Source organism: Pelodiscus sinensis, chromosome 6, assembly GCF_049634645.1.
Source record: "Pelodiscus sinensis isolate JC-2024 chromosome 6, ASM4963464v1, whole genome shotgun sequence".
Lineage (NCBI taxonomy): Eukaryota > Metazoa > Chordata > Testudines > Trionychidae > Pelodiscus > Pelodiscus sinensis.
The window spans coordinates 30,039,189-30,315,487 of NC_134716.1; the positions used below are offsets into that span (position 1 = coordinate 30,039,189).

Consider the following 276,299-nt stretch of genomic DNA (forward strand, 5'->3'; position numbering starts at 1 on the left):
CACACCTGTTGATACAACCTAGAATCATATTTGCTTTTTTTGCAACAGCATCACACTGTTGACTCATATTCAACTTGTGGTCCACTATGACCCCTAGATCTCTTTCCGCCATGCTCCTTCCTAGACAGTCGCTTCCCATCTTGTATGTATGGAACTGATTGTTCCTTCCTAAGTGGAGCACTTTGCATTTCTCTTTATTAAACCTCTTCCTGTTTACCTCTGACCATTTCTCTAACTTGCTAAGGTCATTTTGAATTATGTCCCTATCCTCCAAAGAAGTTGCAACCCCACCCAGTTTGGTATCATCTGCAAACTTAATAAGCGTACTCTCTATCCCAATATCTACATCATTGATGAAGATATTGAACAGTATGGGTCCCAAAACAGACCCTTGCGGAACTCCACTTGTTATCCCTTTCCAGCAGGATTTAGAACCGTTAACAACAACTCTCTGACTACGGTTATCCAGCCAATTATGCACCCACCTTATCGTGGCCCTATCTAAGTTATATTTGCCTAGTTTATCAATAAGAATATCATGCGAGACCGTATCAAATGCCTTACTAAAGTCTAGGTATATGACATCCACCGCTTCTCCCTTATCCACAAGGCTCGTTATCCTATCAAAGAAAGCTATCAGATTAGTTTGGCATGACTTGTTCTTCACAAACCCATGCTGGCTATTCCCTATCACTTTATTACCTTCCAAGTGTTTGCATATGATTTCCTTAATTACCTGCTCCATTATCTTCCCTGGGACAGACGTTAAACTGACCGGTCTGTAGTTTCCTGGGTTGTTCTTATTCCCCTTTTTATAGATGGGCACAATATTTGCCCTTTTCCAGTCTTCTGGAATCTCCCCTGTTTGCCATGATTTTTCAAAAGTCATAGCTAAAGGCTCAGATACCTCCTCTATCAGCTCCTTGAGTATCCTGGGATGCATTTCACGAGTTTTGCTTACAACACACCTGTTGATACAACATAGAATCATATTTACTTTTTTTGCAACAGCATCACACTGTGAAGGGTGATGAGAAGGGGGAGGACAATCCAGGGAACTACAGACCTGTTGGCTTTACCTCAGTCCCTGGAAAAATAATAGAGGGGGTACTCAAGGAATCCACTTTGAAGCACTTAAAAGAGAGGATCGTGGTCAGGAATAATCGACATGGATTCATGCCTTACCCAGTGTGATTAGCTTCTATGATGAGGTAACTGGCGCTCTGGACATGGGGAAGTCGGTGGCTGAGAGTCCTTGATTTTAACAAAGCTTTTGGTACGGTCTCCCACAGGATTCTTGCCAGAATGAAAACCAGTTCTGGAACTTACCTATAAAGTTACATCCATAATTTGTGTTCTGGTTGATATTTTGTACATGCTGCATATAAACTCCAGCTGTTTGCATAGCCTATATGCAACAAACTTGAGAGAAGTAAATTTCTTCCCTCCCCAACAAATGGAAGCAACAGTTTTCACTTTGTTTCCCAGGGTCTATTGTGTTAACTGTGTGACTTGGAAGTTATTTACACACACCTAATTCACAAATACCAAAGGAGTAGTAACCTAATTACCTCTTCATTGGGAGTCATACATAGCTTCTCAAAAGGAATAGATCCCCTCAATTCTTTGGTGGTAAGCGGCAGACCCCTCATTACCAAGTATGTACTGATAGATTTCTCATTGAAGGTGAGTGCAAGCATTTAGTAAAATTGTTTTTATTAAAGTAAAGTAATCTTTTTAAATTATGTAATTGCAGTAATATTAATCTGTTAAAGATGCCATAAAATGAAGACTACTTATGATGTTATGCCAACATTGGCAGATGGTGTTGCTAACACACAATTTGATGCAATAACGACAGTCATGTGTCACAACTCAGCGCCCTAACAAACTTGCCTGGGCTTGCCCTACCACCTCCCCAAATACAGACAATCTGCAAAAGAAATAAACTATTTTATTTCTGCAATCCATCACTCTTGGTTGTGCATAATAAAGCTATACAGTAAGTCAGATCTGTGGCATTTGCATTGCTATAGAAGTCTTAGTTTTTAATATTGAATTTACATTCTCATGCACTAAGTTTACTTTGACAGGATAGTTTTAAAATAGGTTTACAGTTAGTTTAGCTTGGGTAATAATTACTTGTGTTTTAATAAATTGAGTAAAGAGCAAAGCGAAAGGAACCAGTCCTGGAGAACAATGGACTCAAATGTTAAAGAATGCAACATTGAACAGGACAAGTTTTGTGAGGAACATGTGCTTGAAATATGATTAAGAGAACTCTTGACAGTATGGCTGTGTCTACATTAGCATGATTTTGCGCAAAAGCAAGTGCTTTTGTGCAAAAACATGCTGCCTGTCTACACTGGCGGGGAGTTTTTGCGCAATAACACTGACGTTCTAATGTGTGAAATCGGTGCTTCTGGCACAAGAACTATGATGCTCCCACTCAGGAAAAAGCCCTCTGCCACAACTGCATGTGTCAGACTCGGGTTGGTATTATTAGAGTAGACTTCTTAACCAGTTAATCCGTTTTGCAAATATTTCTGATGTTCTGGAACATTTGACCTAGATAAGCAGTTGATACGTTAGTAGTTAATGTTCATAGATAGCTACCTCACAGAAGCAGACTAAATCTGTAGATGAGGTGGTGACCCAGTTTCATAGCCCAAGTCTACACTAGAAGATGATGTTGACCTCTCTTAGATGGGCATATAGCCATTCCCATTATTAGATCACTTGTGTGCACATACTTGGCTCTTTGCATCAGCAGTGTCTCCCCTTACCATGAGTGCTGCTGTGCCCTGTGCTGGCCATTGTGTGAAGGCTCTTGGGAACCAGTGTCTACATGGACTCTGCACTGACTTAATTATGTTGACTTCACCTATAGTGCTATGTTTCTGAAGTGGCAGAGAAGCATGGTGATTGGAGCTAAACATAAGTGAAAGCATTTCCACAGTAGGTCATTCTAAGGTTCTGTGCGATCATGCTGTGCAGTTTAAACCAGGCCACAGGGTTTAAGGCCAAAAGGAATCATTGTGATCCCCAAGTATGACCACCTGCAAATTGACCAGAACCTCACCCATCCATTCCTGTACTAGACCTATAACCTCCGAATTAGTGAAGTCTTCAAATCATGTTTTATAGACTTCAAGCTACAGACAATTCACCATTTGCTCATGTAGCACTGCAAGTGACCCATGCCTGCTGCCACAGGAGGTGGTGAGCCCTCTCTCTCCTTCCCCCGCCACCCAGAGTCTGTTAATTTGACCCAAGGGAAAATCTCTTCCCAGTTCCAAATATGGTGATCATCTGAACCCCAACGATGCCAGCAAGGCCGAAGCATCCAGACTGTCTGCATTACACAGATGTATCAGAAAAAGGTACGCAAATTTCAATTTGCGTATCTTTTTCAAATACTCTTTTCACTGGGCCAAATTTTGGAAAAGCCTCTCCTTTCAGAAGAGCCCTTCTTCCTCATGGGAGGAGGAAGATAGGGATTCTGAAAGCGTGCGTCTGCTCTTCCGCAAAAAAAAAAGCAGAAGAGCAGACGCGTTCCCTGGATGTAGTGGAGTGTTTCCTCTGGTATCCCAGAAACAGGGCTGGCTCTAGGCACCAGCAAAACAAGCAGGTGCTTGGGGTAGCATGTTGCTAGGGGCAGCATTGCAGCTTACAGGAGGAGCAGGCTCGTGGGGAGCCCCGCCACGGCCAGCTGGGAGCCCCATACCCAGTTGCTTAGAGCCTGTGCCTGTGGCTCTGGGAGGGTGAGGTGCCTGGCCCCAGCACAGGACAGCTGCGGCTGGTGACACAGCCCGGTGAGGCAGACTGCAGCCGTGGTGTCTGCTCCTGGCAGCCAGCTCACTGGAGCAGTGTTCAGAGGCTTGGCGGGCACTGGGGCTCTGCCACGGTGGAGCCCCATCCCCCAAGCGGGGGGCCCCGCAGAGGCTGCCCCAAGTTAGGTGCCCCATGCCCAGCTGCTCAGAGCCTGTGCCTGACTCTGGGGCGCTGGGAACTCTGTGTCAGCAGCCCTAAGGAGCGGTCCCTGCTGGGGTACTTCCTAGAGGGCAGTGTGGGGCAGTCACGGCTGGTGAGGCTGAGCTCTGCAGCCTCTTTGCCTTTGTGAGTGCGCCCACCCTACCCCCCCGGGATGATCACCCCTCCTTCCGTGTGCCCTCTCTGCAAATATTTTTAAATAATATACCTTTAAAATTAAATTAAAAATTGTCATGGCCTACATTTATCATAACCAATTTAAATAACTTATGAATTAAATTTAAAAATTAAATAGAACATGTCTCCTGTCACCTTTTAAAGAAATTCTACCAGTTCACTAGTGTAAGTACCCGGAACCAGTGTTTACATCAGCAGTAGCTTCTTCTGCAGGTGGAGAGAGAATGTTTTTATCACTTTGGTTTATTTAGCTAGTTGAATTCAATGATTAGTTCGTTTACCATTGCAAAACCAAGAGTTGACGAACCAGAAAAACTTGTTTTCCTCTTCTCTGTTATGCTCTCATAACCAGTTTTTTTAACATCTTGAACATGATGACTAGATTCAATCTGTTAAATTCAATATGGATATTTCCTTTGTTTAATAAATGAATTTTAGATGCAAAATGTGTTTGGATACTTTTTTGTTATGCGTCCTTCACATCTAAGGTAGTTTTGTTTCATACAAAAATTAAATGCTGGTTTTGTTTAAATAGAAGTTCCGTCTAGACAGAAGTAGATGCAAATCATATGTTTTTAAAAAAGTAGCCACCACTTAGCAAATAAGAGACAGGTTTTACCCCATTTATTAAGTGTTTCTATTACATACCATTTTGTAATAGAATAAAAATGTAAAAATTAATCTGGTTACATGTAAGCTACTCAGTTATTTGGGCACTTTAGTTGGTAGCTGTACTGAGTGTATTCTCCTGGGGTATGTCTACACTACAAAGTTAGTTCGAACTAACGGACGTTAGTTCGAACTAACTTTAATAGGTGCTACACTAGCGCTCCGCTAGTTCAAATTTGAATCGAACTAGCGGAGCGCTTAGTTCGAACTAGGTAAACCTCATTTTACGAGGACTAACGCCTAGTTCGAACTAGCTAGTTCGAACTAAGGGCTGTGTAGCCCTTTAGTTCGAACTAGTGGGAGGCTAGCCCTTCCCAGGTTCCCCCTGGTGGCCTCTCTGGGCACAACCAGGAAAACTCTTCTCCTCTCCCCCAGCCCCGGGCCCTTAAAGGGGTAGACTCTGGCCAGACGGCACTAGAGTCAGCCAGCCCTGCCAGGAGTCTCTGCCCCGAACCAGTGGCCCCACCATGAGCCAGGCAGCCAGTGCGAGTGACACGTCCCCTGCCGAATCCCCCAGCACCCAAGGGCCAGCCAGGGGCCATAGACGGCGCGCGGCCTCCTGGACTAGTGCGGAGGTCATGGACCTCATTGAGGTTTGGGGGCAGGCCCCCAACGTCTATGATCTCCGCACTAGGAGGAGGAATGCGGCCGTCTATGGGCGCATAGCAGCCGCCATGGCCACCAGGGGACACAGGCGCACCCAGGAGCAGGTGCGCATTAAAATTAAAAAGCTGTGCCAGGCATACGCCAGGGCCACAAGAGGCAGCGCCACTGCAGGGGCTGCCACCTGCCCCTATTTCACTGCCCTCCACCAAGTCTTGGGGGGGTAGGGCGGTCCGTGCCAGCCCGGGGGACATCGAGCCGGGACCAGAGGGCCCTGACCTGGGCACACCAGAAGGGTCACCGCCAGCAGCGTCGTCCAGGGAGACTGTACCAGGTCAGTAGTTTGAATTAAGTAGTTCGGGGGGGGGGGGGGGAGGGAGACCAGGGACCGTGCGCGTGGGCCATGCCTTCCCAGGATCACGCAGACACCTGTGCACGTGCGAGCACGTGCCATACCACCCTTGGGCAGGTGGCTCCAGCTGCGTGACACCCAGGGGCCATTGCCCAATAGGCACATGCTTGTGCAAAGAGACGTGACATGCTCCCGACCCCGGGGCAGGACCCAGCAGGATGATTTCCCTTCATGTCCCCTCTACACGGAGGCAGGGGACATCTCCCCTTCCCCCCCACCGCCCCGGCCACACTATACATGGCACAGGGACATGGGTGCGGTCTTGGGGCAGCTCCCAGTCCCGGGGAGAGCCAGACATCCTGACCATGGCCTCTGTACAAGCACAGGGGCTGTGATGGTGCAGGACATGGTCACCCTCACGTTGCGGAGTTGGGGAGGGGGCTGGGCATCATCCTCTGCATCCCCAGGGAGAACTGACCCCTTCTCTTCTTTCTCTACAGCTGCACCAGCTGCTCGTGCAGGGCGCACCACCCCGCCTGGGACATGCTCCCGCACCCGCGGCCTGCTCCGGACTGCCAGCACGGAGCAGGAATACTGGGACCAGCACCTTGGGGCCCTGCAAGCCGTGCACCGCACACTACGGTCGTGGATGCGGGAAGACCTGCAGGTCCGCCACGAGCTGCTGTCTGAGCTCCGAGGGCTGAGCACCAACCTGCAGCTCCTGCTGCAGAGCATGGTGCCCCGTGCTGATCCTGCACCAGCTGTCCCCCCAACTGCTGTCCCTCCTCCCACTCCTGCTCCCCCTCCCACCTCTCCCTCCTCAACCCCCACAACCTCTTCCTCAATGTCCACACCCCCCACCTCAACCTCCGCACCCTCCACCCCATCCCCCCGGGGACGCTGAGGCCCCCTCCCTCACCGTACTGGGAGGCGGTCGGCCCGGCGAGACCCCCACCCCTGATCCTTCAGTTTCCTCACCCCCTCCTTTCCCTTGCTTCCCCCTTTCAGCTCCCTCCTCCCAGTTTTCCCCCTCCCCTCTCCCAGCCTCTCTCTTCCCCTCTCCCACCTCCTTTTCCCAGTTTCCCCGAGTTTTGTTAAATAAACAGAGTTTCTATTTTTGAACACACGTGTCCTTTATTTTGTACATCAATAAGAAGGGGGGCTAGGGAAGGGTAAGTGGAAGGAGGTGAGGGAGGAATGGGGCACGAGCCCCCGATGGGGAGGACTGGGCTGGCTCTGCGGGCTTCTGGGGGTGGAAGCTCTCCTGCAGCCCCCCGACTGCTCCCTCTCCCCAGATGGCAGCCTGCGGCAAGTGCAGCTGGGCTGATGGCCGAGTGGTGTGATGTGCCCAGTGTGGGTAGTCCGGGCACTCCAAGCCAGGACTGGTTTGTAAGCGGGGCACCCCTGAGAACTGTCTGTCCGGGGTGGGGGTCGGGACCCTTTAAGCGCAGCCCTCGGCTAGCCTGAGACAGCATCTCCACGCTCTAAGTCCTCCTCTGATGCCCTGCCGGCACTGCTTCCGGCCATCCTTAAGCCCTGTTCAGAGTCCACTCAATGTGGACTTGCTAGTTCGAATTAGCAAAACGCTAATTCGAACTAGTTTTTAGTTCTAGATGCGTTAGTTCGAACTAGCTTAGTTCGAATTAACTAATTCGAACTAAGTTAGTTAGAACTAGCGCTGTAGTGTAGACGTACCCCTGGTTAGTAAATAGAAGCACCAAATTTGGCATAAAGGTTATATTGAGTTGTAAATCAACATGTTTTAAAGGTTGCTAATCAATAAGACTCAACCATCCTTTAGGAAAATATTTTAAAAGTATAATTTAAATCTAGGTTTTCTGCTTGCTGGTTTAAATCATGATTTAAATCAAAGCTATTTAAATCAATCTACCCTGCTTCAGAGGCTGTTGGTCCGTCCCTGAAGAAGAAAGCACAGGGCTGCACTCATGGAATAGGTCCTAGGCTAGTGGGGTTTTGTTATCTGGTGCCTGTCTTGTTCTGGACAGTTGAGCTGGGGAGTTGAAACAAAAGTTCCCTTTGACCTGTTTCATTGTATAGGGAAGCTGATTTTTGTCCATGGACACCAAGAATTGGACAGCTTGTGTTGGGGTTGGAGTCTGATTATAAGGCTTCTAATAACAAAATCCCTTTGTAGAGTGAGGAGTGGGACCGGGCCTCCAGCATTAGGTGATGTGAACAGCTGCATGCTTTGGAAGTCTAACTCACTTGCTGTGGATGAGCCTGCCCTCTCGTCCTCACTTGGGGAGTCCCTGGCACTCTCCTAGGAGATGAAAATCCCCCTGAAGCCACACAAGCTGCATTTGCGCGTGCACCCTCCCCTTGCCTTGGGGGGTATTTGCTATTAGCAGCTACAGCACAACTACATGCCATGTAAACAGTTTCATCATACCACCCTCTCCATACAATTATTAAGCACTGTCTTAAAGCCAGTTAGGTTTTACGTTCTCAGTGTTTTTCCCTGAGGAACTATTCCAGAAGTTCTCACCTCTGCTTGTTAAAAAACCTTTGTCTAATTTCAAGCCTGAATGTGTATTGATGGCCAGCTTTTTGTGCATTTTGTTCTTGTGCCCACACTGGTGCTTAACTTATAACTCCTCTCCCTCCCTGGTATTTATCCCTCTGATGTACAGGCAGTCCCCGAGTTACGCGGATCCGACTTACGTCGGATCCGCAGTTACGAACGGGGTACTTCCTCTCCCTGGTCTCCAGCAGACCAGGGAGAGGAAGCAAAGCGGCGGAACGCGCGGCCAGCTGACAGCCCAGACGCGTCTGGGCTGTCAGCTGGCCGCGTGCTCCGCTCTGCTCCCCCCCCCTGCAGACCAGGGGGAGGGAGGAGCAGAGCAGAGCGGCGGAACGCGCAGCCAGCTGTCAGCCCAGACGCGTCTGGGCTGTCAGCTGGCCACGCGTTCCTCTGCTCTGCTCTGCTCTGCTCTGCTCTGCTCCCCCTCCCCCTGGTCTGCAGACCAGGGGGAGAGGGAGCAGAGCAGAGCAGAGCGGCGGAACGCACAGCCAGCTGACAGCCCAGACGCGTCTGGGCTGTCAGCTGGCCGCGCGTTCCGCCGCTCTGCTCTGGTCTGCAGACCTGGGGGATGGGGAGCAGAGCAGAGCAAAGCCGCGGAGCCCGAGGGCAGCAGGATAGCCACGGCGCGTCTGGGCTGTCCCGCTGCCCGCGCGTTCCGCCGCTCTGCTCTGGTCTGCAGACCAGGGGGACGGGGAGCAGAGCAGAGCAAAGCCGCGGAGCCCGAGGGCAGCAGGATAGCCACGGCGTGTCTGGGCTGTCCCGCTGCCCCCGTGCTCCGCGGCTTTGTTCCGGACGCCTGTGGTACAGCAGCTGGGGCGCTGCCGGTTGGTCCCGTAGCGCCGCTCTGGGCGCCACTGGACCAACCCAGCAGCACCCCAGCTGCTCTGCCCCAGGTGTCCCCAAGTCAGCAGCTGCTGAAAATGACCAGTGGCTGACTACAGGAAGCCCCTGCCCCGGGCTTCCTGGAATCAGCTGCTGATCAGTTTCAGCAGCAGCTGACTTGGGGATGCCTGGGGTTCTTAAGTTGAATCTGAATGTAAGTCAGAACTGGCGTCCAGATTCAGCCGCTGCTGAAACTGATCAGTTGAATCTGGACCCCAGTTCCGACTTACATACAGATTCAACTTAAGAACAAACCTACAGTCCCTATCTTGTACATAACCCAGGGACTGCCTGTATTTAAGGAATGCAACCGCATCTCCCCTCAGCTGTTTGGTTAGGCTCAACAAGCCAGGCTCTCTTAGCCTCTCTTGCATAAGGTAGGTTTTCCATTCCTCTGATCATCCTAGCGGCCCTTTCTTGCACCTGTACCAGTTTTCCCTAATCTCTAATCCAGGAAACCAGAATTGCACACAATAGTCCCCCCCCCCCACCTTCTCTTATGTGATCCCCAACTGAAACACCTCACTGCCCTGTTGTTCCAGTGCTGTGGTGAGGGAAGGGGGAGGGAAGACTGAGGTTCAAGGTCTCAGGCTAGATTAACTTTTCAGGGGTTTCAGAGTCAGTGGATTTTGTGTGCCTTCCTAGTCTTGGGGGTGGATAGGGATAGGGTGCAGAATCTGAGAAGACGGTGAGGGTGCAGTCTGGTCAGGGAGAAGGTGCAAAAGCATGGGAGGGTGCAGGAATGAGCTGGGAGTGTGGGATCTTTATGGAGGGCGTATGTGTGGGGAGGTATAGGGTCTCAGCAGTGTGGTGAGTGAGCAGGCTGTGGATGCGGGCAAGCAACTATCTAGAGTAGTGATCTCCAACCTTTTTACACTCAAGATCAGTTTTTAAATGTCAGGGCAAGCCAAGCTCTATCGCATCCCTTCCCCAAGAGCCCACCCTTTCCTTGAGGCCCCATTTTCTCTGTTCTCCTCCTCTCCATCATTTGCTGTTCCCAGCCCTTACTCTCCATGGGTTGAGACAGGAGGTGTGGGCTCTGGGGTGGGAATGAGGGATTTGGGTATATGTGAAGGGGTGAGAGGTGCAAGCTCTGGAAGGGAATTTGGGTGCAGGAGAAAAGGGTTGGGGAGTGGGGGGGTTAGGTGGAGGGTTGGGGTGCTGAGCAAGTCACAGGCTTGTAGGTGTGGGGGTGCAGGAGTTTGGGTTGGGATGTAGGAGGGGCTCAGGGCACAAGTGTGCAGTGTGGGGATGTGAGGAGCTCAGGGCAGGGGATTCAGGTGTATGATGGGCTCAGGGTTGGAGTCTTACTTGAAAGGCAGAGCCACGCGGACAGCATCAGATGAGCTTGAAATCTGTTTACCCCCGTTTGTGCACAGCCCTGGCTCTGCCTTTCAAGTCTAAGAAGCTGCATGGCTCTTAGTCAATTTAAAAGGCAGAGCCAGGGCTGTGCACAAACCAGGATCAGCTGATTCCCAGCTCAGCTGGCCCGCCCATGTCTGCCTTTTAAATCTAAGAAGAGTTGTGTGGATCTTACAAAGTTTAAAGGGCAGTGGGGTTTGTGGAGGGGGCTGTGAGAAGGGGACCACTTACCTGCTGCTGCTTTACATGTGGTTCCCAAGAGAACTACCTGCCTGTCAGTGGCAGAGGGCTAGGAATTAGGCACCACTTCCTACTGCTGCTATTGGCTGGGTTCAAGTGTAATGGGAACAATCTGTAGGTGGTGCCTGCATGCCTGTGTTTCCCTGGGCAGAGGAGGGGGTGGAGAAAGAGCAGTGTGCAACACTTCTAGCTGGTCTGCTGTTACTGGGACATTTTTAGTGTTTTTTGGGGTACTAGGATGGGAGACTGGAATGCGGGACTGTCCTAGATTTTCGGGGTTGTATGGTCACCTTAGGTAACCACTACCCAAGGGGTGAGCCCCCTACCAAAGGTGCAGATCTAGGGGTGGGGGCAGAGAGGGCTTTTCATTTCCCTTCTCAGAGAGATGCGTGCCTGAGCACAGGGCAGCTTCCTGTCTGCTCTTAAAGGAACAGCTGTCCTAATGTCTTGCCTCTCCCTGCCAGTCTCTGCAGCCCTCCCTTTCTGCACTGCTACGGTACAAAATGCTGCAAGCAAATTTGCATCATATTTGCATAGCTTCTTTCGAAAGTGAAAGCAAGTCTAGACGTGCCCTGAGAGAATACTCTGCACACTTCATTTATATTTATATGTATTTATACATACAAGCATTACCCGTCTAGGGATTAACTCGAATAAGCTACGCAAATTGAGCTATGTCAATTGTGTAGCTTATTTAGAAATTGGGAGCATCTACACAGCATTTATTTTGAAACCGAACAATCTTCCTCCGACTTCCCTTACTCCTCGTACAATGAGGGTTAGGAGTCAGAGTAATAAGTTCTCCAGCTTTACAGTATTTTGACTCTATTTTGAAATAACTGCCTACTGGGCTGACACGGACTAAATTATTTTGAAAGAATGTTGCTGTGTAGACATATCCTTTGAAAATAGCGTATTTTGAAATAGCACATCTACACCCAAAAAGTGTATGAAAACAGCACTTTGCATTTTAAAATAGAGCATCTATGCTGATTGGATGCTAAATTGCACTTAAGGCCACCCGCAACCAGTTCAGGCAGGGCATTAGGTCAGCAGTGACTTCCTGGAGCTGCTGTTTGAGGCTATCTGAGATGCATGCTTAAAGGGTCCCCCTTGTACAGCCATTTCTCTACCTCTCTGAGGGACAGCAAAGCATTTCCACTGTGAGCTTTGCTTGTCCTGTGTTTGGACACCACAGCACTCCTTGCTATGGTGTCAGAGCTGTCTCTGGGCATGTGACAGCCCCTGACTGTCATGCTGCTGTTGCTGCAGGCTGCCCTCCAGGCCCTGCAGGAACACAATCCCGGGCTGCTTTAGGTGACCTTCAATGTGTCTGGGGGCACCTTTCAGGTACACCCCACTGTGGAGTGCCACTTCTGGCGACTGGACACCAATTCCTACTGGTGGTACCGGCCAGTGATGGAGCGGTGGGATGGCCAGCAGTGGCTCCAGAACTTCCGTATGAGGAAGGAGATGGTCCTGGAGCTGTCTGTCTGGCTTGCCCCTGCCCTCACATGATGGGACACACAGATGAGACCTGTCATCTCCCTGGAGAAGTGGGTAGCCATCGCAATTTGGAAACTTGCCACGTCCAACAGTTTCCGATTTGTCAGGTACCAGTTGAGCATGGGGCAGTCGACTGTCGGGGCCCTTGTCATACAGGTATGGTACTCTCGGGCTCCTCCATGGGGGGAGGGGAAAGTACTGGAAAGGAGACCCTATGAAAAGGGAGAGTTGGGGGTGGGAGGTGAGGGAAAGCCCTGGTTCCTAGGCAGTTCTCCTTTCACACCCTTACACAGCGCTGGTGTGGAGGCTGGGCTGCAGAGAGGGCAGCTCCTGCGGGTGTTTGAGAGGAATGGGGGAGGACTTGGGGACCTTCCAAGGGCTCTGGCCTAAATGGGCTGTATTTAGAAATTGAATTAGTGTCTAACCAGTGCTCACAATGGGAGGGAGAGGGGAACAGTAGCTGCCCCAGAGCCTAGTGACTTAAAAGAGCTCTGGCCCCTGTAAATCACTGCTGGAACACTGCATGGCATGGGAAGGGCAGTGCTGAAGAGAAGAGGATGTGAAAGGCCCCCCTGCACCGGCGGTGGCGGGCGCACAGGCAGCCAAATGTGACACAGCGAACCCCAATCTATCAACATTAGCTCCCCTGGACCTGTGGCAGGTACAAGGCAGCCAAATGTGACACTTTGAACCCCATCTATCAAGATTAGCTTCCCCTGTAAAGATACATGGAGTGGTAGCTAAAACTGATGTATACCGAAACTGATGAGCAAGTTGGTCAGAAACAGCTACTGGGAACCAATTTTGATCACAGCTGGTTGTGACCCTGCACCAAATTCTGAAAAGCCTCCAGCAAGAGTCCTAAATGCAATTAAAAAAATTCGATGGGGGAGGGGCAATTTGAACCAATTCTACCTCCACTGCTCTCTTCTCTCCCCAAAATGTTAAGACCGGGGTCAGGGAGCCTTGCCCGTGGGTGTTTTGGGCTGAGGGTTACTAGGTGTCCCGTTTTGAAATGGACTGTGCAGTATTTGAGCTTTCTGTTGGGGGAAAGAAATTGAGAAAATATACATATGTGGTATTTTCTCAATAAGACGTAATGTAGATTGTGATGTAATGTCAAGTGTGTCCAGGTATTTTTGGTGAAACCATCCGACAACCCTATTTGCTATTTTCAAATTTCATTCTGCCCCTAATAAACACCGGGACGCTGAGTGACGTTCCCCCCCCAGAGCTGGCGGGCTGCAATCGGAGTGTGGGAGCGTGAAGGGGGGGGGGGAGGCGGAAGGGGTTTAGCAGAATCCTCCCTCACGAAGGCGAGGCCTGAGTTTCCGAGGAGGGCGGACGGGCGGGCTCGCTCATGAGCGCCCGGCTTTCGCATGTCTGCCCGGAGAGTCCCGAGCACGCCGCGGCTGGCCACTCGGCAGCCGGTGCAGCCACGCCGGTGGCCAGGAGATGTCACTGTTTTGCTGGCAGCGCAGAGGCTGTCGCTGAGCACGGCTCGCCCCAAGCTGTTAGTGGCTGAGCAGGCTCTGTAAAGGGAGGGAGGGGAGAAGCTGCGTTGCCAATGCCAGAAAGAGCCGGGAGGTGTCTCAAATGTGGAACTTGTTTATCAGGGAAACCTACCCGCCGGCTCTCCCTTCCCCGCGGCTTCCCCGGGCCGGGGAGGCAGCAGCACCAGCAGCAGCTCCTCTCGCAGCCGCCGCCTGAGCTGGGCGAGGCTGAGCGGTGGCGGCGGCAGGGATCATGGCCGCTCCGCAGCAGCCGCAGCTCCTGCAGTGCAGCGTGAAGCTGCTGCTGGTGAGCGAGGAGCAGCTGCGCGGGGGGCTGCAGCTCGCCAGCCCCAGCCAGCGCGCGCTCCAGCTGGCGCTGCAGCCGGGCGAGGAGGAGGCGGACGTGACAGTGACAGACGGTGAAGTATTGAGCACGCGCGGCTGGGAGGTTGCGTGGGTGCATTGGTGGCTGCCGCGGGGGGAGGCTGGCTCATGCGGGTGCCGGGCTCGCTTGGCACGCGCTGTTTGTTGCACGCGGGATTGGAGGGGGCGGGAGAGGTAAATAGGGAAACTCCCCTGGGGCATGTGCACCCAGCACCGCCCCGGCTTGGTTTGCGCGGCGGCTGCGCCCAGCGCAACTTGGGCGGAACTGCCCTTGCTCCCCTCCCGCGCCTCCTTGTCCTAAGAGGCTGCACCACTTGTTGCAGGGCGGCCGTGTCTGGCCGCGGACTGATGCCAGGAGCAGGCAGGGGGCGTGTAAGGAGTCTGGCGACGCGATTCATGCTCCGTGGCAGGGCTGAAGTTTCTCCCCGCGTAGTCAGCTGCGCTGCCGGTTGTGCGCTGACTGTGGTCAGCTTTTAAGCAGGCCTGTTCTTTTATTCTGGACCTCCTGCCGTATAAGCAATAAATAATAATGCTAGATGGGGCTGAGAGAAGCAGCAATGGTAAGCTGCAGCTGGGCAGGTGCTCTGTGTCCATTTGCACACCCCCAAGCCCGCCGATAATAGTGGGTAAATGGTGCTGCAGGAAGTGTTTCATTAGTTGCAGGTTCTTACTGTGATTTTCCTACAAACAGCTGCCATCAGGGGCCTGTGAATAGCAAACAGGACCTTTTGATAGCAACTAATTTTATGGAGGAAAAGTACTGACCAGAATGTCAAAGCTATTCCCCCTACTGTTTATATATGTGGTATGCTATGGGATTTTTAACTTTAACCAGACATAGACAGAAGAGGGCTTTGTTTAACATGCTTGAAAGGGAAGCTCTTAATTCCTCCCTAGACAGGAGGATAAAAGCAACCAAACTAAAAGGGGAGGCATTCCCCAGATGCATTACTTTGACTCTGTTTGTTAGTACTTAAAACTTCTTTTAAGCTGATGCCCTGTCTTAGCCTGGGAGGGCAATGGCTCAAAGTCATGCCCAATCACTGATGTCTGTAGTGTTCAGTAAGTCTCATAAATAAATTCCAAGAAAACAGTCCCTTTTTCAGATCAGCCCTCAATCACTTATTGCCTGCAAATGTTTCAGGTTAGCTTAGGATTTAAAAGGGAGCAAGCATGCAAAGCATAGGGAAAGAGTGAAGGTGTGCATGTGCTCTGTCAAAATATAGAAAGAACTTTGGTCACTTTGACCAATGTATGGCATATTTGCTAGTGCATTAAGCTTTCAGCAAGAAAAAAAAATAGGGGAAGGTGGCTTGGGGTAGAGCGAGCCCAGTAAAAAAAAAAAATCTGGAAAATGTAATGGCTATAAAGAGAAGATGCACCATCAGTTAGCAAAACAAATAAACCTGGGACTATCCTACAAATGTTAAAAACATTTAAAAAAATATTAAACACACTCAACTCCTATTGTGACTTCAGTGGGCACTTGAGAAGATTGGGCCCCAAAAGGGCTGATAGGGAGCATGTGTTTAGGTGATGGAACAAATTAAAATACTATTTGGGTCAACAGTGTAAACCAGTCTGATTTCATCCCAATTATTAGTGAATATTTGTCCATATTACCAAACAATTATATTATTTAGCATTTGTCAGTCTTTCTCCAAAACTGGCCGTAGGTAAAGATATGGACTGGGATTTTGAGATCCATTATTTGGAAGTTTGGATATCACCTGATTAGCTGGTTGTGTTCATATTATGCTCCAATGTGCTTGGCTTTTATAAGCACTGACAATTATCATCCATTAAATACACTGGATTTTATTTTTCTACCAAAATGTAAAGTTGACAGATATTTAAATTGAAAGAGGATCATGTGACACAACTGAAAACTTAAAAGATAAAATTAAGACATTGTTTTTATCAAGTCTGGGTTTTTAAACAGACTTTGAAGTCCATTACAAAACCCAGCCTCTTTGATGCTTTTTTTATTTTTCTGCTGCTGATCCAATTCACAGATTTGTCCCGGTGCTGCCAGGCTAATCTATTAAAGGCTTGCATTTAAATGTGATACTTTGACAGAATTGAGGTCTGATCCTCACTAAGGCAGTTCCTAAATCATGCACATAGACCCAGATGACTTCAGTGAAGATTACTGATATGAGCTCAGGATCAGCCTCCAGTATTTTAAGGATTCACTTATAGCTTTTGGACATGCTAGCATTGGTGGCAGTACTATCCTTGACAAAAGTTGTGGATATATTCCGCTCTAGTTCTTGAGGAGACAGCATGCTTGCACATCTGCCTGTCTTCATCTCTTGTACTTGCACATTTACAAAGCAATTAGGCACTGTCAGATCAGGTGTGAGGTATATGGCAGCTTTATCATTTGCTGCTTGAGTGGTCACTGTATTATGAGGGATGAAGGTTGGAAACATTTCTATTATATGCTTTATTTTAGCTCCCTGTAACTTTGGCTATTATAATTTATTTGAGCTGAAAACTGCCACATTTGCTTTAAAGAGCAAAGAGGTCTTTTCTGTGAAGGTTGAATAAAGCTGGTCATTGTATTTCTTTTCTTTAAGATATAGGTTATTATGTAGCTTATTATAAAAAAAATTATGCTGACTTCAAACCTTCACTTGTTTCTTAGTGTGTCTGTTTCTCAAAAATTACCCTTCAAACTTTCTGAATGATTAAATTTTCTTCCAAAGACTATTGGGGCGGGGAGTTATAAGTTCAGCACAGTTATTAATGTTTGTTGTAATGGATATTGTTTGAGTGCTTTGCCCTCAGATGGATGATTGTAGCTTAAAGAAAATGTTAACGTTCCACCTCTACATGACAATTTTAAAAAGCTTTCTTTTAGCTCATTCGTAGCAGACTTTTTTTTTCTGGTGCTTAAGAACCAAGATTCTGTTCTGATCTTTGCAGACTTCAATGGTTTGTCTAAAAATTGTAGGCTCTATTTGTAGCTATGGCTTCATTGTAGAATGGAACACTTTTTTTTTCTGTAAAGGAAAAATGGTTAACCTGTCTTCTTTGAAGTACAGATGATTACAAATGACGCTCATTAGGGTAGTACTCTTCAGCAGCAAATTTGTAGTTACAATGGAGCCCTGATTTCCAATAGAAGCCATATAATCACATCTTTTAGACTATTCTGTATTAGGGATGTTTAAAGGCGTGTAATTTGCAATCTGTGTAACTGCTGAAAATTTCAGCAGTTATATGCGGGGTGGCAGCCAGTTCCCCAGGAGATGGTGTGCACTGGAAGCCAGCTATTAAGGAGGCAGCAGTCCAGGGCAGAGGTAGCAGTGCAGGGTGGCAGCTGAGAGCCACACGTAACCATTTAGGTAACTGATAACCTCATGCTTATTGGTTACCCATTTAAACAGCTACGTTCTTACAACCTTACTCTATAGGGATTCTTATACTACGCTCACCATCTTCTCTGAGTGCCCTCCATTAGTGCATTAAGCGTCATGACTTGTGCTTGTTCTCTTTCCTTTCCTTCAATGGAGAACTGTTAGCACAGTAGAGTGGTTTTGGATATTTTTATAATACAGGCAGTCCCCAAGTTACGCGGATCCGACTTATGTCGGATCCGCAGTTACGAACGGGGCCTGTCTCCCTGGTCTCCAGCAGACCAGGGAGAGGAAGCAAAGCGGCGGAGCACGCGGGCAGCGGACAGCCCAGACGCGTCTGGGCTGTCCGCTGCCTGCGTGCTCCTTGGCTTTGCTCTGCTTCACTCCCCGTCTCCCTGGTCTGCAGACCAGGGGGATGGGGAGCAAAGCAGAGCAAAGCCAAGGAGCACGCTGCCCACGTGTTCCGCCACTTTGCTCCCCGTCCCCCTGGTCTGCAGACCAGGGAGACGGGGAGCAAAGCAGAGCAAAGCCGCGGAGCCCGAGGGCAGCAGGACACCCACGGCGCGTCTGGGTTGTCCCGCTGCCCCCGTGCTCCATGGCTTTGCTCCAGACGCCTGTGGTACAGCAGCTGGGGCGCTGCCGGTTGGTCCCGTAGTGCCGCTCTGGGCGCTACTGGACCAACCCGGCAGCACCCCAGCTGCTCTGCCCCAGGCGTCCCCAAGTCAGCCGCTGCTGAAACTGACCAGTGGCTGACTACAGGAAGCCCTTGCCCCGGGCTTCCTGGAATCAGCCGCTGATCAGTTTCAGCAGCAGCTGACTTGGGGATGCCCGGGGTTCTTAAGTTGAATCTGTATGTAAGTTGAATCTGTATGTAAGCAGCGGCTGAATCTGGACGCCAGTTCCGACTTACATACAGATTCAACTTAAGAACAAACCTACAGTCCCTATCTTGTACGTAACCCGGGGACTGCCTATATATCAGCACATTTGTTCAGGTCCATAAGGAGTGGCTCAGGATAGGGGGTAGAGGTGTGGGGGTACAGGAGTCAGTGGTGTGGGGGGGAGAGGCCGAAGACCCCTCCCTAAGATTCATAACAGGGCTGGTTGCTCTTCCCCTTCCTATCACTATCAGGAAATGAGAACAAAGGGCACTTGTTAGCCCTCTGCGCTCCTAAAAGTGAGGAGTGTAGTAAACTGAGCACTTTCCCCATACTCCCTGATGAAGGGGAACAGCCAGCATAAGTTCCCATTTGAATCTGGGAAGGAGGGTACTTTAGCCCCCCTCCCCTGTTCTCCCTAAAGGGCATGTGGAGGGTGGGACACTCAGGGACAGGACAGTACTGGACAGGGTGGGTGTACCCCCAGTTAGCACCTTTCTCCTGCCAAGGGTTGCGAGGTGTCTGGTTTTTGCCCGGACAGTTCAGTATTTTGGTCTTCCATCTGGTTAAAAAAATAACCCTAGAGAATACTGGATATGTAAAATGTCCGGTATTTTCTGTTTTCCTCGGACGGAAGGCCGGCAGCATCTGCGAATCTGCAAGGGCGGGGGGAGCGAGGAGCGTGGCATTTTCCCTGCATGTCTCCTGCCTGGTAATTCTGTCTTCTTTTTTTCTGTATGGCTTTATAAAAAGCAAGCCCATTTTCCTATATAAAATATGGAGATTATACCTATCTCATAGAACTGGAAGGGACCTTGAGAGGTCATCGAGTCCAGTCCCCCGCCCTAACGGCAAGACCAAGTACCATCCCTAGCACAATCAAACCCTTACTTTACTTTAAGTCATTATAAGAGGGAGCTGTATACGGAATTTGGTGGTCCTAGCTCTTACCTTTTAGGAGTTCTTGAACAGACAATCTCTCTCAAGATGTTGCTATACAGTATATTTATGCTTGAGGAGGCAACATCAAAGACTCGTACCCCGCACTTGGAGCAGAATGAGGTTTGTGATAATCCTTAGTCCCTGTGGGAATTCATTTCCACAACCTTAGGTCAGCTTCTGAGGAAGCACCATCTCCTGCACAGATGAACTTTATATGTCTTGTAGAAAGTTCCTTTGTACCATAGGAGCAAAGTTGTGGACTTCTAACATTGCACAGGGCAAGTAATTTTATGTTTGCTAGACCATTTGTTCAGAAACTTATAAGTCTATTGTTCATAATATTGCTAAGTTATTATTAAAAACTTAAAATTTAATTCAGTGTCCACATGCTTGTTTGCAAATCTTCACACTTTACATATGGTACATACCACTAACATTTAAAGCACAGGCTTATTGAATTTAAATAATGGAAATTATTTACCAGTATTGACCTTGCAGGTTTAGTTAAAGCATGTACAGTATACCAGTGTGACAAGGTGGCCCAAAAGATGTAAGTACATGCAGGAGAACTGTAGGGGCCATGGGAATGCTGTAGATATGAGGATGTCAGTGCAGGATAGGAGGTATCTGCAGCTCAGTTTTGCAGTTACAAAATTTCTAATCTGCATCTGTATCTGTGCAGGGCTCTACTCATAAGTTTTGCTGGACAGCATGAGCTGGGGGCAACAAGGATTTGCAGTCAGGCCCATGGCACATACTGGAAGCATATATGTTAGCTGGCAGGAGAAAAAACACGGTGGAGCTACTAAGCTCTACGTATAGGCCTCCTACGCTTTTTATTGTTTTTTTGTAAACAAAGAAGTTAACAGTATTTTTTGTTTATCAACCTTGGTTAACATGTTTCTGCTACATAGGTATACCAAGGAATATTATAGTTAAAAAAAATAAAAATGTAATCATTTAATGAGGCACTGTATCCTAGTGGATAGTGCATTGCATTAGGACTTAGCAGGCCTGAGGTTCTGTTACCACTCTTCCAATAACATTCTGGATGATTTTGAATCACTTCACTGCTCTGTACCTCAATTTCCACATCTGTAAAATGCTGATAACTATACTTTTGTTGGAAAGTCCTTTGAGATGTGTTGATCTCAAGTGCTATATAAGCATTACTGTTAATAAGAGTATTAAATATAATTAGTTAGCTGCTCCCTTTGGGAAGATAGAAAAATGTTCAAATACTTTCTTGGTGCTTACAACTGTTGGGTAAGTGTATATGTAAATAGACATCACCTGTTTCAAAAGTAATTCTAACTCTCTACCACTGTAGCTTCCCACTCTCCATCTAACTCTCCATCTATGCTTCTATTTACTGCAGTATATAGGAATTGGGTGGCATCCCTTTGGGAGCCCTTTACTGGGCCTCCATACCTTCAATTGCAGAAATAGCAAGTACTTAACTGAGTAGCTATAAAAGATATATAATACGCGCACACATATTGTGACTAGGCTGTATGGGGTTGTAGTAAATACAGTTATTTGGAGCCCAGTAGCGTACATGTGGCTTCCTCTTGTCGGTAATGCTTTGTAGAGAGCAAAGACATAACTCTAACAATATTGTTGTATGCTGAGCATGAATAGAACTCAACAGAAAATGCAGGTTTGTCAAACCCATGACGTTTCATTGAATTCTTTTGTTTCAACAAATTTTCATCGTACTGCTGGCAGGCTACATTTAGAAATTTGCCTGGTTCCTGCCAAATTGCCTCATGGTGTGCTGAGGCGGCTTGACTTCCAGGCTCTGTGGCTTCAGGACCACCATGCCAGAACTTTTAGGAATTTGTGGATTGGCTCCCAGATCTGAGGGAGGAAGTCTGGAACTCTCGGGAGGAGTGCCTAAGGAGCATATTTAATTTCAGAAATGCCACATGTCAGTACTTCTGAAACAAACATTTTCTGAAATTTTCCTGTGAATCAAAAATCCCATAGTATGACTAGTTCTAATGGCGAATCACAATATAATGTGTACTGTGAACATGTGACTCTCTTTTCTCTCTGGGGTGATAAGTAGATAATGTGTATCTTGCTGTGATGAACCAGTCTTTGGCCTGTTTTTATAGAGTGATCTGGCTGTAGGTAAAAATGTAGACTGTGCCCAAGGGGACAGACTTGTTTCTTATACAGAGAGAGAATAGTGGGATTTTGAGCCCTTGTAGGGAAAGTGGAGGTAGCAGATTGACTTTTCACATATGGCTGAGGTGGTGGGGTGGGGAACAAGTATTGCTTATGAATTGTACATGGGAAAATAAAATGTGTCCTAGTTTAGTCTTTAAACCATGGGAGGTAGATGGATAGGGAAGCTCAAATCTTTAGCCTATATATGGATAGTATCAAGCAAGATAAATTCATGAACATTTGTGACGTGCTCAGGTACTACAATGATGGGGTCACATTAGAACATCAAGATGATGTCTCCAGTTAATTATGGGAGAGTGAACTTGCAGCTAGTGTGTGGTTGCAATATGGGCTACATGTTGTGGTTGGTAGTTTGCCAGAGTTTGCAGTTCTGGTGATGATGTAGGAGGCATAGCTGGGTCAAGTGGCACAGTGTGTATCTGATGTTTATACTGAGATTAGACAGGTATGAGGAGGTGGAATTCAGTTTGTTGTTAGAATATGTGATTTGACATTTTATAATAGAACAATGGAATTGTATGTATGAATTATGAGTAATTTTAAGTATTTTAGTATTGCCTACCTCATGTTTTTAAAAATCATGAGTGACTTGAAATCATGAGGTTATTTTTTAATTTTCAGTGTTGGGTGTCTTTCTCCCCCTTTCTGTTTTTTGAGACTTTAGAATTCAATCAGTTCATTATGAGCTTTTTTCCCATAATCATGAAGGATAAAAACATTTTTAAATAAATGAAAGCTAAGACTCTCATGCAATTTCTGGATTGCAGCCTCTGGAGACTTAGAAATATCCCTCAAATCATGTGACTTATGATAAAAATCACAAGAGTTGGCAATAGTTAAACATTTATGTGCGTGTAGAGAAATATTATTTCCATGCTTTAGAAATTATAGGATTGGGGGGTGGAAGATACCTGATAACATTCCTTGGTGTACAAAGAAATAGAAACTTTAAGTTTAAGCCAGCAAAGCTTTGAACATTTTAAAGCAATTTTAAAACATTGTAAAAAGATAAAAATGAAACCTGTGTATAAGGCACAACAAAGTGTTTGAACATTTTAAAGCAATTTTTAATGAGAATAGAGAATGATTTTAATAGAATTTTTGTTCAAAAAGCAAAGTGAAGACTGCAGCAAGTGTAGTTCCAAAATGTGACTAATTTTAAAATAGTTAAAATCTTGAATTCTTCCCTTATTTAAGCGCTACATTCTGTTACTTTGTGTAGGTGTGGGGAATCGGCACTTAACTGTTGTGAAAGATCACTATCCAGTATTTTTATGAGATCAAGGTTTTATACTTTAAAAATAATCAAATTATTACAATACAATCAAGCTTTCATGCGTACACTGCAAAAATAGAGTAAAAATAGAGTAGCAGAAACACTTTTTTTCCTTACCTTACTTTGTTGTGCCTTATACACAGGTTTCATTTTTATCTTTTTACAAATACAACTTGCACATTTCATAGGTGGTTCACACTGCTAAATGCTAAGTGCTCCTGTAAAATGTTGAGTGCCTTCAGCTTCCACTGACTTTAATGGAATTGTGTTATGCACTTGGTATGATTGAGCCCCTGGTGTCTTCTCTTCCAGAGCTGTCTTGTCATGGATTTGTGAGAGAACGGATGCTGCAGCTACTTGTTATTTCTGTATAAAAGTGGAGGAAATTAGTAGAAGTGCGTGTTATATAGATGGTTCCCCCAGATGAATTCATTTTCACTTGTGTCACCAGAATGGAAAATGCTATTCTTACAAATTTAAGGATGTTTTAATGAGAAAAAAATTAAAGGCTGTGAACCAGGCTAACTTCAATCACATTACATTATCTGGCTTTATAGGCCGTATAGAAAAATGCACTAGTGCTCTCTAGCAAATACATTTAATTATGTTTGAAATACATCAGAATGATAGCCTAAATAGGTTAATGATGGCAAAAGTTCTATTCACAGACCTTAACTCTACAGCTTATAGGAGCCAAAAGTAAAATGACTGATGGGGCTTGTTTGCTTCAACCATTAAGAAAAAAATTCTACTAAACACTGATTTTATTTTTTTCTTCCAGACAGTAGCTACACTTAAACTATCCTACCTTACTCAAAACAGACCTCCAAATTCAGAGACTGGTAGCTAGTTGGAATAAGTGTGTGTTTTATATATTTTGTGAGGTTTTTTTTTGGGGGGGGGGGACCAGAAAGCTGTGTAAATTGAAGAGAGGAGACTTGACGATAACTGAAATATAGTTCTGTTCTGTTGGATGTTAGTGAGAGTTTACTTACACAAGGTCACTTTTTAATTTTTTCAAACTTTTTTATTTTTAAAAATATGGGCATTTAAGAATGGTCTTTATTTAGAAGACCATCAGTAGAGCATTAGCCATAAAGGAAACCACCAAGGGAAGTGCATTAGGCCAATCAGAAGCCTATTCACAGCTCCACATAAACATTACATAGGAGAAATTCCACAGCAAATATATTTCAAAGATATATAAATTGAAGTCTAATACATGCTCTATTGATTTAACTTCAGTTTAGAAATCAGAAAGATAAGACTGTGTAGTGATTTTTCCAAAACCACAGTCTTTCCTCTAAGTGCTAGTTCTGCAGTTAAGATTTCAGAAGTAAGCTGTGGGAACAAAAATGTGTACTCTCTCTTAATCTAAAAAGAGAAATATAAGTGCAATAAGTTTTGCTGCATAAAAAAATTGTATGTTGAGCAATCTGATTTTACAAATTCTTCACTTGAAAATTGAAACAGTGTTTCAGAACTAGGTCTTAAATTTGGGGGATTATTAATCCTCCCCCCCCCCCCTTTGATTATTTAAAAAAAAAAATGCAACCTCTGGGAATATTTACAATTGGGGTAAGGTTCTGGAGATGTATCTATTCTGTATAGCCTTCTCTTGCAGAATAACTTGAATGGAGACAAAGTTCTTTGGCTAACTCAGAGTTACATTTTCATTCAACAATTTTTTTTAATAATTTGAGTATTGAGGTAAAAAGATTATTATAGAACAGTACTATTTTTTAAAAAAAAAAGCTCATCTCACTGTACTGCAGACACTGGACTTATTTCCAGGGTTTCAATCTCAGCAGCAACATAACACTGTCTGGTACTGTTTTCAATAACATTAATTTGATATTTAAATACAGCATATTTTGATATCTGAAGTAGGGATGTGTAAACCGCCCAGAATAGTTAACCAGTGAAACTATTTGTTTAATCAGTTGGCCACTGGTGGCGGGGGCTGCTCCGGCCCCCAACTGCTGTGTGTGGTGGGCGGCAGGGCCACGATGGGAGGGGGAGGGAGGCTCTGGTTACCCCGTAAGCATGGTGAGAACTGGGAAGGCATATGCTAACCAGTTTCCTGGTTAACCTTTAACATCCCTAATCTGAAGTGTTCTCTTTGTTCAACTGAAGTTTCCAATATCTGAAATCTTTGAGCCATTTTCTTAAGGTGATAGAAATTATTTAAGGTGTTCTGCTCTGCAGGAGTTTGGTCTTCTGCTCACAGAGGGAAAATGGCAAAACTCTCATTGATTTGAATAGCGGATGATCAGTTCCCAGTTGTGAGAAAAGCTAAACACATAAACAGTTAAATTGGGGGGGATGGAGGAGGTGGTGTGGGAACAGTATTATTTCAGTATTACCCTACCTTTCTTATTGATTTCAAGAGTTAAAAGAGTTAAGGGTATTGTACACTTTCACTCTCCAACACTGAAATAGAGTTACAGTATTTTTCCCTGGAAGGTGTTGGTTTATTCTGCTTTTTGGCAAACACCCAAATGCACTTTTATTCTAAAATTGGAAGGTTATTGATTAAAATGCAAGAAAGAACAAGAAAGGCAAAACAAGCAAGAATTTTGAAATTGAAATGGAGTAATTTATGTAAAACTAATGTGATTATAACCAATTCAAGTCTTTCTTTTCTTAGAGGTAAAATATTTTTTTATTGTACCAACAGCCATTCCTTGATAAAAAGGAAAAGGTTAAAATAAAATTAAATCCTGATGTATGAAGGATATTTACATATGTTTCCAGGTTTTAATAGAGAGACAGACACAAGATGAAGAGAGAAGATAGAAAAAACGGTTGAGGCAGGGGGTTAAATATGGCTTCTGTTCATGTTCTTGGAATGTTAGTCAGTCATGAATGGATGCTTTTGTCTGGCAGGTTGGCCACAACACCTGTTGCTCTGGACCCTGACTCACATTTCAGTAAGAAATGTCATTTGGTTGGCTACCATTTTCTCAGACAGGGTAGGGCTGGGTCGCCCATCTCATCTCACTGTACTAACACATGCAGTGTAGCTGATTATAGGATGTTGAAAAGCCAAGAGAGGGGATAGGAGGAATAATGGTTGAGCAGTAAATAACACAGAAAGGGAATAGAGACAATGTCCTTTTAACTAAAGCATCTGTGGTGCCAACAATAATGTATCCTCACTGATGATCTGAGGTCAGGGTATCAAGATGATGATATGATGGTCTTCTTTTCAGAAAAAATCATTTTGTCTGGTGTTCTCCTTCTGTCTTGACCAAGGAATGTAAGATAAGAGGTTTTTTAATGTCTGTTAAGTTGCCCCCAATAGGATAAAAGGGTTGAAAAAATGGGCAACATAGTTAATCTTGTTAATTCATTGAACCAATTAAAGTTTGGCTTCTGTAAAGCCAAAATTAGTATAGGTAATTTCCTTCCCATTATTTTTATATTTATTAAGTTCAACCTCACAGTTCTTAAGCCATGTCAACTACACATTTTGTTTGAACTAATTTTAATTTATCTGGGAGCAAGAGGGTTGCATCTGTTTAACATTCACTATTTAAAACAACTTGACTTACCTTTTATAGTTCGTTCCCAAGCATGCAAATTTATAGGGCCAAATGTTAGAATATATTTTAGGCTAGATCCTTCACTGGTTTAAAATTGGCACTAATGTGTAAAGGTGACAAGTGTATATATATGATGGAAACATGGAAAGTATGTAGGTTTCCTACCCCTCATTATAATCTCTGGCACACGCGCTAGCTACTGTAATTTGCAATAGTGAAACTTTTTTAGATATTAAACTAGTCTGAGATGACCAACTTGTTTCCCAAGGGCCACTAAACATTAATACTGATTTTCGGGCAATACTGACCTGAGCTGAATACTGACCTTGAGGAGACACACTTTATACTCTGTTACCAATACTCTGAGCCATTCATTTCCCTGCATTATTTACTTTGATGAACTGCACTATTATTGTACTTCTCCCAGGTAGATATTTCGATTGTTGATAAGTTTTAAGACTTATAAAACTATCATTTAGTAATAAACAGAACCAAATTAATCAGATTTGGAAATCTGTAATAGGAACTGAAAAGTAGTTATGTCCTACTGCTGTAAATGTACATGCATTGCCTTGGCTTTATTTTTATCAGGGGCACCATTTCAGACTTTTGTTGGGGGGGGAGGAGGCTGACATATGCATCCTCTGATGGGGAGTGTGAGCATGGGGGAGGGGAGCAGACTGAGGACAGCAGCTTTACTGAGCATGCTCAGTACATGCCAAACAACAAATTGTGTGGACCGATCCCATTCGCCCTCCCCGCGCGAACACACATCATCTCTTTCTAAGGCTACGAAGGCACTGGAGAACTGTAGTTTTTTTGGCATGTAACTTAGAAGTTAGCTGACAGGATCCCTGTATCTAATTCCTATATAAAAGAAAGAAAATTAAAGAAATATTAGACCTACTCAGCTCTAATACTAACGTCTGACATCTTGTGGCAAATCATTTACGGGACATTGGTTAACCTTAAAGTTTTAATATTTAATATATATTCTTACTTTGTTAACCAACTCAGTGGAGAGAGAGAGACACACATACACAGTCAGGACTCTTGGGTTGTATCTCAGCTCTGGAAGGGGAGTGGGGCCTAGTGGGTTACAGTAGGGGACACATACATTTGGACTCTATATAAGAATATTAGACTGGCCACATTGGGTCAGACCGATGGTCCATCTAGCCCAGTGTACTGTCTTCTAACAGTAGCCAATGCCAGATACTTCAGTAGGAATGAACAGAAGAGGCAATTATCAAATGATCCATCCCCTGTCACATATTCCCAGCTCCTTGCAAACAGACGCTAGGGACACCATCTCTGCCCATTCTGGCAAGTAGTCATTGATGGACCTATCCTCCTTGAACTTATTTTGTTCTTATTGAAACCCTGTTATAGTTTGGGCCTTTTCGCCATCTTCTGGCAAAAAGTTCCACAGGTTTGACTGTGAAGAAATAATTTGTTTTGTTTGTTTAAAATCTGCTGCCTATAAATTTGATTGAGTGAGCTTCTTGTGTTATGTTAGTGAAGGAATAAATAACATTTCCTTATTCTATTTTTCCATACCATTCCTGATTTTCTAGACCTCTAACATATCTCCCCATCCTTTAGTCATTTCTTTTCTCAATGCAAACGTCCCAGTCTTCTTAATCTTTCCTAATATGGAAGCTGTTCTTTACCCCTAATAATTTCTGTTGTCTTTTCTGTACCTTTTCCAAATCCAGTATATCTTTTTTTTAGATAGGGTGGCCGGATCTGCAAACAGTATTCAAGATGTGGGCTTACCATAACTTTATATAGAGGCAATATGATATTTTCTGTCTTATTATCTATTCCTTTCCTAATGAATCCCAATATTCTGTTAGTTTTTTAGGCTGTCACTGCCCTTTGAACAGATGTTTTCAAGGAACTATTCACAATGATTCCAAGATCTCTTCCTTGAGTGGTAATAGCTAATTTAGACCCATCATTTTTGTATCTATAGTTGGGATTATATTTTACCACGTGCATTACTTTGCATTTATCAACACTGAATTCCATCTGCTTTTGTATTGCCCAGTCTCCCAGTTTTGTGAGATTCCTTTGTAACTCTATGCAGTCAGCTTTGGACTTAACTATTTTGAACAATTTTGTAGTATCTGCAAATTTTACCTCCTCACTGTTTATCCTTTTTTCTTTTCCAGAACATTTGTATGTTTTGCAGTACTAGTCCAAATGGAAATCCTAGCAGCACAACACTCATTCCTACCCCCCCCCATCTTTTAAGTGGAGTGCCTAGCAATGAAGATCTAACAATCCTTCAGTTACTTAAATGACCAGTCTTTTGTTATTTTTAATCACCCGCCTCCCTCTTTTTATAACAAACTCCTTGCCCCAAAGACAAAGTTGCAAGCAGCTCAAACTCTGTTGCATTTAAGAACTGCCTTTGGAGCTAGGGCATGCAGCTTTAAGTAGACCTCAAGCATGAGAACCAGGGGGTTCAAACTCAAGGGAGGGGCTACTGCCCACCTGTCCCATAAATGGAGCACTTGATTAGCAGCAATGGTCTGCCCAAGTGCAGTAGAAGCAAGTGTTGGGAAACAGATCTAAGCAGTTGTAGCTACTTACCTCCTTTTTATGCCACTCAAATCCTCCTTTTTCTTAGTGAAGAGTAAGCAAATTGTGAAGTTGGCACTTTGGAAATATAATTCTGGCCCTCCCTGAGATTCTGGTGATGTGAGACGTCTATAATTGCTCTTTTCCATGTCTTTCAGAAACGTTACTGAAGCATAGAGGATTTCTTGGATGGATTAACAAAAAATTTAAGAGTTATTTAAATTATCACACCTATCTTAGAGGATTATTTTTTTAAGGAGAAATTGCAGGTCCTTTCTATCAGGCAGCTCTTGATAGAGAGCAGATTAGTCTGTATGAAGGAAGAATTAATATGGCTAAATGTGATTCAATTAAAACTAGGAATCTTGAGATTTTCCTGTAGCTGTTATATTTCAAAGTGCCATTCCTCCTAATGAGAACAGATTGTAGCTCAAGCTATTAAACTAAATTCTGCAAGTTTTATTTCACTCATTTTCTAGGCCAAGCTCTGGTTGTTACCTGCATAGGTTTGAAGACCTGGACTAACATCTGAATTATAGTAACCACAGTATTAACAATGTGTGACCATTATGTAATCTGGGTAAGCGATCATAGTCTCAAAATCTGAAAAATCTTGATACCATTAATTCATTCTTGGGTTCTACATTTTGTTGCTTATACGGTATTTGTCCCTTCAGGTGGTATAGACAAAACAGACTCTTGCAGGCCTGATGCAGAACTCACTGAAGTCAATGAAAGTCTTTCCATTAACTTCAGTGGGCTTTGAACCAGACTGTCACATGTTGCTGTGCTTGAAATGTAGCAAATTCAGTAACAAATAGGGATGTAAAAGGATAACCTGGGCTTACTGGTTACCATGAACAGTTACATGCAGGGTCCCACCCTGCTGCTGGCAAGGGTTAGGTCAAGTTTTGACAATTCAGTTTTGCTTCACTGGGCAATTTGCTGCATGGACATTTGTTCATTTCCCCCCCCCCCTCCCCCCCCAACTGTCAGTGTTGCTGCAAATGTATTCCAAGAAGTCACTTCTGTTTTATGTAGAAAAAATTAAACTGTTTATGTTCAGAATGCTGTCAAATCATAAAATACATGAACTAACTCCCGCCCCCCCTCCTCCTCTTAATCTTTCACTTGGTAGTAATTTGAGTGTTACCTGTACTAGGGATGTTAGATAGCAGGTAATAGAATAGTCAAGTAACAGTATGGATTCTTAGTGGTTAGTTGACTAATCCTATAGTCATCAGGGTCAGGGATGGCAGCCAGTGCACTCTGGCCCCACTCCCAGGGAGCCTCCTGTCACTCCATGCTCCTGCCTCTGAATCAGATGCTCTAGTGTGGGATGCTAAGTGGGAACCAGACCATAAGGGGAGCCAGTTTAAAAACCAGCTTCCCGCGAAGACCGGCTGCCTGCCATCCCACGTTGCTGCCTCTGATACAGAGGCAGCAGTGTGGGGTGGCAGCAGCTCCTATCCACGGGGGGTGGTGGGATGCGAAGCAGCCTCTGCCTGTCGGGAGCTTGAACCCCCCACAGGCAGGGGCTGCTTTGTGGGAGCCTCTGCTGTCCCCCCCCCTCCCCCACTGCTGCTGTCTCTGATAGAGGCAGTAGTGGGGGGCAGGGGGAAACAAGCGGTACTGTGGAACCAGTGCTGCGGGGACCACCTGTTAAGCTGGCTCCCTTCAGCACCGGCTCCTGCTCCCCCATCCATTGCTGCCTTTGATACTGAGTCAGCAAGGGGAGGGGAAATGCAAGTAGTTGACTAGAATCATATAGCCGACTACTACACTTTTACATCCCTAATTCCTACTCAAAGTAGTTAATTTTTCCTCAAGTAGAAGTGTATCTTTTCTAAGTTGATTGTATCCCTTTGTATTTATTTAATAAGCAATCTGGTCACAGTCATAGTTTCTGATCCTGCAAACATGTACAAGCAATTTTGCTCATATGAGTAGCCCCATTTACTTCAGTTTATGTGAATAAACATGAGTAATGTGTTACTCTGATCTGTGTTTCTAGGATCAGGTTCTTTGTGTCCAAAACCAGTCATGACTATTTGTTTAATAATAGGCATCTTGAAAGTGAACCATGCAAGTTGAGATCATGATGGTGTGATCATTTCTGTGCCAACTGCTTTTATGCCAAACATTTCTGGCTACTAAGTAGTATGTTCTAGAGAGAAGCCTTCCATTCATCTCATATTGTCATGGAATCTGAAATGGTATTATTTGAATGTGGACCCTTAAAGTTTCCACTATTGTAGCAGGAATGCTTCATTGGGCAACTTTTTTATGATTGTTGTTTATAGCTCAGGTTATATGTTCAGCTAGCTAACTGGAAAGATGAGGAGTGTGTTCAAAACTGTACTCTCATCGAGACAGTTACAGCATGTACAAGCATGCATGGAAAGCTAACCTAGGAAGAGATTCTAGGTCTAGCTGACCTCTAGGACCATTGCCAAAAGTTTATTATTAGTTACTATGTTATATAGATCTAGTGCTTTGGCATGCTAAAGTGCAGATGCCCCTGTTTGTCTGAATGCTAAGAGATTTTGTTGGCTGGATGTATATTTGGCACATTGTGAATGACAGGCATTTGTGAAGCAAATACAATAATGTCAATGAACTGGGGGAAAGGACTTGAGGCTAAATGTTATGGTATTTCTAGAATTGTTTAGAAACAAGGAGGCTACGTCTAGACTGCCCCATCTTGCTCAAGAGAATATGCAAATGAGTGGTGAATATAACTGAGCCTCATTTGAATACTTAATGAGCTGCCATTTTTATGCAAGGGGCTTTTATGCAAAACCTCCCTCTTGCGCAAGAGCCGTTTTTCCTGGCAGAATGGCTCTTGCACAAGAGGGGGGTTTGCATAAAAGGAGCTGTGTAGATGGTTCCTTTTTGTGCAGAAGCCCCTTGCGCAAAAATGGTGGCTAATTAAGTATGCAAATAAGCTGCTGTGATATTCACCACTTTGCCTCATTTGCATATTCTCTTGCTCAAGAGGGGGCAGTCTAGATGGATCCAGAGGGAAGGATATAAAATTATGAAGCAGATCCTTAACTGAGGCTATGTCTACACTACAGAGGTTTTTTTGGAAAAACAGTCGTTTTTCAGAAAAAAAAACTTAACTTACCTCCACACTGTAATCGTGTTCTTAAAAAAAAAATCAATGGAACAGAAGGCTTTTTCCTCGTAGAAAGAGGTTTTGCGAAAGAGCTCTTTCGGAAAAAGGCGTGTGTGGACAGGGAAGAGGGCGTTTGTTAGAAAGAAGAGAAAAGAGGAAAAAGCCCTGGTGCCACTCCGTCCATAGTAATCCCAGCTTAAATGTGAGATAGCATCCATTGAGTGTGGATGCTCTCTTCTGAAAAAGCAGATCGCTTTTTCAATGTGTCCGGGCAGTATGGATGCTTTCTTTCAGAAGAAGTTTTTTTTCGAAAGATCTCTTCCAGAAAAGTTTCTTCTGAAAGAAGCCTGCAGTCAGGACGTAGCCTGATGTAGCTCTCCTGGCATCCTATAAATTTAATAAGTTCCCCTTTTACCCCCACCCCCCCCCCCCCCCGCTTCCACTAATTGACTAAAGAAACCTAATACTTCCATACATGCATTCTGCAGGTTCAGTAAATCTTGTGCATCAAGCAATGTCAGCAGTCCAGTTATTGGGGGAGGGGACCATTAGCAATAGACTAGTCTCCTTGGAACTTCATGTAGAAATATACTCTGAATTTCTCTGGCAGGATGAATTCTTAAATAAAATAATTTCTCCTTAAGATTCTGACATATCTTTTGAATACAGATTACTGGTAATAAATACTAAATGTTAATTTGCACCTTGTAATCTCTTTCATTTTATTGGATAAAGTGTTACAGATCCTTAATTGCTGGAAATTTTCCTTGCTCTATCACGCACAACTTCAAAATGCAACTGCTTAAAGTAGCTGTTGGTAAAGATGAGGAGGCAAGAATATAACATTCCTATTTTATATTTTAAGAAATTTTAGTTATTAACTGTGTATTGCTGCTCAGGATTTCACACTTTTGATCTGCTTGTAGTTGTTAAGTGACAATCTAAAATATATTGTGGGGGGAGAAGTGGGGTGAATCATATTATGCCAGTTTATTTTTTAAAGTTTTGTATTTGTGCTCATACAGCCAAAACTTAGATGTTCTAGGCATAAAATTGCCAAAATAAAGTGATGCTTCATGAATGTTTCCTTAATATTTCAAAATATTTGGTGTCATCAAAGATATAGCACTTGTGTGTGTTTATGTTCTGTTTTTTGTTGGTTTTTGTTTTTGTTTTTGTTTTTTGGCTACCTAACTGAAAATGTATACAAGCAAATTAATGACATTTAAAAGATATTTGTTACATGCAAAATCCAATTAATTTCTTCAGGTGATTTTATGTATTTGAAAAAATTACATTTTAGAAAAACATAAGTCTAATAACATTTTATTAGGATATGAGACATTTTATATTGTCTTTTAAACATTAATGAAAATAATATGTATTGAGATGTAATGCTTATTGACAAAAGATGTGACCATATGAGTATTGAGATATATATATATATATATATATATATATATATATATATATATATATATATATAAAACTTTATTTTTAAAAAATCACTCTTTTCAAATGGGAGAATTATAGTTTTGCATAAAAACTGGATTCAAATATCATAACCACCCATATTTCACATACCCGGCAATTCTCAGTTCAAGTCTCTGATTTGACAAATTACTTCTGTCATTTAAAATATTATCAAGGTGTATCTCTTTACTAAACATGTACTGTATTTACTTTGTAGATGTAATAGATAGAATGGTTAAAAGAAAAACAGAAAAAAGCAGTTACAAAGTTGACTAAGGAAACATTGTCTAACCTTTAATTTTTGTAAGGCTGGTCATTTTACACCAGTCCTCTCCAAGACATTTTCATATAAAGAGATTGGTGCACAGACTCCTTAAATGTCAAGCTATGCAGAAGCCAACAGTGTGAGATCAATTTACTGGTAACAGTACACACGGCACTATGAAATGCTATTTTTGGTTTTCTTGCCTGTGGTCCTTAAAAAGACACACAGAGAGAGCTTATTCCCTTCTACTGGATTCTTTGCATCTGGGCTACCTGCATGTCCGATGCTTCAGCAGGTATTCTATAAACCACAAAGATTTATAATTTCAGAGTGGTAGCCATGTTAGTCTGTAACTGGTAAAACTTAAAAAAAACAAAAACAAATAGTTTTGCAGCACCTTAGAGAAAGGTGCTGCAAGACTATTTGTTTAAGTTTTTCAATGATTTATAAGTATGGCTTTTGGTTTATATTTTCCAATTTTAAGTTAATGGAGCTGCACTAATTTGTATCAGAAGAGAATTTCATCCAGTGTTTCCTGAGGTACTTGTATGGTATACAAGGCGACTCATTAGTACATTGTCTAAGTACATGTACCATGTCTTCAGATAAATAAAAAGTACAGGTAAATAATTAATCTGTATCTAAAATATCACTGAAATATGTCTACATCCACACTGAACCTCTAGGACAGTGTTTCCCAATTTTATCTGGCCACGGAATCCTTTTAAACTCGGAAGAATTTCAAGGAACCCCTACAGGCGGGGAGGAGGGGGGAATTTGTCAACCAACAAAACACCACCAGGAAAAGTTGTCAAGGGGGGAAAAAAATCCTACCACTGCTCTAGGAATATGTCCAACCAAAATTTTGCTCAGCTGCACACCCTCTAAGTTATTTTACAGTGTTCGTCTTGACTCAGATCTCTGACCCATCATTTTACAGGGCTACATCTACAGGTTGTACCTCTCTAGTCCAGCAACATTCGTAATCCAGCATGATTTTAGTTAGCTGGATGTCTACTTATGATTGTAGCCAAGTTTCCCATGGTCCAATAAAGTTTGTTTACAGCCACCAGTCTTCGCTCTTAGTGCTTTGTGCTGTTAATTATCTCTAATTTACCCCTAAATGTCTTCAAAGATCCCAGCAGAAGATATTTGGATCTGGTGGTTTGACTATACTAAAAATACAGATTGGACCTTGCGGGTTGAACACCCTCAGAATTGAATGGTCCTGAACCAGGGAGTTTCCTAGACTGGGGGAGATCAGTTCCAGCCCCTCTGCTGCTGGCTTCTGGACTCACTCCTGGGGGGACTGCTCGTCCCTGCTCTGGCTGCTGGTGCAGCTCTGCTCCCGAACCCAGCTCTGCTTCCCTTCAGGCTCTGCTTCCACTGGCACAGCTCTACTCCCGAACCCTGCTGAGCTCTGCCTCCTCCCGCTGGCCTAGCTTCTCTGCCTGCTGTTGGACAGGCTCCTAGCAGACAGGTTTGTCACCACTGACTTCTGCTTCCAGCACCTGGGATCATGGCCCTCTCCCAGGGCCCTGCCACTGGACTTTGTTTCCTGCCCGTCTGCTGGAATTGGTACCTGGCCACCCGGCTCCTAGCCACTAGACTTCTCTGGTGCAGCAACATCCATGGACCTGCTGCCATGGTTTTTTTCCCTGAGTGCTCCAACCCTGGAGTACCCACGGGGTCCCTGAGGCTGCCAGACCTCAAGGTCTAGGAACATTCATGAGTCTTGGCCGAGAGAGTTTCAACTTATGTTAGAAATCCTGGATGTAAGTTTCACATCTGTTTGCCCAGCCCTAACTGCCTCCTCTATAACCTGAAAAACGAGTAGTCCTGTAGCATCTTAGACTAACAAAAAAAATACATTATATCTATATCTATAGTATCATGAGCTTTTGTGGGCAAAACCCACTTTTCCAGATGAGCAGAGTGTTCATCTGAAGAAGTGGATTTTGCCCACAAAAACTCTGTCTGTCTGTCTATCTATGTTTCATCCCTAAGGTGCTACAGGACTACTCATTGTTTTTGGGTTTTTTTTAAGTTACAGACCAACACAGATACCCCTCTGTGATTCTATAACCTGAGTTTCGCTCCTATAGTTTTTGCTATACATATTATCTTGTCAGCTGTTAATGTAATTTGGTTAAAATTTGTGCAGAGATCATAACATGACACTTTATCCCATTGAGGCACACAGAGTGCAGTTTGAACAATCAACATTCTTTTCTATAATCAGAACAAATCCTATTGTTCTCCATGACACAATTTTCTTCCCTCACTTAGCAATGAAAGTCACTCCTAGTCTGCTTGTGGTTACAAATTTTATTTAAATCACATGCCAGAATACAAAGACAGAGTTCTGTTCTGAACCTGATAGACTAGAACCCTCACAGATGCATGCTCATAATAGTTTGCTGTAGTTGCAAAGGTCAGATTATAAGACCATCTACAGCTCAAATTGATGTGGAATGAAATGGAATTCATCTAATAGATAGAATTGGTGTCCCTGGCCTCTGTTTGTCAGAGGCTGGAGAGGGATGGCAGGAGACAAATCGCTCGATCATTGTCTTCGGTCCACCCTCTCTGGGGCACCTGGTGCTGGCCACTGTCGGCAGACAGGATACTGGGCTAGATGGACCTTTGGTCTATGACCTATGGCCATTCTTATGTAAAAGGAGAGGGGGGATGGATCTAAAAATTGAAACAAAAAATCATCCAAAATACACTGTTCTCCACCAGATAAATGGAAGGAAAAAACATTTGACATATCTACCTTGTAGATGATGTGAGGATAAATACATTAGAATGTGAGGTGTTTCAAGTAGATGTTCAGTTGCATTGTGGTCACAGTTTTTAAAGGTGCCTAAGGTAAGATTATGTATCCTGACTCCTGATGTCATTTGTATGGTTCATGGAAATAGATCTTCTGACCCTGAATGAACATGTTAGCACTGTGAAGATGAGTAGAGTCCTACATAGATACAAAATTGTGTATCTGCATCAATATCTGTATCCACAAAAATGAGCCATGGATATCTGCATCTGCGCATTCAGATACCTGCAGATACAAAGCAGATATCCTCCAAATTCGCAGGGTTCTAGATACAAAATTGGTATCTGCATTCATATTTACAAAAAGGAGCAGTGGATATCCGTATCCACATCCACGGATGCAGATACCCGTGGATATAAAGTGGATATCTGCAGATTTGCAGGATTTTAAAGATGAGGGGAGCCATAGTGTCAGAGTAGATGTGGCCACAATTGGGCCTTCTGGAACCTAATAACGGGTGAAGGGGACCAGCTATAGATGTGCTGTCATTGCTGAAAGGGTCCATTCTTTCCATTCTTGATATACAAGTTAGGGATGTTAGTTATTGATTAATTGAATAATCGACTAATCACATGAATTCTTAGTGGTTAGTCAACTATTCTATAGTCCCTGGGGGTGGGGTCAGCAGCCAGTGCAATCCAGCCCCACTCCCAGGAAGTCTCCTGCTACTCTGTGCTGAATCAGAGTCAGCATTTAAAAACCAGCTCCCCTCGTGGACTGACTGCCTGTCACCCCATGCTGCTGCCTCTGATACAGAAGCTGCAGCCCGGCGTGGCAGCAGTCCCTATCTGCTGGGGTCTGAGCCGCAAGAACAGAGGCTGCTGGGAGGGACAAGGAGGCGGGGGAGGCTGCTCTGAAGCAGCTTCTGTCTGCGGTGGTGCTGGTGCTGGCTGCGGACAGAGGCTGCCTTGTGGCAGCAGCCCTTGTCCACGAGGGACCCCAGCCCTCTGCGGACAGGGGCTGCTGCCGGAGCACCTTCTGCCCCCAGTGGGCCCAGGCTTGCCGTGGTCAGAGGCTGCCCCGCGGGATGAGGCTTTCTAGGACACCACAGAACTTTCCCACCTCTGGTCAGACAGCCCCCCCCTGTGCTGTTGAGGAGCTTGAAAGGCTCAGGGAAGGAGAACATTCAACTGGATCAGAGGGAAATGATCCCATAGTTGAGACCCTCCTTCCAGATTTGATCATTTAGTAATGAAGTATTCAATCATTAGAAACAGCTGGATTTGCGATGTCTGGGAGAGCCAGATGGTGACTTGCCTTCCTGGTGTGAAGGTTGCGGATCTCTTGAGACCTCTAGATAGACTTATGTGTAATGCTGGGGAGGATCCAGTGGTTGTGGTACATGTAGGTACCAATGACATAGGGAAGGATAGGTGAGAGGTCCTGGAGGCTAAATTTAGGCTGCTAGGAAAAGAGACTAAAATCCAAGACCTCAATAGTAGCGTCCTCTGAAATGCTTCGAGTTCCACGTGCAGGGCCAGGTGGGCAGGCAGAACTGAATGGTCTTAATGTGTGGATGAGACGATGTTGTAGGGAGGAGGGGTTTAGATATATTAGGTTCTGGGGAAACTTTTGGGATGGGGGGAGCCTATACAGCAGGCACGTCCAAAGTTCAGCCCGCGGGCCAATTGCGGCCCGTGTTCCGGTTTAATATGGCCCCACAGGTAATTTGGCAATATCTATCTTTTATGGCCCCCAACGAATCCATATGTATTGAGATGAATACATTGTAAAATCTCAGTTAATGTCAGTTGGTCTAAATCAGTTATAAATATATTTAGACACAACATGTATACTTGGTGTTATGTTCCTGTTCATATTTTTTGAACTTAAAAGTTGACAGACAACCTTTATTACCAATAATATGTAATGTACTTTACAATGTTCCTGATATATATTTCAGCTTCCTGGATTTTTTTTTCATCTGGCCTTCAGATATGAGAGGCAGAGTGATTAACACCTGTTTAGATTTGTCATCCATGTGACGAAATGAAAAGTATGCCGTTTGCAATAAAGTTTGCATAAAATAGTTAATTTGCATTTAATTTTAATGGTTCAAAGAATGTCAGGCAAAGTGGTCGGCCCTCACGCATATTCACTTCATCAAATCTGGCCCTCTTTGAAAAAAGTTTGGACACCCCTGCTATACAGGAAGGATGGGCTCCATGTAAACCAAAATGGAACCAGGTTGCTGGCACTAACATTAAAAAGGTCATAGAGCAGATTTTTAAAGTAAGGGCTGGGGGAAAGCCGATGAGTGTGGTGGAGCACATGGACTGGACAGAGGAACCTCTTAGGGGAGGGTCTATTAATATAAATTATCTATGTTCTAGTAAGGAGAAGAGGCTATAAGATGATAAAATATGGGTAAGATCAGATTAGAAACAGTCAGATGAAAAAGAGTGCCATTTAAACACACCAGGAAATGACAGACAGCTATATAGTGGCAAATTTTTAAAGTGCTTATATACACACACTAGAAGTCTAAAAAAAAAGATGGGTGAACTACGGTGCCTCATATTTAAGGAGGACATTGATAAAATAGGCATTGCAGAAACTTGGTGGAATGAGAACAATCAATGGGACACAGTAATACCAGGGTACAAAATATATCAGATTGACAGAACAGGTCATACTTTTGGGGGAATGGCACTATACATGAAAGAAAATGTAGAATCAAATGAAGTAAAAATCTTAAATGAACTAAAATGTTCCATAGAATCTCTATGGATAGTAATTCCATGCTCTAATAATAAGGATATAACAGTAGGGATATATTTTCAAGAGCCTGACCAGGATAGTGATAGTGACTATGAAATGCTAAGGGAGATTAGAGAGGCTATAAAAATAAAAAACTCAATAATAGTGGGGGATTTCAACTAACCCCATATTGACTGGGTACATGTCACCTCAGGACGGGCTGCAGAGATAAAATTCCTTGATACCTTAAATGTCTGCTTTTTGGAGTAACTGGTTCTGGAACCCACAAGAGGAGAGGCAATTCTTGATTTAGTCTTAAGTGGAGTACAGGATTTGGTCCAAGAGGTAAATATAACTGGACTGCTTGGAAATAGTGATCATAATGTAATAAAATTTAACATCCCTGTGGTGGGAAAAACACCTCAGCAGCTCAACACTGTGGCATTTAATTTTGGAAAGGGGAACTACACAAAAATGAGAAGGTTAGTTACACAGAAATTAAAAGATAGAATCATGTTTGCTTTTTTTGCAACAGCGTCACACTGTTGACTCATATTTAGCTTGTGGTCCACTATGACCCCTAGATCCCTTTCTGCCGTTCTCCTTCCTAGACAGTCCCTTCCCATTCTGTATGTGTGCAATTGATTGTTCCTTCCTAAGTGGAGCACTTTGCATTTGTCCTTATTAAATTTCATCCTGTTTACCTCAGACCATTTTTCCAGTTTGTTCAGGTCATTTTGAATTGTGACCCTATCCTCCAAAGCACTTGCAATCCCTCCCAGCTTGTTATCATCTGCAAACTTAATAAGCGTACTCTCTATGCCGATATCTAAATTGCTGATGAAGATATTGAACAGAACCGGTCCCAAAACAGACCCCCGCGGAACCCCACTTGTTATATCTTTCCAACAGGATTGTAAACTGTTAATAACTGCTCTCTAAGAACGGTTATCCAGCCAGTTATGCACCCATCTTATAGTAGCCCTATCTAAGTTGTATTTGCCTAGTTTATTGATAAGAATATCATGTGAGACCATATCAAATGACTTACTAAAGTATAGGTATACCATGTCCATGCTTCTCCCTTATCCACAAGACGCATTATCCTATCAAATGATTGTCGACTAATCACTTACATCCCTAATAATGGCATTGGAGAAGGTTCAGAAAAGGGCAACAAAAATGACTAGGGGTTTGGAGCGAGTGCCAGATGAAGAGCGATTAAAAAGAGTGGGGTTTTTCAGCTTAGAATAGAGGAGGCTGTGATAGAGGTCTATAAAATCAAGACAAGTATGAAGATAGTGAATAAGGAAAAGTTATTTATTTGTTCCCATAACATAAGAAGCAGAGGTCACCAAAAGAAATTAATAGCAGGTATAAAACAAAAGAAAGTTTTTCTTCACACAGCTCACAGTGAACCTGTGGATCCCCTTGCTAGAGGTTATTGTGACGAGCAGGTCTTTAACAGGGTTCAAAAAAGAACTAGATACATTCATTGAGATTAGGTCCATCAGTATTTGTTAACCAGCATGTGTAGGAGTGATGTCCCTAGCCTGTGTTTGTCCGGGGTTGGAAATGGGTGACAGGGAAGGGATCCCTGGATGATTACCTGTTTCTGTTCACTCCCTCTGGGACATCTGGCATTGGCCACTGTCAGACTCTCAGAAGACAGGATACTGGGCTAGATGGACCTTTGGTCTGACCCATTATGGCCGTTCTTATGCCTGCAGCAGCCAGGGCTCAATGTGGGCAGACATTGCTTCGTGGCAGCCTCCCCTGTCCTCTCCCCCACGCTACTGCCTCTGATAGAGACAGCAGTGGTGGGGGGGCAGGCAGCACTGAGGAACCGGTATGGGGGGGGCAGCGGAACTGGCTTTTAAGCTGGCTTCCCCCCAGCACCTGCTTCCTGTCCCCCCTGCTGCCTCTGATACACAGGCAGCGGGGCGGGGGAGTAAGGAATGCGAGTAGGCGACTGGATTAACCGATAAACCTAGGCTTGTCGGCTAATTGACTAGTCGACTACTCGTTCACATTCTTAATACAAGTAACTTTCATTGAAGTCAATAGCACTTATTTGTATTGTGATGCAGGAGACAGGAAGGTGGCATAGGAACAACTCTTCTTCTCTCTTCCTGTTTTTGCAAACTTCAGAATTGAGTCCTAAAAGAACAAAAGTATTGGTTGTAAATTTATAGTGCACCAAAAGTGACTATGGGTTTTATTTCCTGGGGGTGGCGTAGTGGATAAGAATAAGGCAGTATCCCTTTACATATTTTGAGAGACCCAGTAAACAGCCTGAGCACCAGTTTGTATACGCATCTAGGCCTTGCATGTTGTGTATATTTAGTGAGCATGGGTATTTGGACCCCTTCATTTTATGTTTAGTGTGTAAAAAGCAAGACCCAATAGATGGAGGGGTAAGGCTATGTGAAAGAAGGCAGTGTGGGAATTTTGTTCTGGTTGTGATTGTCTCCTATGGGCATCTTCTGCTAGACACACAATCTTTTAAAATATATTGTAGAGATGCGAAAGAGAGACTACAGATACTAAAGCAATTGACTTGCATTTTTTCATTCCTTTGAAATTGGTAATGACTTTTGTTGGATTAATTTAAATATTTTGAGTGTTGCGTATGTTATGGGGATTTTTTTAAAATTTGGAAGTCAATAAAAATATTTAAAAAATTACCAAGCAGACTGTAAACTCCTTGCAAAAGTTCAGTTGTTTAGGGAAAACCATCCTGTGGTCTATATGAGTGTGTGTGTGGTCTTTGTTGTCATTGGCTAAATAACTATTGGTATCAAGGAGTACATTTTTGGCATTTATTTAAGGCTACTAGTAGAGAGCCAGCTCACCTAATATCTTAAGTCAAGAAACCGCAGTCCAAAAGCAAATAAAACTATATATCTACTGCCTCTCAACTGTAAAGTAGGGATAGAAAGAGAGATCTTGCAGATAACTGTGTTTTTCAAGTAAACAATCACTGTCTAGACATGTTTCCAGCAAGGGCATAAAGGGTTTTCATTTCAAATATCATTGAGCACTGAGCTGTGAAAGTGAAATTATGCATAACTTGTTCCCCTAGTGTTTTTTTAGGGCTTTATCATATTTCTTCTCAGACAGTGAATTTCGATATCTGCCGCCAAGGTTCATTTCAACTGGATTCTTGCTTTAAAAAGGGGGAACGGGAGAAGGGAGGAAGAGTTTTGGCTCCCCTCTACTCATGGATTTCCAAGAATATTGCCTTCATTCTTGCTTTTGGATATGTAATCTGCATCACCATATATCTTATGGGGACAGTATAAAACTGTAAGGCAGATTGGCTATTGTCTCATCTGGTACAGTACAATTTTCAAAACTAAAGCCATGTATGGGGGGGAGGCTAAAGTTTTGTGTGCTGCTGTTTTTCATCCAGTTTCAATCAACACCATTAGTCTTTGAAGAGGCAGTGTGTGGAAATATTAAAGTATCTTCAATTTATAGGGAAAACCTGTTCTAGCACACCTGACTAGTAGAATCAGTTACCTAGCCACATCATGCTATCATCTAGCAACAGCTGGAAATGGTTTGTAGAGAGACATAGCTAGAGTATTCTTGTTTCAGAATGAGAGAGAGACTGATTGACTGTGAGTGTAAAATGAAATCTTCCAAGATGACAACCAAAGTCTTGCATTTACTTTATCATATTATCCTAAGTCTTATTGTATTTTCCATTTTAATCATTTAAGAAAACATTGAATCACAAATCCTACAGAACACTGAGCATTGCTGGATTAAAACCACAAATGCCTCTTCTCTAATATTTTAAAGCAATACGACTTCTACATAGGGTTGCCAACTTTTTAATTGCAGAAAACGGTACACTCTTCCCATGGCCCCATCCTAACTTTTCGAGGCACCACGCCCGGCTCACTTCATCCCCTTTCCTCCATTGGTTCCTCTCCCCACCCTCTTCCATGTGCTTATTTCACTACAAGGCTCAAACAGGTGTATTTATTGTTTTAGGAAAAATTAAAAAAACAACAAATAGTCTAGTCATGCCTTAAAGACTAACAAAACATGTTGATGGTATCATGAGCTTTCTTGATACCACCTACATGTTTTGTTAGCCTTTAAGGTGCAACTAGACTATTTGTTGTTTTTTAAGTGTTTCCTGTTACAGACTAACTCGGCTTCCCCTCTGAATGTATTGTTTTGACAGATGTATTATGCTAAATCCAGGTTTTATTTGTTACAGGATGCTAGGGCTGGCAGCAAAATAGCTAAAGGGTAATTTTAAAAAAAAGAAATGTTACAAAGGTTTTCATGATTCTTTCCTTCCCGTCTTCCCATTTTTGGTAACCAGCTCCATGTTTTTTGTTCACTAAAGTTGTTGTAATTTTGTGTGGAATTAAGATCACACATTATCACAGCTGCAAAGGGTCTATTAAAGGCCCACTCCTGAAGCTCAAATATAGACCCATAGAGCACAATCACAGAAATGCACACCTGTCCAGAGACATATATAAATAAATCAGTAGAAACTGACTCTGTGCCTACATGTAGATACAGACACGTGTCCATATGTACACATCTAGCATGCACTAACACTAGGAATGCAAAGGGTAACTGGTTACATGGTAAGCATCACGGTTCCAGGCGTCTGCTGAGACATGAGCCCTTTAAATAGCAGGAGTTGAAAGGGCTCGCAGCTCCCGTCCTGCCACTAACGCATTGCCTGGGAGCCACAGGGGAGGTGCGAGCCCTTTCAACTCCCGCTGTTTAAAGGCTCCACCAGTTCTGGGGCAGCCTGCGACCACTTCGAAAATTTTTGAAGTCCCCTTCTAAAATTATAGCCCACTACTGTACTAAACAGTAGGCCATTATTGCCAAATTTGCTAAAAATAGGGGGGCAGCAAGGACATTTTTCTGTGTTGCGTATGGAGTCGAGCATAATACTTCTGTATAAAAGTAACCTGCCTTAATTGGACTGCAGCAGATATTCTTGTTACAGATGCTCATCTTCAGTAACAGGATTCATCTAGAAGTAGGTTTCACTAGACAATCTGCTTCACACATAGCTAATGTGAAAATAAGCTGTACAGGGGTTCAATCAATGTAATATGCAGGCCTGTAAGCAGGAGGAGTGCGAAGGGTGCAAAAGCACCCCCAAACGGCCCCCCGAATAAGCATGCTTCAGCCTCCCAGGGGAAGGCAGGAGAAGCAAACTGCCCGAGACTTCTGCCCCTATGTTCTGACCAGCCAGGGGAAGACTGGGGCTGATTTCCCTGTTTAATTGGGGTACCATGGGAGTGCATTCACACCCTTGCAGTCCACAATTACAACCCCTCCCCCCGAAATTCCTATGAACAGGGCTGTGTATTAGTACTGATGTTTTTGACATCCTGGTTGTTTTTTCTATTAATTGTCTGGAGCTTTCTCTTTTAATTCTTAAAATGGTAAACATTGTTAGTACAGGCAGTCCCCGACTTACACGGATCCGACTTATGTCCGATCCGCACTTACGAATGTGGCTTTTCTCGTCCCGGAGCTCATGGGCGGCGGGTCGCCACCCGTATCCTCTGGGGCGAGAAAAGCTTCTCCCGGTCTCCCTGGTTTGCTGGGGGGGTCCAGCAAAGCCGCTGGACCCCCCCCCAGCAGACCAGGGACACCTGAGCAAAGCCGCCGCCTGGGCGGCTTTGCTCGTTTGCCCGGGAGCAAAGCCGCCCAGGCAGCGGGACCCCCGCCGCCTGGGCGGCTTTGCTCCTGTCCCCCTGGTCTGCTGGGGGGGGGGGTCCAGAAAAGCCGCTGGACCCCCCCAGCAGACCAGGGACACCCGAGCAAAGCCGCCACCTGGGCGGCTTTATGAGCAAAGCCGCCCAGGCGGCAGCTTTGCTCGGGTGTCCCTGGTTTGCTGGGGGGGTCCAGCGGCTTTGCTGGACCCCCCCCCCCCAGCAGACCAGGGGGACAGGAGCAAAGCCGCCCAGGCGGCAGGGGGACAGGAGCAAAGCCGCCCAGGCGGCGGGGGTCCCGCCGCCTGGGCGGCTTTGCTCGGGTCTCCCTGGTCTGCTGGGAGGGGAGGGGGCGCAGCTAGTGCGCCCCCTCTCCCCAGCAGACCAGGCTTTTGTTGCGGGACGTCTCGGGTAGAGCAGCTGGGGTGCTGCCGGGTTGGTCCTGTGGGAACCTACCGGGCAGCGCCCCAGCTGTGTTGTCCCAGGCTCCAGATTCAGCAGCTGTTGAAACTGATCAGGCTGATTCCAGGAAGCTCGGGGCAGAGCAACTCTGCCTCCAGCTTCCTGTAGTCAGTCCCTGGTCAGTTTCAGTGGCAGCAGCTGAATCTGGAGCCAGTTCCTACTTACATACAAATTCAATTTAAGAACAAACCTATAGTCCCTATCTTGCACGTAACCCGGGGACTGCCTGTATTCACATGAACATTGAGAGCACAGCTCTAGTAAAGCTTTGTTGCTGGCTTTCATAGTGCTCAATTTATCAGTGACCAAATGTTTTTCATATCAAAGGTCAATTATTCTGGGTAGTAAGAATTCTCCTTTTTTTTTTTTTTGGATTTGTATAACTCATTACATTTTCTAATCTATCCATTATTTAAATAGAATTGTAGTACGCACAATTTGTTCTCTCTCTCTCTGGACTAAGGCTTATCTACACACACTGAATTTTTAGAAGACTGGGGTATGAACCTGCCAGACACTATCCTGCCAGGATCCTGCTGCTATGCAGTAAAAGTTTCCTAGTGTCATTTAATCTACTCCTGTTTCAGAGCACTTGTGACGGACCGGGCCGTGTCTGGGCACAGCTGAGGGCGTCCGCTCAGGGCGAATTGCTCGAATCCGGGGCTCCTTACAGCTCCCCAACTGGTGACCTCTCCAAACAGGCCACAAACCAGTCCCACAGAGCGCTTCAGCTGCCTGCCTGAAGCCTCCCGAGCAAAACCCCTCCGACACCCCAGCAATATCCGTGCCCCAGATGGCCCCGGGCCTCATACACAGGTGGGGGGTCCTAACACCCAATCCCACCTACCCCGAACAAGTCCTGTCCGGTTCCAAGAAACCAGCCACAGATCCCTGGTCAATTTACCCTCTGGACCTTACCCACAAATCACGCTGGGCCAATCCTTTAGAATCTATATCTAAAGGTTTATTATTACAAGAAAGAAAAGCATGAGAGTAAGGTTATTAAAGTACAGTACGTTACATGCACCAAATCTCCCAGTTCTCGATGCAGGCTCTAGCAGAGATGTTGCAGCTGCTGGTTTAAAAGTTCTTATTGCACATCCTAAGATCAGGATGGGTTCACAGGTCGTCCGGGCTCTTCGATCCCTGCAATGCTGCCTCTGGGATGAAGTGCTGAGCTGAGAACCAAATGGCATCGACCGCATGGCCTCTTTATACCTCCTTCCTGGCCTCTTCTGGTATGCAGCAAGTCACCTGGTCAGAGGCCAATCTCTGTGTTCCCTGCTGGCTGCCCTCAGATGACAAACCCCAATCTTTGGGTGTGTCCATAGCCCATTGAGAGCCAGTGTCCCACAGGGCTTCGCTACTCAGCCTATCCATAGCCATGCTTAACCACATTCAGATAAATATTCAGCTTCCACACAGATTACAGATTCCTACCTACACACACAGACATTATATACTCACATAAATAGTGCACATAAGATCAACAAACAATAAGCTCCCATTCAATACCCCACATGGCTCCCTTTTATACCAATTTCTGGGGTCAACACCCCCACCTAGGGGTGCAGCAGCGATCTGGCTGCTTCCCTCCAATTCAGTAATGTGACAGCACTCTACAGAACTTTTAATGTGCAGAAGCTGAGTTCACATGAACACTTAACGCCTGGCAAGCCAGCACAAGGTAGATGTACATCTCAGCTTGTTGCAAGATGTCAACAAGCCCTTAGAGAGAAGAGGCATGCAGGGAAAAGGAATTAAAGCATGGAGAATTCATCTTCTCTCGCCACTGCTAGCTCCCACCCATACCACAATCGCTCCAGTTGCCAGTGGCATGTGACTGCTTGAAAGTCTCCCATCTTGCCTCTTTGCTCCTCATGGCAGTCCCAAATGTAGCTCTCATGTATGTTGCTGCAGGTTTAATCAGCAATCTGCCAGGTCAGACTTTTCTGCTCTGTTTATTTGTCACGTAACTCAACTGTGGGGAATACCAGTGACTGCCCATCCAGCCCTGTGCCAACCCATATGTAGTTTTTCTTTTGAGTAGAAGGGGAGAGGAACTTAAACAAGAGACAATTAAAAAAATGGAAGGGAAAAGCCAAGACAAACAATAGTGAGAGAGGAGACTGGGCAAATGGGTAGGAACAACGGAGAAATAGGCTGTGGTGCAGCTAGCTCTCCCTGAGAAGGAATTCCATGGGGTTTACTAGTTTTCTTCATAGCACCCAAGAAAACTAGAGAGAAGAAGGTTGTTTGAGATCTTAAGGAGATTCTATCTGTGTGTCAATTTGTGTCCCTAATGTTTTGGGGTAGGACTCTTAGCTCCTTCCAGACGTACCTCTGAGGCCATTGTGCCACAGGAGTTCCCCACATGTCTGAGATTCTGTAGGCAGGAATGCTCTTCAGAATCTGCCAGAGGAAATTCACAAGCTGAAATGAAGCTGAGACAAAAGACTCTGCAGCAGATTTTCCAGCACAACTTGTGTCTTCTTTAGCTGTTTGTTGCATAGGATGGCACAGGGTCATGGGGGGTTTCTACAGGAAGATAGCCTCTGCCTACCAGAGAAAGGGTCCCTGAAAACTCTGATAAGCCAGGCAAAGTGAAGAGAGGGATTTAAGTTATGCCTGGGAATGGAGTCAGGGGCTATTAGATAAATATTTTAAATGGCTCCCATGGCACACAATCGCTGTTCGGGGATGGGGTGTGTGTGTATGTGTGTGTACAAGAGCTTGGCATGCAATCTTATATGGAGGTGTGAACAGTAACACCAGAGGGACCTATCTGCAAATCCCATCTCTTACTGCTAACTCCTGAGTGTCACCTGCAAAGTCTAATTATTTGGTCTCTGCATGATATGGGATGAATTACACCTCAAATTATACGAGTATATATAAAGAGTCTTGCAAGAGACAGTTTCTGTCTTAAATACCAAAGTGAAATGTATGCTTTTTGGCCTTCTGGCAAAAGAGTACAAACACTCAGAAATGGATTTTAAACAAATTCAGTTACATAATTTTGTCCTTTAATATTGATCGTTTCAGATAGTAGAGCCTTCAGGCAGTGAAACTGGCAAACTCCTTTTCATAGCTGCCAAGTTTGGTGCAGAGCCATGTGTGATATTTATACAAATTAGCGAGTGAACTAATTTGATTATTTTGTAAATAAGTTGCATATAGCCATAAACTTCTGCTTTAATGAAGTGGGGTGGATGTATGTAGTCCTACTAAAGAGCATTGGACTTGATAATCCTACTAGAGGAGTTCTCTTTCTTTTCCCAGGAGATGTGGGACAGACCTGCCAAATTCATAAATGCCACATGAGCTGCATGACACTTAGCAGGTCTGTAATTTGGCCTCCTGTGTGCACTGATCCCAGATGCTGGTCATTTCTTCTGATGAGAAAAAGATGTCAGGATTTTGAACATAGCCTTCAGCCTGGAAGGAAATAATATTTAAATCCCAGTGTAGCTCTCTTTTAGGTGCCTTTTGACACTTACACATGCTTTCCTTTCGAGCAATATTAAAGAACAATTGGGATGAAATAGTCTTCAATCCAGTATAGATGACATTTTCATTCCCCTTCTCTTTGTTTAATATTTTTTTTATGGTACAGGGCAAAACCACAGCTTTGAATTCGTATTGGCCCTTTTTATTTCACAAGTAAAACTCTCACTTAACCAAGCTCCTCTTATACTTTCATGCCTCTTGAAGGACCAGTGTGTGTAGTCCCTAAAAGCATACTTCTAGATTGTTCTTGTACATTTGCAGGAATCAACCAACATAATGTGTGTCTTTTGAAATCTTGCCTCGTGGTAGAATATTGAGTTTGGCTTTATAACCCCCTTATTTCCTGTTTACCTTTTGGGTACAATAATTTTACATGAATACGCATCCCCATTATGAGTCCTGTGAACACTAGTAGAATGTCCTTTTGCATCAGGGCCCCATATTATAAGGGGCTTCCTCTCCTAAGCTCCCAGTAGGCCATCTGCCTCCATACAGGCTTTGGCTGATGCATCTGGTCTCCTGCAGACTGCTTCATGCCCCTTCACAAGAGTCCCAGAGATTCCTCCCTTTAGCCTGAATCCCCTCTCTCTTCAAGGCACAGGTGATCCAGTGAATTGTCACCTGAGGCCTGTTAATCCAGTGCCCCGTGGCTGAGAAGCAACTACCAGTAATTAACTACAGCATTTGTGCAATAGATGTTGATTCTAGTTGGTTATACCTTGTTTCCTTAATGGGTTTTCACTCTGACAGTCCTATTTCCTAAATTAAAACCATTTCCTTCACTATGAACTTCCCCCCAAAAGATTTTGATCTAGGGATATTAAATTTAGGTCAATTAACTAAGGGTACATCTACACAATAGGAATTAAATTGAAAAAAGCTACGCAAATTGAGCTACGTCAGTTGCGCAGCTTATTTAGAAATTGGGAGTGTCAACACAGCATTTATTTCAAAACAGAGCATTCTTCCTCTGAATTCCCTTACTCCTCATACAATGAGGGCTACAAGAGTCAGAATAAGAAGTTCTCTAGCTTGACAGTATTCAAAATAACTGCCTGCTGTATAGACACAGACTAAGTTATTTCGAATAGGACTGTCAAGCTATTAAAAACATTAATCGTGATTAATTGTGTGATTAATCACATGCATTGCTCCTTTGAAATGCTGTAGTGGCATTTCAAAAGGGCAGCACTGCGGGACCGCAGGGTCAGCTGGAATCCCCAGCTGACCCCATCCCTGTATCTCACTGCCCCGAGGAAATGCTGCCCCAGCATTTCCAATGGGCAGCACTGTGGGAGCTCAGGGTCAGCTGGAGCTCCATGCAGCGCTGCCTCTTTGAAGCGCTGCCCCAGCACCACAAAGGAGCAGCGCATTAGGAGCCAGGGATCTGCTGGAGTGCCCAGCTGATTCCTGGCTCTGCATTGCGCTGTCCCTTGGAAACACTGGACCGGCACTTCCAAGAGACAGCACTGCACAGAGCCCGGGGTCAACTGGGGACTCCAGCTGAACCCCAGCTCCTAATGTGCTGCCCCTTTGAAGTGCCGGACTGGAACTTCAAAGGGGCATTGCAACGTGGAGCTGGGGATTAGCTGGACTTCCCAGCTGATCCCCAGCTCCACGTTGCAATGCCCCTTTGAAGCACCAGACTAGTGCTTCAAAGGGGTAGCGCTGCATTGAGCCCGGGGTCGGCTGGGGGCTCCAGCTGATCCGAGGCTCCTAATGTGTTGCCCCTTTGAAGCGCAGGAGCAGCGCTTCAAAGGGGCAACACAACATTAACACCTGTGATTAACTCATTAAAAAATGAACGCATTAATCCTTCCCTGTGTTAATTGCAGGTGTTAACACATATCAATTGACAGCCCTAATTTCAAAATACTGTTTCTGTTTAGACGTACCCTAAGGGCTCGCACTGCCAAGCTCTTGTACATTTCAAAAGCAAAAGCCCTGCAGGGAGCGTGGAGTCAGTGGGGACTCCCATGCTGGCCCTGTGCCCACTGCGGGGCTTCTGCTTTTTTTCAAAAGCAGAATCACAGCAGAAGCAGCACGAGCGGAGACTGCTTCTTCCCTGCTCACGCCGTTTCCCGCTGTGCCTCTACCGTGCCTGCCCCCCGCAGAGACAGTGCTGGGGGAACTTGCATCACTAGTCGATTATCTGATAAGCTTATGCTTACATCCCTATTTGGATCTCTAATTGCCAGTAAAAAATACTATTCTAGATAGAAATCCATCTGTTCATTCACCTTATTCTCGCTGGCTGAAATTTGTGTCTGTGGACAGAGGCCAGCCTAAGGTCCATGCCCTATTTAAACCTTTCTTATAAGTGGTGGGTAGGGTTTGTGGAGACGCTTTCCATGAAAGTGGAAGAAAGCTATTTGCAGGGGTCCAAGTGGGACTGGAGGAAAAGAGAATGCAGCAGGTGGAGAATGTTCTTTCTGCCCCTGGATTGGATTAGCAGTTTTCCCAATAACTGCCCCATTTTTTGGCTGGTGCAAAGAGAACTTCCAATCTACTCTAACCATTGATCACTTTCAGCTATTTGCAGTGAATTGTGTTGTTCTGTACTGTAGCATGTAGTCTAGCAACAATGTTAATGAGCATTTCAATATAAACAACACTGATCCTTGCGGCTGATCTAAAATTATATTTTAACTAAAAGGACTGCCATTATGTAGAATTTTTTTTTTACAAAGTGTGACAGTTAACTGTTTTTATTTCATTTTTTTTGTACAACAATAGAAAGTCTGGAATGGTACTTTCCAAATAACACATTTTATTATATCTAATCAAGTGAAAGATGCTCTGTACTGACATATTTTTTTTTGCTTTGTTTGTATTTAATGCCCACATTATGCTAGGCATTTTGAATAAGTTTGAAGAAAAGGTTTCATCCTTATAGAGCTTGTAATCTGACTCTAGGGATCTGCCTAGAGTGAAGAACAAATGTGCAGTCAATTCACTAGACTTTTGTACCTTGAGTTAAGGACCATCTGTAGTATGTTATTTGCACAAGGTGAGATGAGATAACAGAAAACACAATGCATTTACCTTGAAATTGCTATAAAAGGGCATAGACGAAGGAAAAAGTAGAGCTTGTTGGAAAGCTTATTTGAAAATGGAAATGAACACTTCTGTGAATTTTTTCCTCAGCTTACTAACTCTTAAAATCATATTTATTGCTGAGAACCCTTTATCTTCCTTATACCTATGCACCGATTCACTCTATAAAACAACCATGTTTTGAGACAGAGAAAGAGAAATTGGTCTTTTAATAAAATGGAAAAACAGGTGTTCAGTAAATGAAAACCTTTGGCCAACAGTTGCAATAACATTTTTGGAAAATTATGGGGGGAATATAACCTCCCTCCAAGATTTTAAAATAAAAAGTGTCAATTGCAAACACTGTCGATACTAGAAAGTTTTACATCCTCCTAGTGTAGATGCAGTTATATTTGCGAAAAGATGCTTTATACTGGTATAGCCCTTCCTGTAAAGAAAATAGAATAATTAGAATGACAGCTTTTTTATAACTGTTCACTCATAGCTTTATTAACACAAATGCTAATCAGCAATCAATGCTAATAGGCAAAAACAAAACAAAATTCTTAACTCTTAACAGTCTAGACAGGGTTCTTTCGAAAAAGGTGTTTTTTTCCAAAAGAACCCATACTCCTCATTTTTTCAGGAGTTACGGGTTCTTTTGAAAAAGGGTGTTCTTTTTTCTAAAGAACCCCATCTAGACTGCAGTTTCTTTTTTGAAAAAGCGCTCTCACGCAATTATGCAAATGAAGTGCGAGATTTGTAAATCTCCGCTTCAGTTGAATTTTTGATCAGCTTCATTTACATTCCTCTTTCAAAAAAGGAATGTAGTTTAGACGTGCCCCTAGATGGCAAGCTCTCTGGAACTGGGGTTTTAATTTGTGCTATTTCTCTGTACAGTGGTAGTACAGGGGGCTGTAATGGAGATGTTCCCAAGTGCTATCCCAATATAAATAATAGCAATCGTTTATTTTGAAGCTGATTAGGCATCAAGTGTATGATGTTGCCTCTAATTCCGCAAATTTCTGTCCAATGCCTTAATACCCAAGAACCTCATTTGAAACTAAAACTATGTATTTTGGGGGGGGGGGAGAGGAAAGGAGGGAGATGTAGGCAACATTCAAGAGTAAATCCCCTTCTCATTTCACACACACTGCATTTGCCACTTTAACTCCTTTTCCAATGCCAGCGCACCTAGAAGCAATGAAAGTTCTGCATTAAGTGCTAGATGTCCTAAGGGTTTCCGCTAGGAATAATAACCTTTCGACCCGATTGGTTTTTTTTTAAGTGACAGAGGTGCCTATAATTATAATTTTCAAAACATTATAGATCCAAAAGTCCATTGTCCATAGTTCCGTTTTTAAATACTCACCTTCAAGACAACCCGTTCCCAGAATTATGTTAATAGAATCATAGAATACTAGGACTAGAAGGGACCTCAAGAGATCATCGATTCTAGTGCCCTGCCCTCATGGCAGGACCAAATACTGTCTAGACCATCCCTGATAGACATTTATCTAACCTACTCTTAAATATCTGCAGAGATGGGGATTCCACAACCTCCCTGGGCAATTTATTCCAGTGTTTAACAACCCTGACAGTTAGGAACTTTTTCCTAATGTCCAACCTAAACCTCCCTTGCTGCAGTTTAAGCCCATTGCTGCTTGTTCTATCCCCAGAGGCCAAGATGAACAAGTTTTCTCCCTCCTTTTAGATATCTGAAAACTGCTATCATGTCTTCCCTCAATCTTCTCTTTTCTAAACTAAACAAACCCAGTTCTTTCAGTCTTCCCTCATAGGTCATGTTCTCTAGACCTTTAATTATTCTCGTTGCTCTTCTCTGGACCCTCTCCAATTTCTCCAAATCTTTCTTGAAATGCGGTGCCCAGAACTGAACACAATACTCCAGTTGAGGCCTAACCAGCGCAGAGTGGAGCGGAAGAATAACTTCTCGTGTCTTGCTCATAACACACCTGTTAATGCATCCCAGAATCATGTTTGCTTTCTTTGCAACAGCATCACACTGCTGACTCATATTCAACTTGTGGTCCACTATAACCCCTACATCCCTTTCTGCCATACTCCTTCCCAGACAGTCGCTTCCCATTCTATATGTATGAAACTGATTGTTCCTTCCTAAGTGGAGCACTTTACATACATAAGAACAGCCGTACTGGGTCAGACCAAAGGTCCATCTAGCCCAGTATCCTGTCTGCCAACAGTGGCCAGCACCAGGTACCCCAGAGAGGGTGGACTGAAGACAATGATCAAGCGATTTGTCTCCTGCCTTCCTTCTCCAGCCTCTGACAAACAGAGGCCAGAGACTTTGCATTTGTCTTTATTAAACTTCATCCTATTTACCTTAGAGCATTTCTCCAATTTGTCCAGGTCATTTTGAATTATGATCCTATCCTCCAGATTAGTCGCAACCCCTCCCAGATTGGTATCATCTGCAAACTTAATAAGCGTACTTTCTATACCAATATCGAAATCGTTGATGAAGATACTGAACAGAGCCAGTCCCAAAACAGACCCCTGCGGAACCTCACTTGTTATGCCTTTCCAGCAGGATTGTGAACCATTAATAACTACTCTCTGAGTACAGTTATCTAGCCAGTTATGCACCCACCTTATAGTAGCCCCATCTAAGTTGTATTTACCTACTTTATTGATAAGAATATCATGTGAGACCGTATCAAACACCGTACTAAAGTCTAGGTATACCACATCCACCGCTTCTCCCTTATCCACAAGACTTGTTATCCTATCAAAGAAAGTTGTCAGATTGGTTTGACACGATTTGTTCTTTACAAATCCATGCTGGCTGTTCCCTATCACCTTGCCACTTTCCAAGTATTTACAGATGATTTCTTTAATTACTTGCTCCATTATCTTCCCTGGCACAGAAGTTGAACTAACTGGTCTGTAGTTTCCTGGGTTATTCTTGTTTCCCTTTTTATAGATGGGCACTATATTTGCCCTTTTCCAGTCCTCTGGAATCTCTCCTGTCTCCCATGATTTTCCAAAGATGATAGCTAGAGGCTGAGATACCACCTCTTTCAGCTCCTTGAGTATTCTAGGATGCTTTTAATCAGGCCCTGATGACTTGCAGGCATCTAACTTTTATAGGTGATTTTTGACTTGTTCTTTTTTTATTTTACCTTCTAAAACTACCCCCTTCCCACTAGCATTCACTATGTTAGGCATTCCTTCAGACTTCTCGGTGAAGACCGAAACAAAGAAGTCATTGAGCATCTCTGCCATTTCCGAGTTTCCTGTTACTGTTTCTCCCTCCTCACTGACCACTGGGCCTACCCTCTTCTTGGTCTTCCTCTTGCTTCTAATGTATTTATAAAAAGTCTTCTTGTTTCCCTTTATTCCCATAGCTAGTTTGAGCTCATCCTGTGCCTTTGCCTTTCTAATCTTGCCCCTGCATTCCTGTGCTGTTTGCCTATATTCATCCTTTGTGATTTGTCCTACTTTCCACTTTTTATATGACTCCTTTTTTATTTTTAGAGCATGCAAGATCTCGTGGTTAAGCCAAGGCGGTCTTTTGCCGTATTTTCTATCTTTCCGATACATCGGAATAGCTTGCTTTTGGGCCCTTAACAATGTCCCTTTGAAAAACTGCCAACTCTCCTCAGTTGTTTTTTCCCTCAGTCTCAATTCCCATGAGACCTTACCTATCAGCTCTCTGAGCTTACCAAAATCCGTCTTCCTGAAATCCATTGTCTCTATTTTGCTGTTCTCCCTTTTACTCTTCCTTAGAATTGTGAACTCTATGATTTCATGATCACTTTCACACAAGCTGCCTTCCATTTTCAAATTCTCAACCAGTTCTTCCCTGTTTGTTAGGATCAAATCTAGAACAGCTTCCCCCCGGTAGCTTTTTCAACCTTCTGAAATAAAAAGTTGTCTCCAGTGTAGTCCAAGAACTTATTGGATAGTCTGTGCCCTGCAGTGTTATTTTCCCAACATTTATCTGGACAGTTGAAGTCCCCCATCACCACCAAATCTTAGGCTTTGGATGATTTTGTTAGTTGTTTAAAAAAAGTCTCATCCACTTCTTCCACCTGGGTAGGTGGCCTGTAGTAGACTCGTAGTATGACATCACCTTTGTTTTTAATCCCTTTTAGCCTAACCCAGAGACTCTTAACACTTCCGTCTCCTATGTCCTCCTCCACCTCACTCCAAGTGTGTTCATTTTTAAAGTATAAGGCAACAGCTCCTCCCGTATTTCCCTGTCTATCCTTCCTGAGCAAGCTGTACCCTTCCATACAAACATTCCAGTCATGTGTATTATCCCACCAAGTTTCTGTGATGCCAACAATGTCATAATTGTACTTATTTATTAGCACTTCCAGTTCTTCCTGCTTATTTCCCATACTTCTCGCATTTGTATATAGGCAGCTAAGATCCCGATTTGACCTTGCCTCCTAGTTTTGCCCTGGCCCTCCTTTCTCTCTGCCATTGTAGCCCACACTCCCTCCCATTTCCAACCCATCTCCCAGGTCTCCATGTTCTCTGCTCACCTGTCCCCGTCGAACCTAGTTAAAGCCCTCCTCACTAGGTGAGCCATTCTGTATCCAAATAGGGTCTTCCCCCTCCTCGAAAGGTGGACACCATCCCTGCTTAGCAGTCCTTCCTGGAATAGCATCCCATAGTCGAGGAAGCCAAAGCCCTCCTGGCGACACAATCCTTGCAGCCAGGCATTCACCTCCAGGATGCACCTGTGTCTGCCCGGGCCACTACCTTCGACAGGAAGGATCGAAGAGAATACCACCTGTGCTCCAAACTCCTTCACCCGTACTCCCAGAGCCCTGTAGTCACTCTTGATCTGCTCAGTGTCACACCTCGCAGTATCATTAGTGCCCACATGGATGAGTAGCATGAGGTAGTAGTCAGAGGGCCAGATAATCCTCGACAATGCCTCCGTAACATCTCGGATATGGGCCCCCGGCAGACAGCATACCCCCCCCGAGATGAAATGTCAGAGTGACATATGGGCGTCTCCGTCCCCCCTCAGAAGAGAGTCTCCAACCACCACTACCCTATGTTTCCTATTCGCAGTGGTGGCAGCAGACCTCCCAGCCTTGTTAATAATTCTAGTCCTCATGTGGAACTAATATTTACTTGTGAAATATTTGAAAGATCTCAGTAGCACATAGATTGTTGATCTGTGTAGCTCATCTGTTTGAAGCCTTCTGCTCAGCAGTAGATCCTCATTTTTCCATCTCCTCCTTTATATGCAATCTCAACTGCATAAATATTGACATACATTTTATAAAGTCATAACTTATATTTTCTCTTCAGTCTTGCAGACCTTGTAAATCTTTTGAGCATCTCACTGTGGTTGGCAATTTGCACTATCAAATACAAAGGAAGAAAATAATTATTCTGTTTGCTTTCCATCCTTCCTACAAATAGGCAGTGATCTAATAGAAAGGTGACAGATTATTGCCAGCAGTGAAAATTCAGATACATTCCTATAGCAGTAGTAGTTATTTTTATTGCTGTAAGAGAAATGCATGGCATCTATTTATAATAGTTGAAGTGTGTATACTCCAGTTAGTCATGTTTTATCAACCTGGTAGTTTTCAATGTACTGTATGAGTACAGTACTTCTGAGACATAACAGGTATTCTTGGTGTTTGTCTGTAATAGAAAGAATCCATTTTTCTTTTGCCATAACAGTCCATAATCCATTTGCCATCCATGCTGTGAGATGAGCACTGCTGTTTTCTATTTCCTGGATTTCCTTGTTTTTTTCCATCCATGACAATACGGGTCTCAATTCTGCTGAGGCCCCCCAACTGATTCACCATTTGTTGTATCATATGCAATATTTCAAGCTCTGGTCCTCGCAAATATTAAATTCTGGATGCACAGGGAATGTCAGACACTTTTATTTTGGCAAGATACCTGGAGTTCAAACTAGTCCTACTTGCCTAGAATTCTTAGAAGTCTCTCTAGGTAACTACTAAAGTTTCAAAAGGTAACTTCTGTTCGTGTTCACTTTCTTAATTAGTAGCTGATTTAGTAGCGCTACTGTTGGAAGCTAGTTTTATTTTACAGTGACTGTGATTGTGGATTATTCTGGTGCCCTCTTAGGTACAGCTTTGAATTCTTTTGTATACGACATTGTGGCAACTTCAGATGCATTGTTTTGTTCTGTAGATGAAGAGTCTCCCTTGTTCTGAAAGTCACACAAATACATGCTACCAACTCTCAGTCCCCTGATTATTTTTCTGACCTGTGATTTTTTTTTCTCCCTCTTTGCCTCCCCTGGATTGTTCACAATTTTCTTCCCTGTTTAGCATTGGCAATATAAGTATCATTATTTCCAAAGATATTTTGTAAAAAAAAATGCTAAAGACATTTATAATTCTACTACTCTAAGCTTTCCCTGATATGCTGGCTTTCTCTTCCAAAGCTTTCTCATTCCTGTTATTACTTTTACAGTAATGAGCCATAAAAAAACCTGAGTGCTGTTGGTTTTAACCAACCTACTTGCTGGACTCAGTTCTAATCAGTATGGTTATCTCATATTTTGCAATAATGTGTAACATCTTGTGGCATCTCCTGTTTAGCTGACCAGCTCTCTTCTCAAATTATCAACAAAATTATAATCATGTACATCAAGGTTTAAAATGGTAAAGAACCTGTTGATAGAAGCTCAGCAATTTTAATCATCATCCCAGGTGGGAATTTTTTAAGTTGGTGAATGTAAAAATTCTTAAACACTGCATATAAGTAGAGACTTTTGGGCATGCAGATCATTCACATTTGCTTATTTATAAACCAATTAAGCAAATAGTACAGCATCAATCAAAGCAATAAATCGTAATTAGATGTGTAGCAAGATCAGATTATGCAGTAGATCAGGAGAAATGGGCCAAACATTCATACTATAATTCACTTTTTTCTTTTAATTTGAAAGGCCATTGTTTGCTTCAGAGGGTGGGTGGGTGAATATGGAACCCATGCAGGGTACGAATCTTTTAGCTTCTTCTGAAATGTGTAATGCAAGACTTCTTCTGAAATTTGTAATGCATTGACTGGATACATGTCACCTCAGGAGGAGAAGTGGAGATAAAATTTCTCAATGGCTTAAATGACTGCTTCTTGGAGCAGCTGGTGCAGGAACCCACAAGGGGAGAGGCAATTCTCGATTTAGTCCTGAGTGGAGTGCAGGATCAGGTCCAGGAAATAACCGTTACAGGACTGCTTGGGAATAGTGACCATAATATAATAACATTCAACATTCCTGTGGTGGGAAGAACACCTCAGCAGTCCAGCACCCTGGCATTTAATTTCAAAAAGGGGAATTACACAAAAATGAGGAGGATAGTTAAACAGAAATTAAAAGGCACAGTGACTAGAGCCAAATCCCTGAAAGCTGCATGGAAACTTTTTAAAGACACCATAATAGAGGCCCAACTTAAATGTATACCCCAAATTAAAAAACATAGCAAGAGACCTAAAACAGTGTCACCGTGGCTTAACCGCCATGTAAAAGAAGCAGTGAGGGACAAAAAGGTATCTTTTAAGAAGTGGAAGTCCAATCCTAGTGAGATAAATAGAAAGGAACATAAACACTGTCAAATCAAGTGTAAAAATGTAATAAGAAAAGCAAAAAAAGATTTTGAAGAACAGCTAGCCAAAAACTCAAAAAGAAATAACAAAATGTTTTTTAAGTACATTAGAAGCAGGAAGCCTGCTAAAAAACCTGTGGGTCCCCTAGATGATCAAGCTATAAAAGGAGCAATCAAGGACGATAAAGCCATTGCGGAGAAACTAAATGATTTCTTTGCTTCAGTCTTCACGGCTGAGGATGTTAGGGAGATTCCCGAATCTGCACCGTCCTTTGTGGGTGATGAATCTGAGGAACTGTCCCGGATTGAAGTGTCATTAGAGGAGGTTTTGGAACAAATAGAAAAACTTAACGTTAACAGATCACTGGAACTGTATGGCATTCATCCAAGGGTTCTAAAAGAACACAAATGGGAAATTGCTGAGCTATTATCTATGGTTTGTAACCTATCCTTTAAATCGGCTTCCGTATCTAATGACAGGAAGGTAGCCAACGTTACACCAATATTTAAAAAGGGCTCTAGAGGCGATCCTGGCAATTACAGACTGGTAAGTCTAACTTCAGTACTGGGCAAATTAGTCGAAACAATAGTAAAGAATAAAATTGTGAAGCATGTAGAAGAACATAATTTGTTGGACAAAAGTCAACATGGTTTCTGTAAAGGGAAATCCTGTCTTACTAATCTGTTAGAGTTCTTTGAAGGGGTTAACAAGCATGCGGATAAGGGGGATCCAGTAGATATAGTATACTTGGATTTTCAGAAAGCCTTTGACAAGGTCCCTCACCAAAGGCTCTTGTGTAAATTACATGGCCATGGGATAAGAGGGAAGGCCCTTTCTTGGATTGAGAACTGGTTAAAAGACAGAAAACAAAGGGTAGGAATAAATGGTAAATTTTCAGATTGGAGAGGGGTAACTAGTGGTGTCCCCCAAGAGTCAGTCCTGGGACCAATCCTTTTCAACTTATTCATAAATGATCTGGAGAAAGGGGTAAGCAGTGAGGTAGTAAAGTTTGCGGATGATACCAAACTGTTTAGGATACTGAAGACAGAAGCAGACTGTGAGGGACTCCAAGAAGATCTCACCAAACTCAGTGATTGGGCAGCAAAATGGCAAATGAAATTTAATGTGGATAAGTGTAAAGTAATGCACATTGGGAAAAATAACCCCAACTATACGTACACTATGATGGGGGCTAATTTGGCTACGACAAATCAGGAAAGGGATTTTGGAGTTATCGTGGACAGTTCTCTGAAAACTTCCACACAGAGTGCAGCGGCGGTCAAAAAGGCAAATAGGATGCTAGGAATTATTAGGAAAGGGATAGAAAATAAGACCCAGAATATCTTACTGCCCCTGTATAAAACTATGGTACGCCCACATCTTGAATACTGTGTACAGATGTAGTCTCCTCACCTCAAAAAAAATATTTTGGCCTTGGAAAGGGTTCAGAAAAGGGCAACTAAAATTAATAGGGGTCTGGAACGGGTCCCATATGAGGAGAGGTTAAAGCGACTGGGACTTTTCTGTTTAGAAAAGAGGAGACTGAGGGGGGATATGATAGAAGTCTAAAAATCATGATTGGTGTGGAGAGGGCCGATAAAGAAAAGTGATTTATTAGTTCCCATAATAGAAGAACTAGAGGACACCAAATGAAATTAATGGGTAGCAGGTTTAAAACTAATAAAAGAAAGTTCTTCACACAGGTGTAGTCAGCCTGTGGAACTCCTTGCCAGAGGAGGCTGTGAAGGCTAGGACTATAATAGAGTTTATAGAGAAGCTAGATAATTTCATGGAGGTTAGGTCCATAAAAGGCTATTAGCCAAGGGATAAAATGGTGTCCTTGGCCTCTGTTTGTCAGAGGCTGGAGAGGGATGGCAGGAGACAAATCGCTTGATCATTGTCTTCAGTCCACCCTCTCTGGGGCAGCTGGTGTTGGCCACTGTCGGTAGACAGGATACTGGGCTAGAAGGACCTTTGGTCTGACCCAGTACGGCCGTTCTTATGTATGTTCCCATTTATGTAAAATAGCCTTCAGTGAGACTGAAGGTGACAACATTGCCAGATCCTCACTACTCATTGATTTTTCTGCAAGGACCAATAGTTGTAAGTAGTTATTCAATTTCCTAAGTATCTAAAACGGTTTCTTGGCACTGAAATCTTCTCCAGTAGTTTTAGAATGTTCTCACTCTTGCAACCTCTATTCCTAAATCAATTATTAGTCTTTTGGGTAACTGGAATCAGATGTTTTTGACTGGCTGGCAGAATTGTATATACTGTAATATGTTCCAGAGCAAAGTTCCAAATATCTCTTTGTGCAGCTCTGTTAGGTTATCATTACTTTGTCTGTAAAAATGAATTTCTTCTGCGGGTTCACTCTTAAACTGTTGCATTTTAGATAAATACATTTAACCTGAGAAAACTTCATTTATTTCCCACCAACATCAAAAACTCCTTTTGGGGCGAAGTTTCAAACAATGTTAATTGGTTGAAAAATGCTGTCCTCCTTCAGTAATTATTATAGCTATCTGAGAAGTTCTGGTTTAGTTTCAGTTCTGACCATGCTACCAAAATGGTGCTCATTATTTTCCAGGCTTGCATCTGCTTCTTCAGCCTTCATCCAACTTGAATTATCTGTTGCATTAGACTTTTATGGTGAATAAAGTATTGGCTTGACTGCATTAAGCACTAATGACTATTAATGCATCTCTTGGGTTCAGTGCTTTTTTTTTTATTGCCAATCTGTCTTCATAAACTCAATCCACTGCCATTCTTAATAGTTTCACTTATTATCCCATCATTGCTCATCATGGTGATGATTCACTGTTTGGTTTTGTAGCATTAAAAAGATTCTCTAGCAAATATTTTTGTTTAGTATGAGGTGGACTGTACTTCCTAATGAATATTGAACTGGGCCACAACAGACCTGGGTCATGTTTCTGTCTCTGCCACAGTTCTGCTGAGTTAGCCTGGGCAAGTCACTTCACATCTCTCTATCCCTCAGTTTTCCCCATAAGTACAATGGGAGTAATGCTGCTAACTCCCTTTGTAAAGTGATGTGAGATCTATAGATGAAGCACTACATAACAAGTAGGATTGTTATAATTTGATAGCTCTAAGAGGCCAGTAATTATATCATGTGTGTCATCACTTCTGCTTAACTTCTGGTTTTAGATCTTGAAGAACTTAACATCAAACCTGATATGAAGAAAACATTGTGCCCAGCCTCGTCATTTTAAATGACTGATGGCAGCCAAATTGTTCCTTCAAATAATGTGTTTGTGGTGGCTGTGTTTGGTAGGGAGTTCTTGCTTTGGGATAAAATTGTATCATTTGTCTAGTGGAATCTTAAATGTTTCCCAGAAGTGACTATTAGTTTTAGTTCTGTGGGTGTGTACCCCAAGGTGTACAGATGCTTCAGGAGCAGCCCTAGGAACTATAAATTGTGAACTGCAAACTTTGGCATATTGGGAGTATTTCCTGGTTCCTGCCAGGATGTACCCTCTGCCCTCCAGGAGGGTTTCAGCATTGACTGAGCTGGGAGCAAATAGGCTGTAAGCAGAGAGGAGGCTGTTGAACTGTAATCCTGTTCTGTGTTCTTTACAGAATGAAGCCTGTTCCTGGTGATTTGTCTGAGTAGGTCTGGTCTGAGGTGCACACAAAGGAGCCTCTGACTTAGCCTCCCAAAGTTGTGTAAAAAGTCACAAGGCTTCTTCCATATTGAATAATCTCATACTGGACTAGTGAACAGGAGAGGCTACAGGTGAATTGTGAGGCATAATTTATTAATGTTTTAAAAACCATTTGAGGTACATGGGTAGTATTTCTTAGAGAGAGAGAGAGAGAGAGAGAGAGAGAAAGTATTTACAGTTCCTTACTGAGAGATGCTGACTAATAAGATCATGAATGAACTCCAGTTACTTAAGAGTGCTGCTGTCTTCTTTGTGAGATGACAGATTGTCAAAATGCATTCTGATCATTTGATTGATTAGTAGTCCAACAGTATTTGTTATACAGTCAACTAAAAATTAGATTAGATAAAGTTTTGTCGGTTGTTTTTTTTTTTAATGGTTCACAAACTTTAGTCAGGGGCCTATAATTGACCTTTTAATCACTTATAATCCTGATCATGAAAGATTCTTCTTAGAGACCTACAGAGATATGGACTTTGTTGTACAAAATCTTAGTCTGTGTAATTAGCTTTTGATGAAGTTGCTTCAGGCCAAGATAATCATGCCTTTTATATCTAGGCAAAAAAGCACATGTTTTCAACTTGGCTTTTAGTGTTCATCAGATGAAATCATAGTCAGATGTTCCAGTGTTTTCTGAGCTGTTACGCATGTGGGGTTTTTTAAAGCATTTTGTGGTGTTCTGCATGAAAGGTGTTATAGTAAGTGGATGGTGGTATGGTAACAAGAAAAGAAAGAAAATGTCTCATTTCCCAAAGCTGAGATCCTTGTAATGGGTCGTGGCAGTGTAGATACGGCAATTTTCAGTGGGGATTGACCCAACCCCAACTTGAAGTGGATTGCATTATACAGTATACAGTATTTACAGTTTGATCCAGTGGCTCTGTGCCGCCGCTATAAACATTATTCCAGCATCCCTGGATTGAACCCTTTACCACCAAAAGCACAAGCCTCTACTAATAGAACTAAAGGAGGCCCCCCCTACCTAATTGTGGGAAAGTAGCTGGCTGCATAGTCACTTTGGCTTGTTACTTGTGGAAGTATGCACAAAGCAACTGAATTATGCATGCACCATCCTGACCAATCCAGGGAGGAATATACATTCACATGTAAGTGTGTGTATCTTGAAAGTCAAATTTGTAGGTATCTGTCAGGTTGTGTACAAGCTCAATTTGGGAACACACACTTTTGAATTCTGAATACTTAAGCCAAAAATAACATGAAATGTGTATTACTGTGGGCAGTATATTGTATTCATTTCTCACTCCAGCAGATCTCTTTTAAGAACAAGATTAGAAAAATGTACCTCATACCAACTAGCCCTAGCCAGCTTCCATGGGCCATTGTGTGGGGGCAGCTCTGTGCTCCTGGAAGGGGCAGGGCCTCAGGCAGAAGGGGCAGAGCCATGGGTCACCAGCCCTGAGTACTGCCCAGAATGTACCATGCCAGCCCCCAAGTTGCCCACAGTGCACACCCACCTAACCCTTAGTGCTGCTCAAAGCATGCAGCGTGGCATTCCGGTGGTGATTTTAAAGGAAGAACCAGTGGCGGTAGCCAGGAGTCCCAGGTCCCTTTGTATTGCCAGGCCCCAGGGCAACTGCTCCTTTCCCCTCCCTGCTCCCCTTCAGCGGGCCTGACTAAGCCTAATGGCTAGAGGAAAAAATATGTGGGCTCCTGAGACTCTCTTTCCCTCTCATGAAATTGCTTGCTTTTCAACAGACTCAGACAGACAGTTCTATAGTGTATATGATGGACAGTATGTTACTATTAACGTTCTGTTAAATTACTTCTTTAAATGTTTTAAACGTACTAAATCACTTGCATTTTTGTGCTGCCTTTCCCATCCTGGGCTCACTCTCTGGTTCAGGGGTTGGTAATAATTTTTAATAGGGGGGGGTCACTCCAAGACTTTGGCAAGTGGTAAAGGGCCACATTTCTATGCAGACAGTGTGGAGTATGGGACAGAGGTTGGGTGCACAATGGAGCTTGGGGTAGGGAACTGGGGTGCAGGAGTGGGTGTGTGGTCTGAGAGAGAGTTTGGATGAAGAAGGGAGATGATCTGGAGTGGGGCAGGGACATGGGGTGCAGGGTCTAGGAGGGGATAAGGGTGCAGGAGAAGTTCTGGTCTGATGGAAGGGCTGTAGAATGAGGTGCAGGATCTGGGAGGGAATTGTAACATGGGAGAAGGGGGGAAAGGAATAGAGAGAGTTTGAGTGGTGGCCTGGAGAAGGTAATTGCAAGAGGCAGGTTCTGACTGGAAGGCACTTACCTAGGCGGCTCCCAGCCAGCAGCCCTGTAAAAACTTGAGGCAGGCTGTCTGCTGCAGTCCAAGGCTGTGGCGGTTCCATGTGGCTCCACTCTGAGCATGGGGGAAGGGAAGAGAGGCTTCACATACTGATCCTGCCCCCAGCAAAATTTCTTAGCTCCTATTGACTGGAAACTGGCCAATGGGAACTGAGAGATTTTGCTGCGGGAGGTAGGGTCAGCAAGTAAAGCCTCCCTCCTTTGCCCCAGCAGTAGAGAGCAGAGAGCAGCCTGCTTTTTAAAGTGTGAGCTGCTAAGGATTCCGGCGAGGCAGCCACGGGCTGGATCTGGTGGCTTGGCAGGCTGGATTCAGCCCGCTAGCAGCCTCCTTCCCACCCCTGCTCTAGTTTTTCTTTCATACTCTATACCAGGTCATAGTATATCTTTTCTACATTATTAGGACTATCTGTACTCTCTTTCCGTTCTCTCTCAATCCGCTTCCTTATGTCCTTTTCTTTACTTACACTATGTGCTCCGCTTTCTCCTCTGTGCATGGTCAGTGGACGAAGGCCCAACTGGGGAAGGCAAACCTCAGCCTCGCCCCTTCTGTCCGAGGCCCCGCTTCTTCACCAATCTTCCCCCATAGAGCCAAGCCCCCGTCAGCTTTACTGCCCCCAGCCTTCTTAGTGTCCTCTATCCCAGCAAGCGGTATGGCCCCACCCTTCACAGGTGGCCAGAGCTCTTGCAGCAGCCACACAGCAGTACAATCCTTCCTGGCCAGCTACAGAGCTAGGCTGCCGGGCCGCAAATTGTGTTACCTCTGGTCCGGACAGATGCAAGGATGGTTGTGGGAGCGTCTGCCAGTTTACCATTTCTCAAACCGCTGATTTTGGACCTTCCTCTCCAGAGAGTAGTGCCTGTGCTTACCTCATCCAAAGCACACTTAGAAGTGCATCAAGTTCTTGTGAAGCCAACTAGTTGAATCATTATCACTAAGGTTGCAAAAAGGAGCATTTATGGGAGGATCTCATTTCTTACATGGCATGGCATAGTATAACTGCGTTTCATGACATCCAAGATGTCAAAGATGAAAAAGAAGGAAAATGGCTGAAGTTTCTGCATTCTGTTTAGTTGTTACAGCTTGATTCCTATTTTTTTCTTTGCAACTCCATTGGTTAGAGCAGCAGGCTGAACTAAAGGACGTGATCCAAAAGTGGCTTGTGAGAGGATGGTTACAGGGCTGCCTGCACCAGCTGATCAACCAGTACAATGCTGCTGTTGCTACGACCTTACTATGGGGACCTAAAGCTGGGGAGAGGAGGACTAACTCTCACCGGCTGTCTTCCTCCTATTGTATCTGTTTCTGTTCCACCACCCAAACACAACACAGGTCACAAAGGCCTGTGGCATAAGAGTTGGCAGGGGAAAGACGTTTTAGCCATTTTGTGAATCACAGAATGGGGAAAGTTTGAGGACTACATGGGAGAATAAATTTCTCCCTTAAATTTCCTATCTTTCATGCATGCGTATGACAGTTTTACAATGTAGATAGCTATACTTCTGTTTGTGATATGTGTTTTAACATCTTAAGCATTTCTAAAGTATTTTTTCCCCCTTCAGCTGATGGAGTCTGTGTGTTTAAATGCTTGGTTAACAGAGACACAGAATACTGTCGTGTGGGCAAAGAGTCCGTCCTAATTACACTGGGGTACAACAGTGCCTTACTCCAATTCAAGTCACATTCTGGTAAGTGTTAGCTACATCGCGGACATCTTGCATTTCTGAGAATTGTCTTACTCTCCCTTTGCTGCTCTATGAATATTTTTGCTAAAACTCCTTGTATCTTTTCCCTCTGTTCCACATTATGTTACATATTGAACTATGTTATGAAGTTCATGATACATGTGACTTATCCCTCTCAGATTCTAATCAGCCATTGACATACAAGACGTGCATTTTCAAAACCACCACCAGAAACCCATTTTTATTCTTGAGAACAAATAGCAGTTGAACATGGTATTCTTAACCTTTCCTCAATTGGTAAAGATTAACATACACCTGCAGTCTATATGTATTCTGTTTCTGCACATTAGCTTATACCTATTGATGGTAAAAGAGAATCTTACTGTAGTTAAAAAATTCATTGATCAACTGCATTTAAGTGAACTTGTGAAACTTTAGTAATTGTAGCTCCATTTGACCAAATTTGTCGTAAGTTTAATAGTATCTGCTTTATGGATGCGGATATCCGCGGCTTCTTTTTGCAGATCCAGATGCTGATACAAAATTTTGTATCCGCGCAGGTCTCTACAAATGTAATTTTGACATGGCGTAAGTATGGCTACTGTGCTCCTTTTTCTAGATCACATGATCTTTGGACAGATAGCATAACCATTATCATAATCTCTGGCAGTTTTTAAAAGTCATATATTATTAGATCATCTCACTTGAGCATCTAAAAGGGAAAATCATTCATGCATCCTCCTACCTTGCTAAAGCAACACAGTTGTAACATAAACTTATAATTCAATATTGTTTGCCACAAAATTGTGTCACAATTGAGAAGAAATAATACTTGTTTTTTAAAAGTGAACGCCAAAACAGTGTTTCTAGAACAATTCTGTAATTATTTGTCAAATCCCCCTTATCAGATCAGAAATTATTGGACAAATCTTCAGTGCCAGAGTTTGAATAATTTATTTTTAAAATCCTGAATGTCTTAACCTTTCCCAATGTCTGACATTTTCCACAATGTAAAAGCACACTTTGACCTTTCAGAGTTATCTGTTCGCTAAGTTTCCAAGCTGTTTAACAGAGCTTTCCATAAATAATCTGTGATGTATGTCTTGAGGATGTAGCCTGACAATCTTTTCTTTTTTTATATATATAACGTTTTCTGTTATTCCCCGAGGTGTCTCGTTTACTCATTAAGCTCCCAATTCTTCAGGGATAGTGCAGATGCACCACTGTGAAAGTTGACATTCTTGGCCTCCAGATGGCATCCCACAGTGCCTATGTGTGTAGAGCCCTGCAAATTCACAAATAGCTGTTTTATATCTGCTGGTATCCACATCCACGGATATGAATGCAAATAACCGTGGCTTATTTTTCAGGTATTGATGCAGTATTTAGAACCCTGCAAATTAGCGAATAACCACTTTATACCTGCGAATCATTTATGCAGAAACAGATGAGGATACAAAATTTTGTATCTGCGCAGGACTCTACCAGTGTGACTGCTCTGGCACTTTCAACTCTGCTGTTCTCCAGGTGCACAAGAAAAGCCCCGGGAAAATTTGAATTTCATTTCCTCTTTGGGCAGCATGGCGCGCAAACCTCAAAGCAGGCAGCACACTTCAGCAGCACACCTGATCGCGAATGCCAAAGCTCGCAAATGAGCTCCAGCATGGAGCTTATAGAAGATCCTGGTCCTGATTGTTGTGTGGGGAAAGGAATCAATTCAGGCAGAACTATGAAGCAGTAGAAGAAACGCTGAAATCTATGCCAAGATTGCACAGGGCATGGTGGAAAAAGGACACGCCAGGGACACCCAGCAGTGCCACATGAAAATAAAGGAGTTCAGGCAGGCGTGTCAGAAGACAAAGGAGGCAAACGAATGGTCTGAGTCAGTGCCGCTGATATGCCGCTTCTATGAGCAGCTTCTCATAAGATTCTAGGTAGAACCTGACTAGTGTTCTAACCCTGTCCGTGGATACATCCCAAGAGAGTCTTCATGCAGCCTCGGACAACAGCAGGAAGAACATTGAGGATGAGGAGGAGAATGGTCAGCATGTGAGCAGAGCATCCAATCCCACTGACAGCCAGGATCCTTTTATCACTTTGGAGACAATCCCTTCCTCCCAGGACACGTTACTGCCACGCCTTGATATCAGGAAGGGCACTTCTGTGAGTTCACATTTTTTATCATGCTGTAAGTGGGTTAAGGCAATCAGGTGTGATCTGTGTGGCAGCTCCCGGGAACAGTTTGTTAATGTGTCTGGAGATGGAGCGGAAATCCTCCCTGCACATCTCCATAAAGCTCTCACAGATTACCTCTTTTTATCCTTCTCACAAGGTCTCTGGGGAGGCCAGCCTTATTCCGGCCTCCACGGTAGGACACCTTCCCGCGCCAAGCCAGCAGTAAGTGGTCTGGCATCATGGCAGCACAGAGCATTGCAGCATAAGGCCCAGGTTCCTGGCCATTGAGTCAGCATGTGCTCTTTATCGCTCTGTGGGATTTTGGAGAAAACGTATTGCGCATGGCAACCTGGGGGAAGCGCTGTAACTGATACCACTGAGGCAGCACACCTCCATTTGCTCATCCCTAACAAAGCGTGGTTGGCTGACTGCACGCCCTTGTCCTGCCGCCATGCCTGGCTCTCTTGCCCCTATCAGGCTCCTGTGAGAAGAGAAAGTTGCACTCTCCCAGCAAGTGGGGGATGCCCCATACATGGTCACGGCGAGAGCCGCTGCCTAGCCCCATGCCACTTTGGCCTCCCTTTACAAACACAGACACTTGCCTAGTTCCAAGAGCTGCTATTTGCAGCCACTGTGTCGCACGTGCTTTCAAAATGGAAGCAAAAGAGGGAGCCCCAATCAGTTCCTTACCACGTCTGCCACCAAAATGAGTCCAGCGGCTCTCTTAAGGTCTCTGTACTGTATCCGCTGCATAGTGGGTGCTTAAAAGCATAACTCTGGCCTTATACATAACACATGCCTATTGTCTTGCACAGATGTTCTTTTATGCTAAGAGATTAACTTCTGCGTTCTACAATGGATCTCCTGTAAATGGATCTGCTCTTCACTTCTTTCATTAGAGTGGGTGCAACAGTGAGCCAGTTGTCCACTGCCCAGGCTCCTCCAGCTAGCACAAATCCGAAGGTGAAAACGTAAATCAGGATGACATGCTCAGTGAGCAAAGGCAATCTGCCTGTACAGCCAGGGCACAATTAAATGCGTGGAGGAGAACATGCTGCAGGAGATATGGACGAAGCGTGACGAGAGGAAAGCATGCATGGAACGCAAACACAGGTCACAGGAGGACATCTTGAGGCTCATGGGACAGCAAACAGAGCTGCTGACACACTTGGTAGAGTCAGAGGAGAGGCAGTTGGAGCACAGAGCCCCCCTGCAGCCCATGCCTCCTTGCTTAGGCGCGCTAGAATCCCAGAACAGAAGGCCGTCATTCCCACCACTGCGTTTGCTCCCTCCCCTCACTCCTTTTCTGTCTCTTCTCCTTTGTGTTCCCTAAATAAAAGTGCATGATTTCTCAACAGCAGTATCTTCATTGCTTCTTGTGTTGCACAGGTGAGAGGGAGGTTACAGGGTTTACAGGTCCCCACCCTGAATGCAGAGGGCACCTCATTAAGAACAATATACATGACTGTCCTTTCGCTGTCTGGCCATTCACAAAGCTGTTTTTCAAAGCCTCTCTGATTTGCCATGCCCCTCGATGTGCTCTCCTTATTGTCCCATGCGGTTCCACCACTGTGGGACCTGTACTTGTCTCTCGGCACCAGAATCAGCGTTCCACTCTGTCAAAAGGATCGAGTGCTGACCGCATCTGTCCATTGGGCCACTCAAGTGTTTCATGCATGTTCATGGACTCCTCACGTTCTTCCTCCCTCTAGCAGCTCCTGGCTTTACCCAAAGACATTAAAAAAGGTCTACTTCAGTTTTAAAAAAATACCCTGTTGATATCAAATATAATATCAAAATGGCATTTCTTTTTGTACAATTCCTGAATTATAGGTTAAATAATATTTTCAACTGTATAAAAATAACATACCGTATAGCAGTAAACACTGCCCCAAGTGTGAGAGAGTTAACAACATTTTTATGAATGAAAGATAATATGACAGCAGCCGTTTTTTGTCCCACGTCCTAGGCATTGGCCTTATTCGTGTATATAAATATTTTTTTAAAAAATTGAGAGAAAATAATGCTACCATCTGCAAACTTGAAGTAAAGACTTTGTCCTTTTAGAATTCAAGACTTTTTTTATTATAAAAATATGTTTTAGTATCTGTGGTTCTCTTAAGTCCTATTTCTTTTCCAGAGGGGGGAAAAATTCATGCCCCACTTGTGCCCATGCAGAGAACTGTTGTTCTATGCCTTCCTGCTTCCCGCATTTAGACAGCAGTAAATCACAGATTGTACCCTTCATTTCCTGCTGAACATATGGGTAACATCTGAATAGGCTCAAACAGACCATAAAAATGAAAGTTAATGTATCTAGTACCTACAGGCTCTTCTTTCAAAAACAAAGATAATTTATTTGGAACAGATGAACCAACCAGTCTGCAGCCCATCTGTGGCAGGTTTGGTGTGTGAGTCTACTCTGTAGTGCAGATGCTGTGCTTAATTTAGCACAGAATTACATGATGATGATAGGATAAATTGCTCTTTTAGGGTGGCTGTAGGAATGCAGATTCTTCCTGTACAATCCTCCTAGTCCTGGCATTTTGCTATTTGAGGAGTGATTCCAGAAATTAGACTGACTTGTAAACAGTAATTGAGTTTGCACAGTCTAACCAACTCAATCTCAAAACTTTAAAAAAAAATCAGATAATGATAACAGTCTCTGCTATGTGCAAGTGAGTACACTAAAAGTGTGGAGGGGTGAAAATCGGCTATAGTTTTCCACTCTAAGTATTTGACATTATTGAGCTCCAGGCACTATATATATATAAAATCAAATATTAGATTTCCAAAAGAATGCATTTGATACATGAATTAATTTTATTTGTTGATGTGATACGGACTTAAGCTGACATCACATATTTGATAGTGACTTCTTAAAATTATGCCTGTAGTTGAATGCAACAGTACATGGGCTTGTCAAAAATACAAAAACTCACATTATATTCCTTGCTTCAATGTTAGTTCCATTATGGTGCCCATACCTCGTTGTGAAGTTTTTGTATAGAGACCACTTTGCTCTTGCAAAGGCTCTCTTCTGGCAAGACTGTACAGTGATTAATTTGTTCATGTATTTTTGCACTTCTCTGTCTTAAGTAACTAGAAGATTTACCAGGCATTGCTCAGGTCCGTAAGTCAATTTTTTCTTATTCTTTTAATTGATGCTCTGGAGTGGGGCTAGGGATGAGAGTTCATTCCAGAGGAGAGAGAACTACTTCAGCCCTCTCTCATTACAGCAGCTTGGGGCCACATCAAATGTGCCTCTCTCTACCCATTAGAGCTCCAGTGGGCACAGCCAGGGGAGGGGTACATGTACCCCAGCTGTGGCAAGTCCAAGTTGCTCTGCCCTCTGTGCTCCCCAGCCAGACTAAGGAAGGGAGGAAACTCTGTACTTTCTCCTCTCTCCCTGAGAAAGGAGAACAGCGAGCAATTTTCCCGTATGAATGAAGTGGGGGGGGGGGGGGGGGGGAGCTGCCGCCCCCTCCCATACCTTCTCTAAAGGGTGCCTGGGGGAGGTGGGAGTCTCGGGGATGAGGTAGTCCCAGCCGGGAGGGAGGCACCCCCAGCCAGCCCTTTTCACCTGCCCGGTGAAACACAACTTTTAAGCACTTCCTTAACTTTAATGTGGCTTCTCATTGAGATGGCTCACATGCATTAACAGGTGTGTTGTGAGCAAGACACGAGAAGTCATTCTTCTTCTCTACTCTGTGCTGATTAGGCCTCAGTTGGAGTATTGTATCCAGTTCTGGGTGCCACATTTCAAGAAGGATGTGAAGAAATTGGAGAAGGTCCAGAGAAGAGCAACAAGAATGATTAAAGGTCTAGAGAATATAACCTATGAAGGAAGACTGAAAGAACTGGGCTTGTTTAGTTTAGAAAAGAGAAGATTGAGAGGGGACATGATAGTGGTTTTCAGGTATCTAAAGGGGTGTCACGAGGAGGGAGAAAACGTGTTCTTCCTGGCCTCTGAAGATAGAACAAGAAGCAATGGGCTTAAACTGCAGCAAGGGAGGTTTAGGTTGGACATTAAAAAAAAGTTCCTAACTGTCAGGGTAGTTAAACACTGCAATAAATTGCCTAGGGTGGTTGTGGAATCTCCATCTCTAGAGATATTTAAGAGTAGGTGTTATGAGTTCCCCTTTTGGGGTTGGAGTATTCCCCACTCCCCTCTGTTACCAAACACCCATTTAAGCCTCTGTGCACGGTAGCGGTTTCATGGTTTGTTTTATTTCTATATTCTGTGGGTCACCCTGGGTGATTGCTTACCCGTACAAGACGGGTTTCGCTTCCAGGGTACTAGGGAAGGGGGTTTGGGCCTTCCCTCTCTCCGAACTCTGGCCCAGGGCCCTAAGCTAGCTCCCTACTCAGTGGAGCGGGCTGGGGCCCCTAAACTCCCCCACTCACGGGGTCCACGACCCTGCCCTGAGCCACTTCTTCCCCAGTTCCGTGTCCATGTCCACCCGGTGGGGCCGGGTTAAAGCTCACCCTGGTTGTCCACTCCCCTGGGTCCGCTCGTCGCTTGCTCTGGCATCCGCCCTCTCCGGTCGCCGTCTCTCCTCTCCTGCATTTCCTCCTCCCCTCGGGCTTCCCTATCCCCTTTTAAATTCCTTGCCATCGCGTCCAGGGCTCCGCCTCCCCCGGCATCCCTGATCCTCCCCTCCTGGCTCGTTTGGGTGACGTCCCAAGTGATGTCATCCACCTGCATCCCTGGCGGCTGACGGGCCGCGTCTCCCGCTCTGCTGCCCGTGCTTCCTCCAGCCATTCCCCGGCCAGGCTTTCCCGCAGGTCCCTGGCCCTGCTCCACACCTCCCCAGACTCCCCGATTCAGCGTTCGGGGGGGGGGGGGGTTCCAGTGTGGGGCGGAGGCGCCTCGTCATAGTAGGTTAGATAAATGTCTATCAGGAATGGTCTAGACAGTACTGGGTCCTGGGTCCTACCGGGGACTGGACTCAATGACCTCTCGAGGTCCCTTCCAGTCCTAGTATTCTATGATTCTATGCTTGAAGTTAAGCAGCTGCTTAAATGTTTGGCTGATTCAGAATCTTAATATGCATCATGGGAAGTTCTACTCCAATATGACTGTGAAATCACTTGATAGTTTCTTTTTAAGGTTCTTGACATTTTCCCCCTGGGAACCTCAAAAGAGGAGGGAGGTGACTTGCTTCACCTAGTCCTGCTTTATTACAGTCAGATCAGAAAGGGGTTAAATTCACAGAATTTACAGAAAAAAAATCTTAAATATTACTAATATATTCACACTTTTTTCTTATATATCAGAAAATGTATATATGCACAACTGCTCCCCTAATTTTGCTGTTAAAGAGGCCCTGGAGTAATCTGGCTGCTTTGCGCCTTTCTGCAGGTTCACAGTGCCCTAATGTTTAAACGCACTGGATGATCTCTCCTGCATGAGTGGAATAAGCGTTTATTAAGTATCAAAATATAGTTGTCCATTAAAATAGTTACACTGTGAACTGTCTTATTTCCAGTGAAGTACATGCTTCCTCATTTTCCAGGCTATATTTGAAGTGCAGGATTGAAGATGAATGAAGTAATATTGAGGCCTGCTGTTCTGCCCCCTCTGGAAAGCTCAGTAAATAATTTTTATGCCATCTGCTATTTTTCATGTCTGTTTTTCTTGCTCTTGGCACTTTGAGTCAGCCATTCTCCTTGAATGATAGCTTCCATTCTCCCGACCTTCATGACTCTCTGCTCTGGGATCCAATGACGGAGCGTGACAACCAAAAACGTACACGTTATTTTGAATATTTGCAACACAATAAGATCTAAAGGGTATCGCGAAGGCTCATCTGATTCTGCTGTTGCCATGTGATCTCACTGTGAGATCATGCTACTTGTTTTTTAGAACCTCTCATTCCTCCAATCTCTCTTGCTTAGTTTATCTCTGCGAATGTATCCATTGCTGGTATTTAAGGTCAGCAATTGGCATAATGATTAGAAAGAGGGCAATTAGAAGAGCAGAAGAGAGAGATCAATCACATCTTCCCAGCTTTTGTGTATCATGTGACACCTCACCATTGCTGCAAGAGTTAATGCATGGGATTGTCTTTCTCCCAGTGTGGTAATATTTATTTTTTGAAGTTTAATGTAGTTCATCAAACATGACAACTGTGTAATCTAATGCTTTTTCCTTTGATTATGTAGCTGAGTACGTAGAACATATTTTTGCTTTTTGTTTCCTTTATGTCTTTTTATAGTTCTGATCTGGATAATTTTAAGTTTCCAGATTTTCTGTTTTACAGTCAATATTATTAATACTCCACTAAACTGTCTGAGTAAATGACATGAAGACAGTTACTTGGAAACTGATTTTTTTTTTCCAGCTTAGCCGCAGTTCTCTTCATCACTGCTAGATCCTGTATGTAAATTACTACGTAATGGAGCTGTTTTTGTCTCAGAAATGAGGGTTAACTGCCTTAAACAAATCATAACATGACATTTTACCTTCTTTTTTAATGTTGTCTGGTAGTTCTGTTCTCATTCTTAGCAAATATATCCATTGGAATTTCCAAAGAGTGATTCAATCAAAAATGGAAAATGTTCTCAATTTTTTTTCATTAAAATTTTAAAATTTGTGCCGTAGGGAAATGTCTAAGTACCTGGAGTGTTTCCTCCTCCCCCCCACTTAATTTTCAATTCTTAATCATATTCCAGTGAGAGTACACAGTTTGTTTGCATTACTTTCTTGTTTATATATCTAATATATAAAGGATAATGTTTGTAAGCTTGTGTGCTAATAACTTGGACACTATAAGAGCTACCACAACCAAACTTTGCATGGGGTAACCGTTCATCCAGGAGAAGGTTTTAAGGTACTTCTGGACCCAATCGGGCCCGAGCTCAAGCTGTAAAAATAAAAAAGTAACCCGCCACGCTGCAGGGGCTGCCCCGCCCACCCTAGGTTCCATGCCCCCACCGCCTGTGGCCCCCAGCACCATCCAGGACTCGCCCCCTCCTGCCCGCGAGGTTACATAAACGACCCTCCTCTCTCCACCCCCCATGCCAGCATGCAGTGCCCCGACCCCCCCGTGCACAACGGCTTGGGCACCTTCTCTGCCCCCCGCAGCACCTGCAACCCTAGGTGCGAACTGGGGCACCCCTCCTGCGTGTAACCTCCTCTCCACCCGGGGTCACACACCCCCTCCTGTGGGGATGACGTGGACCTATATTTTAATCCCTATAGAAATCAGTGCAACTTTTCTACCATTCAAAAAAAGATAATGGACTACTGTTTTTCTACATTTTGTTCCTCCGGTTTCCTGAGCAATGCCGGGTTACTCCAGCTAGTGTGTGTGTGTGTGTGTGTGTGTGTATAATTAATTTTCAGTCAGTTAAGCAGGATAGGTATTGGATAATATTGGCATCATTTTGAAACTGATGTTGATTAACCACTTTACAAACTGCTGTATCTGCCACATCATTTAAGTGCCAGCATGTCATGATCAAGGTTGTGTCTAGGTTTTCCTGGTCAATGAGAAGTAAGGTGCTGAGGAACCTATCTCTAACTATATGTAACTGGTCCAGTAATAATATGCCTGATGAATTGGGGATGTGTACGGATATGCTGGATGGATGAAATAATGTTACCCTCTGCTACACAGTCAGCCTAAGGTAGATCTGGTTTGATTTTTTTTAAAACTTCACATGGGAATATGTGGTTTTGATTTTTGTCCTCTTAATGTCTCCCTGCCTCATGAATATTTTGGTTTGCGTTCATTTGATCCACATTGAGATATTTCACTTTGATGGCCTAAGACAATCTGTTCAGCATTAAACTGCATCTCCTGATGGTGCCAGATTGCCTTGTGGCAGTTGTAGGACAGTTGCCTGATGTTCCTCCCCTTGTCTATGGGCCAAGCTCCCTTATTGGACCATATCTTGAATGACGTGCCATGAGGCATGATCAGAGGCAATATCACATTGCATCACAGGAGATATAATCCATCTAGGCAGTCCGGTTCATAGGAGAGAATGTGGGCACCTGAACTGCAACTCCCATGATGCAATGGGTCACCCCAGGTAGATGCAGTTTAATTTAAACTAACCTGAAACAAAACACTTAGTGTCAGTTCAGCAAATTAAAATAAAACACTTTGCTCAGGAAAAAAACACAAATGGTCTGTTTCAGTTGAAAATGCCAAAACAAAATGTTTCACGATTTCTAAATAAAACATTTTCAGAACTCTTAATTCTGTGAAAATTCTGATATTTCAACTTTTCAGGATCCTAATATCCCATGGGACTGAAATTCAAGTTTTGCTTAGCTCCAGTCTGACGTCACCATAGTGAATATGTTTCACAAATACATGATCTGGTGGTGATATTTGCTGGCTCTTTATTTGTTTTCTGTGATTGACCTCTAGTACGCAGCATAGAAAACAAAATTAGGAATGTAAATTCTCATTTAATCAGTTAACCAGTTAAACATTATGTTTAACCAGTTAGCCACTTAAGCAAAGGTGAATGGGGTGGTGGGCCAGGTTGAAGTGGCTACTTCTACTTCCCCTACCATGGGCTGGGGCTGCTCCGGCTGGGCTGGAGCCAGATAACCATGGTCATCCCTAAACAAAATATGCTTAAACTTTGTTTTGTTTACATTTTTGGCTGGAATTTGATCAAAAGTTTTTAAGGCACAGAGCTTTATCCTCTCCATGCATAGAGGGTAGTTCCAAGGTTTGTATTGCTTTTAAAAGGGTGAGTGTTACTCTATGAGTACATTTGTGTAATTTATCTGTAATTTAAAATCATGGCTGAACATATTCTTTTTTGAAACTATTAAAATTGTGGTTGGATGATTGTCAGCACACCATGTTTTGTACGTTAAAACTGTGGAATAAATGTGGTAAGATACCATGCTGTTCACCTATTACCTTTTGAAAATGAGTAAAACGCAATCTCTGCAAATCTAGAATACACTCCAGCATACTAAAATCTGCTCACTGACTAATGCATCTCTGATATGCACAATGAAGCATATCAGTCTTCATTCATTCACCCTAGATCAGTGTTTCTTAAACTATGTTCCGCGGCATAGTCGGAGGTGTGCTGCGGAGAACAACAGAGTTCAAAATGGCCACCCTTAAAGGGGTAGGCGATCTTTTTTTCTTTTCTTTTTTTCTCAATAACTTTTCCCCAGCCTCTTTTTTTTTCTCTCAACAAAAAATCCTTGGTGTTCCTCATAAAAAATTATTGTTTGGTGTTCCTCGGTCTTAAAAAGTTTAAAAAACACTGCCCTAGATGAAGTGAAGAGGAACATGTTCCTGATCTCTCATGATAGACTAGCATCATCAACCTTGTTAGAGGATATGTCTAGATGCAGACACATAGCACTGTGTACATTTTCTTTAAGTATGATACAGAGCTAAAAAGTTAGCCCATAACACATTTTCCATGTTGAAGCAATAATTGTTGACTATGCTGTGTGTGTTTAAATATGATCTGCAACTGTGCCTCTGTTATGAAAATTAACTGTTACCAAACATGTATGTTAGTTCTTGGTAATTAATGTAAATTCATGGGCTGTGTCTACACTGGCCTCCCTTTCGGAAAAGGGATGCTAATGTAGCACTTTGGAATAGGCAAATCCGCGGGGGATTTAAATATCCCCGCGGTATTTGCATTAACATGGCTGCCGCTTTTTTCCGGCTTGGAGATAAGCCAGAGAAAAGCGCCAGTCTAGACGTGATTCTCCGGAAAATAAAGCCTTTTCCGGAGGATCTCTTATTCCTACTTGAAAGGAATTACTTATTACTTGAAAGGAATAAGAGATCCTCCGGAAAAGGCTTTATTTTCCAGAGAATCACGTCTAGACTGGCGCTTTTCTCCGGCTTATCTCCAAGCCGGAAAAAAGCGGCAGCCATGTTAATGCAAATACCGCGGGGGATATTTAAATCCCCCGCGGATTTGCCTATTCCAAAGTGCTACATTAGCATCCCTTTTCCGAAAGGGAGGCCAGTGTAGACACAGCCAAGGAGTTTAAAACCAGAAGGGACCATCAGATCATCTGGTCTGATCCCCTGCATATCACAGGTCATCAAATTTCATCCAGTTACCATTGTATTGACCCCAGTAACTTGAGTTTTGGCTAAAAGCATATTTTCCAGGAAGGCATCTAGTCTTAATGTGCTGATCTGAAAAGATGGAAAATCTGCCACAATTCTTTAGTTCTGAGATTGCAGTGTAAATCAAAGAGGTTCTGGACAGTTACAGTAATTATATAATCTTTGTGCAGAGTTGGTACGGAAATTTAATAGCCACATCTCATTGCACTGTTCTCTCCAGCTTGCAGGATTATTTCGGAATTCTCCACTCTATCTCATACTTTACAATGCCTATAATAATTAAAACAGACCTGATTTACATTTATGTATAATTATTTTATATGTTGATAAAATGGGTGATAATTTCCTCTAGCTTAAATTGTTTTTGTAGTAATATGGTAGCTTGAAATTCAAAGTGCTTTTTTAATATCGTGCTGAGAAGACAATTGATGATGATTGGCTCCTTTTATCATTATGGTTTTACTTTAGATATGAACTGCTTTGCTGCCATCAGTCCTGTTGCATATTTTAAAAAAAGTTGATATGAAATCCCCTCTGTGTTTGCAAATTGGCTCTTGAGGATGAAGTCTGTGAGCATCAAGTTTCTTGTATTGATGTGGGAAATGATTCACCCACTAGCCTGCGTGGGAACAAACCATTTGCAACATTTTTGCAGTAAGTTTGGAATCAATACAAGAGCTTAAAAGGACAGGAGAGAAATCACTTGGAAACAAGCACTGCAAATAACTGAATTAATTTGCAAATTGTAATGTAATGTTCAGCCATCATGTTCACAAATTATTTATTGTTGATTGAAATGTTAATAAATGAAGTGTTAAAAAGAACATCTGAATTTCATTTGTCTAGTCTGCCATGTTTATGATTATGTAAAGACTCACATTCTGCAGAATTTTGTTATTTTAAAAGAAAAATCCTGTGCTGCCAAACTTGTGGCAATCTACAAGGATTAGTGAGAGCCTTTTCCTTCAGGTGTGTGCTATCCCTGTTGCAGTTGTTATTACTGCAGTTACTGTGTCTGCTAGGTCACTGCTAATTTCAGATATATAATCTTAAGTAAAAGTGAAGGTTGGTTTGTTCATTTTGCTTCTGTATCAGATGCTTGGAAGAGAGTCTATCCTTGATGAGTATATATAGTTCACTTCACTGCCAATGGTACTGTTCTTATCAAATACAGAATTAAACCTCCATTTACCTGGTTGGAGTTGGGTGATCCTGCTGTTGTGCATTAAGAGCATGCTTCATTGACTGAGTAGAAGAGCAGATGAATCTAGCAGGATTTCATTTATTTTGTATAACCCAGTCATAGTCCTGGAGAGTCTTGTGTTCCTCTATTTCAGACATGGGAACAAATTCACGGCTGTGCACACTTATAAATTATGGGCCAAATTTTGTGTTAATATAACTACAATCCTCTAATTGCAGGCTCCAGCTGATGTTCCATGTAAATATATATCTGAATAATCCTCCACTGCTGTTAAGTCCCATCGCCTGAAGTCAGAAGACTAAAGGCTAATTGTAGTATGCATTTATTTAATGATTTATCACTAGTGGCTTTATTTTTGTATTTGTCTTTTTTCAATTACATGATTCTCATTTTGCCATATTCTGTTTAGTTTTTCTCTCCCACGCCCTTCCAGTTTTATTATTGGAGGCCACCACTGTGATAATGCCGAGAGACTCCATCTGCTCAGAGCAGATGGGAGAGGTGCACTAATATTATGTTTCATATTTAAGTGTGTTTGTTCTACAGTGAGGCGAGGCTCTCGGATAGAAATCAGTGTAGCTGTATTGGTAATACAATGGCATGTTGCATTTGGTTGGCATTGTACAAGTTGTTCAGCGTGAGGTGTGACAGAGTATGTGGGCTTTTGCTCCCCCTGTGTCCGCCTGAAAGAAGTCTGAGCCTCTCGCATCACAGGCTGTCCCCCCCCCCTTTACAAAAACCCATTCATTGGCTTGGGTACTGAGTGTTCAAATCCTGTCTTGAATTGACCTTTACTCAGTGATGGCACAGTTCAGTTTTCATGCTCACAACAGATCTTTGAACTGATTCATTGCAGTCACCAAGCACTAAAGTAGTGTATAAACACAGTGTAGCTTTCACACATCTCTGAAAGGTTATCAAATTGGTTGTATAGATTTTCTTGAATTAGTGGGGGGAGGGAGGGAGAGGGTTGATAAATTTAACTGCATCAAATGGCTGAGAGGTGGAGCAGGTTAAAAAAAATTCCATCAAAACCTTTTTCACAAAAAATGACTTCTCATTTTAAAAAAAGACTTTTGTAGGGAAAAAAAAACATTTTTGCCTAAATAGTCCAGGTTTCAGTTGGGAAACAAATCCTGATAATTTAAAAAAAAAAAAAAAAAAAAAAGGGTTTTCTCCAGAATTCAGAACATTTCAGAGAGAACTTTGAAAATGAAAAAAGTTTCATTTAGTTTGAAATTTTTTTGCTGGAAAAAAATAATTTCTCAACCTTCTGTCTTGCAAAGGCATTTGACAAAGAGGTATGGAGGTATTGGAGAAAAGACACAGAGGAACAACATCTGGGCAAGGGGGAGATGTGCTGAATTAAATGTATGCAATACAGTGCCTAATGAGATGGAAGGTCAAATGTCAGAACTGAAGAGCTCTTTCTTTAAATGTTCACGACAATCTGAGGAAAGTCTTCCCCTTAATGTCATTTAAAATCTTATTCAAAGACTGAGGACCAATTTCACAGGTAAGGAGCATGTTAGTTCCGTTCACCCTGAGTTACAGACTGTAGAATCCCTTAGAGTTATTTACATCCCCTGGGTAATGGTGCTTAAGGGTATATCTGCACTGCAGTCAGCTGGTGTGATTACAGCTCCTGTAGACATACCATTGGTGAACTGCCCGAGGTTTTGGGGCTTCACTGCAGTACTGGAGCTAGCTAGATTAAAGCTACCTCAGGGTGAGACCCACGCTTGCTGCAGTTTCACTGGTGCCCAAGCTGTTTAGAAGAAAGTCAGTTTCGGCACATCTGCACAAGCTGTAATCACACCCCATGAGTGCAGTATAGATGTTCTAAGGTGGTACATGCTAACAAGATGGATATAACATAGCCACAGTCATAACAAGTGGTGCAAACACCCCCGCAATAAACTCCTCCATTGTCTCCCCCCTACCAACAAGCATTGCTTCAGTCTTATCAGGGTTGAGCTGCTGCTAGTTTTCTTTTATGCTTCTGGGAAAGAAGTGAACCAGCAGAATTGGGCTTTGTGGAAGAGAAGGCGTAAAGTGCAACAGAAGCACAGTGATGACGCTGCATTTCCTAATGCCATTCCAGAATACGAAGACTGACAAGACAGGCCTGCTCTCCTCTCAGCCATCCCAGTGTGGACAATACGAAGATCTTAAAGTGGGCAATTCTTCCACCATCACAAGGTCCTACAAGCAAGTCATCAACCCCAATTTATACCCATTGATCAGTGTAATTAAGTTAGGATTTTCGCAGGTAGCTCACCTCTGTCAGGGAGTAGGGCTCCAGTTCATGTCGAGCATTCTTGCCCATCCCATAATGTGCCTTGCACGCTGGACAGTGACAAGGGCCTCTGTCAGTTAGAGGTCCTGTAAACACCTGAGGCCCTGCAGGCGGAGTCAGAAACCTTGAGTTCTATTCCCTGTTCTACCTGCTTTGTGTTTCTGTGGAGCTACTGCTATTGTTGTGAAGGGGTGAGATGTGGCTGTGGTCACCACAGGTCATTTGCCATTTTGGAAGGAAGGGTTCTGTATTGAAGAACAGACTATGGCTGCGGAAGCACACAGCAGGCCCTTGTTGCTGCATTAGGTAGGTAATGTTTTTATTTAAACAGTGTAGTTAAATACATACTCCCTGTGCCTTAATAAGAACTGCACACTGTCTACCTTGGAGTTCATCTCTGAGCACCTCCGCTTCCCTATTCCTAAAGTGGAGGAAATTATATTTGCTTTCCTTGTAAAGTGCTTTGAGATCTTTGGATGAAAAGCACTACACAGTTCGGACTTCCCTGGTCCGGCACCCTCTACATCTCACTGGTTACGAACAAAGGAGTCTGCTGCACCAGGAGAGGTCAATTCCAGCCCCTCTGTTGCCGAACTCTGAGCTTTCCTTTTTGTAGTGGGTATATGGTGGGGGAGGGCCTTGTTTGACCAAAATAAAATTACAAAACCTTAACACATGACTTTCATATTTTGTTTTGAAACCCATTTTTAATCAAAAATATGTCACATGAAAAATGTTGACCAGCTTTACAAATAAATGGACTGTATTTTAGAGAGAGAGAGCCTACGTTCTTTGTTATTACACTCAATAGCCAAATACACTATGTTGGAAATTTTGTTCCATATGTGAGTCAGGAAGTTTTCATTAATTGTTTATTAACAAAATGATCTAATGTCTGGGTGTTTTTTTTTTCAATCATGGAAAGCTTTTGAAACTGAAATAGTTTTAATTAATTGTCAGCTTTGCTGAAGAAGATGTGTTTCTCTTCTGTCAATTAACATTACTACTAGCTTTTAGAAGAGGAGCTAGATGGATATAAATAATGGCATGTTAAAGTTCAGAGATCTAATGAGTAATATTGTAGGTGCCAATGGCATGGTTAGTTCTAAAGAAACAGATGTGCTCCTGCCCTTCCAGTCGCTAGACAGATGCCTTTTAAAATATACAGTTAATTTTCTAATTGAAATGTTACCTGCATCAAATAAAAGCAATCCAATAAATCCATGCAGCTACATGAAGCAGAAATCTTAGGTCTCGATTCAGCCAAACACTAACGTGCTTGCTTAAAGTTGAAAGGGAGCATCCAAGGCTGCCTTTACCAGTTGGTACCTGCTTCCAGCTGTGTGGGACTGTTACCGAGTCTGACTCCATTTCTACCCTTCGTCAGTCACTTCATCCTCTGGCTGCTGATTTCTTATTAAGGGCCTGACCTGGCTGCTGGGTTCATGTTGGTCTCAGCAAGCTTGCCAACCCAGGCTGATGGATGTGGGTTAGCAGGGCTTGTGCTAGCACTCTAAAAATAGCTATACAGATGGCACTTCAAAGGTGAAGCACAGGCTCTGAAGTCTGGGAGGGGGAGGGGGAAGAGGGAAGCTTACTGCCATAGGTTACATAGACCTACCCCAGTTGAGTAGGCAGGCAGTTTTTCCCATCAACCCTTTAGCTGCTCAGCCAATAAGACCGGGAGCTTCTATGCCTCACTTTAAAGTTATTATGCCTCACTTTAAACTTACTAATTGGATACTACATTTGGAAGGAGAGTATATAGCTGTGTGTATAGTTAAGGCCACCCTAAGCCCCTACCTTTGCTGATGAAAACAGTCAAAAGAGCACGGTCCATTGGAGTATCACTAATAAGGCCTTGTCTGCACACTGAGTTGTGCTAATTTACTGAAGGTCTGTTTTAAAAATCAGTTCAGTTAAACTGGCACTAACTCCTGCGTGCACCCTGGTTTAAATTGATTTAACTTGTGAAGGAATTGGCAAGATAAATCAACATGAGACCGATTTGAATTAATTTTAAAATGTCTACATAGAAGTTTTGAACCAGTTTAGATTAATTGTTTTATTTAAACCTGTTTTAGTTAAACCAGGGGTTAAAATAACGTAAGTTTCCTATGGGTGCTTTTGTGTTACATCCTCCTGGAGGGGTTCAGGGTAGGGAGTTGGAGGGGTATGATACTACAATACTGTACCTGTAAGAAATTTCAGTGTGGAGTGGAGTGGGGATGGATGTGGGTTTCAGGGCAGGGGGTGGAGTTGTGGGGCATTAGCAGGAGACAGGGCAGGAATTTGAAGAAGTGAAGAGAAGCCTAGAGCTGGTGGAATGGGGAGTATAAGGTCAGGGTTTGGGTGTGGGGGGGGAGGTTCAGGAATCAGTCTATGTGAGTGTGAGGGATGCAGGAGTCAGGTTTGGGGTGTGAATGCAGGAGACTGGGTGTGGGAGGGTTGCAGAAGTTAGGGCAGGGTGCTTGGAGTGCGGGAGTCATGGCTGGGGTGTGGGCGGTGCAGGAGTCAAGGCAGGGGGCTGGGGTGTGGGAGAGTGCAAAAGTCAGGGTTAGTGGTGTGATAAGAGGCTCTGGGCAGAGGATTGGGGTTTAAGGGCAGGGGCCTGGGTGTGTGTAGGGGTCAGTGTGGGGTGGGGAAGGGGTACCATTTCAGGGGGTGGGGGCCTGCAGTCATACACACCTGGTCGCTGTTGCTCTTCTTTGCCTTTCCCGGAGGAGCAAGGAGAAAGTGCAAGGCCTGCTGCATTCCTCCTCTGTCCCTCCTCTGGGCAGCTGGGAGAGTGCGGAATGCTGCAGGTTGTGCACTTTCCCCTTGTTCCTTAATAGTCTGGGACAGGCAAAGAAGAGCAACAGCGACCAGGTCTATGTGGCTGCAGCCCCTCCTCCCAAAATGATGCAGGAGCGGCGGTTCAGAGCGAGGGCAGTACTAGACAGGGAGGGTTCACCCCTAGCCAACTCCTTTAACCTGCCTGGGCGCCTGCTTCTTAGCACGGCAACACTCCAGCTAGCCCCCGGAGGTAGGCTGGGAGCATCCCGCCCCTCTCCCAGCAGTTGAGTGCCCCAGCCAGCTGGCTTCTTCATGGAGCACCGCACCAGGGTATACTAATTTCCTTTCACCTGTGAGTTAAACTGATTCAGTTTTGCTTGTTAGACAAGGCTCAGTTGGTGACTACTTCACAGTGTCTAAAAATACTTGTGGTTTACTGTACCTAGCAATTTCTACCTTATTTGATCAGAAAAAGGAAACCAAATGGGTGTGTCTTTTTGCTGCTCCTTTCTAATGTGTATAAAAATACTAGAAATAAAACTGCTTGGTTTTTTACATATTTCAGACTTTTAAATCTTTCAGCATTTCAAGAATTTGTTTCTGAGGTTTTTTTGAAGGATTTTATTAGCGGACTTATAATGTGAATTGTGAGCTTATCAATGCTTAGAGTATAGAATTGAGTGTGTGGTTGGGATTTCAGTTTTATTTAACAAAAAGTTATAATCACTGTCCCTCTCAAATTGATTTTACTTGCTTATTATTATTATTATTATATCAACCTTCTAATGTTCAGGTTGTCCATAGTATCTTCCAAGAAAACCAGAGTAGAAAATACTTGAATCACTAATCAGGGCCAGATTAAGGGCGGGGGCTAGCCTGGCAGCTGCCTGGTGTGCCAACCTATGGGGGGCGCCTGATGGCAGCTGTAAGGGGCGCCGTGTGCCCAGCTGGCAGCGCCCTTTAGAGCTGCAGTCAGGTGCCACGCACCCAGAGTCGGGGGCCACGCAGCAGGCACCCCTTAGAGCTACCATCAGACACCGCGTGCCTGATTGCAGCTGTAAGGTGTGCAGCGCGCCGAGGGGCGGGGCCACCGATGCGTTGCGCGCCTGCTTCCCAGGGCGCAGGAATGGCTCGAGCCTGCCCTGTCACTAATATAACTCTTCTGCCAGGTAAAACCAGCAGCAGCCCTGGCCAGGTTCAATATCTAGGAGTTCCTCTCTGTTCATCCAACACAAAACTGGCTTAAGCACCCACCCGGTAACTTGGGAAAAATCATACATAGCCCCGTGGCACCCCGATAGTCAATGCTTGCATGCACACAAAGAGTCTGAGGGTGCTACTACACAGCATTCTAAACATGAAATAAGATATACAATTTGTGCTACGCAAATTGTGTCTCATATTTCGATTGAATTTCAAAATAGGCTATTTTCAAATCTGGCACATCTACAGAGTGCCAAATTTCGAAATAATGCGCTATTTTGGGACATCTCTTAACCCTCATGGAACGAGGGTTACCGGGATGCTGAAATAGCACATCCGTTATTTTGAAAAATATTTCAAAACAATGGGCAGCTTGTTAAGACACGGGGTAGCTATTTTGGAGTACCAGAGGTATCCCGAAATAGCTGTGCAGTGTAGACGTACCCAGAGTGTAGAAAAGAAACTTTTAGTAAAAGGGAGGGAAATAACTTGGCATTAATTTGGGAAAACACCACAAACAGATTTTGTAAACAAAAAACATGAGTTACAGTCCCACCCCAAGTGGGTTGGGCAAGGTCCTTTTTCTCTCGGGTTCTTAAGTCCAGCAATGTAAATGTTCCCTTGACATGCCCAACCCTTCTATGCGACCCACTCACAGTTGCTGCCCCTGGTCAGTGCAGACCCAGAGTTCAGAAGTACATCCACAGAGTTCTCCTCCTGTCCTCAGTGGTAGGAAGTAAAGAAGCATCTCACTCTGCTAGCCACGTGCCATCTGCCTGCTTACTGCTGTCTGTTGCCACCTTGCTGGCCATTCGTCTCACCTCTCTACCGCCCTCCCCCTGCTGGCCACTCGTTGCGCCTCTCTGTCACTGTCCTGTTGACCACTTGGCATGCCGCTGTCACTCTTTTGGGCGCTTTTCGTATCTCTCTGCCATTGCCCTGCTGGCTCTCAGTCACATCCGCGTGTGGCTGCCCACCTCTTGACTGTGACTTCTGCCCATCAGTCTCCAATGATTTCAGCCCCTAGTAATTTCAACTTTTAGCAAGCGGGGTAGAAAAACACAACTCCAGCACAGTTAACAATAAAAGAGGCATCTAATGATGCCTATTTAGCACTGTTCTTTGAATGGAGTGGGGGAAGAAGCAAGGGAACAGGTCAAATCAGTCCAGGCAGGGGAGCCTATATGCCTTCTGACCAGAATAACTTTCTCTCACCTCTTACCTCGCATAGAGCTCTGAAAGCTGAGCCCCTGCATTTGTAAGATTCTGCTAACCTTGAGCCCTTTCATTTGCAGCAATCTATCACAGCCCTGCTTTTCTGTATTCCCACAAAATTGCAAACATTGGCAGCTACATTTTAGCTATCCCTGCATTTACTACAAACACAACTGGCATTGGGTCACAAATTAAGCTGATCATAATGAGCAAAATATCATGTCATCTGCTGAATATCTAGCACATCTAAGCAAAGCAGGGGCAAACTTTATAGATATTCCCAGGGCTTCTTTCCCATTCCAGCTAGCAGTAATGGAAGCATTCCTTCACATTCTGCTTACACTAATGTTAAAGAGAGAGAAGGAAAAGTTTTGTAGGGCACAGATGGAAACATATTTTAACGTTGTCCTTGTGTGATTTAGGCCAAAAAAAAAAAAAAGGCCACAAAACTCAGTATTTTTTTCCTTTGCAGATGACCTTTAAATGCTTTTGCAAATCTAATCCTCACAAGTACCTTGTGAATTAGATAGGTACGTGTTGCTGTGTCTTACTCGTGAAGAAGCAAGCAGCTAGGTTGAAGTAATTTGGGTTACACAAGGGTTACAGGAGGCCAGGATTTTGTAATTCCAAATCCTGTACTCAAATTACTAAATATCCCGTGCTTGGATAAATAGAGCTGTACTTGAATTTACTTCATACAAGATGATAGAAGCTATTTTAAAAGACACAGAGCTGCAGACTCAAACTGTATAGGTGGCATTGTGGCACCATCTCTGGCAACCCTGCAGCCAACCTTCCAAGAAGGGAATCAATTTCAGTATCATCTTAGAAGGACACAACATTGCATGGAATCCTAGAATGTTGGTAAAGTCTGTGCGGCCCTAGGATTAACAGTAAATATTCTGTTTTTTCTTGAAACTGAAGCAGGAATATTGAATTGATTTGAAGTGTCAAGTGATTGGCATGTGTTTGGAAAATGTAGCTTTCTAGTTATGGCAATCCAGAAATATGCTAGTTATGTGTTTAATCGCTTTTGGGGTGGATTATTTTTAACGTTACTTTCAAACAAAAACTTGCAAGTAATTTTGATTCAACAAAGAGACTACTCAGAATGGTCAGTCTTAGGCTATCTAACCTGTTTTTCTATCTGTACATGTTTTTTATTTGCCCAAATAAAATTATAAATGTTCCTACAGATATGGAGCTTGAAAGTCTACTTTACATACTGAAGTTAAATAAATATTTAAAATAAGACAATTTGTGTTAAAATCTTTGTTAAATACAGAAGTATTCATTGACCATTTTCATAGTGGCTTGGACAGGGTTTCGGATATGTCTTCAGATCTACTGGGAAGAGCTTTTTGGGAAGTCAGAAAGTCAGGTTTCAATCAAAGAACATTAGGCAATATATGATAGTGAACATTTTCATAAAATCTGTGATGGTTGGAGTTGCAAGTTTCAAAAGAAGTTTGAAGAGATTTGTTTGTTAAATAGGGTAATTAACGGGAATGGGAAAATACTACATCAGTGTGTGGGAATGCAAATGGAACCAGAAGAGGTTTGGGAAATACCTGCTTAATAAAAGAGAGAGAGTGGTTAGCAGTCTTTTACTTCCTTCAGAAACAATCTGTAAATGAAATAGCCGCCCTATTCATACCAAAAAGAACCCAAACTATGCAGCTTTTCCATTACAGATTGTCACTTTTGATTTATCTTCTGTATCCACTTTTATTTACAAATTCTTCAATGATTCATTCAGTTTTTACACAATCAATAGTAAGGATGTAGAATTGTTCCCTTTACCTTTTGATTCACATAAACAAACACGAGTACCTGAGGTCTCGGACAATATCTGAAAATGATAAGCTTGTAATGAATGCTTTTTGCCAAGAGACCTAACTGATTTCTTGTTGGGAACAGTGTCTTGAATGAGGAAGAGAACAAACATACATTTAAAAAAATCAAAATTCCAAGCTGCAGTATTAATTTCTATCTGAAAGATGATCTGCAATTTGGAACTATTTACAGGGTATATTATTTCCTGCAGAAGTAAAAGACTGTCTTTAGAAATGTGAAACTTTTAAAGGTTGAAGGGGCTTAACATTTAAATTTTGAATAGATGGAGACAAAATAGGAGAGAACTTTGTGTGCTATGTTGATTCCGTCAGAAGCCGTCAGTGGTGATTTCAAACAGGTGAAACAGTTAATTTTTCATGGAAATGTTGTAAACTGATGCTTTAATTTATTCAGCTAAGATTTTTTTTTTCATGTTGCTGGAATGGATTCATTGGTTTTTACCCAGAGATTCATATTTTTTTTAATGTAAAAGTAATTCAAATAGTTTCTGCAGTGTAAGCCATGGAGCTACACACAGAAAATGAAAACAGGAGTAAAAGCTTACTGTAAGTTTTCAGGGAGTTAATAGTTGTAATGCAGCCAGTATTATTTTTTTCTTGAATCTTGAGTGCCCTGTGTGATGTTTGGACAATGGAATGACAGTACAGTTCCACTTTTACTGCAAGTTCTAATAATCACCTGCGAGGAGGAGAGGAGGGTGGAGGGGGGGAATGGGAGAGACACACAAGGAGTGTCTTTTTTTTGTCTTCATTTTCTCCTGTTCACATTCTGCCAAGAGGCACTTATATCCCCGCAGTGCTTACGTAAAGGAGACTGAAAGACTATGGGTAGCAGAGGCGAGTACTGAAAGACACCAGAATTTTGTCTAAATACTTAATTCCAGCACTGCTACTCTTTCTTCTTTAAACTGTTAGTTTTGTAATTTGCCTTCTCGAGATCATAAGTGGACAAATACTGTTGCAATAATCTATCCAGACCCAGAGAAGAAAGCATGATGAGCAGATGAACATAGTTGTTTCTCTTCTCTCCATTACGCACATCCTCTGAGATCAAAGATCAGTGATAGTTAAGATTTGTTGGTCTCTGCAGAAGTGTTAACTCAGGATAAACAACATGTTTGTGAAAGGGAAGCTGGTCCTTGGAGGGGAAAGAAGGCAAAGCCATTGAACCAGCTCTCACCTTTCAAATATTTATGAAGGAATGGAAGAGGTGTAAGATACTGGCTGTTTTGAACAAAGAATTTTTCGACAGATACCCATCTAGACTCCTGAGTTTTTTGGGGTTTTTTTTTTCGAAAAAGCTCCGTGTCGAAAAAAAGCTGTGGCCATGTTTATGCTAATGAAGCGCGGGTTATTTAAATCCCTGCTTCATTAGCAATTTCGACATGCCTAATCTACATCTCTCTGTCGACAGAGAGGTGTAGTCTACACACAGCCCCAGTGGGGTGAGAAAACTGCTTGATCCCAAATCCTACCTAGTCTAGTAAGGTTTAAGGTTTAGACTGTGTACTTTTTGTTTCCCTTTGGTAACTGTCTCTGACCTTTTGTGCCTACCACCTATAATCACTTAGAATCTATGTTTCTATAGTTAATAAATCTGTTTTATATTTTAGCTAAAACAGTGTTTTAGTTGAAGTGCTTGGGAATTCTCAGATCTGTTAACAAATGCTAGTGTGTGTTCTCTACAAATAGAGGGAGAGCTGGACTGGGTAATGAGAACATGAGAACGGCCACCCTGGGTCAGACTACAGGTCCATCTAGCCCAGTATCCCATCTGCCGACAGTGGCCACTACCAGATATTCCAGAAGGAGGGAACACAATAGATAATCCACATGTGATCCCTCTCCTGTCATCCATTTCCAGAGAAACAGAGGCTAGGGACACCATTCCTACTCATCCTGGCTAATAGCCACTGATGGACCTAACCTCCATGAATCTATCTAGCTCTTTTTGAACCTTGTTAAACTCCTAGCCTTCACCACATCTTCTGGCAAGGAGTTCCAGAGGCTGATTGTGCATTGAGTGAAGAAACACTTAGTTTTGTGTTTTAAACTTATCCTGGTCAGGCTTCTGACTAGGGCAAGACTGTATGTTCAGGAGGTGCAAGGGTGGAGGCTTGGGAGATTTGCTGGTGTCTTTGATTCATGAGTGACTTAGAGAGCATTCACACAGTTTTCCTGGGTATGGGGTGCCACATGCAATTGAGCTAAGCGATAACAGCATCTGAGAGGTTTGCTGCTTGACACTAGCAAACATTGTGAGAGACAGCCCAGGCTGAAGAGAAGAAGGCACAGCGGTATCCCTGGTATCCCATCACAGAGCCCCATTTCTAGAGGTAGCAGTTCGGGTTCCCTTGTTCCTTGCCTCACAGGAATGACAGCAGGGATCCATCACCACACCCTGGCAGCAACAAGTGCGCCCCCTTCTCCCAACACTCCTGCAGCCAAAGGTGTACTTGGTTGGGTTTGGAGTGAGCCCAGCCTGTTGTGCTTTTCCACTGCTATATTCACAGTTCCCTGTTGGGATGGTGTTGGTGGGATCCACCAGAGCAGTTTGTTTCAAACTTGATGCCCCTTAATGTGCTATATATGTCCTCGGGGTAGACTTATATAAAGCCTTTTCATTAGTGCAGTCCTGGGTTTTCCCACAAATTCAGTGGTTTGTTACGTGATTTGGCTCAGACTTGTCTGAGGAACTATGCATGTGTGTGTCTAATTCATCCATTCTAAGCCCTCTCCCTGAGAAGGCTGTGTGGCTTTAAGGAGACTGGGGACTCTATTCAACTCCACCTGTTCAAATTTAGTGACGCTACGTGGACAAGAGGTGAAAGACCGGAGTAGCAGCAACAGAAAAATAGGTTGGTTTTTTAAGTTGCTAGTGAGTTTTGCATGCTGTTTACCATACTTTTTTTACAAAATATTTAAAAATTCTACTTTCTGAGAGTCTGTCCTTCAAGTTCCTACTTAGACAGAACTCCCATTGACTAAGGTTTGCCTGAGAAAAGGCAATAAAGTAGACCCTTTTATTTGTATTTGATTCATCAGCTCTATCTTTGTGTTTCCCTTAGGAGAGCTCATGTCCAACTTGAAGTTTTTATGGACTGGGTTAGGAAAGCCAGCCCCTGTCTCTTCTGTCTTTCTTTGCCTTATTTGTAGCAGCTATCCCCAGCAGAGAGGGAGCAGTACAACAAGCTCCTGGTTTGGGGAGCTTAAAAATTGCTGAAACGATGGAGGAGGTGATTGTTTTCCTTGGTTACTATATTCTGAGAATTATTGTTTTTGGATAATTAACTGCTGTTACATTTTTATTTTTCAGATCTCTGGGTTTGGAAGGCTGCTACTCCAACTGTTCCTACTTGATTAGAGCACTAAGTGACTAGTTCCTTGTGTATGTACTTTGTACTCCTCAGAAACTAATGATTTTTATTTGAAGACCTGTAAGTTTTGGAGTTCTGTCTGGCAGCCCCTTTTCCCTTTCTCTTGTTCTGTAAGTTGTTAGTATCGCATGGTTTATTTTCAACCTTTCTGACTGCTCGTTTTAATTTTTATTTCAGGAACCAGCTGTGAACAGAGGAGGGAAGATGTTCATGCTTGATTTTATTACTGTTTGTGCTACTTCTATGTAGAAACCTTTCTTCAGAGCTTTTCTTTTTCTAAATAAATTTTACTTTTATTGAATTTCTAGTACGTGTTGTCTTTTGTTCCCTGTGTGAAAAGTTTTGCTTCATTTTTTTCAGTCAGGTGCAAAAGCTGCTCAGCAATCTTGTAGTCTGCTTTTGGGCCTGTTTGAGTTTTCCTATGACCTGTCCAGTGGTTAGCTCCACAGACTGCCCCACTCCAGGGGTGCTAGCTAAAATATTGGTAAGATGCATAGTCCTCAGCAGCCCTTCCATCTGCCCTGCAAACTGTTATTAATTCATCCTAGGATGAATGTTTTCTAACACAAAACCATTCCTCCCCTTTTTGTTCTCATTCTTGGTGCACTCTGAGCATTAACTCCTATGTCCTTTCCAACACAAGGAACTCCAGAGTCAGCCATAACTCATGGCCACTTGAGCAGGCCTGCCTGGATTCTCCACGGGACAATAGTGTCATGTCCACCCACATGCTCCTCAATGATCTTTTCAGATACTGAAATGCATTCCGCAAAGTGTAACAAAGGTGGAGAATTCCATATCATGTGATATAACCTAATAATTTCATACATGCATTCCATTACCAGCACTGCCATCACTCTATGCTGTTTTGCAGTAACGTAACATTTTTCTTAATGTACATAATCAACTCTAGCTAAGAGTTGTATCCGCTAATAAATATTTAACTTTATTAGAGGCATCATTGCCCTTCACCACTCCAAATCTGTCACTGAATTTTTGTTCTGAACTGTACTGTTTTGCTCTCTGTAGTTTAGTTAGCTTTCATATTTTGTTCCTTTTTTTTTTCTTTTCTAGAATACAGCACATTTTCAAATGCACTGAAGAGGTGCCGGAATCACAAGAAGGAACACTCTGTTTTCAATCAGCGAACAGAAGAGGCCTCTGCTGCACAGTATTTTCAGGTAACATAGCCATCGAATGCCAGTTTTGTAGAAACTAAGTTATAGATATTTCCCAGTTTTTCTTACCAGACTAGGTAGAAAGTTAGCTCAGGATTCTGCAGCAAAGGGTGAGTGAGACTCCTGTTACTTTTGAGGACAGGTAGTTTGGTAGAAGATGGGTTTTATCTTTTTCTATTTTTCCATTCCTCCTTTCCTTTTAGTTTTATGGCTGTCTATCTCAACAACAGAATATGATGCAGGATTTTGTGAGGACGGCCACATATCACAGAGCTATACTACAGAACCACATAGATTTTAAAGACAAGGTAAGCTCTGTTGCATCCAAACATAATCATGCCCAGAAAGATAGCACTGATTGAACTCTAGTCTGATCTTTCCTAGAACTTTGTGCATGAGTGTTCTTATATGTAACATGTTTACACAAAAAGGTGTCCAGTGTATGGATGGCTGAAATCATGAAGCATGAGGTTGACTGTCCCTTTCAAAATGCATATCATATCATTACCTCTGGATATTTTTATCCCTTTACATGTTCAATCCCTTTTTGAATCTTGCAGAATTTTGTCCGCTAAAGACATCATCTTGTGGCAGTGAGTTTCAAAGTTTATTTACATATTTTGTGGAAAAGTGTTTCCTTTTATCAGTTTTGAATTTCCCATCTTTTAGTTTAATTGAATGTTCCCATGCTGTAAAATGGGCAGAAGTCTTCACTGAGCAATCTACAGGGTTAATTTAGAAGAGTGTAAGATGTATATGAATAGATAAAATGTTTTCACTCCAAAGTTGCATTACTGTATGTTTCAGTGTTGATCATAATTTGCCCCATTGCGTCCTCATGCCTGGCTCTAGTTAGGTCCAGCTACAGTTCCTCTCCAACTCTGTTTTTGACTAACCTAAATATCTTTGTGTAATCTGCAAAATGTTCTATCTCGCTGCCCATCCTTCTTACAGATCATCAATAAATATATTAAGCAGAGTAGGATCCAGTATGGAACACTGCTATAACCCAAAATGCAAACTGAAAGCAACAATTTACCAATCCTCTAAATGTTTTCCAGACCCGGCACCTGTAATGTCTTCTCCCAACCCCTGTTTTCTGTGTGCCCTTATTCACTTTTTAAGATAATATCAAAAAGTAAAGCTCAGACTTCAACTCAGGTCATCTAAAATTGACACAGCCTCAAAACAAGACTTAATACAATCTAAATTCTTAAGCAAGAAATGCCCCCTTCATAAAACTTAAGTCAAAATAAAGAAAGAATAGTTAAAATAAAGTTTCTCTTAACTATTTTAAGTTTCTCATGTTTTAATTGGTGGTTTCTTCTTTTTATGTGTTTTGTAAAAGGTGAAGATGCATTTTAGATGTCTGCTTGTAGTAGGAATAGGCCAGTCGTACCTTTATGCAAACCCCAAACCATACTTAACAGTTGAATTTCATAACAGTAAATCAAGGGGGTTTAAGATACCTTTAACCCCTTTTATATCTGGGACAACCCATTCCTCCCCTCCCACCTACTCAACAATACTAGTGAAATAGAAACAAGGGCTTGCACAGTATGCCTGGAACACCAGAAACTGCCCAGAAAAGAATGAATGGTGTTGGATTGTTGTTTTGTTCCTCCATCATCAATTGGTTGATTTTCTTACCAAAACGGTCTATAACTAGCTGAAGAGTGGTGCACTTGAGGATGCTTCTTGTCCTTTGGCTCCCTACCAATGAGAACCCCAGTGAGGGGTAGAACAGCAGAACCCAACTTTGCCTGTTTCTTTCTGAACTGAATTAAGGAGAAGCTGGTGTGTTGGGAAGGGTGGCGGGTATAAGAGGCAGGAGAAGGTCATGCCTTCCAAACTGCCAGCCCGACCCCTCTCCCCCTTCAGTGTGTGTCCTCCGGGGCGTGGCATTGCCTTCCCTCTCCCCAGTGCTCCCTCTCCCCGGAGCCAGGGAAAGCTGGGGCATGTACCACCCATCCTCCCCTCTTCTTCCCGCTCCCCCTCCCGTGTGCTGTCTGGGTCTGAGGAAGGCTGGGGCCGCACTCAGCCTGCCTTCCTCCCCATGCTTTGGCTAGGGCTGGGAAAGTCTGGGACTGCCCGCCCTCGTGCCTTTTCCCCTCCATGCTCAGGCTGGGGCCTCCTGCACTGCCTGCCCTCACCCCCTCCCCTCACACATGCTCAAGCTGGGTCTGCATGCCGCCTACTGGGGGAGGGGTGGCCTGCCCCTACAGTGTCTTGTCTTCCATAGGGCCCTAGGCAGCCAGGGCAGGGCCTTGTGCAGAAGGGGCAGGGCTGGGGGCTTGCCTCCCCCAGTCATAGGTTCACCCGCTGCCCTTGGGTATAGACTGGAAATATGCTGTACCTTCTGGCCCCTTGAACAGTTATTGCTGTTGTGCAGCAGCGCAACTGCCTGAGTTCTCTCTTGGCGTATTTATTTTTCCAACTGTTGAAGCTGCCTTGGCATCTCTTCAACACACCTAATAGTAAAGCTGTTACAAAAGTGATGCTGCCGGCCACCCACCTAGAGGCTGATATCCCTATTTCTTCTCCTGGGAAATGGGAAACTTCAGAACAAACGTGGTAGAAAAATTATATTGTCTGTTTTGTGAGAGAACTTTTTCCCATGAGAATCTGAGAATTTCAGTGCTACTTAGGCTTATGCTAGCCAGGGCAAAAACACTGCACCAGTGTTTACTGTTAACACCAGAAAGCATCGAGGCATATGAAAGACTGAAATATGTCCAAAGGGTGATTGGGTGGGGAGGAGGGGAGAGGAGTAGAATGAGGATAAAAGAGCACAGTAATTTTCAGATCTTCAGAAAGATGTTTGATTCAGCTCTTACTTGTTTTCTAGCCACTTTGGCTGCTCAGTTGATTCCTGTCACTTTGCTCCTTTGATGTAAGGAAGTCAAGTTACCTGGAGTAAATACTTTTATGGTAGAAAAGCAGCCACCTTCACATTCCAATTTTATTTTGGAAAAACTATCCTTGTGAAGGAATGAAGCAGTTGGTCTGAGTTGTGGTAGTAAAAATTGATTCTGGACTCTGATGATGTTCTTGGTGATATTTTCAATACACAATCCTTTTTATAATAGAGTAACAGATGAGCTATTCAGAACCAGCTGTGGGTAGCACTTATATCAACCACTTGTGTTTTTAAGGAAACTTAAAGAATATGGAGGCAGTTATTAAAAAGTAATGAAGCTGAGATGATAATGTAGAGATAGCTTGGGTTGTCGTCTTCGCTATTTAAAATTGTTTTCTCCTCTATAATAACTTTGAAAGTGTTGTCTACTGTATTTTCACTAGCGTTGCCTCAAGCTTTGTAGTCATACATTTTTTTTGTTCTTGTCTGGTCTCCCACACTATCTGGCATTAGAAAATTATTTCTAAGTGCCTAGGTCACTTTTGAAAATTTTACTCTGGAATTCAAACATTAAAGAACCATTAACATGCCACCTTGGAAGTAAATGTGACTTCTTGTGGTGTAACTAGAAATAATTGTCTAATTGTGATTGTAAAATAGATGGTAAGTGTAAAGTTAGAAATAGTTTCTTAACTCTCTTTGAAAAATTGAATTTAGATTCCTTAATCATTTTTGCACTTTTGAAAACGTTTACCTTTATGTCTATTTAAAAAAAAATTGGGTAGTTTGTACACTAAACCTGCCTCAAGTCTCCCCAGCCAATTTTATTTACTTCTAAAGCAGTGTTTCTCAAAGTGGTCTGCAAAACTTGAGAAACTTGCTAACTGGCTGCTCTGGGTGTGTTTATTTACCTGCTTCATGGTTCCCATTGGTTCTGGTCCGCCGTTTGCAGTCCGTGGGAGCTGTGGGAAGTGGTGGCCTGGCCCACGTTGCTTTCTGCAGTTCTCCTTGGCTGCAAAAGGTGAATGGTGTAGTAGAAGCTGGGCTCTTACTACATTTAAAATGCAGAGCTGCAGCAGGGGTAGCTCCTGGTGTTACCAGATTTGCCCAATACTCTGGGGTATGCTCATTTATCAGGGTTACCCTTATGGGACTGGGGGAAGGTTAACAGTTCTATCAGTGTGCTGTTGGTGCTTACTTGGGCTCTCATATGGAGCTGAATTCTCCCTGCTGCCAATTCCCCCTCCCACTGGAGCTCTCCTGCAGGAACTAGGTTCCTCAGGATGGGGTTCTTCCCACCTTAGCAACACACACAGACACTCACACCCACTAATCAGAGCACGTCTGAGAGGACTGGGTACTCAGCACTCACAAGCTGACCCCCTCATATGTCCCTGGACTCAGCTGGCTGGGTTTCACAGCAATGCCACACTGCACCCTCATGTGCCTTTGGACTCCGTGGGCTGGATTAAACAGCACTTTAAGCTGCCATCCTCATAAGCCCCCAGGTTCAGCACCCCCTATCCCCACTTTCACGCCACAGTCATTCACAGGTAAACCACACGATGAGCAAACCCCACAGGATTTTGGGCACTACAGGGATCTTTAGCTTGGGTACAAGAAGCGTTGTTGCAGAGCGAATGGGGAAGCCAAAACAACACCCCTTAAGGAAGAGTGAGCAAAAGAGAAAGAAAGAGAGAGAAGCAACCAGTTTAACAATGAAAGTGATTTATTTCTGAGTAGTGAATAGATATCAAACAGTTACAATATTAAATCTAACAATTACACTATTAAATCTAAATTGAAGCTGATTACAAATGTTAGGTAACCATATAACAGTTTACATAGGGCAGGGTCAGGAGGCTATGCTTAGAGAGATAGTTGAGAGAGAGAGAAAGAGAGAGAGAGAGAGAGAGAGAGAGAGACCTCACCACTCCACGGAGCTTGCACTGATCGGGGTTCCCAGATGATGACGGTAGCCGGGGGTCCAGAGGGCAGGAGAAAAGCAGGACAGAGCCCCCAGCACGATCAGACAGGAGATGAAGAAGTCTCAATGGAACTGATGCAGTTTAAGTCCAGGTATCAGAACAGTTTTCTTGGGACAAGGATAGGAGTTTTTATAGGGATAGTTCAAAGAGAAAGAGGAGAGACAATAGAGACTGATCACCCCTGGTTATGGGTGATGTTCCTTGAACGAGCTCACAATGCAACTAGGCAGTTTCAGTATTTTAGATGTCAATAGGATCGTTTACTAGAATTGGTATGATAATGACTAATCTGGGTGTGAGCAGGCCTAGGTTCATTAGCATCTGGAGCAGGGATTTCCCATCAGGCAGTGCTTCTCTGCTTTCGGTGTCCCATAGTTCACTGCGGTTCCTGCCTTGGAAGAGCTGCTCTCCATTCTGTATGCTAATGAGATGTCCCTCTGTTCCATCTTTAATGTAAATGAGGCTGGGGTGTTTCCTTAATTGTATCACCCTTGTCTGAAGCAGTTTAGGTGTGTCTTCCCCGGCCTTTTCTTTGCTTTGTCTTTGATTCTAGCAGAGGCCTGAGGGAGGGGGATGGTTTTCCATGAATGTCACTCCATGACTCCCCAAGAGCACAAGGCTGACAGGCGACCATGTTCTGGTTCCCCAAGAATCACAGAGGTGGTGGGTAACACTGGGGCTGGCACAAGCTGGGACTAAGCAGTCCCAGCTTGCACCGGCTCTGGGACCGCTGCAACTCTGCTTCCCCTGCCTCCTCTTGCACTGCTTTCCCCCAGCTCCTGTTCGCCACCCCTTGCTGCCTCTGATACAGAGGCAGCAAGTGGAGGGGGAAGCGAGTAGTCGAGTAGTCACTGTACTCGACTAGTTACTTACATCCCTAATTTAATAAAGTAGAACCTGTTTGGGGGAATTTTGTCTCATATCCATTTGGACTGTCTAGAGTTTATAAAAGACCCTGAAAGAAGGGAAACCAAAGCTGGCACATCTGCAGCACCATGTTATTTCAGCAGGGGGCACCTTAGGGCCCTACAACAGTACCTTGCTGTACAAAGTCAGTTGGACCATTTGGAAACCTCTCCTCTAAACATATATGAAGAAGAAAGTTTATGATAAGCAGTATTCCCCAGTAGGTTTTGAGAAATCTTCTACTAACAAATCCTTCCATTGGCCCTGTGGCTAAACAGAAATTTGTGCTTGATTTTCTTTGGCTACCTCTGTCTATCTTTTCTTTATTTCCCTTTATTCAATATTTGCTGTCATTTGCTGTTTCAACAAATTCTTCTGAGCATGGAGGTGTGGTCTAATACTTTGCAAACCATGGAAGCAAATCTGGCTCTGTGGCAGCCTGTTGTCTGTGAAATAAAAAAATGAGCTTAATACAATTTTGCACTAGAAAAATAAGATTAGAGGCAATGTTTTGGCTCCAAGGCCTAATTTGAAGCTCTGTAAACGTAACAGAAACAACGTTAGTTGCTTTAGTATTCCCTGTAGATGTGTAACAGAGATTCAGACTGGCTAGAGTATGCAGAGTGTATTGGATTGCTTCCACTAGCACATAGCCTAGGTTTCAAATAAAGCACATTTTAAAAAGTGGAGCATGCTTTCATCCCTGATAGATTTTCTTGCCAGTACTACTTTTCTTTCTTTTTATGTGCACACAATAATGTCCTATTTCCAAGGCTGGTATGCAAAATGCATTATTGGGAGGTTTTCAACTTGTTGACAGATTTTGAGGTGCAGCATTTAAGAGAGAAGGGGCAGTTTTGGGTACCAGATTAATTTAGGGCCAGAGCTCAGGTTTGATGTTAAGTCAGGGATATAGTCTGGTTTCTGAATAGATGGTGTGAAAGTCTTATGCAGTTTTGCTTCCAAATGGTAAAAGTCACAAAGGTACGTGTTCTTGTGAGATTTCCACGATCTTGGGCCAAATCTTATGAGAATTTCAGCCAGATTTCAATTGCAAAATAAGGCTTCTTGTTTTCTATATACTCCAGAAACAGAACCATGGGGGGCAGGTTCATATCTGGAGATTTGCTGCTGAAATACTTCTCTTTCTCTCACACTCTAACTCACTGTTTAGGCTACTCATCTTAATCATTTTATGATTAATTGTCAATATCTATCTATGCACTTATGAATCTTTTAAACCATGATATCCTGAGTGATTTGTAATTCCATTGCTAAACTCTTTATGCAGTTTATACACAGAGATTTCAAAGAATTATAGAATACTAGAACTGGAAGGGACCTCAAGACGACATCAAGTCCAGTCCCTGCACTCTTGGCAGGACCACACCATCTGATCATCCCTGATAGATGCTTGTTTAACCTGCAAGTGTTGGTAATAAAGCTAGCAGCAGAATCTAAACTATTTAGGCATTTGAAAACTACACTCTGCTAGTTATGGATCTAGCAGTATGCAAAAATATTGCAAAAAAAAATACATACATACATACATATATGTGTGTGCACATGTATATCTAATCAGTCTAAATCTTACTTAAAACAATACTGTATCCAGTGTCTGTATTCTTGTATATATATATATAGGTTGAATCTCTCCAGTCCGGTACCCTCGGGACCTGATCGGTGCCAAACTATGGGAGGTCAATATCGTCTAATAGCATTACTAACACTTCCACTTGTTACTTGGCTCTTAAGCAGGGGTGGGCTATAATTTTTGATGGGTGGGGGGGCACTCCAAGATTTTGGAAATTGGTCAAGGGCCACATTCTTCCATGATACTAATAGAGGAGGTGTGGGGTCTGGGATGGAGGTTGGGTGCAGAAGGGAGCTTAGGGTAAGGGATTAGGGGGCAGGAAAGGGTTGTGACCTGGAGTGCAGGGGTTTGGGTTATGACCTAGGGCAGGGGACCTAGGGTGCAGGGGTTTGGGTTGTGAAGTAGGGCAGGAGGAGGTTGTGACCTGGGGCAGGGAATTGGGGTACAGGAAGGGGTGCAGAGGGACCTAAGGCAGGAGGGGGTTATGACCTGGGGCGGGGGATTGAGGTATAGGTTCTGGGAGGAGGCTTGGGAGCAGGAGGGGGGGTAGAGAGTTTGGGAGGGAGGGTGCAGAGAGTTTTGTGTGGGAGGGTGCAGAGAGGGTTGGTGGAAGGAAGGGCTGGGGTGCCAAAGGCAGGCTCTGGATGGGAGACTTACCTGGGTGACTCCTGACCAGCAGCCCAGCACATTTCTGAGGCAGCCTCCCTGCTGCTGCAGGGGCCATGTGTGTATGTGAATAACTACAAGCCTGAGGGGAAGAGGGGAGTAGTGCTTTGTGTGCTGCCTGGGGCTCTCCTCTGTGTCCGCAGTCCGGATCCAGTGACTTGGTGGACTGGATGTGGCCCACGGGCCGTATTTTGCCCAACCCTGCTCTTAGGGCATATCTTCACTCGCCATGCCAGAAATCGACGTTCTGGTGTTTGATTTAGCGGGTCTAGCATAAGAGCAGCTCTGAGAGCTGCTCTGGCTGGCTGTACTCCTTGCAGTTTTGAGGAGAAAGGGAAGCTGATGGGAGTATTTGTTCCCATTGGCCTCCCACAGTGGGAACAGTGTCCAGCTCAGCGTTTGGTAAGCCGACTCCAGCTATATACAGTAAAACTCCAGTGGTCCGGCATCCAATGGTCCGGCACCATCTGGAACCCGGAAATGCTCCGGGCAGCTGGACAATTGGAGCTGCTCTGTCCCAGGCTTCCCCGAGTCAGCCGCTGGTCAGTTTCAGCAGCGGCTGACTTGGGGATGCCTGGGGCAGAGCAGCTGGGGTGCTGCCGGGTTGGTCCTGCAGCGCCGAGGGGCACACCCCCCCCCCACTCCACCCGAAAACCCTCATAGCCCCCCCTTCCGATAGTCCGGCATATTTGATAATCCAGCACCCCCTGGGTCCTAAAGGTGCTGGATTATTGGAAGTTTACTGTATTTTATGTTGCTGGACTTGGTACCTTAAGCTGACCTTCCAGACCTGGCCTTTATTTACGTAATCATCTGCAGGTACAGCTGCTCGTAGCTTGTTTTCACCACCCTTTATCGTTCCCAGTCAATGGGAGCTGTAAGAAGTAGCACGGGTGAGGCCAACAGGAGCTCTGAGCGGCCGTACCTGCAGACACTCAGGTATGCATCTGGCAGCCCGCCAGGGTTTAATCCTAGTGAATCATGTCCAGCTAGCAGGCCACTTATTGCCCATCCCTGTCCTATGCTCTTCTTTGCTGACTCCAGCTATATACAGTAAAACTCCAGTGTATATTCTGATCTGTTTTTTGTGTGAGTTATTCATACACATATATTTCACGTGCATATATAGAGTGGCCATCTGTCCCCTCCCCCTTTTTTTTAAACCAGGACAGTCCCTTATTTAAGACCTCCTCTTGGCATCCTGACTTTTTAAAAAAAAACGGGCACATTGTCCTGTGTTTCCTCTGGGACTGTGGGGAGAGGAGCCGCTAGTGCTCAGGGCTTTAGCAGCTGAAGCGCCAAGCACTGGTGGTTCCCCTTCCCACTGCAGGACTGAAGCCCCGAGCACTGGTGGCTCCCCTCCCCTCCCCAACCAGCATGCTGTGGGTTGAACTTTATCCTTGAAGCCGGGCAGGGAGCCACCAGCGCTTGGAGCTTCCACTGCTGGAGCCCTGAGCGCTGACGGCTCCTTCCCCCCTCCACTGTGGGGCTGAAGCCCCAAGCACTTGCAGCTCCCCTCTCTCCTCCCCTCTGCTGTGGGGCTGGCAGCTCCCCCACCCCCCCAGTGGAGCTGAAGCCCTGAGCACCTGCGGCTCCCTCTACCTCCCCCAGCATCAGGGCTGACGGCTGAAGCCATGAGTGCCTGTGGCTCCCCTCCCCCACTGCTGGCTGAAGCCCTGAGTACTAGCATGTCTCCCCTCCTGGTGTCCCATATTTGGCTTAGGGAAATATGGTCACCTATGTATATACAACACAGATATTTGAGCTTTAACTATGTATTACAGATTGAAACTCTCTGGTCTGGCAACATCTGTGGTCCGGCATGATTTTAGTTAGCCGGATTTCCACTTATCATGGGTGTGGTCAGGTTTCTTGTGGTCCCATGAAGTTTGTTTACAGCCACCAGTCCTGGCTCTCCACGTTCTGTGCTGTTACTTAGCTCTAATTTGCCCCTAAATGTCTTCTAAAGTTGTGGCCAGTACAATTTTTTAATATCTCTTCAGTGCCTTAGGAGTTATTTGAATCTCTCATACATTTCTAGCCTCTCTTATATGGAATCAACAGTAACTAGTGTTCTTACGAACTCACTGAACAAAACAAATATGAGGATGCCATGTCTCCAGGAATAAAAAGCCACAGTAATATGTGTCCAAGGCATAAACCCAGAAGTGAAGTGTAATTCTATGGTACATGGTAGTGACATCCTTACCCTATAAAAAACTGGAGACCAGAGCTAGGTGTTTGGTTTCTTTTAAAATGTAAGCACACACTACGTCCCCGTCCCCCTGTTCCCTCCGCCATTGTGATATTTGGCTTTTTAACACTTTTTTTTTCTCCCAGTTTAAGTATTTCTTTAGGATGTCATGCTTTGTCTTCTGGGACTTTGATACTCAAGAATATAACAACAATTTAAAAGTAGATTATTTTCAAGCTTTTTTGTGTGCCTTTTGTTTTCAAGGTGGTCCTAGACGTTGGCTGTGGATCAGGAATCCTTTCGTTTTTTGCAGTTCAGGCTGGAGCTAGAAAAGTCTATGCAGTTGAAGCCAGCTCAGTGGTAAAATATGCTGAGGTATGTGTTTTGTTCAACCAGGTACTGAACTAGGCTATAGGTCTATAGTGTACCACAAAGGCAACCGATATCTAGGACTATGTTTTGCAAATGGCAGTGCTGCAGATTTCTGTTTATAATGTGATGAACAATGTGTGTTATTAGTGTTGGTAATTTAAAAATATCTTTAAAGGTGCTCTAGGTGATACAAAGTAGTACATAATTATAGTAATATAATAAATCATATTTGCCTTCCTTTTTAATAAGAACTCACAGAATAATAATGATTACATCTTTTCTCCCCTCAAAAAAATAGATTTTGATTTTCCATTATTCTTGATATTTCTGCGCAACTATGTACTTTTAAAAACATATTTAACAAAAATTATTTTAAAGTTGGGTGCTCTATTGATTTAATTTCCAATCCCATAGTATAATTGATCAGCTCTTTCCTTATTCTTAGGAAATAGTTGTTCACTTTATTGAGCTATAAAATACATCCTGTTTAAGTAGAGACAGGGGAATCATATATATATAGTAGCCCAGTGTCTGAGAGTCTTTAACGCTGAAATGCTGGCTGTTCCCTCTGGGGGGCGCTGTTGCCTGAAATGCTGGCTGTTCCCGCTGGGCGGCCTGTGCTGCATGGGGAGTGCGGGGCCCAAGCGGCCGCTTGTGCTGCTTGCTCCCCCGCAGCGGCCCGGCTGAGTGGCGCAGAAGTCAGCCGAGTGCCACGGTGGGAGGCGAAGGGGGGCAGGCCGGTGACATGTGGTGTGACAGCGGCTCCAGGCCCCGCCACCTAGCCGTGAATGTCACCACCCCACCCCCCTTTGCCTCCTGCCGTGGCGCTCGGTTGACTTCTGCGCTGCTCAGCCAGGCCGCTGCGTGGGAGCGACCATTTGGGTTCTGCACCCCCCATGCATCATGGGGAGTGTGTAGCCCAAACAGCCATTTGGGCTCCGCAGTCCCCCGAGTGAGAGGCAGGAGGGGGAGGAGAAGTGAAAGAAAGAGACAGAGAGAGAGGCAGGAGGTGGAGGAGAGCTGAGAGAGGGGGAGGCAGTAGGAGGAGGAGAGAGAGAGACAGAGTGAGAGACCGGAGGCTCAGGTGAGAAGACCGATGTGGAAGAGAGTCCTGAAAATCCCGTCTCATGACGGGCTAATTGGTTAGTAACTACTAGAGTCACTGTTTACTAGATATTGTGTTTTTGTATTTCTTTATTATCCAGGTATCTTCCTTTTTCAATGAGCTGTGATACTAATTTAAAGGTGTTAGATGGACAGCACTTGGAACTTGGCAGTCTTTAAGTATAGACAAAACAATTGAGTTTTAATATTTTTCTTTTGGCTCTGATACAGGGCTCCAAAAAGTCTTCCTGTTCATGGCTTTATACACTTGTATCAGTGAATGAATATTTTATAGAAATGTTCTGGATTTAAAGAAGGTAAATAATGTGATATATGTAGAAGTGAGCTAGGAATCGCAATGCATTGCTGTCATATTCCCAGCTGAGGTTAAAAATGCTTAAATAGAAGCTACTTGTTTTTGTGTGTTCTTTTGTTTATACATAAACAAGATTGTGTGTGTGTGTGTGTGTGTGTGTGTATTGTAGATAGTAAATACAGAAAAAGCTTGAATGTAAACACGTCAAATAGCCATGGAAAGACATGTATAGCAGGCCAGCATTTTTTTTTCTGGAGAATCTTTTCTGCCTTCATATTTAGATTATGGAAAAAATGCTCACTGTGTTTTAGTTTTGCTAATTAAAGGAGACCTGTGTATGGAGTCTGTCATTTGCCAAAACCCTCAAAAGGCACCTGAAAAGTTTTATACATCCCCACACCCTCCTCAAAAATATGTATGGCTATGTTCAGATATTGCTGGGACTGCATGGGCAAATTTAGAGGACTTAAAATGTGGTCCAGACTCTTAATGTCATAATAAACTGAAGTATTAACTAGTAGTGCATTAAGATAATGGGACATTAGATCTCTAATAATAAAGAACAACTAGTGGGCTGCGCGTCGGGCTTGCTATGCTCGCCTACCTCCTCCTGCCCCAGCTCCACCACCCCTCTGGCCACTTTTGTGGCCAGAAAGCATGAAAGCTTGATGACATCATTCTGTCTCCCAGCAGGAAAAACTTTTATATAGAGAGAGAGAAAAGGAACTCAAATGCCCCAGGACATTGGAAATGAGAAGTGGAATTTTTTGCCTTTTGGTTACAAATTTGAATCTGATCCCGGTCAGAAGTAAACAAAAGTCATTGTTATCTGTAGGCTGGTCGGTGTTTTACATGAAATGAATTTATAGCCTGTGGGCTGGTAGATTATGTATAAAGAAATGAATGCACATACATATTCTTGGTTGTGACACAGGTTCATGCCACATCTGTGTTCTGTCAAATGCTGTATAAACTTATGGTGCAATATAAACCTTTTGTTAAAATAACTGGGCCCTGTTAGTAGAGAGAGAAAGATCAAGAATCCATTAGGTTTGGTAACTGAATTGCCTTCCCAGGTTTCTTCCGGTGATGTCTAAAATACACTGATTGGGCAGGCTCCACAGCTGGAGACTCTCCTTACACCACTCTGATTTTTGTGGATAAACAGAAGACTTCAGTCCTAAGGCTGTCAACCAGCTCTTATCACACGCACTAAATTAACACCGAAAATAGTTTTTAAAAAAGGGAATATGAATATCAATATCAACCACCTCCAAGGTTAAATGCTACAATTGTTTAACACTATCATACAGTTTATGAGCAGAAATTAAAACTACCTTACTGAGTTTTAACTACAGGAGGAATGTTGGGAGGGGAAAATGCAGTTGCCCAAACTGGAATTTACCCTGGGTATAAGAAGTTGGGCTAACTAATGGCCATATCAGCTTTTTGGTTTTACATTTCATTCTAATTATGTCACTTGCAAGAGCATGACACACCCGCCACTGTGCTGAAATGTGGATTCATTATTGTTTTAGAAGGAACAATGTCACCTATTCAGTTTTCAGCACAAACAATATTAGCTGACAGAGCACTGAATTTCCAAATATCATTTTCTAACGTCTGTGTATGGTCCATATACGGTACTGTGTTCCTTGACACTAACCTATCTAATCTACTTCCTAGGGATGACTAAAACTGAAGAGGGAAATTGAAATATCTTAATTTTCCCCTCTAAATAGCAATCTTCCCTGGCTTTCCAGGGAAGAATAAGAGAGTGTTATAGTGAGTTCTCGTTACTAAGGTTTCCTTTTATAAGATACGTGGCAAGAGGCTGGCTAATACGCTAGGAACTATTGATGTGGACACAACTAGAAAATGAGGACAGACAAATGCATAGAATAAAATGGCAGATCACAACTTTATTGAATTTTAATACTGAGAGGGGCACTACCCACCTATCCCCCATACTCCTCTCTGCCATGCATTTAATTGGTTCAGTCAGTGCAGGAGCTACTGAGCTCCTTCCCGTATAACCTGTAACACTGGGGGGGCTCTTCTCAGCCTGGCCCCCAGGCCTCAGCTTTGTCCTAACATCTCCTCCCTGCAAGGGGACAGTGGACTAAGCAGGGTGAGGACCTCAGCCCATGAGTGTTGCATGGTCTGACCTCCGATCAAACCATGCCTCCTTGCATCACACCACCTGTCCAGTCCATACCTGCATATCTTGTAGCTGTACCTCAGACCTTCCATCTGACCAATGTTATACCATCAGCCCCCAACACTTCTGGCTGACTGTAGTGGATGTCTCTGTGCTGTATCACTGAACTCCCTTTCTCCAGGATACCCCTTATTTCGTTTCTTACTAGCCTTGCCCACATGCATTAGGTCTGCTCTCAGATTGTCTGTCAATGAGGGTACGTCTAGACTACATGCCTCTGACAACAGAGGCATGTATATTAGACTACCAGGTATAGGAAAATGAAGCGGTGATTTAAATAATCGCCGCTTCATTTAAATTTACATGGCTGCCGCGCTCATCCCAGGAGGCATACCTGGGAGATCGACAAATGCCTTTGATGTCGACCCCCACGCGTCTAGACTACCGCACTGAGCCAACAAACAGCTGATCCAACTTTGTGTCATCCGCAAATTTTATCAGGACACTTCCACTTTTGGTGCCAAGGTCAGCGATAAAAAGATTGGCAAGTGGGAAGCTGCTCCAAGTTTACCAGTTAACCAGTTAAATCTTCACATCCCTAACTAAAACACCATGTTCAGAAGCTTCAGGGAGTAGCTGGGTTAGTCTGTACAGAATGAATTTAAAAAAAAAACAGGTCTGGTAGCACTTAATAGGCTAAACATATAGATGGTATCATGAGCTTTCGTGGTCACAACCACAGTAAAACTCCAATCATCTGAAGAAGTGGGCTGTTCCCACGAAAGCTCATGATACCATATATATGTTTTGTTAGTCTATAAAGTGCCACCAGATCAGTTTTTGTTTTTTAAGTTAAAACACCATGAAATATTATAATTTGACATCTAGTTTATTAAATAAAGCTCACAGAGTGGTTCAGTAACTTTAATTTTTTATTGTGCACTTTTCACTTAATTCCAGAATCTAGTAACTCACTTAGCCTTCATTAGCAATGTTCTACTAAATAACCTCTGGGCTATAACAAGAATGAATTTGTTTCCATCAGTTTCTTTCTGGTTACAGTCATCATTTCTCTTGTGGTGTTTCTTGCCATCTCTTTCAAATGTCAGTAGTGTTTACTGCAGAATGTGAAATTAACAAGTTCATTGAGGCATTTCTAGAGCAAATAATAGAAATATCCATAAAGCTGGTAATAGTGAGGAACTTTACCCAGATATCTGTTGGGAAAATAATGCAGAAAAACACAAAATGTCCAATGCGTTTATTAGAATGTGTTTGGGCACAATTTCAGATGGTAGAGGAAGTAATCTGTGAGCAGCCATTTAGACTTGATTCTGACTAACAGGGAGGAATTGATTGTGAATCTGATGGTGAAAGGCAGCTTGGATGAAAGTGGTCATGAAATGATAGGCTTCCCTAATTCTAAGGAAAGGAAGGAATGAGAGTAACCAAATAAGGACAATGGGACTTTTAAAAAATGGTCTTTTATAAACTCAGAGAGTTATTAGGTAAGGTCCCTTTGGAAGAAACATCTAAGGGGAGAAAGTGGTTCAGGAGAACTAGCTGCTTTTGAGACAGTATTAAAAACACAACAACAAAGTCTCCTGATTCAAAGGAATGTTAAGAAGTATAGTAAGAGGCCATGTTTTGCCTTAGGAGTTTGTTGAATACCTGAAAATCAAAAAGAAATCCTACAAGTGGAAACATGGATAGATTGCTTAGACCAGGCATGTCCAAAGTCCGGCCCGCGGGCCAATTGCGGCCCGTGTTCCGGTTTAATACGGCCCCCGCTTCCTCCCCCTCTCCTGGCTCCCCGGCGCTCTTTTGAACTGGCGCGCCCAGCGCGCCGCTTCCGGCCGCGCCGCCGCCGCCCATGGCCTCCGCGGTCCTAGAGCCTGCCCTGTAGGGCATGTCTGCAGCCCCGCTCCCCCGCTCGGCTGCGGGTTCGCCCTGCCCCCGGGCCGCTGTGAGGCCGGCGTGTCCTGCGCTCTCCGCCCGCCTCCGACCCCGCGGGCCCTCCGCCTTGGGGCTGAGGGTGCGGGGACGGCCCTCACGCATGTTCACTTCTTCAAATCTGGCCCTCTTTGAAAAACGTTTGGACACCCCTGGCTTAGACTGAGTACAAAAGAATAGCACAAGTATGGAGGGACAAAATCAAAACCAGGTGGAATGAGTACAAGCCAGAATACAGGTTAAAGACTATTTAGATAAGTTAGCTGTATTGAAGTTAATAGGGCCGAAGAAACTAGCTGACACAGTCTTGGAACTATTAATGATTATCTTGGAGAACTCAGCGGTATTGCTTTGCTACCTGGAAAGATGCTGGAACATATTATGTAACAATCAGTTTGTAAGCACTGGAGGATGATAGGGTGATAAGTGGATTTGCAGCCTGTGTGGATTTGTCAAGAATAGGTCATGCCAACCTTAACTTAATTTCCTTCTGTGACAATATTACTGGTCTAGTGGCTGGGGGAAGCAATAGTTATGATATATGTTGATCTTTACACTGTAGCACATGACATTATCCTAGGCAAACTAGGGAAATGTGATTTAGGTGAAATTATTATAAGGCGGGCACACAAATGATTGAATAACCATACTCAAAGAGTAGTTCTCAGATTGTGAGAATGTTTACAGTGGGGTCCTGCTGGGATCACTCCTGGGTCTGGAGCTAATCATTATTCTGATTAATCACTTGAATGATGGAGTGGAGAGTGTGCATATACTGTAGAATCAGCGGGTGACACCCAGCTGGGAGGGGTTGCAAACACTTTAGAAGATAGGATTAGAATTCCAAAACAGCTTTGATAAAAAAAATGGGCCTGAATTCAGTAAAGATATATGCCAAGTACTACACTTAGGAAGGAAAAATCAAACACACAACTACAAAATGGGAAATAGCCAGCTAAGTGATAGTATTACTGAAAGGAATCTGTAGGTTATAGTGGATCACAAATGGCGTATGAGCCAACAATCTGATGCTGTTTCAGAAAAGGATTCTATCACTCTGAGTGCAGGAGAGCCACATGTAAGATATAGAAGATAATTCTTCCTCTCTACTTCGCAGTGATGAGACCCTCGTTGGGAAACCATGTCTAGATTTTGTGTCCCCACATTAAGAAAGATGTGGACAAATTGGAGAGAGTCCAGTGGAGAGCAACAAAAACACGTAACCTATGAGGAAAGGTTAAAAACACAGGCATGTTTAATCTTGAGAAAAGCACACTGAGCGGGGAGACCTACTAAGAGTCTCCAGATACGGTAAGGGCTGTTACAAAGAGGACCCAAAAGCTAGGTCACAAAGTAATAGGCTTAATCTGCTGCAAGAGAAATGTAAATAAGGTATTAGCTAGCAAAAACTTTCTAATTGTAAGGGTATTTCAGTGCTGCAAAAAGCTTCCAAAGGAAGCTTATGGAATCCATGTCATTGGAGACTTTTAAGAATAGATTAAACAAACATCTGTTGAGCTACACTTGGTCTTGCCTTCCTGGAGGGCAAGGTTTAACCTGATGACCTTTGAGTTTTCTTTTAGCCCAACATTTCTATGATTGTTCCAGCATCACTGGAAGAAAGATGAGGCAATGTATGATGATAAATTAGGCCACAAATTCATTCACTTAGTGCATCCTATAGCACTCAAGAATATATTATGTGATGCAAATCATGCTAATTTCTTTAATTTTGTCCATCCTTTTTAGAAGGGTTGATGGCTCCCCCTTCGTCTTTGTGTGAGGATTGAGGAAGCTGGAGAAAGGGGGAAAGGTTGTCTCGCCATCATACCAGATGTTTAGAGCTCTCTAACATCTTCCCTTGTTTCCCAAACCCTCTTCCTTAGCTCTCTGCATGGATGCTTTCCACTAAATCCCCTTCCAAATCCATTTGATCAGAGAACCATGTCCCCCTTGTAATGAGCACGGAGTTGACACCTGCCACAAAGAAGCATCAGTAATTAGCTTAGTTGCCCCCTCCCCACCTTTATTAGTCATTTTAACCCAATATTTACCAATTCATTCCCTCAGATGGGCCACACACACTTTGGTCTGATAGGTGTACCCCATCCTTCCTGAACAACAGGGGTGCCCATTATCATATTTCCAGGTGAGCAATTGCCAATCCATCTTGGTGGCCTCTGAGTTTAGCCAGCTCCTTGCTCGTGTGTCTCCTACTGTTATCAGCCTGTGATGGCTTTACGGCTTCCCACTCTATCCCGCTTTGCACATTTCAGACCAAATCATTGTCCCTGTCACTCAGAAATCCTGAATATGTCCCACATAAAAGTGAAAAACAATCACATCAGCTGTCTGTTTCCTGCCTGCCAAAGAGTGTACTGGGGCATCAGCTGGTCCCAGAGCATGGCCCTCCCTCCATACCAACCTGGCCTTGCCTTGCTACCAAGGCCAGCTGCAAACTCTAGATGACCTGGCAGCCTGCCTGTGTGCCCATTGTATAATAGTGTTTGCCTGATTGCTGAGAGGGCTTCTGTGGAAGTGTCTGCAGCATAAATATCACTCAATATGGAGAGGCCTGTCCCCAGCTGGCCACTTTCTTCCTGGTGCAGTCACCCCCCTGTGGTCACTTTGCAGTATAACTATCAACTGCGCTTGCTGCCCTCTGTGGTCATTGCAGAGCATAATTGTCCCTTCTGTCAGACCCCCTCCATTTCCATGTTATGGAAAACAATCGAATTCCAGGCACATCCCATTTTCTTGGCACAATCAAACCCTAACCTTGCTTTAAATTAGGATAAGAGGAAGCTACATCCCAAATTTAGGAGGGGTTTTTGAACAAATGGACTCATGGATGGATGGACGGACTCTCAGACAGACAGATGCACAAACTCTCTAATATATATGTATATATTTTATTCAGTTGTTTAAGCTATTTCCCTTTGCAATAAGAGAATAGTATTTCAGTCTGTGCTGTGCAGTACTGCTCTGACCTTTCCAGTGTGTGGTAATTTAATTTGCTGGCATTTACATTTTCTCCTGTGGCTTCACTAACCTGTGCTGGAAAGATAAATGGACAGATTCTGCAGTCTGTACTATAGGTGTACATCTGGTGTAACTCCAGAGAAGCCAGTAGTGTTACTTTGGATTTAAGCTCATATAAATGAAAAGAATTTGGCCTAAAGATTGCAGCATGCATTAAAACACTATATCAAATGTGACTCCCTATTGCAGTCCAAGGAATAGAATCGGTTCTTTTTCTTCCCATACTGTGATAGTGTGCCTTGCTTAAAATAATGAGATTCGCAGGACCTCTGATGATAGCTGTCATCCTCCGCTTTGCCTTCCTGTGAACATTCCTCGCAAACTGGAAAATCTAGGGATGTTAAATTTAGATTGATAAACTAATTGAATAGTCGATGGGATTTTGATTGATTATTCGATTAGTCTACAAGGGTGCCTCTGCCTTTGAACTATAGCAAGAGCCCAGCCAGTTGTACAGTTCAAAAGTGGAAGCCCCGCAGGGAGCGCGGGACCAGCAGGGGACTGGCCCTGCGCTCCCTGCAATGTCTCAGCCTTTGAAATGTACAAGAGTCCCAGTGGGTTCTCCCTCTGGCCTTATGCTCCTTGCAGGGCTTGTACATTTCAAAAGCAGAACTGCAGCAGAACCGGTGCAAAAAGAGACTGTTCAGTCCCCGCTTGCACCATTTCCTGCTGTCCCTCTATGTCCCCTGCCCCCTGGGGAGACAGTGCTCGGGGAACCAACTTTTAAATCAGCTTCTGCTCCCCTCTTTGCTGCCTCTCTCCGATAGAGACAGCAAGGGAGGGAGGGGGGACTATTCGTGTCATTAGTTGGCTAGCTGATAAGCTTATCAGATAGTCGACTAGTCGCTTACATTGCTAGAAAATTCATTCATGCACTGTCCTCAACAAACTATGGAAGAGAGAGTCCATTCCCACTAGCACTGATTCATCTATTAGTAGCCTCTCTCCACTTCTTCTTTTCAGAAGTGTCTGTACAGTATATAGAAACCTTGTGTGTCCAGCTCGTTAGCTAGTTTTCAGACTAATGTGCCAACTTTTCTCCTGTTCCATGACTCTATACCTTGGATATGCAACTACTGACAGCTGGATCCTGTGCCACATAGTAACTCTGCCTGCAAGAGGGGGAAAAGATGAACAGCCTTTGCCCAACAAAACAAACAACGTGGTGCTTGAGGGAGGGAGAAGTGTAGTTAAAACTCCTTGTCGGTATACAACTGAGCCACAAAGTGAGTGCATAATCTCAGTCTTTAACTTCATTATAGTCAATCCATTAGGCAAAAACAGGGAAATAAGACTGGAGAGTGGGTACCTGGCAATAATACTAGAACTGTGTAAACATAAAATGTTATTCTAAGCAGCTCATGTGAGGCCATGGGGGAAAAAGCAGCATTACTAGGCTGAATTTTTTTTTAAATGTAGAGCATTTGAATAAACAGGAAGACAGCGTTAGTGTGCATGAGTTAAAATGACTGAACTGCAGAGGTTAGTGATGAGATCATCAGAAATAAAAAATTAGTCCTTTTGGAATCCAAGTGCATTTGCTGTGCACTACCAGTCAAGGAAAGCTCTTCTGGGAGCAGCATAGTGACTAATGTGCGAATCTAGAATAAGAGATTTATGTAGAATGAATTATTCTTAAGGCTGCCACTTAGCTGCTTTCACTACTGATTGTACAGCACAGATCTATTCTTTAAAAAAGGGTAGTCTTGAGAAGATTGATTTGCATGTACATGCCCATGCATGCTGTACTGCGATTATAAGAACATAAGAACAGCCATACTGGGTCAGACCAAAGGTCCATCTAGCCCAGTACCCTGTCTGCTGACAGTGGCCAATGTCAAGTGCCCCAAAGTGAATGAACAGAACAGATAATCATCAAGAGATCTCTCCCCAAACACCCATTCCCAGCTTCTGACAAACAGAGGCTAGGAACACCATTCTTACCCATCCAGACTAGTAGCCATTGATGGACTTATCCTCCATAAATGTTTGAAACTTGTTAAAATCATGGTCTTCACAATGTCCTCTGGCAAGGAGTTCCACAGGTTGACTGTGCATTATGTAAAGAAATAATACTTCCTTTTGTTTGTTTTAAACCTGCTACCTATTAATTTCATTTGGTGACTCCTAGTTCTTATGGGAATAAATAAATAATGTTTCCTTAATCACTTTCTGCACACTTGTTATGATTTTATAGACCTCTATCATATCCCCCCCCCTTAGTCTTCTATTTTTTAAGATGAAAAGTCCCAGTTTTATTAATCTTTCCTCATATAGCACCCATTCCATACACCTAATCATTTTTATTGCCCTTTCCTGAACTTTTTCCGATGCTAAGATATCTTTTTGAGATGAGTTGACCTCATCTGCACACGGTATTCAAGATGTGGCCATACCATGGATTTATATAGTGGCAATAAGATATCCTCTGTCTTATTCTCTATCCCTTTTTTAATTATTCCTAACATTCTGTTTGCTTTTTTGAACTGCCTCTGCACACTGAGTGAATGTTTTCAGAGACCTATCCACAATGACTCCCAAGATCTCTCTCGAGAGTGGTAATAGCTAATTTAGTCCGCATCATTTTGTACATACACTTGGGATTATGTTTTCCAATGTGCTTTATTTTGCATTTATCAGCATTAAAATTCATCTGCCATGTTGTTGCGCTGTCACCCAGTTTTGTGAGATCCTTTTGAAGCTCTTCACAGTCTTCTTTGGATTTAAGTATCTTCAGCAGTTTAGTATCATTTGCAAATTTTGCCACCTCACTGTTTACCCCTTTCTGCATATCATTTATGAATAGGTTGAATTGGATTGATCCCAGTAGGGACCCCTGTGGAACACCACTACTTACCCCTCTCATTCTTAAAACTGACCATTTATTCCTACCCTTGTTTCCTGTCTTCTAACCAGTTATCAATCCATGAGAGAACCTTCCCTCTTAACCCATGACAGCTTATGATTTAAAAAGGTGTTTCACAGGCATCGGGAGCAGATGCAACCTCCACACAGATGCAGCACAAATGGCGACAGAAGCAGAACAGGTGCACCTGTTTGCATTGTAGTGTTTACCTAATATTTATTTGTTCCATACTGTAATCTGAGCAGCAAATAGACAAACTGCACCTGTTTGCATTTTCAGTTATTTACATTAACGTCTTCACAAACATTTTACCGTGTAAATATTGCAATTATCTCATCTGCTACCCGAGGTGTTACCAGCCACTGCTGTTTTGTCGGCTCTTATTGAATGGTGATGGAGAACAAGACTTTGCAGCACAGAATGTCACTTCATAGAGGTTTAAAGGAGGAAATTACATGCTCTTAGGAAAGGCAGCTTGTTGGTTTCTCTTGAGGAAGCTGTCATATGACTGATGCTCAGAATAACGCAACTGGGTGCTGAGAATGTGGCAAACTGTTTCTCCCAGGCCAGATCATTGGCTCTGATCCAGGTCCACAAAAGAACCAAGAAGCCACTAAATGGCCTTCTGAGGATTCCTTCTGTATACATGGAAATTTATAAGTGCTCTACAGGCAGCCTCGTGGCTCCTGCATGCTTCCCTATACTCAGTGAGCAGGGTGTGGTAATTGAAAAGTGGATGTGACCCTAGAGTTTAAGCGGTCTCAGGATGAGGGCACTACCAAGGTGGCATGGAAGCATGTTTGCTTCTCCTCCAGCCTGGCCATGCGCTGAGCCCAGCTCAGCCAGACCAGAGTATCTATAGCTTCCTGTTCCTGGTAGGGATATTGACGTGTTGTTGACTATATGATTAACTGATAGGCCTAGGCTTGTCAGTTAATCCTATAAACTACATGCATTCCCCCCCTTGCTGCCTCTGTATCAGTAGTGGAAGAGACGACAGGCAGCACTGCAGAGTCAGAGCTGCAGGGGAGAACTGGCTTTTATAGAGGCATCAGCAGTGCCAGAGTGGTGGGGGCAGAGGATGCTGCTGTGAAGCACCATCTGTCTATGGCGGGCCTACGCTCCCCATGGGCAGAGGCTGCTCCACCTCCTATGGAGCAACCTCTGTCCTCAGTGAGCCTGGGCCCGCTGTGGACAAAGGCCGGTCCCTGGCAGCAGCCACTGGCCATGGAGTGGTCCGAGCTCTCCCCTTCTTCCCCCGCGGACAGAAACTACTTCTGGACCAGCCTCTGTCTGCGGCCAGCCCAAGCTGCCACAGACAGAGGCTGCTTCACAACAGCTTCCCCCGCCACTTCCCCCCAACCCTATGCAGCACCTCTGTCCGTGCGGAGTTCACCCCCCCTGCAGACAGGGGCTGCTGCCACCCCAAGCTACTGCTTCTGTATCAGAGGCAACAGCAGGGGGCGGCAGGCAGCCAGTCTGCACAGGGAGCTGGTTTTTAAACTGGCTTCCCTCGCAGACTGGCTCCCGCCTGGCACCTAGTAGCAGGGTGCTTCCTGGGAGTGGGGCTGGAGTGCACTGGCTGCCGGCCCCACCCTCAGGGATTATAGAATAGTCGTGTAACCGTTAGGAATTCATGCAATTACTCAGCTATTCAGTTACCTCATAGCTAACATCCCTAGTTCCTGGCTTAGATAATAGAGAAAGTTGTGCTGAGACAACTCTGAATATCTAAATTCCTCTGATTCTCTTGAATATTATCAGTCCTACAAATGTGGACTGCATTGGTAGATGACCACCCAGCAGTCAAATTGATCAGTTGCCTTAGGTGCTGTAGATCCATTACTTTGACTGTAAACTCTTTAGGGAAGGGGCCATCTTTTGGTTGTATGCTTGCACAGCCCTTGCCACAATGAGGTCATGGACGATGATTGGGACTGGTAGGTGCTGCTGCATAATTATGAGGTGTTAACCAGCTAGGAAGAGACAAACCTGCCCTCCAATGACAGCATTTTTCTCTCTTAGAATGATGTTCCAGGACAATTTTGAGCCATTGCTCTTTCACCTCCCTGGTTCTTTCCCCCATTGTTTAAAAAATAATCACAGTTACCTGCTTTCTTAAAAAGAGGATTCCAGCAAAAATATCTGCAAAGTGAATATTAACATTTAAGAATGATGCCTTTGCTGATTTAAAAGAAAATAGTAATAAACAGCTGAAATGAGTGGATATCAAAGGAGTGGATATTAGAAATTGTATGAAAACGTTAGGCACATTGTCAATCTAAAAGCAGTATTTGAGTCCCAATTTTATGAACTATTGCTACAAGTAATACTTAAAATTTCTGTAAAAAAAGTTTTCAGTTTGTTTAGTTTGTGCGGTTGATAGCAATTTTGTGTACTGTAATTAGTTACAGGTCTTTCCCTGTATAATCAGCTTTTCTTTTTTGTTTGTGTTTGCCTTTCATATGGATACCAAAGAGGGATAAACATTATATATTAAAAGAAAGTGTGATTGTAAAAAAAACCCAAATGTTGAACAGGGTCGTGAACAGGGGTAGTACTGGAAATGACCATTAATTCAGCTTTCGAAATTGATAAGTTTCTAACTTGGCATTGTACACATGTGAGTTTTTAAAATTAATTTGTGACGTAACATGAAATTACTGAATTACGAGCTGATTCTGCATACTCTTACTCAGGTGAATAGTCTTTATGTGTAAAAACTACATATGTGAGCAGTGGTTTGCAGAATTATATCCTTTGTTGGAAAATTTAAAAATAAATTCCTAAATTCTGTTCTGAACCTTGTATATGCCCATTTTCAGATAAGAAGACACAGTTGGGTTCCATTTTCCTATTGACATTTGCACATATGAACATACTATTCCTAAGAGAAATCTCAGAAATTTCCAGCTATGAAATTCATAATTACAAAACTGTCTACTCATTATTTATATTTTAATTGCAAAGGCTGCTGTCATTTTTCCATTTTGGAAAAGCTATGTGGCAGGCTTAGCAATCAGACTAATTTTTAAAAGAGTTGATATATTATATACTGCTTATCATGTCTTTGGGAGATGCTTTGTACTTTGGAGAAATTTGTCTTTTTAACATCAAATTACAAAGTTTCATAATAAGCAAGAAGAAAACTTCTGTAACCTAAGGGAAGCTACAGTATTTTGTTTAAATACCAGTATGAGATAGGGGAGATTCTTAATTATCAGGTATCAGAGTATAAGAGAGAGAAGGCTGTTCTCTAGAGAAAGACAGGTGAAGAATGCCTGAATATATGCCGTTTGAGATGATATAACCGGTCCTCAAAAATTATTGTAGGTAAGAAGTTTATTGTACAACACTTAGTCCATTGTATCCATGATCCATGGATCATGCTTCCATTTAAATCAGTGGGAGTTTGCCATGACTCCAAGGGAAGCCAGTTTGGGACCCTGATGGGAGGAATGTACCTGAGAGATCTGTTATTGCCTCTATGCATTTGAGATTTAGTCAAGAAACTTTTCACAGATCAAATAAAGATCCACCTGTTTGACAATGACTTGTATGTATTGTGAATATTGCATAAAGAAGACGAAGGGGGATACATACCAAAAAACTAACATACCTTCAGTTGATGGCAGATAGATGCGATTCCTTTGAAGTCAATGGAATTACAGCAGAGATTAATTTAGCTATTGTATTTTTGTTTTGAAGAATGCATGTGTACAGTCTTATCTTTTCATCAATGTCTTCTTGCCATGCTCTCATTGTTCTGAAATGTAGGTCATTGGCTGGACACTGTTGCTATTAAAAACAATATACATGCATCCATTGTTCATTCATTGCAAAATCAAAGGGAGAGAGGGGCATAGGTGGAAAGGGGATATTCTGTTTCTTTGTAAACTTTTTCCTCACTGTAAAACACTGAAACTACCCAGGTATTTTATTTCTTTAAATACAGTGATGTACACAATAAAAGTATGTATATTTTACTTAGGGGCAGGTTATGGGTTGGCTATTGCAGGACTTTATGATAGTCTCCCACACAGACTATCTCACTCTCAATGTGTGTATCAATCTAGTTTCATTTCATATCGTATTTCTTACCCAGTGTCACTAGTTCAGTAGGGCTCTAGCCTGTTTGGGTAAATTGCTGAATGCTCATGACAAATTTGCTTTGCTCTCACTCAGCACTTGCCATGTAGATGAAATCAAACATATTTTCAGTATGGGTGTGTACATTTCAATAAGCAGTCCCTATATAAAATGGTTTCACAGCCAACCTGTTGTAGTGAGAGATCGATATGAACAACTGGAGATCCCTTTTTGAAATCTGGTGGCACAGTGCTGGAAATGAGGGTCAAGAAGTGGGTCCAAGATGCACTTAAAAAAACCCGTGGCTTCCCTGTCTATACCTGATCAATGGGTCCCTTGTAGTTGTTAATAGAAACATTTTTAGATTGCAAAACATCTTAAGTGTATTTGTCTGGTGTGTTAGAAATTGCTCATTAGAAGTTGTCATCATAGATCATGTCTTGGCTACACCAATCTGGATAAACCTGCTTTTGCTTCTCATATGGTGGTTGCTGCCAGCATTCAAGGTAGGTCATAGCTACATTTTTAGTAGATGGTAGTTCTAGTGTCCTAAAGCTGCTGCAGTTTGTACACTGCTCATGCCCAGGCATGCTTGGTTCCTTGCACTTGTGCTGCCACATAGCACACTGCTACCGGTCATTGTGCCACTTGTCATCATGCTGGGCACCCTGTCTTGGGAGATGTTAGCAGTGCACAGTGGGGCAAAACCAGTTCATGCAGGATGATTGGGAGCATCATTATTTGCCATCCCAAACTGGCATCCATTTCCTGTCACTTTTGTGCCTTGTTTAAAATCCCACAAATCTCCGCAGCACTTTTTGCTGTTCACCTGCTCTGAGAGAAACACGGAGCCCACACAGCTCTGCATGGTTGTCATGAGCTTTGGAAACACAGGATGCACAATCATGCAATATGTTCAGATCCACAAAAAGAATCATAGAACTGGTAGGAACCTTGAGAGATCATCGAGTCCAGTTCCCTGCCCTCACGGCAGGACCAAGCACCATCTAGATCAGTGTTTCTCAACCACAGTGGTACAAGTACCCTTAGGGGTACTCGAGAGAAGTCTAGGGGGGAGTACGTCAACACAACTGAAATTTGAAGAAAACTGAATTTTTGTTTTACGTTTTACAGCAGCACTTTATTATTTTTGTACTTTTTACACCCAAAAATTTCATCGCCTGCCCAGCTACGATTAAGTTGTTTAAACAAATGTATTGGAATGGTAGAAAATTTTTGTGTGTGTCTGAAAACTGTAGATACTGGGGATACTTATAATATTTTTAAAGGGGTACTTTATAAAAAAAAGTTGAGAAACACTGATCTAGATCGTCTCCAATAGATGTCTAATCCAACTTGTTCTTAAATATGTCCAGAGATGGAGATCCTACGCAATTTATTCTAGTGCTTAAACACACTGACAGGAAGTTTTTCCTAATATTCAGCCTAAACCTCCCTTGCTGCAATTTAAGCTCATTGCTTCTTATCCTATCCTCAGAGGTTAAGGAGAACCATTTTTCTTCCTCTTTCTTGTAGCAATCCTTTAGGTAGTTGAAAATAAGGAAAATCTTAGCAGTTACACTCCTATTCAATAAGCCTCTGCCCCACTCCCAGGGAGCCCCCTGCCACTCCACACTACTGCCTCTGCATCAGCAAGCAGTATACCAAATCTGATGGTCCTATCTTTTAGTTTAGGAAGAGTTTTTCAGCAAACAGAATCACAGAAAGGCAGACATTTCTACAATATCTAGATAGGTGACATAGATTTCTAATCAGAGTGACTTTAAAGAGATTATTCCTTCTTCAAACATCTTGCCACACCATACCTAAAATTCTGAGTCCATTTCCTTTGTTTAGATGAAAGCAATGTACTGTAAATCAAAAAGTGAAGGCAAGTTTGCCTTGAGGTTCTCAGCATGTGTAGGATTTTGCACTTGGTACTTAGGGATTGTGTGTAATTGGTTTTTCCTTGTTTTGTTTTTGTTTAGAAACATCATTTCTCACATTTTACTCAGCATTTGAGAATGTTCATCCCTTATGACTGTATAGACCATTTAGGAATACCCTTTTCTAGATCTTAAAGATCCCTACTGCATGCTCTTCTGTAGAGTCACAGAATACCAGAACTGGAAGGGACCTCGAGAGGTCATCGAGTCCCGTCCCCTGACCTCACGGCAGGACCCAGTACCATCTAGACCATATTTATCTAACCTGCTCTTAAATATCTCCAGTGATGGAGATTACGCAACCTCTCTAGGCAATTTATTCTAGTGTTTAACCACTCTGACAGGAAGTTTTTCCTAATGTCCAATCTAAACCTCCCTTGCTGCAATTTAAGCCTATTGCTTCTTGTCCTATCCTCAGAGGTCAAGGAGAATATTTTTTCTCTCTCTTCCTCGTAACACCCTTTTAAATACTTGAAAACAGCTGTCATGTCCCCTCTCAGTCTTCTCTTTTCTAATCTAAACAAACCCAATTCTTTCAGTCTTCGCTCATAAGTCATGTTTTCTAGTCATGTCTTTACCCATTTTTGTTGCTCTTCTCTGGAACATCTCCAATTTCTCCACATCTTTTTTTATGTTAATTTTCCCTCTATCTTTGTGAATGTGTTCATGTGTAATAGTCTTTTCTTCTACATATTAATTCTGATTGTTTCTTAAAAGATTATGTAACCTGTAAGTGATTTACTAATTCTGCACACTTCTATGAGTTTGATCCCATCAGAAGCTTTAGAAATTCTATTTGTAGTAAGGAATGAGTCTGTACCATTTAAAAAAGTTTTATTACAGTGCAGGCTTTTCAAAGTGTGATGAAGATGCTGAACAATCTAGAGGGCTTCACATTACCCAGAGATCTCTGGTAGAGCCATGCATAATACAAAGAAGCCAACATGCTTGTTTTTTTCCCTTTCTCTTTCCAGATACTCGTGAGAAGTAACAACCTCTCTGATAAGATCATAGTTTTATCAGGTAAAATTGAAGAAATCTCCTTACCAGAGAATGTAGATGTGGTTATTTCTGAACCAATGGGCTACATGCTGTTCAATGAGAGGATGCTGGAAAGTTACCTCCATTCCAAAAAATGGTTGAAGTCAAACGGTAAGTCAATCAGCACCATTGCCCAATAATGGACTGGGGGAAATGACAATTTTCAGAGAAAGGAGACAAGGAAGCCTGAGACACCACTTGTTGGTGTTGTGCTGGATGTGTTGCCCTTGGTTGCCTCTTGTGTTATTGAATTTCATGTACTATCATATGCATTATGGGTTGCAGCTCAGTTCAAACTTTATAATGCAAAACATGATGGCCTGGCAAGCTAAACTAAAATGCAAGGCAACATAGGGAAGATAAATGAGGTCAAAGAATGGGAAATTGCATGAAAAAAATGTGCTTTTTCTTTGGACAATGAAAATGAAATTTGAAGTGTTTTCAGCAGCTCTAGTCAGACCCCACCCAAATTCCCAAATCCAGGGCCTCTTGGTTCTCTTCTACATTGATGTGTCCAAGCTAGGCAGCAACAACTGAGATCCACAGGTCATTTCAGTGGGACCTGTGTTTCAATTGGTCACTGATTAGAGAAGTTTTGAAGGAGGCTTTTAAGTCCAGGGTCTTACTGAGAAATTTCCTTATAGGCAAATCTAAACTTCCAGTTACTGTAAGTTGTATTTCATTAGGTGAATTCCTGAAAACAAACTTAAAGATCCCTAGTATAGATTTTGTTAAATAAAGAAAGACTTTCTGATATGGTACCAATGTGGAAGACTGTGGATTTTGAAGACTTTTATTTTGATCATATTAACCTAAGAAGGGCCTTATGAAGGTCTCTTAGGCCAGTGTTTTCAAAAGTGTCCATTCATTTTAGTGCCTCTGGTTTTTGGTACCCATCTACATACTCTTAGGATGTGTTTACATTGCAATATAAGCCCAGGGTTAGTGGACCCTGGAGTTGCGAGCCACATCAGTGTCCACACTTGCTGTTGACAGTTTCTGGATGCAGGCTCCAAACCCAGGACTCCACAGTATGCAGACCTAACTCAGACCACCATGTCCAATGGTTCTTAGCACACTCTCTAGCTATGGTCACTTTTGCCCTCACTTCCTGGTACAGTGTGAGTAAACTTGACTGTCCATCCCACACCTTACAAGAAATCACGGCAGCCTGCCAAGTTCCCAACATAACCCACCTATATTTTGGGTTTGCAAATTCCCAAGACTTGTGGCTCGCTCCAGTGAAGAGTCATCATTTGAAGTGCTTCTTTTGCTTGTGCTTTCACTCATGTTTCAGCAAACAGGCAGAACATCCAGGAGATGCTGGTGAACATTCCAGCATCGTTTTCTGTCCTATTGAAGGCACCTAACAGAGGAGGAGGATACACAAATAGAAACATAGAAGACTTGAACTGACTGATGCTGCTTGTGATTCTCAGTATAGCTGCTGATGCCTCCTATGTAGACAGGTACTTATGAAGCAAGGCCACAAACACTGACTGTTGGGACCCCATTGTGATGCAGACCTGGGGTGACCAGCAGTGTGTCCACAACTTCTGCATGAAGAAAGCTACATTTCTGGAGTGTGTGACCAGCTTGCTTTGGCCCTTCGGTATCAAGAAACACAAATGCAGGTAGCCACATTGGTCTAGAAGCAGGTTGTTATAGCAGAAAGCTGATTGCCTCCAGACTACTACAGATCTGTTGCTAACTAATTTAAGTCTACTATGGGGAAGATGACTGTGGAAGTTTGAGACCAACAGCATGTGATTTACCCAAAAGTAGGAGATAAAAATAATAATCCTGAGGTAATTACTGGTTTTCCAGAATGGGATTTCCAGACTTACCAGGGCCATTGATGGGACTGGTGCCCACAGTTTGCCCTCCTCAAGAAGCACATGAGAATGTAAACAGTGAAGTGCATTACTCTACTGTCACGTGGGCCTTTGTGGGCCACAAAGACCAATTTGTGGACATCAACATGGCTGCACTGGATAAGTTCATCCCGCCTGGGTTCTCTGACAACCAGGAGTCTGCATTTGTGCACAGCCTGAGCCACTATTATGACTACAGTATTGCCATAGAGTTACCGTACCCACCGTTATTCTGGGGGATCTTGCTCAGCCCCTTTTGTGGTGGCTTCGGAAACCATATCTTGATTTCAGAGGCCCAGGCAAAAAGTTTACTTATGCACCTGAGCGGCAGCAGAATAGTGATGACTGAACGTGTGTTTGGCAAATTGAAATCCTGTTGGTGCTGTTTGCAGGCCTGTTTGGATTCCAGTTTCATCAGGACTGACTGCATCACTGTGGCTTGCATTGCTCTTCACAGTCTTTGGGAAGCCCCAGGCCAGCCATTTTCCTGTGAATGGGGCTGTGCCAGTAATGGATGCTGAACCGGGAAGTGTACCTATCACAGCTGGGGCAGGATGGACCCAGGCAACGCAAATCAAGGATGCTCTCTGCTCCCTCATTATGCATTTACATGGGAGAGTGGTGTGTTTATTATGAATGTGCTTTTACAATAGTTATAGTAAACGAGGTACAGCCATGTCTTGTCATGAAATAGGGCTGTGCGGTTAGGGATTGATTGTTATGGATTGTACTTGTGAATGATACAACTGTCTATGAAATGGGGGAGAAGGGAGTATATGACAAGAACCGTAGATTTAATGCATGGCTTAATGTCGACAATGTATTGAGAAATAGTATTGGGTGCAAAATACCAGTTGGCCTTTCTCGTGTGCTTATCTTTATTATGTGATGTTTTGGAACTGAAATGTTCTTAATAAAAGAAAAGCCCTTTCTTTTTTTAACATGTTTTTTCTCATCCATGACCAGGCAGGTCAGCTGTCACAACACCAAAACCAGTAATAAAACAGTGCACAAACCAAACATTTATCAGTAAAACATTGCTGACAAATAACCCTCTACTGTTGTGTGTCCCGTTCTCTTTTCCCTTCCCTCTACATTTAGCACATTCTTGGTGCCACTGCAGGGTGGGGAGGCGTTTGCAGAGGTGATCTTCCACACAGGAATAGAAGCCTGTAAGGGGCTGAGCGTTCGTATGAGGATTTGCTCTGTTCAGCTTATTTGAAGTCCCAATGTCATGGCCATCCAGCCATTGAATAGTTCAACGTGTTCCTGGTGTCCCGCACGTGGTTCCATGGAATGGGCCTCGGACATGGTATGGGTGCAGCAGGAGTCTGTACTCTGGCAGCCACAAGCATAAATAGCCTTTCAAACTGGTCTTTCTGCTGGGCTCTGTCATCTCTCTCAGCTGATGTTCCTGCTACAGAAACTGCACTGCAGGCCTTTGCTGGTGTGCTGAAATTCTGTGGTCTTGCTCGGCACCCCACCTGTGCCTTTCTACTCACTCTGGTTCTGCACCCTCTTGTCGGCACCATCTTAAATGTCCATTATAAATTCGTCACGGAAACACTTCTATTTGGACTGGTCAGTTACAGTTTTATGTCCCAAGGACCTGCTGCAGTGGGCCCATATTGCTGAGATGGAAGGACCAGCAGAGGTTGAAAGACCATCACAAGTTGAAGGGCCAAAGAGCAGCTATCAAACAATGCTTCATTGTTTCAGTACTTCACAACAGGTGCAGTCATCTGCAGGCAAAAGCGCATTGTGGAATCTCCATGGCCAAAAAAGTATCCAGGAGCTTTGTGGATACAGCTCAGTTAATCACAGAGAAAAGACGGAACAAACAATGGTGAAAAGCCTCAGAGGGGTAGCTGTGTTAGTCTGTAAGTGAAAAACCATAAAAACCCCGGAATAGTTCTGCAGCAACTTAGAGACTAGCAAATATTATAGATGGTATCATGCACTTTCGTGGGCACAACCCACTTCTTCAGATGAATGGTGAGTTACTATTTAGAATTGTTACTTGTTCAAAAATGGCAGCCCTGGTTGGTCTGTGGGGAATGGTGGAGGAGCATGCCAAAGACACATTCAGACTTACAGTGACAGAACTGTCCATCTGTGAGTGAAGAGGGCTGGTGACTTACAGAAAAGGGCCTGGATAATATGCCCTTCCTCAAAATTTGACTGCTGGTCTAGAGTTTCTACTACAGGAAAAGTTTGTGGCTGTCAGTGCCAGGGACTAGATACAAATTTATGGGTAAATCAATAGGCTAGAGTATTAGCATCCACATGAATTATCGCCACCCCATGGCTCCTGAGGGGCTCCACAGGGATGCTCAAAAAACTAAGCAGCCAACCTCCTTTTCTCCCTTCCCATTCCCCCACCGCCAGCACATTTGTGAACGACATAAAAACCCTGGCCATACTCTGGGTATACATTTCATCACCTTTGGACTGTATTCAATCTTCCCCACCCCCAGCCTACAGAGTTTTCTGTTTTACAGGTGGCTTGTAACGTTGTGCTGTGCTGTACAAATCAGGCGTTATAGAGTAAAAGGGAAGGCAACCCACAGCACTTCTTTTAACACCCCAGCACCTCTCTGTAAGAATGTTCAAGTTTCTAGTAACAAGTTAATTTCAAATGCTTGTTTGCGCTTCTCAGACTCCATTTTGAATTTCACCTGGTGGTCAGGGTCGGGGGCAGAAGGGTGATGCCATTGTACCACCATGTAGTCCACCATTAGCAGATACACACTGCTGCTGTGGCTTGTAATACATTTTTTTATTGGGTCATAAACTGGAAACCCTTCCAATCCCTATATTAATAACAACTAACATGGTGCCAAAAATGTACCGAGCTGAGGAGTTCCTTCTGCCTCTTGTGTTTCTGCTGCCAGTTCTGTAGCTGGTGCTTTCTGAAGGGGGCATTAGAAAGCTCCTTCGAGGAGGGACCTTCAAGTAGGGACCCTAGCAGCAAAGCCTCCTTGGGGACCAGTTTGAGCACAGAAATCACTTGGGTAGTCTCATCTGGAGTGGCTTTAGAGGTGAGAAGGCCCCTGTCCTGCCTAACCAGGCTGGTGGCTCAGTGCAAAGCACAATATCCAGAACGTGGTCAAACTCCTTGAAAAAGAGGCAGGGTGATGGTGAATTCAGCGTGGTTCTTATGTTGCTTAGTCTATTGCCTGCAGTGGTCCAGCAAATTCCCAATGCTGCAGGCTTTTCTGGTATTTCTTGGAATGTGTCGTCATTCCTGGAACTCTTGCTAAAGTCAAACTGTTCATCTCATCCCAGGGATTAACCAGAATCAGGCTGTGGTCCCTTGACTAGCTAGCAACATGTTTGGCAAAGGACGTTTTTGTGTCAGTGGCCATAACAGATGAAGGAAATGGTTCACTGTCATTGCAAGTGAGCAGACAGAATAAAATTGAACACTTAAATGCTGAGCAGCTGTACTGGAGCCATGAAGTGGCTTCCCTTTACCTAGGTGTTGATTAACGAGAGCATACTATGAGACTGTAAGACATGTTTTCGACTCACAGGACTAAAAACTTGAGGGGGTGGGAGAGGAAGGCTGAGTCTGGTCTACGTCCTTACTGCAATAGATAGAGTTTGAACCCAAGTCAACCCCCCCCCCCACACACTACAAAGTTCTGAGACCAGCTCTGAGTCAGACAAAATGGTGTGCAGATGGAAGGAGGGTTTGGGTTTGAGCCTGAGTGTGAGCCTGGGCTTTCATTGTAATGTGGACATACCTTACAGCCTGATTTTCAGAAGTTGTGATGACTTACAGGTGGTAGTATCTTCAGTTGGAATTGTGGGTGCTTAGCACTTCTGCAAATTGGGCCCTTTGCAACTGAAATTGGACACTTAAAAATCTAAGGGAATCAAAAATGAATGGACATTTGAGGACGTAGGCCTTAATTTACCTGCATCTCTTTCCCTATCTAGATCATGTAAATGAAACTTATTTATTTTTACCTCACATGTTAGAATTAATTATTATTTGCCGTGTTGTTGTGGCTGTGTGGGTCCCATGGTATTAGTGAGACAAAATGGGTGAGATAATTCTTTTATGAGTAAAAAAGACAAGTTTTCAACTGAATTGATCTCAGATTTGAAGAGCTCTGTGCAACTCAAAAGCTAGTCTGTTTTACCAACAGAAATTGGTCCAATAAAAGGTATTACCTCACCCACCTTGTCTCTCCAGAATTAATTATTTTTATAGAACATATTGATGAAAAATGCTATATAAGTGGCAAGTGTGCAGAAGCTGAAGCAGCATGGTCTTACACACAATTTTAAAAATCTTTAGTCCCCATCCTGGTTCGTCTCTGCACAAGTATTAGTATTCTCCAAGCAGCAGGTCTTAAAAGGCACATTTTTTAACTGAGTGGGTGTGTGATTCTTTTCGAAATTCCTGTGGTCTCTTGCTACATGGTGTTAGAAAGCGGGTTGTTCTTTTATCCATGCAGCACATTTTACATTGGTTAAAACAGATGTTTGAAGAAACATGTTTCAGTCCAAAAATGACTGCTCCCCAATGATTCACAAACAAGAGTGTACATAATAATATTAATAATAATAATTAATAATGAATAATAAATTTATTATATTTAAGTCTTATCAAGCAGCCTAATCCACTGCCCACTGAAATCAGTAGAAGAATTCCCATTGACTTTAAGTGGCCATTGAATTCAGTCCCTAATTAATATAGATCTGGAAGTAAGGACATCTGGATTCTTTCCCCAGATCTGCCAATACCTTATTGTGTGAGGTATGTAAACCTCTATATGCCTCCATTTCACCATCTGTAAAATTGATACAATACTTCTCTTTCCATGTTTGAGTTTTATTTTCTTACTGTTTTGTAAAACATTTTTGAGAAATCTTGAGTCAAAGTCCTATGTAATTATTATGTCAAGCTGCTAATGCTAGACCCCTTGAGGATTAGCTAGTTGGTTCTCTGAAGTTTGATTTATGGTTGAATCTGTTGACATGTTTTCTATGATAAAATCAGCTATAAATATGCATGTTTCGCCAATTGTGGAAATGGCGAAAAGTTTTTTAGAGTAACATCTTACATTTTACTTAATTCAAAGAAAGATAAAATGATTTAAATGTTTAATATGGAGACATAAACTTGTAAGGCTTTATCATTCGTGACAGGCTTTCAAAATATCCTGACCCACTTCGTAAGTGGATATTTTCGTTATTGATTGCTTTAACCTATAACTGCATTTCAGTAAACTACATATTACCTATAATGGGATTAGATGTTAATCTGTTTGAGATGCAAAGCAATTATTGCTTGTTTGTATTTTCTGTACATGTTTCCATAGGGCTAAATGGATGTTTGTATTGTGCTACTGTATATTATCTTTTGTTTACTAGGAATGATGTTTCCAACATTTAGTGACATTCATTTGGCTCCTTTTTCTGATGAGCAGCTCTACATGGAACACTACTCCAGAGCCAATTTTTGGTAATGATTGTTACTTTTTTTAAAACAATTTTTGCTTCGCAACTCAGGAAAGGTTTTAAAATGAAACTCATTCTTGGAATCTGAATGAAGAGGAGCAAAGCATATGGGAGAAAATCTTGATTTTCCATGTTCATTTACTTTAACTTGATCCACAGCTATGCTGTGTAAACCTATCAGATCTCACAACCTGATCCCAGTCTGCTCTGCTCCCTGGACTCCCAGCCTTGTCACTCAGGGGAGTGGACTTAAGGGAAGATGTGTAACCGCCCCTGCACTCACTGGCTGTGGGAAGCAGAGCAGTACAGCTGGGACCCAGCCTAGGGTGATATGGGGTGGTTGTCCAGGGCCCCACACCATGCTAGGGACAGCCCTACCTAGGGCTGTATGTATGTTCCTGGCCTGGTCCAGCTCAGCCTATAAGTGGTTGAGGATGCATAACTTCAGGGTCAAGGGTGCCAGCCCCGGCAAAAGCTGCCTCACAAGAAAAGTAGATGCTACAAGCACTGCCCAAACTACCCACCTTCGGCCTCTGCCCCATCAGGCTTGCCCCAAAATAAGCAGGGAGCCAAAAAATCATGTTGGGAGTGCACCTTAGGGTGACCTACCAGACTGTTTCCTGGTTCCATGTACTCCATTTTTTCCAACTGCCTTTCCTTTTTCCTCCCTATGTGGACAGCCATAACCTCAGACACAGGACCTGTTGGGTCCTGAACATGGTATTGCAGTTTCTTTCCACCCATCTACTCCCATCCGTCTTCAGAGACCCTTCTCACAAGAGTGCCCTTGTGCAGGAGGTTCAGGAGCTGCTGTAGTTGGGTGTGGTAGAGGAGGTTCTTCTCACGTTCAGGAACAGAGGGTTCTGTTCCCGATATTTTTAAATCCGAGGTGAAGGGTGGTCTCTGTTCCATCCTTGACCTGCAAGGCCTTAACAGATAAAAAGCCTGACATTTTGCGTGGCCTCCCCAGCCTCTATTATTCCTTCCCTAGATCCAAGAGACTGGTATGCCCCCCTGACACCTACTTTTTCATAGTGATCTTCCTGGGTCACAGGAGCTTCCCCCGCTTAACAGTGGGTACTGTCTACTACCAGTTTGTGATCCTCCTGTTATAGCTTGGCTATGGCACCACAAATGCACCAAGGGTGTTTACCAAGTGCATGGCTGTGGTGGCTGCTTACGTTACACACTTGGGCATCCAAATCTACCCAAACCTTGTTGGCTGGTTCGTGAAGGGCAACTCCAACGTTCAGGACCAATGAGACGTCGCAGTTCTACAAGCCACATGCTGTTCCCTAGGCCTACTAGTCAATGACAAAAAAGTCCACATTGGTTCCAGAATAAAGGATAATTCATTGGACTGGGACTCAACTCTACCTGTGTGAGAGCATTCCTACTGCTAGACGGATTTCAGACCCTCTCCCCCAAATCTTTTTGAATTTTTTGTTCCTGGATGTATACATTCCTATTTAGCTGTATTAAAATGCGTATTGTTTGCCTGGGTCCTAGATTGCTCTGCAACAGTGACCTGTCCTCTTTCTTCAGTATTTATCACTCCCGCAATTTTTGTGTCATCTGCGATCATCAGTGATGATTTTAAGTCATTGGTATTGATCCTTGTGCAACCCCACTAAAAACATATCTGCTGATGAAAAATTCCCCATTTACAGTTACGTTTTGAGACCTATCGATTAACCAGTTTTTAGTCCATGTAATGTATGCCATGTTAATTTTCTGTCATTCTAGCTTTTTATTCAAAAAATTCATGTGGTACCAAGTCAAATGTTCTACAGAAGTCAAAGTATATTACATCAACACTATTACCTTTATCACTCAAGCTTGCAAAATGTTTTTAAAATGTTTTCAAACCCTATCTATAATTTCAGTTTCTCCCCACTTAATCTTTAGCTTCTGCTCTTGGTTGTTCTCAAGAGTGCAAAAAATATGACAAACTACAAGTTGGATGGAATAGGGCCTATATTTTGTTTTTTCCCCCATCTGCCAGCTTCCTCGGGAACCCATAGTAGAAACTCAGGGTTTGGTTAATAAGGATTGTTATTGCTCAGTGAGGGAAATTGATGTCGAATTAGCAGTCTGAAGCAGAAACACATCAGTTTTTTCACAGGGCCTTACAGAACTAGCTGTTACTGGCAGTATCCAAGCATTTAACTGTAAGGTTGCTTATGATATTCCATCTCCATTGTTAGGGAATTTAAAACTTCAGTTTGACAGTTTACAGGTGGGGAATACAAATGGTATGATGTACACATAAATATTTTGTCTTAATCTGTCTTTGCATATTCAGTATGTATATTGTATCTGTACTAATAGCAGAAAAATCTACTTGTCCCTGACATTAATAAATGCCATAAGCTCTTAACTGCTGATGTTCTAGTGACATCTACAGATTGTTTCTTAACATAAATATCCAAGCAAAGAGTACCTGCAAAATGACATCTAGAGCTAATACATACATTGTGTCTCAGAATTGCACATTGATACAATTATTCAGGCGAACACGCAAGAACCAGTCTCTACAAGGTTGCTGAGAGAAAGAGAGAGAGAGAGAAGTGGAAGACCCTAATTGTTCAGAGTTAACTTGATCTTGGAATTTAATTCACTTCTCCATCATGATCATTGTTTGTTTGTTTTGTTTATTATATGTATTGAAGTAGTACCCCGGTTCGGATTAGACCTCATTGTGCTGGAAGCTGTACAAACTTAAACTAACTGTCTCTGCCTCTTTATCTGGTGTTTCAACAGCTCATTTCACTACCACTTTTCTTATTTTTGGTAAAGAAACACTGTATAAATTTGCCATGTAAATGATGGTCTAAAAGCACTGGATAAACTTTTACATACTTTGCATGAGCTTACATGGATAATCCAATGCACCTGCAACATGGGTTTTTTTCCCAGCCCTGCAGCATAAGGGTTATACCCTAAATAATCCTACATCATGCAGGAGTCTTCCACTGTATATGGGTGTCCAAGGATGATGTGCTGTTTAGTGCTAGCCAGCTCCTGCATAAGCAGAAAATTCCATGCCTCAGAATTCCCTTTTCACTCAGTTCCTTAGTTGGTTTTTCAGAAAATCTGCCCATTGTATGTTTAACAGCCCTTCCTATATCACTAATATCATCCGAGGAAGGTTTTGCTGCAGATCTTACACATTTTTTCTCCCATTTGCTATAAGCAACAAAAGGGTAAAAGAAATGGTTGGAACTGCAGTTTGAGTGGGCACTCATGAAAACCTCAGATCTGTGAAATGGTCCAGAAAACCTGATTATAGAAACTTGGGTGCCTGCCCTATCAGTAGAAACAGCTGCACCAGACTAACACGGCTACATTTCTACCACTGCCCTATCAGTAGTTACTAGGAGTTTGCATAGTTTATTAATGGCGGAGAGAGAGGAAGAAATAGTTAATGCAAACACAGTATGGTTACTATCCAAAATCAAAAGTGGCTATGAGCCAGCAGCAGGATTTGTTTTTCATACTTAAAGATTAGTTTACCCTGATGCAAATTAACTTGTGTTGTGTCAGAGTCAAGGATGGCACGTTCTGGAAAGGGTGATTGTAATATAACTTACACTTTCTGTTGTAAAAAGCATTCTGAAGATAGGTACAAAGCATACGGCAGGTGGTTAAAACAGTCTGTTCTTTGCCTTTGGCTACTTTATGACTGCCCCCAGCTTAAATGAGAGACTGACTTTCTTCTCTAGGGTGTCTGGATAATTCATGTAATTGAATGGACATTCTGTTAAATAGTACTTCACAGACATATCATTAAGGGAGTGGTGTCCAATATTTAATGCCAACCCCTGAGATACGCAGAAATTCTTATGTTCCCTCCGTAATAATGGAGGTTTCAAATGATTAACTGATCTTTCTGCCACAATAGATAAGGGTTTCTTTAGTTATGCATGAAAAGGGGATAGAAGATCTCCTGTGACAGGTGGCATTAGATGATCTCTTCTGTTACACTTATCATTAAAAGAGAAGTACAGTCCTCCATTTAAGCATCTTTCACTTGGAAATGGTCATGATGACTTCTCCCTTTACGTAGGACACAGTTCACGCTGTTGCAAATTAAATAATTATTTAAGTTAACATTTTACAGAAAAACTAATCTTAAAGGAGCTGACCTGTTTAAACATAAACATTTTGCATTTTTTAAAAATCCACACAATATTTAAAATATTGGTATGGTACCTTTAAAATTAAAACAAGAATTGGATGTTTTAGACATTCTCTTAAGGTATTTTCAAAGACTGCAGTTGACTTGAGGCCATGATTTTGCACCTGGATGGTGATTTCATCATTAGAAATTTGCTTAGGTTGCAGACAACTTTTTAGTTATGTTGTCAGAGAATTGCTGAATCTTCCTAGGCTGTAATGAGTGTCTCTAACCTTTTTCAGCTCTCCATTGGATTGATAAGAGGGTCAGACCTTAGACTCTGGGTAGTTGTGGGAGGAGGTATTTTTGCTTGCTATGAGTGAGAGCTTGGCACAGTTTGATCAGCCATGTAACATGTCTCTATTTTTAAAAAATCTTATTCGCTTAGGATGAGAGCCTTACACCTGTTACTCCCTTTATGCCTGATAAAAGGGCCAGAGCCACGTGCAGGGGCCCTAACAGCCTTTGATCCATCTAGGGGACATTTCACTCAGTATAGTCACTGTGGAGATAGCCGTAAGCCTAGGAGGCATGGAGAGGGTCAGAGGGGCATGTCAGAGAGAGGCCGCACTCTGAAGTGCTGGAGATTTTTGGGGCAGCACTGCAGCCAACATGCAGCCTCCTTAGGCTGCCATAACTTACAGTAGACCCTCATGACAGTTTTCAGTTGTTCCATTAGCCTCTCCAGTTCCTAGAACAGCCCAGGATTGGGAGGGCCCAAAACTACCTAAAAGTCACCTTAGCTCCTCTTTCCTGCTGTACCCTTAAGAGGTGAAGTACAGGAGCTCATTCCTGATGCAGAGAGGTCTCTCATCAGTTCTGCTAAGGGTATCAAATCCCTCATCCAGAAAGAGTTCATAGATAGTCTAATCAGCACTGGATTTCATGGATGCCAGGAAATAACCCCCAATGTGCATATGGGTTATGGGAGGGTGAAGAGTGGGATTGGTATGGAGGTAATTTCAGCTCTCCACACATTCTAGGAAGGAATTAAGTGTCCAGCCACACTTCATATTTTGTTCAGAGATATAATTGTGCCTGGGTCCTCTGGGAGTCAGAGCCTTGAGAGACTTTTTCCACTAAATGTTACTGCACATTACTGTCTCTAGGTACCAGCAGTGTTTTTATGGGGTCAATCTGTCCAGTCTTCGCAGTGCAGCAGTGGATGAGTACTTCCGACAACCTATCGTAGTAAGTATTTCTCTCTCTCTTTTCTATCTCCCCCCTCCCCCCATAAAGCTTTGCATACTCCATCTAGGAAAGCTCTAGCTATAGCTATACAGGGCCATTTGGTTGGTATACAGAGCTTTGGCTTCCAGTGACCAGCTGTGCTAGAACTGGGAGCATCCTAATCAATGGTTAATTACTGTATGTGCTAGTCCTGGCTCCCTCTTTTGACACGAATACAGAAGTCCACAGTTGTAGGCCCCTGTTGCTGGCATCCTGTCTCCTTCTTGCTAATCTACATTTATTGGCATGAAAGCCAATAGAGAGATTGTTCAGAGGTGACGTATTACATGCCACTCTCTTGGAGGGGGGAAAAAAAGGAAAACTCTCCCACAGAAAGTGTAATGACTTTACAGTTACAGTTTCTCTTTAAGGGACTGCAGGGCAATTCAGCTTGCTGATCCGCTAGTTTCCAGGCCATTCTCAGGAAAAACCCAGCTGTCTCAGTGGCTTACCTGCCTCTGTTCCCCTCCCCCCCATGCTCTTTCTTCCTTAAAACATGGCTCCCTTAGAAGTACTTTTGCCCCCTACTAGTAAATGAGATATTGACATTGGCTTAGCCAGAAGAGATGTTAGCGTGCATATGCTGTTACGTTTGGGTGAACTCCTGAGAGGACAACTTTTCAAAGTAAAGCTTCAATCTAAAGAACTCCAGGTGACATTCTGCAAAAGCGCATGTGGGTCATGCACTTGGTTTTGGCTTTGGAAATGAATATTTTTGAGCTCTCCTTAAAATAAGCTGCCTCTCTGTTTCTCAGGAGTTACTAGTGATGCCCATACCACCCTTTTATGTTATCGGGTGGGATACTGTGTTTTGAAAACTGTAACATAAATAGCAGTACATTAAATTCAGGTGGCCTAGTCTAGAGACCCATAGCTTCCCCAGTGGCAGGCATAAACTCAACATTAGCTGTTTGCCCCTGGTGTACCCTCTTAATGAGGGAGCTTAGGTTGGTCCTCTTCCTTTCAGTTTGATTGTTCTCAGCCATCACCACAACTGTCCTACTTTACAAACTGCTGATGAATTTTGAAACAAATCTATGTGGGTTTTATTACAGATTAAAAGAAAACTAGATTCAAAGCTCTTTAGCTTTATCAACTCTCTAGTGGCTGGTTCTTGACTACTTATCGTTCATTTTTTGTTTTCCTGGGTTTTCAAGATATTGGTGCCTTTCCAAAACCATTTAATCTGTAAATTCCATGGTTTCAAAGGTCTGAACAGTTCCTTCTTTGTCCACTGCGTGTAAGTGGCTGTCTTTCCACTCAGCCTCATTCGGTGACAATCCCTAAATTAGGCATTGCAGCTTTCAGCTTGGAATTTGCATAGTACAGATTGAACCTCAAGCACATTCCCCTCTGCGCCTCTGCCTTTGAAATGTACAACAGCCGCAGGCGGCTTTTGTACATTTCAAAGGCAGAGGCACAGCAGAATAGCAAGTGTTCCCCTTATCAACTACTCTAAATTTAACATCCCTACTTCAATTCTATTCTCTCTCTCTGTACCGTCAGACATGACTCCATTTGACTGAAAAATGGCAAAAAGTAAGAACATTCATTTTCCATGTTCTTAAAATTTAAAATTGTTAAATTTTAAGCTTTTTAAAATTTGCCACCAGCCCTTTGTGAGTTTTCTGCAGCTATTCAACCTAATTCTCCAACATTCACACAGTGTTGGTTATGTCACATTTTCTGAAAGTCCACTAGAGAATGAAGCTAATTTTTATAGAGCTAAAGCAAAGCCTCTATAAAATACACATGTATATGTCAAGATGAGCACTTGGTTTATAAGCCTTTGTTTTCTTAATTTGTGCCCTTCCATTAAGATTGATAAAAGAGTGTATTATTAAAAACCACACACAGTTGTTAAAAATTCACACACACACACACACACACACACACACACACACACACCCGCCCCCCCCCCCCCAGGATGTGCCTTTTCCTCATACACAGACTCTATTGGGACTCAGGTTTTATGTTCAGTGTAACATCACAAGCAGAGTTTATGATAAGATTTTTACATCAACTGGGAGCTTGTGATCCATGGAGGGTATGAATTAGTGGATGTGTAAAAAGATTAAAAAAGATGTTTTCAGTTAGAGGTGTACTGCCTACTCCTCACCGGATTGCTATATGGACATTCTACATAATTAATTTTGATTGACATGTAGTTGTAATTAACTCTTCAGTATATCTCAAGAACCCTCTAACTGGGTAAGCATTGTGTTGTGCAGGAAGCCATATGAATTATTTGTGTTTGTTGATGAAAACAAAATGAAAAGTATTTTTGTGTGATTTAGCAAGATCCTTAAAGAAGTTTGTAACATAAACCAAATGCATTAATTGCAGATAATAGTCATGCAAACTGTAGTAGAGTGTTTTCAAAAGCTGTTAAAGAGTCGTTAAAATACAGAAAAATCTTCAGATACCTAATTGATGAGGCTTACAAGATGGCAAGACAAAATGACAACATTTGTGACTTCTTTCCCCTCAGGACACTTTCGACATCAGAATTTTGATGGCTCGGACAGTGAAGTACACGGTTAACTTTACAGAAGCTGAAGAGGAAGATTTGCATAGGTTAGTACAGACCAGTGTCATCTGTTGTTAATTATTTGTGTTTTTAGAAGAAGCTGTTGGCTCTGGCTGGAGCTGGGCTCCATGGAATATTATGTGTGTACCAGAATTGTCATCTGCAGTACCCTCTTCTCCAGTTCAACAGCAACACATATGCAACATCAGTGGTAGAAAATTAGTCCAGTAACATATTGATTTTTATTAAAGATAGTTTATTAGGAACTAATCTATGAAAAGAAAAATCCCTCTAAGGAGGAGGAAAAATAATAGCTGAGGTGTTTATTTTCTTCAAGAAAAAGGACCATTCTGCAGGGTTGAGGATACAATAACATTTACTGATATTTAGGAACATTCAGGTCCTCGGGTATGCCAAGATTCAGGCCACTGGGGAGTTTGTTATTCAGGACACACATCCCTATTAGACAGGGTTTCTCCTCTCCAGAGCCCTGTACAGACATTGATTAATCCTCCTCCCAACATGCTAGAGAGAGAGGTAGAAATAAGGCTTGGAAAGGGTGTGTGTGCACCCCAGGTTAAGAACCACTGGTCTAGACAGTACTGGGTCCTGCCTTGAGGGCAGGGGAGTGGACTCGATGACCTCTCAAGGTCTCTTCCAGTCCTAATATTCTGTGATTCTGAGTATGTTGTCTCTTCCTCTGAACTGGTGAACATCACTCATTTGATTATTACCATTCCCTCCAAGTTTTGTTTTTTGGATCATATTCCCAGGAATGGCAGAGATTTGAGGGTAGCTACTTCGTCAATGATATGTCATGACCCGAAGTATTGCCTATGTACTGGTAATACTCTACTGCTGGTTGGCTTAATTCGGAGAATGCTATCCTCTGGCTCAGAAGTACAGAAAACATGAAAAATGATTGAAGAAATTTCTAACAAAATATTTTCATTCAGAAAATCTGACGCTAATCTAAATACAAGTTTTTCCAAAGGAGTTTTCTGTTCATAAAATTTAAACATTATGTTTCAGGTCAATATTAATCTCTGCATCTGCCTGCATTACTGAAGGCTCCTTAGGAATTGTAGTTCCAGGTCTCTCATGTCTCCATTCTTTTCTATGGGACCTGCTTTCCAGCCAGACTATACATCCCATGAGGCATGTCTGTGCATTGAGTTCCCATTTTCCATCTTGGGAGTCTTACAGCTCAGGTAGATGCAGAAGTTAATAATGACTCAACTCATAATGTAAATCTGGATAATGATGAAATGTTTAGTTTTAATAGGGAAGCTTAAATGGTGTCTTTCAACACTTTGTAATTTAATTTTTAGAACATTTTGTTGTACAGGCAGTCCCCGGGTTACGTACAAGATAGGGACTGTAGGTTTGTTCTTAAGTTGAATTTGTACGTAAGTTGGAACAGGTGTCCAGATTCAGCCGCTGCTGAAACTGACCAGCGGCTGACTACAGGAAGCCCGAGGCAGAGTTTCTCTGCCCTGGGCTTCCTGGAATCAGTCGCTGATCAGTTTCAACAGCGGCTGAATCTGGACGCCTGGGACAGAGCAGCTGGGGCGCTGCCGGGTAGGTCCCCGCAGCGCTGCACCTCGGCGCTGCGGGGACCAACCCGGCAGCACCCCAGCTGCTCTACCCCAGATGTCCCCAAGTCAGCTGCTGCTGAAACTGATCAGCGGCTGATTCCAGGAAGCCCGGGGCGGAGCAACTGTGCCTCAGGCTTCCTGTAGTACTGGACCAACCCAGCAGCACCCCAGCTGCTCTGCCCCAGGTGTCCTGATTCAGCCGCTGCTGAAACTGACCAGCAGTGGCTGAATCAGGACGCCTGGGGCAGAGCAGCTGGGGTGCTGCTGGGTTGGTCCAGTAGCGCTGAGGAGCGGCGCTGCGGGACCAACCCGGCAGCACCCCAGCTGCTCTACCACAGGCATTGGCGAGAAAAGTCTGGTCTGCTGGGGGGGGTGCTCTAGCTGGGTCCCCCCCCCCCCCCAGCAGACCAGGGAGACGCAGAGCGGCTTTTCTCGCCGCAGAGGACGCGGGCAGCGGGACCGCGGCACATCTGGGCGGTCCCGCCGCCCGCATCCTCCTCGGCTTTGCTCCGCGTCTCCCTGGTCTGCTGGGGGGCCCACTCCCCCCAGCAGACCAGGGAGATGCGGAGCAGCTTTTCTCACCCCAGAGGACACGGGGGGCGGGACCACGGTGCGTCTGAGCGGTCCCGCCGCCCGCGTCCTCCGGAGCGAGAAAAGCCCCGTTCGTAAGTACGGATCCGACATAAGTCGGATCCGCGTAACCCGGGGAATGCCTGTACTGAAATGTATGATATTTTGACTTTTTGCCCTGATTTAAGATGGGAGGAAAAGATGTTGACATATCAGAATTTACTGCAGGATGGGAATTCCATTTTTTGATCAACTTCGTTTAGACAGTTGAGTTCAAATGCCTTTCCAAAAAATGGATTTCTGATCAGCACTGATTCTCCTATATGAGATTTTAAAATGGATGAGAATGTATATCTCTTCTGTTCCACTTTCAGTGGCTGTCTTGGTGGGATGTTAAAGAACCCCAATTAATCCACTTTTATGCCTAAAATCAAGCATATGCTTAAATCTTTTTAAGATTGCAGCCTTTAATAGTACGTGAAAGCCTTTATCATCTTGTTCCTTAATGAATGGTTTGAAAAATATGATAGGGATTGAATTTGAAATATTATTTAAAACTACAATTGCATTAATCATAGGGGGGAAGCAAGTACAGTCAGTTGCTCTTCCATGTGTGCGTATGTGCATACACACCCCACCTGTTTTCATTTAAAAAGTAGCACAGACCATTGCAGGTGTTATATCACCCCACAAATAGCTTGCTGTCATGGATTTATTGCTTCTGAGTAGTGAACTTCTGCAGCTGCTGTTAAAAATTTAACAGACTTGTGTTTGTGAAACCATATTTGAGTATTTCTTATATTCTGAAACAAAGAACTCCTCCATCCCTGCTAGCAGAAGTCTAGTTTACTGTCCCAAAAATGCAGTGGTGCTGGTTTTATCTGCAGAGTGCATACAGAACAACTAATGACCTGACATTAGAGGTGCCGAGCACTTGGATTTTTCGTTGGTTTTCATTAGGAGTTGCAGTTGTTTAGCATTTCTGAAAATCAAGTCAAATGTTTCTAAATGACCTAAAATAATTATCTAGAGTAATTTTAAAATGGATTTTATCTGGGATGTGCGTGACAGTTGAAGCACAAATTGTTGGGGTAAAGATAGAAGTGCAGAATCCATCACCAGGCAGGCTTTAGTAGCGTGTTTTTGTTGGATTTTTGTCTGCACTGCGTTTGTACGTTACCCTGGCAACGTTCTATTTTTCCTCCTGCAGAGTGGAAATCCCCTTCGTTTTCCAGATGATGCAGTCTGGGCTAATCCATGGTCTGGCTTTTTGGTTTGACGTCGCATTTGTAGGATCGCTGTATGTATTTTTTTATCACTCTCATGCAACATTAAATGCAAAAAAATTGCCTCCTCATGGATGTAGGAAAGTGTGATATTACTCTAATGTTAAACTTGTCGTATTATTCCCAGTAGGCAGTACCTTCTTAAGGTACTAACCATGGGAGTAACAACACAGCACTGACATTGTGTGGTTTGGGATTACCCCATGTTACCTTATGTGGCATATGTTCTGGAATGGTGATAGCTTGGGATTTTTAAGTATTTTTTCTTTGAGGTGACAACCCCATATCTTTCTGCATGGAATCCATTCCTTAATTACTTTTCTAATTCAGTGTAACTACTTAGCATTATAGGGAGGAACAGGAACATGTGCTGTAATTGTTCACTTTGGACAAGATCTTGCTCGGGGGGGGTGGCGACACACAGGCATCTCAAGAGAGCAGCTAAGACCTGTAGTGTTTGGTGCTGCTACTTACTATTCTGGAAAGTAAGTGGTAGAACTGCACAGGGGAAAAGAAGAGTAAATTCTTCCATATGAGAAAGAATGTCATCTTAGCTCTAACAAAAAATCAGGTCCTTTGGGGAAAGGGATATTTTTCTTTCAGATTAAATATCTTGGTACGAATTGGACACTTCTTTGGGAAACAAAGCATTATTACCAGATCCTGGGAAACTAAATCTTTAATTATTTGTTTTCTTTTAGTTGTAATTGATGAATACCCTTCATTAGCACCTAATATAAGGCTCACTGAAGAATGATTTTTTTTAATAATGTTACATTCCCTTAGTACTTTTTTAAAGTAGTAATTTACTTCAGAACTCAATTTTTACTGGCAAGTGGATTAGGAATAAAGCCTACTTTTAGCTCCATGAGACACAAAGCCTCAAAGAAAGATTCCAGTTATGTTAGAGTTGATTAAAGCATATCAATCAGACACCTCTATTTTAGTGTAGCATACAGCAGCTTGTCTGCTGACCAGCATAGGCTGACAAGAGTGGGAATTTGATCACTGCATCAGATAACCATTTAAACACAGAGTCATGTTTAAATTCTTGTTCTTAGGATTCAGAGTTCTCCCTGGGCTGAATTGGGGATATGTCACAGGCTGTGACAGGCCCCTATCTTCACAATCACAGCCTCTTTAGAGAGTTGTGGAAATCGCATTGTCCAGAGGCATCAAAGTTGGAAGCAAGGACAAAATCTCTGGTTGTTTGTTTATTGAAAGCACATGGATATTTTAGTTTAAACAAAAATGACAAGAAAAATCAAATAGGTTCTGTTCATTGTGCACATTTTTAACACACATTTCTTCTGCCTTTTTAACCCAAGAAAAAATATCTGCTAACTAATAATAGTTTATGAAGGAAGGAAAGAAGGCAGAATAATGACTGAATTCGTCTTTCATTCTGTCTTTCCTGTCCTTCCTCATCTTCTCACTGAGACAAACTACATCAGTACTAATCTTTCCAGTTTCCCTTTGGAAGAAGAAAATGTTCTCTCCCTCTTGCACTATCCATCCCATGGCATTCCAGGGATCTGTTTTACAAAACGGTATTTCAGTGAGAAGAAAGGGAATGGGAGGAAAGTCCTTCAAATTAGAAAAATAGCACATATCCAGCATCAGCGGTAGAGCCACCTTCCCAGCAGGACCACATGAAGCAGAGCTGTGATGTTACTTCTGGAGGAGAAGATGGGGCCAGGCCTCAAGGCAGCTATTGAGTACTTTTTAATTCAGTTGCTGCCTCACATGATCTGTAGGTTTTCAGGCTATGCCCTGATGCATGGCTGCCCATGCAAGATCAAACCTTAATTGCATGGGTCTTCCATACTAGATGGGAGGGTATGAGGTGTGGAGGTAGGTCTCTGGAATTTATAAATCAATAATTTAGCACTTTCCATAGCTTATTTATAGATTGTTTAAAGTGTATTACACATTCCTAAAATTCCCTCCCAAAATTGTGTTGCCTTCGAATAGAGCAAATGAGTGGGAGCCTATGTATTGTATTTTGTTTTAGGGTAACTGTTTGGTTATCAACTGCTCCGACGGAACCTTTAACTCATTGGTATCAAGTACGCTGCCTCCTTCAGACTCCCCTCTTTGCCAAAGAAGGAGAAACTCTCTCAGGGAAAGTCCTGTTTGTAGCGAATAAACGGTAAGTAGCAAAGCAACCCCAGGAGACTTCTCATTGCATGTTGCCTCTGTGACTGAGGTTCTCCAAAACGTTGCATCAGAATATACATAGTTTAGAAAGATCTGGAAATGGAAAAATCAAGCTGCACAAGGTCTGGTTTAGTGCTTCACCTCTCTACATCCAAGACTGCAGAGTATAAATTCACCCTTCATCATAGTGGCCAAAGGAAACATGTCTTGCCAAAATATGGAAGAAGTATTTCCATGTGTCATGGAGAGATTGGAAAAACTACTAGTCATTGTACATCTGCTAAATGACTTGATTTATCAATCATTTTAAAGATCAGATCAGCTTTCAATGCCTATAAACATCTGTCTAGCCACACAATCCCAAATTTAGCACAGCAAAATCCATTTAAATGGAAAGAAAAACATTGAGAGAAGCAGTATTTTCTTTGGTTTGAAGGGCACAGCTGTCCCAGTTTGTCAGTGTTTTTGAGATAGCTCATTGTTCATACATCACCTTCATTTTTTCAGTATAAAATTTTTTTCTCTACAGATTTTGAATGTTTATATTTCCTCTCCCGCCCCCAGTGAATCTTTTGTTATGGATAAATAAAGTGGAGGTGTTGCTCTATCTTTGCTAATTTTCACGTCTGAAAAGAATTTCCTGATAGATGCACTTTTCTATATTTAAGGCACTACCCATGTATCAGTGAGACACAATCTTCCCTTTATAGAGTGGTTAGTGAAGAGGATGGTTCCCTAAGGGGTGCATTTTCATCAGAACAGAGTTAGTTAACTTTGTTACTACCCTTTTGCTATCAATGAGTTGAGAAGCATTACCCCTCTACTGTGCTATGAAAACATTCCCTGAAGATTGGTTTGCACAGCTGGTTCATTTCAATCTAGTGCACCTGCATGTATGTGTGATAGTAATTAAAAGCAATTGTATAAATGTGAATCATATTGTTATTGTTTAGCTCTGGATAGGTGCTATGTGAGGTCAGAGAGTTTTCATAAGATTAAAGATGGTATAGAAGCACTCTCAAAACGCTTAATTTACACCCGCAATAAATGACCAGTGTGGGACCTTTTCCTGTTTCCAATCTTTTGGGTTAGGCGCTCTTATGAAAGGAGATGAATAACACAAGTCACAACACGTCCCTTTCAAAAATAAAAAATATCAGTTGCTAAATGTGTAGAGAGAGAACCAGGTTCTGCAAAGTGATCATACAGCTGCTACTGTAATGACATAGTCCTATAGTCTTCTTTCTTGGCAAAAGAACTATAAGCCGCTTTCTGGAAGTTCAGTGTATCTTGGCTTTCTTTGATGGATTTTTGACCCAGGTTGATGAGTTGTTTTCCTGGATTAAGACTGAGTTTTATATTTATTGCAAAGATTAGATGAAAATATAGGTAGAAGCAAAATTAGCACTTCGTGAATCCTTAAAACTGATTATTTTTATCTCCTTAGTTTTTTATAAAGAAAGACCTGTCACTATGATGTCTGAATGCCTATCCACATCCATTGTTTATAGGTGTGCATGTGATTGGAGATTTAGTGTGTATGTGCGTGATGTGGCATATGTTCCACAAATCAGGATGGGTAAAAATCAATGATTTTTTTTTAAATTGCATGCTTTTATTTACATTAAATACACCTTTCTTCCTGAAAAGAAATCTTTTTAACATTGACAGCCTGTGTTAAGGCCAAAATGTGCTGGGATCATTTAAATAATTTTAAAGGGTCTGGTGCATCAGTGAGCTTTCTTCAAAATGTAATGAGGTAAAAGATGCTTCCTTTTCAGTTCTGTATAGAATCAGGGAGAAAAATTCAGAAGTCCATTCAAGGTTAATGCATGTCTGTTATATATTCCATTAAATTCTGTATTATTTCAACCTTTATAATAGAGTAAATGATGGTATTTTATATTTTTTCCAAAATTAATTTTTTTCCAAATTTATATTTTTTCCAACTTTCCAGTTTCTGTTAAACAGAAGAGTTGTGCCTTAATGACTTTTGGTTTCACAGTAACTTACAGGTGCAAAGAGAAATTTTTTTTCTTCATTTGGACAAGTTCATTCAAAGTTGAGAAACTGACAGGGTGCTGAAAAAACAGGAAAGCTTTTTCCCTCTTCTATTCTTTGAATAAAAACCCTGTGAGTGAAGATAAGATCTATTAATTCTAAAAATCTGGAGGCCATGAGATTATATTTGCAAAGATATTTAGTGCCTAAAGATGCAGATAAGGGTCTAGTTGAATTTTCAAAAGCATGTAAGCAGGCTGGGCGCTTACGAAAATACCACTAGCATCTAAGTGCCTAAATGCCTTTGAAAATATGGCCCATGGTGATCAGAAACAATCTGTCAACTCATTAACTGCAATTAATTCTTCCTTTGTTTAATAAATCAGTTTAAAATGAAAATAAGTTTTGATAAACTCTGTTTTATTCCTATGCATTCGGCACATTTAAGGTTGGTGCATTTGATAATTGAAAAATATGTTTAAAATTTGATTTTGTACATTTTAATAGGATTTAATAGATGTACTTGGTTGGAAATTGGAAGTTAATACAAAAATCATCTAAGTAAGAAAGAAATGTTTAATTCACTGTTTTCTAACACAATAAAAACTAAAAAATTAATACATTTGAATATATGTATGTTCAGCTGGGTAAGTGCTTAAATAAAAATGTATCCTCCTAATTACCAAAAAGAAGTAGAACATTTACTTTAAAGGCTAAATTTTCTTGCAATCAACATGCTTTAATTGTTAGCAACCAGTGAGAATGAACCTTTCTTTAGTAAAATAACTAAAAGTATAAATGCAAGCCAAGATTCAAGTCATTCATTTCAATCAAGTTTTGTTGCTTGCGGATGTAAATCAATATATCCTGCAGAAAATAAATATAAGCTCATAATGCCTATACCAACTGGACTATTATCAATTGACAAAAATAACAAATTCCCCAACTCCATAGAATTTTAGATCACTCTTCTCAAACTACCCCCTTAGGAAGTATGTGAATAAATTGATAATGAAGGACTTCAATGTGCCCTAGAGTCTATAAACTGTCCCTAGCAGGCCAATGAGGATGTCCTGTTTACAGCACCAGTGCATACAAAAATAGAGACTGATTGTAGAAATATACTGATTTTGGCTGCACAGAGAGGTGCTCTTGAAGGTTTACATGACCCTAATGATACAGGACTTTATACATTAAAAACAACACAATGAATTGCATCAGGAAATGAAGTGGAGGCCAATGCAGTTCATAGAGCATCAGTGTAATCTCTTCCATGTGGGGGAAGAGTAGGCAACCACATTCTGCACTAGACAATTTCAGAGTGGTCTTGAAAGATAGTGTCGTATGTAATGCATTGCAGTTATCCATTGTGGAAGCTACCAAAACATAGATAATTAGAAGGTTTACATGTAAAAGGAAAGGTCAATCCTTCTTGCCAGGTGAAAATGTATTAAAGTACCCAGGGCCACCTCTACCCTCTGGGCAGCCAGAAGTAATCAACGACTTCATAACATCCAAGATCAGAAGGGAACATTGTGACCATCTAGTTGGACCTCTTATTAAAGATAGATCATGGAACTTCCCCAAAATACTTCCTACGGCAGGTATTTTAGAAAAACAGCCAATCTTGATTTAAAAATTGGTGTGATGGAGAATCCACGGAGGCCCTTGGTGAATTGGTTTCACAGTTAAGAACTTTATGCCTTTTGTGACTGTGATTGCTGGAGGTGCTAGGCTGAAAATGTTTTTTCCTGGCCAAGTGCAAAGAATAGGGAAGATGATCCCCAAAATAGGTGGTTTATTCTTATAATTAGATTCCCCAAACCAGTAACAAAACAGTCTCAGTAATACTTTAAGCAATCCAGACTTCAGCTCCCACAACCAAAGTCTAGATAGTGAGGGTTATTTAAAACCTTATTCACCATACATAAAGTTCTATCAACCTCCAAGAGATTGGACATATTACCGCCAGGTCAATGCATATTTCCGATTTTACCCAAATACACATTTACAGCCAAATCTTATTAACAAAATCTAAGAATTCTTAAAAAATAAAAAAAGTGAGTTACTCTGGTTGAAAGATCATTCTATATACAGATACAAGTTTTTCTAGCAGAGATGATGAGCCTACTGATTTGTAGAAGTCCTTCTGGAATCAGTTCAATAGGTTATGCAGAGTTTGTTCATGAGAAACTACAGGGATAATCTAGAGTAGATGAGGAGGCCTCAATCTTGCAATTTGAATTTACCCTGACAATGTTTAAACAGATGTGAGATAAACCAGGATCAAGCACTAAGCTTCTTTCATAGTTCTCTAGTAAGCTGATAGTCTCTTGACAGGAGACATCACAACAAGGGCATTCCCAGATGAAGAAGAGGCAGTGTATGTGGCTGCTTTAAAGCTAAACTTCTATTTCTTATGTATACACAGGTAAAGTAGTAGTATTAATTAACACAAGGCAAATAGCCATTCAAACTGTCAAGAGATTCCATTATGGCATAGACAATTTAAGATTAAGACAATGTAAGTGTAATATTTATTTTTAATCCTCTAATACAGGCCAACATGTTAACGTTTCATCTACTTAACATGGCTTCGATAGCTGTCTATAAGGAATGTCCTTGTTCATCATTTCAATACTTTTCTAATATGTCCTTAATAGGTTGCTTTTAATTCAACCAGCCTTTTAGGTGCTAAGACCTCACTGGCTCAGTATCACAGCCCTTATTTTCGGTCTGACTTAAAATTTTACTCCTGATTTCCATTCTGAATATCCTCTCAGTAATTGCTGTCATTGCTACCATTTTAAATCTGGACAATCTACATGGGCACCCATTTTCTTCAGTCTTTCTATTCAGCTGGGCAACATTCTGAGGACTCAATTTACCCTGATTCTTCAAAAGAGTACAAATTACACTCCATGTATCAGAAAGGGCTGCTGTACCCAAGGCAGATCCTGGTCTCTGAAAGAAGACAGTGTTTATACTGCTGCCTTCTCTTGGGGGCTCCACTAGGGGAGAGTAGCTTTAATGTAAAGTCGTGGCCCCATAAAAACAGGTGATAGAGGCTATTCAGGGCAAGAGATGAACTAGCACATCCCCTATGTGCCTTGAGCATTCTCCCCCTTGGTTGGTTTCACTTATGGGGCTGCACTAGTTTGAAATTTGCCCACTAGCAGAGATAGGGTTGTGGGTAATTTATGCCACCACAATCCCCTGTGGGTGGATTTTCTCTGTCCTGGGTTATACTAGTGTTGTCCAGGACTGCATTATACTAGTGTTGTCCAGGACTCTTTTATCTTCTTTTGAAAGAACTTCCTCTTCTTCGTCTACACACGCCTTTTTGTGAAAGAGCTCTTTTGCAAAAAGGCTTCTTCCTTGTAGAAAGAGATTTACCAATGTCAGAAAAAAAACCTCTGTTCTTTCGATTTTTTTTCGAAAGAACGCAATTGCAGTGTGAATGGAAATGAATTTTTTTTTTTTTTTTTTTGGAAAAATGGCCATTTTTCTGAATAAAAACAAAAACTCTGTAGTGTAGACATAGCCCTTGGAACTAACTTTAGTAGGAATATCAGTATGGCTGCTGATTCCGCCTTGTCTCTCACCGGGTCCTGCGTACTTTGCTCAGATCAGCAGCCCTCTGTGGCATTCTTTCTTTTGCAAATAGGTATAACAAATACATTCAAATAAATACAAATAGTGCACGTTGCCAACGTCTTAAAATAATTCCTTCAGTTTTGGAGCTTGTGTATAATCTCCAGCTACAGGGAAAAATAAATAAATATTGATTCTCACTAAGAGAAAGAAGGTTTAAATGAAGGTGAAAAATTGGTTCACCAACTTGAACTAGTATTGTGAAACCCGTAACTAGTTTGAGATTTGTGGAAAATATAATCTCTGTGAGGTTCTTCATGGTTCTACGACATGCAAATAAACTTCTAGCAATAACAGCAATATAAACACAGAATGCCCAGAGCATTTCCTGGATCTTAATGACAAGCTTGTCTGGTGCTGCCTAGAAACAAATTTTAACATTTTTTTATTCAGAAATCTGGACACAAATTGAGATTTTGGACTGGCTGCCACAATGTCAAATCTATGGCAATGATGCACTTATATTTACTGGTTATCTGATTTTTATGTGTAAATTCCATTTCCTAGCAACAGATCCCTGCAGGAAATACATTTCTGAGTGATTGTTGATTTGGGTGGTTAAAGTCATTTGACCATTTATTTTGTATCACCACTCAGTGTAATATGCTCACTAAGAAACGCATGGCCTTGCATATTGTAATGCTGAAATATCACAACATTCATTATTGAATGTCATCCTCAGTTGCAATGAATGCATATTTTGCAGCTTTTTTAACATGTTGAGTCCCTAAGTCACCCATGCATTTTTGTTCTCTTACCCATTGGCTAGCCTGTGAATAAGGAATTAACCTAGTCAATCATGTGTGAAATTGGAGTTTTGATCCCCTGCACATTCATTACATGTATCAACTGAAGAGATTAGGTACGCTAAAGATGCTGTTATTTGACTTAAGATGTTACAGATATAATTGCAGATCGGTTATGTTGTCTCTTTTGTGTTTTTATTGTTGATACAGACAGAGTTACGACATTCAGATTGTGGCTGTTGTGGACCAGACAGGCTTTAAATCTGGTAACATCCTTGATTTAAAGAATCCGTTTTTTAGGTAAGAAATGTTGTGGCTAAAAAACACCATGATTATTAATGTAGTAAAATTTAGGGTGGGGCAGTTCTTGTCTCTCAGAAATGTATCACTTTTGCTAGCTATGTTTCTGATATTACAAGCAATTTATGTTTTATATTTAGGGAAAGTAAACTACATGTTAGCATTTAGCCATTGGCATACACTTAAGAGTAATTGTGCTTCTTTTCTGCCTGGTGAGGAAAAAGCAAAGTTTAAAAAACATTGAACTGTGTCCATTGAAACAGATGCAACAAATTAACTTCAAGGCACTCTCTAAAATTAAGCCATAAAAATAAATATCAAATGAATATTCTAGCCAACACCCTGTCTCACACACAATTCTACTGAGACTAAAAATGTCAGCACTGAAATTGAGCCCTAATGCTGTTTTTGAGGCCCGGAACACAACTAACAAACACTGGTATTTTTTTTCTTTAAGAGAAATACAGGCAGCCACTTTAGGCAATATTACATGTACATTTTACTAAAGCATTACAAGGGGAAACTATGAGCAGTCCCCGTAATGGTTTAGTGCTGTGGCTGGGAAGAACAGAAAGTCTGTTCCACAGAATTTGGAGATGAACCTCTTGGTGCTAGTTTACGCTCATTGCTGAAATCTGAACCTGCAGTAAAATAGACAGTGAGGCATGGCACTCATTTGAGATGAGATGCTGGTGCCAAGCACCCAATTTTCTCCATTAAAAAAAAGAAGCATCCTTCCTCAGCAATTCAGTGGGCTTTTGTTGGGCTCGTCTCTGCCACTACTCTCTGCTTTTCCCTTTGGGAAAAGTTGCCAGCTGGAGAGCAGAGCAGCCAGGAAGCAGGCCCATCAGTTCTCACAGAAGGCAGAGATCTGCGGGAATAAGAGCCTGTCCATTCCTACAGGCAGCTGCAGTGCCAGCTGGAGAGCACCTGGCTGGGTTGCAGTTGGCCCACCCCACTTGTACAGTACTGCTTTTTAGGGTAACAGTAACTTATGGCACATTGAATAGTCAACTTTTTTGGAGCTGAGCTCCTAGTAGGTATGAAAAGAGGTGACTGAAGTAATGGGGGATGTTACTACACAGCTGCCTCTCCTCTCCATGCAGTCATTTCTTCCTTCATGACCCTGTTTCCAAGGGCTTCCTGTTCACTAAGGGGGCATGCTGGCTGGCTCATCTCACCTCCACAAATCTGCACACGGGCTGTTTCCATCATCTGTAGGGCTCTTTTGGAAGGTGGCTTGGGAGGGCGAGTGATTAATTTCTAAGGCAGTTGCCGCCAGTATTCCCTGTAAGCTGTGCGCTTGTGTGGCTGCTTGGGAGAGAGTCCAGTGCCACCCAGCTGATGAGAAGAGTGCCCAAAGATAGGGGTTTTTTTTTTTAGTTTCTCCTGGTGATGCACATTCACACATGCCTCAGTGAATGTGAAAAATGTATCTCGCATGTGGATGGAAAAAAAACCCTCGTGGATGGAAAAGATTAGAGGGAACATTGGTTGCTGCCTTGCTTTTAGCTCCTTGTCACATATTCCCATTGCAGCAGCAGGAACATAAAGAATAGATGGACTCATAGAAATGGTGAAAGCGCGTCTCCATGGCGGCTGCAGCCACAGCAAGGGGAGGGGGTGCATGTCCCCCTGCTGGGGCAGGTCCAGGTTCATTTGCCCTCTGTACTCCCCAGCCAGATTGAGGAATGGAGCAAACTGTGAACTTTCCCCTCACGCCCTGACGAAGGGGAACAGCCAGCAATGTTCCCGTACAAATGGGGGGGGGGGGGAGGAGAGCTGCATCCTCCCCTGCCCTTGCAAAAGGGCACCTGTGAGTAGGAAGAGTCCTGGATGGGGGGGAGGCACACTCTCAGCCCACCCCTTTCACTTGCCTGGTGATTCTGTTTCTCTTCTGTGTGTGTCCTGTACATGGGAGAGGGGGCTTCAACCCCTTTTTTACTCCCACCAACCAAACCCTTACCTTGGAGGGCGTTATCATGAGAGGAAGCTGTATACCAAATTTGGTGGTCTTAGCTCTTACTGTTTAGGAGTTCTTGAACAGACAGACTGGTTTGCTCACTCACAGACAAAGAAATTATTTCAAAAGATATTTAAGTTTCTCTCTTCCCCCCCCCCCCCGTATAAATATATATTAAATAACAGACTTTTATATCTATAATCTCCTCAAGCCTCATCAGAAAAGTCACATAGAAATTATTTCATTTGCTTAATTCAGCTAGCACCATCAGCTATCAAAGACCGTATTTTACTCTAACTACTGTGTTCTCTCCTATCCATTTTTATTTTTAGGTATGCCTAGAATATATTGTTATATGGCAAATGAAAAACAGAAACAAGAATCTCATCAAGTCAACAAACCTATGAGAGTGAAAAGCAAGTCAGGCTTGCTGGTCCTTGTGCAAAATCAGATTGTAACTGTACATATCTGTAATACAAAATTTTATGCAAGCGGTGTGATATGGGAATGTTGCAGTTCCATCCATTTTTTAAAACTGAAATTTAGCTAGGGATCACATTTGCATCACAACACATTACTTTGTTCTGAAATGCTTTGTTGATGTGCATACAATTTGGTTGGTTTTTGTTTGGGTTTTCTGCAAAATTGACATTCGTTGCTTTTTAAAGAAAAAAATTAACAAAACAAACCTACCTCATGTTTATATATGTGATGCATTGAAGAATCTTAAAAACAGAACTCAGTATTCATATTTAAGTTTTTTTGAGTTTCCTGCACAAGTTTCTTGATGGTTTCAATATGTTTAGAGCTGGTATGGACTCATTAATTCTGTTCTTTCTGAAACGTGGAAACAAAATGATCCTTTGCATATACCTTATAAATATTCTGTGATTACTCTGTGGATATAAAAGTGAAACACTACACAATTGTAAATTACTGCAAACACAGTTTACAATAAAAATTAAATATGGGCTATAAGTGAGGCTTTTACTGTTTCTGTAGCTCACAGAAACTTGTGATTGTCCAGTACTTCTAGGAACTTGTTTTATTTCTTGCACAGCAGGTCAAGAGAGAAACTTGTAGCCATACTTCAGTTTCTAATGTGGTCTCTCTCCAGACAACCTGACTCCACGAGGATAACTGGAGCAATAAATGACTGTACAATGTGTTTAAATATAGATTTCAAACTGGATACTCTCAAATGGCTGAATTAACAAATTGGCATCTATACTCACCAAGTCCTGAATGGAAATAAAGTAAGGAAAAGGAACATCTAATTTTACCATTTTATTTCAGAAGCTAATCATAGACAATACACCTGATGCTATAGGAATAACAGAAACATGATGAAATACTAGGCATGACTGGAGCACAGGTATTGAAGGATATGTGCTGTTTAGGAAAGACAGAAATAAAGGTGGTGGAGTAGCATTGTATATCAATGATGAGGTAGATTGCAAAGAATTAAAAAGTGAAGGGAATGGAGAAGACAGAGTCTGTCTGGGAAAAACTCACATTGGGGAAGAAAACTATTAGATCCTCCTCTGGGATAGTGCTTGGGGTGTGCTATAGACCAACAGGATCTAATTTGGATATGGATAGAGACCTCTTTAATGTTTTTAAAGAAGTAAATACTAATGGAAACTGTGTAATCATGGGAGACTTCAACTATCCAGATATAGACTGGAGAATAAATACTGGTAATAATAATAGGGCTCAGATTTTCCTAGATGTGATAGCTGATGAATTCCTTCATCAAGTAGTTGTTGAACCAATAAGCCATTTTAGATTTGTTTTTGGTGAGTAGAGAGGACCTCATAGAAGAAATGGTTGTAGAGGACAACCTTGGCTTGAGCGATCATGAGCTAATTCAGTTCAAACTAAATGGAAGGATAAACAAAAATAAATCTGAGACTAGGGTTTTTTATTTGAAAAGGGCTAATTTTAATAAATTAAGGAAATTAGTTAGGGAAGTGGATTGGACTAAAGAATTTATGGATCTAAAAGTGGAGGAGGCCTAGGATTATTTTAAGTTAAAGTTGCAGAAGCTATCAGAAGCCTGTATCCCAAGAAAGAGGAAAAAATGTATAGATAGGTGTTTTAGACCAACTTGGCTGAGCAAGCACCTCAGGGAGGTGATTAAGAAAAAGCAGAAAGCATATAAGGAGTGGAAGATGGGAGGGATCAGCAAAGAAAGCTACCTTATTGAGGTTCAAGCATGTAGGGACAAAGTGAGAGAGGCTAAAAGTCATGTAGAGTTGGACCTTGCAAAGGGAATTAAAACCAATAGTAAAAGGTTTTATAGCCATATAAATAGGAAGAAAACAAAAAAAGAGGAAGTGGGACTGCTAATCACTGAGGATGAAGTGGAGGTTAAGGATAATCTAGGCATGGCCCAATATGTAAACAAATTCTTTGCTTCAGTATTTAATGAGGCTAATGAAGAGCTTAGGGATAATGGCAACATAACAAATGGGCTAAGGATATGGAGGTAGATATTACCAAATCCGAGGTAGAAGCCAAACTCGAACATCTTAATGGGAGTAAATCAGGGGGCCCAGATAATCTTCATCCAAAAATAGTAAAGGAACTGGCACATGAAATTGCAAGTCCGTTAGCAAAATTTTTTAATGAATCTCTAAACTCAGGCCCTGGCTGTGTCTACATTGGCATCCCTTTCCAGAAAAGGTATGTTAATAAGACACTTCAGAATTGAAAAACCGCGGGGGATTTAAATATCCCCCGCGGCATTAGCATTTACATGGCTGCCGCTTTTTTCCGGCTCGGGGTTTTTGCCAGAGAAAAGCGCCAGTGTAGACGCGATTCTCCAGAAAATAAGCCCTTTTCCGGAAGATCCCTTATTCCTGCTTGAAAGTACAAGTCTACACTGGCGCTTTTCTCCGGCAAAAACCCCGAGCCAGAAAAAATGTAGACACAGCCAGGGGTTGTACCGTTTGACTGGAGAATTGCTAATATAGTTCCTATATTTAAGAAAGGGGGAAAAAGTGACCCGGGTAACTACAGGCCTGTTAGTTTGATATCTGTAGTATGCAAGGTCTTGGAAAAAATTTTGAAGGAGAAAGTAGTTAGGGACATTGATGTTAATGGCAATTGGGACAAACTACAACATGGTTTTACCAAAGGTAGATCGTGCCAAACTTACCTTATCTCCTTCTTTGAGAAAGTAACAGATTTTTTAGATAAAGGAAATGTAGTGGATCTAATCTACCTCGATTTCAGTAAGGCATTTGATACAGTACCACATGGGGAATTATTGGTTAAATTGGAAAAGATGGGGATCAATATGAAAATTGAGAGGTGGATAAGGAACTGGTTAAAGGGGAGACTACAGCGAGTCATACTGAAAGGTGAACTGTCAGGCTGGAGAGAGGTTACTAGCGGAGTTCCTCAGGGATCAGTTCTGGGACCATTAATATTTAATCTTTTTATTACTGACCTCGGCACTAAAAGTAGAAGTGTGCTAATAAAGTTTGTGGATGACACAAAGTTGGGGGGTATCGCCAATTCAGAAAAAGATCGGGATATCATACAGGAAGATCTGGATGATCTTGAAAATTGGAGTAATAGTAATAGGATGAAATTTAATAGTGAGAAATGTAAGGTTATGCATTTAGGGATTAATAACAAGAATTTTAGTTATAAGCTGGGGACACATCAGTTGGAAGTCACGGAAGAGGAGACTCGGAGTCCTGGTTGATCACAGGATGACTATGAGCCGCCATTGTGACATGGCTGTGAAAAAGGCTAATACGGTCTTGGGATGCATTTGGCGAGGTATTTCCAGTAGGGATTAGGAGGTGTTAGTGCCATTATACAAGGCATTGGTGAGACCTCATTTGGAATACTGTGTGCAGTTCTGGTCTCCCATATTTAAGAAGGATGAATTCAAACTGGAACAGATACAAAAAAGGGCCACTAGGATGATCCGAGGAATGGAAAACCTGTCTTATGAAAGGAGACTCAAGGAACTTGGCTTGTTTACCTTAACCAAAAGAAGGCTGAGGGGAGATATGATTACTCTCTTTAAATATATTAGAGGGATAAATACCAGGGAGGGAGAGGAATTATTTAAGCTCAATACCAATGTGGACACAAGAACAAATGGATATAAGCTGGCTATTAAGAAGTTTAGACTCGAAATTAGGCAAAGGTTTCTAACCATCAGGAGTGAAGTTCTGGAACAGCCTTCCAAGGGAAGTAGTGGGCGCAAAAGACCTATCTGACTTCAAGATAAAGCTAGATGGGTTTATGAAGGGGATGGTATGATGAGGTAACATGATCTTGGCAATTAATTGACCTTTCACTATCAGTGGTAAATAGGCCAATGGTGGGAAAATAGGAGTTGCTATAGAGAACTTTTTTCTGGGTGTCTGGATGGTGAGTCTTGCCCACATGCTCAGGATTCAGCTGATTGCCATATTTGGGGTCGGGAAGGAATTTTCCTCCAGGGTAGATTGGCTGAGGCCCTGGAGGTTTTTCGCCTTCCTCTGTAGCATGGGGTCACTAGCGAGAGGATTCTTTGCATCTTGGGGTCTTTGAACCATCATTTCAAGGACTTCAATATCTGAGATATAGGTGAGAGGATTATTCTAGCAGTGGGTGGGTGAGATTCTGTGGCCTGCATTGTGCAGGGGGTCAGACTAGATGATCAAAATGGTCCCTTCTGACCTTAAGGTCTATGATGCTGCCTGGTGATTATACTCTCAGCAATTATTGGAAGGCTGCATTCAACTAAAAAGTCCCGCCACATCTAGAAGCTGATGTCTCCCAGGGTATGTCTACACTACCCCGCTAGTTCGAACTAGCGGGGTAATGTATGCATACCGCACTTGCTAATGAAGCCCGGGATTTGAATTTCCCGGGCTTCATTAGCATAAGCGGGGAGCCGCCATTTTTAAATCCCCGCTGCTTCGAACCCCGTGTAGCGCGGCTACACGGGGCTCGAACTAGGTAGTTCGGACTAGGGTCCTATTCCGAACTACCGGTACTCCTCGTGAAACGAGGTGTACCGGTAGTTCGGAATAGGCACCCTAGTCCGAACTACCTAGTTCGAGCCCCGTGTAGCCGCGCTACACGGGGTTCGAAGCAGCGGGGATTTAAAAATGGCGGCTCCCCGCTTATGCTAATGAAGCCCGGGAAATTCAAATCCCGGGCTTCATTAGCAAGTGCGGTATGCATACATTACCCCGCTAGTTCGAACTAGCGGGGTAGTGTAGACATACCCCCTGGCAGTAGGCTGTATTTTTTCCAGAGGACAAGTCAAGGACCTCTTCTGGGTCCATCAAGAAGCTGTTCTGGTTTGAGAAGCTCTTCTATATGCTGTCAGGCATTTGAAAAATTATTTAAGAATATTTTCCCCAAGTCTGGAAATTAACTCACACTTTTAAGCTTGTGAAAATCATGGACTTTGGTTTGTCTGAAGTTATGTAACTGTAAAAATCAGTAAAGCTATACGTTTCTAAAAATGATATTAGCTTGTCTAAGAGGATTTTTTCCACCAGCATTTAGCACTGCAAGGTTGTCTGATTTTATAAATATGTGGAATGAATAATAAGAATGGTGTGATGTACTAGAAAAAGAAGTATAAATCTAATGTATAGGGAAAAGCAGTTTCTGATGCAGTGTCTGATAATAGGGCCATCAAGATTGATCACCTTTAGTCTTTAGTTGATGTTTTGATCTTATTTACTTTTAGATAGAGATGGGCCTATGCCCCAAACTTAAGATCAAAAGGTAATTTTCAGACAGCCACAGTTCAGAGTGTTTCACAGTTAGAGGCTTTTGTCACAGCCATTAAAAAAAGAATACATGCAAAATTTGAATGTGGATCTCTGTTAAGATTTTTAACCACTTCCTTCAAAATGTTTGGACCTAGAGTATTGCTTTGAGTCCTCTGTTAAAAAGTTAATATACAGTGAAAAACACTCTTAATTGTGATTCATTTCTATTCATCTAGTCCTCTCAATTTACTCTCTTCTCCTCCCCCCCATCTTATCACACAATAAAACATGATGAAAAGAAAAAAAAACAGGAATATAAAGCAGTTTACCCTGCTTTAATTCAGTGAAACAAGGCTGATGTATCTGATTAGCTGCTTGCAAGAATTTGTGGAAATGACTGCTTTGTTATGCACCCTAAACAATGTAGAAGTAATTCATCACTAGTTACTACGGGGGTGGGAGGAATCAGGATCATCCGATCAAACTGGTATTCATATTTCTATTCAGTTCAGAAATTCTGTTTATTCTCAAGCTGCAACCCAAAGTGGAAGAAGAGATTAATGTTATGTATGCCACACACCACTCCCATTTAGGAATGTAGTCCTGTGTCTCTTAGTTCTGTCATAATCTCTTATGTTCTTTTCTTTCCTCCTACGAAGCTTAGGTAATCACATAACATACTCGATTTATCTTGAAGTTGTAGAATGTACAAGCCTCAGTTCAGAAGACTTTCCATGTCTATTACTTTAAAAATTAGAATACACTTATAACATGCTTTTAAAATGTCAGTTAAAATATCTAATCCATGCAAAAAGCATGGTAAAGCATATTTAAAAAGTGATACAATGTTGTATACATCAGTGGTCTTCTCAATCCAGAACTGCAATTTAGGGAAGCTGAAACAAATGGGGAGCGGATGTCTTGAGAGTCTGAAGAAAGTGGGGAAAAAAATCTGGTGGGCTGCCTGAGACTTGCATAGATTTCACTGCCCTGTGAGACACAATGTTTCTCTAATGATGAAGATGCTATTTTCAAACTTTTACAAAAATGACAGATTGCCATACATCCCAGAGATACAAGAAGCAGCACCGCAGGGTGGCATGTTAAATAACACAGCTAAGAGTTGTGAATTTTCATTCTCTGCCGGATCTGGAGTCATTTAGTTGGCTCTGCTCGAAGAAGTAACTCAGGGAAGAGAGACTTAATAGATTATTGTTCAACTGCTTGTGGTTATTTTCTCTTAAACCTACAAGTAAAGATGCTTTAAAAGTGTTGATCACAGTAATAAATGGACAATAATTAACGATAAATTGCATTTTCAATAGCTTACATTCTATCTGTATCCTTCATCCTCATAGACAGATAGGATATTGTAATCCATAAGAACACTAAAAGAATTCCGCATGATTGATGTTACTACAGTGACTTCCAAGGAATATAATTATTTGCTACACATTATAAAGTGTGCCAGACTCATAGAAATCTTCCCTTGTGATAGATCCCCTTCAGCACTCAGAATGGCCATGAAGCCCAGAAACAATGTTGATGCATCTGGTTCTGAGTCCTCTGGAACTGCATAACCGAGCTGGTATTTATTTTCCTTGCTTCATTTCCAAGAGTCATGTTCTTCTCTGAAATTACAAACTATGGCAGTTGCAGGTGTAAACGCACAAACATCATACACATTCTCCTCTCTTTTTCTTCATTCAGGCTATGTCTACACTATGGGGGTTTTCCAGGAGGTATCCCTACACCAGAGGTATCCCGGAAAAACTCTGCATGTTCAGGGAATGCATCTGCTCTTCCGCTTTTTTTTGCCGAAGAACAGATGTGTGCTTTTGGAAGCCTTGCCTTCCTCATTCCACGAGGAAGAAGGGCTCTTCTGAAAGAGGAGATTTTTCCAATATTTGGTCCAGTGTAAATGGGCCAAATTTCGGAAAAGCCTCTTCCGAAAAAACTATCGGGAAAAGATACGCAAATTGTGGAGCGCAATTTGTCTACCTTTTTCTGATAAATCATTGTAGTCTAGACATAGCCTCTGCCACGTGGCTAGAATTCTTTTCTGTGCCCCTCAAATAGATATTTTCACTAGTTTGCACTGAGGGTATGTCTAGACCAGGAGTTCCCAAACTTTTTTGGTCCCCGTACCTCCTTGGCTTTTAGTAAACCTTCCCGTACCCCCTATTCAATATGAAAGGAAATAAATTCTAGACTCTAGAATCCACAACTTTTTTCACTAACACTACTACTTTTGGAATATTTCAATTAGGATAATCTAGTTATTTACCAAATATTCCCCATACCCTCTTGACAAGCTTCTTGTACCTCCTGGGGGTACACGTACCCCAGGTTGGGAACCCCTGGTCTAGACTACAGAGTTTTGTGAGAAAAATGGCCGTTTGCCAACAAAACCTGAGTTACGTCCATACTGCAAGCATGTTCTTTCAACAGTAAATCGAAAGAACAGAGGAGTTTTTCTGGCATTGGCAATCCTCGTTCTACGAGGAAGAAGCCTTTTCTGAAAGAGCTCTTTCGCTTTTTTGATGCGTTTTTGAAGTGCAGAAGCTCTCTTTCACAAGAAGTGTTTTTGGAAGATCTCCTCTGGAAAAGCTTCTTCCGAAAGAAGCCTGCAGTCCAGACGTAGCCTGAGTCACAAGCTTAGGGTTAAATTCTGCCTTTAAGAGAAGAGCTATGGAACGAGGCACTGAGGGAGAGCAGGGGCTGAGTCAATGGAACTGAGTTCAAACCTCTCATAAGAGACACAAGAGGCACTTAAAACTTGGGCCCTAAATCACCAATTCTGTTTCTCTAGCCAAGGTAGCCCAGGTCAAGAGTTTAATACCCAGCCCTATTTGGTGTTGCCAAACAACTTACTCCTTATGGCTTCACCCAAATTTATTCATGTTCAGCAATGCAGGGAAAAAATTACCCCTACCGCTACCCCAAAAAAGATACAAACAGCAATGACTTCATTCCTTTCTCTAATGGATCTCGTTCTCAACTCAGCTGGTCAACCAGCTGGCACGTGGTGTGCTGTAGAGTTGGAACAGCTGTACTGCAAACATAATACAGCTTGTAGGAAGGTGTCTTGGGCTAGGTCAATACTTTACACCAGGGTCCATGGCATGTCGGGTACATGGAGCTCCATGCCACACTGAAAAGCAAGCTGTGTCCAGACAGCAGCATGTAGCTACAGATGTCAGGTAAAAGCTCTGGCAGGATAAGCCCTTCTCGGCTGTCTCTTCTCTCCAGCACCTTTCCTTGAAGCAGGAATCTTTCCCTGAGGCAGGAAACAGCCCCTGCTGAGTGGAACTAGCAGAATCTCTGCAGCTAGGAAGGCTCCAGCAGCAGGGAGGCAGTGGGACACTGCACTTCTAAAATAGCAATATATAGGGAGGCATGGGCATGTAGGGTGTATATACTGGTACATACCCACAGGTTTCAAGTGTGTATTTGCTGAAGCTGTGCCTCATCTATGTTATTTATACCCATGCTAGTGGGCTAGCAAGGCACTTACACTGCATGCCACTTAAGAGTGCAGTATAAATGTACCTTGAGCTTGTATCCCTTTGTTAGCCAGCCTGTAACCAGTTTTGTGGTGAGTCATCCACTAAAGTGAGGGAGCATTGCTCACTGCCACTGAAATTAGTGATGTTAAATCCTCTTTCTTAATAAGCTTGACATTTGAACCAGCGCCAGTTTTCTCATTTCTCCTGACTCTAACTTACTACCCACTAACCTTCTCTGTGATTAGATTATGGGTGTACGATTTATATGGTACTGCCTGGTTCGTGTGAAGGCATCTCAAGTGACCTTATGTTTGTTCCACTAGGAGTTTGTTCATCTGTAATTCTGGATATCAAAAGGTCCTGGAATGCCTCTCTTTTACACCCAAAATGGAGACATCTGCAATAAGAACAGCTGGCCTTGTGCTTACTGTTGGAGGTACCCAGTAAAAAAAAAAAAGACTTAGAATACACCCAAGTTGTCAAGTAGAATAGGCATTAAAATCAGGATAGACTGAAATGAAAATAACAGCAACTGAATATCAGGTGGTATGTCTACACTGCAGCACTAATTCGAATTAACTTATTTCGAATTAGTTAATTTGAAATAAGCTAATTCAAAATAACGCATCTAGACCCAAAAACTAATTTGAATTAGCGTTTTGCTAATTCGAAATAGCACGTCCACACTAATTGGACACTGGGTCGCATTTAAGGGCAGCTGAAACTGGTTCCGGCAGGGCATCAGGTCAGTAGTTGCTTTATGTGGCTGCTGTCTGAGGCTCGTGCTTAAAGGGACCTCCCTGGACAGCCGATTTTCAGCTTTTTCACTTGCTTGCCTACCTCGCCGAGGGACAGCAAAGCGTTTTCCTCTCCACCTGCCTGTGTCAGTGGTTCCCATTGGGGACGCCGCCGCAGTTGGCAACATGGAGCCAGAGCTCACCCTGAGCATGCTGCTCCAGTTTTTGGACTTGTTGCTGCAAGCCTATTAGCCCTCTGCCTCTCCCCCTGGCCTTCCTGGGGGCCGTGGAGGAGCCGCAGCAGTGCCCAGATGACAGTGTGCCCCGCCGCATCTGGCATCTGGACACCAGCAGCGACTGGTGGGACTGCATCATCCTGGAGCGCTGGGGAGACCAACAGTGGACCCAGAACTTCAGGATGAAGAAGGACACCTTCCTGGAGCTCTGTGAGTGGCTCACCCCTGCTCTGTGGCGACAGGACACTCACATGAGGCCCGTCATCCCCCTCCAGAAGTGGAAGCTTCCACCCTGTGGAAGCTCTCTATGCCAGACAGCTACCGATCCGTCGGGAACCAGTTCAGCGTGGGGAAATCCACTGTCAGAGCAGTGCTAATGCAGGTATGGCACTCACCGGCCACTGGGCCGGGGGGCAGGGGAGTTGCAAGGAGGGGATGGGCCGCCCCAGGGAAAATGGGGGGGAGGAGGCAAAAGTGCCTCTCACAGGAGGGTTCGGTCTGTCCCGACTGTACTACATGCCACCCGCAGTGGCCAGGATCGCAGCGGGGGTTGGTTCCAGGAGTGGGGCACGGGGCACTGCCAGGGCACGAACACTCCCAGCCTCCTGGTCGCCCCAGTGATTCATGGTTTGCTGTGTCTCTCTGCAGGTGGTCAAGGCCATCAACCGGGTGCTGCTCCGCAAGGTGGTCTGCCTCGCCAACCCGAACACAGTCATCCAGGGGTTTGGTGCCCTCAGCTTCCCCACTGCAGGGGGGCCATCGATGGGACACACATCCCCATTCATGCCCCGGAACACCAGGCCTCCCAGTACATCAACCGCAAGGGGTACTTCTCCCTCCTCCTGCAGGCCGTGTCTGACCACTGGGGCCAGTTCACGGACATTAATGTGGGCTGGTCCGGCAAGGCACATGACGCCAGGGTGTTCCAGAACTCCTCCGTGTGCCAGATGCTGCAGGCCGGGACCTTCTTCCCTGACTGCCACATCAGGGTCGGGGACGTGGACATGCCCGTCTCCCTGGTGGGGGATGCGGCCTACCCCCTGGCTGATGAAGCTGTACACAGGGCACCTCAACCCCTCCCGGCAGGCCTTCAATGCCAGTCTCACCAAGGCCCACATTGTGGTTGAAGGGGCCTTCGGACGCCTGAAAGCCCGATTTAGATGTCTCCTCACCTGCCTCGACCTAGCTGAGCACAATATCCCTCCCGTGGTGGCAGCATGTTGTGTGCTGCACAATTTATGTGAGTGGAAGGGGGAGGCTTTCCTGCCAGCCTAGATGGCTGAGGCTGAGCGCATGGCTGGCCAGTACGTGCAGCCCCGCACCGCTGCCATCCGGGAGGCCCAGCGGGGGGCCATCCAGATCCGTGAAGCCCTGGGGGAGAGCTTCCAGGTGGAGGAGGACTGAACTCATCCTGCATGCCCCACTGGGGCCTTCTTCCACCCTCCCTTCCTTCCCCTTTCCCCTCCCTAACCCTAACTCTCTTTATTGTACATAACTGGGGTAGGGGGAGGGAGAAATGAGGGTGGGAGAGGGGAGGGGGAAACCTGGGAGGAGGTAGCTGGAAGGGGAAGAAGGGAAGGGAAAGCTCAGGGTTGGGGGTCCTGCTGGCTCTCCCATCTCACAGCATTGCGGGTGCTGGGGCATCTGTGGGGAATGGGTGTGGAAGGTAGGGCAGGAGGGATGGGGGGTATGGAGGAAGCGGGAGGGGGAGCAGGGATGGGAGGAGGAGCGAGAGCTGGGGTGGCCGCAGGGGCTGGAGCAGGAGGAGGTAGGAACCTGTACACCAAGGTCTGGAGGTGGCCTCTGAGGGCACGGCCCTGCTCCTCCAGCACCTCCAAGCTCCGCTTCCGCAGACACAGGTCCTCCCGGACCCAGTGGTGCTCCAGTAGCCGCAGGTGCCGCCGGTGATAGTCCTCCAGGTTGCGGGTGCGCTTGCTGGCCCGGGTGCGGGTAGCTGTTGCAGGCAGGGTGGTGTGCCCTGCAGTCCCTGGTGCTGCGACTGTGGTGAAACAAGAGCAGTGGTCAGTTCTCCCTGGGGACACAGTGGGTGAAACCCAGCCCCCCTCTGCAAGGCAAGGTTGGCGTGTGGGGAATGGGCCAGGGCTCCTGCATGACACCCAGCTGCTGCTCCATGGTGGGCAAGGCCCAGGTGCACGGTCCCTGGGCTCCCTTTCCCCCCACCCCCCACCGCATACACATTAGGGGAGCATGATGGCACTCATATGTAGAGCCCTCTCCGGCCTCGGACGACACAGCCGATGTGCTCTGTGGGATGCTTTGGGGGTCCTGGGTCCTGGGCAGGCTCCTGGCTCTCGGCATCCTCCTCCTCCATGTCAGGGATGGGGCCCTCTGCCCCGGGGTCAATCACCACCCGGGAGGCATGGACTGCGTGAGCCCCCAGGATGCGATCCAGGGCCTCATAATGAGGTCATGCCTCCGGTCGGCCCCTGGCTGGGAGGCCCTGGAGTAGGCCTGCCGCAGGTCCTTGATTTTGCAGCAGACCTGCTCCCGGGTCCGCATGTGGCCTCTGGTCTCCAGGCTGTCAGCCATGTGGCTGTAAACGGCCACATTCTTGTGGCTAGTGCAGAGATTGTGGATATTGGAGTCCTCCCCCCAAACCTCGATGAGGTCCATGATCTCCGCACTAGACTAGGCGGGCTCCCGCCTCTTGTGGCCCCAGGCAGGCTCCTGGGAGCCGCCAGCCTGGTCCTGGGAAGAGGCGGAGGGCTGGGTGGCAACAGGTGGCTAGCTCATGCCGTGCCAGGTACAGGGTCTGCTGGCTGGGTACTGGCAGGCTTGCAACTGGCACAATCACTGTAGCCAGACCGTGCCCCTTTAAGAGCTCTGGGGCCGGGAGGGAGGCAGAAGAGTTTCCCTGGTTTGGCCCAGAGTGGCCACCAGGGCAACCTGGGAAGGGCTAGCCTCCAACTAGTTCGAATTAAGTGGCTACACAGCCCTTAATTCTAACTACTTAATTCGAACTAGGCATTACTCCTCGTAGAATGAGGTTGACCTAGTTCGAATTAAGCGCTCCGCTAGTTCGATTTAAATTCGAACTAGCGGTTTGCATGTGTAGCTTCTATTAAAGTTAATTTGAACTAACGGCTGTTAGTTCGAATTAACTTTGTAATGTAGACATACCCAAGTTGGCTAGCTGTCCAGAGCCCTTGGTTCTAAAAAGCCTGATCTGTACTTTTCAAGGTGATTACTTGACACATTATACATTGAATTTCGCCAAGCCTCTGCAATTTGTAAACATTGTTGAATTGTTTCTTCTCTCTTTTTACACAGTGTAAATCAAAAGAGCAATGAGAATATAAATTGGTGGCATTTCCCTATGCGACCAGCTGTCCCAATATAACTAGCGTTAATTGCTACTAACGGTTCATAATTTTTTTAAAGTATTTCTTATAAATTTTTCAGAGTCTAAGGACTTTGTGGAATCACTGCAGTGAATTGTAAATGATTCATGAAATGAAAAATTCCAACCCATTCAGTGCACCAAGAGATTACAGGACACCGGTGCTTTGAAATTAGAACGATGAAAAATCAGTAGTTCTTACATAAGTAAATGGAAGGGTTTAGTGTAATTATTTTTCGGTGGAAAATTTGCAACATTTGACTGACTGCTGTAAAGGTTCATTTTTCTTGCATTGTCTTAAAAACGAAAAAGCCATGGGCCTTGAAGGCAGTGTATCTGGATCAGCAGTGAGACGCAAATGGCCATGACTGTATCTATAGTGTGTGAGCTGTGGTGGGCTAAGGATGCTATGACATACAGTAGTAGTTGAGACAGTAATCCACTAATCCCTTTCATTATTGCCTTATTGAGACTCATCAGAAGTATAATTTTAGAGGCCAAGATGCCTAATCTGGGAAGCTGTCTGAATTAATTATTAAGAAAATAAGGAATGCAGTAGTAGTTGCTTTAGTGGAGCACTAACAAAGCTCACTGTGGGCATGTTGATACAGCAGGGCTAAACTCAATTGCGTAACTTAAGTCGAAATAGCTTATTTTGACTTTGCGCACGTCTACACAGCACTTATTTCAAAATAGAGCACTCTTCCCCCAACTTCTCTTACTCCTCGTACAGTGAGGTTTACAGAGTAAGAAGCCCACACTGCTGTGTAGACATGCCCTATGATGCCAAGTAACTCAGGAAGCACATCTTCTAATTTCTCTCACTTCCTAATGCATATTAAAAGAGCCAACCCTTATAACCATTACGAAAATGTTAGTTGGTACATGTACACTTGCTGGTGCTCTGCCCTCTCCTCTTCCCCTCATATTTCTCCACTTGCTACAGCCCTGCAGCTGACTGGTGGGATATGACATCACAGACAAACAAGCTAATCACCGTCTCTGTCCAAACTGTGCTCGCTGCCACTCTAATCCCTACTCCTCTGCCTCTCCTTCTAAACAACCTCTCCTTTATTCCCTGTGGGCTCTCCTCCATCTGCTGCTGGTCTCTAAACAGCTTACTGTTAAAACGACAGGCCTGTGCCAATTCTTGTGTCACACAGGGGCGGATGAGAGTTTTGCAGGGCCCAGGGCAGCACAATTTCGCGCATGTGCCACAGTCAACAGGTAGTAGCGCGTGCGTGGGGCCTATTGAAGCGCAGAGCCCGGTGCAGCCACTCCACTTGCCCTGCCCTATATCCGCCGCTGGTTACACAATCAGCTTCATCCTCCTCTACCATCCTTCCACTCTGAGTCTTAATATTAAAAAGAGAGGTGATTTTAATCATGAATAATATATGGCACTTCTATAGCATTAGAAGACCCCGTCAGATACTTTGCTTTGGTTCCAATGATAGAACACTGCAATCAATTCCTGGCAGTGGACGCTTTTTCAATGTTGAGGATTTAGTGTTAAACCCAGGGCTCACACATCGTATTGCAATAGTGGGCTAGGCTTTGAATGTCTCTGCAAGAGGGCAATGGGACATGGAATCCTACCCCTCGCTGAGCCACAGAGCAACTCCTCAGCTGTTTCGTGGTGTTACTTCCAGCCCGTGACCAGGGTGTTCCCTTGCTGTGCAAGAGGAGGAAGGACTGGGGATTTGGTGAAGCAATGATTCTTGTGACCCTGCTGGACTTTCCTTTGGGTCTTCTGTGACCTGCTGAACAAAAAGCAACCATGGGGTGATCTCTGCATCATACAGCTGGTGCATATTCTCTGCCGCTGCAAGCAGAGCTGCAGTTTTTCTGCTGCCAGATGCAGAGTTGGGGCTGGGATTTACTATTAAATGAACACTCTTGGGTTTGCCTTGACTGTATTTGTTCTGGAGCAGGATGGACAGAGTCAACAGACTGGTAGAATATATACCATATTGAGACGGACTATATTGGACTGTTTAGTCACTGGCTGTGGCAGTTCTCAATTACTAGACAGAAATAATTGATAAAAACCACAAAGCAAGAGGATCTTTGAATGTATGGACATGACACCGTCTGATTACATTAACAATTAAGGAGATGTACTCTGGTTGGAAGGGAGATTTATTGGAAGAGGCATAAATGAAGACCCAAGGACACTCAGGAAACACACATTTTAGCTGGGGAAGAGCAGCAGGCCCGTCAAGTCCAGAAGATAAGGTTAAGTTTGCTTAAATCAACTATGATTACAAAAGGGTGGAAGATTTTGTGTTAAGATACTGGACTGGGACGCAGGAGATCAGAATTCCTCATTTGCATATGTTCTCGCACTGCCATGGACTAAACAAGTCATTTAGTATCTCCGTGTCTCAGTTCCCCCATCTCTAAATGAGGATGATGAGCACTGATATGAGAACAAGTTCACAAACTATGATGAGGTTTTCAGTCATGGTAGTTCTATAACGTAAGTCAATTTTACCATAGTTAGCTAGACCATTGGCTAACTTAGTGCCTTAGATTTTTCTCTCAGTTTTCTCATAAATACTGCTGACTTTAAGATACTTTGGATTGAGATGGAAGGATCATGGAAAGATAGGACTGGAAGGGACCTTCAGAGGTCAGTGAGGGACCCCACGTCTGTGACGGGCTGGATCACAGAAATCCTCTTGGGGTTATCACCCAGTGGCTGATCAATCCACTTGATGCCCTCTAGGGCTCCCCATCTCCCTGCCCTACTGGGCAAGAAACTTTGCTCTGCCCCAGCCAAGGCACAGAGTTGGGGTTATTGTCCCCTTTATCAATGAAAGAGAGAGAAGCACATTGGTTGCTCTCCCCCAGGTAACTATTATTTACCCTGGGCTTGATGATAAATGAAAGTGTTTTATTAAGTATAAAAAGTAGGATTTAAGTGGTTCCAAGTACAGCCAGATCAAAGTAAGTTACTAAGTTAACATAAACAAAGCATGCCTGCTCATCCTAATACACCGAGAAAAGTTGTTACAAGCTCTAGTTCTCACCCTTGTTCTTATCTCAGACCAGCATTGATATTTTTCTGATCAGGGCCCAGCAACTTTGCCTTCACCCTCTCATTACAGTTCCTTGTTTCAAGATCATTTCATGTGTATCCTCTTGGGCTGAGGAGGCAGTTTCTCAAGTCAACTGAAAACTAAGATCTGATCGCTTTTCATTCCTTAAATAAAATTTGCCCCGGGGTGGGAATCCTTTGTTCAGTCTCCTCATCCTCATGGAAAAGTATCAGATTCAGGACAGATTCCAGTACCAGATGGTATGGACACATGTCTTTCTAGGACCAACCACAGTTTGGGCTTACAGTAGAAACAAAAGCTTAAGAGGCGTAGCCAAGTTAGTCTGTACAGGATAAACTTAAAAAACAACAAATAGTCTGGTAGCACTTTAAAGACTAACAAAACATGTAGATGGTATCATGAGTTTTCGTGGGCACAGCCTACTTCTTCAGATGACCAGAGTGTTGGATGTCCAGAAACAAAATCATTCATGGGTCATTGGTTTGAATACTGAGCTACTGAGTTCCTTAAGTATCACTAATAGCCCTCATTAGCACATTCAGAATTAATATCAGATTCACACATCATATTTCTAACTTCACATATGAGAATGATACATGCACAAAAATAGGATATACAGATTCGGCAGATTGTAACTTTAAAAATCTGTTACGTGACCTGTTTTGCATAAAGCATATTTGAATTATGCATATTCTATTCATAAGTCAATTTTTGTAAAGCATGGGGGGCCCATGACACAGTCTTTAACAAAAACTGTTTTAATGCAGTATTTGTACTGTGCCTAGAAAAATGGATCCCTGCTATCCATTGGTCTCAACCATAATTCCAATAATATAATTTGGTTTTACTGGAGCAGCTTGTGCAGCAGTCTTAGAATTTCTGTTCTCGAGGAGGGGTCAGAAGGGGATGAGAACTAGTAGAAGGAGGAACCATTTATCAAAGCTGTGTGCAAGAAGAGTGTCCATTCCTAAAAGGACCATAAGGAATGGTAGGAAAAAGGGCATCTCTGGTTACGCCAACCAATGTTTATGAAAGCAGCAGAACAACCTACCTCACTGATAGCATGGGCTGCATACAACCTAGCTGGTATCTATAACATCACGTAGGAGATCTTCAAAGAGGCAGAATTTCAAAGAGGTGAAAATTAAATTAGAAAAAGTTAGTGAAAACTGGTTTCTGTGCTGATTGCCTCTCCACCATGTGGTTAGTAGGCGCATTCCTGACAATTAAATTTTTAAATTTGGCTTGGATGTTTTTCTAAAATACATGCTCTAGGAACTATCTTTGGGGAAGTTCTGTGGCCTTTATTATATAGGAGTAGATGATCACATTGGTCCCTTATGGCCTTTATGTGAATCTATGACCAAAATAGAGTCCTGTGTAGATACAAAATTTGTCCATATCCACAAAAATGAGCTGCAGATATCCATGTCCACATCCACAGACGTGAATACCCTCAGGCTACGTCTACACTGCTCTTTCCTGTGCAAAAACCCTCTCTTGCACAAGAGCCGTTCTGCTGCTTATTTTCAGGCAGAAAGGCTCTTGCGCAAGAGGGTTTTTTTGCTGCAAAAATGGCGGCTCATTAAGTTTGCAAATGAGGCGCAGCAACATTCATCGCCGTGGCTCATTTGCATATGTTCTTGCTCAAGAGAGCACAATGTAGACATAGCTGCACCTATAAAGCAGATATCTACAGATTTGCAGGGCTCAAGACATGGAGATAGGCTTGGCTCAATTTCCATTTTAGCTTTGCAAGCCTGCTTCAAATGTCTTGGCCAAAGAGTGAGAGTGAATCCGTGTCAGAGCAATGAGCCATTAGAAAACATTCCGGTGTTACCAGTCTTCCAGTAGTTGCCTCAGCAATTAAGCTAAAACCCATTACATTACATAGCTTCATTTACCCAGTGTGTTTCTGAGATACTCAAAAGCATTCAAATAAATGGGGAATTATAAGAGAGTCATAAACCCACTTCAGTTATCAGAAGTATGAGTAGAGGTCAGTTTATTGTTTTCCTTCACCCTTATTTGCTAGTGACTATATATGGTCCCATTTTGGCTAGAACGAGATGGGCAGAAGTGCTCAGTGCCTCCTTATGTAACATGAAACAATTACTATTTTTAAACTTCTTGTTATCTTTACAACAGCTCTTACCCTTTCCGTTTGCTGAGTGAAGCCTGAGAGAGCGAGGAGTAGCTGCTCCCATGCTGTTCAATGCTACCATTGTTTTCTTGAGATTGCAAACCAATGTCAGATCGATATAGATGCCCTGTGAGGAGCTGGCTTTGAGGATAAATTTGCTAACACTGATTCTATATTTGCTGCGGCAATTATATTGCAATTATAAAGTCGCTTGGACATGTCTCTGCTGTGAGGGAATAAAACCTTCAGTAACTTAGATGATAATCTTACTTAGGTGCATAATATCATGTGCAAGAGGTCTTTCCAGCAATGTAGTGCACTTCCCTTTTATCACTTTAGGAGGCCTCACATACTTTTTTCTCCCTAGGCCAAAGAATAGCTCTCTTCTTTTCTTTTGGAAAACATTTTAATCAATGATTCTAGACTGTACTTTTTAAAGTGTACCTACCTTTTGCCTATAAGATGCCCAAACTTACAAACACTTCATTTGTGAATGTAAAATCAGAAGGGGCCTGTTTGGTGTACAATGCATTGGTATCCAGTTGCAATTTTACTGGGTTAGGTTTTTCTTAAATCGGACTCGGGTATAATTCTGGGGATTTTTTTTTCACATTTTGAACTGCCACCAGACCAACCGCTGCTTCTATTTCTAGTCCCGCTGTACATTCTGTAATACAAGTTAAAATGGAGTTGTCACCTTTATCTTTTCAAATGATGTGTGTCCCCAGGGATTACTGTAACGTACCTCCAAAGGGAGACACGGTTCACAGTGATTGGCAGGAAAGACATTATGACAGATGTGTTGTGGCACATGACCCTCAGCAGCATCAGGACATTTTCTTGGTTGCCTGAGCAAGCAGAATATTAACTACAGTGCTGGAATTGTGCTATGGCCCTTTTAGCCAAAGTGCCTCTTAATAAAGTAGAAGAGGTAAGACAGAGTGACCCACTGGCTGCTGGTTATGTATGTCAGAAGTATTCTCTGATTGGAATTCAGAATTGATCTCAGACTGTGCTTGAGGAGCTAACCATTATAACAATGACACTTTGGGTACATCTAGACTACAGGCTTTTGTCAACAGAGGCTCTATCGACAAAGAGCATCTAGACTACAGCCAGTTCTGTCAACAAAGCAAGCTGCTTTTTCGACAGAGTCTAGATGCTTTCTTTTGAAAAAGCACAGTGTGGATGCAGAGGCTCTGTCGACAAAAGGCGTTATTCCTCATAGAATGAGATTTACCACTGTCGACAAAACTGCCACGTTCTGTCGACTTACTGTTGACACAACTCGGCAGTAGTGTAGAAGCTGGTTTAGTTTTGGCAACAAAAGTCCACTTTTGTCGACAAAACCTTGTAGTCTAGAGACACCCTTAATGTAGCAGTACTTGCTCCTATTTGAGATGTAATGCCATAAACATTCTTTCGGACAAGAAATCAGCAAAGTGTTTCAATGTGTGGGGGAGATATGAGAGAAGTCTTATATAGAACATAACACTTTAATGCCAGACATGTGTAATGGGCGCTTGTGATATTGTGCCTTATTTTCAACATGACTTCTAATTTGTCTGTGTGCACCTGCCATATTAATGTCATTAATCACCTAGTTGTGCCCACATACCAGGTGGCGAGACACCTACATTATATCATTTTGCCTATACTTTTTTCTTTTTAAATATTTACTTTTCCCCTCTAAAAGAGATATGGAAGAACATAGAGACGGGCAGAGTGGGGGAACATTCATAAACATAGTCACAACTAAGTGTGATGCTAGGACATGCAGAGAAATAATGTAAGTGAATACTGAAGACATTCGGGTCCTCACAGAAACTGCCCCTGAGAGAGTGCATTATGTGTGAGAGAGAATTGTATATTTAACATTAGGGAGGGGCTGGAACTGGAATTCCAGCTCCAACCCTCAATCAATTTTTGGAAAGTTTAGATCTAGATTTTAGAAAGTGAGCCAACTTTGCACCGTGGTCCTCCCTCTAATTAACAATATACTAATTGTATAACTCTAGAAATACAGGCCACCCAAAACTAAAAAGAAAAACTTTAGAGTCTTCAAGCAGTAAGACATCCTCCCCATATCTGTCAGTGCACTCATTCCATGATACAATTATGTGATAAAGAAATACTGTAAACAGGGGAATGTCTTCCACAAAAGAATAAAGGTTGTTAGTACTATATACAGATGGAAAAATCAGTCTAGAGCACAGAATCCATTCCTCAGAAAAGTGGTCCAGTCTTCAAAAGTAGGGGGTGGGCAGCAATTTATGATGGGAGGAAACTCCAAGATTTCAGTAAATGGTCAATGGTCTTGCTTTTCTATAGAAGGGGTGCAGGGTTTGGGAGGGAGTTTGGGTGCAGAAGGGAGCTCAGGGTAAGGGACTGGGATGCGGAAGAAAGTGTGAGATCTAAGAGGGAGTTTGGGTAAAGGAGGGGGTTGTGACCTGGGGCTGGGGCTTGGGATGCAGGGTCCAGGAAGGATATGGGTAAAAGAGAGGATTTGGGCCTGGGGAAGGAGTGCAGAAGGGGGTGCAGAGTCTGGGAGGGAGTTGTGACCTGGGAGAGGAGCAGAGGGAGTGCAGAGTGCAGAGGGTTTGGATGGTGACCTGGAGCAGAAGAGGGTGGTCACCTGGGGGATGAAGGGGTTGGGTTGCCAGAAACAGGTTGTGGTCGGGAGGCACTTACCTAGGCGGCTCCCAGCCAGCAGCTCAGCAGGACCCTGTGGCAGGCTCCATGCCTGCCACAGCTCCAAGTTGCTCAAAATGGTTGGCAGCTCACTGTGACTCTCTGCTCTGGGCACTGGGGGAGATTTCATGTGTTATCCCCTGTCATGATCATGAGAAATGGCCAGCAGCCTGGGGATTAAAGGGTTAACTACATCTAAGCAAGGTAGAGTTGGCCAATAGGAATGTAGGTAGGAATTTCAAACTGGGACAAAGGTATTTTTGGTTTTTCCCTCCTTGTCCCTGGGCAGTTTCTCTCCAGCAACTGTGGGGGACAGACAGAATGTCTGTCTCCAAGAAAAGACTCTTCACTATCTGTAAGTAGGGTAAAGTTTAGATAAATCCATTAGGTTTTATTGTTTTGTGGTTTGGGAATGGGAATCTGATGTCTGTGCATTTAGAAATGGGGTTTTCTCTCTTTTGCAACTAAGTTTTGGCCCATGGTGGAATCCCCATGAGGATATTAATTGGTGGCTTTTCCATCTAGTCATTATGCGTGTAACAGGAGTATTGTGATGATAATAAAAGTCCTTTCTCTTTTCTTTTTGATTAACATGGTATTGGTTAACTTTTTTGTGTCCTGGTTTTTACTTTAATGCTGAGATTTCCCAAGTAGTCTCTCCCTGGGTTCCTTATCATTACTTGTGTGGTGGCAGCAGATTTTTATCCCCAAAATCTAGGTTTTTAAGATTTGGGGGGGAAGTTTTATACCAAAGCCTGGAAAGATAAGGTTTTGGGGTACTTTTGCAGGCCCCCACTTCTGCATTCATTGTGCCAGAGTAAGGAAAAAGCCTTGACACCCCCACCCCCAGCAAAATCTCTCAGCTCCCATTGGCTTGTGTCCATGTAGCCTCTTGGTGATGGGGTGTGCATGCCCTGCACTGGGGAAGAAGGGGTTAAAATAGAGGAAGTCTTGCCTCTCCAGCCAGACTGGACATGCTCCAAGTGCTGGGGCAGTATGAAAGGGAGCAGCTTAGCTCAGTCTGGGCTGGGTGCTGGACAGGAAGGATCTGCTACAGGAGCTTAAGAGTAGGGTTGTTAGAAATTGTTTATTTTAGTAATTGTGTAACCACAACGATTCTTAGTGGTTACACAATTATTAAAATGCTCCCCCCTAGGGACGGGGCTTGGCAGCCATTTTGCAGGTGGGAGCCGGTTGGTGAGGGGAGACAGTTTAAAAATCAGCTCTCTGTGGAGACTGGCTCCTGCCTGGCACCCCGCAGGAGTGTGGGCCAGCAGCAGCCTCTGTCTGCGCGGGTTCTGAGCTCCCCGTGGACAGAGGCTGCTCCAGCATCCCACTGCTCCCTGCATAGACTGGCTGCCACCTGCCGCCCCATGCTGCTGCCTCTGATAAAGAAGCAGCAGCACAGAGTGGCAGGCAGCTCCCCTGTGTGCTCTTCATTTAAAACTCGGACCAGTGGGCTGGGACCGATCCAGCCTGCCTGTCTGAGATTTAAATGCAGAGCTTGTGGAGGAGGGGAGGTTGTTGTGGTTAACCGAGCCCATCAGTTGATAAGCCATCGCTTATTGTTTAAACGGTTTGCTGGCTAGCCACTAACATCCCTACTTCAGAGGCAAACCAGCCAGAGATCCAGATGATGGGTGCCAAAGACCTAAGGGTACGTCTAAACGACATGCCTCCGTCGATGGAGGCATGTAGATTTGTGTATTTGAAAAAGGGAAATGAAGCCGCGATTAAAATAATTGCGGCTTCATTTAAATTTACATGACTGCCGCGCTGAGCCGACAAACAGCTAATCAGCTGTTTGTCCGCTCAGCGCGCTAGTCTGGACACTCCCCTGCCGACATCAAAGCCCTTTGTCGGCAGCCCCGGTAAACCTCATCCCATGAGGAATAACAGGGCTGCCGACAAAGGGCTTTGATGTCGGCAGGGGAGCGTCCAGACTAGCGCGCTGAGCGGACAAACAGCTGATCAGCTGTTTGTCGGCTCAGCGTGGCAGCCATGTAAATTTAAATGAAGCTGCGATTATTTAAATCGCCACTTCATTTCCCTTTGCCTACAACCCTCATCTACATGGCTCCATCGATGGAGCCATGTAGTCTAGACACACCCCAGGAGACTGCATTGAGGCTCTGAAGCTGGAGGAGTCTCAGGGGGAGAATGGTGCTATGGAGCATGGGGACACTGAAACCATGTGGATCACTCCAATAACAGAACTGGTAGGAAATGACCCAGGGTGGGTGCACGAGTGGTATCTCCCACCCTAGTGAGCTCAGTATGTTGCAGAGGGATTCCTCACTGAGCAAGTGATGGATCACTCCCCCACTGACAAGGCCCTGGGTTGGGGCCCAGTGGAGTAGAGTGAGTCTGGGGCTGATGCTCCAACCCCTCAGACTCCGGTCATTAGGCCATGCAGTCCTGTAACCCGAGGGCTATGCTACTGACTTCAGCCATCAGGCTGTGCCGCCCTGTAACCCAAAGTCGATGCTACACACTCCCTTGGGGTGACAGACTGATTCAAGTCACCTACAGACCGACAGCAGTGTGAGCAGTGTCCACAGATTCCTGGGCCTTTGCCTTCAGAGGATGTGGTGTGCATACATTCCTTCCTTTCCCCCTTTCTCCGCCTTTCCTTCCCCTCCCCCCGTCGCCCCTCCTGTCCAGGGCAGAGAGATGCAGGGAACAGCTAGCTGTTTAAAGTGGCATGGAGCTCTTCTGAAACAGCTGGCTGCTCTGTGCCTGAGGGTCCCAGCGGAGTGGCCTGTGGGCCAGATTGGGTGGCCCACAGGCTGGATCCAGCACCTTGGCAGGCCCACTCCTGTGTTAGCCATATAACCAGTTGTACTCTCACTTGCTCGCTGCAATGCCAGTGAAGAAACATTCCAGGGACAGATTGTATTACATAAGGATTAGGCCCAAATTTGTGATCCTAAAAGTTACATCAGCAACTTTTCAGCAATCTACATGATGATGTTTTGACACCCTGAGTTTAAGCAGTAAAGATCCTCTTAAAGTTTCCCTCCCTTTCTTGACCATAGAAAAAGAACAATAAAATTTTACACGTAACCCCTTTTGTTGAAAAATCCACATTCTAAAAAAGAGAATGACTTCACAGAACAGGTAGGTTTTTTAGAGCTCAAGCAGCTCCTAGTCAAAAGGAATAATGTTTTGCCAATTATAAAAATAATAGAAAAAAGCAATTTCTTAGGAACAGTAATAGAGCGATTTCCCCCCTTCAATTAATCCGTGTCTGTCTTTGTATCACTTCTGTAGTCAGTAATAAGTGATATTGCAGCTGTCTTTATTTCACAGCTACCATGACAATGCAAGGATGATGCAGTCACATGAATGACTATGGGATCCTTTTACATTTGGAAGTGACATAGCTATGTCTAATTCCTCCTGTCAACTGAAACAGCATCTGACTACTTTGACATTCCACAGAGCCAACCCTACGTTTGTTATTTTAGAGATAATGATGCCATCTGGTGGCATGTAGTATTTGTTATCAGGATTTATGTTTTGTATTTCTGTAGGAGCCCTAGTCCTAGACCAGGAACCCATTGGTGCTGTATAAACACAACACTAAAAGATGGCCCTGCTCCAAAGGGCTTATAAACTAAGACAAGAGATTCAGAAACAGGAGAGTAATAGAAAACAATGAGACAATATGGGTCAGCACGATAGGCAACGGTCTCAGCACACCGGCAGGCTAACTATTGTCAAGGCTTTCGTAAATATGATAGAAAAGAAGAGTTTTAAGGAAAGATTTGAAGGGCCATAAAATTCAACTTGGCAGATATTTGTGGGGATGTCCTTCCAAATATGGGGAACCGTATGCGATAAAGCACAGAGGATCTTGTATGAAAATTTAACACGGTGTGTAGGGATAACATATTAATGTATTGAAAATGATTCCCCCAAATGGAAGTGACTCCCCATAATTTGTTCCCCACAACTTAAAGTGTTTAGATTTATTATTAATTCTTATTATTACTATTATTATTTGTTAAGATTGTTAAATGTTTAGATTTATTATTATTATTGCCCCTTTAGAATATAATGTATTAGGTCATGTAACTTAGAACTGTTAAGAATATAATCCTATGAAGCCAGAAACAGCCCCCCCCGCCCCGGTGTCCCAGGGCATGCTCAAGCTTGTGCAAGGGGTTGCTTGAAATTGACATTGCAGAGATACATTGTAACAAAGCATTGTCAAGCCACTAACTCTGCTATGGGAGCCAAGCCCTGTAATTGACTAAGGGCATTGTTGCATAATTGACGCTTGTTCTCTTTAAAACATTGTAACTTTACTTAGCACTCAGAGAATGTTTTAAGCAATACCACCCAGAAACTTTTGTAACTACAACTTTTATTATTATACAAAATACTGTATGAATGTATGAGAGAGTGCTTGGATGATGAATGATTGGTTCTGAGAGGTTCCAGCCTGAGAATACAGCAACAAAGGACTGAAGAAGGCGTCAGGTGCCAGTGCAACCAAAAGGTGTCAAGTGGAGAAAACCAAGTACTGGAGGTCCACCCGATGAGATCACTGATGAGCACCTGGCAGCCACCCTGGAGACATCAGCATGATGCAGCAATTTCCATAGACTGGCATAGGAAGAAATTCCTATAAGAACTGGACTAAAAAACTATGGAACCAGAGTCCAAGGTTCTGCTGCCAGACCACCAGGAGCTTCAGATGCGCATCTGATCAGGACTTCGCTCCCCATTACCCTCACTTGTGTGCAGAGTACCTGGCCAGTCTTCTGTCACAAGCAACTTCCAGGCTGGTAACTATAACAAATACACAGAACCTGAATGAATGGATGAATGAATGTTTATATGTATATGGGTTAAGTAGTTAAACAATGTTGTTTGCTTCTATCTTTTCTTTATTTGTTTATTATTATCTTTACAATAAATGTGGCTTTTTGCCTTATCCCCCTCATAAGATCCTGCTTGCTTTTATTTGGTATAACAGGTGGCTTCTGGGGGTGGAAGCTCTCCTGCAGGCCCCCAATTGCCCCCTCTCCCCAGATGGCAGCCTGCGGCAAGTGCAGCCGGTCTGATGGCCGAGTGCTGTGATGTGCCCAGTGTGGGTAGTCCGGGCACTCCAAGCCAGGACTGCTTTGCAAGCGGGGCACCCATGAGAACTGTCTGTCCGGGGTGGGGGTCGGGACCCTTTAAGCGCAGCCCTCAGCTAGCCTGAGACAGTATCTCCATGCTCTAAGTCCTCCTCTGATGCCCTGCCAGCACTGCTTCTGGCCATCCTTAAGCCCGGTTCAGGGTCCACTTAATGTGGACATGCTAGTTCGAATTAGCAAAACGCTAATTCGAACTAGTTTTTTAGTCTAGATCTGTTAGTTCGAATTAGCTTAGTTTGAATTAGCGCTGTAGTGTAGACATACCCCCAGTAATGTGGGAGAGAGCCCTCAGCTCAGAGGCTGGCTAGCCAATAGGAGCATGTAGGCAGGGAGTGGAGCAATAGGGAGAAGGCAACCTAGTTGCTGGTGGTCGGGAGAGCAGCTAGGGGAGTGGGGCTGGACCAGAGAAGAACCAGTGGACAGTAGTACAAGCTGTCCATAAGATGCCCCAAATTTTTGGGTGCCCCACATAGTCAGGTAAACTGAAGAACAGCCCTGTTTATACCTGCCACCCCTGGCCTCCACGATGGAGAAGCTCACTCCAATAGCATCTGTGATCTTTTGAGCAAAAGGGCCAGTATAGACAGCTCAGAATTGTTTTCCACAAAAAAGCCCCGATCGCGAAAATGGCGATTGGGGCTTTTTTGCGGAAAAGCGCGTCTAGATTGGCATGGACGCTTTTCCGCAAAAGGTGCTTTTGCAGAAAAGCGTCCGTGCCAATCTAGATGCTCTGTTCTGAAAATGCTTTTAATGGAAAACTTTTCTGTTAAAAGTATTTCCAGAAAATCATGCCAATCTAGACGTAGCCTATATGTAGTCTCAGCAAGCTGCAAACCCCATTTTGAAATTATAGCCTTTTGCCATCTCTGTTATTTGTTTTGCCTCTATTTTGGACTGAAATTCCAATGGGGTAGTGACAAAGGTTTAGCAATACAGATTGTTTAATCTTGATTGTTTGCTAGTCAAGAAGGAAGCACTCTAAACAAAAGCTGGCTCCTGTTCAGGATTGGTGTGTCAAGGGAGAGGTTACTTCAACTAACCAAGTCACCTAGCAAGGGTCAGTGACCACCTGAGGACACTCAGTAGAATGTCACTTGACAAAGATCCCCACCCCAGTGCAACACTACAAACTGGACTCTAGGTAACTCTCATGCTACTTTCTAACCACACCCCCTACACGTTTTGGGACATTTGGGCTGCTTTTTAGACTAGGCTATGCTTGTGGTCTTTACATTTTGTGGCAACCATTAAGTTCAAGAGAAAAGCAACCCAGTAAGTAGAAGCCTGATGAAGCCCTTTCTATATTCCTGACCTCAAGTCAAGGTGGTTCTCCCCAGAATTCCCAAGGGAAGCATGAACTAGTAAGAATTTTTGTTTTATAAATGATCTCTACTCTCATGTGCTTTATGTGATTATATAAAAGTGCAATAGTGTTACAATCCAATGCAACATGTGTATGGGTTCTACACTTCACAACTACCACATACCTACTGTGAGAATTAAACTGTAACCCAGAAAGCTCACACCTTTGGGTGGAGTTCTGAGAAAGCTCATGTTTAAGCTTTGAGGGAGGCTGAAGGGTCAGCACTGAGCCATAGGAACAAATTCCAGTTCTTCAGAGAGAGTTGTCAGAAGAGGCTCTGTGACCTGTGAATATATCTAGAGACCACAAGATGGGAACAGTGATTGGGATCAATTCAGATTCTGGAGATGTCTTACAGCTAGCAATCCAGACGTTTGGATTCCCCTCACAAAAATCTAGTGAACAGCTAAGAGGGGGCACTCAACTGGGAGCTGTGACAGTAGGTATCCAGAGCATAAACACCTTTTTAAATTTTAGCAGCAGAAAGTATACACTTTATCAAACAAATGTTCAGTGAAAATAAATGTTTCATAGATGTGTGGACTGCAGGACACCTGTTTTGTGAAGCTGTATGCACATCTATTATACTACATAACTACTGCAATCCTGCTGTAGGCCCGATCCTGCAGCCTTTGAATCAAATAGCGGGTTTGGTGCTTTTTTTGGCCATTGATTTTCAGAAGACACAGAGCCTACCTCCTCTGTTCATTTCTCTTGCCTTTGGACTGGAAATACTATTTTTAAAAATAAAAATGTAGATGAATCAGTAAAACAAAACAAATGCAATAAAACTGGGGGAAATGTCAGCTGGCTGTACAACATATTTTCTAAAGTGTGGGATGCATTTCTTTTTCACCTACTTCTTTTATTCTGGATAATACATAGTTACAGTAATTACCATGATTAAGTAATATCTGTATAAATGACTAGTTCACAAGTCAAGGTTGTTGTAATAATTCATTGAGCTAAAGATTACAGCCTCCTGCAGAATAGTGCGAGATTCTTTTGCCGTATATTAAAAATATTAATGAAGTAATATAAACAAAAATAAAGGCAGAAGCCTGCCTAAAACTAGAAAGGGAATAAAACCTTCTTCTCCAGCCACAATTTCCAAACCTCACTGTACAATCCCAGTCTTGGGGGGAAATTGGATATTAGCTTTTCAGTGTGTCCTTCTGGCTAACAGATCTGGGCTATTTTGAACTGAGAGTTCAATCCTGAATTGTGCTAAGCATGACACAGCTGAGGTGGGGGGGAGGTAACTGTTTCCATCCTCTCCTGAGACAACCGAGACCAAAATCTCTTTCTCACACACACACTTTCCCGATCTCTACACATTTCCTATGATAGGACGGTGTAGGGCAACCCTTAACTGTATCTTTAGGGCAGCTAACCAACTGCTTTGCAACATAACACATCTGGAGCTGAACATCTAGCTAGCTTTATGTGGGTGAGTGAATTCTAAAGTTCAGGAAAATGCCCTGCTAGTAACTGCTAGATTACTTTAACTGTGGCTGTATGAGGGAGAAAAGTGGCGTTAAAGATGCAGGCCCTGTTAGGCACATTGAAGTCTTTATAACACAAAGCTTATCTATAAAAATAAAAATCCCTGCATCATAATAATATAGATATACTGATGATCAGGGCTCGACAAATTCTGGAAAACCCTACTCGCCAGACAAAAAAGGGACTCGCTACTCCCCCCCCCAAAAAAGTGTTTTTTTTAATAGCATAAATTCCTAATAAGAATAACAACAGTAATTACTAATAAGTTATTAATAAATATCACCCAAGTTATTAATAAATATCTTATAAACCTCTACCTTTTCCCTCTGCTCCCATGTCTCCTCCCCTTGCTCCATCAGCTCCCCTGGTGCCTGCTGCCCCCCCCAGCCCTTCTCCCTCCCCAACCCCTTTCCCTCCCCTGCTGTCCTGACTCCTGCTCTTCTCACTGCCCTCAGCCTTCCTGAGACCTGTCCCCCTCCGCCAGCCCTTCTCTGTGCCCACTCTTCCAGTAGCCCCACTCTGATCATGTGAGCTACCCCTCCTCATCCCCTCTCCTAACATCTCCCTTTACTCACCTGCCCTGCCTCTCTCCTCTGGTGCTGGTCCCTCTCCTGCAGGTGTCCGCCCTTCTGCATCACCCCCAGAATCCCCTTAGCCCTGCACCCTCCTGGTGCCTCCCCCTTCCCTCACTGCCCCTGCCCCCTTTGCTTTCTTTTTCCCTGATGCCCACCCCCTCACCACCCTCTGCCCCCGTTCCCCTCATGCCCCTGTGCCCTCACACATGCCTTGCTCCATCCCCATCTTCCTCATGCCCACCCCCTTTCAAGCCTTCTCCCAGCTCCTCCCTCTAGCCCCCAGTGTCCTTACTCTCTCCTCTCCCAGCATCACCCCCTTCCACTGACAACTCCCCTCCTGCCCTTTACCTCATTGTCTGCACTTGGCCCCCTGGCATTTGTCTCCCCTGCACCCCTGTCCCTTGGTGCCTTCCCCTTTCTTCTTCTTCTTCTCCTGACCTCCTCCCCTTCCCTTCCCTCAGCGCAAGCCCCTTCCCCATATTTTCCCCTCCCCTCCCAACAGTCTAGTCCAGCCCAGCCCAGCCTAGCTCAGCCCCTTCCCCTCTCCCAGGGCCAACTCTAGGTTTTTTGCTGCCCCAAGCAAAACATTTTTGGCCGCCCCCCCTCCTTTTTTTGTTGTCTTTTACACATTTGCATTTTGCAATGAGTTTTTTTCTTTTGTTTGTTTTCATTTTTGTCCCGGCATTTTAGCCCTATAAATAGCAAATAGCATTTTCATTTGTTTTTTTCCATAAAGGCAAAGGTGCTTCAAGTGAACTCCCCCTTTCACTCACTGCTGGGTCACAGCAGCCTTTTCCCTGCCCTGTCCAGCCCCTCCCTATGGACAAGCACCCCTCACTCCCGACCCACGGGGGAGCAGGGTGCAGGGACAGCACAGAGCCAGAGGGGTGCAGGGAACAGTGGGGGGGGGGTACAGGGGTGGCGTGAGGAACGGGAGGCACAGAGCCAGAGGGATGCAGGGTGCGGGGTAGGCATGAGGAATGGGATGTGGGGAACGGGAGGGGCAAAGGGATCAGGGTCTAGGGGCAGTGCAGGGAATGGGCAGCACAGAGCTGGGGGGGCAGGGATTGGAGGGGAGCAGGGTGAAAGGGTGGCGCAGAGCCAGAGAGTTGCAGGGAAGAGGGAAAGCAGGGGGTCCAGGGTGCAGGGGAGTAGGGGCGGCGTGGGGGAACGGACGGCGCGGAGACAAAGGAGAGTGGGCAGGTGCAGCAAGCCGGGTGGTCGGCTGGGAGCAGGCTCTCACCGGCGAGGAGGTTGGGGCCGTGGCAGGACTGGAGCCAGCGAGGTGGGGCCTGGCTGCACTGCAGCCAGCTCCCGGGGCCACGCAACCAGAGCCGAGCTGCCGCAGCCCTTTGAAATCAGCGGGGCCATGTCACACCAGCATCCTGGCGTCTGCCAGCATCCCGCCCTCTGGCTCGTGCCCCGCCTCCTCGCACCGGAGCTGCACACAGGTAGCCCGGCGCTGAGAATCACTGTGCTTCCCCCTTCCTGTCGGCACTCCACTCCTCCACCCGGCTGGGTGACGTGTTAAAGAAGTATTTTTTTCAGTAACTTAAATATTGCTCCTTGGAAGTGCTAGTTTTGGAACACACAAGGACAGATCTTACTTTCACTTTAAGTAACATGCAATAGATGGTTCAAGATCTGAGTTGACCTGCTGCAGAATATGTACTACAGTATAATTAACTTCTACACTATCACGGGAGGAGTTGTACTGGAGCTGAGCACTTTCAAACAATTAATATCATGGGGGCGGGATTTAAAAAGAAATCTAGACAAAAAGAAGCTAAAGTAAAAAAAGAGGGAATTAAATTCCTTAGATTTTGGACATAGGCCAGCACTGCCCATCTCAGGACCATGTCAGCCTAAGCCTTAGCACATCTCAGGGCAGGAAAACACGTTTGCTGTGTCTACATTGGCATGATCTTGCGCAAATACTCTTTAACGCAAGAGTTCTTACTTAAAGTATTTGCGCAAGAGAGCATCTACACTGGCACGTGCTTTTGCGCAAGAGCATCCGTGTCAGTATAGATGCTCTCTTGCGCAAGAAAGCTCCGATGGCCATTTTAGCCCTCGGGCTTTCTTGCGCAAGAAATTCATATTGCCTGTCTACACTGGCCTCTTGTGCAAGAGGGCTTATTCCTGAGCGGGAGCATCATAGTTCTTGCGCAAGAAGCACTGACTTCACACATTAGAACGTCAGTGTTCTTGTGCAAGAGCTCCCTGCCAGTGTAGACAGGCAGCATGTTTTTGCCCCAAAGCGGCCGCTTTGGCGCAAAATTGCACCAATGTAGACACAGCCTTTGGGGCTAACAGGAAATGTTCAAAGGGTTCTTCAAACCAGCCAGGGCAAAGAGACTCAGCTCCCAGGCAAGCCCCAGGTAACACAAGGGCTGGAAGCGGAAATGCAGTGAGTGGAAGCAGACAGGCTCTGGCTCGGTGTTGTCCCTGTCTCCCTGCGGGAAGCTGGGAGCCAGGGAGACGCGCAGGCGCTCAGCACGGCGCTGCCGGGGCTGTTTTTGCAGCGGGGGTGCCGTGGCGGACACCCCCAATTTGGGCTGTTTCACTGCGTTAAGCCGGGGGGGGGGGGCAGCCCCTCCCGCCGGTTGCAGCGCCCGGGCCTGGCTCAAGAGGCCGGTTTTGGAACGAAGAGCAGCGCCCCTCCCCCGAGCCCGGAGGTGCGCGGCGCGCGGCCGGGCGGAACCTCCAGCAGCGCGGTGCGGGCGATGACGCACAACCCCGCCCCATGCAGCACAACGCTCCACCACTGCCGACCCCAGCGCCCCGCCCCGTCTGCCGCTTTACGGCAGCCTGCGCCGACGCTATCGTGCTCCTGCCTGGCTAGCCAATGGGGAGCGCGCCGACTTCGCGCGACCCCCCCCCCCCCCCCCCGTCCTCCGCGGGCAGCCGCAAAGCAGGGATGCGGGCGCAGGTTGCCGGGGCAGCGCACGTGCCTGGGTGAGGATCGGAGCGGCCGTTGCGGGTGTCGCGTGCGGGTCGGGCTGGGTCTCCCCGGGCCCTGCGACCTCCCTGCCCGGCCGGGGGGACTCGCCGCTGCGGTCTGCCCCGCGGGGGCGGCCAGGCACTTGGGGGACGGGGCCCGCGGCGAAACCCCTTCCAGCGCCGGGCCCCGCAGAGGCGAGCGGGGGGGTCGGTGGCATTAGGAGGCTGCTCCCGTCGGAGGGTGCTACTTAGGGAGACTTTACGGGCACGGAGCGTGCTCAGGGGCACTGACATGGGAGCGGGTCCTTACGGATCGGAAACTGCTACCGGTAGCGCAGCCTCCTAAGGGAGCAGCTTTCTACATCCAGTACCAGCAGCTGCGGCCCAGCACTCGCGCTCTCTAAAGCCCTGGGCGCTGGAGTGTGTCACACTGTGTCTCCCCCCCTCCCCAACACAGACACACACACCCATCCCTTCATACCCCCCTCGTGCCTGTTTTCCTTGCCTGCAAACCTCTGGGCGCTGGCTTCTTCACTGCGGCCTCTCTGGGCGCTGCCTTCTCCCCACGTCCCTTCTCTTCGGTTTGTGCAGCAGCCAAACTTTTCGGCATCACGCCCCTCTTTTGATTTTTGAGAAATCCTCATGCCCCCGCCCCCTCCAGAAAAATAGCAAAACTTGGGGTGGGATCGATGGGGTGTGGGGCTGGGTCGCTTCATTCACCCCTTGGAAGTTCTTCACGCCCCCCAGTTTGGGAACCCATGAACTAGATCAACCCAGAGAGACTCAATGAGTGGATGAGCCTTGTTGAGTTTCTAATAAGTAAGCTTACTGTGTTTACTAGTATAAGCTTACTGTGCTTTCTTACGGTCTAGACCTGTAAGCATTGTGGGTTTAATCTTACACGTTTGAAGTTAAGCTCACATATTAGTGGTTGCAGGATAGAGAGGCTTTATTTATTCATTTTTCTACTCTCACTTGCTTATTTGCATAACTCCTAATCTGTTAGTCTTTCCTTAACTTTGCTCATTTCAGGGTGGAGACCTTAAGGTGCCTACTGTAGAGAATGGCATTGAATATGAACCTTATGGGTTACTTAGTCAAGCAATTATAATCTTATTTAACCTGGTTTGGTAATCAGATGCACTAATGATTACAAGAGAAATGGGAAACTTAATGTCTAATAAGAAAAACACAAGTTAGAGGTACAAAATTATGAATTGTTGCCAGTCTTTTAGTGCTGCTTCGTCAGTTCTGTCATATAGCTCATGAATTAGAGAAGTCATTATGCTCTTGAGCTAAAATAGATGCATCTTTTCATTGTCCCCAGCAAGTTGTCTCTTTTTTCTGTATTTCAGTGTCACTGCTATGGAAGCCAAAGGTAAAAAAAGATTCACAGGAAAAAGTGGAAAAGCACCACAAAGAAAAAATAAATTTAAGAAAGATAATGGTAAGACTGCAAAGAATAATGTATAATAAATCTGTTCTTATTGAAGGGTGGAGAATGCAACAGATACAGCAAACTCAAATTAATTTGCATAAGCAGTTGTATGAACAAAATGTAAAATATTGAAAAAGAAGAGCTGAGATGGCACAAGTGGATTGTTGTGCAAACGCTTCAGCTTTGAAAATCTGATTTAAAATACTACTAGCTTAAAATTGAAAATGTTCTCATTTTTGTCCACATTTTCCCAAATTGCCATCCATGCTGAAGAATGTAGTCACTTTTCATTCTCTGCTTAAGAAAGTATTTCACAATTGGAATAACAAAATTGCTGTACAATTTTGAGGATTGAGGCACTTCAGCTCAAGCTGGTGCTCATCTCTTCACTTTCAAATGCATTCATTTTTATTAAATTTGAGGGGAAAAATATTCAGCATTCTCACCAGATGTCAGCTGTTTTCCGATGAAAGCAACATTAATGGCTTACAATAATAATTAATATTGGCAAGAACAGAGTTCTTTATTAGGTTCAAGAAGCATAAATCTAAAAAATTTCATTGCCAGTTACTTTTCCTAAGGCTATGTCTACATTACATGTTTGTCAGACACACACCTGACAAAAGTTTTACTGCTGGTATAGACAGTGCTCTTGTCAGTGGAAGATGCTCTCCTGTTGACAAAGCTTCTTCCGCTATTGGGGATGGTGTTATTTTGCCTACAGGAGAACTCTGTCTTGCCTGCAAAGAGCAGTGGTACAGGTGTGTTCTGCTGTACGGTGCACAGTGTAGGCATCACCTAAGAGGGGTTTTTTGTTTTGTTTTTAAGGAGCAAAGCAACCTAACTGCAACTGAGAGGATGAGTTGTATGTAAGATGCTTGAACGTTCTTTCAGTGTTCTACATGCTGGCAATTTAGGCTGTCATTTAACTGTGTATCACAGATATTTTAAGTGTTTTCTAGAGGTTTTTAATAAAAAAGTAGAAATTGTCTGTTAAATAGGAATGTTAAAATTAGATTAACCAACTAATCAAATAGTCAATGGAATTTCCCTTAACTAGTCGATTAGTTGATAAGGGCGCTTCCACTTTGAAATGTAGCAACAGCTGGCTGGCTCTTGCTGCATTTCAAAGAAGTGCTGTCAGGTGTTCCTCCTTTAAAACACCAAGATTGAAACACCAAGTGGAGCCCAGGGCCAGCTGGGAGTCCCCTGCTGACTCAGGCTCCATGTGGTGCTTCTGCTTTGAATATACAAGAGCCCCAGCCACTGGTTGTACGTTTCAAAGTGGAAGCACCTCCATGGAGCCCAGGGTCAGCTGGGGACTCCATGCTGGCCCCAGGCTCCATGTGCAGTTTCAGTCTTTGAAATGTACAAGAACCTCAGTGGGGACTCTTGTACATTTCAAAGGTGAAATGCTGCTGCTGAGCCCCTGCCCCTTCCCACGGAGCTGGAGCTGGCTCCCCTCAGCAACCCCTCTTCTCCCCTCGCTGCCTCTTTCTGATAGAGGCAGCAAGGGGAATGGGGAGTGACTAGTCAATTAACCACTTACATCCCTACTGTTAAACTGTAAACTGTGTTGCATTCTTGTATTTTGCAGTCCTTGCTGTCAAACAGGCCCTTTTGAAGGTGTGCAGACTTAACACAATTTGCTTTCCCACCATTGCACACAACACTGAGCCATTTTTATGCCATTTATGCCTGGTTGCTTTAATTGGTGGAAGTTTTCTAAGCATCAGAGATTGAGCAATTACCATGTCTAGGGACACCAGAGACAAGCCAGAGATAAACCTATACCCATTCACATTTTACCAATTAGGCTACTTAACATGTTTATAGATGTTTGCAGGATTGAGGCCTTATCTCTTACTACAAATTAGGCAACTTTGTTCCTCTGTTCACTTTAGTGTTGCATTGCATTTGTATGAAAGACTTAAGGCAAAACTAGGAGAAAGATCATAAGACTATGATGAAAAGCAAGGTGGGAGGGATATAAAATTGTCATAGATTTAATAAGAATGGTAGTGGCTTTTCGGGATCTGTTTTTTTTTTTTTTTTTTTTTTTTTTTTTAAATTCTGTGTAAGCATGCATGGATTTTGGTATATTATGTGCAGTCTAATTGTTACAAAATAATTTTTAACACTTTTAATAGTTATTGAATCTTGGAAATAGTATCAGTTCTAGGACTGTGTCTTTTTCAGCCTAATTCTGTTTTTGTTGTGCATAGATTCTGGTCCACCAAAGAAGTTTCATAGCACAGGAGGTAAAGAAGGAAAGCCTAAATTCAGATCCAAGAAGTCTGAGAGGGGAAACAAAAATCTTGGTAAGACTAGTGTGAAACAATTCAAGAGTAAACAGCAACCAGGAAAGTTCACAAAGAAGAGAAAATTCCAGCAAGACAAGGAGGGTGGTGAGTAATAATAATAAAAAACAATATATTTTTTTTATTTTGAATTGTTATATCTAGTCTAAAGTATACACTTACAATAAAATGGAAGCTTATTTTCTTTCAACAATATATATATTCTTAAAATGTTAATAGATTTAAGTGGATCGTGACTCTGCTATAATTGCTGTGACTTTTTAACTGTATAACTGTTCTCTGTTTTAATGACCATAGGCATAAGTCGTGCCTATGCACCTGTTACCCTGAAATTTGAGATAGGGATGGTCACATCCAAGCTGGTTGTGGAGCCAAGTTGCTTGTACTGGAAATGTAGAGGAAGAAGGGAATTGTCTTGCTATTATTTTCCAAATCATCAACTTTCACTATTTTGAATACTGAAAAACTGTAACTTTGAAAAATGCTTCTCTGTAGCACCCTATTTGACTTTTTATGGAAAATATTATTTCAGCCTATTTAAACAGATTACTATACCAGTCATGTGACCTGCAGTCTGTGGCAGTGACTATTCCAATTTTAATATAGGCAGCCCACTGGTAAATTAAATTTATTGGCTGATTTCTTGGTTATGGGATGATGTAAACTGCTGCCTAAGTTTGTAGCGACAAAGGGAACTTCAAGTACTAAATAACTAATCTAACTTTATGACTATTTCTGTCATTTGCCTTTCAATCTTACTGCTAATTTTTACACACATCTGATGATACTTCTTTGAATAGTGGGGCCTTTTGGAGATATTCTCCTTTGGAGGAAAGATCCCGCTTTCATTCAAGAGCACCATCTGCTGGCTAATGACTGGTGTTGGTATCAAAATGTGAACGTCACGTGTTTTTGTCTTGTGCAATGCTTCTAACAATGATAGCCAAAACTTGAAGAACAAAGACTTATCTTCATTTATACTGTTGGGCTGTAGTCCAGTAGCATTTTTTTGCTAGTGAAATCAGTGTTATATACTGGATGCATTTTCGTAAATTGACTTTTCTGTGTGTGCTTATATAGACACAGTGGTGCAGCAGGCCCAGCCAGTCTAGGTGGTCCTTACCGGGTAACCGGTTAACTCTTTACTTTCCTAGTTCTGAATATAAAGGGCTGTCACAAATGAAGTATGCTTAATAACTAAGGGAAATTGGAGGCTTATGGCAGCTTTTTCAGACTTTTAGCTTTGATTTAATTTGGGGAATACTCCTCTTTCAAAAACTTTATAGAAATAGAGGTGGTGGAGTTACATTCATATTTTTTAATGTTTTATCTTAAAACAACTGTAAGTCTCCAGACTTGATCCAGTAGAGCTAAACTGTTAAATAATGTTATTGTTAAGAGCTGGAGCTTTTATTTCATCAATTCTGTTGGGCTTCAACTGAACTGTGCTAGTTAGCAACCCTAAGCCTTGCCCACTGACTTTTCACTTCTGGGAATCTGTATTGAATATAGTGATTAATTTTGGTATGAGAAGATTAAATTAAAAGCAAACATCGGCCAACTTTTTCTGTACCTTGAAGTTCATTTATGACATCTCATTTGAAAAATACTTTTAAAGTATTAATGTTGATGTATAGCAGTCTTTAACCACTATATTGTAAAAGCGCCTAATGAATCCTGCTGAATGAAAGGATTAAGCATGCAAGAAGGCTTTACAAATAAAATCATACTGGGTAATTGTTAAAGCTGGTATATTTAAACCTATAAGTGAACTCATCTGTTAAGAATCTTTTTATTTTGTTTTTGTTTTCCTCCAGTGCTTTACATACTTGAACAGATGCCAATAAAATAAATTAACATATTACAAGGAACAAATTTTACAAGACACAAAATCTGTGTATAAGAATAGTTATCATTTATTAGAGGGCAGTGTATCAAACTGATTGTGGCCTTTAATTTCACTTCTTTCCTCTTTTCATTGTTTTTGATCTACATTCCTTTATAAAAGGAGGGTGCCAGAGGTATTGATTGGAGGCAGATGCAGTGTTTGCAGTTGGGAATGGATTCTTTTCTAACACTAGGTTTTTGAATTCTGACTGTTTATCTCAAGGATATGAAAGGCAAGAATCCCACTAAGTTTAATTTTTATGGGTAAATAGTCCTTGTTAGAATCTAAGATATCACAAAAATGGTGATTTTGTTATATTTGTAAAAATACACCCACCTCTCCTGCTTTTTTTGGGGGGGGAGAGTAGAGTCTAGGGCAGTGTTTCTCAACTTTTTTTTATAAAGTACCCCTTGAAAAAATATGTACCCCCCAGCACCTACAGTTTTCAGACACACAATTTTTTCGTACCATTGCAACACATTTGTTTAAACAACTTAATCATAGCCACAGGGTGTAAAAAGTACAAAAATAATAAAGTGCTGTAAAACTTAAAACAAAAACTCAGTTTTCTCCAAACTTCAGTTGTGTTGATGTACCCCTGCAGACTTCTCTTAAGTACCCCTGAGGGTACTCGTACCACTGGTTGAGAAACACTGGCTAGGGAATGAAGAGAGAAGGGATGATATATTGTGTTATGACTTGTGAAGTCACTAGAGGGGCTGTAGGGGCTAGGGATATAAAATACTACTTAATTTGTAAACCAGTTAAGCATATTTAACCAGTTGACTGATTAAAGGGAACGGGCCACTCCCTCAACTCATAATTTACGGCAGAGAACTCTCACCAGCAGTAGTCACTTTAGTCAAGAAAAATCCAATGGCCTAGTTCAGTGGTGGGCAACCTGTGAGTCACAGGCCACGTGCGGTCCATCAGGGTTCTACGTGTGGCCCATGAGACATTTTATTTACTGTTGTTCATGCGCTGGGTTGCCAGATTTCTGTCTGCGTAGGTTTTTTTTTTCCCTAATGGTATTACTGAAGTGACAGGCATATAAAGAGAGGGCACATAAAGTGAGGTGTTTGCTGAGTGTACCCAACACTGATTGAGTAGATGCACAGGGAGCAAGCACATGGCTCTCACAAAGCACTGCTATGGTTCAATCAGCAAACTCCTTAAATTCTATGTACACAAGCACAGTTAGCAGAACTACTCTATCCCGGGAGACTATCTTGTTTATGTCCATTCATGTGGCCCTCTCACTAGCCTAGATTGCCCATTGCTGGCCTAGTAATTAGAACTCTTGTTGGGGATGTTGGAGGTAATTTCCACTTGCCTGGAGCTTAATCTCCACTTTGGCTGAGTTGGAGTAGGGACTTAAACTCAGGTCTTCCACCTCCCAGGTGAGTTCCCTAACCAGTGGGCTTTGGAATATTTTGTAGTGACTCTCTTAGCCTCTTCTATTGATACTTTAACTTCATCTCTCACTTTTCAGGTATATTCTCAGAGAGCTACAATCTGTTCTCTAATGAGTGTTGACCACAAATGCATCCTCCGTTCTGTGTGCAGATCAGTCAGATAGATGTGCTATTTTCTCTCTTATCAATGGAAACACAGGTTTTACCATTAGTTGGCATTTTAGCAGGAATTTTCTGAATGCCAGTGGCACCTAAATGTTGGCCTTAGACAACTAAAGGGTACAGTTAAATGTGCGTGTCCCCTTCCCTCCGCCCTGTGAGTGCCAGCCACCCCAAGACTTTACTATGTATTAACCATTTCAGATGAACTAGGTAGGCAGTCAAGGGAAGAAGCTTAGCTCATGACAATTGTCCTAGTTCTATTGACTTCATTGGACTCCAAATGCCTCTCAGTGACTTACTTTGTTATGAACAATGTCAATAGGATCAGCACCTAAGAAGCCTAAATGGAGTGATTTAAAAAAGAAAAAGAAGGAATTAAAGCAGAGCAGACAACTTAATGACAAAACAAATTATGATGTAATCATCAAATCAAAACACATATGGGAAACAGTGAGAAGGTAATAATGGCTCTTTTCATACAGTTCTTTTGAATGTACTCATGCAAATTATCTTGAATTGGAATTCTGTGGAGGTCTCATGTTAAATTTTGTTGACAGATAATAGAAATAGTCTTGAGGCACCTGTAAGAATGTATAAGTGGGCGTAAATTCAGGGGAGATCTTTTATATTAAGATAACTTGAGGCATGATCCTGTAAAATGCTGAGGACCTTAGAGTCCCTCTGGCGGAGGCTCTTTGAAATTTTATGATGTGTCTTTACCCCTAGAGCAGGGGTGGCCAACCCATTACAGGTGAAGAGCCAAAATAGTTACGCATATACCACAAAGAGCCAGGGGGGAAATGTTGTCAAGCTACCACCCCCCAAATCCCAACCCCTAGCCACAGTTGGTTATGGGGGAGGAAAAAAAGACTGCCCCTTTAAGAAACGCAGTTAAAGGCTTTTTGCCCACATCAGGCTCCTGCCAGCAAACATCATCTTGAAGATGCCATTTTGAATGGCCGCGCTGGATGGCTCTCCTGCCCCAGTGAGCGCCGGGAGGCAGGAGCCGTTTTCAGGGCGCAAGCCGCACTTTCAGGGGGGAGGGAAGAGCCACATGCGGCTCACGAGCCGCGGGTTGGCCGTAGCTGCCCTAGAGATTAAAATATACCGACAATTCTGGTGAAGACTTTCATAAATGAGTACCTAAACATGACTTGTGGGCGTTCATTTTTTTAAAAGCAGTCCTTTCTTTCTTTCTTTCTTTCTTTCTTTCTTTCTTTCTTTCTTTCTTTCTTTCTTTCTTTCTTTCTTTCTTTCTTTCTTTCTTTCTTTCTTTCTTTCTTTCTTTCTTTCTTTCTTTCTTTCTTTCTTTCTTTCTTTCTTTCTTTCTTTCTTTCTAGCTCACAACTTTGTTATTTTTGTATTTCCAAAAAAATTGCTCTCATATTGAAGATTTTCCCATTTGTCTGTTTTTGTTTGTAGGAAAAACTGTGACAAGGAAAAGCGAGATAAACTAATAAAGGAACTACATAAACTGCTTCAGGGGAAAATTAAAAGTGTAAGAAATGCAGAACAAATGTATTTAAAAATCAAAATGGGCAAGTTGATAACCCCCTTTGTATGAATAGTGAAAAAGTGTGTTGCGCTAAATGACCTTTATGAAGCACATGGTCCATATAATGCAACCCTGTTTATCCAGAAGTTGGACGTTGTAAACATCCAGATAGAACAAGGTTTCAATGAATGAGGAAACTGAGTTTGGAAAGGTTGCATTCTGTGTTCCTAGTCTTTGAGGATAATAGTACCAGCATGCTTTGCAGATCAACTGACATTAAAGAGAACTTGTTAGCTGGCATCCTAATCTGTAAAATTCCCATTGGGTGTAGCTCAATTTCAGTTAGCTTGCAGTTTCTGTTAGAGTTGTAGCGAATTTTTGCAGTTGAGTTTCTTAAAAACCTACATCAAAGTTAGTGCCTTGGTGCTCATTCTTGCCATTATCTTTTAAACTCTAGCAGTCTCATTATTTTCACTTCACCCTTTGGATGTGTGTTTTCTGTGAATTATAAGGAGGCATAGTTAACTGTTAGAAAGATTGTCTAAAAAGATTGTCTATTAAATGGCCACCATTCTTGTCTGTCTCATGGGATTTTCAACTTTCACACATACATGCATATATCTATACAAACATGGGTGTGCATTGTATTTGTATTGCAAGGGTTGGAAGGGCTTCTGCAGAGTTCTGGAGTGGCTTAGAGTGATAGGGCATTTGCCTGGGAAACACAGGGGCTACGTCTACACTGGCCCCTTTTCCGGAAGGGGCATGTAAATTTCAGCAGTCGTCGTAGGGAAATCCGCGGGGGATTTAAATATCCCCCGCGGCATTTAAATAAAAATGTCCGCCGCTTTTTTCCGGCTTTTAAAAAAGCCGGAAAAGAGCGTCTAGACTGGCCCCGATCCTCCGGAAAAAGTGCCCTTTTCCGGAGGCTCTTATTCTTACTTCAAAGTAAGAATTTTGGATATGGGTTGGTGGAGCGGTGAATGCTTCCAATCATCCACTCTTATTCTGTCACCATCACAAACTACAAGGGACTACGGTGGATAGAGCAGTTGTTACTTTGCGCCAACTCAGCCATTTATGGCACTCAGTCGAGTACGGTCTTTAGAAGGCGTGGAGATCAATGAAATCAATCCAAACAAATTAATAGGTGACAGTGTTTGTCATAAAGACTCCTTAGAAGGATTACGATAAAAATGTAGCCGTGTTAGTCTGGTGTAGCTGAAACAAAATACAGGACTATTGTCAGCCGATGGTCAGGGCAGTGAGTGGTGTGTGTGTGTGTGTGTGCTATACACCCGAGACTTCAACTGCTGAGACCGCGGTCCCTTGCAGCGGGCAACCTGGAGGAGGTTGACGAGCGCCCCAATAAGTTTGCAGGGAGAGCTTATTACACTTCAGATTTTAGCTGCTAGAATCTGTGATTCCTTCGCAGCAGGCAGCCTGGGGGAGGCTGAGAAGTGCCCCAACGGATCTGCCACCTGGGAGTGACACAAATCCAAACTCCCAAGCGCTCCCTATATCTGTCCCTTAAGACCAGCTGAAGTTCTTTTAAATTGTGCCTGGTTCTGTTACAGCAACTGAAGGAGGCAGGTTAAAGCTTAAACAGTTACAGGTTTATTGAGGAAGCTTATAAATCATATGGTTGCAATGGCTATTGTTCTATTTCTTAACTGCTAGCAAAATATAGATCTTAAAAAATGGTTACAAAGAAGATAAAGATAGGAAAAACAGAAATAATAGTACCAAGTAACAGCTTAACCTTTAAAGAGCTCTTAGTCTTTGTACACTTAAGACAGAGGACCACATCCAGGTACAATTTTTACCCCCTTCTGTGCCTCTTGACTCCAGCGTGTCAGGCCAGGGCCGGTCCCTCAATTCCTAGGAAAGACGAAAATACGAGGTGGGCGTCCCCATAGAACCTCGGGAGGTCAAACACCTAACCCGACCAGCAGGTAGAGGGTAGAGTGACACTCAAAAGTGAGTGCGCTGCTGTACCCACCTTTATACCCATTGGGTCACGTATTTCTCTTTCTTATCTGTGATGCCAAATGGTGCTGGTCTGTCTTTTGTGAGACCAGTTCTTACAAGGGAGTTGTGAACTTAATTTACACTTGTAAGAGAGAGTTGAGAGGATTAAATTGGAAGTACTGGGCATTCTTTTTCTCAGTGGGAAATTCCTCTTCCAGGGACTGTGTGTTCGTATCAACATGGGTGCCAGCCGGGTACTTCTCGCAGCCTCAAGGCCAGCTTATTGCCTTAATCGTTCTCTCCTCATATCTATGTTTTCAGCTTCTCAGGATCAGATGAGCCAGCATAGACTATGATGATTTTATTGCTCCTTCTCTGTCCTGTATGCTTCAGGAACCTCAGAGAGGCAAAATAAGATGGATGAGATGGGGGGGGGGGGTCTGTCTGGCTACAACTATGTAGCACTTTAAAGACTAACAAGATGGTTTATTAGATGATGAGCTTTCGTGGGCCAGACCCACTTCCTCAGATCAAATAGTGGAAGAAAATTGCCACAACCATATATACCAAAGGTATGGTATATATGGTTGTGGCAATTTTCTTCCACTATTTGATCTGAGGAAGTGGGTCTGGCCCACGAAAGCTCATCATCTAATAAACCATCTTGTTAGTCTTTAAAGTGCTACATAGTCCTGTATTTTGTTTTAGAAGGATTACAGCATCTTCAAAGCCTTCCTCCTTTTCACCAACAAAACAATTGATTGATCACCTCAATTTACTCTATCCTTACTTTACACACAACAACTGTTTTTCATTACAAATGTAAATACCTAGTGGAAAAATTTTTTTTGTAAAAAAGTCTAGCTCAAAATATAGAAGCATATCAAAATGAACCTTGGAGTTTTTATAACTTGAAATACACTACATTTAAGACCAAAAAAACAAAAATTAAAAAAAAAACTTTTAAAAAAGACAATCTTTCTAAAAGCGCACCAAAAGACTAAAAATAATAAAAAAGTGCACCAAAAAGTCAAAAATAAAGTTTTAAGCTAGCAATTTAGGAGAAAGATTGGATGGCTAAGTACAATTCAGGCTAGTTGCTAACTATTAGCCAATCAATCTTTCTCCTAAATTGCTAGCTTAAAACTTTATTTTTGACTTTTTGGTGTACTTTATTATTTTTAGTGTCTTGGTGTACTTTTAGATTCTTTTTTAAAAATATATATTTTTTATTTTTTTAAGTGAATTGATATTGTGTCTACTCAGTAGTGCCTGCTGTTTTAAATTGAGAATTCTGATCATATTATCTTGTGCTATGATACAAATGCATGATTGCTGTCACTGTGGGAGTTTTTAAAAAAAAAATAGGCTGTATATCTCATGGGGCTGTTGCAGCTGATAAAACATTGTGGGGAGGGATAGCTCAGTGGTTTGAGCATTGGCCTGCTAAACCCAGGGTTGTGAGTTCAATCCTTGTAGCAGCCATTTGGGGCAAAAATTCATCTGAGATGATACTTGGTCCTGCTGTGTAGGCAGGGGACTGGACTCAATGAGGGGGTCCCTTCCAGTTCTAGGAGCTGGGCAATCTCCATTTAAAATAAAAAAGTTCAATATTTTTGGCACATATTTACAAATATCACTAATTCCATTGCCTGCAGTTGCCAGATATTGATTTTATTCTCTGTTTGGTGGTGAAATATTGGAGCAATGAAAACTGTTAAAACTACACTTACCTTAAAACTTTTTTCTTTATAATGTATTTTATTTATATAATACCTATTTGCCATATCATCCCATGTGCTGCATAAAACAATACTCTTAACAGAATAAATGTATTAAAATAAACTCTTTCATATAATATTATGCAAAAGGCTGAGATAATAAAAATATTTATCTTACAGATGGCATTTGCACATGACTCAACTCGAGTTATTCAATGTTTCATTCGGTATGGAAATGAAAAGCAAAGGCAAGAGATATTTGAAGAATTAAAAGGTGTATTTTTCTCTTTTTATGCATTTGCTTTGGAAATTGGCACTATTTTTTTATAATGTAGCTCTCCTTAATTTTTCTTCACTCTCAAAAGTCTGTTGGTATACTTTTTCATATCTGAGGGTTTTTTCCGTTAGATGTCACTTGCCGATAAATTAATTCCTGCTCAAGTGCAAGAGGTCACTGAGCTATGATTTTTAGTTTTGTTTTGTAGGAGAGTAAACAGCATGCTATTTTAAGGGATGAAGAAAACTAACATATCTTTTTCTTCTTTTTTCCTCCCCAGATAGCCTAATAGAATTGAGCAAGTCCAGATATTCCAGAAATATTGTAAAGAAGTTTCTTATGTATGGGTGGGTATGAAGATGTTAATCAATTCTTGTATCTTTTTCTTGCATAAACCGTTAATTTTGGAATGTGAACGTACCTGTTTATTATTAATCTGTTACATCATAAATAATGGCTTTGATGCAGGCTGTCTCCTCTATGTGAAATTGTTTTGGCAGTGTATTTGAAAATAAGGGCTGGGAGTTGCCTGCTGTCATAAACTTAAATTAATTTATGTCCTGTAGCATTGTTACAGGGTAAGCTCTCTCTCCAAAAATTCTGAACATCAAATTAAAAAGTGCAGAATACACATGCAGAAGAGATCGGGACAGGGAAAGACGCTCAATGCTTTCCCTTGTGTGGTTTATAATAAACAGTCCTACAAAGACATGCCCTTCCCTTTGAAAAGATTACAGTAGTGCAGAAAATTGTCTTTTTTCTACAGAATGTAACCAATGTCTCCTAAAATAAATATGTACTCCTACTGTTGTACATTGAGTCCTTTGTCTGTCCTTGGCTTGCTCTGCCCTCTACTAGGCTGTCACTGTTCATTTTCTTCTTCTATTCCCTTTAGCTAGATCAGCTACATTTATGGAGCATAGGTGTGGCCTGGTCTAGACTTAGTTTGTTGTAGCTGTGGAGTTGATAGATTGCAAAAATCCACTCCTGAGTGATGTAGCTCTGCTAACCTAGCTCCTGGTGTAGAAGCAGTTAGGTTGATGGAAGAATGTATCCATTGCTTTAGTTATCCTCCACCCCCTTCTGTCACTGTAATCTGCATCTTTAAACAGTTATGCTGACATAGGTATGGCACCGGTCGTGTACGCATGAGCTGTACGCTCCTCACTCTTTCCTCTCTGCTTCTGCACTATTGCAGAAATTGACAGGGAAATTTCCTGGTTGAGTGGGAGTGGCTACATGGATCCAAGACACAAGATAGATGACTAGATGGATCCAGACATCAAGACGAGATCCTTTGGGTACTAGTTGGTTAACACACTTTAACATATGTGTTCAGTCCACACGCTTCCAAGCAGAAACTTACATTACAGTTAATGGATCTTGAAGTGGCATTAGCTGATAGCGGCCTCTATTCATATCTGTGGATCCTAGTAAAAAGCTTTAGGGGACTCAATAGCAGCATTAGTATTACCACTAAAAACATGAGCTTATTGTTTATTTTCTAATTGTATTTCCACAGTAGGTGTTTGGTTGATGTCACAGGTATAGATGCCTGTCTCTTTTGTATTACTGTGATAATATTTAATCACTTAGCTTTATTTTTGGAAATGTATATAGTTAATAACCTCTCCTTTATCCCAATCTCCTATCTCTTGGTGTCTATCTTTACACGTTACAGAACAAAATCACAAGTTGCAGAAATAATTAAGAGCTTCAAAGGTGAGGTAAAAAAAATGCTCCGCCATTCTGAAGCATCTGCTATAGTAGAGTATGCGTACAATGATAAAGCCATTCTGGAGCAAAGGAACATGTTAACAGAAGAGCTCTATGGAAACACATTCCAAATTTACAAGGTAATGTTTGGTACTTCATCCACTTCTCGTCTATGATATTGTATTCATGCTGCTGTTGTATCATCTTTTATCTGCTACTCTTAAATTAATTTATGTCCTGTAGCATGGTCCGACTATACACTTGTTTCTTATGTTTCAGATTAATGCTTAACAGCACATTTCCTTTATATGTTAGTAGGGTTTTGCTTTCATTTAACTTGAGTTGGGATTTTTCAAAAGGTCATAAATCAATTGGCCACCCAAATCTCTCTGGCTCCTTTTGAAAGTCTCATCCCTTGCTGACTTGACTGTCTTCCATAAAAGATTTGGTGTTGAATAGGATGATGGGGAAGTGGCAAAAGTAATTTTTTAACTTGGCCAATGAGCCACGTTAAATTATATAACTTATAAATTAACCTGGAGTGGGGAAAGTCAACAATAAACTAGCTAAGCATTTAGAAAATAACATTTGAGAGATGGCTTCCTGATGCGAGATATTAGGTCTATAAAGAAAAAATTACCATTTGTATTTAGTACTCTGATACATTCAAATTTAGGAATAACTTGTCTTCTGAGCCAATAGGATTTATTTTCTCTTAAGTCACTTTATTTGTGATACTAAAATCTTTTGCGTCATTGTCAGAAATGTGCATACTTTCCCCTGGCTATGCATTCATAATGGTAGCTGGAAGTACCCTAAGGCTGTGTCTAGACTGGCCAGTTTTTCCAGAAAATCAGCCACTTTTCCGGAAAAACTTGCCAGCTGTCTACACTAGCTGCTTGAATTTCTGCAAAATACTGACGATCTCATGTAAGATTGTCAGTGTTCTTGCGGAAATACTATGCTGTTCCCGTTCGGGCAAAAGTCTTTTTGCGCAATACTTTTGTGCAAAAGGGCCAGTGTAGACAGCTGAGATTTGTTTTGCACAAAAAAGCCCCGATCACGAAAATGGCGACCGGGGCTTTTTTTGCGCAAAAGCGCATCTAGATTGGCCACAGACGCTTTTCCACGTGTTTTGCGGAAAAGCGTCTGTGCCAATCTAGATGCTCTTTTCTGAAAATGCTTTTAATGGAAAACTTTTCCGTTAAAAGCATTTCTGGAAAATCATGCCAGTCTAGACGTAGCCAGCAGGTATAAATTAAATATGCAGTATACTTTTTTGTAATTCTCCCCTCCTCGAATTGCCTGTGCAACATTTGCAAGTGCGTGCTTTAGTGTGAAATGAGTATTTTTTACTTTGTCTTCAAATTGCAGTAACTATTATCTTTGTCCTATTGTGGAAACAAAATTAATAAATATTTGTATTAGAGAAGAAGCATTGAATGAAGTGTCATAGAAAAAAGGCTTATTAGGAATTCTGATGTTTCCATACTTAAGAGTGTGGGAGTCAGTTCTCTCTACAAATATCAGATTTAACAGTGACCAAAGAATTATTTTTTTTTCTGACGTCCAGAATCCTAATTTTGCAAAAACTGAATGCTTCAGAGCTTTGTTTTTTTTTTTTTTTTTTTTTTAACGAATTGTACCATAATCCTTAAAGACTTCCAGCTCTCTTGTTTCTTCATTTTAATGAGATACTGGTTGATAGAATGTTCCTACTTATCAGCTGGCTCTTCTAAGAGCAGCTTCTCTTGAAATAGTTACTAGTCTTAATTGATGGACTGGACCCCAAAAGGGGCTCAATATATGTACTTAACTGAATCAAAGGCAACATTCTATCTTATTTCCCCATGTGATTCCTGGCAATGTTATGAATATCTGGGAGTATGTGTTGTTAAAGACTTATCCAGAGTGTAAAAGTATAGATCAATTTGTTTTTGTTTAATTTGTATACATTTGTTTAATTTTAAATTATAACTGTGTTTTACATCTTTAAAATGGTGTAACTTAATTTTGTTTAAACATAAAACTAAGTTGAGGTATGAAGGTTGTTGCATATAATGTGTGATGATTTTCGGATAAATGATGAAGAAAACATTTATTTAGAACCTGAAAAGCAGTACTTGTAACTAAACCTGGTGTGGGATATTTTCATTTCAGTCCCCAGTTCACTCTACACTGGACAAAGTGTTAGAGGCTCATCCTGAAAAGCAAGAGGCCATTATGGATGAAATGAAACAGATTCTTACTCCAATGGCACAAAAGTAAGGACAAAAGTAGCTTTCTGAAAACAAGACACGACAATGGGCAAATGAGGGTGTGTGTCAGTATCGCGGTTAAACTGTAAAAGGTTGTTTTGTTTGACTGTAATTCCACCCACTAGGAATTCTAAATAACTGTGGAATATTTCCTCACATATTAAACTAGTAGTTTAATTCAGATGATTTGTGTAGTTCTTATTAAAAACTGTATAAATACCAAGTATATTATACTATAGCTTTTTTGAAAAAGTAGCAACCTACAGAATTAAACAGCCTGATATTTCATTATAAAGGAGAATTGGACAGACTGATCCAGTGGTTTGTTGGAAAAATATCCTGTTAGGTGTGCAAAAGTGTAGTTCTTGATTGACTCCTCCGTGCTTTATAAAATAACTCTTTTTGTTGTTGCCCCTAAGAGCATTTTGTCTGACATGTAGTTGATGTCTCATTAGGAATGCTCGTTGCAGTTTCTCTTTCACACTATGACTGTACTTCCTGAATTGGAAGAGCATCCTGATATTTTCACCATAATATGGCAGACAACTGGAAGAGACAGTCAGACCATAGGAATTAAAGTATATGTGATTGTCTTGTCTTTCCTCCCCCTTTCTCCTCCCCCTTTTATACAGAGAGGCTGTGATAAAGCATTCACTGGTACATAAAGTATTTTTGGACTTTATCATCCATGCTCTCCCAAAACAAAGATCTGTAAGTATTTCTACACTTCTGTACTTAAGTATACTGTACTTACAACAATTTTAATGAACTCACGGTAGAGTTTTTTAAGATGCCTCAGATAGTGAATGAGGTAGGATGTTCAACACACATGTTTCTTCTGGGTTTTTTGCATGCTGTGTTTAGGTTTCCTGAAGTAGCAGTTCTGTAGCTCTACTTTCTAAAACACCATGGCCCTGACTCTTGAGAATTGTAGACCCAAAACAAAACCCCCAAAGTTATTATACATTTAAGATTGTAGTGATAAGCCCCTTTATCTTGCTTTAGAAAATAAGCTCCTTGTTTGAGATTGTTGATAGGATATCTTCAGTTTTCCTTAGTTTTAGGGTATGTGTAAAACACTCGAAGAATTCAAGTAATAATTACAAAAAATGCTATTTAGGAATTTTGGTAGGACAAGAGTATTTCTTGTTACCTCATTATTACTCATATATCTAGTTAACTTGAAGTCCCTTCGTGTAAGTCAGCTTTGTCATCTTGATTGGAAGTTTCTCAATACCTGTGGAGATTGTAAGAGGTAAAGACGTATGTCTGTAATGCATACTAATTTAATGTTTGTAATTGTGGTGGTCCTGTGATAAGAGACAGAGCGTGCATCCACGTAGCACCCTAGATCTGAAATAAGATACGCAATTTGCACTATGCAAATTGCGTATCTTATTTTGAATTTAATTTCAAAATAGATTATTTTGAAATTTGGCACATCTGCACAGCACCAAATTTTGAAATAACACACTATTTTGAGACATCTCTTAATCCTCACGGAACGAGGGTTACGGGGATGCCAAAATAGTGCACCCATTATTTCGAAAAATATTTCAAAATACGGACTGCTTGTGAAGATGCAAGGTAGCTATTTCGGGATATCGCCAGTATCCCAAAATAGCCATGCAGAGTAGATGTAATCAGAGAGAGAAAGTGGAAGAGGCAATAATTTTGAATGGACCAACTTCTGTGGGTGAAAGAGAAAAGCTTTCAAGCTACACAGTGTAGTATGAAATTTTGTGTCTTTCACCTACAGAAGTTGGTCCTTTTAAAATATACCTCAACCAATATGTGTCTCTAATTTCATGGTTACTGTGTATTCTCACAATAAAACAATATTTTGTCCCATTGTGTTTTATCAAACGTTTTCAGTATGGTTGCACAATTAAAAAACAGTTCCCATAATTGCAATGAATGTCTTTTTTGAAAACATGCGGTGATTCTTTAACTGTCTGTCGAAAAGTTACTTACAGTGGTGGTTCCCTGATAGTGACAATAGATCTTGATTCTACTTCTGCAGTCTGGCAAAGACTTTTTATAGGTGCTGGAGCAGAGTCATACTGTGTAAATGGCTACTTGCCCACCCATCCTTTGAACTTTCTTACACCACCTGTACCAAGATGTTTATATTCTTGACTTACGACCCTACAGAGCTTCTGACGCATTAACACCTTTCCAGTCACCAGTGTTTGTGATTACAGTTTTGAGACGGGGAGTATAAGCATATATCTACACTGCATCGACACAGCTAAGGTGCTTCAGCAGTGCCACTATAGTGGAGAGGCTTGCTATATCAATAAAAATGTTTTTTTTCCAATGATTTAGGTAAACCGTCTCCAGGAAATAACTAGATAGATTGAAGAATTCTTCTGTCAGCCTCTTTGACAGTGGAATTAAATGAAACAAACTATGTTGCACTGGGCTCAACATTTTTCACAACCGTGAACTGTGTAGCTTGGTTGACTTAACTTTTACGTTTAGACTGCTAGGCCAAAATTTTGTTTATGGCTTTAGGACTCCTGATGTCAATTGCATAGTACATCTGAATACAAGAGTGTGGTTCTAGGCGCAATAATAGTCTTCAGATTTTTACAGGTAAAATATGTACCTTTCCTCTAAAACTCTTCCAAACAAATGTATCCCTTAATTATGTTTTCTACCTCAGGAAATGATTGAAGCAATCAGAGAAGCAGTCATCTACCTGGCACATACACATGATGGAGCCCGAGTAGCCATGCATGCTTTATGGCATGGTACACCCAAGGTACAGTATGCACGTTAGCTTACTCGGCTCTGTTCCATAGGTTGTAAGTTGGCTTTGCTGTCACAGGCACAAAGAAAATCAAAGTTTCCGAAGATTGTTGTGTGGTGTTTTTTCAGTGATCTTTGCAATAATGTAATTACTCCATAGATTACTTTGTCAGAGTATGCGTGAAAATGGGACAAACATGTCCCAAATTAGCAAATTTAGTCTCATTTTGAGAGTGGGGATCACAGGGCTTCACAGGTGATTAATCAGCCCTGCCCAGTCATAGGCTCCTGACTTTGTGTGTGGACATGACTGACCAAGTGGCATTGACTAATCACCTGTGAAGCTGTGCTTCCTCTCAGCTTAGAGAGAACACTGGTGGAGATGGTCACAGTTTTTTTTTTACAATAGAAAAATACGAGGGGGCAGGCGGGAGGGAGTCTGTAGAGAGGCTGCTCTGCTTTAGGTGTTGGGAGTGTCAGGAGCACTTGCAGAAATAACATACAGCCTTCAATGTAAGGGTATGTCTACGCAGCTGGAAGTGTGCTTTCCAGCATTAGTAACTGAGCATACACTAGCTCTGCCTGAGTTAGTACACTGAAATAGAAGTGCAGCTGCAGCGGCTAAAACTAACCTTCCAAGTATACAAGTCCAGTTCACCACCCAGGTCCATATTTGGATGGTTAGCCTGAGATATTGCTATGGCTACATTGGTCTTTTTAGTGTGCTATCTGCCAGAAAGCATGCTCCCAGCTGCTATGCACACATACCTTAAGTGGGGAATCAAAATAAGTGAAATATATTTTTAAGTAGGCTTGAAGTGGAATGATGAAGGGGCAGGGCAGTGGCTAAAGGGGCCAAAAATGAAGGCCAGTGAGGAAGCCTGTTAATGGAGATGCTCCTAGCGAAGCCCCTTCAGAACAGAGCCTTTTTTGATGTATAGTTTAGGAGCCTTGCTGAGCAGGTGTCTGTCCTAGACGAGAAGTCGAAGTACAGGTTAGACCTCCCTGGTCCAGCACCCTCAGAACCTGAGTCGTCCTGGACCAGAGAATTTGCTGGACCAGGGAAGGTCAATGCTTCCCTGCTGGCTGCCTCTCCCCTGGGGGCTCACATGGCTGTGGCTCCCTGCGCTGCCACTGCCCTGCTAAAGCTGCCCAGGGCCAACGCTCCCTGCCTTGCTACCCGTTGGGGTTCCCCAGCCAGGGCAACCTGGGTGTTGCCAGCCTTGCAATTGCTGCTGTGGTCCAACCCCACGGCTGCTGAAGGTTTCCTGGGGTTCCCCGGCCACTGCTAGCCCCGCTACCAGGGGCTCTCCAGCTGCCTGACCTCACTAACACTGGGGTTCCCTGGCAGGGGGGAGGTTCCCCGATGTTGCCTGTCCCCACTGATGGTAGGGTTCCCCCGCTGGGGCTGGGACTCCCCGGCTGCCACTTGGCCCTGCTGCCGGGATTCCCTAGCTCCTGAGCCGCTGCATGGCCTTTTTGCCACCAGGGGTTTCCTGGTCAGGGCTGCCTGACCACTGACACTAGGGTTCTCTGGCTGGGGGGAGGCTCCCCAATGTTGCTTGGCCCCGCTGATGCCAGGGTTCCCCTTTCTAGCTGCTGCTGGCCCAGCTGGAACGCCGTAAACCCCACGTTCTCTCAGCTGGCTCCTGCTCCTGAGGCTCTTTGGTCCAGCAACATCTGTGCTGGATCAGAGAGTCCCGGATTTGGGAGGCTCAACCTATACTTGAGGTAAGAGTTTCCTCTTGTGTACTGTAGCAGTTATGCCACAATAAGGGGTTGGCAGACTTTCTCCTGTACACAGCAGGAAATCGGAAGCTAGGCAGTGTCCATTAGACATGCAATCCTTACCTTTACAACATGTGTAATGTGATAACAGCTGTTATTTCTCAGTTCTCCTCCAGCCATCCCAATCTTGCAGAAAACCCTAGGGGTTTCTCTTTTGTGCTGAGTCTTGTCATAGAATCTGTGTCTAACATTTCAGTCTATTACAAAAGTAATGCTTATTATAATATTTTCTGCTTTTTAAGAAATGAGCTGAAATTAAACTCAAAGGTATAAATAGCAATTAAGTTATTAAATCGTTGACAAAGGCTTACTAATGTTTCTCCCCCTTTTTTTGGATAGGACAGAAAAGTAATTGTGAAAACCATGAAGACCTATATTGAAAAAATAGCTACTGTGAGTATTTATAAATCTTGTATTAAAGTAATCACTGAAGCATTTTCATAACTGTCAAATCATTCCCTATTTACAAAATATGAATTTGACTTTACTCTGAAGTTAGAACAATCTGTGAAACTGCCATTTTGATAGAAAACTTAGACATAAAATACTGATATTTAACTGTAGAAAATGTTAATATACATTTTTGTGGAAAGAGCCTTGTGAGAATGAAAAGCCCACTAGCTGGGGTTGCACTAGTAAAACATCTTACAAATACTTAGTATGTTCTGTTTCCTGCTTCAAGGCCAGTTGCTGAACGTATATTATATTTCTAAATACTCAGAGAAACAAGATGGGAAACTAACATTGATACTGACTATCCATATCATAATGTCAAAAAATAAATAAATGTGGAAATTATAATTGTCCCACTATCTTTCAGTTATAGTATTTGTAGGTATAACTCACAAAAATAAGTTGTTGTTTTTTTAACGTCAAATAGAAGTGCCTGTTTGACAAATGGGGCACATTGATGGAATTGGACTGTAATCTTTGAGGAATTAGACATAGGTATCGTGGGTAAATCATTGATACCTGCTTGCACAGTGCACATTGGCATTCTAAATGGTAAATAATATTATAACTGTATTAAGAAGGAAGTAGAGAATACCAAAGCTACAGTGATACCTCATATTGCAGGGAGTCTTGGTTGCCGCCTCTTTAAGTAATAGAATAATTATAAATCTAGCACAGTACCCTGTCTTCCAACAGTGGCCACTGCTGGATGCTTCAGAGGGAACAAGCAAAACAGAGTAATTATCACATGATTTGTCCCTTGTCATCCAGTTACAACATTTGGCAATCAGAGGCATAGAGACACCCAGAGTTGAGGCAGTTCCATCCATGGCTGCTAATAAAGATGCTCAGGGATTCTATCGCCCATGAATGAACTAATATAATTCTTTATTGAACTCAGTTATAGTTTGGTCTTTACAGCATCCCTGGCAACAAGTTCCACACATTGACTCTGAATTGTGTGAAGTTCTTCCTTTTGTTTCTTCTAAACCAGCTGCCTCTTAATTCCATTGGTTGACCCCAGGTTCACTTTTTTCGTTTTTTACATCCCTATTCCCAATTAGGCATCTCATTTCCAAGATGACCAGTTCCAATGTTTATAATCTTTCCTCATATGAAAGTTGTTCCATATCCTTAATAATTTTTTTTGCCCTTTTGTACTTTTTCCATTTCTAATGCATCTATTTTGAGATGGGGTGACCCAAACAACACACAGTACTCAAGGTGTGGCTGTTAAATTGCTATTAATCAACTAGTCAATGGAATTTCCATCAATTACTCAATTAGATGGGGGGAGGTATGCGTGATAGCTACCCCTTCTGCGGCTCTGCCTTTTAATGACAGGTTCTTACTGCATTTAAAAGGCAGAGCCACAGTATTCCAGAGCTGGCATGAATCAGGACTGCTTATTCCTGGCTCACCTTGGGAGCTAACCTCACTGCACCTCTGCCTTTTTAAATGGTAGTAAGAGCTGCCTGGCTCTTGCTACATTTTAAAAGGCAGCACTGCAGTAGTTGGGGATCCGGAGTGATCAGGGACTTCTTCAGTCCCCTTTTGCGCCAGGTCCTGCGCTTTGCCTCTGCCTTTTAAATGTAGTGAGACTTGGGTAACTTATTACATTTAAAAGGCAGAGCTGCAGCACCACTGCGACTCTGCCTCCTCTGTCCCCCCCCGTGCACCGTGGAGACGGGGGTAATGCGAGTAGTCAACTTGACTACCTGATTAGCCTAGGCCCTAGGCTTATCGGGTAGTCAACTATTCAACTACTCTTTTACATCCTTAGGATGTACCATGGATTTATATAGGGGTAGGCAGTAGCCTCCTGTGGGCCATATGCTGTTCACAAAGGTTAGCCCCTAGTGGACCACTACTGCTTTATTTACTTGCACCTCCACAGGTGCAGGCACTTGCAGCCAGCAAGTGCTGCGGATCGCCGTTCCTGGCCAATGGGAGCTGTGGGAAGCTGAAGTACCATAATGTTTAATGTCATCTTATCCTCCTTTCCTAATGGTTGCTAACACTTTTGGCTTTTTAAAAAATATTTATTTATTTTCACTGCTGTTGCACATTCAGCAGATGTTTTCAGAGTATTATCTGCAATTACTCCAAGTTGCTTCTTGAGTGGCAATTGCTGATTTAGACCCCATCATTTTGTATGTATAGTTTGGATTATGTTTTCTAATGGGCATTACTTTGCATTTATCACTGCAAGCTTCCTCTACATTTTGTTGCCAAGTCAGCCAGTTTTGTGAGATCCCTTTGTTACTTACTGTTTACGATTTGCTTTGAACTTAACTATTTTGAGTAATTTAGTTTCATCTGCAAATGTTACCACCCAGCTTTTTACCCTTTCTCCAGATCATTTATGAATATTTTAAACAGCACTGGGTCCCAGTATACAGGGCCATCCCTAGAAGGGAACAGGGCCCAGGGCAACCCCTGCCTCCTGCAGACATGGCCCTGCTGCTTCCCCCAAACCCTGGCCCTGCTCCAACCCTTTTCTCCCCCTGCATGATGTAAACTGGGGGATTACCAGGCAGCGAACCCCTCCCACATTCACCGCTCTGCTGGGAACTGGAGTGGTCCAACAGCCTGCCCTACCCCACTCTGCTGCCCTCTCCTGGCCCACTGCACCTTGCTTCTTCACAGTGGCAGAGGAAGGTGGAGCTCCTTGGGGTGGGGTGCTCTACTTCCTGCTGCTGACAGGCATAAAGAAAATTAATAGCATGGAATAACTGCCAGAGCCTGCAGGTCCCACCAACAGCCAGGACACTGAGCAAACCAGGAGGCTACAGCTGACTGACAACAGAAATCCTATAGGGGGCTGGGATGCTACAGGTGAACAAGCGGGGACTGACCCACCATCTTTGCTTACCCGCTTCCCTATGGCAATGGGGGAAGAGGGAGTTATGAGAGGACTGGGTACTAGGGACTGATCCAGCATTTTGGCACACCGGCTTCCCTGTCCTTTATTATGCAGAGTGGCAGGAGTGGGGGGATGCAACTAGTCGATAGTGCTAATTGCTAAGTTCCTGTTTATCGGTTAGTCAACTAGACGCTTATATCCCTATCATTGGCATCCGTCAGAGTTGGATCTTGCCTTTATCCTTTAGGTTTGGATTTAACTAAGACTTGCCCTCCAAAAATCTGGTGAAAGATGTTGACTCTAAGGTAAATCTGCTGAAGAAAGAAGATTTTACTTTTTATTCTATAAAGCAAATCTTTGGCCTCAAATTGATGAGTATTCATGGAATCCAGTTGGCAATTATTGACAGTGCAGCATGTTGCACAGCTGTCTACCCAGGGAAATTCGGCAGTTTAGAGACAGCTCCACTCTTTATCACTTTTGTTTTAAACAAATGTTTTTATTAAACATTGCCTCCAGAAAATAATTACATGTTATAGGACCACTTCAGCCAGGCATTGGAGGAAATCATTCATCAGATCTTGGTGCAGTTTTTCACAATTTGGGCAAGTATTCATCACAGGAAATGTGTATGTAGGGCAGCATCATCTCTCTAAACCTTGTTGATCCTTTGCCTTTACAGGGTGAATTCTCTTACTTGGTCTTGCTGGCAGCATTTGATTGCATTGATGATACCAAACTTATGAAACAATTAATCATATCTGTAAGTAGTTGAATTTTCCTAAAATATTATATTAAATGTCACCAGTGCAACTAATAAGAGCTCATTCAGACTTAGGAATCTAGTATATAACTTCTAGCCAGGTTTTGAAGCTATTGTTTGTCCAGAGTTCTCTCTATCTTTTATTTCAATGTATACAGTAACTATTATGAATGTTTATGTAATTTATATTGCCATTGCTATAGTCTTCAAACTAGGTCTAAAATCTGCTGAAAACCCTAGCCTAATTTTCAGTGGTTATACATTTACAAAAATAAATGTCTTTTTTAACATCCCTAGTGCATATTGAAAGATAACATTAAGTCCTGGGAGTTTCTCATAGTGACTGAGATTTATATTAAACTGCCAAAAGATGTTAAAGAAACCTGGCCCAAACACATGGTGGTGTTTATTTTGAGCAAAGAAAATTCAACTACTATGTGCAGGTGATCAAAACATTAATTTAAGATAATTAAAGCTCATGAGCATTACCAATTTAGAAAGTCAAACTAGCTGTACAGAGGGTAAGGAAAGAAGGAAATAGAAACATAAGATTATCAATTAGAACTAAAAATCCTTGACATGTAAAAGTCAAACTTAAAATTGGCTAAAAATATTAGTTTCAGGGCAAATGCACCTATATTCCTGTTCTGCAGCCCACTAAGAGCAACCAACTTTATGCTTTCACCTCCCAGTTACCACCTCTTTTAGGTGGCAGTGTGTATTGCACTGTTTCTGACATGAGACTGCACAGTTCCCTGCCTTACAATATAATGTCCTCAGCCATTCAGAGCAGCCCCTGTCTGCGATGGACCTGAGCACATCACAGGCAAGGGCTATTCCGACCAAGATGAAGCAGCCTCTGCCTGCAGCCCTTCCTTTTAATTGGCTACTGATTTAAATGTGACATTTAACCAATTAAACAGGCTTTTATAACCCTATTCTATTCCTAAGGAAGAGAAATGTCAGGGAAAACATTAAAACAATAAACACACCTCCAAATGTGGAAAAGCTTACCAGATATCATTCCAGACTCCAGTCTTGGACTCTGGTAGGTTTCAGTCCTTCAGAACCTACAATTGGCTTTTCCTTTGGTTACAAGTTCATCTCTCTCAGGCTATGTTTACACTGGGAAAGTTTGGCAACAAGTCCTGTTGACATGCAAAAGTCGCCAAAAGTGAAAACCGGTCAAACCAATTTTTCTGCCTCCCATTGTCAACATTTCATGCCTATATTGCCAGCACCCTGTCAACAGAGCAAAGCAATGTGGGTAACCAACCCACACAAGGGTGGAGTTTCAGGAGAGAAGAGGGGGACAGCAGCTGTGCGTACCAGGACATGGCTTGCTTTTCTTCTCCTTTCCCAGACTATCAGGGAGCAAGGGGAAAATACTTGCATTCCATGCATGCCTCTCTCTCCTGGTTGATGAAGGGAGAGGGCAAAGAAGTAAATCATGGTAAACTTGCTCCCTGATAGTCTGGGGAGCGGGAAGTAAAGCTAGCCACATCCCAGTGCACATGGCTGCTGCCTCTACTCCCTGCCTTCCCAAGACTCTGCTCTTGATCCCACACTGCAGTGTTGTGGGAAGGCAGAGCTAAACCCTGCACTTCTTGGGATTCCCTCATGGTTCTGTGAGGTCTCCAAGCTGAGGAATGTTGAAGGAGCACAGCAGTCTCTGCTGCTGTGTGACTAGTGCAGGGCAGAACAGTGATAGAAATGTAGCCGTGTTAGTCTGGGGTAGTTGAAGCAAAATGCAGGACAATGTAGCACTTTAAAGACTAACAAGATGGTTTATTAGATGATGAGCTTTCAGAAGTACTTCAAACAGCAGTTCACTCAGTTGTCAGATACTTCCTGGAGCTTTGAAAGAGGGATGGGCGCATGCCTGCAATGCAGCAGAGATCACAAAACGCTGAAGCCATTAGGACAGACATTGTGGGATAGTGGCAGAAGCCAGTTCTCTTGACAAAACAAACAGCAGAGTTCTCACTGGCTCTTTGTTGGCAAAGGGAGGGGAAAACACAAAAATCTCTAGCAGAGTTGAAAGTGTTTTGTCGCCAAAATGGAATGTTTTTCCCAACAAAAGTCGTATTGCAGTGTATATGCATTCACTTTTTGTTGCAAAAAGGCAGTTTTTGGTGAAAAAACATGCCACTGTAGACAAACTTTTAGATCTAGAACTGAGACTGGGCAGATTTAGCTCTTTCTTTACATGGTTTGGACATTTGATCTTGGCTTTATGTAATAGGCAATCAGCTGAAAACTCTGTCCTCAGTACATAGCTTCAAAAGGCTAAAACCTAATGCTAAATCTGGATTGCAATTGTTAATTGGTTTGTTGTTCTCACTGTTCCTTATTTAGTTGAAATATTTATGTATAATTGTTTCTTCAGGGCTAGACATAAGTCTGGACTTAAGAAGATTTGACTAAAAAAGCTACAGCTGTTCACGGTGGTAGTAGACACAAAGTCTATATCTAGTCTCTTAAATACAGTAGAGTCCCTATCAGCTGACGTAAACGGGACCGACACATGGTCGGATTACTGAATATGTCGGATGATAGGGACTGCTGCCGGGGAAGAAGCGGTCCCGGCAGGAGCCCCATCAGCTGCTCCTAGAGAGCACGGGGACAGCTGCTGCTGCTGCTGCTGCTGTCAGGGAAGAAGCAACCCCGGCAGGAGACGCATCAGCGACTCCAGGGCACAGGACGGGAGAATGGCCCCACTCGCTGCCCTGTTGTCCTGGGCAGAAGCAGCAGCAGCTGCTCCAAGAGAACGATGGGGCAGCAAGCGGGGCCATTATCCCCGCCCGCGCTTTATCCGACCCTGCAGCTCCTGGAGCTGCAGGGTTGGATAAAGCGGAGTGTCGGATTACCAGGAGTCGGATAATCCGGACTCCACCGTACTGAAATATGCAAAATGTTGGCAATGAGAAATTACACTATTGTATGAATGTCACATGCACAGCACATCAGAATTACTGCCAATTAAGGCAAACCAAGTACTTAAAAACTCACTGTAGCTGTCATTTGAAACCGTTGATTTAATAATAAGGTATCTTGATGGTCATATTGACTTAACATAATAAAGACATTGTATTTATCATGAGTCTGAATTCGACATGCATTACTTAAGTGTTCAAGTTTTGTTCAATGAAACAAAAGCAAAACCCTAGTTTTTTTTTAAAATAGTTTCTTCATTTGAGAATTTTGTGGCAAAATGATTTGATCGTATTATGAATATCACATACAAACAATAGTGTTTGAGTCTCATCCCTAATCCCAGTGAGAAGAAAATACAGCCGCTCCCCGAGTTGCAAATGGTCGAGTTACGACTGTTCCCACTTATGACCAAAGCTCCCATGGAGCGGTCGTAAAGGCTGTCCCCGAGTTACGAACACGACCCGTGCTTATGAACAGCGCGGTCGCGTGTAACTCAGTGGGGTCCTAGTTACGAACAGCTCGAGTTACGGCCAAGTGTTTGGTCCGTAACTCGGAGAGAGGCTGTACACATTTTATTGCATAGAGAATAATTAAGAATAAGGCCTGAAGTGAGAAGACTACAGAAATGAAAAGCACTAATCCAGAAGCCAGTGCAAGATAAATACTTAGGATATCCTAAAGCAGTGTGTGTAAAATGTACACATTTTTCCACTCTGCAACATTTTACCTGGTTTTGTGCATTTTTTTCATTTTATGTAATAACAAGAGCTTTGCTGTTTTCTGCCCAGCCTACCATCTACAAAGCATAATCTTTATTAGCATGTTTTTTGTAGACAAAGGGTGAAGAGATACTGGTTCATTTGTTCATTTCATCTTTTACCAGCTGTTAGAAGGATTTCTTTGCTGGAAACAAGGGATTTTAAGGGATTTTAAAAAGCAGAAGGTTTACTTTAAAATATGCTGAAATTGCCCAGAGCTTCATAATACCATCTCTTGTTTCAGAAAATATAATTGAAATGTGCATTAATATTGACCAAAATTTTTCTGCAATAGTTCTTGAAAATTCTTTGGCTAATGTACATCATATTGCCAGCTAAAACAAAATCTGTACACATAAAGCAGGAAGAACAGAACATGAGCACAAAGAAAATGTACTGTTGGTAATAGATACTGCTTTATGAATATATAGACACTCTTCAATAAGCAAAACAAAAAATCCTGGCATATTAATTAGTTTCTTCATCACTCTTCTAAGGACACAAGTGCATGGTGTACCAGAATTCTTGTTTACATAATGATTTTTCCTAGCCAGCCATTAATCCCTTGGAAATGCCTACTGTATTTGTTAATGTTCAAGTAAGCTACAAGTGACAATGGTTATCCTTTCAGCAGAAATGAGGCTTACTTTATTACTTAGAATTAGTGGTTGCTGCTGGATGTTCTCTGCTTAACTGAATTCAGGATAACTTTGTTGTCTTCCCCATCTTCAACTGAGCTCTGTGAGCTGGTTTCTGCACATATGCACAATTGGTTAATAATCACATCTGATTGCTTTTGCAGTGTACTAGTGTGTTTCCTTCCATCTTTTGTCTGTTGGTATTGTAACTTCTTTGGAGTGCGGTCTGTTTCTTCTGGGTTTGTACAGCACCTCACCCACTGGGGCCTTGGTTTCAGGGCATCTCAGTACAATGGTAATACAAAGAATAATTTGTGCTTCTGTTGTATCTTCCGTCCAAGGATGTCAGAACATTTTACCATCATAGATTTAATATAAAAACTAAGCACTTGTTTAGCACTTAATATTGACAAACCCCACCTAAACATTATACACTGCTTAGGGGTTTGATTTGTGTTGCGTAACTATGAAGTATGGTACCCATCTCCGCTTTTCTCAGATTTCAGTGTGAAAGTATTCAGTCCAGGCTTAATGTTGAAAAATATTTTTCATCATTGTGTTATTGATGTTTATGCATATTTACAGGAAATAAGTGGTTCTTTGCCCAATATTATAAACAACAAATATGGAAGGAAGGTTCTGTTGTACTTGCTAAGTCCAAGGGATCCTGCACACTTCCTACCAGAGATTGTCAAACTTCTGCAACAGGGAGATGGAAATGCATACAGGTAACTCAACTGACAGGCTGAAACAATCTCCACAGATTTTTCCTACTCCAGCTTTTTAAACAGGACAGCTCTGTAATATCAAATAAAAATCAAAACAATCCAAAATCAAAATAACTGTATGTACACTACCTGATGAAAATGGTAACAGTTGTGGTATAATTTTTGTGTAGCTATATACTTAATATATGCACATAGTGATTGTATTTTGGTTGCAGTAGTATTACAACTGTACAGAGGAGGAAGACAGATTTTCTCCTGTTTAAGTTTGATCAGATTGAAGCCTTTTTTAATATCCATTATTGGTGCAAAATTGTACAAGAGAAATCTTGAAATCAGTAAAATTGAATATTTTAGTTCTAATTCAACTTCTACAATGGTCTAATTTAGATAATTTTAAAGCAGCGGAACTTGATTTTTTTTTGGTTAATTAATGCATTACTTATCTATAGCTGTTTGTGCATAGGCTTCAGTTCTTTGTGATGCCTTATTGGAGACAGTAATAAACCAATGTAGCAGGCCCAAGATACACTGTGGGATTTAGAAGGGTATTTTGTAGTTCTCTTAATTCAACTGGTACTGATGTTTAAATACTGAAGAGATGGCAGTTTCACAAGGATCTGGAAACTGTTTGTTTACTTGGTCCCTGTCAGAGCTTTGAGGTGGTGATGATGGTAGGACAAAAAATTAAAATGGAAGGGTGGAATTGGCTTTGCAGCAAAAACTAACTTTTTTGGTGTGGTACAGGGCAGTCACCTTGAAGTTAAAGACTACAGTGACATGTGATTATGGTTATCAAAAGACCATATTAAACTAGATTCCCTGTAGAATACAGAACAGGGACTGGCTTTTTTAATTTGACCTTTTAATGAGGACAACATCTGTCTAAATAGCAAACATGGATTAAATTTGTTTGTACTTGATCTTTTATACAAAACAAGTTTTCTGCAATAATCAGACCATTGTATTGTTTATGCTATTTCACCAGTAAAAAAGATTCAGATGTTCGTCGCTGTGAACTTTTAGAAGCCATTTCCCCAGCCTTGTTAGGTTATCTGCAAGAACATGCCCAAGAAGTGGTGATGGACAAGGCAACGTGTGTGTTGGTGGCTGATATTTTAGGGTCTGCTCTTGGTGATGTCCAGCCTGCCATGAATGCTATTGCTAGTTTGGCAGCAGAGGAGCTGGTTCCAGGTGGCAAAGATGGGCAGGTAGGTACCGCATCTAACACAAGGCAAGCAGTACGGATATTGCAGTTAATTTGTTTCCATTGTATCATAAGATTTATTACTCTTACCTAACATATGTTTAACTGACTGTACTCTGAAATTTTCCCTGTTAATGGGAAACTGCATTTTATGTCCATGTCTTGTGTTACTGCATTTGAAATAATTAAACTTGACTAAGCATTTCATAGGTTTCTCAGACTTGGTTGCTTAGTTCTTTGTGGTCTTCAGTATGCCAGACTAGTGTGTAAAAAGTCTTTCTGTAAGAGTGGATTTACACTTTTTGTGGGTTACAGAGGACAATGGCAAATTTATATTATTTACAATCTCTGGAGTAGTTATAGTAGCAGTTAGATGAGACTATAGTAAAATTCCAATTGTCCGGCATCCAGTGGTCCGGCACTCCTGATAGTCCGGCACCAACTGGAACCTGGAAGTGCTCCGGCCAGCTGGACAAGTGGAGCTGCTCTGCCCCTGGCTTCCCCAGGTCCGCTGCTGGTCAGTTTCAGCAGCGGTGGAGTAGGGGAAGCCCTAGGGCAGAGCACCCCAGCTGCTCTGCCCCTGGCTTCCCCAAGTCCAGTGCTGTTGAAACTGACCAGTGGCTGACTTAGGGAAGCTGGGGTGCTGCCAGGTTGGTCCCGCAGCGCCGCCCTCTCCCACGCTGCGCAGTTCCCCGCTGAGCCCGCCCCCCTCCCCTTGACCCCTCATAGCCTCCCTTCTGGTACTCGGTACTGTATAAGGAATTGCTGCTCACAGTGAAGATATTATCTTTGTGAGGGAGCTAAGTGGGTGTGAGCTAGTAAATAAGCATACACGTGCACACAGGAAAATCCCAAAATCCAACTACTTTACTTTTTGACAAGGAAAGAAGGTTTGATTCCTGTAACAATTTATTGTAATATTGCTAAATTCATCAGTAAGCTACAGTAGGACTGTGCCTTCAGACATGCATGTATGGTTTCCACAGCTATGTGGGACTTCAGGAAGAGCTGGGATCTAAAAATATCCCAACATTAAAGCTTCATTGATTAAAACCCTCAGTCACAATGCACAACCACCTCAATAGACACCTCAGTCACAATGCAAATGCCATCCTCACTATTCTGTATAACTGGGGAAGCATTTGCAGTCCTCATTCCCTCTCTTATTTGAATGTTTAGCCAAATTGCTCTCATTTGGTTCCCCAAGTTGGCCTGATTTTGGGAAAGCAAAGATACCACATTATCCAGATTGTAAAGCTACATGCGATCCATGTATTTGTGGTATCCCATTGAAAACCCACGCTTCATCTTCCCCAGAGTTTTTGCATGGCTCAGCACAGGGAGCTGGACTTGGTGACCTTGATTTCACTTGCATCTGTACATTTCTACAATTCTGTGAATATGAGCTGTGAGATACTTGATTACTTGCAAACCTCTGTTGGACATGGAGACACATTTGTTTAATGATTAGGGATGGAGAGCTGTTTTAAAACTTTTGTCTGTTCCAAACTGAACTAGAATCAGCTTTATAAAAGTTCAGGACCACCAGGTTTCCCTGTTTTCTGACATCCAGACTGCTACCAGAGCACCTGGTCAGCTTACTTTTCCTTGTCTCCCAACCCATATCTCTGAAATCTATGCTAGACTTCCATGTGAATCTCTTACATATACTAGCAAGCTCTGGACTTCTTTTAATGTGTCAGCTTATGAAAATTTGGACGAGTCACAGACTTGTGTAGAGGCAGATAGGCCAGGAAACTACACTTCCATGTTAATGGGAAGCTGAATGTATGTTTGCTGGTCAGGAGAGAGGGCTGGCTGGTGAGGACCAGAGGATGTAGTCTGTGCACTGAGACTCTGAAATGGGTCAAACCTCTGTCAGTTAATGTTTGAGTAAACATCCAAACGCTTGCATTCTCATCTGTTTTGAAAATGTTGGTATTTGCTTATGGCTAATAATGATCAAGTGGCACAATATAATGTGGTGTAGGGAGGAAGCGTATGTTAGAATCTTTTTTATAAAATCATCTGACAATGCATGTTGTGTTTTTTAAAGTGTAAATACACCAATTCATGTGTGAAAGATGGCTAAGTCTGTCATTGGTTTGTTTAAAGCTTCACATCGCAGAACATCCAGCAGGCCATCTGGTTCTGAAATGGTTAATTGAGCAAGATGAAAAAATGAGAGGAGATGGAAAAGACGGTAGGTTGGGAAATTTATCTCTAATAGCACATTTGTCAGATTTCAGCACAATTAAACTTATGTAGGTTCAAAAAGAAAAGATTGTTATATAGGTTTTTACACCTCTCAGATTTGTAAAAGGTGGTCAATAGGCAATAAATGGTTTAAATGTACTTTAGATGTAAATAAAATGTATTTTTTGTTTCTGTGTAGTTGTGAAGTATTGGAGGCTAAGCTCACTTTTTTTCAGATACATAAAATCTCAGATGTTCTTTTCTGGTATCAAGAGAATATTCTATTCCTTTGCAATTTCACTTAATACATTTTAGTGTGCCAGAGCTATCTAGCATTTAAAAATGTAGGCAACAGCGAAGATTGCATCTCTCTAAATAAGAGTTGGTTTCATTCCAGTTTATGAATATTGTGATTGCCAGCTAAGCAGAATTGTAATTATTAGAGCGTATTTGTTTCTGCTGTTGCATTACCACTTTGATTACAAAATTTCACCTCAAATATAGAACGTGTGCTATTTTATGGCTCCAATGTTGTCATCCAGAATGTAATATTCAAAAGAATGAATTCAGCTTTTTGTTATGGAGCAACAAAATGTAACATTATGTGCATTTTTTTCAACCTGACCTAAGATGTCTTTCTACCATCCTAGTAAAATAATCTTTTAATTCAAAACTTGCATATCTGCTATATTTTTGAGAGAGTTTGTCTGAGTGAGCAAGTCCGTCCATCCATCTGTTCAAGAACTCCTCCTAAATGGTAAGAATTAGGACCACCAACTTAGGTATACAGTTTCCTCTTATCATAATTTAAAGCAAGGTAAGGGTTTAGTTGTCTTCAAACAGCTGCAAGCCTGAGAGGAGGGACTAAGGGAGGGAGGAAGCTTTGCATGCTGCCCTCACCCCCAGTGCAATCCCATTGACTGATTTCCGAACAATGGGAGCTACCTGTTTGAAGAACAGGAAGCCATGCAAAGTACTCCTTCCTCTCCCCTGAGACTCACAGCTATTCACAGATGCACATGGCCCGTGCCATGGCCAGGCAGACAGGGAGCCTGCTTGAGAAAAATCCTGGGCTACTTGCCCGGTAAGTCTTCCAGACCGAACCTGCCTCTGGCACCCCAAACCCTCCCTTCCCCCAACCCTGTGCCCCCTTACCTTACACAAACCAAAACCTTTCCCCGCCTCCACACCCATACCCAACTCAAAACTGTGCACCCCAGTCCCCTGCCCCAGGTCACAACCCTGCCTTCTTTACCCAGCCTCCCTCTCATACCCCAAACCTCCTCCATTAATATCACCAAATTTTTGGAGTCTCCTCCCCTTCCCCCTCCTCCCCCAGATATCAAAAATTATAGCCCAACCTGGTTTGGGAGGAGTTCTTGAACAAATGGACTCATGGATGGACAGACAGATACATTATCTTCTTACTATATATTTTAGAAATGTTCATTTTTTATTAAAGTTTATTGGAACATTTTTGAAAAGATGACAATGTATAGGTTTCGACTAAACTTAAAAAAATGAGAAAATGTGCACACTAACCTCTCAGGTTTCCAATCCATAAGCTAGTGCAGAATGAAAACAAATTTCAAAAGTTGCTTAAAAGCTGGCTTTCCCCCTCACCCCCTCAGCACCGTCTCTGCAAGGCAAGGGGCAGGAAAAGCAGAGGCACAGCAGGGAACTGGCACGAGCGGGGACTGAAGCAGTTCCCACTGTCCGCCGCAAACGGGCTGCTGGACTTATTGCTAGCCAGGACTGGCTCACGGGGGCTCTGCATTTTAAATGTAGAAAGAGCCATGGGACTCTTACTACATTTAAAATGTAGAGTTTCCACATGGATGGCTTCCACAGCTACCCCCACTGCGGCTCTGCAAAGCGGTCTTATTGACTAATCATATTGTTGATACAAAATGTATCGATTATAAGGTTAGCTCAGTAACCACAATTTAACATCCTTACTTTTTTTTGCATTAATTATGTTGGCCTATGTTTAATATTTTTTTGGAGGGGAGAGGGTGTCTCGCTGTAGTTCTGATATCCATTCTCTATCAGAATTTGGGCTGGCACAGTTTTCATTCCTTATTAGACTTGAATTAGAACTTTTATCACTTCCCTCATTCAAATGTTCAAGGGGGGGAATTTTGTGTGAATATCTTATCTGCCAACCTAATTTAGATAATAGATAGTTGTCTTGTCCTTACTGCGCAGTTCTGCTCTGTAATGTGACTTTAAAATGGAGTTCTCAGTTGTTACCAGATCAGATTTGATAGTTTTACAAATTAAGTTTTTTTTTCTAAAGGCTATCTATGCAAACTCAGCCTGGAATCTGAAAGTCACTCTGCATTCATTCCTTCTCACACATCACCATTTGTAATTGTTCTGCAAAACCAGTTGTGCCATCAGCGACGTGTGTGAACTTCATTATTCCAGTGGAGTTGAACAGAGACTTGTAATTGGAATATATTTAAATAATTATGTTGGCAATGCATGAGAAGGAATAGAGCCTTCAGACTTCCAGGTGCGCTATCACTAGGGCTAAGAGCTGCAAAACTTGAAGATGATTGATCACAAAAGTAAGAAGCAATGATTGAATGCACCCAGGAAGCAGATCCTTTCAGTAACAAGGCACCTTTTTTACCAAGTTCCTTTTCGATATAGAAGTATGCTTCTAAACATGAATTATTTTAGGAACTCTGTTAAACAAATAGTATGTCTGTTGTAAACAATTGTGTGTCTGTTTTTATACCAGTGAGTTTTCATACAATTCAGTGTTGCTGTTGTGTAATTAGTTATAAGCATTGATTAAAATTAGTCTCACATTTGGGGAAGGTATTGACTATATTGAATAGTCAGTTATTTTGAGAGTAAGCAAGGACTTCTAAATATAGAGTGAATTAAAGAGTGTGATTAAAAACACTGCTGCAGAGAACTGTTAAATAGGCAACATCGAGTAATTTTACCTCATTCTTTTCCCCCTCTTAATAGGATGTTTTGCAAGAACGTTGGTGAATTGTGTCGGCATTGACAATATGAAGTCCTGGGCAGAAGTAAATCGAGGTGCCATTGTTCTTTGTTGGTATGTAGGACACATATCTGTTTCTAATTAGGTCTCCGTGCTAAATTCTTATACTGAGAGAGTCATTCAAGTTTTCAGCCAAAATAAGCCAGTTTTCATGCACTTATGTACTTGCCTTTAAATGTGGTGTTTACAAGCATGCTGTAGAGAATAGCATTTGGCACTAGTTCCCTGGGTTCAGGCTTGGGTACTGCTATAATATAGTTCTGTGCTGAAAAAGCCTTCTAGAGATTGAAAAACTTATTTATTTCTAACACTGTCCACCAATATCCCTACCAAATGTATAAAAATCCTGAAACAGTATGCCACTATATCCTAAATATGTTTTGTTCTTGGCTGTATCTTTGTTGAAACGCAGCAAACAGGTATTCGGGTATATTTTGTAAAATGTTATTCAGTTTGTCTATTATACAGGCTGTCTCTCAGGACCTTTCCTGTGGTATTGGAGTTTTATGTATGTGTTATACTTCCTGAGCCTGGAGAGCAAAGTGGTTCCTAGAATAAGATATGCAAAAGTGTATTATGTGCCAACCTGCTCTCTGTAATGAGTTTCAAAGCTCACTGTCTTCCTCGCCTCCCCAGGATGAGACTATCACACCAAGCACTTTACTTTGTTTATTAATACATTTGTTGGCATTTAGTAAATGGTTGTCAGTTTTCAGTGTAGCATCAGGTAAATCTGGACTTAATAAATCCTAAACATCTAATCTGTGAGGCTTCAAAATTCTCAGTTCAGCAGAGATCACAAAATTACCTTATTAGCTTTTCATAAGTATCTGACAGAACTGAGTCAGACACACCTAACTGTGTGTAAGTGGGCAACATATCCCTTGTAAATAATTTAAAAAAAACCCATTTAGTTGAATCTGTCTCTTTGATTTCTGGCTCTAATTCCAGTTGCTTTAGGATAAGGATAGTCAAACTGATTGTGTAGATAATGAGAAACCATTTAAGTGATGGAAAATATAATTATTGTGCTTCAAGTTCAGTTTTAATTCTGTTTTGCAAACATCAGTACAGTTGCTGTTGATGGGAATTGGCATGTAATATACTATTTGCATACAGGCTGATTTGGTAAACTCTGCATTGTTTGAATTTGAATTTTTGCGTCTTCCCCTCCCCCCCTTAACTTTTATAAACGACCTCTAATGTTTGATGAGCACACTTTTAATTCATTTAAATTCTTTAATTCTGCACGCAGATTTCAATAGAGTGATTTGTACATTGACAATGTTGTTACTTAACACTTTCCTTTAACTTAGGACTTTGAGATTTGTTTAAAAGATATCTCTTCCTTGATGTCTTTGGTGGTTTTCTTTATATATGTATGCTTTGTTGAATTAGTTTCATTCTATAAATTAGAAGAAATTAATGTCTGTGCATTCAATAAATTAATGTCTATCTTCATCCTTCACATTTTAATGATGAAACTTAAAAAAAAAACCTGTCCTGTAGAGACTAATAAAAATATATATATGGTATCATGATTATGGCTAAGAGGTTGTTGTGGATATTTTTAGTAAAAGTCAGGAATGGGTCTCACAGACCATTTAAAAAAAATCACAGAAGACTGTGACCGGTCCCTGACTTTTTAGTTTACAAAAAAAATTTTAAAAAGTACCCATGATAAAATGGCACGGGAGTACCTCCACCACCCATAGGTACTTAGGGCTCCAGGGTCCCCCTGATCCTTCCCCATCGGGGTGGGGAACTGAAGTGTCTCCTGCTCCTTCTCCCCCTCCTCACCACCCTCCCACTTCCCCCCGGCAGCCAGAGAGCTGCAGAATACCCCTGCTGCCTTTCTTCCAATTCCCACTGAAAACTAACAAGACTTGTCATTAGCATTAAGAGAAACTGGATAAATCAAAGGATTTGTAATGCTATGGAACCATTTAATTGCTAGATCACCAGTTCAGGACAGTAGTGACTGAAACATTCCTTGATTTGTAGTTTCAGTTTATTTCCTAGTAGATCAGCATCCACCCCTCAAACCTCATAACCGTTAGTGCTTTCTGTGTCATGCTTGTTTGTAATCTCATTGGTGAGACCTAGGATAGAATGTCAGTGGAGACCTTAGTTGCCCCTACAGCCAGTCATTTGGGTCATGATTGAAGAAGGACCTTTTTGTCGTTCCCGTCTCCCCGAGATAGCTTGCAGGGTAGGAGGTCGCTGCAGGAGGGGGCAATCCCTGGAGCCATGCCCAGTGGTGGAGGCCACTGGAGGGGACGGCAGCCCCTGGAGCCTGATCCCTCAGCTCCAAAACAGCCTGAAGACTGTGTAGGGGGTGAGCAGCTGGAGGGTGCTGTAGCCCTCGGAGTGCAGCCTCCTCCTCAGACACCCTGCAGGCTGTGTGTGTGTGTGTGGGAGAGTAGGTGGCAGCCTCCAGAGCCCCCACCCCAGACAGCCTGCAAGCCGCGGGGGAGGATAACTGGAGGGACCCTGCTGATAGGTGAGTGCAGTCCCATCCCCATGAGAGGTGTCACTGCTGGAGCAGCACCACCCTCACCACAATGAGTGACCCCATAAGCCCAACCTTCCCACCTCTCAGACCCCTGTTGTGAGCTACCTGCCTTGACTTCAGCTCCCCCTGCACTGATCCCCCTCCTGCTTTCCTCACCTGAGCACCCCCACACCTCCTAACTCTCTGTCCCTCTTCACCTCTGAACTATCACTCTAGCCTCCATTTCCCTTCCTTTTTAAAAAACACAGTCATTGAAATAACACGTTTATTTTTTGTTTATTTTTCACACACAAAATTCCTTCATTTACAGATGGGAGCAACACTGGGTACATCTGCTAGTTAATTATAACTTTCAGGTTTTTATCAGCTCTTCATTTTTTTATTTTTCTGTTATGTAGGTTGCTCAGAGCAACTTCATAATCTTTTTTTCCCTCCCTTTCTTGTGTGGCACTCATTTAACTTCCGTCCTGTGTAGTAATTAATCTTATCCATGCTTAATTGCATGCTTTTACTTTAAAGATGCTGCCTAAATTATTCATCAGTGTTGAACTCAAAGAATACTTTAATCAGATACTGGTAATGACTGCAATATTTTTTACATAAAGTATTTCAAATGTTATTGAAATACAAAAAAACAAAACAAAGATGTACCTGTAAAAGATGCCACTGATCTCTCTGTCAGTTTCTTCTTTTGCTAGTAAGGAGCCCAATGCCTGTAGGATTTTACCTGTCTTTTGTTTGTTCCTGTTTTAAAAGTGCCATTTCTGCCTGCAGAAGTTGATTTTTGTCTATTTTTTGATGCTTTATAGCAGCATCCATTCACATGCCTATATAAATCTCTGCTTTATCAATCCAACTCCTTGAAGGTCTTGGCTTTGGTATTTATAAAAGCTTAACCTTCTGCCCTATTCTATGACTCTAATCACCATAACACATACTGAATACTTCTGATATTTTTGTTATCCTTGATGAACTGTTTTTTATAATGGAAAATCAGAGACCTCCTGCTTCTTGATCACACACTGGTGTAAACTAAGAGTAACTCTAGTGTAAATGGAGTTACTTGAGTGTTCAGCTAGTTTAAGATCAGAGTCTAGTTCTCTTGTGCAGATAGGAGGTGCGCCCTGCTATCAACAACTTGCTCAGAATTAAAATTACATGGAACCACTAAATGAATGACATTATTCTCTAAATTTGTATATTTAGCCATCACCATGGTATTTAAATGCCTGATAATCTGGGCAGGAGGTTACATCCAACATTGAGGCATAATGAAAAAATGTGTATCAACAAATCTGTATATTATATAGAGAAAATACATATCTCTTTATCAAGTAAGAGGTCTTACAAGTCAGAGGACAGCATGTATTTTTTTCCCTTTTTAAAATACTTCACTGGAAGTATTCAGCAATAATTCTCTTTAAACACTATAGGAACTTGACATTTCTTCCCAGTGTATTAATTCAAAAAGCTTTCAAAACTTGGCCTGGGTAAATGGTTAATTTTTTTTTTAAAATGAGAAATTTGTAAGGACTGTAGTAGTCCAGCGTGGATTACACTGTAATATGCTCTTTGTCCCAAATGGTAAACCATACCAATTTCTCCTTGCTATTCACTCAATAGAACAGACCTGGGCAAAATACCCTCCATGGGCCACGTACGGCCCTCCAAACCACCGGATCCTCCCACGGACAGAGTGGGGCGCCTCTGGCAAATTCCTTGCTTGTTCCACCCTGCCCTGCATGCAGCTCAGAAAAGTGGCTGCCAGCCATTTGTGTTTCACAGCTGTGCAGAGGGAGAGGGGGAAGGGGTTTCATGCGCTGCCTCTGCCCCCAGCACAATCCAGTCCAGTTTCTAGCCAATAGGAACTGCTTGTTTGAAGAACAAGCAGCGTGCAAAGCACCACTCCTCCCCTCCCCCCAGCTATTAATGATGCATATGAATCCCTGTAGCCGTGGTGGGAGGCTGCCTGAGAAACGTGCTGAACTGTTGGCTGGGAGTCATCCTGGTAAGTCTCCCAGCCAGAGCCTACCTATGGCACCCTACTGCCCCCCCTGTTTCCCTACCCCACATAACCCTAACCCTCTACCCCCTTCATGAGCCCATACTCCCTCCCAGATCTTGCACCCCAGTCTCCTTCCCTGGGTCATAACCCAAACCCCTGTAATCCAATCCATTGTCCCAGGTCACAGGCCCTTCCAGCCCTATGTCACAATCCAAATCCCTGCACCCCTCCTACCCCCTAGTCCCAGGCCTCAAGTCCCAACTGCCTTCTTCACCCAAACTCCCTCCCAGACCCCACAAGCCCTCCTGCACCCCAAGCTCCCTTCTGCACCCAGCCTCCATCCCAGACCCTGCATCGCCTGCATTAACATCGTGGAAGAGTGCGGTCTGTGATCACTTTCCAAAATCTGGGAATGCCCCTCCCCCACACTCTATCAACAATTATTGCCCATTCCTGCTATAGAATGTGTCATTTTTTGCAGACTTGGCATGTTTTGTCAGCTGCTCTTTCTCCTTACTAGTTTGTGTTGCTTGTGGATAGGTCGTATGAATATGACTTGTATCTATGTGGGGTTTTTTAAAAAGAAACCATTCTCCCCCCAATCCCCTACCCACTTTTAGATTGTAAGAGAACTTCTAGTTACAACTAAAAGCTTAACAGAAATCCCCAATAAGACTTATAAGTCCATAGTCAAATAATTGCATCTCAAAATAAAGTAGCTGAAAATAGAATCGCAGCTTATTGAATGCGGCATGACTTCCTGGCTCTTCTACTATCAGCCTTGACAGGATTTTAGGTCATAAGGAAGAGAGAGATTTGTATATAAACAAAACTATATTAATTCCTCTTTCAATATTCCATGCAGTATGGTCTCTTATCCTTATTAAGAATTTAACAAACTAAAAAGAGGTTATGGTTTGCTAATTGCATGTTTATGGTAAAACCATAGAAGTTGTAGATGCTAAAGATCTGTTGTCATTCCAACCCCCAGCCAATGTATGTGTGCTCCTTATCATGTAAAGTCCTAAGTAACAGGGCATCCTGCTGATTACTTAGGAGAAAATGTTCCATAGACCAATCACACTGTTGGGAAGCTTTTTTCCTGATGATCATCCTAACATTTTTTTTTCTTTCTTTCTATTACTACTGGTTATATACATCCTTATCAGTGCTGAAATAATGCTACTTCTCAGCGAGGAAAGAGGCTTTCCAGGTTAACAGAATAAAAATAAACTTATACTTCAGGACCATAGATCTTTACATGGAAACCTAGAGCATCACTTCTAGAGCCACCATCAAACTATGTTATAATTTGCTGTGTATTCCCTGATGGACTTACTTCCATATTTTGTGTCTGTATGAGAGCAAATTAGTACCTGCCCTGTAGCAGCTTTCTTTTTAAATGATTAATGATTTTATTTATATTGTCTGACAAACTATTTTTATTTGACCTAAAAGTTTACCTTTGAAATATAATGTTTTCTCCTCCTTTCTTGTAGCCTTCTTCGAAGCACAGATCAAGAAGTGCCAAAGAAAGTCAAAGGAGGACTAAAAAGTCTCATTCCAAAATTGAAATGCAATAAAAATGTAAAAGGAATAGAGGCTCTACTACAGGCATTGACTTCCTAATTTTAAATGAAGTTCAGAAAGACTTGTTTCCTATCATTGTAACCAAATACAATTCAGTGGAGGTTTAGCACAATATTTGATTATTTTTGTACTATCCTTTGTAAAAAGTGTATTTGTAAATTAAACTGTTTCTAAAATGATTTGGCTGTTTTGCACATAAATCTAGTTTCAGTACCTGAATGACACTGAATCCATCATCAGGGGATTTTAAGCTCTGGCAGACTAACAGCTTACCAAGATATCTGAACGTCTAGTTCAACATTTAAATCTGTGCTTGTTTTTCCCCTGAGTATCTTGCATGAAATCTAATAATACTGCTAATAATTATATATAACTTTTTAAAAAGTGATCAACTAGTTTATCTAGAAACTGAAACAAACCCTCAGTTGATATTCTTCTTCACTGAAAAAATCCATCTGTTCTTAATAACGATTTCCTTCTGGTTGGCCTTGTGTGTTTATTTTTTTTTAAATCCTGCCTTAAGATGGATGTGACATGGACAGTTTGAGAGCTCCTGATAGTAGCACTTAAAAGTTGCTCTGGCTTTTCAAATAGACCTGAAAGGAGTCAGTAGTTGTTTGCAATGGGTTATGCAAATTTCTTACCAGCTTTTTTTTTCACTACTCCATTAAGTACAGGCTTTTTTTGCTTAACATTTGTTGTCTGAAAACGGAATTTTCTGTTTTTGTTTCCTACTTTTAGTTGAAACAAAAATGGATTTACTTATAATTCCTGCTTGCTGATAAATTTTAATGAGCCTTTGGAAAATAGAAAGGTATAGTACAACCACAACTTGAATATAATCTCTTGACATGGCAGAATGTTGATATATGACATAAAACACAGGTTAATCACCTCTGGTGCAGAGTTAATTAATTTCCTTATAGGATATATTCTTGGCTGGTATTTGAGCACTTGTTCTCATGAATAGTCCAGTGAAATCATTGAGAATAAGGCATAGAGGATCCAAGCTGTAGTGTTTGAGTTTATCCCTGCTCCTGCTAAATTTGTTATGAGTAGTGCAAGTTCAGATATTATCATTTGAAGGATGAAACCTTGAAATTGCTTAACATTTTCATCAATGTTGAAGGGATGTATATTACAAATTTTTAACATCCACAATTGCTAATATTTAGCCTTTTTTGGTAAAACATAACTTCCTTTGATTTAAGATCATACAAAATATAACTGTAAATTGTATAGCTATAACTGAATTGAAATGACAAACTAGTAAGCCTTTTAGAGAGTGATTATTTCTCAAGTAAGAGTGATTTATATCTTATTAAAACAGAAAACTTCTTTTAGCACCACAACTCTGAAGTTCTGGGTAGTGCTTTTGAACATGAATTGAGGGATGTATAACTCTACATATTTGTAACATTCTTTTTCAGACTGAAGCTTTTCTTCTTTATGAACACAAGCAGTACTCAGCTGAAATGTGCAGGTCCTAGTGAGTAGAGGGGTTGTCTAAAACTACCCAGTGGTAGCAGATATCCACAAACTTAGATGTTATTACTCGGTATAGATTGGATTTCAAATAAGATTGTTTGTCTGTAGATAGTGATAGAATGTCATCTTGTCACAGTATTTAGGGGTGTGTGTATGTGTGTATTTGAGTTATGTTTCTTAATGGAGGAAAACAAGAATTTACTAATCATGTCTGAAATCCGTGGCTTGAACTTTCAGCTTTGAGTGTTTTAAAATAAGTGGCCTTGTTCTCAAGAGTACTGAGCACTGTCGGCTTCCCTAAAATCCCACAGGAGCTGCAGGGCTCATCTATGAAAATCAAGCTACCTATTTAGGTATCTAAATGTGGGTTCTGGTATATACCCTATACATAGAAATTGTAGTAATTCTGGCCTCGCGTGCAAAAATTGAAGGGAATAAAAACCATTCGGTGTGTTGCTGTATCATGCCCAGGCTTTATTAGTTGCATTAATTTATAATTTTATGTTTAGTACATATTGTATCATAAAACAAATGAAACATTGTTTAATCTTCAAGAGAACCAAATCTCTTGCTTTCCAGCTATCCTGCTCATACATTAACATACAGTATTATATAACAAGCTCTGTTGTGATGTGACTGTAAAAAAAGAAGTCCTAGCCAATAAATAGATTATGCTAATTAAATCCAGAAGTGCACACTTGCATGTCACAATTAAAGCAAATAGATTCCACCATAATCTCAGTTCATATGTACTGACTATGCTGTGCTGACACTGCTTCTTTCTGATCCCCCTTAATCTTATAAATGGTAGCAAACACTTAAAGGTTAATCCCAATTAGACTTAGTTGGCAGTTGACATAAAATGTTAGTACTTGTAGACAGATATCCTCTCCAGGATCAGTTATTGAAGGACTATTGCAACTCATCAGTTTCTCTAACTGGATTTTCTCTTGTGACAGTGAAACAGATAATTTTAATTAGCATCAGATAATGAATTTAAACTACAATGAAGTGTTTCCAAAGTCCTAGTAACTGCTCTAAATAACAAACTTGACAGAAACAGGCAGCAGCATTGTGACTGAGTAATGATAGCAATGATGGAATAAAAGAAAAGGCTCCTTCAGTCAGACTGATCATAAGCTACTTTCCTCAACAATTGAAGAAGAAAGCCTCCTATATAAAAATTTCCTTGTCCAAACAATTTACAGATACTAGAGAAAATAAGATACCACTAAATATAACCGTTGATAGACTGAATTGTAGGGGTGGAGAACCTCAGGCCCAGGGTCTGAATGTGGCCCCAGGCCTGCCTGGATCCGGCCTGTGAGGCTTAGCTTCCTCCTCCCTCCCCCCCCCAGTATTGGGGAGCCTCTGATGGCACTCCAGCCTCTTCCTTCCACTGCCCTCCCTCCCCTGCAGGGCTTGAGCACACAAGGCTGAACCCCCTAGGCTCTGGTGTGGGAGGGAAATGTGGGGAGTGTCTTCAAAGACCACATCAGTGAGGGCTGTTTTGTTTTGGTTTTGGTTTTGTTCTGGTTTTTGCTTCTCACTTGTATGTGGTCCTTGACTGATTCTTGAAGCCCCCAACCCAAAAAATGTTTCCCACCCCTGTTATATACAAAAATTTGCTTACATTATCCAGGCTGGTCCTTCTTCACTTTCCTATACTACTATCTCTGAATATCTAGCTTTCTCTTTCCCTTGCCATCCTCTAGAATGGATTACTGTTACTTGATTCATAATTTGATTATATATTGTTCATATCTTGTTTCTCTCTCGCAGGGGTGGGCAATAATTTTTGATGGGGGGGGCACTCCAAGAATTTGGAAAGTGGTCAAGGGCCGCACTCTTCCATGATTTTAATGGAGGAGGCTTGGGATCTGGGATGGAGGTACGGTGCAGAAGGGAACTTGGATAAGGGAGAGAGTTTGGGTGAAGGAGGCAGTTGTGACCTGGGGCATTGGAGTGGGGTGCAGGGGGTTAGACTGTGACCTAGGCCAAGGAATTAGGTACAGAAGGGGGTGCAGGGGATTGAGGTGCAGGGATTTGGGTTGTGAGCTAGGGTAGGAGGGGACTGATCGGGGGGGTGCCAGATCTGGGAGGGGATGTGGGTGCAGGAGGGGGTAGAGGATTTGGCTATGTGGAGTGGGGGCAGAGTGTTGGGGGAAGAAGGTGCTGGGATGCTAGAGGCAGGCTCTGGCCAGGAGACTTACCAGCCAGCAGCCCAGCACTTTCCTGAAGCAGCCTCCTACCTGCCCCATCCCTGCTCATTTAATCCATGTGCTCTGTGAATAACTACGAGCCCCGGCGGGGAAGGGGCATGGTTCTTCTTGGCTGCCTGTTATTGTAACAGGTAGTTCCTGTTGGCCAGTTTCTGGCCAAAAAACGACCAGTGGGATTGTGCTGGAGGCAGGTCACTTCTCCCATCTGGACTCACAGATTTTTAAAGCAAAACTGCCCAGCAGCCGCTTTTCTGAGCAGCATGTGGCTGGAGTAAGGCATGTGGGGAAGCCTGCCTGGGATTCCTTGCTGTGTCCGTGGGCCAGGTCTGGTGCCTTGGCAGGCCGAATCTGGCCCACGGGCTGTATTTCACCCAGCCCGTGGGCTTCAGGCTTCTGTGGTAGAATATTCACTTAAGCCGTCAATTTGTTGCTGCTGTTTTAAGCGTGAAAATTTAAAGCTTGCTGATGTTTTAGAACTATATGGGAACATGGATAGCCATTACTTTTGTTATCCTCATCTATCTTCCATTCCTCCCTGGCTGCTTAAGCCTTTCATCCTTATGTTATCTCTTGTCTTTTTGTACTGGAAACTCTTTGGGGCACGAATTGTCACTTGTGTTTGTATGATGCCTAACAACATTTGATACCCACCTGACTTAGATGCATATTGCATTAGCACCGAAAGACCTGTTTGGCTTGTGAATTTGTATTCTTATAAAGTAAGCTTATTTGCTATTTGGACAACTGCAAGAGCTATCCACCTGTGGCTTTCAGCAGTTCATGTTGTGATGGTGTTTACAACATATATTAAAGAACAAAAGAGAACTTTTGTCTCTCTCCCCTGTTTTTTCTATTTGATGGGCTGTACTTAAATCCACTGTGAAGCTCAGAGCTGTTAAAGGGGTGAGATATGTAGGTCAGTCAACAGTTCTGTGCATGCCCTACGTGGGAGAAAATTAATAATTATCAGAAAAAATGAGGAGTCCTATGGCACCTGAAGGATTAACAGATGTATTTGGGATAAGCTTTCATAGGCAAAAACCCCGTGTTGTCTTTGTTTTTGTGGATACAGACTAACACACTACCCCTCTGATATGCCATAGACCTGTGTGGTTAAAGAGATTCTCCTCCATCACCTCCTGTGATTTCCAAGAAGGAACATGGAGAGGACAGGAAGCACAGCCAAAAGAAGCTCAACTGAAACTGCCTCTATCCAGAGAAGAGATTAAATTGATAATTCAAACTGTACCAGGGTGTTATAACAAAGGGTGCTAATAACTTTTAAGAACATAAAAAAGACCATACTGAGTCAGAGCAAAGGTCCATCTAGCCCAGGATCCTGTCTACCAACAGTGGCCAATACTAGATGTCCCAGAGGGAGGGAACACAACAGGTAATCATCATGTGATCACTCTCCTGTCCTTCATTTCCAGACAAACAGAGGCTAGGGACCCCATTCCTATGCCTCCTGGCTTAATAGCCATTAATGGGCCTAACCTCCATGAATCTATCTAGCTCTTTTTTGAACCCTATTAAAGTCCTAGTCTTCTCAACGTCCTCTGGCAAGGAGTTCCACAGGTTGATTGTGTGCTGAATGAAGAAAAACTTCTGTTTGTTTTAAACCTGCTGCCTATTCATTTCATTTGGAGTTCTTATATTCTGGGAATAATAACTTTTCCTTATTCACTTTTTCCACACCAGTCATGATTTTATAAGCTTGGGAATCATTGATGATGTATAAGCACCCAGAATGAAACTCCTAGTAGAAAGAGTAGAGATATGTGCTAACTGTATCAAAAGTCATTAGTAGTATTGTGTGACTTAATGAACATATGTTTGGCTGAAGCTCTGAGGTGTCTTTTTTGCAGAGGAACTGCACAAAAGGAGTAGACAGATTTGCCTTTCCAGACCACCAGATCTCTTTGAGCAACTGGAGTAGCGGTTTCCCAGATGTCAAGCTCTGGGAGTGGCACAGGAAGATTTGACTGTAAAACAATATCTTCATTTCCCCTCTAACCCAGGCATGTTTAGCAAGTATGGCCATCTTCCTCAAATGTGCAATTATAGTTTATGAATGTTGAGTAAAGTGTTCTTAATTTTTAATTCACATTTTTATGATGAAATCTTTCTTCCCAGCTGATTGGGCTCATAATGGTTTTTTGCTTAATCGAATTGGCCCACTTAAATTCAAAGTGTGTGGTAGAGAGAGAGTGTGCACATGTGTGCTGGTTTGTTTTTAAATATGACTAGTTTTGTTCACTCAAAGGACAAAATCATTTAATGTTCTCTAACTAGCATATTTAACATGGGTTTTTTCCCCAATATAGGCAAGGTTCATCCAGGAATCTATAAATATAATACCTAATAAAGAAATAGCTTGAGAGCTTAAACAGACAAAAACACAAATCGTGTCCAAAGTGTGCAGAGGGTTCTAGGGGGATGGCTTTTGTTTTGAGGACTGTGTTTTTAAGGTGATTGTCAGTATTGTTAGATGTTAGCACTAATGGGCTTTGGGAATGAGGTGAACTTTAAGGAGGGATTTGAATGAGGGAGAGGAGCTGGCACCTAGCACTTTGGATCAGGAATATCATTTCAGGCATAGCAAGCAGCATGGAAGACAACACAGAGGCGAGGGAGTGATGCTGTAGAACGTGTTGGTAGAACACGATAGCAAAGGGGACGAGAGAGCAGACATGTAGCTAGAAACAAAACTCTGAAGGCGAGGGTTAGAAGGCTGCACTTGTTGCAGTATATAAGAGGAAGCCAGTGAAAGTGTTCAAATTTCAGAGGAATAATTTGTCTGAGCTATAGGTGTTAAAAACACAGCATTTTGCATCCTGGGAGCGTGGGATACCAGATCAGAGATTTACATTAAATCAGCACTGTCATAAAGGATTTTGTACTGCTTCAATGCATGGAGAGTTATAAATGCATATAGCATGCACAACAAAATAAGAATTTACCCAGCAATCCAGCTCACTTTGGCATTCTGATCCACCATTCCCTTACTGCCCCCAAGCTTTCCATTGGGCTCTGGCCATATCTTATTGTAGAGCAGAGAAACACATGTTTGTGATTTTGAGAATGTGTGGTGTTTGCTTCTTATTAATCCCATCAGCAAAAAGATGATCAGTGAAGCTGGTCTAAAGCATTAAAGTCACTTCAGCTTGTGCTGTCAGATTCACTGGTCAGCTGTGGTGATGGTGTTGGGTTGTTGTTGTTTTTTTCTTTTGCTAATTGGGTTTGGCATTTTCTTTACGACTTCCTTTTAGACTTGGTGCATGTAGGCCTTGGCCTTAAAGGAGAAAAAATGGCAGTGAAATTGTAAAAATATTCATTGACCTTTTTGAAACATGCAAGCTGAATATTAAACAAATCTCTGAAGTTCCCTGGGCCAGTGTCTTGAATCTGTTTTGTGCAGTGCCTTTTGTGAAAGTATTTAGTCACTGACATTCTTACGTAAGTAAAAAGAATGGGGAAATTCATCTGTGGTATAACATGTATAGAATTAGACTGAGGGTTCATCTAGTTCAACATGCACTTTACAATGGAGGTTAAAATGTTACTTTTTAGTGGCATCACCAGTGATTTGAATACTTATGGAAAACAAAAAAGGGATTTTAAGTGGAGCTGCTGTTGGTAAAGGTATCTTGAAATTTGACACACACCACTTTTATTACTATGGTATTCATTAGTAAAGTAAGGTGTTCTACTCTGATCATGTATTTGTTTTCAGTTTTAGAAGGACAAGAGCACATACCAATGCCACTGCAGTCGGTGTTACAGACACGTACGCATGATAAATGATATTGTATAAATCAACATTTCCTGACCTGACGGAACTTTTTTTTTTTTTTTTTTTTTTTTACTGTTTATCCAGTTTAAAAAAAAATAAAAAATGGCAGCTATGTTTAAGCACTGAGGACAGGATCCGGGAACTAAATCTACATGAGTGCACTCTTCCTCCCTCTTCCCTCCCAGCCCCCCCATGGAATTCCCTTGAGCACTCCAGGTAGGCACAGGGGTATGCTCTCACTGATTCTGTTGTAGGAACTGACCCTTTGGCTATGTGGACACTTCACAGTTAACTCTAGTAATTAGAACCTGGGCTAGCTTACCTCAGTGGTGAGTGTCTCCCACTGCAAACACCTGCCTGATGACTATTCTCGCTGTTTCTGCCCCTGCTCCAGTGTTTGGGGACATATCCCATGGTTCTTCAAGCTGAGATGCTCTATGATTCGTTCCCAGTCAGTTGTCAATTGCAGGAGAACTTGTGTGCCTTTCAGGGGGAATTGTTGGAAGGATGTTGGAGGCCTATCACACTGAAAGGATTTTTTCCTTTTGCTATCACTAATGTGAGGGTTCCAGCCAAGTTATAGCAGAGAAGTGAAATCTGCCATTACCTGTGCAATGAAAACATGCTCTTGGTTGTGCATTTGAACCTGCTTCCAGCACATGCTGTTGCCTTTAAAATGTGGTTCTACTCAGAAAAGTACATTTCAGAATCAGTTTGCAGAACAAACCACCTCTCGGTGAGCAGAGTCTCATCTGCATACAGGACTTTAGTCATTGAAGTAACTTTTCAGTTACTCAATAGTAATGTTGGCTCAGCAGCCGTGAGGGAGAGTGAATACTGAATTCTCTTCCTTTTTGTCAGTTATCAATGGACATATTCCAGCCAGATTCACCTACCAAAAACAATGAAGGCAGTAGAGTTACACAAGTGTTAATGTGAAGAAAACTTAGTCTGCAGAATCTGTGCCAATGGATGGGAAGGAAAGAACACAGTCTGGGTTTGCCCAGACAGCATTTAAGGAGGGGAAAAATTATTTTCAACTGAGCAAACTAGTTGTGGAATTTACTGAGACAATAAATAGGAAAGCTCACAGGGCCATTCTTACAAATCACTGTATGGCATAGAACTTGAACATCAACTGTCAGTGGCTATACAATGAAGTGTTTGACAATCTCCTCCTGTCTAAAGACACACGGATTATTTTTAAATTATTCTGATTATTTTTATTAAATTATTTTGAATGACACATTCCTAAACACATTAAAACACAATAGTGCTTCTGACCTTTCATACCAGTCCAAGATAAAGACCTGAATTACTGTTGTAGTATATTGTGTAGTTTCTCTGCTATTGATTAAAGAAGTTACTAAAGGTTATGTAAATTACAGATAAGATGAAACAACTAAAATAGGACAAACTCAGTAATCCAAACAGCTAAAGCTATTTTTAAAGATAGCTGAAGTGAGCAAGTTTCCATTATCATGGGTTTTAATAACACATTTTTTTTAAAAGGGACTTAAACTATCCAGTCTTAGATTTAATGTAAAAAGAGGAGGCTAAAAAGTTAAAGATAAAAATTACTGTTTGCCTTGGAGGCATGGGAATAGTACCAGATGCCCATTACATTATTGTTCTTTAGTCACCTCTTGAACAGCTATATTTCTGTATTAGAAAAGGAAACTTAGATGCTTAATTGCAGCTAGAGAGTGATGATCTTTTCAGCCAGCCATCTGTGCAAAAGCTCTTTGGATTTCTTTTAATCCTAATTTTGGGGCTGAACCTTGGGAGATCTGCCTTTTCTTTTAATCTTGCAGGGCTTGCTGTGCTTATAGCCCCTGTCCATGCCTACCCCAGTCCCATTTCCTCCATGCTCCTGGTCTTCTTGTGCCTCCAGGTCTCTCACCACTCTTTTCAGCCCCAAGGAGACCCCCTCCTTTTGCCCCCTATGTCCCATTTCCCCTAGTTCTTAGGGTGTCCACCTATGTAGTTCCCCCCATTCCATGTCCCCCCATTTCCATAGCTCTGAGGGCCTCCCACTTTTTCTTTCTTGACCCAAAGGGAGATGGCATTGCAGGGGATTGGAGATACTCTTGAGCATGAATTGTCCACTAGCACCACCCAGCCTAGCTAGCTCCTGTGTGCTGGAGCATTTGCACTTGACACTCCCCCATCCTGCCCGGTATCCCACCTTCCCTGGGACTGGGAAGGAGCACTGGTACAGGGATACTCAGTATTGGGGTGTGGCTCCTGTCACTTCTGGAGCCCCTGTTGACGCTCCCCCCCCAAATCCCCTGTGAGCCACTGTATTCCACCCCTGTCTTTCTGGTGTTCACAGGCCACCCCTACCCTCTGGTTTCCTTGAGTTGCTGGGCTTTCCCTTGTTTTTTTGACCTGTTGTGGGGAATTTGGGAAGGCAGAAGGGGGCTGGGGTAGTGAGCGTGTTGAGTAGGTGGGTAGTGCAGGATACCAGAGGAAGGCTGGTGCCCCAAAATACAGGTTTACCCGGAGTGCTATTTGCCCTAAACTGGCCCTGGGGCTCTGAATACTGGTTTTGAAGTGAAAGTTGACCGAGGGGGTTATAACACATTTGTCTAGAGTCAGGAAAGCCATGAAAAAAATAACTGGCCTGCTAATTGATAGAAAAACTTTCTGCTTGCCACCATGTTTAACATTTCATGGCTATGGAAGAGTTCACGCCCTTCCCTTTTCTGTCTCTGAGCGACTGCCTCACACTAGTGTGTCCAGACTGACTGTAAGCCCTGAACTTGGCAGTTTACATTCAGCAGTACAACGCAAACAAGAGCTGAACCATTTAAAATGCACATTGCCTGTTGAGTTATTTAGCTGTGAAATGAATCCTGTGCTGAATAGCAGCCCTCGATGCCATTAGGCATCATGACCTTAGGCAAGCTGGGGAAAGAGGGCAGCACTTTAATTTTAACTTAATGTGTATAGATAATAAATATGTTACAGAGTTTGCACATCTGTCTGTGAGTCTGTTTGTTCAAGAACTCCTAACTTATAAGAATTTTAGGACCCATTAAATTTGATATGCAGCTTCCTCTTATCCTAACAAAGCAAGGTTGTGCCAGGAAACTGGAAAGGGCCTGGAATAGGCTTATTTTCCATAACGAGGGAGCTGATTGGAGGGTCAGCTTTACTGCAGAGTGCCCATGGCGGGGAGGGCAACCACATCAGGAAGAGCTTCATGTTGCCGGCCATTGGAATGGGTAAGTGACCCTGCTGCTCCAAACAATGCTGGACAGAGGGCTGGGCAGCACAACCTGTCCCTCCCAGAGAAGCCAGGGGCTGCCCACTGGGAGGCCAGAGGGGGCAGCTTCAGACCAGGGCTAGCCAACAGAGCCCTGACCTCAGACCATCTGGAGGGTTGGGGAGCAGTGGGAGGCCGTGGCTGGCACCCAGAGCCCCACCCTCTCCTTGGACTAGTTGGAGGGCATAGGGCAGCTGGAAGCCAGGGCTGGCCCCTGGAACTCATGCCACCCCCAAGCTAGCGGAAATGGGAAGGCAGCTGCAGGTCAGGGCTGCCCCTAGAGCTGTAGCTCCCCAGACCAGCTGGAAGGAGGGGCAGCTGGAGCCCAAGGCACGTACATTTTCCTTTTAATTTCCAAAAAAATATCCCACCCTCTCCCCACATAACTACATTAAGAACCTGAGCAACACAGGGTACATTTGCTAGTATATTTACATGTGAATGTAACTAACATTTCTAGCTTTCAACTGAGTACCCTCCTTCCTGTTTTAAAATGCCTATGATCTGGCTTATGTGAAGCGAGGTCCCAGTACCTAGTGAACTAATACAATGAAACCTTATGACCGCTCTATTTTGGCTGTACCTAACTCAGGGCCAGCTTCTGCTATTGTTACTACTAGGGCATTAGACAGACCTTGTTATGCAAATAATCCCCTTGATTTCAAATCATCTTCTCATGGAATAAGATGTGACTGAATGTGACCCAAGGTGACCAAATTAAGGCCTCAGTGTGTACATGACACTCTAATTTTATCAGTGTTGAAATCATTTCAAATGCCTCTCATCTTTCAATCATATTTTTAAAATTATTGGAAGAATGATCGATAAGATCCTTAGGAAGAAATGGTCTGTTAGCTAACCATATCCTTTCCCTTGTGATGGGCAGGGATGGTGTCCCTAGCTTCTGTTTGCCAGAGCCTGAAAATTGGCAACAGGATGGATCACTTGATTATTACCTGTTCTGTTCATTCCCTCTGGGGTACCTGGCATTGGCCACTATCAGACCAGATTCTGTGTTAGATAGCCTTTTTGTTTACTCCATTATGGCTGTTCATATATGCCTCATTCTGTACACAGCTAACCTATATTCTTAATGCACTACTAGCAGATATGCACATTAAATATTGTTGCTCATGTCAAGTACAGTTAGGCCTTGTCTCCACCTACCAAAGGATTGGCGCACTAGTGATCAATCTTCTGGGATTCAATTTAGAGGGTCTAGTGAAGACTTGAACGCTGAAGGCACCTCTGTCGGCGCCGATACTTCTTGCTGTTGTGAGGGATGAGGGAAGTTAATGGGAGTATTTCTTCCGTTGACCTCCTGCTGCTGGGCATCCCAGAAAATCAATGCAAGGTACATCAACTCCAGCTACAGACCTGGGACTGCATATCTTGCATCGATTTTTCTCTAGACCTAGCCTTAGTTTACAGATGTAAACTTAAGCAGATTTTGGCATTGAAATGGGTTTGGGAAAATATCACACCCCAAAGTTACTCACCAGTTGTTTTCTACTATGGAGGATATTAATGGGGAGGGGAGGGGACAACACAACCTACATTTTTCTTACTCTTAAAGTTACTCACTGTGGGCAAAGAAGTGAGTACAATTGTGCAAGGCTGTATTAAAAATAACACTGGCAAATCAAACCATGAACTATGTGTTACAGCACAAAGAATAACCAAAAAACTAAGGAATATGGATATTGTTTGTATATGAAAGCAACTAATGTAGCTACAAAAGGTACATAATGTCTGTGTCTTGTGTTTAAAAACCTAATACAGAACCCATTTCTATATTGCAAAGAAACATATTGCCTCTCTCCTCCTCCTACATCTGTTTAATTTTTGAGATAATATTCCTCCTGCCTGTTGCTGAGTAGCGCTCATGGCATGATAACAGACTTAGTTTCCTTTGGTTTGGCCATGAAGGATTGTTACTGTAGGACGGTTATTGGGCATTGTGTTACAGCCCTCAGTCAACTGTACAACTCAGCTGCATCTTTGATACCGGGGTTGCGCACACAAACCGTGAGCATTGCTGCTGTAGTAATTGACACCAACAAAAGGAAGCTGAGAAAAAATGGTCATAAAATAGGTCTGTCATTTTTGCGATTTGCCTTCCGTATTTTCTTGTGCCCAATTTAGAGTTGTTATTTTAGCTTTCTTTGGGTGATCTATAGTAACGGCATGTTCTCTGCTTTCCCCTGCTGCTCCTCTGTCCAGTTGTAATTTCTGGCGAATTAATTGTATCTAGGCCTTGGTAAATAATGAGTTGGGCCTTCGCCGCAACACTCGGACATTTTCTTCCTGGCTCTTCGTGTAAAGTCAATCTTGCCTCTTTCCTTCCGTACAGCCGTATATTCATAGGCCTTCAGTTTGCTGTAATAGTCTGAGAACTTGTTGTAGAGTATGGAGATTGGCATACCGTTGAGAATGATTCCAAACGCAATGCAGAGGAAAGCAAACAAGCGCCCGAGGTGCGTTTCTGGACACATGTCACCATATCCCACTGTAGAGATGCTGACCTATAGGCAAATCAATGGCAATTTATTATCCAAACAGGGGAGCGCGCACACCTGTCTTTAATGTATCCAGCTGGGGATACAGTGTTTCAGCATAGTTAAGCTATTTTGAACACTTGTCTACTAGAAATCTAAATTATTATACGCTGGCTATACATTATTCCCCTCCCTCTTCCCTATAGGCAACCATCCCAGAGTAGAAAAACTATCCTTAAATAATTAATCCCATTCGTGTAATTTAAAAATCTGTGTGTTCTGTTGTGTGCTGCAGAGGGCATCACTGAACCATCTGCACTCTGGTAGTGTGTATTAGGTCCAGCCGTGTGGACATGTATTCATGACCAGACACATCCAGGGATGACTCTATGCAAGTAGCTGCATAGAGGCTAGGTTGAAGCTGAATGGCAGCTTTGTGCCCTTTCCTTGTACTTAAGGAGGGGACACTCTCTTTCTCTCTCACACACACACACTCTTCAGCCTAATAAAGTGGGCTTTGCAGATGGAAGGAGATGGATCAAATGACTTGCACCTTCATCTGTCTGGTGCACGAATGTGGTTAAGAGCAGAGCCCAGACTTGAGGTGTGTCTTCTAGCAGTGAAAGACATTTTAAAATCCTTCTCTCTGGGAAGCATGGTCCATCAGCTCATTTTAATATGGATTTTTTAAAATGAGGAGACTAAGGAATGTAAGTACTTGGCAAGGCTCCTTGCTATTTACACAAATTGGTTTTGTTTGAAGTGTATGTCAGCAGGCTTGAGTGATTATAAAATCCTGCCATGCTACAGGCACAGAGGGGATGGAGGCAGAGCGTCTGTGTAGAAACGGTTCTGGGTATTTTATCTGAAGTTTGGCTACGAGGAAGCCTTTTGTTACCAGATTTCAATGGCAAATGTAGCTGTTCCAGTGAAATCATTTAAGTTTCAGGAATTCATTCTTTAGGCATCACCACATTACATGACAGGGTGAATCCTGCAATCTCTATCTCTTCTAAGACTTTAATGAATGCCCCTCTTCATCCAGTAGGAGTTTTCCTGCTCTAGCAGACCCCAACGGGGAAGGTGTTGTGTTATCTTTGACATTACTATTGCAACAGTTGTTTTTTAAAAAAACTTTTATATGAGACTGAATTATTCGTCTCCAAATATCTGGTGATGTGACCTTAAAACTGCATCAAATATCGCAAACATTTAATGTAACACAGATCCCAAGAGGGAATTACCAGTCTACATCTACTACATCAGCGGTTCCCAACCGCCAGTCCGCAGACCGGTGGTGGGCCACGAACTGCTGTTAGTCAGGCTGCGGCACGCTGTCAGGCCACGCCCCCAGCTGCTAATTGAGCCCCACCCACTATAAGAGATATGTGCACCCATATGTGCACAAAGCGTTCTCTGCCTGCCCGCTTCCCCACACAGCAGCACAGTGAGCAGCATGGCGGATGGCTGCCCTGGAGTGCTGCGGCTGGAGCTGGGGCTGCAGTGAGGCTGTCCATACTGGGGGAGCCTCACTCTGGTCCCAGTTCTAGCTCCAGCGGCTGCTATGTGGCCCGGCTGGTGGGGCTGTGGAGGGTGGCTGCGGCTAGAGGCACCCCTAGGTCTGTCTCCCGCCTTGCTTCTCATGAGGGAGGTGAGCTCGAGGAACCAGCCATCCCGCGAGCCCGCTCTCCTCCCACCTGCACTGGCGCTGTCGGGCAGCTCCCTTCTCCCTTGGCGGAAGCCTCCCCCTGATGTGCACACACAGGGACCTGCCGCCACATGGCCACACTGAACCTTGGGGTATAGCTTGGGGATATCCTGGCAGGGCGGCCAGGCTTAGCAGGGGCCACCACTACCCAGGTGGCTGGCGTGCGGTGAGGGGACAAGTCAGGAGAAGGCCTCTGAGCCGGAGTCAATGTCTCACCACATTCAGCCCAGTCTCTCCCCCGCTTGCTCCCCTCTTTTGCTCACACTGCTTGCTGCCCTTTCCTTTCCCTTCCCTTCTCCATCTTCCCCCAGTTCCCTTACTGTGTGCACACAGACGCAATGAAAAATAACATGGGACCGCTCAAAATTAATTACCAGGATGAATATGCAAATTAATTACCGTGATGAAACTGCAAATGTTTCTGTGCTGGTCTGTGGTATAAAAAGATTAGGAAACACTGTACTATGTATATTTTGGTGTTTGTAAACTTTGTATACATTTAGATGTGTGCATGCCTGCAAAAAAAAAAAAAAAAAAAAAAAAAAGTAACCATGCTAGCACAAACACAGGAAGGTGTAGTCCCTGCCCAGTGCTCTTATGATTATAGCACTGAATTAATTTTTTAAAAGGTTATGGCAGGCAGTGCGCCAGCTTCTCCTCTATTAGTTTGAATGTTATTTCAGCTGAATGGAATAGTAGCTGACAAGATGGTGCTGCAGCTAGTGCTTCCTGTACCATAAAATTCATTAGTCATCTGGTTTAATGGTACTTAAGTCACTGGCATTGAATGATAATACATGATCAGTATCTTCAAATACTGAAGCTAGGTCTACACGCTAGCTTTTTCTGATCGCTTTTCCGGAAGAGGCTTTACCACCATTTGGCCCCGTCTAGACAGGGCTCCCCGAAAGAGCGCATTTGCTCTTCCGCAAAAAAAAGGCAGAAGAGCAAATGTGTTCCCTGGACGTGGCAGAGTTTTTCCGGGATATCCCCGCAGGATAGACATACCCGGAGTTGAAAGCAAGATACATATTTGCCATAGACTGACCCTACACAATTACCCCGTGCTAAGATTCTAGTCTTCCTAGGGTACGTCTAGACTACATGCCTCTGGCAACAGAGGCATGTAGATTAGGCTATCGGACATAGTAAAATGAAGCGGCGATTTAAATAATCGCCGCTTCATTTAAATTTACATGGCTGCCACGCTGAGCCGACAAACAGCTGATTAGCTGTTTGTCGGCTCAGCGCGATAGTCTGGACGCTCCCCTGCCGACATCAAAGGTATTTGTCGACCACCCAGGTATGCTTCCTGGGATGAGCTGTTTGTCGGCTCAGCGCGGCAGTCATGTAAATTTAAATGAAGTGGCGATTATTTAAATCGCCGCTTCATTTTACTATGTCCGGTACCCTAATCTACATGCCTCTGTCGCCAGAGGCATGTAGTCTAGATGTACCCTTACATTCACTCTTGTGTACCACATGAGAATTTTAAGGAAATAATCATTTGTGTGTGTGACAGCCACAATTATCCATCCTTTAATATGCAAATAATAATTACCTAGCCAGGCTCTCGTTTACCCCCTTGTATTATAACAAAAGATTAAGGGATTCAGCTGAGTCATTCATATTTAAAGTCACTCCTGTAGGCCCTTACTCCCATGCACAGTGCAAACCTTCTCCACCTCCCCATCCCAAATCCCTTTAAAACTAACAGGGATACTTGGATGAATCAGGATTAGTCACTTCAGTGAGTGTTTGCAGGACTGGATGTATTCAGAACAGTGGTACCAATTTGGCTCCATGGATCTAGGCCTGCTGTCCTAACATTCTGCTGGTGTATTCAGCCTGAGATTTATAATCGGTGTGACCTGCATATATTGGTTAAAGAATGACCTGCAAAGTGCTGCATTCCAGTAACTTTTCCATGTATGCTGGGCACCCAGCAGCCAGGCTCAGTGGGGCATTCAGCACAGTACATTTAAAAAAAAATAACACTAGATTTTTCTGCTGGTAGCTAGAGTGGAGACTACAAAGGAGCACGATCTCTCCAGCTACAGCTTCCACAGCTGGCAGAGAGCCAGAAAAGAAAAAGTTTGGGGACTCTGTGGCCAGCACACTGTTGCAGTTGGGCTAGTCTCAGTTGACCTATAGCTTCTTAGAGGTTGGAGTCAGCTGCTGTAAAAAGGAATAGCTGTAAGAATGCTTTGGGGCTAGCATGGCACTAGAATCAGGAAACTGCAAGCAGACCCTTCGCACCCTTTCTCCCCAACGATACTGGCTACAGCTGAGATTTGAGCCCTTTGGTCTTTCAGCACTAGCCATATTACCATGTGTGTCTGTTTCTCACTCTAGTCTGGCACTGTAGCATGCACCACACTGCCACTACGTCACAGCGGTCAGAGGATAACAGTAGAGCTGTGGCCTTCCAGCTCTTTCATTCTGAAGACCACGTTGCAAAGGAACAGCCTCTTCTTCCCCAACCGGCCTCCAGACTGAGTGCCTGGATGTTTAATGCTGCGGCTGAGGAGAAAGGATCAGTGGGCCATTGCTAATTCATAGGTGCTCCTGGCTTGGCTTTTAGGGGTTCTCTGTCAGCACCTAAGAGTCAAGTCCGCGGTGGTGCCGTAGCCTTTGCAGGTCCCTGTGCATGAATGATCGTTTCGACATCGCCGTGGGTTGAAATAGTACCGTTATTGCTGTGTGGGACTGTGTTACTCTCCTGAGGTGGTACAGGGATTGGATTCCTTTCCCCACTTCAGAAAGCTGAGCCCCCACTTCAGGAAAATGAAAGCACACATGCCAGCATTCCACCCTGCACGGGGAAAATCTGTACGGGCCCTGCTCTGTACAAATTGGAAATGGCTCGTCCTAAGAAAGTAGTATCCCCCACGATTTGGGAAACGCTGGGCGACAGACCAAAGTCCTCTGTTTAGTCACAAGCTCAGCACTGACAATGTCAATGAGAGGTTCCCCCTATGCCTCAAACCTCATCCGCAACCTTAACAATGAAAAGGTGCCTCCGTTTCCATGTCAGATCAGTCTCTGGCCTCTCAGCTAAGCCCACCAGAAACCAAGCCACTGGTGACTTTGTAATATGAACCTCTGCCCACCAGGAGCTAGACTGAGGCCACCTACTCATTCCACACGGACCTCCTGAATAGCCATGAGATGTCAGGTCACCAACTTCCAGTCACTACTGACTTATACTAGATTGAAACTAGTGACCGAGATATAAAAGGCTCTGTATCTCATTACCAATCCTTTGAGCCATTCAGACCCCACCTGATCTATTTTTGTCTGCCACTGGTATTGTATAAATAACAACCAAATGCCACTGAGCGTGTTGTAGAGATGGCACCTACAGCTGGACAGCTGCCCATAAATGTTTTATGGGGCCAGGTGGCTGCTGCTTCTTCTAATCCCATAAATTTGAGGATTTAATCAGAACAACCTTCTTTCATGCTGGTTACATGCTGAGTTAGTGCAGCCTTTTACAAACTCTCTCCCCCCCCCCAAAAAAACCACCAAACCCCTGTACAATATATTTATCACAAACTACTAGTAATATATTTCTCTGCAGTGCTGACACTAGAAATAAATGATACTCTTTTCCCTTCCTCATACAAGTCCTCTCCCTTTCTTTAATGAGCAGCCGTGTGTATGGCATAGCCCCAAATAGCCACCAACTTCCAGCTCTGCTTCACTGATTATACCCTGGTGCAGTAACAGATGTAAGCCTGCAGCAGTGGCTCTGTGTGTGTGTGTGTGAGTGCATGTCCTGTAACAGCAAAGCTCAGAATTCAGAACAGATGTTCAAAAATCTGTGACTGCCTTGCTGTTTTCAAACAGGCAGCAGCTCGAGCAGGGGAAGGAGTGACAGCTATATGGCAAAGTGCAATGCGTTTACTTACAGCAGCCCACCACCACGCATGGGGGATGCTGGTGAAGTTGTTGCTGGAGACGTCGTGCTCCACCGAGTAGACCATGGCGGAGAAGGCGAAGATGCCCATGGCAATGAAGAGCAAGAGGCAGCCCACCTGTTGGTAGCACTGACGCAGGGTAAAGCCAAAGGCGCGTAGGCCGGTAGAGTGGCGGGCCAGCTTGAGGATGCGGAAGATCCTCATCAGGCGCATGATGCGCAGCACTTGTCCCACCTTGCTCACCCGTCCCACCTTCTCAATGTCATGCTCGTGCTGAGAGCCTCGGCCCCGGGGCTGGTCCTCGTTGGCAAAGCTCTCCAGCAGCAGCTGGAGGTAAAGGGGGAGGATGGCAATGAGATCCACGGCATTGAGGGGGCTGCTCGCGAAGCGGCGCAGGTCTGGGGTGGAGACCAGCCGCAGCAGATACTCCAGGGTGAAGAAGGCGATGCAGAGTGTCTCCACGTGCTCCAGCATGGGGCGACTCTCTCCGCTTTTCCGGTCCACCTGCTGCAGCTCCTCCACAGTGTTGAGAGCCAGTGCCACCACCGAGACTAGCACGAAGAGGCTAGAAGCCACCCCCATCGCCTTGGCGCTGACAGAGGAGAAGGGCTTCTCCATGAGGTTCCAGAGGCGCCAGCGCTGGGGGCCGTAGTAGCGCATGTGGTGGAAGAGCTGCTCGTTCTCCTGGGACTCCGCCTGGGCACGCAGCTCCCGCTGCACCTTCAGCTGCTCGCTCAGCTCGTCCCGCCGCTCCTCAAAGCAGATGCGGCAGCAGCGCGGTGTGTACTTGAGCCGCACCCCCCAGTAGCTCAATTCCTCCAGGAAGCTGAGTGGGCACTGCTCGTCTCGCACCCGCAGCACCCCCGAGGCATAGAAGTTGTAGACCAACTGGAAGACAGCGGGGTCCCGATCAAAGAAGTACTCATCCCCCTGGACCGCGTAGTCATCACACAGCCCCAGCTGGCAACGGCGATCGGTGGACGTGGCCAAGCGGCCCAGGCGGGTCTTGGGATAGATAGCCACCGCCTGGTAGGTGAGGCGGTAACTTTTTCCACCTACATTTATGTTCAGCATCGATGAAGCAGAAGCTGCCGTTCTGGAGGAGAAGGTAGGGGGGCTGAGGAATGGTGAAGAGAGCTTGCTTCCTTCCGGAGAGGCTTCTGTATTTTGCAGCTGCCTTTCATCTTCCTCCTCCTCTTCTTCCTCCTCCTCCACATAATAGTGGTAATTCCCCTCAGTTCCCACAGACAGCACAGACTGCGAGGCCCATGGAGAAGTGGCAGAAACCCCACTCTTTGCCTCTAAGCTCATTCTTACTTTCACCTCTCCTGCATTCGTTTCTGGGGGAACAATATTTGTAGCAGCTCCTTTCCTTATTTTACAGTCTGAGAATGGGAATAGTCTCCTTTGAGTAAACTTCAGCATGATGCTTCTCTCTCCTCCTCCTCCTCCTCCTCCTTCTCCTTCCTTTGCCGCCACCTGACTGAGGAACTAATACCAGTTTCCACTACCACCAAGGAGACAAATAAATGTTTCTTTCTTTCCCGCTGGAGCATCAAGCACAGCTGCAGTTTCACATTTCTCTCCCGTCCAGCCACCACCTCCAGTTGTTGTCAAAGCTCAGGCTGGGATACAGACACATGGGGACTGCTGTTGACCGCTTTAATCTTGCTGACAGGGAAGATCTGAGTGCTTAGAGAAGGGGATTTAAAGGCTATTATCCTGTTTCAGCTCTGGCTCCCTCGGTCTGTGACGTGAATGATTATGGATCCATAATTCTGTGGATAATCAGTAGCAAAAGACAGAGTTTTATTGCTAATAAAAAAGGGCATTTCCCAGCCCCCAGTTTGTATGTGCTCAGGAGACTTTGAACCTGCAAAAAGTGGGGTACGCAGGGAAATAGAGAACTGTACTGATGCCTTTCACCAGATGCAGCTACAGCTTGGCTGACTGTTTTATAATAGCAATACAAATAATTCATCATTAATACATTGGCCTTATTTAATGATTGTTGCCCATAGTTCTTAAAGCTCCCTCCAAAAGGTGGGTAACCATTGATTTCCATTTTCCCGTGGCAACATGGAGGTGAGGTTGGAGACTCGGCATAACCACCTGTCAGGTTAAGGGCCGAGAAAACTCACCATGCATACAAGCCCACGGAAGACTCCAAGAAACCAGGGAAGCTCAGATTTGACTCCCTGGGTATTTCTAAAATCTGTCCGTCTGTCTATCTTTTCTGTCTAATTGTCTGTCTGCAAGTCTGTCTGTTCAAGAACTCCTCCTAAACCGTAAGAGCTAGGGCTACCAAATTTGGTGTGCAGCTTCCTCTTTGCCTGACTTAAAGCAAGGCTAGGATTTGGCTGTGCCAGGACAACCAGAAGGCCCTCGAAAAGGACTGTTTCTATAATATGCAAAGGGAGGGGCTGTTGTACAAGGGACATGATATGTGAGTGGCCATTGAGAGTGGCGAGCGCGCAGGGGAGAACTATCCTGCAGAGCATCCAGTGGGGGGGGGAGGGGGCACCGTACCACCCAGGTGTGGCCAGCAGGGTTAGGGCTCCACCATTTTGCCAGCCAGCACACCGGGTAAATAGCCCCTCTGACCCAAACCCGTTTCGCCTTCCAGCTCTCGGCTGCAGCATCGGAGGGAGTGAGAAAAAGGTCCCAGGCATCCAGGAAGGGTGGCCTGAGGGTAGAAAAAAGGCCCTCGGGAGCTGGGGGGCCCCCTGCCCTGAGCCCCTCCTCACTCCCAACCTTTATTTTTCCAGTCCCCCGGCCCAGTCTTCCCCACCCCCACCCACATTCCCTGAGTCCTGCCAATCCCCACACCGCCAATCCTCTGCCCTGAAGGACCCAGGCAACGCTGGGTAAGTCTGCTAATAGACTAACAGGCAGACTAAAAAAGGCTTTCCCCTCCCCACCCAGTGCTGCCTGCCTCTCTCTACTTTCAAACCTATTTTATACACCACAGAGAAGCAAAAGGCGCACAAGGTCATTTATGTTTCCTGGGCCAGTCACCTTTAAGTGTCAAATAAGGCTGGGTACCATTCAGGACCCAACTCTTCTTATTATTCTGGTTCCATTGAAATAGTTCAGAGGCCAGATTCCTGGTCCTGATTCAGTAACTTCCCATAGCCCCAGCAATGCTAACCAGCGTTACTACCACACTTGCTGCTTTGGGGGCTCCTCGGTGGTGTACAACTGCTGTCATGAAGGGGGTTACGGGTGTTGCCCTCTACACTGAATCCCTAGATGCCAGAACAGCCCCTTACAGGCTGTTAACCATCAATAGTTACAAGAGAAATAAAGATAACATGCTTCCAAGTAGTAAAAATTAACAAAGTAGGCTTGGCTCAAAGTGAAGTCCCTTACCACTTATAAAGTCCCAGTAATACGGCTGACCAAATTCTCAGGTCAGGATCTGCTCCCTAAGGCTGTTTCTTTTATCTTCTTGGGTGAGGAGGGTGTGATGGCTACAGAGAAAGAACTTGCAATGGTTTCACTCCTTGCTTATTGTCCACACCACCTCTGAAATACATTTTCTTGAGGGTTACCCATAGATAAATTCTATTCCTGCTGGTAGGACCAGAGACAGGTGTGGTGAAATGAACGAGGTTTCATGCTATTGCTTGTTATGCAGCTCTGTTTGTTCCTGCACCCTTTCCTCACCAGAGACAGGGCACCAGACATTTTGCTGACATCTGGCTAGAAGCATTTACTTGTCCTTTATCTTTGAGAAACAGGTTTATCCATAGGGTTGCCAGATGGTTTAGCCAAAAATACTGACCTCCCCCCCCTCCCCCAAAAACAGGGAAAAAATTCTGTTCGGGGGGGGAGGGGAGACCAAAGTTGTTGCGCAAAAATAAAATAAAATAAAATAAAACAGCATTAAAACAGCATGGTCCTTTTCAGTGAGTGCAGTCTCAGAATAGGGATAGGAACAGGGGAGAGGTTGAGCATTAAGACACAGGGAAGGCATTGCTTCCCCTTGGTCTTTGGGCTTTTTGCCGATGGCCATTTTGCTTTTTTTTAAATCAAGCCACAATGCAGCTTCCCTGCGGAACCAGGTAAGCGGGGAGTGGAAGGGGTTGGAGGGTGTCAGAGGTCCAGGGGGAGGCCAGGGGCTGGGCCCAGTTGCCGAGTGTGTCGTAGGGTTGCCAGGTGTCCGGTATTTTTGCCTCCTGGCAGGGGAAAAAAACAGAAAATACTGGACATTTTAGGTGTCCGGTATTTTCTGCATTTTTTTTACCAGACAGGAAGCGAAAATACCGGACTGTCCAGGTCAATACCAGACACCTGGCAACCCTATTTATCCACTCCCAGACTTGTGTGGTATACACACACTTCAGTCATGATTTCAGTGTGTACTTACATGGTTTCTTTAATGTTCCTACATGCATCTCGCCCTGATATTATTGACCAGCCAGGTATTAGTGTCCAAATGAAAACTTACAAGCCAAAATTTGGTACAAAGAGGATTGCAATGGGTGCAGAGTGTGAATACAGGAGCTTTCAGTCACCCCAGAGATTTCCACCAGCTCAGCAATTTCACATTCTTTCAAATGTGTCTGCAAATGTGTACTTCCCCACTAAAGTTGGCCCAGCCAGTGCTCCCCATCCTGCTGCCCACTGGCTGCACTGGGGATTCCAGGAATTGCCCAAACAGGGCCACTTGGCTGCTGCCAACCCTGCTGCCCCCAGTGGTTCCTCGAGGTTTTCTCGCTGCCAAGGGCTCTCCAGCCACTTAATCCCACTGATCGCAGGATTCCCTGGCCAGGGAGGAGGCTCCCTGACGCTGCCTGGCCCTGCTGAGGTTTCCCTGCCTAGCTGCTGCTGGCCCAGCCAGGACTCTGCAAACCCCTGTGTTCTCTCGGCTAGTTCCCGCTCCTTGGGTTGTTTGGTTCAGAAACATCCATGCCGGACCACGAATGTTGCCGTACCAGAGGGTCCCGGATTTGGGAGGTTTAGCCTGTAGTATGTATATATATCCCTACCTCTGTGATATCTATTCCATGCATCTGAAAAAAATGGTTTTACCCACAAAAGTTTATACCCAAATAAATCTGTTGGTCATTGAGGTTCCATAGGACTCCTCATTGTTTTTGCAGACCCAGACTAACACGGCTACCCCTCTAAGATGTTTAATGGGCTAAGGATAATATCAGAGACCCAATTTTTTGTACCTCAGAAATGGCACCTTAGAGGTTATCCAGTGAGGGCTTTACAACTATAAACTAGGACTCAAGTCTGTAGTGTTATTCATGGATAACCTGAGAGAGAAAAAGTTTAGAAGAAAGAAAACCTGAGAAGTGCAGTTATTCAGGAGGTTGTCGGGATTTACTGCTGAGGTGTCCTCACAGGTCTCTGGCTCTGTCGATGATGATAACCAGAAGGCTGCTTGCGAGCGTGCTCAGTGATGTGTGCCGTGTCAATTTGTGCACTAAGTCTCCACAGCAGACCCCAAGAGAGCCCCCAAAGACCACAAACCAGATAAGGATCGAAGGTGCCTGGCCAGGTTTATTGTTAAGCAAAGTACAGTAATTGTTGTCAGTAGACTCTACTGAACCTCTACACATATGTATCCCGTAACAATGGAATGACTCAATCAGGGGGAAATTTTCACTGCCCTCTAGGTCATTCCAAGACTGTCTCCCCAGGATGCCACTTTATATACAGGTACAAATAAATCACACTTCATTGCTGACATATCAGGTTGCCACCGTCTGACGCCACTTAGATACCACCCAGCACCCTGTTCCTCGTGGTTTGATTAGATCAGCTCTATTCATCATGTTGTCATTTTAGACCCTTGCCTGAACCTGGGTCTGTATCTCTGAGGAGTGGATACCAAGGTCATAAGAACATAAGAACGGCCGTACTGGGTCAGACCAAAGGTCCATCTAGCCCAGTATCCTGTCTACCGACAGTGGCCAGCACCAGGTGCCCCAGAGAAGGTGGACCGAAGACAATGATCAAGCGATTTGTCTCCTGCCATCCCTCTCCAGCCTCTAACAAACAGAGGCCAAGGACACCATTTTATCCCCTGGCTAATAGCCTTTTATGGAACTAACCTCCATGAATTTATCCAGCTTCACTTTAAACTCTATTATAGTCCTAGCCTTCACAGCCTCCTCTGGCAAGGAGTTCCACAGGTTGACAACACGCTGTGTGAAGAAGAACTTCCTTTTATTAGTTTTAAACCTGCTACCCATTAATTTCATTTGGTATAATTTCATTTGGTGTCCTCTAGTTCTTCTATTATGGGAACTAATAAATAACTTTTCTTTATCAGCCCTCTCCACACCACTCATGATTTTATAGACCTCTATCATATCCCCCCTCAGTCTCCTCTTTTCTAAACTGAAAAGTCCCAGTCTCTTTAGCCTCTCCTCATATGGGACCCGTTCCAAACCCCTAATCATGTTAGTTGCCCTTTTCTGAACCCTTTCCAAGGCCAAAATATCTTTTTTGAGGTGAGGAGACCACATCTGTACACAGTATTCAAGATGTGGGCGTACCATAGTTTTATACAGGGGCAGTAAGATATTCTGGGTCTTATTTTCTATCCCTTTCCTAATAATTCCTAGCATCCTATTTGCCTTTTTGACCGCCGCTGCACTCTGTGTGGAAGTTTTCAGAGAACTGTCCACGATAACTCCAAGATCTCTTTCCTGATTTGTCGTAGCCAAATTAGCCCCCATCATACTGTACGTATAGTTGGGGTTATTTTTCCCCGATGTGCATTACTTTACACTTATCCACGTTAAATTTCATTTGCCATTTTGTTGCCCAATCACTCAGTTTGGTGAGATCTTCTTGGAGTCCCTCACAGTCTGCTTCTGTCTTGACTATCCTAAACAGTTTGGTATCATCCGCAAACTTTACTACCTCACTGCTTACCCCATCCTCCAGATCATTTATGAATAAGTTGAAAAGGATTGGTCCCAGGACTGACCCTTGGGGGACACCACTAGTTACCCCTCTCCATTCTGAAAATTTACCATTTATTCCTACCCTTTGTTTCCTGTCTTTTAACCAGTTCTCAATCCAAGAAAGGACCTTCCCTCTTATCCCATGGCCATGTAATTTACACAAGAGCCTTTGGTAAGGGACCTTGTCAAAGGCTTTCTGAAAATCCAAGTATACTATATCTACTGGATCCCCCTTGTCCGCATGTTTTTTAACCCCTTCAAAGAACTCTAATAGATTAGTAAGAAACCATGTTGACTTTTGTCCAACAAATTATGTTCTTCTACATGCTTCACAATTTTATTCTTTACTATCGTTTCAACTAATTTGCCCGGTACTGAAGTTAGACTTACCGGTCTGTAATTGCCAGGATCGCCTCTAGAGCCCTTTTTAAATATTGGTGTCACGTTGGCTACCTTCCAGTCATTAGGTACGGAAGCCGATTTAAAGGATAGGTTACAAACCACAGATAATAGCTCAGCAATTTCCCATTTAAGTTCTTTTAGAACCCTTGGATGAATGCCATCCGGTCCCGGAGATTTGTTAACATTAAGTTTTTCTATTTGTTCCAAAACCTCCTCTAATGACACTTCAATCCGGGACAGTTCCTCAGATTCATCACCCACAAAGGACGGTGCAGATTCGGGAATCTCCCCAACGTCCTCAGCCGTGAAGACTGAAGCAAAGAAATCATGTAGTTTCTCCGCAATGGCTTTATCGTCCTTGATTGCTCCTTTTATAGCTCGATCATCTAGGGGACCCACAGGCTTTTTAGCAGGCTTCCTGCTTCTAATGTACTTAAAAAACATTTTGTTATTTCTTTTTGAGTTTTTGGCTAGCTGTTCCTCAAAATCTTTTTTTTTGCTTTTCTTATTACATGTTTACACTTGATTTGACAGTGTTTATGTTCCTTTCTATTTATCTCACTAGGATTGGACTTCCACGCCTTAAAAGATACCTTTTTGTCCCTCACTGCTTCTTTTACATGGTGGTTAATCCACGGTGACTCTTTTTTAGGTCTCTTGCTATGTTTTTTAATTTGGGGTATATATTTAAGTTGGGCCTCTATTATGGTGTCTTTAAAAAGTTTCCATGCAGCTTTCAGGGATTTGGCTCTAGTCACTGTGCCTTTTAATTTCTGTTTAACTAACCTCCTCATTTTTGCGTAATTCCCCTTTTTGAAATTAAATGCCAGGGTGCTGGACTGCTGAGGTGTTCTTCCCACCACAGGAATGTTAAATGTTATTATATTATGGTCACTATTCCCAAGCGGTCCTGTAACGGTTATATCCTGGACCTGATCCTGCACTCCACTCAGGACTAAATCAAGAATTGCCTCTCCCCTTGTGGGTTCCTGCACTAGCTGCTCCAAGAAGCAGTCATTTAAGCCATTGAGAAATTTTATCTCCGCTTCTCTTCCCGAGGTGACATGTATCCAGTCAATATGGGGGTAATTAAAATCCCCCATTATTATAGAGTTCTCTATTTTGGTAGCCTCTCTAATCTCTCTCAGCATTTCTATGTCAGTATCGCTGTCCTGGTCAGGTGGTCGGTAATATATCCCTACTGCTAATTTCTTATTATTGGAGCATGGAATTTCTATCCATAGTGATTCTATGGAACATGTTGATTCACTTAATATTTTTATTTCATTTGATTCTACATTATCTTTCACATACAGTGCCACTCCGCCACCCACCCGGCCTGCTCTATCCTTTCTATATATTTTATATCCCGGTATGATTGTGTCCCACAGATTTTCCTCATTCCACCAGGTTTCAGGGATGCCTATTATGTCTATCTCCTTATTTAACACGAGGTACTCTAGTTCACCCATATTATTAGTCAGACTCCTAGCATTTGTGTACAAATGCTTTTTTAATGAGCTAGTGGTATCATGTGCTTTTCACTTATGACCAGTACCAATTATTGTTCTGCAGTTGGTAACTAGCACCAATTAGTGTTTTGCGCACTCAGCCCTGTTCTGTGAGCAGGGGCCTGCCTCTAGCTCACAGCTTAGCTTTGCTCACAGCTTAGCTTTTGTCTATTGTTCGCTAGGCCTCGGGCTTATGTTTTAGGCCTTCATCTTACAACAAGAAGTACTGGAGAAAAATTCAGTCTGATAGGCAGATTCAGGAACACAATTCCTCTAACCCTATGCCACTGCTTCGTGGAAGCAAAAGGACCCAACTTCTCATCGGCCACAGAGACAGAAAAGTCTTGTCCCTCCCGACACTTTCTGCTGAAAATCATTGTGTACATCCAGTGTGCCTCCAGGACGTCTGAGACTCCTGCAGCAAAATCAAGCTCAGGACAAGAAACACAATGGCCTCTTTGAAATAAACTGAACCATTCTTCCAAAGAGTAGTGATGGTACTGCTAACAGCAGCAGCAACAGTCCTTGTCATAGGCTTTTGTGAAAGTTCCATATAAAAGTAGGATGGGACAAATCCTCAGCTGTGGTGTCAATGGCGTGACACCGATTTACATCAGCTGAGGCTCTGGCTCTATAGGTCTATGGGTTTGTCTGGTCTTGTCTATTTATAGAAGCTGCTTGTTAGTCACACAAAGGAATTCTGGTTGATTAACTAGAGTCAAGTTCCTTTTTCTTTTCTTTTTTTGTGCACACTGGCTATTTCATAGTCATGGGACTTATCAAGAGGCATTCACTTTTATGGCATTGCATCCCTAGAAGGAAAGTCTGCAGTAAACATCACAGATACTGTTTCGTATTGTATATCCAAACAGTAGTTTTGAACTTTCTTTAACATTCTTTGAAAATTTTGAGATGGATAAAAAAGACTGTTTGAAGATAGACTTTGGAATCTATATCTATATATGTAATCACATCCCAGAAGTGCATGCAATTCAGGGCATGTAAAAACAATGACCAGGCATTCCTTCGCTGCTCAATCATAGTTTTGTGTCGTTGGAGATGATCCCCTACAGGCAAATGCTACAGACTGGCTGACCATTTTATAATACCACTGCTCCCAATCTGCAGTCATGCACATTGCACTGAAGAGTTAGTTTCCTTTGCATCGCAGTATTAGCATTGGACTGTTAGCTACTACTTTTTTGGATTTATGAGAAAGCATTTTGCTGTTGGATTCTTAAAATAGCCTTCAGTGCCACATTTCTGCTGCCAAAACCCAGCACCCTTCCTAACCAGGCCTCAGGCCAGGGCACAATACAGAGATAATACTTGTTCTGTTGAATGACCACAAAAAAAGAAATCACATGCATACTCACCCTGTCATTCGTCTCTGGAGCCCTCAGTACTACTGATCACCAAATTCCACTTTTGCAGCTCTAACAGGCTACGGGGTGAATGGAAATGAAATGGTTCAGGTCTTTCCTCTCATACTGAATCCTAGAGCAAGGCTACTCAACATGCGGCCTGTGGGCCATGGACCATTTTTGTGTGGCCCGCGGTGTGGTTTGGATTTACACGAGGCTCAACATGTGGCCCGCGGGTGGGAGCCAAAACAAAAAAGTAGTTACTATAATGGTCTTCTGTTGATATGTGTTTTAGAAGTTAAATTCCTGGACTGTCATTGCTCATTAAAAGTGCTGTCCCATGGGTGGAAATCAGGTTAATGTTGCATTTTATTAATATCAGCAGAACTGACTTAAATGGGGCCTGTATGTTGTGTAGTCTTGCCTTAATCTGTGTATTCATGCCCTTCAGTGTGAAAAGCTATTTGCATATATATGCAATCAAACTTAAGTTGCGGCCCTCGGCATGTGCTGTGAGTATCACTGTGGCCCCTGGGGCTTCTGAAGTTGAGTAGCCCTGCTCTAAGGCTTATTTTGGGCATCCACTCCTCCATCCTCATGACCCTTACAAATGAGCTCCTGGAAGGCTCTGTAGTATAGTCTCCATCATCTTATTCAATATCTACATACATCTCTTAAGGAAGGGGGTGAGATAAGACAGATTCTTGACGAGACCCAGCTCAATGCCTCCTTTACCACAATCCTAAACAGTGCCACCACACAGCTTTCTAATTGCCTAACTGGGATTAGGACCCAGGCAAACAGTAGCTGGCTGAATCTGAGTCCGGACTACCATGGGGGGTGGTGGTGACTGGGAAAGAGAAGGCAAAAACAAATGCTTCACATTTTTTCGTTCTCCATCGGTAGACCATTCATTACAGATCTCTCTCCTCAGATTGTTAACTCAATTCAGGGCCTGGGGGTTCTGGGAGCTTCTGACTCATACTGCAATTGGAGACCCAAATAGGTCTGATGGCAAAAAAAATGCCCCTTCCCACTAGGGTTGCCAACCTTCCCAGTTTGGCAGGAAGTCCCCAGGATGCGGGCTTACCCACACTGAGGCCAAGCTGAAAGATTTTACACTGTTAAAAGTCTGACAGTGCACCTGGGCTTAACCCGTCTGTCTCGGTCCCGTACAACTCCTGGACACAGCTGGCATATCCCTGTGGCCCCAAGGTGGGGGGTGGGAAGGGACCTTCACAAGCTGCCCCCATCTCAAGCACCGATTCCCAGCCCATGGAAGCTGCAGGGGTAGTATACAGAGCCACCTGACCTCCCATCCCTATGGGCCATAGAGACACACTGGCTGCTTCTGAGATCCGTATGGAGCCATGGCAGGCAGGGAATCTGCTTTAGCTTTGCTGCGCCACTGCCCAGGAGCCACCTGAGATAAGCATTGCCTGGCTGGAGCCTGAACCCCTCACCCTTTCCTGTACCCCAAACCTCTGCCCCAGCCCTGAGCATCCCTCCCAGAGTCCGCACCCTGCAGCCCCTCCTGCACCCTGAACCCTCTTCCCAAGTGCCAAACCCCTCTGCCCTATCCCAGTGAAAGTGAGAGAGGGTGGAGGAGAGTGAATGAAAAAGAGGGGGCAAGATGGAGTGGGGCAGGGCTGGGACTCAGACAAGGAATGGAGTAGGGGACAGGGCAAGTGTGTTCAGATTTGTGCAGTTATACAATTGGCAACCCTAATTCTTATCTGTGATTGGCCAGAAAACTGTGCCCAGTACTGTCAGACACAGGTGTGGACACAGTGATCCAAAGATTGCAGGCTAACTGGAAAGCATCACCTAGGTCGCCATTAGGCTATGGTGCCCCGTTCAAGATTTCCAGATTTGCAAAGCTGTAATAGGTCTAGGAGCTAGCTGCCTGCGAGATCATCTCTCTCTAAAGTAACCACATCACCAGGCAGCTACATTCTAGTTGGACAACAAAATTGTTGATCAGTAGAATGTGACTTGTAGGGTACAGGCTCCTCTCAGGGGCTGGCCCAAGAGCATGAAAATGCCTATTGGAAAGCGGAAGAATGACCATTCACCTCTCCTCTTCCAGGACTAAATGTATAACACATCTCCTTGTCTCAGCTTTTCCCATGAGCGTCACTCTTATAAACACCAGTGCACACACATTTTTTATGAAAGAAAATGCCCCTCCCCCACCTTAAACTTGCTTCCTGTTGGCCGGGGAGCTTGAGAGATGCTATTGTTGTGATGCTTACACTTGGGAACAGCTCTGGTACTAGGATGATGAGTACCAAGCCTATGTAGATTAGATGGGCCGGGAGCTTGCCTTCACTGTGGCAAAAAAGTAACACGTGAAATAAATTTCTTGTTAGACATTTTTTGTCAATACTTTGTGCATCTGTCCACCTCCAGCTTTTATTTCAAGCTGACATTTTCTAATTTTTTTTAAAAAGTCCACAGAATGGAGAAAAAAGGAAAAAAGATAAAGGTCTTATCTTATTTATAGTAGTTACATGTGTGTGGATTATTTAAAGGGCTGGAGGAAGAAGAAAGTAGGCTTAGGCAAGTAGGTAGTGGCCTGCATCCCTTGAGAAAATGTTGCCCAATTAATCAGGCAGCACATTTATCACAGGTTTCTTGAAAAGAACATTTTTACAAAAGGTGAAATTCTCTAGATTTAAAATGGACAAAAGCCAATGGGAACACAAAGCTAAGCAAGCAAGCCATAAAGCTGACAATACCTCCCTGAAAAGCAGCAAGGGAGGTTTAGCTTGAACTTTAGGAAAAACTTCCTAACTGTCAGGATGGTTAAACACGAATTAATTGCCTAGGGAGATTGTGGAATCTCCATCTCTCGAGATATTTAAGAGCAGGTTAGACAGACATCTATCAAGGATAATGTAGATGGTGCTTGTTCCTGCCATGAGGGCAGGAGACTGGACTCAATGACCTCAGAAGGTCCCTTCCAGTTCTAGGAGTCTATGACTCTATTTCTCCAGAAGTTAATCTATAACTGTGGCATTTTCTTACTGAACAGATCTGCTCCCTGATTCAAAGCCAGATCTGCTCACTTGCTTGACAGAAAGGATGACTTTATTACTTTTTACAGCCCCTGGCTCTGCACAACCAGCACAGCTCTGTGAAAGTGAATTGGACTGTTCTCTAGCATATGCATTATGGAAGGAATTGTTCATAGATATCAAGGGGCAAGGGAGGACTATTAAGACAATTGAATCTGATGTCCTATCCAACACTCACCACCGAATGACACCTTGCAATGAAGCCAATTAATTGTGTTTCAGCTAGAGTTAACTCCATTAACATAGGATTGAACCAAGTCTCATGGGCTTCAAATTACATGCTGCTTTACACCTGCAGAGTGACACAATGGCAGGATAGAAGGGAGAGCAGCACCTTTTTACACTAGTGCTGCACAACCCAGAAAGAACGCAGCTTGGTGCGCAGATTCCAGAGTGACTCTATGCCTTGGTCAGTTTACAAGTAAAAACTTATTTTTTCCTAACTGCCAACCTACCAAAGCCATTTTCACAAAATCACTATTCAGCACAGGGTCACACTTGTAAGACTCAATGTGGCTGCTCATTTAAAAAACAAATCTGTCAAGGATGCCAGGGTATAAATATCAAAATAGCTAGAGCCCCAAATTTGCCCTCGGATATAAGGATGTTTCCTATTGCCTTCAGTTAGATTTTTACCCATATATGTGAGGGCAAGAAATGGGCCTTTATGCATATTTTTCAGTCACAATATGAACCATCTCGCAGACTGAGTGAGTGGGAAATTCTTTGAAAAACTGACACTCGGTAATGCTGATGGACAGACTACAGTGAAACTATACATACAAAGACTTTCTGTGTAAGCTCTTTCACTCAATCTCAGCACAAGGTAATGGGCTTGGAGAGTTTGGGTGAAAACCTCGCTCTGCTGATACCAGTGGAGCTTTGCCACTTCAATAGATCTGGATTTCACCATTAGACTCCAGGGAGCATTTGGACAACAGAAATGCTACATGAACTGTAAACACTCACAAGATGGACTGCAGAGCAGGACTAAGAAGGTTGTGGGTGGGGTGAGGCCCTCACATGGAGGAGGAGGATTAGGGTTCTGCTCATGCTTGCTCTTTACTTTTCCTCCTCCACATGCCAATCCATTACGAGGAGTGATTGTCAAAAAAAACAAAACCCCAAAAAACAAAAAAACCCACCCCTCAACCTAAAAACCAAAAACCCACCTCCACCAGAGCTACACCAAGATTTGGATCTATTCAGCACTGAGAACCTTCCCTGCATCTAGCCAGGTAAGCCATGAAAATAAGCAACAGTGAGCAAGGGACGACTGAAACTCAGGGTTGGGGAAGGTGTCAGTGTACATCCTCCCCTAGATCCCTGCTGGCCTCAGTTGAAGACATTCCCTGCTCCCTATGGGTATGTCTAGACTACATGCCTCTGTCGTCAGAGGCATGTAGATTAGGCTACCCGGCATAGGGAAATGAAGCCGCGATTTAAATAATTGTGGCTTCATTTAAATTAAAATGGCTGCCGCGCTCTGCTGACCAGTTGATGATCATCTGTTTGTCAGCAGATCGGGGCAGTCTAGATGCACTGCGGTCGACAAAGAAGCCTTTGTCGACCGGCGCAGGTTTGCCTTGTGAAATCAGGTTTACCTTCGCCGGTCGACAAAGGCTTCCTTGTCGACCGCAGCACGTCTAGACTGCCCCAATCTGCCGACAAACAGATGATCATCAAGTGGTCGGCAGAGCGCAGCAGCCGTTTTAATTTAAATGAAGCCGCAATTATTTAAATCACGGCTTTATCTCCCTATGCCGGGTAGCCTAATCACATGCCTCTGACGACAGAGGCATGTAGTCTAGACGTACCCTATGTTACTGCTGACTTGGACTTTGTTCTGATGGCTGATTTCTGCTCCATGTGTTCTCCAGCTGCTATTGCCTCCAAATAGAGACACTGTCATAAGTCCCATCTTCCCCCGTCCCCGGCTCTTTCACAGCTACACCCACCTGAAGATTTCCTCTGAGGCTTCACCCCTCTTCCTCTCCTTGGGAACTTCCTACTTCATCTCACCCCTCCCCAGGGGCTTTTCCTCACTTGAGGGTTTCACTGATGTCTGCTGCTGCCTTTTTCTGTTCCAGCACACACATACCCACTCTGGCCAGCTCCTTCTGACCTTCATCCATTTCCTCCTCCCTCCCTTTTCAGATAGCTGGCTCTTCGGTGCCTCTTCTCTGCCCCCAGTCAACCTGTCCTGACTTACAGAAGCTGCACATATTGTAATAAAATAAAACCACCCCATACAATTTTAATCATAAGGGGATCCCAGAAACACTTAAAACAGTCCAGTCAGGGATATATGCAGTCAGGCAGTGCCTCTGTGATAGCATCCAAAGAGCCTTTGTAGGTAAAACATGATCTGCAAAGCATGAACGGATCCCTGGAACAGTGAGTAATGCTGTGAGTGAGTAATGGAAAAGTGCTGTTATGGCTATTTATTCTGAATTAGGCCTGGTTCACATGCAGCAGATGATGTTGGCTAGACAGCTGAAAAATGCTGTGAACTTTGACCAAAGGAGGCTGCTTGAAAATATCAGAACTAGGATATCAGAATGTCTTTGGGCAGACAGCATCCGAGGCCGACAGAATAAAACAATTCTTTGGTAAATAAAAGGGATTATAAATAAATAGCAGGCAGGAAGAGATCAAACCCCAGGAGTGCAGGACACGTAAGGGTCACTGATTTATACATGTGCTGTTGGATGTCGGTCCAAACTGCATCCTGTGTGAGGGCTACATTCTGGCTTCCACTAAGGGTATGTCTACCCAGCAGCTGGGCGCATGCTTCCTATGGCAGGTAGACAGTCACACATTAGCTCTGCTTCAGTTAGTAGAGTAACAATAGCTGGGAGGCTGGGTTCGCATGGGCAGCTGCCCAAATGCAAATCTACTGGGACCCCTAGCTATATACTCAACTCAGTGTCACTGCTATCTTTAACGAGTGACAACGAGCCAGCATGTGTGTGTCTACCAGCTCTGGTGTAAACATCCCCTAGGATGTGCAGAGGTGGGAAAGGCCCTCAAATTCTGGCTCCCAAACCCAAAAGAACCAGGCTGTATAAACATGAGGGTGAATAGGTACTTTTATAGAAGGCCAGAAAGGGAAAGAAACTATCAAAACCAGAGTGGCTACAGAAACGACCATAGTAGCTTTATGTGTACTTGGATGAGGAGGGATGCTTCTGTGCAGAGAAATTAATCACATAGTAAGGTAATAATACCCACTCCATAAACAGGGATTATATATTCTAAACTGGATCACCTTCAGCTGCCACAATAAAAGTACTATGCATATGCTTGCTGTGCTTCCTCTCATATCCCAGCCTCTGCACTAGACGGGCAGCCACGCGATAGCTATGCAAACCAATCAGGGAGGCAGAGTAGCATCCCACTAGTACAGTACTGCACACACACAGTAGTAGTAGTAGGAGACATAACAACATGTGACACTGACAAAGACTAGATGAGCAATTGCAGCCAGCCTAAGAATACCTGGGCAAACAGTACTAGTGTAGCCAGAAAGTGACAACATGATGCATCATGCCTCTGCAAACCGCACACATCAGGACTCCAACTAGACAGCAGTACAAAATCTCGCAGGATAATGCAAACCAGCAGAAAAAGTCTATGTAGGATGAATACTACTGCAGAAGGGGCCATGCCAATTCCTGACATAAGTTTCAATTATTTCAGTGGGTTTTACACCAAGGACAAATTGGTCCACAATGACTATGAAGATACTCACATGCCATGCATCCGTAAGTATCAATAATGCTGACAACCAAAGGGAGCAGAAAACCAACATGGAAACATATAGTAGATATTCACGCATCTGACGAATGGAATTGCCACTTACAAAAAGCTTATGCCATAATACAATTGTGAGTCTATAAGGTGCCACTCCTTGTGTTTGCTAACATAGATGAACAGGCTCCTGCTCTGAAATCTATCATAGTATGTATTGAACATATGCCAGAACAAAGCACACGTAAGTAATTTAATGTGCTCCTCAGACCCACTTACAGCAGTTCTGGGTCCCAGGGCAGAACAATCAATGGGTGCACTGTCTCCCCCTACTAAGGGAAGCCCAAAGCATCTCCTTCCACTAGAAGAGCCCTGAGCCAGCCTAGTCCCTTCCCTCACCTGGAAGAACCCCAGGGCAGCTGCATCGCTGCCTGCTGGGAAAAAGCTACTGCAGCATCGCTTGATTCAAAGATGCTTTTGATATGCCCTATGCAGATACTAGGGCCCAATAATCCCACCCTGGAACCTGCACGGGACAAATCAAAAGCATCTTTGAATCAAGAGACGTTTTCCCCAGAGCAAACAAAACTATCATGGCAGCAGCTGGGGCTTCTGGGCCTTTTAAATTGCCTAGACCCCTGGTCAATTGCTCCCTTTGCCCCCTCCCCCCCTACCGTCAGTGGGCCTGGGGTGAATGCAGAAGTACACAACTGTGAACGCCTGCACCCCAATGTTCATGCCTTTTACAAAACTACACTGAATGCTGCCAAAGTATGCCTTGTGAGGTATCATTTAAAAAACTCATAATTTGTTAATCATTATTGTCCTTGCAAGTACGTACGGCAACATTGCACGTAAAGTTATACGACGTCTCTGTATGGTATTACCAAGACATGTTCCAATTCTGGGGATCAGCCTCAGAACAATTCCTCAGAGACAAAAAGAAAGGTAATATTTCAGCCAGGTGTCAGCAAAATCATATGGACCATCACTTGGTAAAGAGACCACGCCTATGCAGGAAAGAAAGTGTGGGTGAAAACTCTACATTTTGACAAAGAAACATTTGGGAGGTCCTGTCTACATAGATTTTCTGCCTTCTGCACCTCAGCTCTCTTAAAGAAGAGAAAGAACTAGAAGAAGGGAGAGTGGATGCTCAAAATTCTCTCTCGCTTTCTCTTTCCCATAGTATCAGCAACACTTTAAGAACAATGGAATTAACATCGGACTGCGGGGAAGGAATTCTGACTGAATGACATTCACCTAGTAAGACTGCTAAAACATGTGGAAAGAGGTACTTTGTTTTGAATTCAGTTAGCTTGTTACATTAGGTATTAGTTGAGTTTTATTTTCTTGTAACCAGTTCTGACTTTTATTCCTCATTAATTCTAGTCACTTAAAAAAAATCTCTCTTTCAGTAATTAATACATTTGTTTTATTGTTTTATCTAAGCCAGTGTGTTTGGATTGAAGTGTTTGGGAAATCCCATGTGGGATAATAGTATTTGTGCATATCATTTTCTATTAATGTAATGACAGACTTTATATGTGCTTTTATTGTCCAGAAAAGAGTTGGGCAGTGCAAGGGGGAAAAGTGTGGCACTGGGATTTTGCTGATGTTGCTCTGCAGTGTAATTCAAGAGTGACTGGCTATAGCACTTGTATACTATAACTGTAGTACCTTACATGACAGAGGATGTGTGAGAGCAGACGAGGAGGCACCTGAGGCTGAAGAACTGAGGGGACACAGCTGTTCTTTGGTCCAGATAGTGTGCTGGGCAATATCACTGCAGCCAAACAACAATAAAAAAACCACACAGCCATTTCATCACAGCTCTCAAAGCCAGGTAAGGATCATTGCTCCCATTTTACAGATGGGAAAACTGGGGCACAGAGGTGAAATCATAGACCCCAAGCCACAGAATAGGCAATGGCAGAGCCAGGAATAGAATTCATGTGTTGGAGTCTCTGTTGAGTGCTCTTTCCACTAGGAAACACTGCCTCTGCACAACTGCTCATTGAAATACTTAATGAGAAAGAGAATGACGCTTTAGACTGGTAGTTAGGACATTCAACCTGAGAAGGATGAGACCTGGGATGCTATCCCTACTCCAAAGACTAGTTAAGTAGCTCATATCCAGTTGAATAGCACTAACAGGAGAGACTTACCCCAGAACATTGTATAGCTTCCCAGCTAACAAGCCTCCCTGCAGTGTGGGAGACCTGGATTCACATCCCTATTCCAAGTTAGGCAGAGACAGAATTTAACTCTGGATCTCTCCTATCCTAGCGCATGCTCAGCATACTAGTCCCTTTGTGGACTTACCCCAGAACGTTGTATAGCTTCCCAGCTAACAAGCCCCCCTGCAGTGTGGGAGACCTGGATTCACATCCCTATTCCAAGTTAGGCAGAGACAGAATTTAACTCTGGATCTCTCCTATCCTAGCGCATGCTCAGCATACTAGTCCCTTTGTGGAGCTAGTCCTTTTCCTATGGGTTGAATTCAGAAGCCATTTTTGTTCCCAAAGCTCAGAACAGACACACAACTACATGCTGTGCTTTCTCATGGGGGCATTTACTTTTGTTCTTTCATGTTTTGTCACTGACTGTAGAGAGCAAGAAGATCAAACAATATCTATTTCCCTTTTGGAAATGGCAAACTGTGACACAAACAATCCTCGCCTACATAGTGAAAGCCATCTAATCTCCAGCAATGATAGTCATAGCGACTGAACAAGTCAGCATGTGTACAGGGAAGGCACTGTAAAGTGTCAGGGCATCATTCCACAAAATATTACCAGGCCCTTCTGAAAGCACACAGTTACTTACAGCCTCTGTGTCCCTCTGGTTTGCTGGAGCTTTGGTACCACCTCTCTGCTAGAAACCCAGTTTGAAAGAATCGCATAACTCCATTCACCATATTTATCATGCCTGCCAACAGCCCTGCCTATTCATATATCCTGGTTTGTATCACATCTCAGAGCAGGAATTTCTCATCCCGATAAAGGCCAGTTGGGTAAAGGCTGTATTACTAAGGAGCGGTGCCATCAATCCCAGATACCTTGTTGAGCCATATTGCCAGGATCCAGTCCCTACCCCTATCTCTGCACAGCAAATAACACAGCTGGGACAGCACAGGTGATCCGCAGACTGTGGACTCATTGTGGTGAAATGAGGGTGTCATGCTGGACAGGACATTTTAATGGTAGAACCACAAGATACACACCTACTGGGTTCAATGGACACTCCCTGAGCTCAGCACGCCTGTTTTCATTGTGTTCATCATGATTCATTTCATTGTGCCTTAGCCAGAGACTAGAGGCACCAAAACTCAATATAAGGGGCAGGCATCATGGGGAAAGATTAACTCACGTGGCCTGTAGCAGAACCCTCTACGAGGGGATAAAACCTCAACAGGGTCTAGAACCACTAGCACTGGGCTCCTGTTGACAGACTTTTCCGCTAAGTCTTGTCTCCCTTGACAGACACCTCCAACCTAGTCATGCTTCTAAATAAGCCCTTCCTCTTAGCTGCTCGGCATGGGCTCACTCTTACCACTCCCGAGTCCTTGATTTTCCTGCTGAGTAAGGCATTCCACCTAGCAGTTAGTTGGCATCACTCACCCCGAGTTCTGCCCCATGGCCTGTTGCTGTGCTGTTGAATCAGTCCTATGTCCAGAACCCCTGTAATTGCAAGACCCACGTCCCAGGGATCCTGCCCTAGTGCCATGGAGAGCTGGCAGCCTAACTTCCTTACTCTGAAGGATGTCACTGGTGTGGTTGCTTTTACCTCAATGCATTTGTAGACAACTTTGACTCCACTTCAGAGATGACTCACTTTGCTGCTGCCTTGGTTGTATATGGCTTTTCCAATCTCACAAAGGGACATGTGCATTCTCCCCCTCCCCGAACACAAGGATTATTCATTCACACAAATGACACCACTTTGTGCCATTTTCCAGGATTACACACCAGCTGCAGCATCACGCCTTTTACGCCGCTTGTTTCTGGAGTTGGCAATTGCTTCTTCTGCACATAATACACTGGTTTTATGCTGCCTGGACTCTCTCACTCCGCTTGCTCTGCCTTGCAAATGTGAATGTGCTGTGGCAAGCAGGCATTGCCCCTTTAACTATAACCAAGGATCTGAGTGTATTTCATTTTTGGCTCATCTGTATATATGAAGAAATGGACTCTAGCTACAGCACACTGAAAGGCTCATCGCTCAGATTCATTATGAGAATTTAATATGCTGTCAGTGTGAAGTTCACTTGGTTCAGTTTTAGCATACAAATTGAAATATTTGGCTGCAGAACTCTCAGCACTTCTTTGTGCGCGCGCGTGCACACACGCACACACACACAAACGCTGACTGTTTAAAAATAAGCAAGCTGCCCCAGGGACTTTCCAGAGAAAATGAGTGGTTTTAAAGAATTTGTGCTGCGGAAGGAAAGATTTCACTCTGGAGGCAGACGCTTCAGTCAGTAATAAGCCTTGAATTAAATTGCAGGGAGGATTTTCTGAGAGCAAATAGACTGGCATGCCAATCCAGGTGACAGAGCTGTGTACTGAGGCATGCATCAATCTATGGGTAGAGAAGAGTTTTGCAAGTTGGACTCCTGCCATATTTTGTGTGTGGGGGGTTCTCTGTCTCCGTCACCTTCTTAGCATTGTTACCTGTATCAAACCATGACCATTTGTCAATCAATGTAATAGCCTGAACTACCATCATGCATTTCATCAGTTTATAGGTGAATAGGTTTAAAAGGTTATTTGCATTGTCTGTTAGTTTCCTACACTCATTGAACACTGTTTGATTTACAGTCTCTAGACCATTGCTTCTGGGATACAAGTTCAGTGTCTAATTCTGTACTTCTCTGCATTCTCAAGGTTCTGTGATTATCCAAGAGTTCAATGTCTGTTTACTCTACTGCTCTCAGAAATTGTTCTGAGAGTGAGAGAGACAGAAAAGACCTTTTGCCTGTGCTCGCTCTGAAGGAAAGGAGACGCATCAATATACCCGTTGGTGAACTTCCATTTGTGTGTCATTTGGAAAAGGATGTTGTACCCTCAGGATAGTCTGCAACAAAGAGAGGCAGACTGAGCGGCAGTCGAGTGATCGGCAGGTCACCAAAAGGGGAGGGCGAGTCAAATTCCTCTTTAATCTCACGACTGCCACCCTCAGAAAATACCATTTAGAAATACCAGACTGAAAATGTTTCCTTTTAGAAAATAGAGTAGGCACCACTTTTTGGATACAGGTCACGAAGCCTGATTTATTAACACAGAACACTAATTTCAGATGAAGTCTTAATGACAGATGAATTGTGTGATGCTTTATCATACCCGAGTTGCCAGGTTAGCTAAAACTTACTCCCTACAAGGTAGTTATTTTCAGATTTACTTGGCAGACAATAGGAACATGCCATCAGTACGGCATAGCATACGTCTGGGCTAGATCACTGATTCCCAGGCAGAACCTCTGAGGGGGCAGAAAACTTTTGTGGAAATCTCCTCCCAGAGTTTCCTCTGAATTCAACCACCAGTCAGTTTGAGTTGGGGGGGGGGAGGGTAGAGGAGGTGAGCAAACAGCAGAGAAGATCAGCTCTATTGTAGGTAGCCATGCTGCCAAGACTTCCCCCAATGGGATATGCCGGGGGATTGACCTCCTGCCTCCTCTGGTGTTTATGCTCTGCAAAAATAGGTGGGTTAGATCCTTAGCGGATGCAAATTGTCCAACCTCCATTAGCTTCAAAGGAGCCAAGACAATTTATACCTGCCAAGGCTCTGGCCTTGTGCCATAACGGCAAATATTCCTTTTTTCAGCTCAATGAGGACCTGTGCCAACTGAAACACATATTAGGAATCAGGCAAATGACATTTGGGAGAATAAGAGTTAACATGGAGTTTTCATCCTTCATTGTGAACTTCCTTACCTTTGCCTTCTTTTAAATATTGTATTCAAATATATTGAAATCAGAATAAAATCTAGAAATAGACCAGCTGTCTGCAAAAGGAGAGTCATGTGAAAATTCTTAGTAGAACACAAAGCTGCCAGATACAGTATTCGCACATGATGTGTTGCTTCCTGGACATGGAAACAAAGGATGTCAGAGTTAGGGTGCCAGACATCCCAAACGTGCCAGAGAGCTGTCACTGATTGTAGACCTAGAGCAGGGCTACTCAACTTTGGAAGCCCTGGGAGCCACAATAATACTCACAGCACATGCCAAGGGCCGCAACTTAAGTGTGGTTGCATATACATGCAAATATATATGCAAATATCTTCTCTCACACTGATGGACATGAATACAAAGCACTTCCCACAATGCCCCAGTGCTCCTGGCACCTCCTCCCTGGGGGCTAGAAACGCCATTCCAGCCAACGTGTCAGCTTGCGTCTTTCAGTGCGTCTGTCAGAGGGAGAGGCCTCGCCATTGTGGAGCGTGTTCCCAGTGGAGGCCATGTTCAAAGGATCCCACCCGTGGGCCACGTGTTGAGCCCTGAGTAAATGCAAACTGCACCGCAGGCTGCAAACAAACAGGCTGTGGGCCACATGTGGCCCACAGGCCACATGTTGAGTAGCCCTGACCTAGAGGAATAAAGAATTCCAGTGAAAGAAGATTTAAAATAAATCAAATATAATCAAGTATGATTTCAGGAGCCTGCAAAAGAAGTAAAGACAAGCCAGCTCATGCGATCTTCTCAGAGAACCTTCTGGTGCCATCTACAGAGTGAAGAGAAAAGAAAACTGACACTAGCGACCAACTGACAGATGTTCAGATGGTGCAAAGATGAGCGTTAAGGAGTCACACAGCACTGGAATGCATTTTGTGATAGGCCATGATTGGTAGGACTAAACAGTCTCCACTTAAGCAGATGGGGTGCTATCCTGGAGGGTTCAAAACTGGCAGAGCATGATAGGGGGTCTTAAAATGAAGCAGGAAGGAAGGAGGAGGAAAGCTTTTGCTTCACTCAAATGGCATAGCATGTACTGTCCATATAGAAAATGTAAAAAAAAAAAAAAAAAAAAAAAGGATGGAGTCGTTGTGGAACAGCAAATAATAAAAACAGCAATAAGGTACCAAAGTGTGTAAGTTACTCACAAATATCAGAAGGGAAACAAGCCAGGCATACAAACAGTGTCCATAAATTATAAAGACTACTGTATAATCAATTAGGCATACCTGAAACACAGTGAAATTATTTTCCTAACTAGAATGCCAGCATGCAATCTGCATCAAGATAGAACTTGGAAATTATAATTATTATTGTTTTTTTGTAGAGATCATGCAGTTCACAGAATATAATTATAAGCATTCCTTTCCTTGAAAACATTGCCAGTCTAACATGGGGAAAGGTGCAATAAAGGAGAGCTCTAGACAAATCTGGCAAATAACATGGGTGGATGAAGTTTATAAATACAAGTTGATGGCTATTTAGCTGTTATGAGCCTGTGTGACAGGTGATGTCTAGACTACACGCTTCTTTTGGAAGAAAAGCACATCAAGTTGCAATACTTGTATAAAACCTATATGTGTGTAGTTGCTGCACAACTATCGCATGCCCCTGAGGGAGTTAAACTGTAAATCGCAGCTTCACACCTGGTTGGTGGAGTTTTGGGAGAGGTGGATACATAGGTCACCAGGGTTCTGCTCTGAAGGGCTATCTGTGACAGCAGGTTCCAACACTTGGGAGTGAGATGGACCTGCACACTGAGAGGATGTTTGCCTAGGGACCCTGAGACTGGGGAAGTGTTGGACTCTAGTCAATCTCCTGGAGCTTAAAACACTCCCTGGGAAGCTAGAATTCAGAGGCTTGGATGGGTTCCCCTCACAGCAATCCTAGTGAGGCACTCATTAAGGAGCCATGACAACATACACACCACTTTCACGTTCATAATCCACTAGAATCTCCTTCCAGGATAAAATGGCCCTTAAAAACAACCCCTTGTTACCATGAGTTTGGCCACTCTCACACCCCTAGAATACTGGGCATTCTGGTACTTCAGGGACTGTCATGGGTCCATTCCTGCAGGTGTGATCTCACACATACATATCACATCACATAGCGGGGGGAACCATTTTTAAGAGTTGGAGGGGGTGAAGCAGCATTCTCCATCAGAAACTGGATAAATTGACATCTGTTTTTATCCTAGTGTAAGGGGACTGTTAGCCCCTTACTTAAACTCTGTGGGAGTTTTTTGGTTTGCCAGCTCCCAGTATCAGAAGGGGAAGGATCCATGAGACTGACAGACCCCAGAGACAATGGAAAGCAGCCAACACTCCAGCTCAGCCTGATTGACAGGTTGGACAGGCCAGTGAGGAAGGGGAGAGGCCAGGACCCGTCCTCCCTGTGAGCTGGGATTGTTCGGGGTCTTTCTGAGCAAGGAGAGAGCTGAGAGACTGCTAAGAGGAGTGCAAGCTGTGCTGAGGGGCAGTTTTTGCAGCAGCAGAGCCAGACACACACAGCTCAAGGAGTGCAGACCCTGTGTAGAGCAGCAGACTGGCAGTGCTCAGAGAGCCAAAAGGAACAGAGAAGCAATGCAAGGAGCTAGAGACTGGCCAAGCAGCACCCTGCAGCTGGATGTGGTGAGCAGCTGGGAACTGCAAAGTGTGGGGAGAGGCTCTGGACTGGGAGAGGGGTCTGGCCACTTAGAGCTTGAGGTTGTGTGGTCACTGCCAGAGCAAGTGTGTCCAGCCTGTAGCCCCCTACAGCACATCCAGGGCCTCTAAGGAAGAGAGTGTGGACTGTCCTTACACTCTGCAGGCTGCTGTTTTGATGTCCCTGTGCTACAGAGCAGGGCTGTGTGTTCTCATTTAACCATTCTCATTTTTTCTTATTCTTTTCTCTTTAATCAGTTGGGCGGTGTCTACACTGGGCCACTTATTCCGGAAAATCAGCCGCTTTTCCGGAATAAGCTGAGAGCTGTCTACACTGGCCCTTGAATTTCCGGAAAAGCAATGATGCTCTACTGTACAAAATCAGCCGCTATTCCGGAAAAAACTATTCTGCTTCCGCTCGGGCATAAGTCCTTATTCCAGAACACTGTTCCGGAAAAGGGCCAGTGTAGACAGCCCAGTAGTCTTTTCTGGAAAAAAGCCCCGATCGCGAAAATGGCTATCGGGGCTCTTTTCTGGAAAAGCGCGTCTACATTGGCCACAGACGCTTTTCCGGAAAAAGGGCTTTTCCGGAAAAGCAGTCTGCCAATGTAGATGCTCCTTTTCCGGAAAAACTGAAAACGGAATAGTATTCCGTTTTAAGCAGTTCCGGAAATTCATGCCAGTGTAGACACAGCCTTGATGTTTAATAAATTGTATTTGCTTTGAACCTGATGAAATGATCACTGGGCCAAGAAGGCCTGCAGTGTAAAGAGAGCACCTCGGAGTGGGGACACCCTAACTCCTGCCCCTAGTGACTACAAGGTCGGGGATTAAGCCCCAGGAAACCTGGGCCCAGCCTTGTTGGGGTTCTGAGGACTCTGCTACTCAGGAGAGTGGAAGGGGAGCCCTCAGGATCAGGGGAGCCGTGGGGTAAAGGAAGTGGGAGCGGGGACTCAGATCCTTTCTCTGGTCCATTTCACCAGGGTGTATAGAAGCCAGGAAAGTTCCTCACAATAGCGGGACCATTCCCCCGCTTACACTAGTACTGGATGGGGAGAAGCCTATTTAGAAAACAATGCTCTTGCCTCTTCACTCTGTAATAATGTTACAAGTCCAGTTCTCTGTTGGTGTAAATAAGTGCAGTTTCACTAACATCAATGGGGCCATGACTGGTGTAGCTTAACTTTTACAAATACAGGCAGTCCCCGGGTTACGTACAAGATAGGGACTGTAGGTTTGTTCTTAAGTTGAATCTGTATGTAAGTCGGAACTGGCGTCCTGCTGCCCTCGGGCTCCGTGGCTTTGCTCTGCTTTGCTCCCCGTCCCCCAGGTCTGCAGACCAGGGGGACGGGGAGCAAAGCGGTGGAACACACGGGCAGCGGACAGCCCAGACGCGTCTGGGCTGTCCACTGCCCGCGTGCTCCGCGGCTTTGCTCTGCTTTGCCCCCCCGTTCCCCTGGTCTGCAGACCAGGGGGATGGGGGGGGGGCAAAGCAGAGCCAAGCCGCGGAGCGCGCTGCCAGCTGCCAGCCCAGACGCGTCTGGGCTGTCAGCTGACCGCGCACTCCGCGGCTTGGCTCTGCTTTGCCCCCCCCCCGTCCCTCTGGTCTGCAGACCAGGGGGACGGGGGACGGGGGGCAAAGCAGAGCCAAGCCTCGGAGCGCGTGGGCAGCTGACAGCCCTGTCCGCTGCCCACGTGTTCCGCTGCTTTGCTTCCTCTCCCTGGTCTGCTGGAGACCAGGGAGAGGAACGGCCCCGTTCGTAACTGCGGATCCGACATAAGTCGGATCCGCGTAACTCGGGGACTGCCTGTACACCCAATCTTGATTTAAAAATTGCAGTTATGCAATAAAAATGTCCCATGATGAAAAATCTGCTGCAGTCCTTGGCAAGTTCTTCCAATGATTAATTATCCTCATTATTAAAAAATTCTACAGGGTACTTTACATTTGTTTAGCTTCAACTTCCACTGTGTCTAGACTGGCAAGTTTTTCTGCAAAAGCAATTGCTTTTGCAGAAAAACGTCCCAGCTGTCTACACTGGCTGCTTGAATTTCCGCAAGAACACTGACTTCCTACTGTAAGAAATCAGTGCTTCTTGCGGAAATACTTTGCTGTTCCTGTTTGGGCAAAAGTCCTTTTGTGCAAAGCTTTTGCGCAAAAGGGTCAGTGTAGACAGGTCAGATTTGTTTTGTGCAAAAAAGCCCCGATCGCGAAAATGGCGATCGGGGCTTTTTTGCGGAAAAGCGCGTCTAGCTTGGCCATGGATGCTTTTGCGCAAAAGCACTTTTGCACAAAAGCGTCCATGCAAATCTAGACACTCTTTTCCGCAAATACTTTTAATGGAAAAGTTTTCTGTTAAAAGCATTTGCGGAAAACCATGCCAGTCTAGACGTAGCCATTGGGTCTGGTTATATCTTTGTTTGCTAGACAGAAGAGCC

The 276,299-nt window shown here is 43.2% G+C and overlaps 3 protein-coding genes across 5 annotated transcripts; 2 read left to right on the forward strand and 1 right to left on the reverse strand.

Annotated features, from left to right (window-relative positions):
* The first annotated feature begins 13,682 nt into the window (after nt 1–13,682).
* Nucleotides 13,683–156,209, forward strand: LOC102449863 (histone-arginine methyltransferase CARM1-like). 2 transcript variants are annotated; one of them, XM_006129900.4, is made up of 13 exons: nt 13,686–14,238; nt 67,261–67,386; nt 94,647–94,753; nt 94,954–95,058; nt 105,223–105,333; nt 123,782–123,959; nt 131,111–131,201; nt 136,487–136,568; nt 139,099–139,184; nt 142,516–142,605; nt 144,606–144,743; nt 151,363–151,452; nt 153,748–156,206. In XM_006129900.4, exons 1-13 carry the CDS (start codon nt 14,073–14,075, stop codon nt 153,755–153,757), a joined length of 1,380 nt encoding a protein of 459 aa, XP_006129962.3. In that variant the 5' UTR covers nt 13,686–14,072; the 3' UTR covers nt 153,758–156,206. The 2 variants fall into 2 exon arrangements, with proteins under 2 accessions (XP_075787770.1, XP_006129962.3); XM_075931655.1 differs by lacking the exon at nt 94,954–95,058 and having other exon boundaries at nt 13,683–14,238; nt 153,748–156,209.
* Nucleotides 156,210–186,301: 30,092 nt separating this feature from the next.
* On the forward strand, nt 186,302–229,493 carry PUM3 (pumilio RNA binding family member 3). 2 transcript variants are annotated; one of them, XM_075931657.1, is made up of 18 exons: nt 186,302–186,450; nt 187,791–187,882; nt 190,099–190,281; nt 193,982–194,117; nt 195,082–195,157; nt 199,027–199,120; nt 199,404–199,470; nt 200,805–200,979; nt 203,000–203,103; nt 203,730–203,808; nt 205,766–205,864; nt 207,979–208,032; nt 211,641–211,721; nt 216,640–216,782; nt 217,768–217,990; nt 220,102–220,189; nt 223,168–223,258; nt 229,224–229,493. In XM_075931657.1, the coding sequence occupies exons 1-18, from the start codon at nt 186,341–186,343 to the stop codon at nt 229,351–229,353; spliced, it is 2,025 nt and encodes a 674-aa protein (XP_075787772.1). In that variant the 5' UTR covers nt 186,302–186,340; the 3' UTR covers nt 229,354–229,493. The 2 variants fall into 2 exon arrangements, with proteins under 2 accessions (XP_075787772.1, XP_006129961.2); XM_006129899.4 differs by lacking the exon at nt 186,302–186,450 and adding an exon at nt 187,127–187,254.
* A 12,418-nt stretch (nt 229,494–241,911) lies between these two features.
* On the reverse strand, nt 241,912–249,721 carry KCNV2 (potassium voltage-gated channel modifier subfamily V member 2). The gene is made up of 2 exons (XM_006139683.4): nt 248,212–249,721; nt 241,912–242,616 (listed from the first exon to the last, which is right to left on the reverse strand). Exons 1-2 carry the CDS (start codon nt 249,643–249,645, stop codon nt 242,332–242,334), a joined length of 1,719 nt encoding a protein of 572 aa, XP_006139745.2. The 5' UTR covers nt 249,646–249,721; the 3' UTR covers nt 241,912–242,331.
* Nucleotides 249,722–276,299: the final 26,578 nt, after the last annotated feature.

What these genes read in the sequence shown, in the direction of transcription:
- PUM3 (XM_075931657.1), top strand. Translation starts at nt 186,341, where the DNA reads ATGGGGAGCGCGCCGACTTCGCGCGACCCCCCCCCCCCCCCCCCGTCC. An exon ending in AAGAAGTTTCTTATGTATGG is followed by an intron (nt 199,471 to 200,804) that starts GTGGGTATGAAG and finishes TACACGTTACAG; the next exon opens with AACAAAATCACAAGTTGCAG. An exon ending in CAGGTGGCAAAGATGGGCAG is followed by an intron (nt 217,991 to 220,101) that starts GTAGGTACCGCA and finishes GTTTGTTTAAAG; the next exon opens with CTTCACATCGCAGAACATCC.
- KCNV2 (XM_006139683.4), bottom strand. Translation starts at nt 249,645, where the DNA reads ATGCTGAAGTTTACTCAAAGGAGACTATTCCCATTCTCAGACTGTAAA. An exon ending in ATGCGTGGTGGTGGGCTGCT is followed by an intron (nt 242,617 to 248,211) that starts GTAAGTAAACGC and finishes ATTTGCCTATAG; the next exon opens with GTCAGCATCTCTACAGTGGG.
- LOC102449863 (XM_006129900.4), top strand. Translation starts at nt 14,073, where the DNA reads ATGGCCGCTCCGCAGCAGCCGCAGCTCCTGCAGTGCAGCGTGAAGCTG. An exon ending in CCAATTCAAGTCACATTCTG is followed by an intron (nt 67,387 to 94,646) that starts GTAAGTGTTAGC and finishes TTTCTTTTCTAG; the next exon opens with AATACAGCACATTTTCAAAT. An exon ending in CTGTTTGTAGCGAATAAACG is followed by an intron (nt 144,744 to 151,362) that starts GTAAGTAGCAAA and finishes TTGTTGATACAG; the next exon opens with ACAGAGTTACGACATTCAGA.